General features: G+C 33.5%; 3 protein-coding genes, 2 long non-coding RNA genes and 1 pseudogene across 7 annotated transcripts; 5 read left to right on the top strand and 1 right to left on the bottom strand.

Annotated features, from left to right (window-relative positions):
• The first annotated feature begins 35,687 nt into the window (after positions 1 to 35,687).
• LOC118204317 (choline-phosphate cytidylyltransferase B-like) lies at positions 35,688 to 143,564 on the top strand. Of its 3 annotated transcripts, none has more exons than XM_085818962.1 (10): positions 35,688 to 36,034; positions 36,190 to 36,336; positions 60,555 to 60,627; positions 72,863 to 72,992; positions 73,072 to 73,180; positions 79,594 to 79,710; positions 86,567 to 86,718; positions 102,256 to 102,477; positions 118,068 to 118,214; positions 136,098 to 143,564. In XM_085818962.1, exons 3-10 carry the CDS (start codon positions 60,590 to 60,592, stop codon positions 136,293 to 136,295), a joined length of 1,113 nt encoding a protein of 370 aa, XP_085675088.1. In that variant the 5' UTR covers positions 35,688 to 36,034; positions 36,190 to 36,336; positions 60,555 to 60,589; the 3' UTR covers positions 136,296 to 143,564. The 3 variants fall into 3 exon arrangements, with proteins under 3 accessions (XP_085675088.1, XP_085675089.1, XP_085675090.1); XM_085818963.1 differs by having other exon boundaries at positions 35,688 to 35,951; XM_085818964.1 differs by lacking the exons at positions 35,688 to 36,034; positions 36,190 to 36,336 and adding an exon at positions 36,338 to 36,437.
• On the top strand, positions 46,328 to 47,329 carry LOC146996858 (SCAN domain-containing protein 3-like; annotated as a pseudogene).
• A 4,825-nt stretch (positions 143,565 to 148,389) lies between the features above and the next one.
• LOC118204318 (cyclin-dependent kinase 2-interacting protein-like) lies at positions 148,390 to 176,125 on the bottom strand. The gene is made up of 4 exons (XM_085818965.1): positions 175,808 to 176,125; positions 163,292 to 163,403; positions 148,998 to 149,130; positions 148,390 to 148,675 (listed from the first exon to the last, which is right to left on the bottom strand). Exons 1-4 carry the CDS (start codon positions 175,951 to 175,953, stop codon positions 148,473 to 148,475), a joined length of 594 nt encoding a protein of 197 aa, XP_085675091.1. The 5' UTR covers positions 175,954 to 176,125; the 3' UTR covers positions 148,390 to 148,472.
• On the top strand, positions 170,382 to 179,790 carry LOC118191331 (uncharacterized). The gene is made up of 8 exons (XR_015041723.1): positions 170,382 to 171,399; positions 171,522 to 171,579; positions 171,728 to 171,806; positions 171,907 to 171,943; positions 172,107 to 172,173; positions 172,258 to 172,326; positions 172,933 to 173,472; positions 179,339 to 179,790. It is a non-coding gene; the product is annotated as an uncharacterized LOC118191331 (long non-coding RNA).
• A 47,474-nt stretch (positions 179,791 to 227,264) lies between these two features.
• LOC118183875 (52 kDa repressor of the inhibitor of the protein kinase-like) lies at positions 227,265 to 230,530 on the top strand. The gene is made up of 3 exons (XM_085818966.1): positions 227,265 to 227,712; positions 229,894 to 230,052; positions 230,183 to 230,530. Exons 1-3 carry the CDS (start codon positions 227,560 to 227,562, stop codon positions 230,528 to 230,530), a joined length of 660 nt encoding a protein of 219 aa, XP_085675092.1. The 5' UTR covers positions 227,265 to 227,559.
• A 21,459-nt stretch (positions 230,531 to 251,989) lies between these two features.
• On the top strand, positions 251,990 to 259,883 carry LOC146996859 (uncharacterized). Its single transcript, XR_015041490.1, has 3 exons — positions 251,990 to 252,093; positions 254,415 to 254,614; positions 259,691 to 259,883. It is a non-coding gene; the product is annotated as an uncharacterized LOC146996859 (long non-coding RNA).
• The last annotated feature ends 28,475 nt before the right edge of the window (positions 259,884 to 288,358 follow it).

Below are 288,358 nucleotides of genomic sequence, written 5' to 3' on the forward strand. Positions count from 1 at the left end.
GGGATCCATATTTCGGGAAACGTGGATCACCTCATGCTGGAAAACTGAAGTGAACCACCAAGATTGGACTCTATATAATATTTTTTTTTAAACTGACATCATGACCCTCCTCCCATTTGTTATTAAAAAATTGTTTTTTTTTTGTTTTGGTTTTTATCCCATTTCCGATGTGATTTCAGAAATGCAATTCCATAACAGTTCAATTTCATTCGAGGTTAAATGATCTAAACAGTCTTTGACCCACCCATCCGTATGATTATTTTCTTCTCCTTCCTGTTGCACCAAATTTTGTATGTCCATATAATCATTCCATACGGGAAGGGCTGGATCCTCACAAGGCTGTCTTGAAACACTTGGAGTCTCTTTGGGATGAGTGGAGGGATCTAGGATGTCTGGACCCGGCTGCGATTCTACCTCCATGATTTCTGGACCTGTTGGAACTTGTTTACCCGGCTGAAATTCTACCTCTACGATTTCTGGACCCGTTGGAACTTGTGAACCCGGCTGTGATTCTACCTCCATGATTTCTGGACCTGTTGGAACTTGTTTACCCGTCTGACATTCTACCTCTACGATCTCGGGACAGGTTGGAGGAGAAGAAGAAGAAGAAGAGGATACTGGAAGAGGTTCTGTCTGTGAGGAGTCCAAAAGAGGTTGCCTGTTTGAACAAGTCGGGGAAGAAGAAGAAGAAGAAGAAGCTTCTGGATTCTGAAGCGGATCTTGCACGCCAGGTAGGTTCCGGTAAGTCGACCGTTTTTTAAGAGGTAATTTTTTTTCTTCCTCCTCATCTTCAATTGTGATGACTTCAATTTCATTCCGTTGCCGGGTCGATTTTGTTTCGGGCCATGACGACGGTTTGGTCCAGCTCCTCTTATCATCTAAGGAAGGGATGGGTAAAGGTGGCGGAGTGTTTTCTTCTTCTTTTTCTTGAAACATCATCGGCGATTGGAAAGAAATCTCCTCTTTCAATTGTTTCCAAAGCGAGTACGAGCACCGATCGACGAGAAAGAGACTCTTCTGGGTTGTGACGATGAGATATTGCGTTTTCGGGGGAACAACATAGTTTTGAAAAGGTCTTAGAATATATTTCTTATATTTCATCCTGTCGCTGACTTTAAAACTTCTTTCCTTCAGATTGGGGAACGATGATTCGTAATAGGCGAGAGGAGCGGCTGTGGTTTGAACAATATGAACTTCGTCCTCAGCCGTCGTTCTCACTCCAAACGTAAAATATCATTTCGTGAGAAAAATATTCTTCCACCGAAAACTCGTGCGCGGATCTGTATATCGCCGATCTGTTTGAATGGGCCGTCTTAAAGCTCGATCCATCCGATTCCAAGAGAAGGGAGATTCTTCTTTCGTTTGTTGCGATTCGAATAAATTTCTGTATATATTCTGAACGAGCAGGTTGGAGGATTCGACATCTTGGTTGAAAGAAACGATCGCTTGATGAGGTGGTAAATGCGGAATAAATGTCGCACAATGACACGCCAAAAAAATTTTCAAGTTGGAGATTTGCTTTAGCGTCTTCAAATCCTCCCCGTTCGAAATCCGTTGAGTTGGAAAAACGTCTAATAGCGACATGGCTCCCAATGGAAAAGAAATGATCTCGCCCAGTAATCTCGTCTTTTTATATATCTATATAGACACACACAGACACACATAGAGGCTCTATGACGTCCGTTTTATTTGTTTTTTTTTTGTTTCTCTCTCTCTTCTTTCCAAGAAATCTTATCTCCATGACCTCTTTTTCTTTTCTTAAAAAGATGAATGTGTGTGGGAATGAGGAAGTGAAAGTAATAATTTAATAAACAAAAAATTATCCAACCATGACCTTCTTTTTTTTTCAAAGTCAACCTTTCCAATCCAAGGACGTCCAGAGATAGAGGAAGCAGGGAGAGAGGAGGAGGAGGGAAGGGAAGGTCACACTCTGTTTCTCTCTATAAATAAAAGGGGAGAGCCCCAAAGTCGTATTTTTGTCCAAGTGGATCATGAGGAGGCATCCCCAGCTCACTACGTGTATTCCTTTCAAATATAAATATGTTGATCTTTCCTTTTATATCATCCAAGGAGTCGTTTACCTGAAAGCCTCCGATTTTTCAAAATGTGCGGGTTATTATACCGTGGGGAGTTATCAAAAGATGCGGGACGAATTTTTGTCCGACGAAAACGTGTTGATGGCTCGTGACATTCCACCTTTGGATGCACAAATTTTGTTAATGAAACGAGCCAAATATTTTTACACGTCCCACTTTCTAACCGTCTTGCAAATGAATAGGATTATGGATCGTCTTGAGAAGACAAAAGGGATTCTCGTTCATTTTAGTGAATGGTTGCACAAATGTTTGCACGAACCTCTCTCGATCGAGAAGACTGGGAAGAATACCTATTATATACTTCTCGAGGACTCTCCTCGTTCGTCTCATCTTAGAGAGGCTACGACTTTTGAAAAAATCCTCGAGCAAGAAAAAATAGAATGGTGGAACAACTACCCCATCCCTCTCCCCGAGCATCAAGAGGAGCCTGTTCAGAAGAAAAAGAAAAAACCTTTCCAAAAGCCTATCCTCATCCTCCTCGATAATGATGGGGATGAGGAGAAGCCTGTTCAGATTCCTCTCCGTTTGTCAAAACCCGTCGAGGATGAAAAACCTCTCCCTTCCTCAAAACCCCTTGAGGAAGAGAGACCCCTCGAGAAGGAGAAATCTCTCCCATTGTCAAACCTCCTCGAAGATGAAAAACCTCTCCATTTATCAAGACCCCTCGAGAAGGAGGGACCTCTTCCTTTATCAAACCCCCTCGAAGATGAAAAACCTCTCCATTTATTAAGACCCCTCGAAAATGAGGGACCTCTCGATTTGTCAAAACCCCTCGAGGATAAGGGAACCAAAACTTCTCTCTCTTTCGAAAATGAGGGACCTCTCGATTTGTCAAAAGCCCTCGAGAATAAGGGAACCAAAACTTCTCTCTCTTTCGAAGAGGAGGGACCTCTCAATTTGTCAAGACCCCTCAAGAATAAGGGAACCGAAAATCCTCTCTCTTTCTCAAGACTTCTCGAGCAGGAGGAGGAGAGACCGCTCCATGTCTCAAGACAGGACCCCCCTCTATCTCTTGAGGATCCGAGAGAAACGATTCCTATTGAAAAACCATCTATCGACGATCCCCAGAAAAGGTCTTCGGAAGAGATTAGACTTCCATGTAGAAAACGAATCTGCCACAATCATCATCATCATCATCATAATAATAATAATAATAATATACCCCCTTCTCAACAACAGAATCCTACAACATTTGCAGATAAATGCATTCAAACCAATCCCTTTATAGTAACCCTTTTGATTGGAGAACCCGTGCATTAGCCTCGAAAAATAAAATGAGATTATAGACTGTTCCTATGACCAGAATGTTAAGCCAATAGATAGGTCTAGCTCAGAATTTTTCTTTTTAAAAGAAAATAAATAAATAAATAATCCAAAGACTATTCGTAAATATAAATGGTGAAGTCTCGAGTCGGCTGGAAAAAAATTTTCAGAGCTGAGAAAAATTCTCCAACTCAAAAAAAAAAAAAAAAAAAAATCTTTTTGTTAATTTTTATCATGTCTTAGACATGATAAAAATTAACGACCCTCTTCCCTTTTCGTCTGGGAATGTTGTCTCACTCTTTTGAAAAACAAATCGTGATTCATTCATGGAATGATTGCCATTAGAGAAAGGATGAGTCATGGTCTATTTTTAGAAAGGGTGAGACATCCTTCCCAGACAAAAAGGGAGGGTCATTAATTTTTATCATGTCAAAGACATGATAAAAATTAACCAAAAGTTTTTTTTTTTTTATTAGAGAATTTTTATCTCACCTCTGAGAAATTTTTTTTCTCCCAGCCGATTCGAGACTTTACCATTTGTTTTTAAGAATGATTTCTCCCTGATCTATTATTTCAAAATTCCAAGTTTCGCTTCAGAACCATCTGTGCTGTTGAAGAAGTAACGTGATATATGTATTTTTTTTAATGAGTTCTGTCAAGATTGAATTGTGCAGGATCGACCTTGCGAATTTCTTCTCTGTGTCTTTAAATAATAATGATACCGAACTGCTTTTTGTAGAGCGCAATGGAAAAAACCTTTTGTATGGTTAGGACAATTCATGTGTTCGATCCCATTGTATTTGAGAATCTCTTGCGTCGATCCCGAAATGCAATAAATGGATCTTTGCCACCATTTCTCTAAAAACCGCCGTTTCATTTCTCCTCGCACCCAAATCATGGAAAAAGGTTCCGTCAACATCGTTAACACCCATGGAAAATAACTGTACGGAATTTCTCCTTCGTACCACGACAAGCCGTGATAATAATCACTCGCCCACACAGCGGTTCGTTTTTCTTTCTCGGTGAGCATTTGCCATGGAAACGGGGATTTAAAAACAAATACCCCTCGAGAAGTACCGTCCAATGTGACGTAAGCCAATTCTTTCACAATAAAGGCTCCTTGAGAATCGTAGAAACCTTCAAAGTCGAGCACGAGTTCCATGTTTTTTATTTCTTTTTCTTTCCAAGGTGACCTTTATTATTATTATGATGGATGTGTATTGAGATACGCACGATATTATTCAAAAAACAAATATATATATACGAATGTGACCTTTCCCAGAATGCATACGACCTGTCACGTGCAACCTTCTCTCTCTATATATATAAAAGAGGAGACGGCGAGAGAACGCTATCCATTTTTTCCTTCAGGACACACAGCGAGAGAGAGAGAGAGAATTTTGTTTTCTTTTTTTCCTCAATTGAAGAAGATGGACATTTTGAGTACTAAACCTCTCAAAGATTCCTACATTGTTCTGGACATGGAATACTTTCACTGTTATCATCCAAAGACGGGAGATATATGTTTCATCTTGAAAGAACTGGGCTACATCACTTGCGATTTAACCTTATGCGGATCCATGATTTTTCTCCCTCCTGTCCATTACGATGACTTATAGTCCCGCAATCAAGCTGTGGTCAACCAGACTACAAATAACCGACACGGCCTTCAATGGACCGAGGGTCGTCCTTCCTACGAGCATCTTCCTACGATCCTGAAAATACTGACCGAAAATGTGGAGGTGATCTACGTCAATGGATACGATAAAGCCGAATTTCTCAGCAAGCTCTGCCAGCGATCCGTTTACGAGTTTTACATCCCAGGGAAAACCGAGTGGCGGAACAAGTCGAAATGCACGCGACACCAATATTTCCAAAAGATGATTCATTGTAACGAGAACAAGGTGAGAAATTTTCGATACCATTTGATGGAGGGTAGTTACGTTTTCCGGAAATTACATTGTTACCCCTCCGAAAGCAAAGCTGTCGAAGACGAAGAGGAGGCGGAAGAATCTCCCCAGGAGAACTCGTGCGACGATGAGGAGGAGGAGGAGGAGGATGAACTTTCTAATAATAATAATAATAAATGTCTAAGTTGGGATGCTTTAGAGACCCAAGAATATTGGTCTCAACCCTTATCTCACCTAGACCTGAAAGAGGATTCTCAAGTGTACTCTTTGTGGTCCTCTTCTAAAATTTGGTCTTGGAGAGAACCCTTGAATGTTCATGAATGAAATGGTATGTAAATCCCTAGAGAAAAAAAAATAGAAAAAGAAGTTCCTTTTTTTGTAATATGTTGATTTCTTTCCAATCCCATTTCTTTTCTATAACTCCAGCCCAATCGACGAGAAGAAGACGAATTTTCCAAGTTACACAAGACGAATCTTCCAAGTTACACAAGACGTAGAAAGATTTCACAAGGATTTATAAATCACACGCTCCCACATGATATATGTATAGAGAGAAAACGACCCTCTGTTCTCTAGCCAATACGTCAAGACTTCCCTAAACTAAGAGAGATCATGAGTACCGAGGAAACCTTAGCAGAGCAAGTGGAAAGACTTTCAAAGAGATTAGAAGAGTTAAGACGGGATAGATTTACAGTTCCGCCGACTAAAGAGGAAACTATCATCGATTTCAACAAACCGCTGTACTTTCATCCCCTACCCCAAAGAATGAGACGAGTGGACTCGCCGTTGAACAGTTCCAATGAGAAACAAAATGTCACTTATTTGAATAGTCAATTTCAACGCATGAATATTTCATAAGTATTTTTTTCCCTAAAGCGTAGGGAGATCGGATCAGTAGTTTTTCCCTTTTCATCGTCGAAAAAGATTGGGAGGAAAAATCTTTCTCAGCTCTCTCAGAAAAATTTTTCAGCCTTTTAAAAAAAAAAAAAAAAAAAAAAACTTTCTGTTAATTTTTATCATGTCTTAGACATGATAAAAATTAAATCTACCCCCCTTTTGTCTGGGAATGTTGTCTCACACTTTCTAAAAATAGACCATCACTCCTCCTTTCTTAAAGAATAGAATTCCAAGAATGGGATCTGGTCTATTTTTAGAAACGGTGAGACCCTATTCCCAGACAAAAGGCGGGTAGAGTTAATTTTTATCATGTCTAAAGTTCAGGGTCCATCCATCTTCTTATGTGAAACGGTGACCCTGACAAGATCGAGATAAACAAGTCCTGTGAGTTGTTTTGTAATCTTGACGCGATCCAAGAAAGACTTTTTATTATTTTTTTTTGAAATAGGCGGGGGGTGGGGAGAGAAAATGTTCTCACGACCCTCAGATATCTTTTCATAAATATATTTTTTATCAAAGTGTTTCTTTCATTCCGATCCTTTTAAGAGGTTGGAATGACCCTGACATTTAGATGGGGTCGCGATCCCGACAGATGTCGCGCGAGTATAAATGTGTGTGTCCTCCGCGAGATTTCTTCATAGAACAGAAGAAGACGTGAACTGAGCTGGTAAGTCCCTTTGGTCCTATGAATATGGTTATCTATAAACTCGATTTGATTCTTAGTTTTTTTTAATAATGATAATAATCATAACTTCATTTAAAAAGACCTTTGAAACTTCTTAACCCTTTGAAAAGAAAAATGTCTCTTTCAAGACGACGACTCTAATACGTTTTATTGTTCCCCCCCCCATTCTAGATCTTCCCTGTTATACATATATACCTTTTCGATTCTCTATTTTGCTCCTGTTTGTGGAAGACATCACCGTATTCATCGCCATGGCGTGTTCAGAAAACTTTATCGTGCTCGATCTAGAGGGTTTCCAGTCCTACAACCACAAGAAGGGTGAATTTACCTACGTTTTAAAAGAATTGGGCTATGCGACAAAAGATTTTTTGACCGTGGGATCGTTGACGTTTACTCCTCCTCACCCCTTCCACCAACTGAGTGAAAAAAACCAAAAGACAAATGCCTGGCTGACAAGAAACCGGCACGGACTTCGTTGGAACGAGGGTCATATTCCCTACAACCATTTAGGATGCATTCTCCAATCGCTCACTCACAGCTTCTCCACGATTTATGTGGTGGGATGCCAGAAAGCTAAATTCTTTGCTAAAGCCTTGGATTATCAAAAACCCGTGACGGAAATTTATGTGCCAGATGAAATCATTTGGAAGTATCGAGAAAAATGTGCCCGACATCATCAAAGGATGAAATATTTCCATTGTGCCGAAAACAAAGTGCGCAACTATCGATGGCATATTATTGAAGGAGATTTTCATATCAATCACGTCTATCCAGACGGAACGGAGAAAGAGGAGAGGATTCAGGAGGAAGCAGACAATCCTCTGCAAGCTTTTGATAAGGCCTACGATCAGTTAGAGAAGGATCCGTCCCCAAAAGCGTACGATAACCTCATCCAGAAATGGGATAATCTGTCCTGTTTCCAAGTGATGGAACATCCGGATGAGCATACGCCTTTAAACTTGATGGGCTCTTCTACTTCTTCTTCTTTGTCGTCAACTTCCTCCAATAACTCGACGAAGACGGAGGGTTGGGGAGACATACCTGAAAATATTCCCCATTACGATCCAGCAGCCTGTTGGGACGAACCTTCCAAAGAATCTCATGAGACCCCCAAAATATCTTCAGAGGATCCAAAGACAAAATCCACTGAGTCTTGGGACGATGAACGGACGACTCATGCTCCAAAATCCACTAAGACTATATCCACTGAGTGTTGGGACAATGAACGGACGACCCATGCTCCAAAATCCACTGAGACTATGTCCACTGAGTGTTGGGACGATGAAACCGAAAAGACGACAGAGAATTAGGATGACCGTTCTCAAAAGTATTTGAATTGATATATACATAAACTCAGGAGAAAAAAATAAAGGAAAGATTTTTAGAAATAAGTAGGGAAAGGTTCTCCGCTTTCCCTATATTTATGGAAATGGACTGAGAAGAGAGAGAGAGAGAGACGAATCAGGAGACCAAAAAAATGGGTCTTGGAAGGAATGAGTGCAAATGCATTCGATTCCTTCCAAGACCCATTTTTTTGGGTCCCTCTCTCATCCAATCTTGGAAAAGAACTTTGTCCTATTTTTCTAGGTCCATTCAAAAAGAAATGAATCTATCCATAAATTTTCTTAAAAGAAAAAAAAAAACAAAAAGGTCCTTTACCTCTTGACGGTCCAAAGTCGAGAATCTTGGAAAAAGTTATCCACTCTCTCCATCCAGTCAAGCTTCTCTGTAGAAAATCTAGTAGGTGCATCTGCATTCTTGAACACCCGGCAGTTATTATTGGACGCGAAACGTCGAATGCTGAAATAGTTAACAGTGAGCCCATTCTTAAAGAAACGGGGATGTTTTATTCATCCAGTCGAGTGCGGAAAAATTTCTGAAAGCCGGAGAAAAATTTCTCTGGCTGAAAAAAAAAAAAAAAAAAAAAAAAAAATACCCCCCTTTTAGTCTGAAAATTGATGTCTTCAATTTTTCAAAAATTGAAGACATCAATTTTCAAATTTTCAGAGTAAAAGGGGGGGTATTTTTTTTTTTTTTTTTTTTTTTTTTTTTTAATATCTAACTTTGAACCACAGAAATTTTTTCCGGCTCTCAGAAACTTTTCCCAGCCGACTCGATGTGAATAAAACTTTACTATTTGTTAAGAATGTTATTTAATGGATCGATTTCAACCTATCGAGTTTCGTTTGAGTTCCGGCCGTGCTGTGGGCACACCAGGATACAAGTTTTCCCCTTTTGGAATAGAATTTCCGTCAAGGTAGGCTACTTTTCCTCTTTTTGCATTTTTCATGTCATTTCATTTGTATTACAATATACTGAAAACGGGCGTTCGAACTGATTTCTAGGCTATTTCTATACAAATGGAGCTCGATCCAAGAAAGAAATGATGTCTTTTTTTTATTTTGTGGACTGCCAATTTGTATTGGAATATACTGAAAACGGGTGTTTGAGTCGGTTTTCAGTATATTTCAATAAAAATAGAGCTCGGTCCAAGAAAGAAATGATGTCTTTTTTTTTTATTTTGTGAACTGTCAATTTGTATTGGGATATACTGAAAACGGGTGTTTGAGTCGGTTTTCAGTATATTTCAATACAAATAGAGCTCGATCCAAGAAAAAAATGATGTCTTTTTTATTTTGTGGACAACCAATTTTGTATTGGAATATACTGAAAACGGGCGTTCACGTCGGTTTTCAGTATATTCTGATACAAATGGAGCTCCATCCAAGGAAAAAATGATGTCTCTTTTTTATGTTGTGGACAGCCAATTTTGTATTGGAATATACTGAAAACGGGCGTTCACGTTGGTTTTCAGTATATTACAATACAAATAGAGCTCGATCCAAGAAAAAAATGATGTCTTTTTTTTATGTTGTGGACAGCCAATTTTGTATTGGAATATACTGAAAACGGGCATTCACGTCGGTTTTCAGTATATTTCAATACAAATGGAGCTGGATCCAAGAAAAAAATGATGTCTTTTTTTTTATGTTGTGGACAGCCAATTTTGTATTGGAATATACTGAAAACGGGCGTTCACGTTGGTTTTCAGTATATTACAATACAAGTGGAGCTGGATCCAAGAACAAAATGATGTCTTTTTTTTATGTTGTGGACAGCCAATTTTGTATTGGAATATACTGAAAACGGGCGTTCACGCTGGTTTTCAGTATATTCCAATACAAATGGAGCTGGATCCAAGAAAAAAATGATGTCTTTTTTTTATTTTGCGGACAGCCAATTTTGTATTGGAATATACTGAAAACGGACATTCACGTTGTTTTCCGTATATTTCAATACAAGTGGAGCTCGATCCAAGAAAAAAATGATGTCTTTTTTTTATTTTGTGGACAGCCAATTTTGTATTGGAATATACTGAAAACGGGCGTTCACGTTGGTTTTCAGTATATTTCAATACAAATGGAGCTCCATCCAAGAAAAAAATGATGTCTTTTTTTTTATTTTGTGGACAGCCAATTTTGTATTGGAATATACTGAAAACGGGCGTTCACGTTGGTTTTCAGTATATTCCAATACAAATGGAGCTCCATCCAAGAAAAAAAAATGATGTCTTTTTTTTATGTTGTGGACAGCCAATTTTGTATTGGAATATACTGAAAACGGGCGTTCGAGTCGGTTTTCAGTATATTTTAATACAAATGGAGCTCCATCCAAGAAAAAAAATGATGTCTTTTTTTTATGTTGTGGACAGCCAATTTTGTATTGGAATATACTGAAAACGGGCGTTCACGTTGGTTTTCAGTATATTTCAATACAAATGGAGCTCCATCCAAGAAAAAAATGATGTCTTTTTTTTTATTTTGTGGACAGCCAATTTTGTATTGGAATATACTGAAAACGGGCGTTCACGTTGGTTTTCAGTATATTCCAATACAAATGGAGCTCCATCCAAGAAAAAAAAATGATGTCTTTTTTTTATGTTGTGGACAGCCAATTTTGTATTGGAATATACTGAAAACGGGCGTTCGAGTCGGTTTTCAGTATATTTCAATACAAATGGAGCTCCATCCAAGAAAAAAAATGATGTCTTTTTTTTATGTTGTGGACAGCCAATTTTGTATTGGAATATACTGAAAACGGGCGTTCGAGTCCTTTTTCCGACTATTTCTATACACATTCCACTATATTAAAATGACGTCATGGTTGAGTCCAAACAGAGTCGCCCCGGATAGATTCGTCTCCGGACAAAGTCGTCCCCGGACAATTTTATACCGAATTTGTATAGAAATATACTTAAAATGGGCTTGGAGGGGGGGCGGAGTCCAAACAAAGTCGTCCCCGGACCATCTTGATGACCAGACATATTGCCTTTTCAACAGCCCGTATTATTCTGAACAAAAACGTGGAATACTTTTATAGAAAAGAGAAGAATTGAAAGTGAAAGTCAAAAAGCAAAATGGGATCGGCTGGGAAAAATTTCTGAGAGCCGAGAAAAAATTCTGAGTCAGAAAAAAAAAAGAAAGAATATATAATATATATTATAAATACTTTTTGTTAATTTTTATCATGTCTTCTAGACATGATAAAAATTAACTCATCCCCCTTTTGTCTGGGTATGTTGTCTCACCGTTTCTAAAAATAGACCAGAACCCAGTCTTTTCTTGGAATTTAAAAGGATGAGTCATGGTCTATTTTTAGAAAGTGGGAGACAACATTCCCAGACAAAAGGGGGGTGAGTTAATTTTTATCATGTCTAGAAGACATGATAAAAATTAACAAAAAGTGTTTTTTTTTTTTTTTTTTTTTTTTTTACATCTCAGAATTTTTTTCTGAGCTCTGAGAAATTTTTCCTAGCCGATCCCATTTCGTTTTTCGACTTTCACTTTCAACTCTTCACTTTTCCTATCCACTGTCGTTGGAATTGTGTTCACTGGAGGCTATTTCTTTTTTTGCAATCTCGCTTTTAGTTTTCTCTGAGATTCTTTAGAAATGGCTATACAAATTTCACCATCTATATAGAGATGATGTCCAAACAAAGTCGTCCCCGGACCATCTTGATGACCGAATATGCATAGAAATAGTCTGAAAATGGGCTTGAGGGCCGGTTTCTGGACGATTCCTCTACAAATTCGGCAGCATCCAGAAAAACAAAAATACATAGTTTCTTTTTGGGTGGACAGGAGATGATAAATTTCTTTTCTCTCTCTCTCTCTCTCCCAATATTGGAGGAGAGAGTGGCCCCAAAAAATGGGTCTCGGAAGGAATCGAATGCATTTTGAAATGCACTCATTCCTTCCAAGACCCATTTTTTTGGTCTCCTGATTCAACTCTCCAGTCTATGGAATAGGGAAAGCGGAGAACGTTTCCCCTTCTTTAAGCGACTGGAGACCATATCGCATCATCATCATCATCATCACCATCGTCCTCTTTCTGATACTTTTCAACGAAGGCTTGATGTCTCTGGATGATTTTGGGGAGATGATGGATCCCGAATTGAGTGATGAAAAAGAGAGGACTCTTTTTCCTTTCTTGTTCGTCTTGCACAGTCTCTCGGAGGGTGATATACGTTTCCCCGTCCTCCTCAATTTTCGTCAGAGGTCTCATGAATATTTTACACATCCAACGGAAGAGCGACTTGTTATGCAGGGATTTCGAAGCGACGAAGGCCGCTTCATTCGAAGTGAGGACAATCTGGTTCGGTTGACCCCATTCTTTGGAGTAGTTGTCCAAATCGCCTAGTCGAAGAAAATGGTGTCGATTAGGAAAAAAGACTTGGAGAGCACTCGTCGTATGCGAGACGTTCGTAGGCAAGAGAGTCAAGATATCTTTGGCATTCCAGTACAGGAATCCTAGATCCACATACGCGTGCACGTAATAGTCATCGTTATATTCCAGTTTGAGCAGCATGGCTTTTGTATTTTTTTTTCCGTTCTCAAGGCGAAACACTCGTCTGATATGAACAAGAGCTCGCTGGCGATCCGTTTATATAGACTCCTCAGAGAGAGAGAGAGAGGGAGAGGGGAGGAGGAGGAACAAGGTTGATGAATTCTAAAATAAAAAAATGATAAACATGAGTGTTTGTGAAGGTCATAGAGAGATGATTATAGAGTTGTTTTATTTTTTATTTTCTCAAAAGAAAAAACAAAAAGGGTCCCATTCCATACGACATGGCCTTTGAGAAGGTGACGGGGTCATGTGTCTACAAAGTTGATAAACTTTAGAATAAAAAAAAAGCTTTCATCACGTAGCTCTCGAGAAGAAAATGACAGGGGTCTCTAGGAGAAGGTCATAGGTAGTATACAAAGGATGGTTGTTTTTTTTTCTTTCGTTCCTCTCAATCCCATGACCTTTGAAAAGGTGACGGGGTGTTCTTTAGGAAAAAAAATAGAAGGTTATAGAGAGAGAGAGAGGTAGACAAAGTTGATTTTTTTTTCTAGAAGTCAACCGTCACGTCGCCCATCACGTGGTCTTCTCGTATATATAGAGAGGCCAGTGGAAGACAGACTCTATTTCCCAGAGAGAGAGACTGCTGTGCGTATCCATATTTCTACTCAAGATGATGATCCGCGTCTTATATAATGAGTTTGTGAGCATTCGCTGTTATGTGGATGACGGAAGATTGTTTTGAACGCTACGGACATTTTGCCTCTGATTCATACTTCCAGTAAAAGAACCTGGGACATTCTCTCCGTGTTTTTCGACGAACACCACGTCTTCAGGAAAATAAAAGATCTTGAGAGTCTCGGCAGTTCTCAAGAGGGATATGTCCTCTCCAGCGAAGAAATGTTACATCTGGCCGAAAATAATCCTAAAAATAATCAGCTTCTGGCCTGGGTGTATAGCATTTTAACTCAGCCGCTGGTTCGAGTTGTACCCAATCAACCCGTTTACCGACTGCTCTATCCGGGGGAGAAATTTCCCTTCATCACCCTCTTTAATCTGGGAGTGCGCTACATACCGCCTCATCCAGGCATGACGGATTCTTCTACTTACCCTAAACAATATGCCAGCGCTTATTGCCAGACAGACCCCCGTCAAGAAAAGGTCGTCGAGACTCAAACGGATCCTCTGGTGGTCTCTTTAAATGTCACTAAAGTTATCACCTTCTAAAAAAAACAACCACCACCACCCAAAAAAAATTTGCTCCTCCTCCAAATTTTTTTTTATCTTCTCGAAAGAAAAAAAAAGAAACTTTTCCATCTAGCCTCTTTCTTTCAATCCCTCTTAAGAGAGAGAGGGAGGAGAAAAGAAAGAGAGTTCTGAGGAGGCAAAAGAAATGGGTCTGGAAGGAAACGGGTGCATTGCGAGAAAAAGAGGGTCCTCTTTTCTTTTCTCGAAATGCACCCTTTTCCTTCCAGACCCATTTTTTTTTATCACTTCTTCAAACCAATCTTGGAAAGGTGGGGATACAATAAATTGTGCGTAAAGTCCATTTCGATCAAGGCTGGATTTTTTTTTGAAAAGAAAACATAATGTTATATATAGATAGCTAAATCTTTATCATGATATTCTTTAAGAATTTCTTAGCCATTTGTCAAAGAAGGGGACTATAATTGAAGAATTTATGAATTTGGGAACATGTCACCCATGACAAATCTAAAATCTTGGAAGTGGATACTGGAAAGCCCCGCTCTGATTATAATTCTGAGTTCTAGCATGGGACATTTTTTAGATCAATAAGCTAAACTATTTTTCTAGTCTCATATTCTCTCGTGACTAGGGTTTCAGATTTGGGTAGAGAGAGACACTGTTCTGAACAGAAACGTGGAATGCTTTTATAGAAAAGTGAAGAGTTGAAAGTGAAAGTCGAAAAACGAAATGAGATCGGCTAGGAAAAATTTCTCAGAGCTCAGAAAAAAATTCTGAAATGTAAAAAAAAAAAAAAAAAAAAAAAAAAAAAAACCACCTTTTTGTTAATTTTTATCATGTCTTCTAGACATGATAAAAATTAACTCACCCTCCCTTTTTCTCTGGGAATGTTGTCTCCCACTTTCTAAAAATAGACCATGACTCATCCTTTTAAACAATAGAATCCAAGAAAAGACTTACATCTCAGAATTTTTTTCTCAGCTCTGAAAATATTTTGCCAGCCAATCTCATTTCGTTATCATTTTTTTTTATTTTAGAATTCATCAACCTTGTTCCTCCTCCTCCCCTCTCCCACTCTCTCTCTCTCTCTCTGAGGAGTCTATATAAACGGATCGCCAGCGAGCTCTTGTTCATATCAGACGAGTGTTTCGCCTTGAGAACGGAAAAAAAAATACAAAAGCCATGCTGCTCAAACTGGAATATAACGATGACTATTACGTGCACGCGTATGTGGATCTAGGATTCCTGTACTGGAATGCCAAAGATATCTTGACTTTCTTGCCTACGAACGTCTCGCATACGACGAGTGCTCTCCAAGTCTTTTTTCCTAATCGACACCATTTTCTTCGACTAGGCGATTTGGACAACTACTCCAAAGAATGGGGTCAACCGAACCAGATTGTCCTCACTTCGAATGAAGCGGCCTTCGTCGCTTCGAAATCCCTGCATAACAAGTCGCTCTTCCCTTGGATGTGTAAAATATTCATGAGACCTCTGACGAAAATTGAGGAGGACGGGGAAACGTATATCACCCTCCGAGAGACTGTGCAAGACGAACAAGAAAGGAAAAAGAGTCCTCTCTTTTTCATCACTCAATTCGGGATCCATCATCTCCCCAAAATCATCCAGAGACATCAAGCCTTCGTTGAAAAGTATCAGAAAGAGGACGATGGTGATGGTGATGATGATGATGCGATATGGTCTCCAGTCGCTTAAAGAAGGGGAAACGTTCTCCGCTTTCCCTATTCCATAGACTGGAGAGTTGAATCAGGAGACCAAAAAAATGGGTCTTGGAAGGAATGAGTGCATTTCAAAATGCATTCGATTCCTTCCGAGACCCATTTTTTGGGGCCACTCTCTCCTCCAATATTGGGAGAGAGAGACAGAGAGAAAAGAAATTTATCATCTCCTGTCCACCCAAAAAGAAAATATGTATTTTTGTTTTTCTGGATGCGGCCGAATTTGTAGAGGAATCGTCCAGAAACCGGCCCTCAAGCCCATTTTCAGACTATTTCTATACATATTCGGTCATCAAGATGGTCCGGGGACGACTTTGTTTGGACATCATCTCTATATAGATGGTGAAATTTGTATAGCCATTTCTAAAGAATCTCATAGAAAACTAAAAGCGAGATTGCAAAAAAAGAAATAGCCTCCAGTTAACACAATTCCAACGACAGTGGATAGGAAAAGTGAAGAGTTGAAAGTGAAAGTCGAAAAACGAAATGGGACCCCCCTCCAAGCCCATTTTAAGTATATTTCTATACAAATTCGGTATAAAATTGTACGGGGACGACTTTGTCCGGAGACGACTCTATCCGGGGACGACTCTGTTTGGACTCAACCATGACGTCATTTTAATATAGTAGAATGTGTATAGAAATAGTCGGAAAAAGGAATCGAACGCCCGTTTTCAGTATATTCCAATACAAAATTGGCTGTCCACAACATAAAAAAAAGACATCATTTTTTTTCTTGGATGGAGCTCCATTTGTATTAGAATATACTGAAAACCGACTCGAACGCCCGTTTTCAGTATATTCCAATACAAAATTGGCTGTCCACAACATAAAAAAAAGACATCATTTTTTTTTCTTGGATGGAGCTCCATTTGTATTGGAATATACTGAAAACCAACGTGAACGCCCGTTTTCAGTATATTCCAATACAAAATTTGCTGTCCACAAAATAAAAAAAAAGACATCATTTTTTTCTTGGATCGAGCTCCACTTGTATTGAAATATACTGAAAACAACGTGAATGCCCGTTTTCAGTATATTCCAATACAAAATTGGCTGTCCACAACATAAAAAAAAGACATCATTTTTTTCTTGGATCCAGCTCCATTTGTATTGAAATATACTGAAAACCGACGTGAATGCACGTTTTCAATATATTCCAATACAAAATTGGCTGTCCACAACATAAAAAAAAGACATCATTTTTTCTTGGATCCAGCTCCATTTGTATTGAAATATACTGAAAACCGACGTGAATGCCCGTTTTCAGTATATTCCAATACAAAATTGGCAGTCCACAAAATAAAAAAAAAGACATCATTTTTTTCTTGGATCGAGCTCTATTTGTATTGAAATATACTGAAAACCGACTCAAACACCCGTTTTCTGTATATTCCAATACAAATTGGCAGTCCACAAAATAAAAAAAAAGACATCATTTCTTTCTTGGATCGAGCTCTATTTGTATTGAAATATACTGAAAACCGACTCAAACACCCGTTTTCAGTATATTCCAATACAAATTGACAGTTCACAAAATAAAAAAAAAAGACATCATTTCTTTCTTGGACCGAGCTCTATTTGTATTGAAATATACTGAAAACCGACTCAAACACCCGTTTTCAGTATATTCCAATACAAATTGGCAGTCCACAAAATAAAAAAAAGACATCATTTCTTTCTTGGATCGAGCTCCATTTGTATAGAAATAGCCTAGAAATCAGTTCGAACGCCCGTTTTCAGTATATTGTAATACAAATGAAATGACATGAAAAATGCAAAAAGAGGAAAAGGAGCCTACCTTGACGGAAATTCTATTCCAAAAGGGGAAAACTTGTATTCAGGTTTGCCCACAGCACGGCCGGAACTCAAGCGAAACTCGATAGGTTGAAATCGATCCATTAAATAACATTCTTAAAAAACAGTAAAGTTTTATTCTATTCCAAAAGGGCAAAACTTGTATCCAGGTGGGCCCACAGCACGGCCGGAACTCAAGCGAAACTCGATAGGTTGAAATCGATCCATTAAATAACATTCTTAACAAACAGTAAAGTTTTATTCACATCGAGTCGGCTGGGAAAAGTTTCTGAGAGCCGGAAAAAATTTCTGTGGTTCAAAAATAGATATTAAAAAAAAAAAAAAATACCCCCCCTTTTACTCTGAAAATTTGAAAATTGATGTCTTCAATTTTTGAAAAATTGAAGACATCAATTTTCAGACTAAAAGGGGGGTATTTTTTTTTTCAGCCAGAGAAATTTTTCTCCGGCTCTCAGAAATTTTTCCGCACTGGACTGGATGAATAAAACATCCCCGTTTCTTTAAGAATGGGCTCACTGTTAACTATTTCAGCATTCGACGTTTCGCGTCCAATAATAACTGCCGGGTGTTCAAGAATGCAGATGCACCTACTAGATTTTCTACAGAGAAGCTTGACTGGATGGAGAGAGTGGATAACTTTTTCCAAGATTCTCGACTTTGGACCGTCAAGAGGTAAAGGATCTTTTTGTTTTTTTTTCTTTTAAGAAAATTTATGGATAGATTCATTTCTTTTTGAATGGACCTAGAAAAATAGGACAAAGTTCTTTTCCAAGATTGGATGAGAGAGGGACCCAAAAAAATGGGTCTTGGAAGGAATGAGTGCAAATGCATTCGATTCCTTCCAAGACCCATTTTTTTTGGTCTCCTGATTCGTCTCTCTCTCTCTCTTCTCAGTCCATTTCCATAAATTTAGGGAAAGCGGAGAACCTTTCCCTACTTATTTCTAAAAATCTTTTCTTTATTTTTTTCTCCTGAGTTTATGTATATATCAATTCAAATACTTTTGAGAACGGTCATCCCAATTCTCTGTCGTCTTTTCGGTTTCATCGTCCCAACACTCAGTGGACATAGTCTCAGTGGATTTTGGAGCATGGGTCGTCCGTTCATTGTCCCAACACTCAGTGGATATAGTCTTAGTGGATTTTGGAGCATGAGTCGTCCGTTCATCGTCCCAAGACTCAGTGGATTTTGTCTTTGGATCCTCTGAAGATATTTTGGGGGTCTCATGAGATTCTTTGGAAGGTTCGTCCCAACAGGCTGCTGGATCGTAATGGGGAATATTTTCAGGTATGTCTCCCCAACCCTCCGTCTTCGTCGAGTTATTGGAGGAAGTTGACGACAAAGAAGAAGAAGTAGAAGAGCCCATCAAGTTTAAAGGCGTATGCTCATCCGGATGTTCCATCACTTGGAAACAGGACAGATTATCCCATTTCTGGATGAGGTTATCGTACGCTTTTGGGGACGGATCCTTCTCTAACTGATCGTAGGCCTTATCAAAAGCTTGCAGAGGATTGTCTGCTTCCTCCTGAATCCTCTCCTCTTTCTCCGTTCCGTCTGGATAGACGTGATTGATATGAAAATCTCCTTCCATAATATGCCATCGATAGTTGCGCACTTTGTTTTCGGCACAATGGAAATATTTCATCCTTTGATGATGTCGGGCACATTTTTCCCGATACTTCCAAATGATTCCACCTGGCACATAAATTTCCGTCACGGGTTTTGATAATCCAAGGCTTTAGCAAAGAATTTAGCTTTCTGGCATCCCACCACATAAATCGTGGAGAAGCTGTGAGTGAGCGATTGGAGAATGCATCCTAAATGGTTGTAGGGAATATGACCCTCGTTCCAACGAAGTCCGTGCCGGTTTCTTGTCAGCCAGGCATTTGTCTTTTGGTTTTATTCACTCAGTTGGTGGAAGGGATGAGGAGGAGTAAGCGTCAACGATCCCACGGTCAAAAAATCTTTTGTCGCATAGCCCAATTCTTTTAAAACGTAGGTAAATTCACCCTTCTTGTGGTTGTAGGACTGGAAACCCTCTAGATCGAGCACGATAAAGTTTTCTGAACACGCCATGGCGATGAATACGGTGATGTCTTCCACAAACAGGAGCAAAAAAGAGAATCGAAAAGGTATATATGTATAACAGGGAAGATCTAGAATGGGGGGGGAAACAATAAAACGTTTTAGAGTCGTCGTCTTGAAAGAGACATTTTTCTTTTCAAAGGGTTAAGAAGTTTCAAAGGTCTTTTTAAATGAAGTTATGATTATTATCATTATTAAAAAAAACTAAGAATCAAATCGAGTTTATAGATAACCATATTCATAGGACCAAAGGGACTTACCAGCTCAGTTCACGTCTTCTTCTATTCTATGAAGAAATCTCGCGGAGGACACACACTTTTATACTCGCGCGACCCCATCTAAATGTCAGGGTCATTCCAACCTCTTAAAAGGATCGGAATGAAAGAAACACTTTGATAAAAAATATATTTATGAAAAGATATCTGAGGGTCGTGAGAACATTTTCTCTCCCCACCCCCCGCCTATTTCAAAAAAAAAATAATAAAAAGTCTTTCTTGGATCGCGTCAAGATCACAAAACAACTCACAGGACTTGTTTATCTCGATCTTGTCAGGGTCACCGTTTCACATAAGAAGATGGATGGACCCTGAACTTTAGACATGATAAAAATTAACTCTACCCGCCTTTTGTCTGGGAATAGGGTCTCACCGTTTCTAAAAATAGACCAGATCCCATTCTTGGAATTCTATTCTTTAAGAAAGGAGGAGTGATGGTCTATTTTTAGAAAGTGTGAGACAACATTCCCAGACAAAAGGGGGGTAGATTTAATTTTTATCATGTCTAAGACATGATAAAAATTAACAGAAAGTTTTTTTTTTTTTTTTTTTTTTAAAGGCTGAAAAATTTTTCTGAGAGAGCTGAGAAAGATTTTTCCTCCCAATCTTTTTCGACGATGAAAAGGGAAAAACTACTGATCCGATCTCCCTACGCTTTAGGGAAAAAAATACTTATGAAATATTCATGCGTTGAAATTGACTATTCAAATAAGTGACATTTTGTTTCTCATTGGAACTGTTCAACGGCGAGTCCACTCGTCTCATTCTTTGGGGTAGGGGATGAAAGTACAGCGGTTTGTTGAAATCGATGATAGTTTCCTCTTTAGTCGGCGGAACTGTAAATCTATCCCGTCTTAACTCTTCTAATCTCTTTGAAAGTCTTTCCACTTGCTCTGCTAAGGTTTCCTCGGTACTCATGATCTCTCTTAGTTTAGGGAAGTCTTGACGTATTGGCTACAGAACAGAGGGTCTTTTTCTCTCTATACATATATCATGTGGGAGCGTGTGATTTATAAATCCTTCTGAAATCTTTCTACGTCTTGTGTAACTTGGAAGATTCGTCTTGTGTAACTTGGAAAATTCGTCTTCTTCTCGTCGATTGGGCTGGAGTTATAGAAAAGAAATGGGATTGGAAAGAAATCAACATATTACAAAAAAAAGGAACTTTTTTTTTCTATTTTTTTTTTCTGTAGGGATTTACATACCATTTCATTCATGAACATTCAAGGGTTCTCTCCAAGACCAAATTTTAGAAGAGGACCACAAAGAGTACACTTGAGGATCCTCTTTCAGGTCTAGGTGAGATAAGGGTTGAGACCAATATTCTTGGGTCTCTAAAGCATCCCAACTTAGACATTTATTATTATTATTATTAGAAAGTTCATCCTCCTCCTCATCGTCGCACGAGTTCTCCTGGGGAGATTCTTCCGCCTCCTCTTCGTCTTCGACAGCTTTGCTTTCGGAGGGGTAACAATGTAATTTCCGGAAAACGTAACTACCCTCCATCAAATGGTATCAAAAATTTCTCACCTTGTTCTCGGCACAATGAATCATCTTTTGGAAATATTGGTGTCGCGTGCATTTCGACTTGTTCCGCCACTCGGTTTTCCCTGGGATGTAAAACTCGTAAACGGATCGCTGGCAGAGCTTGCTGAAAAATTCGGCTTTATCGTATCCATTGACGTAGATCACCTCCACATTTTCGGTCAGTATTTTCAGGATCGTAGGAAGATGCTCGTAGGAAAGACGACCCTCGGTCCATGGAAGGCCGTGTCGGTTATTTGTAGTCTGGTTGACCACAGCTTGATTGCGGGACGATAAGTCATCGTAATGGACAGGAGGGAGAAAAATCATGGATCCGCATAAGGTTAAATCGCAAGTGATGTAGCCCAGTTCTTTCAAGATGAAACATATATCTCCCGTCTTTGGATGATAACAGTGAAAGTATTCCATGTCCAGAACAATGTAGGAATCTTTGAGAGGTTTAGTACTCAAAATGTCCATCTTCTTCAATTGAGGAAAAAAAGAAAAAAAAATTCTCTCTCTCTCGCTGTGTGTCCTGAAGGAAAAAATGGATAGCGTTCTCTCGCCGCCTCCTCTTTTATATATATAGAGAGAGAAGGTTGCACGTGACAGGTCGTATGAATTCTGGGAAAGGTCACATTCGTATATATATATTTGTTTTTTGAATAATATCGTGCGTATCTCAATACACATCCATCATAATAATAATAAAGGTCACCTTGGAAAGAAAAAGAAATAAAAAACATGGAACTCGTGCTCGACTTTGAAGGTTTCTACGATACTCAAGGAGCCTTTATTGTGAAAGAATTGGCTTACGTCACATTGGACGGTACTTCTCGAGGGGTATTTGTTTTTAAACCCCCGTTTCCATGGCAAATGCTCACCGAGAAAGAAAAACGAACCGCTGTGTGGGCGAGTGATTATTATCACGGCTTGTCGTGGTACGAAGGAGAAATTCCGTACAGTTATTTTCCATGGGTGTTAACGACGTTGACGGAACCTTTTTCCATGATTTGGGTGCGAGGAGAAATGAAACGGCGGTTTTTAGAGAAATGGTTGCAAAGATCCATTTATTGCATTTCGGGATCGACGCAAGAGATTCTCAAATACAATGGGATCGAACACATGAATTGTCCTAACCATACAAAAGGTTTTTTCCATTGCGCTGTACAAAAAGCAGTTCGGTATCATTATTATTTAAAGACACAGAGAAGAAATTCGCAAGGTCGATCCTGCACAATTCAATCTTGACAGAACTCATTAAAAAAATACATATATCACGTTACTTCTTCAACAGCATAGATGGTTCTGAAGCGAAACTTGGAATTTTGAAATAATAGATCAGGGAGAAATCATTCTTAAAAACAAATGGTAAAGTCTCGAATCGGCTGGGAGAAAAAAATTTCTCAGAGGTGAGATAAAAATTGTCTAATAAAAAAAAAAAAACTTTTGGTTAATTTTTATCATGTCTTAGACATGATAAAAATTAATGACCCTCCCTTTTTGTCTGGGAAGGATGTCTCACCCTTTCTAAAAATAGACCATGACTCATCCTTTCTCTAATGGCAATCATTCCATGAATGAATCACGATTTGTTTTTCAAAAGAGTGAGAACACATTCCCAGACGAAAAGGGAAGAGGGTCGTTAATTTTTATCATGTCTAAGACATGATAAAAATTAACAAAAAGATTTTTTTTTTGAGTTGGAGAATTTTTCTCAGCTCTGAAAATTTTTTTCCAGCCGACTCGAGACTTTACCATTTATATTTACGAATAGTCTTTGGATTATTTATTTATTTATTTTCTTTTAAAAAGAAAAATTCTGAGCTAGACCTATCTATTGGCTTAACATTCTGGTCATAGAAACAGTCTATAATCTCATTTTATTTTTCGAGGCTAATGCACGGGTTCTCCAATCAAAAGGGTTACTATAAAGGGATTGGTTTGAATGCATTTATCTGCAAATGTTGTAGGATTCTGTTGTTGAGAAGGGGGTATATTATTATTATGATGATGATGATGATGATGATTGTGGCAGATTCGTTTTCTACATGGAAGTCTAATCTCCTCCGAAGACCTTTTCTGGGGATCGTCGATAGATGGTTTTTCAATAGGAATCGTTTCTCTCGGATCCTCAAGAGATAGAGGGGGGTCCTGTCTTGAGACATGGAGCGGTCTCTCCTCCTCCTCCTCCTCGAGAAGTCTTGAGAAAGGGAGAGGATTTTCGGTTCCCTTATTCTTGAGGGGTCTTGACAAATTGAGAGGTCCCTCCTTTTCGAAAGAGAGAGAAGTTTTGGTTCCCTTATCCTCGAGGGGTTTTGACTAATCGAGATGTCCCTCATTTTCGAGGGGTCTTGATAAATGGAGAGGTTTTTCATCTTCGAGGGGGTTTGATAAAGGAAGAGGTCCCTCCTTCTCGAGGGGTCTTGATAAATGGAGAGGTTTTTCATCTTCGAGGAGGTTTGACAATGGGAGAGATTTCTCCTTCTCGAGGGGTCTCTCTTCCTCAAGGGGTTTTGAGGAAGGGAGAGGTTTTTCATCCTCGACGGGTTTTGACAAACGGAGAGGAATCTGAACAGGCTTCTCCTCATCCCCATCATTATCGAGGAGGATGAGTATAGGCTTTTGGAAAGGTTTTTTCTTTTTCTTCTGAACAGGCTCCTCTTGATGCTCGGGGAGAGGGATGGGGTAGTTGTTCCACCATTCTATTTTTTCTTGCTCGAGGATTTTTTCAAAAGTCGTAGCCTCTCTAAGATGAGACGAACGAGGAGAGTCCTCGAGAAGTATATAATAGGTATTCTTCCCAGTCTTCTCGATCGAGAGAGGTTCGTGCAAACATTTGTGCAACCATTCACTAAAATGAACGAGAATCCCTTTTGTCTTCTCAAGACGATCCATAATCCTATTCATTTGCGAGACGGTTAGAAAGTGGGACGTGTAAAAATATTTGGCTCGATTCATTAACAAAATTTGTGCATCCAAAGGTGGAATGTCACGAGCCATCAACACGTTTTCGTCGGACAAAAATTCGTCCCGCATCTTTTGATAACTCCCCACGGTATAATAACCCGCACATTTTGAAAAATCGGAGGCTTTCAGGTAAACGACTCCTTGGATGATATAAAAGGAAAGATCAACATATTTATATTTGAAAGGAATACACGTAGTGAGCTGGGGATGCCTCCTCATGATCCACTTGGACAAAAATACGACTTTGGGGCTCTCCCCTTTTATTTATAGAGAGAAACAGAGTGTGACCTTCCCTTCCCTCCTCCTCCTCTCTCCCTGCTTCCTCTATCTTTGGACGTCCTTGGATTGGAAAGGTTGACTTTGAAAAAAAAAGAAGGTCATGGTTGGATAATTTTTTGTTTATTAAATTATTACTTTCACTTCCTCATTCCCACACACATTCATCTTTTTAAGAAAAGAAAAAGAGGTCATGGAGATAAGATTTCTTGGAAAGAAGAGAGAGAGAAACAAAAAAAAAACAAATAAAACGGACGTCATAGAGCCTCTATGTGTGTCTGTGTGTGTCTATATAGATATATAAAAAGACGAGAGTACTGGGCGAGATCATTTCTTTTCCATTGGGAGCCATGTCGCTATTAGACGTTTTTCCAACTCAACGGATTTCGAACGGGGAGGATTTGAAGACGCTAAAGCAAATCTCCAACTTGAAAATTTTTTTGGCGTGTCATTGTGCGACATTTATTCCGCATTTACCACCTCATCAAGCGATCGTTTCTTTCAACCAAGATGTCGAATCCTCCAACCTGCTCGTTCAGAATATATACAGAAATTTATTCGAATCGCAACAAACGAAAGAGGAATCTCCCTTCTCTTGGAATCGGATGGATCGAGCTTTAAGACGGCCCATTCAAACAGATCGGCGATATACAGATCCGCGCACGAGTTTTCGGTGGAAGAATATTTTTCTCACGAAACGATATTTTACGTTTGGAGTGAGAACGACGGCTGAGGACGAAGTTCATATTGTTCAAACCACAGCCGCTCCTCTCGCCTATTACGAATCATCGTCCCCCAATCTGAAGGAAAGAAGTTTTAAAGTCACCGACAGGATGAAATATAAGAAATATATTCTAAGACCTTTTCAAAACTATGTTGTTCCCCCGAAAACGCAATATCTCATCGTCACAACCCAGAAGAGTCTCTTTCTCGTCGATCGGTGCTCGTACTCGCTTTGGAAACAATTGAAAGAGGAGATTTCTTTCCAATCGCCGATGATGTTTCAAGAAAAAGAAGAAGAAAACCCTCCGCCACCTTTACCCATCCCTTCCTTAGATGATAAGAGGAGCTGGACCAAACCGTCGTCATGGCCCGAAACAAAATCGACCCGGCAACGAAATGAAATTGAAGTCATCACAATTGAAGATGAGGAGGAAGAAAAAAATTACCTCTTAAAAAACGGTCGACTTACCGGAACCTACCTGGCGTGCAAGATCCGCTTCAGAATCCAGAAGCTTCTTCTTCTTCTTCTTCTTCCCCGACTTGTTCAAACAGGCAACCTCTTTTGGACTCCTCACAGACAGAACCTCTTCCAGTATCCTCTTCTTCTTCTTCTTCTCCTCCAACCTGTCCCGACATCGTAGAGGTAGAATGTCAGACGGGTAAACAAGTTCCAACAGGTCCAGAAATCATGGAGGTAGAATCACAGCCGGGTTCACAAGTTCCAACGGGTCCAGAAATCGTAGAGGTAGAATTTCAGCCGGGTAAACAAGTTCCAACAGGTCCAGAAATCATGGAGGTAGAATCGCAGCCGGGTCCAGACATCCTAGATCCCTCCACTCATCCCAAAGAGACTCCAAGTGTTTCAAGACAGCCTTGTGAGGATCCAGCCCTTCCCGTATGGAATGATTATATGGACATACAAAATTTGGTGCAACAGGAAGGAGAAGAAAATAATCATACGGATGGGTGGGTCAAAGACTGTTTAGATCATTTAACCTCGAATGAAATTGAACTGTTATGGAATTGCATTTCTGAAATCACATCGGAAATGGGATAAAAACCAAAACAAAAAAAAACAATTTTTTAATAACAAATGGGAGGAGGGTCATGATGTCAATTTTAAAAAAAATATTATATAGAGTCCAATCTTGGTGGTTCACTTCAGTTTTCCAGCATGAGGTGATCCACGTTTCCCGAAATATGGATCCCATTCCAAGAGAGATTGTGTAGAGCCTTCACTTCAGTTCTTTTTTTATATATATATATATACCAAGAGGAGAGGGTCCCCAAAGGGCTACCCATGTCCAAAGAGAGGAAGTGTAGAGCATTCATTTCAGTTTTTTTTTCAAGTTTAGGGGAGGGAGGTCTCAAAATGACACCTTCCCATTTTCAAAGAGAGATGGTGTAGAGCGCTCATTTCTGTTTTTTTCCAAAGTTAGGGAGTTTTCAAATGACTACCCATTTCAGAGAAAGAGAGAGAGAGAAGGTGTAGAGCGTTCATTTCAGTTTTCCAACATTAGAAGGTCCCAAAATACCTTCTGAATTCAAAGAGAGATCGTGTAGAGCGTTCATTTCCAGTTCTCCAAGATCAGAAGAAGAGGGTCCGCTTTTCCCAAAATGGCTTTCCGCATTCAGAGACAGCGAAATACAGACTTCAGTTTTCTCCCTCCCCAAGAATAGAGGGTCCCAAAATGGCTTCCCATTTCAAAGAGAGAGGGAGAGGCGTTCATTTCCATTCTCCAAGATAGGGTCGTCTGCTTTTTCCCAAAATGGCTTCCCAATTAAAAAAAAAGAGAGAGAGAGAGAGAGAGAGAGTAAAAGGGTGTGTAGAGCGGTCATGTTCATTCTCCAAGATAGGGTCGTCAGCTTTTTCTCAAAATGGCATCTCCCCATTCAAAAAGAGATCGTAACCAATTTTTTCCAGTTTTTTCCAAGATGGGGGGGGGAGAAGAAAACCTAGGATGGAATAACACGACACACAGAGAGAAAGAGAAAAAAAAACGCCATCTTGTCATTTTCTGATAGGGTACCGGTGTTCGAATACTTTTGTGACCGACTGTACATTCATCCATTTCAAAGTTTTTTAAAATTTTAGTTATATAGTTTCCTTGACTGAGTATAAGTTTTCCAGATTCTTGCCGGATGTCTATTCCTAAACATTTTTGTGTTTGAGTGACTTCTCGTAATGTGAACGATTTAGATAGTTGAGAGATGATGTCATTTATCTCAGAATTTGAATTTCCAATTACCATTAAGTCATCCACATATACTGCTATGATAAAATATTTGATCTTATCTTTATAAATATAAACACACGGATCTGACTTTAGTCTAGTTAAATTCTTTTCTTTAAGAACGTTACATAATTCATCATACCAGCATTTTCCTGATTGTGGTAATCCATATATACTTTTGTTTACAAGATATACTTTGTTCGGATCTGATATAAAGCCAGGTGGTTGTTCCACGTAAATTGGTTTATCCAAGTATCCATTTAAATATGCAGATTTTACATCGAAAAATCTTATTTTGTAGTTTTTGTAAACTGCAATCGATAGTAATGTTCTAAAAGTTGCAAGTCTCATTACTGGGCTAAATCCATCTTCATAATCAATTCCTTTTCTTTGATTAAATCCGGCTGCTACTAGTCTTGTTTTGTAAATTGTTTCTAAATTACCCTTTTCGAGAATATCCAGCGGCTTTTAATAACTTTCTTATCGATGGGTCTTTCAACTAATTCCCAGACTTCATTAGCCTCCATTGAACTCAATTCTTCTGTCATTGCTTGTAGCCAGAATTCACTTTCAGCAGATTCTATAGCTTCATCATACGTCTTAGGTAATCCTTCATTTGTATTGTATACTACATAATCTTTTAATTTTTCTGGGGGCTTCGTAATTCGCGCTGGTCTTTTCTGTACAGGATTTCCATGATTATCATTTCCAGGTTCTTCATTTATTTGCGGATACTCGGTTGGCTTTTCCAATGAATTGTTATCATCGTGTTCATCATCACTATTGGATGGCAAAATTTTCTCAGCTTCTTCATCTGTTGTATTATCTTCTCTATAGTATCTGTTAGTTATTTCTGAATTATTTACATTTCCATTAGTTTGTTCTTTATAAAAAATAATAAGTTCTTCTAATATTTGATTTTTATCGAAATTTAAATAATTTTCTTTTAGTAAAGGTGATCCAAGTTTCTGTTCATCAAATTTTACATCTTTTACTTCTTGAATTTTATTTAGTTCAGGGATATAAATTTGTATGCTTTTCTCTTCATGCTATAGCCTATGATAATTCCTTTTTTAGCTTTTAGATCCATCTTTCTACGTTTTTCTCGTCTTATATGAACATATGCTTCACATCCAAATCTTTTAAGATAAGTAATGTTAGGCTTGCGTCCTTTATATAGTTCATATGGTGTAAACCTTTTATCATTTTTGTGACTCCTGTTATTCACATGTACAGCTACTTTAACGCTTTCAGACCAAAATTTTATCGGTAATTCTGCATCAATTAACATAGTTCTAGCAGATTCAATTATAGTGCGATTAAAACGTTCAGCTTTCCCATTACTTTCCGGAGTATAAGGGGATGTAAGTTCATGTTTAATTCACATTTTTTCAAAAAATTCTTTTATATTTTTAGCTAAAAACTCACTACCATTATCACTACGAATTCTTTTTAGTTTCTTTCCTGTTTGTCTTTCTCCTTGAATTATAAGTTTGATTATAGCTTCTGAAGTTTCACTCTTCTTCTCAATTGTTATCACAAATATGAAATTACTGTAATCATCTACCACTGTTAAAAAATAACAACTTCCATCTATTGATTTCTCAATTGGTCCAACTAAATCTATGTGCCATAATTCTAAAATATCTTCAGATTGCTTAAATTTCACACTTTTATAAGATGTTTGTGTTATTTTACCTAATGTACAAGGTTCACAATTGTTTTCAGAAATTTTTACATTTTCTAATCCAATGACCGATGAGTGTTTTTTTCCTTTCTATGAGCCTTTGATAATTTATATGACCTAGTCTCTGATGCCATAGTACATCATTAACATAACTAATTTTAGCTTCTTCAACAATATTTCCTTCAACTTCAAATTTATTTCCATTTCTGTTAGCTATATATAGAATGTTTCCCTGTTTATTGATCACTTCTGCTTTATTTTTGGTAAAAATTACTTTTAAATCATGATCTACAATTTTTGATACTGACAGAAGAGTTTCACTTAAATTCGGTACTTGCAGAACATTTTCTACTCTCAAGATGTTCTTATTTCTATCAGTTTGCATTTTAATGTTACCAATACCAAACCAACAAATCAAATCAGTTACCAACTGATTTGATCATGGCCCCTTTTTCAGCCGTCATTATTTGTCGTTCTTCATCTTTAAAATTAGTAAATATTTCTTTATTAGTTGCCATGTGAGATGTGGCTCCTGAATCAATAATCCATTTAATTTTTCTATTTTCTTGTTTATTTATTTCTTTCCATCATTTCTATCTTGATTAAGATATGAGCTTTCTATTTTCTTAGATACTTCAAATAAGCGTGTAGCTGATTCATATTCTCTTTCCTTGCTTGACATTCTATAAGTTTTATTTGTTACATGTTGTTGTCTCTGCTGTCGGTGTTCTTGTTTAGTTTTCATTTTACATTCAGTTGATTTGTGGCCGAATTTTCCACAGCAACAGCACTTTATACTATCAGGTTCTGTGTTCCTCCTTACTTGCTTAGGGAACATTAACTGTCCTGACTCGAAACAGGGAGCTTACTAAAGCTATGTTCAATAAATTTGGGAAGTAGACAATACACACAGGAAGGGTATACGAAACCCTTTATTTTTCTCTCTTTACAATGATTTCCGGACTTCGGAATACAAAGACCAACCACTTGTGGTCTGAACGTAAGAATATAAAAATATTAACTAAACTCTAACTAAACTAACTTTGGATTAATCAAACAAGTGCCTAACTCCAAGATTGGCCGTAAATTAATAAGAAGCCTTATGTAGTACAGAGAACTGTTAACACTACGATACGTTTAAAATTATCAAGAGGATTAAACCTCTGGCCTTGAAGGCAACCAGCAACCGAGTAAAACTACTATGGAAAGCGGCCTGCTTCTAGTAACTCCTTCCTCTCTCTTGCTTGGCAAAAAGCCACAACTTAAGTACTTGGCGTTCGCAAGACAAATTTGCATAAATAAGTTAAAGCTTTTAATTCTGGCCGGAAGTAGAAAATAAGAAGTGATAGTAAAGATTTAAAATAAAATAAACATTAGTAAAACTTAGGGATCCTTACAATACTATTATTATTATTTCGACATTATTTTATTAAATGTCCTAATTTTCCACAATTAAAGCATCTTCTTTCATATTTCGATTTTATCCAGTTTTCTTTTGCCTTAGAACTTACTTCTATTTCTTTTGCTCTTTGTTTCTCTTTGTTTCCTCTTTGTTTATTGAGCTAATTCTATTCCGCATTTGATTTGAATATCTTCTGTTCTTGCCGCCATTTCATTTTTGATTTTCTCCCATAACTTCTTTGCGTTCTTTTCATTCGCATATTTTAACGCTTGTGGCGCTGTCATAGTTTGATTCATTATATTTCTTGCTATCGCGTTATTATCATCCCATATTTCCCAAGTTTTTATTTCATTTTCGAAATTAACATCATCCTTTTTATATGGTTTTGGTGGTTCATCAGCTTCTATCACACTTCTCCATACCTTCTTAATTCATTTTCAACTCTGTTGGCCCAAATAAGATAATTATCGTCACTTAATTTTTCTATATGACTCAAATTTATCATATTATATGCCATATTTTCTAATTTATATTCACTAATCATAATACAAGTCTAATTTATCTCTTAGAGAAATTGGCTATTTTGTTAAGCCTAAACAACATCAATGTTCTATCTGAAAGTTTATTAACAGAGGGGGCAACCACGCTCTGCTAACAAATGTTGGTTTTTTAAGATTGGCATATATATAACATTCTCAAAAGAATCATCCACTTCTAACAAAAATATATTATGGCAATATTCAAAAAGAAAACTTTATTAAAGAAAATCAGACATAAGAAATCTTACCACATTCTGCCAAACCATCATAAATGAAAAAAACTCTCTCTTCCAGATATATTTTAACTCATTCTTTTTACAATTTAATATCAATGTTGCCAAAATATTAAAACTTAAAATTATGCTTTATAAACAAATACTATCAAGAACTGGCATAATTACACTGAACAGTCCAAAATAAATGGTCGTGTCTCGCTAAATATAGTGCGGGCTATTAAAACTCTTAAAAAGCACGCATATCTTTAAAAAAAAGTACAGAAGAGACTTGGGGGGGGAACCATAAAAATTAATAAATCTAGCTTTAAAATCAAAAATGCGTGTCACCGTTTCGAGTCAAACCAAAGGTGAGCTTAAGTTGCCGACTAGCTGCATAAAAATCTAAATGCCTAGCTTCAGCTTGAAGACCTTACGACTGTATCTTGTATATACTCGATGAATAGTAATTTGAATTATTTCATTTGTCCAGGATGGCCCAAGGTTAATTTTTTGGGTTAGCCAGGGGCATAGCTAGAGGGGGCAAGGGAGCATGTGTCCCCGGACGCAGAATCCAAGGGGCGCCAAAGTGATGTTACGACATTTTAGAATTAAATGTTTTCCATCCTTGGCAAGCAGTAGGGGGCACGAAATCTTCAGTTGTCCCTGGGCGCTGAAAACCCTAGCTATGACTCTGCGGTTAGCTCTTTAAAAATAGTTACAATGCTTCTCTATTTTCCAGCAGACGTTGCTATGGGAACCAGGTGAATTCTTCAACAATCTATCGTTCTATTTCTTATTTAAATACGCCCGGCCCAAACAGCAAATGATACAGGGACTCCAGATCTTACTGACAGGGTCAGTCTCAGTGGCGTACATAAGGGTATGCAAAGAATGCCGTTGCATAAGGGCCCGAAGGCTTAGCGGGGGCCCTTGAATGTCCTGCTGAACTACATTATATGTTTAAACTTAAAAGACAATGGACTCTTTTATAAATACTATATATATATATATATGATAGAATCCATCTTCTTTTAAATTTTCAGGGGCCCTCTGCGTCATAATACACAGTAAGGGGGCTCTTGGAAGCAGACAAAAAAAAAAGCTGAATTCAGTGTTATATACACCAAAATTTCAACTGAATACAAAGCAGAAAAGCTATATGCTTTTATTTTGATTGCCTTCTAGAGGAGAGCTTTCGCTGCCCAACCAGTATCTTGGTTAGCGTCGCTGGCTGCCGTGCCGAAAGGCCCGGTTTCGAATCCCGGTGATGTAGTGTCGGTACGGCAAGCCGGCACTCTAAATATGCGGCGAGCCGAAAGTCCTCTTGTGTGTTTTGGTAGAAGGAAATACCTTCGGAACATAAGAATTAAAAATATACCAAAAACTATTTCGACATGAAATCACTGAAGAAAGTGAACTTTCAGAAAATATTTCAGCTACAGTCATTAACAGTGATGAAAGGTCAGACAATATTCCATCCGCTCTTAGAGGTGTAAACAATGAAAGATATTCATCCGATTTTTGGTCATTATCCAGAAAATCTTACAACGGATTTATTTTAAATTTTGGCCTTTGTAGACCAAGAGATACCGATTTTCCCCAAAATAAAGACAGCAGATCATTTTCTTCTGTTCATTATTACAATGATTAATAACTCCGTCTTAGAGACAGATTTTGCTTTGTTATTCACTTGAACTTAACAAAGACTATTGCGAACCATGTTGGTTAATTTCAAACAAGGACAGATGTGGTCAACAGGAATACAGCACTGGCAAACGTTACCCATAAGGAAAAAAAAGCGCGAAGGAAGTTCTCATCATATCGCAAGCTGTATTGAACAGAAAAATTGGGAAGCAAATGACTGTATTGATCAAATATGGGAAAAATCTGTGAAAGATGAAATCCATTTCAGTTAGTTTTAGGGAGATTAAATCCGGATAACTTTAGTAAAAAGTAACAATGGTTGCATACATAGCTAATTTTTTACCTGATGTCAAATATTTGGAAGAATATGACGTTGTAGAGACATTAGGAATTTTTTGAAAGCAGGAGAGGCAAAATGAGACAAATGAGAAATGCAATTGCCGGGACTCGAAGCACGGATCTCTCGAATACGTGCCAAGCGTTCTGACCACTATACCACGTAGGCATGCCAAGAAGGCGAGAGAAATACCTTCATACTCCTCCTTTTAAAGGGCAATTGTAGATTAGGGAACCCACTCGCCAAATCCTGGTGGTGGAGAATCATCATCCACCCTCATTTTAGTTCGGACGCCACTGTAGAGACATTAGGTTTTTATTTGAAAGCAGGAGGGATGAAAAATGAGCAATGCCCTGGCCGCGACTCGAAACACGAAGCTCTCGATACGCGCTGAATATGCTGACCACTACATCAGTGCTCCGCAACCTTTTCTCACCTGCGACGCACAAAAAATCTTTCTGGAATTTCGTGGCACACCAAAGAGTTCCGAGTTATCAAGGAAGTGCCGAAAAAATTCAAATGCTGACACACTTACAATCACACACACAACCACACAACAGTGAAATATATAAAAACATTTAAAATAGACATTATTAAGGAAAAAAAATGTCATTGTGTATTAAATACATGATAAAAAATTGCAAAATGTCAAATACATGTATTTGATTGCGGCACACCTATATCCTACTCATGGCACACCAGTGTGCCGCGGCACACCGGTTGCGAAGCACTGCACTACATCACGACCACAGTCATTGGTTGTAGTCATATCTTCACATTACAGAAGTGTTTTAAATGACGAAAAATGTTTTGGCTATGTCAAATTTAAAAAAAATCGCAAATAACGAAATTTAACTTTTCATTTGGTCTCGAGGTTCCTATACTTATACTTGGGAACGTTTTGTACTCGTTATGAAAAAATAAATTAGAAGAAGTTTGATTCCCGTACGACAAAAACTGATTGGGATATTTAATTCAAAATTTGCAATTTTTTATGTCATTTTCAACTTGCCTTGAGGAATCGGGTACCTAATCCTATAAAAATCATTGTCAAAATGTTGGCTCCTGGAAACCTCGATTTTTGGAGGGCAACGGGCTTAGTACTGCAAATTTATTAGGGGGGGGGCAAGAATTGTTTTTGCATAGGGGCCCAGAGGCCTAGTTACGCCACTGGTCAGTCTGATTCTATCAGGGACGCCTGGAGTCCCTCTATTGGCCCCTTTCTGATCTTGTATTTATAGTTGTAATCGGCTGTACTTAACTTTATTTTAACTCATGTTCCTTTAAAGGGGTTCTTAGTATTTAATTACAAATCTTCTTAAAAGAGGTTTTTAAACTTGGCCTTAAAAACTATTAACATTGTACTAAAATTAGAGAGCTGTTTTAGCGAACAACACACCAAAACGATCCAGCGTTATTCTGACATACTGTAGTAATTTGCCCCCCTCAAAAGTTGCCGCCCGGGACAAGAATCTCGGTTTGCCCCCTCCCGCTAGATCCGGGAATGCTTACATCTTTTTTTTTTATTGGTGTGCTGCAAAAGAGAATAGTTTTTGTATCAATCATCCTTTGAAATAGCACATTATGCTTATAACCAGGGCTTAAATTGAGACGGAGATGGGCTAAACTACTTCTTAGTTTCTGAGAGGAATTGTAGTTCCAGCTGGAGCCCTAAATAAGATGAGGTCCGATAATTTATTTTTTATTTAACTATTTGTAATTAATTTAATAATTTATTAAATTTATATTTATCTCTTTACATTTCTTTTAACTTTGGTTTAATCATTTAATTATTTTAATTTATTATTTTTTCTTCCTTCCTGACAGGTTTCGATAGGGCTCCGGCATTTCAAATTTTAGAAATTAAGCTCTGCTCGTCGTATAGTTATATGAGTTTATAATTCAGTAAAACGTTGTTTAACTATCATATACGATAGAAATAATTTTAATTATAGAGTAAAACAGAGAAAAGTATCGTAATGTATAGCATTTTAAATGGTTATCAACAACGCATGTAAATGCCGTAAATCTGGAGGAAGAAATTTTTCCCATTGAATGAACAGTAACCTCCATTGAATGAACAATGAAAGTTGGCGCTAAGCGAAAGAACTGCTAAGACATGCGAGCTTATTTACGCTACTTAAAAGAAACTAACTCCCCAAACATTAATTTCTTAATTAGAAATTATGCTTGTAAAGAGCCTTAGGCTGAATTGTTTGTAACCCGAGACTTCTAGTGAATTGTTGTTAACTGACGTTGTTTATGTTATTTGCTGTGAGCATGGATGTGGCGGCGCTGGCTTTCTTGGTTCATTTGATTAATTTTATATTATTAATTATTCGAGTTATGTGAAATGAAAATTGTAGTGGTATATACAATGATTACATTTGGATATATTCTAAGGAAGATATAAAATTAACATCTTATTAGATACAATACTGTAGTAATATTCTAAACATTTGCTGACATTTTCCTCAATATTTCTTTTTCCCCTGTGCAACACGTGACAACCTGACGACGCAAATGTTTTTCGTTTCGCATTTGTGTGTAACGTGAATGATGCATTAGTGCGAAGTTCGAAGGTGAGAATCCGATAAATGATTATAGAATCGGGTTATAGATTTATGCTGTATTCATTTTCGTGCCGAAATTTATTATAAAACGGGTAGGGAAATTCGCTTTAATAGAATTACTTTGGTTAGTTTACCAAAAAAAAAAAAAAAAAAAAAAAAGATAGTGACACGTTACCTTAAACTAGTAATTTAAAAGGTTTTACACTTCATGTTTTCAAGCGTTCTTAGTTTACTTCCTGTTTTCCAGATCTATGACCTGTGGGACAACTGATTCACTTTTATACTGCTAGATAAGATTTTAAGAGATACTTTGTTGACGTCTTGAGTATTTCATCACTTTGATAATTCGGGGAGTTATTTAAGCTATGAAACTTCTGCGAAGATTCTTTGATTGGTACGTATTCTTAAATATTAATCAGCAGTTTTTTCTTTTCTTTATCTGGTATTCTTATGAAAATTTTAAAACTTTCTATACTCAGTCGCAATAAGCCAATGGTATTATTTTATTTTTCAAATTAATATACTTTGGTATTTTGTAAATATTTCATAAGTGTTAATTTTGGAAGTAATATCTGTTTATGCTCTAATCTCTTTAAAATCACTTTTCCAAAAATATTTGAGTGTATTTGTATGTTTAACATAAAAGAGAATCAAGTAGACAGACAATATTCAGCTTATTTAAAATATGTAATGTTGAGTGTTATAATACTAGATACCTTTTAACTGTCATTTATATTTCTTAGTTGCAACAGCACTGTCCTTTTTTATAAATAAACAAAAAATTAAAACAGTGTTTTTATTTATTTTGCTAATCTGTGCATTTCAGAAGTACTTTTGGCTACTTTTTCTGTCATCTATTTGATTTATAGGAAACTATAAGTAAAACGTTATCAGTATTTATATTAAAATTTATAATATAGGAGAATTTTCTTTAGTAATAATGTAAGAACAGAAAATTGTTATTGAAGAATTCTTATGTCTCATGTAAATGTGGAAAGTAAACCAAAAATATGTTTAATATGTGTTTTTCATCAAGTTCTCACCTTGATAATTGCAGCATACAAGTTTTGAATTTATTTTGTAAGGTTAAAAATTATGCTTAAGAGGTCTTAAAATTAGGGATAACATTTTTTGCTTAAAATTGCAAATTGGTAACTAAAATTAAAAAAACACTAGCTTCATTAACATTATAGTATATATTATAGCTTTATAAAGGAAAAGAAGGAAATATAGCAGTGAAGGCTATTAGTAACTCACACAATAAACAAGGGATCATAAATAGGCTAAGAATTTTATTATAACATAATTTAATAATAACTTTAGGAGATTTTAAAGGTATCTTGAATATTAAATAAAGTTATGAATTTGGGATTTTCTTTTTTCTAATTTTCATTATAATGCTGCATTGCTTTCGTGTTCAAATAATTTGATAATTTTCTGAGAAGCTTTTAAAATCCTTTTGCAGGGAAATAGACAGCACACTGAAACAAAGAATAAAGGCATTTACAAGCAATAATAAAATTTGTGAAAATACAGTATTAAATAAAAAAAGTAGAAATGTTGATCTTGTTCATTGTTATGATTCATTGGCAGAATTTGTATGGTTTATAAATATAAATAAACATATAATGCTACTTATTTAGTTACATATATTCATATTATTGCTTTATTTTGTGCACTTTCTTTGAGAATTATTAATGCAAATGCTTGCATATGAAGTTTGTATAGAAATGTTTGTAATCCTAGGCTGTAAATTTTTAAGTTCCTCAAAATTATTGATGCAAGTCACAGGTATTGAATTTTTTTACAAAATTTTGTGATTGATCCCATGATTTTCCCCATAAATTAATTCACATTTATTCTCTTGTGATAAATTTACTATCTTAATTGTTGCATATTTGTTTTCTGTTAAACTAATGGTTGATCTTTGGATTATGGTAACTTGGTGAATTTTTGGCGACCAACTCTGCTACAGCAACCCTCTATTTTTTATTTTTTTTCGCAGCCATTTTGTCTTCACGAAGTAAAGACATGTTTCTTTTCTTTTTATTTACTGAACACTTTTTCCAACAATCTACTAGCCGAATTACACTTATGCTAGAAATTTTATGTAACAAAACTGCTTAATCATGACAAATATTAACTGCAAAATTGGGAAAAAGTGCACAATCGCAAACTCCTTGTGAGTTTTTTAGAATAGCACATACACATAAACCATTTACACGTCGACTTATTTTTACTTGAAAAAACATCCCAGAATTGCACAAAATTGCATTGTACACACTCTTAACTTTATCCATCTACACTGCTATTTTCTCATAAATTACAAAAATTTGTACGAAAATGCAAAAAAATTCTGTGAATCTTTAAACTCTGTAAAAAGCACATATATGAAATTACCTGATCGCGAAATAGTATATACCCTTTCCAAGTATGAACATTTCGACGTATAAAATAAATAAAATAGCCAAAAACTTTTACCTCTAAATTATCTATTATATTATAAACGTCACCAACGAATTCATACCCCAAACATTACAAATGTTACAAATACTTAGTGTCAAATATTTAAATTATTTCCATACACGTTTACTTCAACTGAAACTTATACCAAATTCCTACAAACATAAAATTCACAAAATAACTATCATTTAATTAGAATATCACTAAACCATATACACGTCGACTTATTTTTACTTAAAAAAAAATCCCAGAATTGCACAAAAATGGCATTGCGCACACTCTTCGCTATATCCATGTACACTGCTTTTTTCTCATAAATTAGAAAAATTTCACGAAAATGCATGAAAATACTCAACGTATTCCAAAATACTACAAACATATAACTCACAAAATCACGATCATTAAATTAAAATATAATTAAATTAAAAACCACTACTTAAAATATAAATAAGCACATACATTAACTTAATTAGATTACAATCCTAATTACTTTAAACTAAATCATTGCTAATAACAATTTTCCAATAATACCATATTAACTTATTTACTCCTTACATTTAGAACAATGCATAAAAATAATATCCTCAAATGATTAAAAATTCTAACTTACCTAATCTTCATTACGTGGCACGCACACTTCCACTATTTCACACAACACACAATGAAGCTTAATACAAAATAATATAGTACTACAGTTTTCCAAATCCCCCCCTTTTCCGATTAAAGAACTGTAATTCGTCCATTAATGTCACATGACATATCTCATGATCTCTCATTTCCCTCACGCAAAATAATGCATAATCGGAACTGAGGACTTCTCACATTATTACCAAAGTCCTAGGTAGTAACCTTTATCGCCTCCAAAATGTCGCCAAATTACCAGTTACGATATTTCAAAGATCAGCCAAACTGGTTTATGTAATCATTACCATCATACAGTCTTGTACTAATTTGATATAAAAGCAGATTCTGGGAATTTATCATATAAGTGAACAAAATGTGTACATTATGCCGGTGATTATAATACATTTGCCAAACTGTTTAATGTAAACTGAAGACTGGTATCAAATTTAATCAAATGAAAGAGACATAGTTTTAATTATTGTTTTAAATTACAGCATATTTTTCATTTTTATTCGCAGTTTAATTAAGGTTAAGCCATTACAGGAAACTTTGTTGTAGGGATAATTCACAGATTCATTTTCATTAAAGACAATATTGATTTTGGTATTTTAGGATTAAAGTGGCCGCCTCAGTCAATTGCCAAATTTGGAGGATTAGTTGGCATTCTTAGTAAATATAATCCCCAGACTTACAATCTCCAGTCAATTTGATTTTCAGACTGTTTTAATTGCAATATTGTCCATGTGATATAATCGATTCAGTAATTCTTTTTTCATCTGATATGTTTAGCATTTTAACTTGTAATCACTTCAACAAAAAGGGGGGGGGATTTTTTGGCGATATTTATAATGTGCCACATTTTATATTTTCGCATTCACTTTTGACCATGCAATATTGTTCTGTCATCATCATTATTATTATTATTTAATATTGGCTACTTTTAACTTCCTGTAAATCTGAAAATAAGAATTGGTGTCTTTGTGCTATTTTTAATTCTTTTGTATTCATTATTAATTTTTCTTTTAAATGTTGACCATATTTAAACTATCAGCTGAAAAAGAGACAGTGGTTTTCTCATAAGAGCATGGAATTTTGTTTACAGATTTTAAAAGTGGCCACTATGTGAAATTATTTGTGAGAGAGCCATCACGAAATTGTGAAACAAAAGATAGAGGTTTAGAAGTCAAAGAACAAAAATCAGCGTTATATTTTCAAATTTTCACAGGACTACTTTCGATGGTTTTACCAAACCATCATCCTCAGCTCCAAAAGCACAAATGAACAAGATAAGATGTAATGATTAGATAAGATAAGAAAGCTTGGACAGGAGATCAGCTTCTGACACCATCTGTTGATGAAATCAGAACCAAAACATAGTTTCTTTAAAGGCTGAAGGCAAAGATGGATTAGAATTGGGGTCGTTAACTAGAACAGAAAGATTTTTTTGAATGTGAAATGCCTCTAGGAAATCCAGTTCACCAATGAAAGATGTTTTTTGAATAATTTTGGCAGCAGAAAAATTGAAAGTGTGATTTTCAGACCAACAGTGTTGGGCAACAGAAGACTTCTGTGGTTCCTTTTTTCTAACATATGCCTCATATTCCTTAATGTGAAATTTTAAGGCTCTCTTAGTTAGGCCAATGTAAATTAAACCACACTGACAAGGAATCCTGTAAATACCCCAGGAATTCATATCCGGAATGGGGTCATTGAGTATAGAACTCGGAATTCTATTAAAGGGAGAACTTTCGATGCTAGAGAAATGAAATTCGCAAAGTCTGGTTTCTAGACATCTTAATGCATCCTCTACTGGAACATTGGTAAATAATGATTTTACATCAAAAGAAACCATGAGTAAATTTCTATGAGAAATGTTTTTAACCTTTTTTATAAACTCTATCGAATTTTTTTTTCTATTTAATTTTATTGAATTAAATAGGGAAAAAAAATTCAAAATGAATTTTATTTAGTTCAATAGAATTGAAAACTCTATTGAATTGGTGTAAATGTTATTGTCTAATAGAGTTGAAAATCTAGAAACTAAATATTTAGCTAATGGATACGAGGCAGTACCTAAATCTGATGCAATAGAGCGGAAAGGAATAACACTTTTATGAATTTTGGGAAGAGCATATAATCTCGCACAGTTCGCAACAAGATGGGATAAGCGAATGTTTTAAGTTGCTTGAAAGGATTTGTGAAGATTTGATCGCGGTTTTTATTTTTGACAGGTCCGAAGGTGAAGGATCTTTAGGGATCGGATTATATGGTCCTTTGTTTAAGAGTTTAGTGACACCATCGATGTAAGTGTTCTTAACCATTACAACTATATGGCCAACTTTGTCGGCCTTTAAAATGATAATATCCGGGTCAGAATGAATTTCGCGCATTGTAGCTCTCTCTCACGGTTTCAAAGGTTTATTCCGAATTCCAAGTTTTATACTCAAGGACCCCATTCCGGATATGAATTCCTGGGGTATTTACAGGATTCCTTGCCAGTGTGGTTTAATTTACATTAGTCAAACTAAGAGAGCCTTAAAATTTCACTTTAAGGAACATGAGGCATATGTTAGAAAAAAGGAAACACAGAAGTCTTCTGTTGTCCCACATTGTTGGTCCGAAAATCACACTTTCAATTTTTCTGCTGCTAAAATTATTCAAAAAACATCTTCCATTGGTGGATTTTCTAGAGGTATTTCACATTCAAAAAAAATCTTTCTGTTCTAGTTAACGACCCTGATTCCAATCCATATTTGCCTTCAGCCTTTAAAGAAATTTTGTTCTAGTTCTGGTTTCATCAACAGATGGCGCCAGTAGCCTATCTCTTGTCTAGGCTTTCTTATCTTATCTAATCATTACTTCTTATCTCGTTCATTTGCGCTTTTGCAGCTGATAATGATGGTTCGGTAAAACCATTGGAACTAGTCCTGTGAAAATTTGAAAAATATAATGCTGATTTTTGTTGTTTGACTTCTAAATTAATATTTGTTCAGCGTGTTATTGTATCTTAATTAAAAGATAGAGGCTTGCCAACACTTATGATTCATATTTAGGAGAACTTATGTGATGGAAGCATGTAAGATGAGACAAAATACAGTCAAAAGTCTTTAATCCAGACTCGTAGGGACTTCGGTAATTCCGGATTATCGATTTTTCCGGATTATAGATCATCATTTTAAATCTGGTAAGATGGCATGCAGAAATTATAAAATTAAAAATATGAAACCGTAATTTATGAAATAAAGAGCAATTGTGATCTAAAGGGTATCAAAATTTACAAAAAAAAAAAAAGCTTAATATTTATTTGTTTACTTTATTAAACATTTCTTTCAACCCGTGCATGCGTAAAGCATACATTATACATAGCCGAAATTAGAAAATTGCAACCAGAAAACTATTTGATTTGTATTCGTGATATTTATAATGACGAGGAATTTGATTTAAATCATATCAAAGACGGAGTACATCGCGATGAAATACTACATTTAAATAGGAATTATAAGCCTAATACAATAAAAACATCTGCCCTGAAGATAACGATAGTGCTGACAGATCAACTTCCAGTTCATTGCATGCCGCGAGGTCCCGCCGCCCAGATCAGCGTGAAATTGATAAACAGATTTCGGAATGGTTAGACAAACAAAGGATATGCCTTTATCCATTTTTTGGAGCAATTCCACTTTTTGTTTGATGGACATCGAAACATACTTTCGTTTTGTAGATCCTTTGGGAGCTCCAGCATCGGAAATTCTATTTGACATAATCGAAAGTTCAAGCTTACTTTTATAAAATTGCTCTTACAGTCTGCAAAAAATAATAAGCCAGATCCAATTCGAAGAATAAGGAACAACGCAATCATTAACATTAACTGAAATAGGTAATTAGATAATTTTAGCTTATACCATCCGTAATACATTAAATGCACACGCGAAAACTTATTCTGCGCTTGTGCACACGCATATGCGCAGTCGTAAAGGTCTTACGCGCACGCGTAAACGCCTATGCGCATGCGTCAACACGGCGCATGTGCAGAAAGTTTTTAGCTTTGAGGTGCGGATTATGGGTGTCCGAATTAACGACTTTTGACTGTATTTGATTTTTTTTATACAGCAATTGCCCAAAATAGGATCTCCACAATTGCAAATAAATGGTTACTCTTCAGTTATCAGGATTGGATTCAGTAACGTATGTATGCCTGCATGTGTGTATTCATGTATGTATGTACTTATGCATGTGTGTGTATACACACAAATGTACCTACATATATACACATGTGCATACACACATACATTTTTTATTTTGATGTCTTGCAGAGAAAATTTTAGTTTTATTTTTGTACAAACATCTGTTTATATATTCGGATGAGTAAGAATTGAAATGCCGTCGAGTAGTGCCTCGATGGCATTTATTACTCCATTTAGCACTGCCCCACAGCTGCTGTGTTGTTTGTGTATGACACCCAATTTGTGGTCCACAAAATTGTAGTTGTGGTTGACAGCAAAATTTTCAAAGCCTGCATCTCGCAGTTCTTCTGACTTTCATAACTTCCAGTAGTTAGTATAAATAACACTTCCTTCTGTGATTCTTCTTCTTATTATTATTATTAGGCGGTAAGATATCTAGCGCCGGCCCTCAATGAAGCTTAAATATATGTGGGAATTTATTTATTCAGAACTCTGATAAGTAATAAGCATGTGCAAGAAATGGACATAAGTATAATAAATAACTAAACAAATGCAATTCAGATTTAATTGTCTTCAGGGTGTAATAGAAGCAAGATAAAATTTAACGGGACAACTTGTTGTTAGTTGCCAAGCTCACGATGCATAGCCAAATATGTATAGTGAAGGATAGCTAAATTTGATGATGATAGCTGCTAATTTTAAAGGTTTTCGGATATTGCAAAACAACAGTGAAATTTTCCAATTAACAGATTTTCAAAAGAAACATGGAGAAGCGGTAATAAATGAAGATGATATAAAGAAAGTTTTTCATTGTGATGACAATGCTTCTCAATCATCAATCAATTAATGAATGGCGAAATCTGTAGTATGGTTTAGGTTCGGAAAATACCGCTACCGATAGTGAAGAAAGTGACAGAAAAGTTACTGAAAACAAGAAAATATCGATTGACAAGTTAGTCAGAATTCTCGAAACAGCTGTTACAGGATTTCAAGATTATGTCTGTCTACAGAATTAAAGAGAAAGTATTAGCACAAAAAAACAAAGCAAGCAATCTCAACAACTTACATTAAAAAAATGTTTAATAAGGTAAACAAATAAATATTAAGCTTTTTTTGTTGTAAAATTTGATACCCTTTAGATCATAAATACTTCATTTTTTCATAAATCACGGTTTTGTATTTATAATTTCTATATGCCATCTTACTAGATTTAAACTGATGATCTAATATTCGGAATCGCCGAAGTCCCGACGTGTCCGGATTTCGGACTTTGTACTGTATATCAATGTGTAAATGAAGAAAGTCAATGGAGTGCACTATGCCAAGTTTGTGCAATTCTCTGATGTTTTTTGAAGTGAAAATAGGTCGATGTGTACATGGATAAAGTCAAGGGAGTGCGCAATGCCTAGTTTGTGCAATTCTGTGATTTTTTTTAAGTGAAAATACTAGGTCAATGTGTACATGGATACCGAGTTTGTGCAATTCTTTGACTTGTTATTTTGCCTTTGTGTAGTGGCGATTTTAGTGATTGCTGCTACACGAAGCCAAAATAAGGAGTCAAAGAATTTCACAAACTCTGTATTCATGTACTGCCAAAAATCACCGATTTTCACCAAGTGTTTTTTTTTTTTTTACCTGTACATATACTTTTACCTACACTCCCTTTCACGGAACTGCACCTCTTTATTTTTATACATAATTTTCAATATAGTAGTTTGCTTAAAAAAGATTTCAAAATTTCTTTTTTAAATTTTATGACTTTTGCGCTAATACAGTACAACATTTGAGTTCCGGACTCATCGAGACCATGACGATTTCAGATTTGGGGGTTTTTCTGGATATTAGATCATCAGTTTAAAACTAGTAAGATGTTTTGTAGAATTATAAAATTAAAAATATGAAATTGTGAATTATGAAATAATGAAACATTTATGATATAAAGGGTAACAAACTTTACAAAAAAAGCTTAATACTTTTTTGTTTACTTTATTAAACATTTCTTTCAATGTAGGTTGTTTAAGTGGTTTTTTTTTTTTTTTTTTTTTTGTGCTAATACAGTCAAAAGTCGTTAATCCGGACTCGTCGGAACTTCGGCGATTCCGGATTATCGATTTTTCCGGATTATAGATCTATAGATCTATATATCATCAATTTAAATCTGGTAAGATGGCATGCAGAAATTATAAAATTAAAAATATGAAACCGAAATTTATGAAATAAAGAACAATTATGATCTAAAGCAGTCTTTCCCAAAGTGGGCGATAATGCCCCCTTGTGGGCGTTTGAGACATAGAGGGGGGCATTAAGGGGCCCAGAAAAAAATGGGGGGCATTGACGTGGGTTAGGGGGCGATGGTAGATTTGTAATTTGATATACTTTATATTTTAAATTTCACTAGAATTAAAACCTACCTACTACACAATAACGAATACTTAGTTTATATGTCTACCCTGTATGACGATATAAAAACTTAAAATACTTAACATAGATTTCATAGGATAGCCCACACGCCGTATGCGCGTACGTTGTAAAATGGACGAAAAACATACAGCTGTGTAAATGCATGAATGGCCAAATGTGGCAAACATTCCGGGGGAAAAGACTAACTGCGGGAGCCGGTGCACTTATGATGTTGTGCTCCGTAGACGTACTGTCCGTTTTCGTTTGGAGAAACCTTCAGCGCTTTTACGCATGTGTCAGGTCTGCTTCGAGTTCATCAAAATAGGGTTGAGACAAAAGAGAAATGTTTACTTAACATGCATGCTTCCGTGCTTCTGAAAAACTGGTTTGAGGAAAAAGTCCATCTCAGCGTATCGCCCCTTTTCAGAATAGAATCATCAAGAGGTGGCGGTTTTGCAGTACGAAAACGGACTGTACATGGTAGCAATCGGCTGGTTCATCGATACTTGTCCTAACTTGCTCAGTACGATTGAGCGTCGAAAGAGATAAACGAGTTTGTGCGTGTTTGTCTTATTCCTGTCGGTGCTTGCTGTATTTAAATCCTATATAAAAGCTCGTAATTTTTCTTATATTTTCATTAGTGGTTTCGAGCGCTATCTTTAACCGAGTATTTAAGTTCAACACTTTATTTACATATTTTTGAAAAAAAAAGCCATGTCGCAAGCAAAAAAGAAGAAACGGCAATACAGTGTAGAATATATTAAATATGGATTCATAGAAAATTTGACAAACACATCTCTGCCTTTGTGCCTTCTTTGTTCAAAAACATTTTCAAATGAAGCGATGAAGCCTTCAAGACTTCAAGATCATTTAAATAAAATGCATCCAGATAAGAATGACAAAAATGTAGCCTATTTTCAAGATCTGGAAAAGAAGCATAGTGCTCAGCCAAGTGTATCGAAACTTTTTTCGATGGCTGCTAAACAAGTCAATGACGGACTTCGAGCTTCATACAATATCTCTCTGTTAATTGCTTAAACAGGTAAACCACACACCATCGGAGAAGCGTTAATTTTGCCGGCGATAAAAGAAGTTATAACTACTGTGCTCCATAAACCGGCGGCAGATATAATTCGAAAAATTCCTTTGAGCAATAATTTTGTGCAAAGATGAATTGATGAAATGGCTGAAAACATTGAAGAGTCATTGTGCAATCATCTGAAGACTAGTCAATTTTCAATTCAGTTGGATGAGTCCACTTTACCAACTAATGAAGCATTGTTGTTGTCTTACGTGAGGTTCATTAAAGATGAAAAAATATGTCAAGAACTTTTATTTGCTAGAAATTTAGAGACAGACACAAAAGAAGAAACCATATTTAAAACACTGAAAAAGTTTTGTGATGAAAAAGGAATTACCTTGAAGAATATTATATCAGCTATGACAGGGTCTCAAAAAGGCTTCATGTCGTACTTAAAAAACAAAATTCCTGATGTGATTGCTGTACCTTGCATTATACATCAACAGCATTTAGTTGCTAGAAATTTAAGTGAACGACTGTTTCAATCATTGCAACATGTCATCAGAGCAGTCAATAAAATCCGAAACAACTCTTTAAATGACAGATTATTTAATCAGCTTTGTGTTGCTAATGATGAAGATTTCAACAGATTGATCTTTCACACAGAAGTGCGTTGGCTATCAAAAGGAAATTGACTTGTTTTTACGATCTGTTTGACTCTGTCATAGAGTTCTTGGAAAACAAAGACACAGCCTTGCGCAAAACCCTCATCACATCAAAGAATGATATTGCATACCTGACAGACCTTTATACATTGTTTAATTATATGAATCTCCAACTTCAAGGCGATGACTTGAATTTAATAAAAACAAAAAATATCATCGCTGCTTTCGTAGCCAAGCTGTTCTTACACAAGAAGAATATCTGCAGACGTGAGTTCCATAATTTTCCCAATTTATCAGTATCCTGCAACAACAACGACTTGCTCGTCTACTGCCAACATTTGGAAAATCTTCACATTGATTTCATTGAAAGATTCCAGGACATTTTGAAATTGGAAATACCAGACTAGGTGTTAGATCCTTTTTCAAAAGTCAACATAGCAATATCACCTCAGCTGGAAGAAGAACTTATAGAACTGACAACGAACGAGGAAATAAAAAGCAAATATAAAAATGGCTACCAACAATTTTGGCTACAAAGGTCAATTCCGCAGTTGTACCCTGGATTGTGATCGATCTTTCAACAATTTTTGATATCATTCCCATTGTCATATTTGTCTAAATGTGGATTTAGCACTGTGACATCGCTGCTTACTAAAAATTATTTGCAAGTTACCAAACGCGGCGACTTACGACTGTTTTTGAGTAAAATCGAACCTGATATCAACAAACTTGTTAAAAATCATCAAATTCATCCATCCTATTAGATTAGTTTAAAAACTAAAATTGATTACCTATCTATATTGTTTCTTTTAATTTGATTAAAATATATTATTAATATTATAAAGTTGCGTTTTAATTGCTCTCCCTGGTAAAAATTTCTAGTTTAGAATGTAAGTTTAAACACCAGAACCGACTAATATAGCACACTATAACTAAATGAATTAAAGTAATGAAATTGTGGTTTTTAAGTTTTAGGAGTGTATAAAAAATGGGGGGGGCGATGAAAAATAATTGATTTTCAAAGGGGGCGGTAGAAGAAAAAAGTTTGAGAAACACTGATCTAAAGGGTATCAAAATTTACAAAAAACAGAGCTTAATATTTATTTGTTTACTTTATTAAACATTTCTTTCAATGTAAGTTGTTTAAGTTGCTTCGTTTTATGTGATAATACTTTCTCTTTAATTCTATAAACAGACATAATTTCTTCTTCAGTTACAAAGTTCCACTGTTCAAGTCCTATAATAGCTGTGTCGAGAATACCGACTAATTTGTCAATCGAAATTTTTTCGTTTTCAATAACCTCTGTGTCACTTTCTTCACTATCGGAAGCGAATTAAATGATGAGGAATTTGATTTAAATCATATAAAAGACGGAGTACATCGAGATGAAATACTACATTTAGTAAGGAATTAGCCAAATAAAATAAAAACATCTGCCCTGAAGATAAGGATAGTGCTGACAGATCAACTTCCAATTCATTGCACACCGCAGGGTCCGCCCCCTTCCCTGCCGCAGAGCAGCGTGAAATTGATAAACTGATTTCGGATTGGTTAGAGAAACAAAGGATATGCCTTTATCCATTTTTTGCAGCAATTAACACTTTTTGTTTGATGGACATCGAAACATACTTTCGCTTTGTAGATCCTTTGGGAGCTCCAGCATCGGAAATTCTATTTGACATAATCGAAAGTTCAAGCTTACTTTTATAAAATTGCTCTAACAGTCTGCAAAAATTAATAAGCCGGATCCAATCCGAAGATTAAGGAACAATGCAATCTGCAACATTAACTGAAATACATAATTAGATAATTTTAGGTTATACCATCCGTTATACATTAAACACACATACGTAAACATATTATGCGCATGCGCACATGCATATGCACAGCCGTAAAGGTCTTACGCGCATGCGCCAACGCGATGCATGCGCAGAAAGTTTGTAGCTTTGAGGTCCGGTTTATAGATCATTTCGGATTATGGGTGTCCGAATTAACGACTTTTGACTGTATTTTCTCTTTTATTCTGTAGACAGACATAATCTCTTGTTTAGTTACAGTGTTGAAGTCCTGTAACTTCTGGTTGTGTTGAAGTCCTGTAACTTGTCAATCAAAATTTTCTCCTTTTCAGTAACTTCTGTGTCACATTCTCCACTATCGGTAGCGGTTTTTCTGTGGATTTAGAACCATACTACAGATTTCGCCATTCATAATATAAAAACTTCTTTTGCATCATCTTCATTTATTACTGCTTCTCCACATTTCTTTACAAAATCCATTAATCGGAAAATTTCATTTTTGGTTTGCGATATCCAAAAACCTTCACATTTGCGGCTATCATATTCAGCATTCTCACCATGAAATATAGTAGCTGGTTATAAATTATGCCAAACGTTTTTTTTTAAGTATCTGCTGACATATCCTTCTATGATCTTATGATGCTCCGCACAGCAGATTTTATGCAAAAATATTTCAAAAATTCTTCAATAGTCTTGTCTGATATTATTCAAGAAATTTAACATGGCTTTTAAAAATTCTACTTTATATTTACATTTCAGCGTGTGTACTATTCCGATAGCCATAGGCTGAATAATGGGCATACAGTTTGGAGGAAAGAATACTACAGACACATTATCTTTCACTAAAACTTTAACTGAATTTTGAGCCGAACAGTTGTCTACAATCAGGACAATTTTTCTGTCATCTGCTGAGCCTCGGGTATGAAATGATTTTCAAACCAATCATTCTATAATCTTCCAGCATGTGTGCTTGGCAATTTTACATGAGTATGCGTGCATCATGTTTTTTACAACATTTATTATTTTACTGTTTTGGGCATGAAAAACGACAGAAATGGGTGAATATTGATTATAAATTTGTTAAGAAATGAAATATTAACCTTATTGTTGCAAAATACAAATTATGCCACCTTCAAATGAAGGTAAATTATTTTTAAATACTTACGTTAGCCAGGTGGAAAGACAATGATGTATTTCATTATAAAAAATTAAAATTTATTCCTTAATAACTATATTTTAAAATCTAAGCTAGTTTTAATATTCATCTGTCCTGTATTGTTGATTTATCATCAAATGGAAGACAACTTGTCAGAAATAAAAATCTCTTATAGCCAACTCATCACAGCTCTTGTTATTTCAGTTCCAGTGCCATTGAGGACATTTGAGGACAGTTCTTTTACTTTTACTTGCTGTCTTTTTTTTTTTATTTTTATTCCGATCATATATAACAATCAAAAGTATGCCATCATTTTCACTCTTGAGGTAGCAATTCAGTTGCTGTCTCTTCAGTATATGCCTTTTAGCAAACTTATATATTTATTTGTACATTCCAAAATTTCATCTAGCATATTTATAGCAATTATTTTCAAAAATGATTCTATTTCATTCTCTGTATCCTTGGAATGCTGTTTTAGGCCAGGTAACAAAATCACAATATTCATGTTATTTGACTTTATTTTGAATTTATTCACCTTATACGAGCAGTTTGCATACTTCTGTTTTCGTCGCTTAGAAGATTTATTCTAACATAGAATAACATATCATCATCATTCCTTTTTTCTATATCATTACTATCATCACCATCTGAAATTTATTGTTCAGATTCACTGCTGATATTATTTATCTCTATATTTTCCTCACTCAAATAGTTATTGTTCTCACATCCAAAGGTTTTCTTGTCTTCTTTTTCTTCATCAGATCATTCTTGAAGAATGCGAGCAAAATCAGCTGGTTGCACATATATGTATTTTTTTGGGGGGGGGGCCTTGAAAACTGATATAAAAAATTGAGTCGAATTTATACAAATTAAAATAATGCACGTCAATTAATAACACAAAATATTTGAGAAAAAATATTTTTCGAATTTTCACCCACGACCATGCATATGTCTTAACTTTTACGAAGAAGCTGCCACATAACACAAAAGCCCAGTTAAAAAAAAAAAAAAAAAGGCACATATGTGCTAACATTCCTGTTAGCACATTCTATGATGTGGGAAAGGGTTGAAAGGAGTAATAGAAATGACTTTCAGGCGTCTCAGTTGTAATATATGAAAAATGTGCATTAAAAATGGAATTTGTCATAAACTTCGTTCATGATTCATGTGCTGGAAGGTTTAACACTTGTGTCATCCGTGCTTTTTTATTCGCACAATATATAATGGGGAAAATCTTTACTTCTGTAAATGCTTGAGGTTGTGTATATTTCTGATTACGAAAGTTTACACTTGTGCGTTCCTACAGCATTTGCACATGCTAAAATTGTTAGTCTTGCTTTTGAATCTGACACCAGTTGGAGCCTTTTTTGTAAAGGCTGCCAAGGTATTTTGTGGCACATATTGCCAGAAAAGACCAGTTTCATCAGTGTTGTAAATTTGTTCTGGAGCTAACTTTTCACTATTAATGAGTTCAATGAATTCATTTGCAAGTAGTTCAGCAGCTTCAGCATCGGGTGAAGCTTCTTCGCCTAAAATTCTTAATTGCCGTATACCATGGCAATTTTTTACTTTGGTTAACTAAGCTGTCGAATATGTGCACTCAGTTTTTAAGTCATTTCGTACTGAAATATGTTAGCTTGAGCCATTAGCACAGAACCCTTCAGTGGCACGTCCTCGCTTGTGGCACTGTCTGATCTGTTCGGTCATCACTTTGTCATGATCGTCACTTTTAGCATAACGAATAATTTTCCTGTTATTCATTGCAAATGGGGTGTGGAATCCACAAAAAATTCGGAACGTTCCTTTTTCTGTTTTCTTATGTCATATACAGTTGATTTTTCAATGCCATGCTCCTCGCATAATTTTGGGATGAATATGCCTTTATCCACTTTTTGTTTAATGGACATCGAAACATGCTTTTAGAAACTCTTTTCAACATAATCGAAAGTTCAAACTTTAATTTTCATAAAATGTCTCTAATGAAAACAGCCTGAAAAAATAATTAAGCTGGGTCAAATCAAAGAGTTAAGGAACAGTGCAATCTGCTATATACCTTAATTCTTTGGAATGAATAAAGAATAATTTTAGCCTAGCTTAATAATGTCCGCTATACATTATTGGCTATGTTCCATTAGATTTGGCTTTGAAAGACAAGTTGTTCCTCCGAATTTTGTCTTGCTTCTATCGTGCACTGAGACAATTAAGCCTGAATTGTATTAGTTTAGTTATTTACTATACTTACGTCTATTTCTTGAACGTGGTTAAGTCTTATCGGATTCCTGATTAAATAAATTCCACATACACTTAAGGGCCAGTGCTAGATATCTTACAGCCTGATGCAGTCTCTGTGGGTCCTAAATTCTGCTACCAAGCACCTCCTTAAGTTCTAAAGTTTTGCCACCCCTAAATTTTGAATTCCATTGCTTTTCCTAAATTCTAAAAATTTCTTCATACCTTAATTTTGTTGTTCGTTTCTCTTAATTCCAAAAATTTTGTCTTCCGTAAATTCTTCCGCCTTGTGCGGCCATACGAGTTCTGGCATCAGTTCTGGGTTTACGTGAAAAACAAATCAGTTATTCTTAATTCAAATAGCACTAAATGTAAATCAGTTATTCTTAATTTAAATAGCTCTAAATGTAATCTTTTGACTTATGAGTATCATTAACAAAATCTAATTTTAGTATATGGAAAGAGATTTTTGTTAAATTTTTCTTTGTCAACATTTGTTAGTGCTTTTAATCATTGCCAAGCATAATGTCAACATAAAAGGTTACTATATTCTTTGTTATTAAATTACTAATATAAAAAAATCATTTGGTCTTCACTGCATGAATCGTTACTCAAGTTGTCATGTGTTGATAAACATGCTGTGATGAAAGCGAAATATAATAAACAATGATTTACAAGGTTGACATCAGGGATATACAGTGCTCGACATTGAAAAGCAACACCAAGAAGGAGTGGTCAGAAATTTATGCAAATTTTAGAGTAGACGCACATCACTGAGTTATACGAATAATGTGAAATGCGCAGCTCTCTGACGCACAATGTAAGATCAATATTCATGTCGTTATTTCTGCCAGACGAATTATCGAAGAAAGTTGGTTTTTGTCTCGGAAACGTGTAATAGGAGAGAATGCCAGGCCGCCGTCAATGAAGGCACTTCCAGCAGCTAGGCAATTTTATGAGGGGTATGGTGATCGAACTGAGAAGGGCGGGTTGGTCCTTACTTCAAATCGCAGCTGATACCCTCATGGATGCGAGCATGGTGCATCAGCTGTGGCGAACATGTTTGGAACAAGGAAATGTAGGAAGAAAGAGGGGGCAGTGCAGCCAGAGTGACATCAGCATGCGTGGATCGATGCATCCGCGGACAAGCTGTGGCGGTCCCTCAAATCACTTGTACCGCTATTCTGCAGCATGTGCAAGATACCCTGGATGTTCCTGTGTCGACCAGAACCATTTCCCATCGATTGGTTTAATGTGGCCTGTACTCAGTGCGTCCGTTAAGAAGACTGCCATTGACCCCCACAGCATAGACGCCAATGTTCAGAATGGTACCGGACTGGAGCGATGTGGATGACAGAATAGCAAAACGTCGTGTTCTCAGATGAGTCACGCTTCTGTTTACCCAGTGACAGTTGCCGCATACGTGTGTGGCGTCGACGTGGAAACAGATCTAATCCGGCAGTAACTATGGATTGCCCCACCGCACTACAATGTGGCATAATGGTTTGGGGCGCTGTTGCCAACGATTCCAGGTCATCTCTAGTTCATATTCAAGGCACTATGACGGCTCAATGATACTTGGATAATGTACTGTAGCCGGTGGGAGTTCCCTACCTTCAGGGACTGCTTAATGCAATTTTTCAGCAGGGTAACGCCCGACCACACAGTGCTCGCACTCTCATACTCTGCAAGGTGTACTCTGTGTCATACTCTCATACTCTGTGTCAACATACTCTGCAAGGTATACAGATGCTTCCCTGGCCACTGTACTCTCCTGACCTGTCACCAATCGAACATGTGTGGGATGTAACTGGATGGCGTTTGCAGATTCTGCCCCTGCCTCGTTCAGAAGACGAACTGTGGAAAATAGTTGAAAGGGAATGGAGAGCCATCCCTCAGGACACCATCTGCACTCTTAGTGACTCTATGCCTTGACGTGTTTCTTCGTGCATCATTGTCAGTGGTGGTCCTACATCGTACTGAGCCGACGCCGCTCTTGCTCTGTATCCTATCCTTTTGTAATAAAGACCACTTATTGCTGCTTACTGTCTCTTTTTTCCAAATTTCATCACTTTCTGACCACTCCTTCTTGGTGTTGCATTTTCAATGTTGAGCAGTGTAAAATCTATGATGTTTGTATGTAGAGTGTTTCGGTTTGTGATGTATGCCAAGCTGATGTGGAACTATTAATCACACAAATTTGTGCTAAATTATTGTTTCTTCAATAACGAGGTATTTATTTAGTGCCGAAGTGAAATTACGAATCAAATTGGGACTTCTATTTGTTTTATTATTGGAAGAGATCAAAGTGTAAAGCATTAAAAAAAGTGGTTTTGAAGTCCGGATATTGGACTTTCAGATCTCGGACTTTGTACTGTATCATGTAGAAGAAAGAACATTTTACTTTTATTATAGAGTGCAAAAAAAATTAATTTTTAGTGTTATCACTTCTAAATTATCGATATCTTTCATTTGGTTGCCCAAGGAGGCAACCATAACTGTTATAAAGCTATATGTGATAAATGCCAATAGTTCTCATTCCTTTTATTTTCTCCCAGAACAGTCAGTCTTATGTTCGCATAAAATATTATGTTGCCCAGAATTTATTTCAAATGTTCCATTTTAAATAAGGGAATATAGATGAGTTAGTAGAAGTTTTATGTTTTTCTCTGTTTTTGATGAATATTGATAGAAGTAGTTTAAATTCAACTTCTGTATTTTGTCCCAGTTGTTTGTGCCTTCTTAATCATTGTGCATCATTATAATTTTATGATTTACTTTTGATTACTTTTGTTTATGTTAGTATTTTATTCTGTTTGTATCGGTTTATAGAGACCATAAATTGATGACTGTCTTTATAATTCTTGGGGAATTTATGGCGCGTATCTCGTCAGTATGATTTGAGATATGTTGGCCAAACTAAAAGAGCTTTGATGTTTCGTGCAGCATGAATCTTATGCCCAAAAAGGTGAAATTAGCAAGTCTTCAATAACTCATTGGGAATTTAATCATAATTTTCATTTTGGGTGTACAAAAATTATTGTATAAGCTTCTGTCATTCGTAAATTGAAAAATTTTGGGGAATTTATGGCGTATCTTGTCATTATGATTTGAGATATGTTGGCCAAACTAAAAGAGCTTTGATGTTTCGTGCAGCATGAGTCTTATGCCCAAAAAGGTGAAATTAACTAGTCTTCAATAATTCATTGGGAATTTAATCATAATTTTCATTTTGGGTGTGCAAAAATTATCGAATAAGCTTCTATCATTTGTAAATTAGATTTTTTTAAAGCTTTTCACATTCACAAAGATTATCCTGTTTAGTTAATGATTGTAATTCCAATCTAATCTTTCTTAATGCTTTTAAAATTCTATTAACTTGATTTTTCAGTTTTCATTACTATTTCTGCTGACAGATGGGGCTGCCTTCTTGTTCACTTTACTTCTTTTTGGGTATAAATACAACTATAGCTTTCCCTTTGTTCCAGATTTCTTTCTTCCTGATGAAGAGAGATTTGTAAGAGTAGCCAGAAAGCCTCTTTTTCAATTTTCATTACTATTTCTGCCGACAGATGGTGCTATCTTCTTGTTCACTTTATTCCTTTTCAGTATAAATACAACCGTAGCTTTCCTTTCATTGCAGATTTCTTTCTGCTGATGAAAAGGGATTTGTACAGAGTAGCTCTTTACACATGCAATTATTTCATTGTAACTTTAATAACACATACAGTTATTTGTCCAAAATGTCTATGTGCACCACCATTATCCCTGCACAGCTTGATATGCCTGAATATTCTTCTACTCATCTGCTTCAGCAGCTGCAGTGTCACTTGCTGAAAGGCTTCAAGCATACTTCCCTGCAGAGCATCATTGCTTCTTCCTGACATATCATTTGGTGATCCTCCACAGGGCATTATCGGGTGTTGTAAGGTCCAGACTATGTCTGATAAATTTGGGAAACCACGTCCTATCCAATGGCCAGGGAACAGTTCATTCAGGCATTCGCAAACAGCAAGTGCAAAGTGGGCGAGAGCTGCAGAATTTTGGCATCTTTATTGTCATCCCTGTCAGTTATGTGGCATTTATATTGAAATTCAGGTGAAGAGCATTGTTGCCATGACTAATATGGAAAATTCAAATCTTAAATATCTTAACATCTTACACTGTCGCACGCATTTAGTTCAGGTGTAAAGAAACTTTCTGGCTACACTGGACCTATTTGTTCTTTGAAATTGATACATTCTTTGACTAAAATCTGTGCCGAATACAAAGTCGTTGCTTTGCTAGTCTTTTTGAATTAAATTCTTATAATTGCCCTATTCCTTAAAAAAAAAAAAAAAAAAAAAAAAAATGTGTTGGTGCTTTAAAGCAAAAATTTAGAAATGTCTAATCTTTTTTAGATAATATTATGGGAACCATAGTGTCTGTATAATGTAATATACATTACAAGACAAACTTGAAATGGTGGTGGTAATACTTTAAAATTTTAAAACAAGTATTCATAGTTGTGCCCTTTAATTTTCATGTACCTGTCACTTCTTTGTACATGCTAGTACACTTTGTTCATTTTGTTACTCAGTTCAGAAGAAATGTTTAGATTAAAAAGTATTTAAATTCTGAACTTGTTTGAGACTGGATTGAGTGGACTGTGTATTTCAAGTTAAAAAGCATTTATTATAATCTCTGTATAATGCTATAGTTTTTGCAAAAAGTGAGATGTCTAACTAATAACCTGTGTTCACCTATGTAACTAGTCAATAATGTAGTTCTGTAAGCAAAATAAATATACATTTTATCTGTAACCTGTTACATTACTTTGAGCCCAGATGTGCCTCAAGCTGGAAAATTCTTTCGCAAAATTTAATAGTATTGTAATTAAAATGCATCAGTATTTAAAACAAAATGTAACTTAAATATGATCTTGAAGAAAAACTTACAATACTCTACTAAAAACCCTTAAATTTTCACTTAGAAATCACTATCTGTATTATCAACATCATCGATAATCCTTTAATAGATAGATTTCTTCATAGACTGGTAAAATTTATTTTTGGACGAATTGCAGATTGTTTATTATATATCAGTTTTTGGAATTTTTTGTGTTTCCAATTTCATGATTGATAAAATAATGTTTCGGAATTGCACTGAAGTGGGCGGCTTCACAAATAGGATGCTTTATTTCCTGCACTCATCCAAATGAATGACTTTTGCATATTCAACTTCCTTTTAAGGTCATTGGTCATTTATTTGGTTTCTGGTTTATGAACTTTATCCTTAAAAGCTTCCACTTCAGTGCAGTTTAGCGTGTGTAAATAATATTTTATTTTATTATTTTAACCGCTTCCCTTACAAATTTTTTTGAAAAAAAGTGCAAAAAATCATCACATTTTTTTATTTTATTATTAAATACAACAAAACGAAACAAATTAAAATATGTAGGTTTTAAATTGAATTTTTAATTTTTTGAAGGTTTAAAAGCATTTATTTTTAATATTAGTTTACTATCCTGAGTTATCTCAGGCAAACAAAAAAAAGTTAAATATTAATCTTTGAATGATAGTTTTTGAAACAAGGGACAACACAGAGTGATACCTGACGTTCTACACTGGTATCTGGTCTCTTTTCTTACTGGCTTACCGCTGGAATCTCTTTCACGGGAGCACAGAATACACTGTCTCGTTGGATTTTATTTATTTATTTATTATTATTTTTTTTTTAAATTTTTTTCCCCACCTCTTCATAATCACTATATGAAAAATCATCACTTTCGCTATCTTGCATCATTGCCATTATTTTATTTTTTTCCAATGCATGCATCCTTCTTTATGCATTATTAATCCACAAGCTAATGTATACTATACAATAGGGAAACACGCGACCAGTCCCTCCAAAAGAACCGTGCAACCAACAAAATTTGGCAAACTGCCAATCAAAGCTGAATATTTCCTTTGATTTCTTCCCGACCGAGTAAAACTGTGATAAAAGAAATCGTACTAACAAATTCTGCTTCGCCCGAGTTTTCTTGGGATAATAATTAACTGCAATATATATGAACTCGAGATAACTCGGGATAATCAGGCAAGCGGTTAACACACTATGTGACAGTTATCTCTAAGCTTTAAATTTTTTTTTAGGAGGGGATATTTTTTTTTTAATAAATAAGTAGTGTTTTTTTTTTTTTTTTTTTTTTTTTTTAAGGAGCAGATTTTAACTGCTTTTAATTTTTTCCCCCCTTGCAGTATAAAACTGTCACTGGACAGGAAGAGGAAAATTATATTCTTTTGTTTAATGCATTTAATATATTATCTGAATCTGTTTAACTTTCTGTTTATTGAACTATTTCTTACCAAGATGTGTGTGGGATGTGTTGCAGATTTGATTGCTTCCCCCCTTTTTTTGTTGATGAATTCATCCTAATAAAATGTATGCAAGTTTTAACAGATAATTGTTGCAGCAGTGCATTCTGCAGCTGAAAAGCTAGCTAAAGTATATTTGGTAGGTGACAATTGCATTGGTGCATGGTGAGTAATGAAAAATGCGCACATATATATATATATAAATTCAAAATAAAGCAATTGAACTTGTATTCCTTGGAGATGGTATATCGAAAGTTTTCTTACTATGAATTATTATATAATATATATATATATGCTTGATTTAGCAAATTTTGGTAGTTTATCTGTTTACTTTTAAATGATGCATTCTTGCATTGTGTTAAAATAAAGTTTGAAAAGAATTAAAATCAACTGCTGCATTTTGAAATGCCTTTTAGCAAATTTTAATTGACATAATTAATGAGTACGGGTGCTTGAAAATAATCTCGTGGGTAGAGCTTCCATCATCTGTTGTTTTTGTTTGCGGTAACATTTGCATGATAAAATCTGCATTATTTTTCTAATGATGAAATAATAAAGTTGATTTAAAGAATGCAGAATGCTTTTTTCCAAAATCATTGATTGTTTTATCACTGTTTTAAGTATCATTGAAGTATAGTTTTACTGTAATATTTAATGGATAATAATTTATCTTCAGTTTCTTCTATACTTAAGGTACAGCAGGTTCATGTGATTATAATTGTCCACAGCTATATTAATAACATTAAATGACTACAAAAAATTTTCTTCAAAATAACAATGGATTTTAACTAATTTAATAATAATTAATAAAGCTAATAACTATAAACATATAGATAAGCATTTTCATGGTATTTTAGTTAGGAAGGCAATTACAAAAGTTTGTTCATGAACTATTCATTATGTCTAATGTAAAAGTTCATAACATTTATGAAATTTCTTTGACCAATGCTGTACCCCTATCTTAATACTCGGCATTCTGTATCAGAAGAGAACTTACCAACGTAAAATTTTAAATTAGCAAAAAGGGCAACATAAGTTTAACTTGGGTGTTTTCGGGAAATTCAGCAGACTTTTTTTTTTTTTTTTTTTTTTTGCTTCTATAGAAAAGGTACCTATGTTTGATTTTCTTAAAATTAATATAGTTATTGAAAATCTGTGTCAAAATAAGGTTGCTTTTTTGCTTAATTTTAAATGTTTGGCGACTTAATTCCTTGCTTGGCGACATTTCTCTGCAACTTGGCATATTTTAGAACGCATTTTATGTGGCAACTTTCTCAATACTTACATGGCTACTTTATCTCTTATTTGGTGACTGTACTTTAGTTAAAAAAGTTTCTGTATTTGAAAATATGTATTGAAGACTCGTTTTAAAACAAGTGTGGAATAAAATCATTATGGGACTCTTCTATTTCTGTTATTTGACTTTATTTTTCAGTTCTGTCTTATGTTCTAGTTATTTTAGGGAAGGAGTAAAGAATAGAGAGTAGGAGAATATTTAAAACAGCTGTGCCAATAGAAAGAATTGATCAATAAAGTCAAACATTAGAAATACAAGACATAAATTCTGATTTTGTTTCCCACCTATTTTCTGATGAATGCTTTCTATTTAATTATAATTTTAATGTTTCTCTATATATTTTAAATATTGGTAAATGCTTATTTTTCATTACATCATAAAATGTATATAAATAAATTTTTATTTCATTTAATTTTTCAGATATTTTTGTACAAATAATTTTCTACTGCAAAAACATGGAAGAAGAAGCACAGGAATGTTTTTCTGAATCTCTGTAAGTATAATATGTAGGTTTTATAATAATTTTAAATCAGTCTTTTCTGAAGCAGTAATCACTAAAGCGACATTCTGAAATATTTGTATTCTGAAACATTTGTAATTTTCATTTTATTTTATAAAATATTTTAATTTCCTCATATTGATGTATGTTATTTTACAACAGTTTAAAATTTATAAAATTCTTATTTCTTGTTATTAAGAAATTTATTTTAATTTAGCATTTAAAAAGTGTGTGTCTCTAGAATTTAGACTTTAACCTAATATAGTTATTTTATATATATATTTTGTGAAAAATAAAATGTGTAGAGAATTTGAGATTATATTTCATATAGTTGCATCTGTCATGTAATGTTTGTAAATTATTTTGTTACATGTGTAATAATTTTAAATGAAAAATTTAGGTTTATTTTACTAGCCACCTAAAAAGAAATAAATAATGATTTTAACAAGTACAGCTAGTGTAATTTTGCAAGTCCAGTTAGTAATTAATAACAACAAAAATGAAAAAGTGTATTAATTGCTTTTAAATCACTTAGCTTGTTAATCGGTAATAGAATGATTAAAATTTAAAAGAGAAAAAATAAATAATTTACACTTAACCTAATGGCAGTGCCTGGCATGTGGAAGATAAAAGTATTTTGCTGTGGGCTGTGACAATGTATTTCTTTTAAATTGCTGAGTTTTTTAATTAGATTTGAAATAAAAGTATTTTATATTTTGTTGAGTGACAACACTATGCTTTTAAATTGCACAGTTTTTTCATCAAAATTTCATGAAGTTTGCATAAAATATAAAATAAGCAAAAAGTAAAGTCAAAATTCGGATTTCAACGTGCCCATGTTTGGGCGGAAGACTGTGTGTTCAAAATGTGGTGGCTGTAGGTACCGCAGATTTTCCACAATGTCAGGAACATGCATGCATATATGCAGATTCTTCTTTATTTAATGACAGGAATTAGCACATTTAAACTGTTGATATTAAATTTGTTACATGCATGTGGAAAGAATTTCTAATTGGAATAACCTATAAAAATAATGTTTTAAAAGAATTAAAACTTGTAATTAGAAGAAATTCTATATTTGCAGTTTTTGAAATTAAAAGGAATCACTTTTATTAAGACTATTAAATAAATTCATATATTGTCTTGACGTGGTGAGAAGTTATTTTTAACTAGTTTGCGTTTATGACATATAGATTTTGCAACTGCAGTAATATGAGTAAAAAAAATGAATGAATGGATCTTGTGCTGCTCATAACCAACGGAGGAAAATCTTTCATAGTGTCCCTTGGCTAAAATTGATGATTTTTGGCGATTGCCAGCAAGGCACAATTTCAAGATGGCTGCTACACAAAACCAAAATAACAAGTCAAAGAATTGCACAAACTCGGTGTCCATGTACACACCAATCTATTTTCTCTTAAAAAAATGTTTGAGAATTGCACAAACTCTGCATTTCGCACTCCCTTGACTTTTTCCATGCATACATCGATCTATTTTCACTTTAAAAAAAATTCAGGAGAATGATGACGTCGTATAATGTTAAAACAAAGTTACTCATCACCAGAACTGAACAAAATTTTTAGTCAATTGAAGCTTAATAAACTGCATTTTAAATCACACAATGAAAACACATAAAAAAGGAAATGTATGTTATCGCATATACACACTGCAAAAAGAAATATTGACTTACCATATTTAGAAATTTCTGTGTCTTCAGTCTGTGGCACACAAAATTCCTTAACTCTGCTTTCTGGATCCTTAAATGTCACTGCATGATTTACTGAGAAGTGAACGAAGCCATTATCAAAAAGACGAATCGTACGACTTCCAGCAGTTGGATAAGATTGTTGTTCCAGATAAAACATTCTGTTGAATTACATTCAGCAAAGTTTCTTTTTTTCTGTCCTCAACCACTTCAGGGGGAGGGGGGAAAAAACCTGCTCTCTCATTCTATACCACCAACACCCAATTTACCACCGGCAGCCATTTTATGATGCAAAGCACAAAATATGTAACATACTTCCTAACTGACATCCAATGCAGAAATAAGTGCTTATAGATATTTTCCCATCATACAGGTTCACTGCAATCACACAACCAATAGCGTCATAATGGAGTTTCCATAACATTCAACTACTCAGGTTACCATAAATGAAAAAAATTTGGTGATAAATGAAACAACAACTTGGCGATAATCCAAGGGGCACCTTAAAATATACACTAACCTCTTCAGTCCGCTTATTTAGACACTCACTTATACTGAACAAGAATTTAAGGAATTTTCTTTTTAGAAATGTATTTTAAAATTATTGTTCTTATTTTGCTTTTTAATTCTTTATCTTTTATTTAAATTTAATAGTACTGTACTTTATTTGTTATCTATAAGAAAACAAAATTTGTTAAAAAAAAAAAGGTAGGGGAGGGGGGAGAAAAGGAAAGAAGAAAGCTTCTTTAAGATTGGTTTGTAACTGACATAATTCTTGTATGTGCATTAGATAAAAAATTATGAAGTACAAATTAAGGAAGCCTTATCATAATATTTAGAAATTGTATTAATGAAGCTAATAAGGAAGTAGCATAAAAGAACTTTCGAACAAATATACAGTTGGATGAAAGGGAAATCATAATAGTTAAGGAAACTTATAATGTTTACAAAATTAAAAGTTAGCATTATGCAAGTTATTTTTGGAACAACAAAAAATTTTAAGATACGAATAAAATCTCTTGTTGCGTTAGTGATGGTTGCTATAGCATTTTTCTTTAACACCCGTAACTGCACCATTGATACCTGAAATGGAAGCGTTTACTTTTCTAAACACATTGCAAAAATCATGTGAAAGTTTTAATTAAAGTATTATATATTTTGTGTACTGAAAAGGTAAATAAGTAATTACTATCTTAGAAAATGTGGGATACAGTAAAGCCAATGACTGCTAATGATTACAGATGATTTAGGTCTTCTTTTGGGGAAGGGGAATAGCTGCTTTAAAAGAACATGACAGTTGGTGATGTTCATTGCTTTTATTTAATTGTCTGATTACTTTCAAAGGTAGTCACCCAAAACAAGTTTCATTGTGCTAATTATCCAATTTTACGGACTACAGTTGCCATGAAAATTATGCTTGCATTTTATTAACATTAAAGATTACAGTGGGTGCTACTTAATGTGACCATGTTAGCCCATGACTGTTTTGATAACTTTAAATGAGGAGAACTATAGTTTTGAAAATATCAGTGTAAATTAATAATGGGTATTACAGTCAAAAGTCGTTAATCCGGACTCGTCGGGACTTCGACAATTCCGGATTATAAATCATCAGTTTAAATCTCGTAAGATGGCATGCAGAAATTCTAAAATTAAAAATATGAAACCGTAATTTATGAAATAAAGAACAATTATGATCTAAAGGGTATCAAAATTTACAAAAAAAAGCTTTATATTTATTTGTTTATTTTATTAAACATTTCTTTCAATGTAAGTTGTTTAAGTTGCTTCGTTTTATGTGATAATACTTTCTATTTAATTCTATAAACAGACATAATTTCTTGTTCAGTTACAAAGTTCCACTGTTCAAGTCCCGTAATTGCTGTGCCGAGAATACCGACTAACTTGTCAATCGAAATTTTTTCGTTTTCACTAACCTCTCTGTCACCTTCTTCATGTCTTTATCCATTTTTTGCAGCAATTCCACTTTTTGTTTGATGGACATTGAAACATACTTTCGTTTTGTAGATCCTTTGGGAGCTCCAGCATCGGAAATTCTATTTGACATAATCGAAAGTTCAAGTTTACTTTTATAAAATTGCTCTTACAGTCTGCAAAAAATAATAACCCGGATCCAACTCGAAGATTAAGGTACAATGCAATCATCAACATTAACTGAAATAGATAATTAGATAATTTTAGCTTATACTGTCTGTTATACGTAAAATGCCCACGCGAAAACGTATTCTGCGCAGTCGTAAAGGTCTTACGCGCCTACGTAAACACCTGTGTATGCGCATGTGTCAACGCGGCGCATGCGCAGAAAGTTTAGCTTTGAGGTCCGGATTATAGATCATTCCGGATTATGGGTGTCCGAATTAATGACTTTTGACTTCATTCGGTTTCGAGGGCCGTAAAAAAATTTCAGCGAAAATGTACGCACAAAAGCGCCAAATCTAGCAAACGCGCCCATTTAACAGTGCGCTAAATCTAGCGTATGCGCCGATTTCAGATTGCGTAAGTTTATATAGTTCTATATTTCTTAAGACGCCATTGAAATACTAGTTTAATTTTTAAATCCTTTTTTGATATCCTATGGATTTAACAATTTTGGAATTGCCCATGACGAAAACTCGGCAATAGAATTTTGGGTAAAGTGCAGGATCACCCACTGCTTGACGCGTTTTTAAGAATTGCATATACTCGGTATCCATGTGCACATCAACCTATTTTCACTTTAAAAAAATCCTAGAATTGCACAAATGGCACTGTGCACACCCTTGACTTTATCTATGTACACATCGACCTATTTTCACTTGATAAGTAAAAGAAAATTGACAAAAATCCAATTGTTTTTACTCTTATAAAAAGCGGCAAACAAATAACTGAGCGATTCTGCACTTTACCGAGAATATTTTCAAAGAAAAGGCATCATTCATTATAGAAAATTATGTTTGAACAACCAACGAGATGAAATTATGCTTTAGCGATAAGTCGGTAGCGAAATAGCGATGCAGGCATCCATTCAGTTATGTTTAGCAATTTTTATATAAATTATAATAATGATCTGAAATAGTTATTTACTCTTATGCTTTCATTCAGTCATGTTTAGCCTTTTTCATATAAATTATAATAATAAAAAAGTATTATATGAAATTAACCTTTCATATAATTAAGGCATCTAATTTAATATAAAATAATAAATAAATATATTAAGGCATCTAAATTAAAACATCAATCTTAAATAGTTATTGACTATTATACTTCCTTTCTTGCTGCAATTATTAGGGTTGTCGAAATTATTTTTGGCAGCATTGGCAACAACAATAGTTTGGCGATTTTTTACGGCCCTTGAAACCGAATAGTACCTAATAATGTAACTAGAAACATATAAATGCTATTTTTTTTGCAATATTTTAATGAGGGAAAATGTCATTAATAGTTAATCATGTGTAATTGTTATGTAAAAGTTAACTTATGAACTGTTGATATTCATTATGATATTGGAAATTATTTGATTGATAGTGTACTCCTGATGTCTTAATACTCAAAGGGTATCCCTCATTTCCTCATTTGTAAGAAGTTCAATTTCGTCATCATCTTTTTTCTTCGGAAAGTTTATCACATGATGTGCTTGGATTTATTTCAGAAAGCAACTGGCAGATATGTCAGCAATGTTGGAAGTTAAGTTTTTTTCAATATCCATCCAACAGTTAAAATATATTTGTTGGAGAATTTGTTTTTAGTTCAGTCCCCCCACCCACGTCATCATTTATTGGAAAACTAATATGCTGAAAATGGTTCTTTATTGTCTTTTCTCAGATTATGGTGCAAGACATGTTCGTCAGATATAGAGCATCCAATTCATTGCATTTATATCCCTATGTTTTAAGTTTAAATACCTCTTAACAGTCATTTCAAGGCAATAATGTTCTTTCATCACTGTAAATCCCAACTCTTGGTACTTTACATAGTGACATATCTGTGAGATTTCCCAATTTCTGTACTCTATTTTGACCTTATTTGTTAATTTTGTCTTTTATTTGGCTACTTAAATATTAAGGGAAAAAAAATATATTCTGTAACATTTTGATAACGGTAAACTGATTCTTTGATCACAATAAGTATTTCCACTGTATTTCTCACGATTTGATGAGCAAATGGGTGGGTTCTTTGGCAATTTGATATCAATATCACAATGATAACAGTAACTGTGATCACATTAAGCGGCATGTACTATATTAATAATTTTTTTTTTCAAAGTATAGAAAAGTCTAGTGGATATAGATTAGTTGTGGAGTGATGCTTGTAGTTGAAAACATGTTTCTTTTGCAGTGTTAGATTGTCAAGTAGAAGAAACCGCTTGAAAATTAAATGAACTTTGTTATATACGAGATAAGTTAAAATGAATGCTAGTATTTCAAAGCTTTACAATGCAAAATGTAATTAATGTATATATTCACAAGATTAGATGAACGTAGCATTCAAAATATTAGATGGCATTGCTTGGATGCATGTAGAGGTGTTATAATCACATTTTGAATGTAGTCCTCAAAAATATTCAATATACGCTCCTGTTCACTTCCACGCCTGTCGAATTAATTTCTACCTTTTCATTGCCCTGCGTTGGCAACATGCTTTTGAGATTTGTCGTTCGTAGGATTCGGTCGCTAAAAGCGTAGCTGGCCTGTAACAGTTATAGTTATTATTTTATGCTTATCTGTACTCCTGAATTATTACTAAATGTTTACTTGTGAATGTTATATCATTAAATGTCTTCAGTTTGATTTAAATACACCAAGAGTCGACTGAATTTATTAAGTATGTTTAAAGTCGAAACTGCGTCATCCATGTCGGCGCCATTCTAATACGAGGTACGTAAACATCATTTTGGAGGCACACCGACGAGATCAGATCAAGAATTCGTCTGCAGTTCAAGTACAGATAAGTGATTTTTTAGTTCGATTTACATCTAAATTTGATTCTTGAGGTTTTATATCTATTTTGTATTGATTTTGATTTTGAACTTGAATACTTCGATTACTTATTATGGATCAAGCTACTGTCATTAGATTGCGTGGTAGGGCAAAAGCGGCCTTCACAAGGCTTCAGAATACTATTTCTTCCGATTTATCTAAAAATGAAGTAATTTTGCATCTGGAGCGCTTAGAAAGGATTTATTCAGATTTTGATAAATTTGATGCCCAATTACCAGAAGAACAGTCAGAAATTGAAGATTTTGAATCGAGGTATTTTGGTTTGAAACTTCAGTATCAAAATTTATTAGATGTATTAAATGTGGCTAATGTGCCAAATGTTACAGGAAATTCTAATATTAGTAACTTCAAGTTACCTAAGTTAAATATTCCTATTTTTTCGGGTAACTTTAATGACTGGATGAATTTTAAAGATTTGTTTGTTGCAACAGTGCATAATACTTCTTTATCAAATATACAGAAATTTCAGTATTTAATCGGATCTCTTGCTGATGAACCAGCTTCTATAATTAAACATATTCCGTTATCAAATAATTCTTATGAAGAAGCATGGGCAAAATTGCTCGCTAGGTACGATAAAAAGAAACAAATCGTACAATCGTTAATTAAAACATTAATGGATCAAAAATGTATTTCACAGGTTGATAATGTTAATTTACGGCAATTAGCTGATACTTCCAATGAAGTTATCAGAGGTTTAAAAGCTCTTGGTGATGAAGCAACTTCTAGGGATCCATGGTTAATATTTATGTTGCTTCAAAAGGTAGATTCAGAAACTCGAAAGTTACGGGCACAGAAAACAGCGGAAGATGATTTTCCTGCATTGGAATCATTTTTTGAATTTTCAAATTTAAGGTGTTCTTCTCTCGAAATTATCATAAATAAAGAAGCGGAAGCTAAAGTTGTTGATAAAAGTAGCAATGTTAGTTCTAAAACATTACAGAATTCTAAATTTAGTAATACTAAATGTTCGAAATGTAACAAACTTCATGCGTTATATAAATGCGTTAAATTTAAGAATTTGGATGTTACTGCTAGAAAGAACTTTGCGAAAAAACGAGGATTGTGTTTTTTATGTTTAAATTCACATCTAATCAAAAACTGTAATTCACAGTTAAAGTGTAATTTGTGTAATTCAAAAACGCATAATAGTTTGTTGCATGAAGATATTAAAGCTAACAACGTACAGCTTTTAAAAGCGTCAAATGAAAATGAAAGCACTCCAGAGAGAATTTCGAATGAATCATGCGAGGGTCAAGGTCAGGTAGTTGTCAGTAATACGATTCAAAATTGCAACTCGGTGATTTTGCCTACAGTTCTCACACTCGCATTTTCATCCAGTGGCGAAACTATCAAAATTAAATTATTATTGGATTCCGGAAGTGAAAGTTCGTTTATTTCTGAACGAGCTGTTCGAAGATTAGGATTAAAAAGAACAAATCAAAGGTTACTTTTGCGTGGAATTGGCGGAGTGCCAGCTTCCAAAACTCATGGTTCTGTTGATTTTAAAGTTCAGCCAAAGTTAAATAATCAAGTAATTGATGTTAACGCATACATTTTGGACAGGTTAACTTTGCCATTGCCGGAACAAGTGATTAATGTCGGAACAAGTGAACAAGTAAATTCCGTTAGCGGATCCGAATTTTGCTCAACCCAAAGAAATTGATTTGATTTTAGGAGCTGATTATTTTTCTCCGTTTTAAGATGTGGCCAAATATATGGTTCGAAAAATGAGCCTGTAGCTCAAAATACAATTTTCGGTTGGGTGATTGCTGGGAAGGTCGGAAATAATATGGAAGGCCCAAAAACAGCAAATGCACACTTCATAAAGTTAGAAGATAATATAAATATTGATTACGAAGTTAAACGTTTCTGGGAAATGGAGGATATCGTCGATGTTGGGAAAAAGGAATTTCTGACACCTGAGGAACAATTTTGTGAATCACATTTTCAAAACACTCATGCTATTAATTCAGATGGGCGATTTGTTGTAAAACTTCCATTTTATAAATCACATTTGAAGTTGGGTGATTCAAAACTGGCAGCAATTTCTAGGTTGCGTTCCATGGAACGAAATTTCAAAGATAATCCAAAATTTGGAAAACAGTATAAAGATTTCATACGTGAATATGAACAGTTAGGACATATGACTGTGATTAATGATGATTTATCTAACAGATCAGATATAGAAAAGTTTTATCTTCGTCATTATGCGGTAATTAAACCTTCTAGCACAACAACAAAATTAAGAGTAGTTTTTGATGCATCCTGCAAATCTGAAAATGGTATATCATTGAATTCTCTTTTAGGGGTAGGTCCGAAATTACAAAAAGATATTTTTGAGATTTTGATTAATTTTCGATGAAATTACCATGATTACCATGAAATTTAATAAGGGTCGTGGCTCTAAAACAACGAAAGGCTATATAGCTCTGTTTGTTTGCTTGTCGACTAAAGCTGTGCATATAGAAGCAATCAGTGACCTGACGGCAGACTCGTTTATCGCTCCACTTAGACATTTCATTTCACGTCGCGGTGCACCACGGCACATTTACAGTGACAACGGTACCAATTTTGTGGGAGCATGCCGAAAACTACAAGAGCTAAATCAGATTTGGTCTTCCTTGTATGCAACGGAATCGGTTTCCCGAGAACTAACTAAGTCATCTATTGAATGTCATTTTATACCGCCTGCTTTGTCCCACTTCGGAGGAATATGGGAAGCCGGCATTCGCTCAGTGAAATTTCATCTGAGAAGAGTATTGAAAGAGACTCTTTTAACCTACGAAGAGTTGTCAACACTAATTACCCAGATCGAGGCTATTTTGAATTCACGTCCACTTACTTACATGAACGATACTGATATTGACTGTATTAATGTTTTAACCCCTTCTCATTTCATTACAGGTGATACTTTAACTTCCTTTCCAGATACCCATCAGACTTTACGCACAAGGAGTTCTAGGTGGGAACTTGTACAGAATCTACGTCTGGGATTCTGGAAGCGATGGAAAAAGGAATACTTGACTTCGCTTCAGCAGAGATCCAAGTGGCAGTACAACAGACCCAATCTAAAAATCGACACGGTGGTTCTTACCATCGAAGATGGATCTCCACCGCTAGCTTGGCCTATAGGACGGATCATCGATGTCCATCCGGGCAAGGATGACTTAGCTCGCATAGCCACTGTCAAAACTAAAACTGGTGTTTTCAAAAGAGGAATTAATAAACTTTCACCGTTGCCTGTGTATCAGGACTAAACCTGATAGGGTGAGAGTATGTTCACTTCCACGCCTGTCGAATTAATTTCTACCTTTTCGTTGCCCTGCGTTGACAACACGCTTTTGAGATTTGTCGTTCGTAGGATTCGGTCACTAAAAGCGTAGCTGGCCTGTAACAGTTATAATTATTATTTTATGCTTATCTGTACTCCTGAATTATTACTAAATGTTTACGTGTGAATATTATATCATTAAATGTCTTCAGTTTGATTTAAATACACCAAAAGTCGACTGAATTTACTAAGTATGTTTAAAGTTGAAACTGCGTCATCCATGTCGGCGCCGTTCTAATACGAGGTACGTAAACAGCTCCTTTATTACATGGCACACATTAAGTCTATGATGCAAGTCTTGTCAAATGTTGTGTAGCATGTCACTGCTGGTAATAACAGCTGTGATGCAAGCTTTCAAAGCAGTCATGATCATTAGACCTGGAAGCACAAACATAATCCTTTACAAACTCCCACAACACAAATCACATAGGGGGAGATCCAGGGATCATGGTGGCTAAAGTAACAATGCTTTGTCTAGGGCAAATGCTCATATGGTCTTCACTTAATGTCAGAAAATTTGATGGTGCTCCAACCTGTTGCAGAATAAAGCTAGGCAGGTCAATCTTGTATCTGCAACAGATGTCATAATTGGAGCATATTAAGATACACAATTCCTTTCACAGTGTTTTCAGCAAAAGGAAAAAAGTATCTATAGATCTTCTTATAGGATACTGTGTGAAACAACCTTCAAGAAATCGTGTTCATATTGCACTGTTGTGTGTGGATGCTCAATATCCTAAATTCTTATATTGTTCATGTTCACTAGTCAGGAAATGTAAAATGCTAATTTTATTTATCACTGAGCACTAAACAAATTTATCATCTTCCATTGATGTTAGAAGTGTATCATCAAAAAATAATCGTGCCAAGTCTTCTCATTTTAGTTGTTGCACGAACTGCAAATGATGTGTTTTCATCTGCAAACATTTCCCAAGAATCTCCATGCAGTTTTCTGAGGTACACCCAATTGTCATCCAGCTCAGTATATATTTTGACGACTTCTCACATAGCTGTCTTGAATGCGCTGAAATACGTAATTTCTCACTGATGGATGACCTGTTGCTTTTCCTTTGCATAATCCAGCCTCTCTCTTGTGTTGAATAGCAGCAATAAAGTATTTATCACCCTCTTCCTATTTGTCCATATTTTCTTCAGAAATGACACTGGACAGTGATAATGGAATTGCTTGCATGATACTCAACCATAAAAAACACTTCCGTATGTTACATTTTACAGTTCTTTTGAATAAATACCTTAATTACATTTTGAATAGTAAAGCTGTGAAATCCTGGCCCTTTTTTTTATTTTGATTTACCCTGTATTTTACTAAAATGTAGGTAATTCTTTGTTAAAGCGGCCTATAAGCTTGAATCACTAATCAACCCAGGTATCTTGTCGAAATCTGGGTGCATGTTCCCCATGTAATTGGATATCAGAACCATATTGCATTTTTGCTCTTTCTGCATATTCTTACATTATCTATTTTTGATGAGGTTTTCAAATTTGTGTTTTTGTTAAAAATATATTCTTTTTTTTTGGGGGGGGTATATGAAGTTAACTATCATTAATTTACCAAGTAATAAGGCGAAGCCATATCATTTTTTCAAGAAAGAGGTCTTTTATCTGACATACAAGTACACGAAAGTGGCCACTAAATGGAGCTTTATGTTAACAATAAAACTATTTGGAAGGGCAATGTAATAAACTGCAAAAATAAGAAGGGCCTCCTTGAATATCATTTATCATTGCTATTTACATGTTCTTGGGCAGAGAAGAGTTGATGTCCATGAAATGCTGTAAGAAACAGCTGAATATATATGAAATTGCTGCAGTTGATTGGAACGATTACATATGTTAAAATAATAAAGATGAGGATTCTTAAAATTATTCGTAAGAAATTATATGTGAGTACTATTATTATTATTATTATTATATATTGTGTTGTTTAATTTTACATTTGCGTTTCACGAGCTTGGCAAAATTATAGCCGACATCTTGCCACAAATCTAAAATCCCCAAATACGTTTGGGGGCCGCTATAACAAAGAAGTACTGAAATATGTTATGTTTCTGAAATAGGGTTTTAATAATAAAATGTTATGTATAATTCATAAATTTCAGAAACTGTTCAAAGTTTTCAATGTACTTTGATCTTGCCACTTAATGTTTCTGTTGAATTGTCTTTATCTTGTAGATCAAATGGTATGGAAAAGCACTGTAGAACTCGAAAGAGAACACGAGCTGAAGCATGTTTAGGAAATAGTTCTAAAAGTAATTGCACAAATGGACAAAGAACATTATATCCAAATAGACCAGTCAGCTCTGTAAGCTATTTTGTATTATTTTAGATTTTTTATTGTGTATTTTATATTGCTGTGTAATAATCTGCAGTTGCTGTTATAGGCTTTGTATCGCCCTGCTCCTTTCAACGATGAACCAGAAGCAATGGCAGAAAGAGATCGTTGTGATTATTCAATAAAAATTACCAAGGAAATGGCTGAAAGTGGCACAGGTAAATTGTTCAAAGCTTGTATTTGTCATCTACTAGCACTTATGAAGTTTATTACCAAAACTTATGAAGCATGTACTTACTGTCAGTGTTTTCTATCGCTACAACAATACTATAGTAACTAAGATACAATAACATTCTGAACAAATATTAACTTTAAAGCCAAACAACAAAAATCAGCGTTATATTTTCAAATTTTTCACAGGACTAGTTTCGACGATTTTACCGAATCATCATCCTCAGCTGCAGTCCTGTGAAAAATTTGAAAATATAACGCTGATTTTTGTTGTTTGGCTTCTAAGTTAGTACTATGTACTTGGGTATTAATGTAACCACCATAGTAGAAGTCGCCAAATTTTCAGATTGTGTCAGACTCTGGCAACCATGCGTGCGTAACCATTCTTCTGGAAACATTGCTCTTAACAGTCAGTGAAACAACACCACCATTTTCATATGTTTTTTTTTTTTTTTGGTTGGATTTTGAGTTTCAAAGGCTTTTAAAAACAAATCGTGATATTTCTTGTCTAAAGCTTAGTTTCAAAATACAAGTTTGTATAATTTGCCAGCAATAGAACAAACTGCGATAAAATTTCTGCAATAATACAGAATTTTGGTGAAAATTTAGTAAAGAGAACAACGGCGAAATGCATTTTTTTTTTTAAAGCCGCTATTGCCGAGGTTTGCATGAAAGCAAGTCTCAGCAAATCTGTAATTTTTTTTAAAGCAAAAAAACAGATCACTGTGTACTTCGGGAGAAAAATAACACAAGTACAGAAAGATTTGAAGAATGTAAGTGCTTTATTTTTTAATTTATTACGTAATTTTTATTTAATAGTTAATTTTTTTTAAATTGCTAAAATATGTTTTCTTTTCATTTGTTGATAATGTTTACCAGTTTACAATAAATATTGATAGTTTAGGAAGTTTTCTTTAAAAAAAAGAAAAAGATGCAGACACTACCAACTTGTACCTGACAAGTAACTTTTACCTTTTTATCTGTACAAAATTGCCAAATTATGCCAAAGTGTCTTCATTAATACGTAAGCACGCAGTACTATTAATAGCAGGATGGTTCTCCTTTTGCTGTTATGGCTATCAGCCTTAATTTGTGGGAATTCTGTCACTTAGCATGGCAAACAGGTGACAAGTGTTATTTGTTTATATCAGTGGTTTCAAACTGGCGTCCTGTTGGCTGCATGTGGCCCTCAAAGCAATTTTATGTAGCCTGTGAAGATATTTCATGTATGAATTTGTAGCAAATATGTCACAAAGATTTCAAGATTTTAATTTTTTTAAGTTTACATTATTTCTATTACCATTAAAAAATACCGTGAATAATATATTAAAAAATTTATAAATGGAGCTAACTAATTTGCAGTGCAATATAAATCTTATTCAGATTCAGGGATACAGATTTTATTAACATGTATTTGTATTTATTTAAAATAATCTCTTTCTTCTGGAATACATTCATATGTGATCAGCTTTTTTCACTGTTGAAAATTAATAAGAAAAAAAACCGATTGAATGATGAGTAGCTATAATCTGTGAAGAAGATAATTTCTAATCTCCTAGGTACAAGCTTTATCAAAATTAAAACGCCGTCATGTGTCAAGCTGTAATAAGAAATAAAAGAAGTTTATAGTTATTTCATTCAAACATATGTATTTTTATTTAAGCATTAAAGAAAATTTTAATAAATTTTAAAGAGAAAAAAGATAAAGAGACTAAAGTGTTGTTATTTATTCTAGGTTTGTCTGACTTAAAATATTTTGTCTGAAAAGTTAAGAAAGTATTCATAATTTTTTTTCAATTTAATTAAATTATTTTATGATTGATTAAACATATTAGAACTATTTTAGTTAAATGCCAGTGGGAAAACTTAATGTTTAACTGACAGTATATTTGAGTTACAAAGTATAACTAATAGAAATTTCTTGCTGGTACCAAATTTAGACTTCCAAAAAATTAATATAGCACAAAGTGTGAAATCCGGACGTCCATTATCCAGAATGATCTAAATTCCGGACTTCAAAGCCACAAACCTTTTTTTTTGTATGCGTTACGCATGCGTGGTGTCAAAGATTCCAAAGTGAGACTAACAATTTTGACATGTGCAAATGCTGCAGAAACGCACAAGTGCAAACTTTTTGTAATCGGAAAACATGCATGATCTCGAGCATCTAAAGGAGTAGTGATTTTCCCCGTTATATATTGCACAGATAAAAGAGCATGAATGACACAAGCGTTGATGAATGATTGGTTAGAAAATCATTTTATACCCGAGGCTCAGCAACATTTGAATTCAGTTGGTTTACCTGATGACTCAAAAATAGTTCCGATTCAACTTAAAGTTTTAGTGAAAGATAATGTATCTGTATTATTCTTCCCTTCAAATTGTATGTCTATCATTCAGCCTATGGATATGGGAATAGTGTATGCGCTGAAATGCAAATGTCAAGTAGCATTTTAAAAATCTATGTTAAATTTCTTTAACAATGGCAAGAATATTCACGACTTTTTGAAATTTTTTAGCATAAAATCTGCTGTGTGGAGCATCGCAAGATCATAGGAGGATGTGTCTCCAGATACGTTAAAAAATGCTTTGCATAATTTATTTACGTAAAAAATGCTTTGCATAATTTTATTTAATAATTATTTTATAATGGCCAGCTACCATATTTCATGGTGAGGACGATGAAGATGATGGCCGTGAATTTAAAGTTTTTCGGATATCGCAGACTAAAGGTGAAATTTTCCAGTTATTGGATTTTGTAAAGAAATGTGGAGAAGTGGTAATAAATGAAGTTGATATAACAGAAGTTTTCATTGTGAAAACAATGCCCCAGTCATCAGTCAATTAACGGACGGCAAAATCTGTAGTATGGTTCTAGATCCAGAAAATACTGCTACCGATAGTGAAGAAAGCAACAGAGAGGTTATTGAAAATGAAAAAATTTTGATTAACAAGTTAGTCAGCATTCTCGACACAGCAATTACAGGACTTGAACAGTGGAATTTTGTAACTGTGAACAAGAAATTATGTCTGTTTATAGAATTAAAGAGAAAGTATTAGCACAAAAACGAAGCAACTTAAACAACTTACATTGAAGGAAATGTTTAATAAAGTAAATAAATAAATATTAAGCTTGTTTTTTTTTATAAAATTTGATACCCTTTAGATCATAAATGCTCTTTATTTCATAGTTTTAATTGTATAATTTCTGCATGCCATCTTACCAGATTTAAATTGTTGATCTATAATCCGGAAAAATCCCTAATCCGGAATCGCCCGATGAGTCCGGATAAGTCCCGATGAGTCCGGATTTCGGACTTTGTACTGTACAAGTTTGAATTTTTTCCTTTTGCGATATTATTATTACCGGTTATGTATGTTTTGAAAAATACTTTTCAATAAGTTAAAAATTAAGTTTTTTTTTTTTTTTTTTAATTTTGTTAATAAAATATTTTTGATTTTGTTAGAAAAAAAGCCAGCTGTTTTCAGATCATGCATGCAGCCTGTGGTCAATTTTGAGTTTGAGACCACTGATTTATATAATTTTGGCTTTGCAGTCGTACCTTTTAGGCCTTTCAGAGGAGCTGTATTATCTTGTTTGTTTTCAGATACTAGAATAGGTTTTTTAGTATTAGAATATTTCTATTGATGTGTTAAAAAAGGTTTCTATTTTGAATTGTAACTACAATGTAGAGAAAAAGTTGCCCAAAATTTCTTGCAAGAGTTAAGCTTCAAGTACTAAGCAGTAGAATTAAAATTCACTGTTTTGATTATAAAAGATACAATGCACATGTTATAAATCTGAACAAAATTATAATGTTTTACAATTGATGATATAATTATTATGTTTATTCAAGAAAGTTTTTAAAATTTAAGTGAATTATTATATTGCATTTGAATTTTTTTATGAATTTTACTGAAAAGAAAGTTAGAAAATAGTTGCTTTGTTTTAAATATTTGTCTTCTGGCCTTCAAACTAATGAAGGAAGCACAAGTATTAATTAAGAAGTATGCTGTTTATGATCTTTATAATGAACTGCTAACATATATAAGAGACTGTCGAATGAAAATGAGACAGACTATATAAGCATGGCGCAGAATTTGGTAACACAGGTAGGTTTGTGTATAGAAGCACTGTGCTATTAGGAATCGGGAAGGAACAGCTCACCATTGTGTCATTTGTCTGTTAACTCCTTAGCTGCTGCAGGAAACATACAAGAGTCACTCCCCAGTGCTACTGTTGTTTTACACATATGCGCATAGTTATGAGATGTATTAGGGGGAAAATAAGCAAAAGTTTTCCTGTCTAAAAACTGTATACTTTCACAAAATAAAGAATAAAAGAAAAAATCAAAATGCAAGATTTGATGTCTAGAGTAAAAGTATAATAAAAAACATCACAAAAAATGAAGTTCAGATCAATTTATTTTTAGGCCATTAAAGTGTAATGTCAGGTTTCGGTGTTATACCGTGTAAAACCAGTATACCTAAAAAACCATGTATTTTTTCTGAATTGGTTGGATGCCATGATTTTATTCTCGATTTTTCTTTTGCAGGATGTTGGTACATATATTAGTCTGCAAAATGGTTACTTTCAGAAATAATATGAAGCACGAGCAGTTCATCAAAAAATAATTCAAAAAAGAAAAATGGGTTTGAAAAACCCGTTATATCTTTCTTTATTGCTGGCTGTCCCGAAAATAGAAAGCATGGAGGCAGCGTAGATACAGAATAAAACAAAAATATGATTTACTCAAACAGAAACAGAGCAATAACCATTCAGTCATTAATCATCACTGTCGGACATATTAGTAAGCACCTACTACAAACAGTAAACGAAAACGTAAGACACAAAATAAAAAAATATGTTTTGCTCAAACAGAAACACAACACGATCAATAATCGTGCAGTCTTTACTTTCACCGTTTCAGAAACATCCCCCTCTCAATTCCTCCTGTCCTCTTTTCTGAAATATTCTCCTTCGCATAAACTGTCAAGGCCATTGTGGTATTGCATTCCAAAGCTTTGCAAATAAATTTACTGGTAGCTACGCAAAGCAAGTGATAGTATTCCAGGGCAGTTAATGCATTCGCTGAGCAAGGTGTATATATACGCCCACAGCAGTTAAGGGGTTAAGACAGGCTTGAAATTAGATCAGTGAGTTGTGTGTACTATCACTAAAGAGGCCAGGAAAGAGGAACTGCTTGCTATAGTGCATTTTTTTATTGCAGAAGGAGTGTCGGGAAGAGAAATTCATGCCCGAATGTCTGCTGTGTGAGGTGAATATAGTATGTCACGTGTGAATTTTATTGGAATAAATGATAACGAGAAGTTCAGGTATCACTGAAAGACAGCAGTCTGCTAGGATGTGATCATCGTGTCATTATCCCTTCTGTCATTGCTGCAGTGAATGCTGCTGTCAAAGAATGTCTTCCACTGATGGCAGACAGTTGAAGACATTCGGCTCATGTTGGGCATTAGTCACACTATCACTCATGCCATCTTGACAGAGCATCATAAGTTCCATGAAATCTGTGCAGTGAGTTCTCTACAATCTGACAGTAGCTTAAGTTGAATAGAATGTAAATATCACTGCAGCACCTGGAATGGTATCATGATGAAGAATATTGTGTCCTGTCCCATATTGTTGGGCATTAAACATGAAATGGTAATGGAGTTGATGAAATTTTGTGCCATCATTTTAAGGCAGGGAGCAAGTGTTAGAGAAAGTGAATGGCTTCAACCCCAACAGAAAAAAACCAAAGCCGTGCAAAGCCAGCTGTGGGAAGTCATGTTAACTTTTTTCTTTAAGGGCAATCAAATACAGATCCCTGACAGTCTAAATCTCTCTCCTTGCAATTTCCATATTTTTGGAGCCCTGAAGAAAGGCCTTAGTGCCCATCAATGTGCTTCAGACGAAGAGGTTCCGTGGGCAACCAAAAACACTTTTCCATGATGACATTTACCATCTTGTCTCATAGTAGGATAAATGTGTATTAAGAATTATGGTGTTACTTTTGAAATAATAATTAGGTTGCTTACTTTTGTTCCCATCTGTGTCGTTTTCATGTGACCCTTATGGAATTTCATTGCCAGTTAAAAATTTGCGGGAGAAACATTTTTAGCAGGAGAGGTAACTCATCATTTTTTAAACTGCTAGTTGCTTTGGTAATATTTCTGACATTGTCAGTTAGTATTACATTAGTTGATATTTTCTTACAATTGAAAAAAGTTGGTGGCAAAAGTATATTTCTCACTGGAAGTATTTAGTTAGCATATGTAACTGAAAGAGGAAATTGTTTGTGTATGTTGACTTGACATAGAAATTTAAAAAAAAAAAAAAAAAAGCTTATCCTGAAATTTATTAACTAACAATTATTTTTATAATTTTTAATTTTAGCTCCTCGACCAGTCCGAGTGTATGCTGATGGAATTTATGATTTATTTCATCAAGGACATGCTAGGCAACTTATGCAAGCAAAAAATGCATTTCCTGTTGTATATCTTATTGTTGGAGGTAATGTTTTTTTCACCATATTAATTATGTTAATTGTTGTTAAGTGTAAGTAATAATAACCTTTTGGTACTTTCTGGTTTTTGCATCCCCGACTTCAACATTCAGGAGAACTGCCGCATCGGCACATTTTTTAGTATACATGTAACATTAGCCAACTCTCATATGCAAACTGTGCATGGGTAATTTACAAACCTTATATTTTAATGTGCTTTCACTGATCAGAATTTTCCATCATATAGTGATAATGGCTATTTTTTTCCCCACCATAAAAGTTTTATATCTTATAAAATGCTATCATTTGCAATCATTGTCATCATAAATTTGTAAGCATTTATGAATAAATTAGTAACCAACATGTTGTGGGAACATCCAAACAAACAATTTTCGCCAATTCACAAAGTCATCAACTTTGGCGAGTTTCATAGAGGGGAATATTAAAAAAATAGGTATTTTTAATGTGATGAGTACAAAAAATGTTTTGTATGAATTAAAAGAATAAAATCATTCTAAATACAAGGGCCTTATTATCTAGTGTATAGAACCATTGAGCATTAATTTTCCCAAGTTATTCGTGAAGGTAACATAGAGAATAATACGATTATGTGTGGACAATGTTAACTCGATTGGCTACCAGTATTTGCCATAAATTTTTTGTCTGCTCATCTTGATTCTGTACATTTCAGTAAGTTTGTATTTAAATAAACAAACTTTTGTTGTGGCCCAAGGAATTATATTATATACTTGCATCTCCACCTCACCAAAAAATTAAAATTTAGTATTAAAAATAGAGAGTTTAACATAATGAATCCCCCTTTTACTTCCGTATGAAGTAAAGGAAGTATTGTAATAGCGAAAAATTTTGGGTATCGTATATCAACGAAAATATCCGTTTTGATGGCTATCAAATACAATTTAATGATGTTTTTGTGTGACATATGAATGTAAGGACAGAATAAAGGACTCTTTTTTGCAAAACGAATTGTAAAATTCGTATTGGATTCGAAGATAATTTTTTCGCGACGTCTGTATGTACATATATATGTGTCTTGCATAACTCAAAAATGACTAGCTTTAGCCTCAGAATATTGAAATTTTGTATGTGGAACTACTATAACATATAGTTGTGTGCTTCCCTTTTCAGTTGCAATCAGCTACACCAAAAGTATATAAATATATATACCCATTCTGTTACTCGATGCAGTGAGCTTAGTTTTTTTTATTCTTAGATAAAATGTTGGTAAACTGTCCATTTTTAGATTTGTAAGTGATTCAATTATATTGTTCTTATGTTCCAGTTAAGGTTTTTATGCCTTTAGTTAATCTGCATGTAGTAGTTATAGAATTATGAAAATGTAAAAATTTTTTTAAGTGGGACTTAGCCTAACAGAGCAGCCATTTGTTTACATTTGAAATTTAGCAGAATAGTAAATTCAGTGAGTTTCTGCAGCTTCAGCATCTTTTTGCCAAGTGGGACCAAAAGAAAACTTCCAGTTTTGTGCACTGAAAAATCTGCCTTTTTGCCCACTGGCCAAATTGTTTGTTTTTTCATCGAAACTACAATTTTAATTGTAATTTTTTAATTGTTTTTAACTGTATTTGGTGCTTTATATTTAATTTTTAATGAAGATGTTTTGAGTTTTTATGTATTTTTGCCTTACTGCGAAGTGAGAACTGAATTAATTGAGTGAGAAATATATTTGTAATGAAATAACTTCAGCAAAAAATTTGTATAATTTAATGGGCTGTCAAGGTAGTGATGTGGTGTCCACATCAGATTCTTGTACAAGGAAGTAATCACAAAAATTTGTGGGTGTCGTATTTCAACGAAAATATCCATTTTGACCACTTTCAAATGCAGTTTAGTGATGTTTTTGCACGACATCTGTACAGAAAGAAGGACAAAGTAAAGGACTCTTTTTTCCAAAATCTGTTGCAAAAAGCATTTAAAAGGTATACAGAAGGATTTTTTTTTCATGACGTCTGTATGTATGTTTTTATGTATCTCGCATAACTCACAAGCAAGTAGCCTGAGAACATAGAAATTTTCTATACAGGACTTCTATAGTGTTTAGTTTTGCAGCTCCCTTAAGTGGCTAAGCCTAATTTTTTTACCATAGGAGCTATATTTGAAACTTAGCAGAATAGTGAATTAAGTCAGTCCTGCACCTTCAGTGTTTTTTTGCCATGTGGGACCAAAAGGAATCTCTTAGTTTTGTGCACTGAAAAATCTGTCTTCTTGCCCACTGGCCGAATTGTTTGTTCTTTCGTCGAAACTCCAATTTTAATTGTAATTTTTTAATTTTTTTAACTGTATTTGGTGTTTTATATTTTTCAATTTTTAACAAAGATGTTTTGAGTTTTTATGTATTTTTTTTTTTTTTTTTTTTTTTTTTTTTTGCCTTACTGTGAAGTGAGAACTGAATTAATTGAATGAGAAATGTATCTGTAATGAAATTCACGGAAATAACTTGAGCAAAAAAATTTGTATAATTTAGTGGGCTCTTCAAGGAAGTCGTGGTGTCCACATCAGAAGGAAGTAATCACAAAAATTTTTGGGTGTCGTATTTTTGACCACTATCGAATGCATTTTAGCAATGTTTTTGCATGACATCTATACGAAAGGACAAAGTAAAGGACTCTTTTCCCCCAAACGGGTTGCAAAAAGCTTTTTAAAGGGATACAGAAGAAATTCTTTTCATGATATCTGTATGTGTGTATGTATCTCGCGTAACTCAAAGCAAGTAGCCTGAGAGCATAGAAATTTTGTATATAGGACTTCTATAGCGTTTAGTTTTGCACCTTCCTTAAGTGGCTATATTTTAAAGTTAGCAGAATAGTGAATTAAGTCAGTTTCTGCACCTTCAGTATTTTTGCCGTGTGGGACCAAAAGGAAACTTTCAGTTTTGTGCACTGAAAAATCTGTCTTCTTGCCCACTGGCTGAATTGCTTGTTTTTGTTTAGAAACTCTAATTTTATGTGTAAAAATTGTTTTTAACAATATTTTGTTTATATTTTTCTATATTTTACAATGTTTAATAAGGATATTTTGAGGTTTTATGTATTTTTGCCATATTCTGAAGTGAGAACTGAATTAATTGAATGAGAAATATATCTCTAATCAAATTTGAGGAAATAAGCTTAAATGAAATGCAGAACAAATGCATAAATTTAATATTCCATACAAGAAAGTCATGTGGTGGTTAAGTAGTTATCTTAAAAATAATCAGTTCTTTTTTCTAGTATTTTTATGAAACAAGTATTTATGTGTATTAATTTAAAAAAATTAAAAATATATTCAATTATCAACCTTTTGTCTTTCACAGGGTTACATAGATGAGTCAAAACTGGTCAGTAATTTTAATTAAGTTCTAAAATGAACTTTTATTAAAATTGTAATTTTCAGCATTTGTTCCTTGATAGGAATAGTTATATGTTATGCTGTCTGAAGCTATTAAGAAAATTTGATTCATACCTACATCAGCTCAGCATTGAAATGGGATGATGTTTTATATTTTTTATGCGCAGTTTGTACAAAATTTGAATTCTGCATCTGTCGTGTATTATAATTTTGAGGTAAATGCTATAAAATGCCCGCACACTCGGGTAGGCCAAATGAAGCAGTCACTCTGGAAAATGTGAAACAGGTGTTGAAAATCGTGATGAATGACTACAAAGTGAAAGTTCGTGAGATTGCTGAGATGGTAAACTTATCAACTGGAAGTGCATGTACGATTTTGCATAAAAAGTTGGGCATGAAAAAGTCTTTTCCAAATGGGTGCTGCATGTTCTCACAATGGAAGAAAACCAACTACAAGTAGACAATTCAAAGAGCTGTTTGTCACTGTTTACTTGAAATAAACAGGATTTCTTGCCTCGGTATGTAACAATGGGCGAAACATGGATCCATTATTTCACATCCATTATTTAAATAATGGAGTTGAAGTGGCAGTCGGCTGAGTGGTGTGCAGCCAGTGAAAGCCATCCGAAGCATCCAAAAATGCAGCAGTCAGCTGGCAAAATCATAGCATCAGTGTTTTGGGATGCACGAGGTATAATTTAATTGACTACTTTGAAAAGGGAAAATCTATCAATAGCACCTATTACAGTGATTTATTGGTGCGTCTGAAGGATGAAATCGCAAAAAAAGACCGCACATGAAAAAAAAATCATCTTCCATCAAGACAATGCCCTGTGCCACAAGTCAATGCAAACGCTGGTTAGTTAAACAAGTTGGGCTTCATTCTGCTTCCCCACCCACCATACTCCCCAGATCTAGCCCCCAACAACTCCTGGCTGTTTGATATCAAAAAGGTTATTTTGTGGACAAGGACAAATCATTTTACAAGCATGGTATTGAAAAGTTAGAAAAGCATTGGAATGATTGCATAGCTCTTGATGGTGATTATGTTGATGAATAAATGTTAATTTTGTGAAATGGGTGTTGTTTTCTTAGTTAGTTCCGGGATTTATTGAATGATGTGTTAAATGATAAGGTTAATCATAATAGTTATATTTAACTTTTATCATAAGTTTCATGAAAATAAGTATTATTACAAGAAATAAATTATTGTGATAAAAAATTAATATGTTTTCGTTATTTATAAAAATTGTCATACATAAAAAATCAAGGACAAATAATTATAATTGATTAAAATATTTGATAACAATGATAATAACATTTATTTTCATGAAACTTATGTTAACAGTTAAATATATATAAACCTTAATTTTATGTTCGCAATTTTTCGTGATGTAGGCCTACTGGGGATCCTGGCATGTTAAATAATGGGGACACATCCCAATATGCAGTACCTCATGGGTGATGGGGAAATCCGTGTATGACAGATTCACTGACTGGCACTATATTTCCCAACTTTAAATTTAAAAAAAATATATTAATTTTCGATTCAAAATTAGACATTTCATCCATATAAGAAGTCTAGGTTCACATTTAAACAGATAGTGTGCCCAGCAAAGGGGCCGGGTATCAGCTAGTTTTATTTATATTTTACTATGAAGTTTACATAGTCTTCATTAAACTTTACTCTTTTAATACAGTACAAAGTCCGTAATCTGGACGTCCATTATCCGGATTTATCTATAATCCGGACCCCAAGGCCACAAACCTTAAGCTTTATGCATGTGCGTAAAGAGCACGCAATCACGAATACACAGCAAATAGTTTTCTGGTTGCAGTTTTCTAATTTCGGCTATGCGTAATGTATGCTTTACGCATGCACGCATTGAAAGAAATGTTTAACCCTTTGACACGCGCGATATTATTTTTATAATTTTTTTTAACTAAAAACTAGAAATTGAATATTATGATCCTAGAGACAAATAATATATGAATTTAAAAAAATCTACTCTTGCCCGTTGTTCTGTGGGTGGTGGGTCGCACTGTGAAAACACCGCGCGTTTAGGACTTTGAAACTTACTGATTTAGTAGGGGAACAAACTTACCATTTTCCGCAGGCGTTTCCAATAAATGACAAAATTTATGGATTTAAAAAAAAAATGTATGTAAGAATTGCATTATGTATAATTTTTTTTACATTATTTTACAAAGTAAATCGTCAGAAAAAATTAAAAAATAAACATTTATGTAATTTTTCTATAGCAGTGAAAATATAAGTACCTACATAATAAGGACATTTTGGTAAATGGATTAAAAAACTCAATAAAATAAGGATAAAAAAGATCTCAGTGCTTTTTTTTTTTAATTTCAAAGAACAAATTTTTTTGTGACACTGTTCAAAGCATGTTTTGTCTTTTTGGCACATGCTGACCCACACTGCACGTTTCGCACATACATCTTGTTGTGCTACAAAATGTACACTGCCTGGATTTAAATTTCACTGGTATATGTCCAGCGTTATTTAGTTTCTTTTCATCTGGCACATGAAATTTGTGGTTTTTTATGTTATGGGGGGGGGCTTGGTCTTTTTGGCTTTGTACGAATCGTTCGTTTCTCATTCATACTTATTTTATTCGTATTTCATCCCAAAATATTCAGAAAATATTTTAAATTTAAATAAAACTTTTACACAATTTCTATTTTTAATTATAGCAAAGTATATTTACATTAAATTTAAACCACAGGAAATAATTTATAAAATCGCAATACTAGCTTGGGGAGCAAATGTGTTGATGTCAGAGAAAGGTATTTGGAAAAGAAAGACCTTTTTACTGGGCAGGTGCATGTATTGTTTAGTAATAAAATAACTCTGTGGTTTCAAAGCCCTTTATCTATATCCGGGTAAAAATAAACATTCCTATTTGAAAAGCAAGCGAACGCCATTGAGAAGCAAACACCAGTAGTTTCAAGGCGCGACCACCGAGCCTCTAGAGGATTGTAAGCATTGTAATTATATTGTATAAATAATGAAGTATAAATAATGAAGAATCTGCATGAATGTATGTTTGTTTCTTGAATTGTGATAAAGTAACGGTACCTAGAGCCATCAAATTTTGAATAGCATATGTCTCCACCTGAATATGGGCATCTGAAGGTACCAATCTGGAATTTGTTTTATTATCTATTTCATATTTTGTAAAGCATTTATGAGTTTAGTTAAGAATCTCAATGATTTCAAAGCGAGCAATGGCAACACTGTATGGGGGGGGGGAACTTATTTATCTCTAGTGTGCAAGACTGTGTATCAGAAATTCTAAAGATATGCTGTTTTAAATATTTTGTGATATTGCTGTTGAATTGAATTTTATGGTTTAAGTGTGAAGAACATGATATTTGATAAATAAAGATAATACACAAAACATTAAAAAAAGCCCCTTTGGACGTAATATAAAATCTGAAAGCCTTCAGATTTTTTCCCTTCTTTTTTTTTTAATATAGTGAATAGTGATTTTCTCACTCATCAAAATAAGGGAAAGACAGTTATGACAGATGAAGAGCGATATGAAGGCATTCGGCATTGTCGATATGTTGATGAAGTTGTAAGAGATGCCCCATGGATAATAGATGACAAATTCTTGGAAGAAAATAAGGTATGTTATATTTAAACTTAGTTTCAAATTAAATAATATTATATTTCATCCCAAATAGCACACATATTTAGAGCATAGAATAAAATTTCTTTAACCCTTTCTGGCATGCTACCTTTTAAAGTAGGATTTTCAACTCCCCCAAAAGGTAGGCAGTCTAATCAGGCCTAGAGGAGTACACAGGTAAAATTTTGTGCGGATAGCACTTATCGTTGTAATTTTGTGGGTGTACCTAAAACAGGCACACTGAATGAATAGGGCTTTGAAAAGAGTGCTGAAACAAGCATTGCTGGGAGAAACATAAAAAGAGTAAGAGATTTTGCCTATGATTAAAAAACGCTAGGTTTTGAATACCGTAGCAGATTTAGCATTACCCAGGGTGTGCCACGGGGAGGCCTGCTACTCTACACCCACACTAAAAAAGCTCTTCTTGGTTATATGATGATTACATGCATATAAATGGAAAAAATGTAACTTGGGTATATGATATTTACATTATTTGCATTTCATATTTATGCTTTCGTCTTATTTTTTTCATGGTGGTGCTTTTCGAAGAAAGTGACACCACTTTGGAAAAAACACAACTCAATATTGCATGTTTTGCACATGTACTGGGATCTGTATCAGATTCACTATCTGAAAGCAATTCATGTAGCACTTTAATGCTTCAGAAAATGATCACATGTCTCCGATCCATTTGGAAAATAATTAAAAATCAGAAAAAAATAAACTAATATTATATCTACAATTTGAAATTATAAAATAAAATTAGATAAACATCTACAGTTCAAACCTATTAAACATAGCACTAACAAAACTTATTTGAACAAAAGCAAAAGAGAAAAAAGAGAACTGCTCTAGTGAAAAACCAAACTGCTAATAAAATTACCCCCCCTCCCCAACCTTCAGAAAATCACCTCAACAATTTCTTAGTTGATAACAAAACCTCCCCTCCCCCCCCAAAAAAAAAAAGAAAAACAGGAAATGAAACACAGATGTGGATCCACCTTTCTATTGTGAATGAGCTGTAGAGAAACAAAAATAGTTATTGTTCTAGTCTGTCAGTGAGCCCACACCGCTGGGCACACCTGATGTTCGCTGTTCGACCTTAGGCAAGATTTCAAGGTAAAAATTTAAAACTATTATAGAATAAGGAGATAAACATACGGTCCCCCCCCCCGCAAAAAAAAGCGTAGAAATTAATTTTCAAACAATTCCTTTTATATCCTAAACAAAACCTAAAAGATTTCATTGAAAAATGAAGGTCTTTAAAAATTAAACATGGCTAAAATATATGGACTAGTTTGTGTTGGGCTGCCGTCTACTATAAATAAAGAAGTTTCAGAGTAACCTATAGTAACCTATAAATAATTTTTCATTCAATTTTTAGGTATGCCCGTAGCAGGCATACCGTGCCACAAAGGGTTAAAGTTAGGTTTCCAATTCTACTTGTCAGTAACAAGGCAACTGTTAATAAGGAAAAGCAGTATGTGTATGCCTTTAATTTTGTTGAAAAGGTTGTATTCACAACAGTATCTGTCACTACCTTAGAGATTCTATGTGTATAGATGTTATGCAGTCACTGTAGTAGAAAATAATGGAGAAATCTGTAGCTGCGAGCTGTTTTAGTTTTACTGTTTTTCGTTACTATATAATCAAATCTGATTTTTAATTTTTAGCCTCTATTGAGGAAAATATTTCCCAGCAGTAAATAAAATTTCTTGAATTAATGAAACTTAAATTGTATACTGCACACAAAAAAAGAGGGACAGTTCTATATCTCCCATTCTACTGGGCCAATAGACGAAATTCAAACTGCATTTTTCATCCCTCGAAAGCGCGACTTAAAATATATATTAGATTTATATATAGCACTATTCTAACATAGGTATTTTGACGTAAATTCGGACTTTTTCTGAAATAATACACCAATTTTTTTACATATTTCAGTTCTACGACTCAATATTAATATTAAATTTTGTAAAATGTGGTGCGAAATTTACAGAGAAATTCAAAAATTTATCTTGCTTCTTTTTTTTTCAGTTTGCGCGAAGAATAGTTCACTTAAAGAATTTCTTAATATATAGCAACCTATTTTCCTTTTCCTTTTTCATTGTGCATGAGAAGGAAAAAACTCACATTGTTCTTTGTTTCAGATAATGTCCTTTATGTTATATTTTTAATTATAATTGTTATTATTTTAAATAATTTTTTCTTTTTCAAATTTCATTTTATTGTCTACGTTGCATGGTTTCTTTCATATAACGGTTTTAAAAATTCCTATTTATACATTCGAACTGCATAGTTTAAATAAAAGATGCATCGTTTATTTTTTTTCAAATAGTTTTCTTTACTATATTATTTTTAGTTATTATTTTAGGTAATTTTTAAATTTTTAGACTTTTATTTTAATTGTTTGTGTTGCATTGTCTCTTCAGGTAATTGTTTTAAAATTATCTATTAATTCATTCAAACTGTGCATTTTAAATATATTTAATAATATGAATTTTCCAGAATTTGATTTTATTTATTTGAATTGCGCTTCTCTCAAAAGAATACTTTGTGACCCTGACTACGATGCATTTGAAAACTGCATATATTTTAAAAAAAATACAATAAAGTACAGTTTTTACACGCCTTTCAATGTTCAATTCAGAAAAGATATATATATGAGAGAGATGTATATCTGACATTTTAATTTATGATGACTTGCATACATTGCTTTAAACAGTTTTATCATTGTGCCCATTTCTTTACATAATTTTATCATCCTACATTTAATTTCTTTAAGTGTTATTAAAATTTTAGTCAAATATTTTGGCAATCGCAAGAATCAAATATCATAAAATTAAAACATTTAAAATTTTAAAAAATACTAAATTTTATGCAATTTTTTTTTCTTTTTAATGGCTTGCTCTTTTTCTTCAGGCATTTGGCAGGTATATAAAAAAGCATCTAACTTTTCTAAACATCATGGTATTTCTGACATTAATTTTAAATAAAGTTATCGCCTTCCATTTCAAAAGGGCCCACAAATGGCTGAGCTGTAAAGTCGCTGAACACTGGTAGTTCGATCTGGGGCTCGAATCCTGGTGAACAGGCTTGTTGCAGGGCATTTTTGTGGTTTTTCTCATGTGTAACGTGTATAAAAGCTGCTTTCCTTTAGAAAGTTCTTCACAAAGGATTATTTCCTTTTAGGCAGATAGCTCTGCTTTGCCGTAACTTAGCAATCTAGTTCAATCCATTTCATCAGTCTTCAGAGACTAGGCATTTTGAAGACATGAGATGAAAGGAAAGGCTTTGTTCAATCTGCGATATCGTTTATGTCTTTTCTGTTATCAAAAACTCAGTTATTGCTATTTGCTGGTGTACACGTCCAAGTGTTTTCTCTTTGAACACAAAACTTCCTTGAAGTAGATTCCCCTTTAAATTTTTGCTTCCCTCCAATTTCCGTCTATATTTGTTTTCAGTGTTGACATGAAAAAAATGAAGATTTTTCGATTGTTACACTTCAATAAATTTTGCATTCTTTGTCAAATTTTTTAAAATATCAGTTGCATCAAATGCGTTTCAGCTGAAGACAGCCTTTCATTTTCTAGACATTTTAACTATAGATAAAGTTTAAAGCAAAGTGCAAAGGATAAATATTTGAATTAAAAGATTTTTGTTAAATGAGAAAGAAATAAAGCACTCCAGCAGCACTTATCCTGTACCACAGAGTGAGCCGATTTTTATATCAGGCACAAACAATCTAAATCATATAGATTTTTTAATTTCTATATTAAGGAACATGTTTTTATATAATCTACAGCACGAGAGGAAATTACTACTTAAAACATTCTTTTTAAGAGAATTAATATAAAAATTTATATTTATATATATCTTTTTACAACTGAGACATGACTCCAATTTCAATGTCCTATTTGCTTAAAAACATTGTGAAAAATAAACATCAAACAAACATTCTCAGTATAAAACAATTAAATTTAAATGAAGTTAATGTAAAGTAGCAGACAATACAGTGATATTTATTACGCATGATTGAGGGGGGAAATTTCATATAATTAATTCTCCCTAAAAAGTTATTTGAAATTTAAGGCAAAAAATAGCTGTAGCAATTCACTGTAACAAAATCTAAAAACGACATTTGGTGTTATTATCGCTCAAAAAAGATGCCAAATTTCAAAACACGAAATTATCTAAATTTATGTGTATCTTAGAAAATTTTGAATAAAAAAACTAATTTTTTTGCAGGTATGCCTAGAAATATACCTTTAAAATGATGGTAAAAATTTTATAGGTTATAATTCAAAATTTTTTTCGAAAAATTTTTAATATAAATCGTAAAAAATAGGTGAATTTTATTTGGAATGAGCCTAAATATTGAAATGTGAAAGGAAGAAAAAAATTGTTAAAAATACAGATATTATAATAAATATATACATTGAGGAGATAAAAGTTTGAAAGCTAATATTTTAAAAATTACTCGTGCTATTTTTACAAAACTTGGCATTCTGGCATAATTTAAGTCGTAGAATCAAAGTATGGAAAGAAATTGGTATGTTATTTCAAAAACGTCCTATTTTGTGTCAGAATACCTACGCTAAAATAATGCTGTATATATATATCCTAAATTGCGCTTTCAAGACATGAAAAACACAATTTGAATTTCGTCAATCGACCCAGTAAAACAGGAGATATAGAACAGTCCCCCCCTTTTTTTTGTGCAGGGTACAAATTTCATTCTCCCACCCATGTTTTTCATTGTAATTTTTTTGCATTAAATTTTCATTGACCTGAATTCTTTTAATACACTAAACATTTGTAGAAATTTTTAGGAAGATTTAATCAAAATTGAAAACTAATTCAGAAGTCAAACAGCAAAAATCAGCGTTATATTTTCAAAATTTTCACAGGACGAGTTTCGATGGTTTTACTGACCACCATCCTCAGCTGCAAAACCGCAAATGAACAAGATAGGAAATAATAAGATAAGAAAGCCTGGACAAGAATAAGCAAGTGGCGCCATCTGTTGATGAAACCAGAACTAAAACATAATTTCTTTAAAGGCCGAAGGCAAAGATGGATTGGAATTAGGATCGTTAACTAGAAGAGAAAGATTTTTATGAATATGAAATGCCTCTAGAAAATCCAGTTCTCCAATGGAAGATGTTTTTTGAATAATTTTGGCAGCAGAAAAATTGAAAGTGTGATTTTGGACCAACAATCTTGAGCAACAGAAGACTTCTGTGTTTCCTTTTTTCTAACATATGCCTCATGTTCCTTGACGCGAAATTTTAAGGCTCTCTTAGTTTGGCCAATGCAAATTAAACCACACTGGCAAGGAATCCTATAAATACCCCAGGAATTCATATCCAGAATGGGGTCCTTGAGTACTGAACTTGGAATTTTATTGATGGGCGAATAAGCAACCCGAAAGTTAAATTTCTGCAAAATATGTGCAACTTTATAGCTAATTGATGGAAAGAAGGGACTGACAACAAAATTTTTATTATCTCCTAAAACAAGAGTGTGCTTTGTAGTGTGTTGACATGAGAATTTTTTAACTGCTTGATTAATTATGTTGGGTGAAAAGCCCCTGTCAATAGCTATTGCCTTTAAATAATTTAGTTCTTCATCAAGAGATAGTTTGGAGGAGCAAACTTGAAGAGCATGGAAAACATAGGAATAAAATGAAGCTAACTTTTGTTTAGTCGGATGGCATGATTCAAAGTGTGGTGGAAGGCAAACCGATGAAGGTTTACGGTAAACTGTAGTACTGAAGTTGGATGTGTTACATGTGACCAGAATGTCGAGAAATGGAAGAGAATTGCTAGTCTCAAGTTCAAAAGTGAACTGAATAGCAGGATCAATAGAATTCATTGTTGAAAGAACTTTATTTTAATCATCTTTATTACCTTCAAACAGGATAAAAGTATCGTCTACATAGCAGAACCTTGCCGGGAAGTTTAAAATTTCAAACAATTTTGATTCATAATAATGCATGTAGATATCAGCCAGATAGTCGTCATGGATAGGTGGCCAGATAGTCATAATGGATAAGAACACTTACATCAATGGTGTCACTAAACTCTTAAATAAAGGACCATATAATCCGATCCCTAAAGATCCTTCACCTTTGGACTTGTCAAAAATAAAATCTGTGATCAAATCTTCACAAATCATTTCAAGCAACTTAAAACATTTGCTTATCCCATCTGTTGCGAATTGTGCCAGATTATATGCTCTTCCCAAAATTCATAAAAGTAGTATTCCTTTCCGCCCTATTGTATCAAATTTAGGTACTGCCTCGTATCCATTAGCTAAATATTTAGTTTCTAGATTTTCAACTCTATTAGTCAATAACATTTACACCATAAAAAATTCAATAGAGTTTGTAAAAAAGGTTAAAAACATTTCTCCTAGAAATTTACTCATGGTTTCTTTTGATGTAAAATCCTTATTCACCAATGTTCCAGTGGAGGGTGCATTAAGATGTCTAGAAACCAGACTTTGCGAATTTCATTTCTCTAGCATCGAAAGTTCTCCCTTTAATAAAATTCCGAGTTCTATACTCAATGACCCCATTCCGGATATGAATTCCTGGGGTATTTACAGGATTCCTTGTAAATACCCCATTTCTCTTGCATCGAAATTGATGAGCTAATTTCTCTCACTCAACTCTGTTTGAAACAAGCACATTTTGTTTTCCAAAATAAATATTACAAGCAAACTGAGGGATTAGCCATGGGAAGCACCCTCAGTCCCATCCTGGCTGATATCTACATGCATTATTATGAATAAAAATTGTTTGAAACTTTAAATTTCTCGGTATGGTTCCGCTACGTAGACGATACTTTTACCCTGTTTGAAGGTAATAAAGATGATTTAAATAAAGTTCTTTCAACAATGAATTCCATTGATCCTGCTATTCAGTTCACTTTCGAGCTTGAGACTTGCAATTCTCTTCCATTTCTCGACATTCTGGCCACATGTAACACATCCAACTTCAGTACTACAGTTTACCGTAAGCCTTCATCAGTTTGCGTTCCACCACACTTTAAATCATGCCATCCGACTAAACAAAAGTTAGCTACGTTTTATTCCTATGTTTTCCGTGCTCTTCAAGTTTGCTCCTCCAAACTAGCCCTTGATGAAGAACTAAATTATTTAAAAGCAATAGCTATTGACAGGGGCTTTTCACCCAACATTATTAATCAAGCAGTTAAAAAAGTCTCATCACAATACACTAAAATGCACACTCTTGTTTTAGGAGATTAAAAAAATTATGTCGTCAGTCCCTTCTTTCCATCAATTAGCTATAAAGTTGCACATATTTTGCAGAAATTTAACTTTCGGGTTGTTTATTCTCCCATCAATAAAATTCAGAGTTCCATACTCGAGGACCCCATTCCGGATATGAATTCCTGGGGTATTTATAGGATTCCTTGCCAGTGTGGTTTAATTTACATTGGCCAAACTAAGAGAGCCTTAATATTTCGCATCAAGGAACATGAGGCATATGTTAGAAAAAAGGAAACACAGAAGTCTTCTGTTGCTCAACATTGTTGGTCCGAAAATCACACTTTCAATTTTTCTGCTGCCAAAATTATTCAAAAAGCATCTTCCATTGGAGAACTGGATTTTCTAGAGGCATTTCACTTTAAAAAAAATCTTTCTCTTCTAGTTAACGATCCTAATTCCAATCCATCTTTGCCTTCGGCCTTTAAAGAAATTATGTTTTAGTTCTGGTTTCATCAACAAATGGCGCCACTTGCTTATTCTTGTCCAAGCTTTCTTACCTTATCTAATCATTATTTCCTATCTTGTTCATTTGCGGATTTGCAGCTGAGGATGGTGTTTCAGTAAAACCACCGAAACTAGTCCTGTGAAAATTTTAAAAATATAATGCTGATTTTTGTTGTTTGACTTCTGAATTAGTATTTGTTCAGCATGTTATTGTGCCTTAATTACAATATTTAATAGTTAATATTCGTATTTAATTTTACTTTGCATCAATAAATGATACATTAGTAAATTTATTCACATAATTAATTGTATGTATTCTTATTTTCTTACTTTCTTCCCTGCTTGAGATTTCTTCACTATAGAAGTAAAAAAATTAAAAAATCACATTCACTGACTTCAATCATGTACAGGGTGTCCGTGAATGTCCGAGTTTCAAATTGTAATAGTATCAGCTGTAATTGTTCGACAGTTGGGGTTGAAGGTGAGGAATAAAGAATAACTCCAACAGTTTCAGATAAGCGCATGCACATGTACCGCTACATCGTTTTCACAGTTGCAGCGTCATCTATTCAAAATGGCGATTTCTGAGCATAAAGCGTTTTGTGTTCTACAATTTGCTAAGAGTGATTCGGTAATTGCCGTTCAACGTGCGTTCCGATTAAAGTTTAATGTGATCCCCCATGTGACAGAAATATCCGCCGATGGTATCGACAATTCGAAACGACCGGATGTCTTTGTAAAGGTAAAAACCCGGGAAGACCCAAAGTTTCTGTAGAGAATGTGGAACGTGTTGAAGAATCTTTCCATCGTAGTCCGCAGAAATCTGTTCAGAAAGCAAGTCATGAAATACAGTTGCAAAAGACGACAGTCTGGACGATTTAAAAAAAAAAAAAAATTACACTTGAGTCCATACCGATTACAGTTGGTGCAGCAATTAAAGCCAAATGAATGTGCAGAAAGTGAACCTGCAAACTTTATTTGGCAACAAGATGGAGCCCCTCCTCATTGGAGTCTCTTTGTGTGAGATTAAACGTTGAAGTTTAACACATTGAGCACTTGTAGGAAAAACTAGGTTAGTTTTCCTTCAATTTCATGTATGATTTGTTATATTTAGTATAAAATAAACTCCTGTAATATACCATTAAAACTCGGACATTCTTTTACAGACACCCTGTATTATAAAATGACTTAAAAATCATCTGAAGTTCTTTTGAAACGACACAGTGCGAAAAATCTCTCCATTTTTCATATTTTAAGATAGGCACTGTGATGTATTCAAAGTTAAGAGTATCATTCCTGGTTTAAAGTTGAACCTGCAAAGAGCTGTATTGTAAAGAAATGCTGCTGTGCATTTGTGGAGCTGATATATTACTACAGTACAAAGTCCGAGATCCGGACTCGTTGCGACTTTGGTGATTCCAGATTTGGGATTTTTCTGGGTATTAGATAATCAGTTTAAATCTAGTATGTGATGGCATTTAAAAATTATAAAATTAAAAATATGAAATCACAATTTATAAAATAATAAAGTATTTATGATGTCAAGGGTATCAAATTTTACAAAAAAAGCTTAATATTTTTTGTTTACTTTATCAAACATTTTTTTTTAATGTAAATTGTTTAACTTGCTTTATTTTTTGTGCTAATGCTTTCTCTTTAATTATTTAGACAGACATAATTTCTTGCTCTTTTACAAAGTTCCAAGTCCTGTAGTTGCTGTGTCGAGAATACCGACAACTTGTCAATCAAAATTTTTTCATTTTCAGTAACCTCTCTCTTTCTGAACTATCTGTAGCAGTATTTACTGGATCTAGAGCCGTACTACAGATTTCACCGTCCGTTAATTGATTGATGATTGGAGCATTGTCAATGCAATGAAAAACTTCTATTATATCATCTTCATTTATGACCACTTCTCCATATTTCTTTACAAAATCCATGAATTAGAAAATTTCAAATTAGTTTGCGATATCCGAAAAGCATAAGCAAGCTGGCCATAAATTATGCAAGCATTTTTTTTAAGTATCTGGAGGCACATCCTCCCACGATCTTGTGATGCTATAATATTTCAAAAATTCTTGAATAATCTTGCCATTATTTAAGAAATTTAACATGGATTTTAAAAATGCTACTTTATGTTTGTATTTAACGCACACATTATTCCGATATCCATAGCAGAGTTGCCAACTCTCCCGATTTAGGCGGGAGACTCCCAATTTTCAACCGATCTCCCGCCAACCTGATTTACAATATATTTCTCCCAACTTTTTCTTAAAATTTCTCACGATTTTTATGGAACTTGGCTTAATACTTCGTTATATGAACAAAAAAACAAAAGTCATTTTGGACGTCTGAAAGCAATTGAATTTTCTCTAGGTTACATCTAAAAAAAGGAATATTTTGTGAAGATCGAATATTTATGTTTTTTGCTTCAGACCTTAACAAAGCTTTTTTCTTTTTTTCTCAATTCATTTTGCCATCATTCGATGTTCCATAAATTCATGTTTTGAAATCAATGATTTATGATCTGTTTAAAGACATTTTATCAAACTTTTTAAAACCTCTCTGTGTTTTGTCTTGTAATTCTATATACGATGTGCTTTATGGTGAAATAGATAATCAGAAGAAAGATGAAGATTTGGTATTAGGAGCTGCAACTACAAAAGTAGTGGAAGAACTTTCAGAAGACAAAAATTAGTTTTATCTTCATGTTAGAAGTTACTTCTGTCGAGTATGCGATTACATACTACATAAATTTCCAGTCAATGATGAAGTGATTTTGCATGCTAAAGTTGTTGATGTTTCTGCTCTAGCAAATGCATCTTTTTCTAATATAAGGTACTTTTTGAACAGATTTCCTGTGTTACTTCGTTTAGTCATGAAAGATGATGATATTGATGTTGCCACTGATATTATTGCAATCGTAATTTTGCAGTTTACAATTAGAAAACTTGGATGTAGTTATAAAGATCAGCTAGGATTGACACCCAGTGGAGTTTAATTGGAAAACTGAAAGGTGCTGATGGAATTTTAAAATAACTGTCTAGATGTTGGCCATCTTGACAGTTCCCCATAGTAATGCAGAGTGTGAGAGGATTTTCAGTGTTGTTGCGAAAACGAGGACTAAATTTAGATCTAATATTAGTGATGACACATTAGGAAAACTTTTATTAGCGAAAGCAGGCCTACATGGCAATTGCTATGAACCAAATTATGAAGTTTCTTTCTTAACAAAAGCAAAATCTGCCACTTCATAACATTTGTACGAAAACTGATTTAAGTGTTTTTTTTTTTTTTTTTTTTTTCTTATACGATGCAAGTAATAAAACTGTTTTTTTATCTGTAAGGTATTTTTGTGTTGCTTCATTTAAGAATTAGTAACTATTTAAAGTTAATTCATTATTAAAAACTATATTTTTATTATTTAAAGTCTTTTTAACATGGTGAAAAATCTCCTGATTTCTTAAAAAAATCTCCTGATTCTTTAGTGCAGCAGGTTGGCAAGTATGCCATAGGCTGAATTATGAATGTACGGCTTGGAGGAAAGAATAACATGGATACATTATCTTTCACTATAATGATGAACCGAACAGTTATCTACAATCAGGACAATTTTTGAGCCATCAAGCAAACCCAACCAAATTAAAATTTTGCCGAGCATCGGGTATGAATTGATTTTCAAACCAATCATACATTAACACTTGTGTCATCCATGCTCTCTTATTTTCATGTTATATTACAGTGAAAATCTTTACTCCTTTAAATACTTAAGGTCATGTATTTTTCCCGATTACGAAAAGTGTATATTTGTGTGTTCCTGCAGCATTTGCACATGCTAAAATTGTTAGTCTAGCTTTGGAATCTTTGACACCAGTTGGAGATTTTTCTGTAGAGATTGTCAAGGTATTTTGCACTACATATTGCCAGAAAAGGCCAGTTTCATCAGCATTGTAAATTTGTCCTGGAGATAACGTTTCACTATTAATTAGTTCAATGAATTCATCTGCAAATAGTTCAGCAGCTTCAATATCAGCTGAGGCTTCTTCACTTGAAATTTTTAATTTCATTATACCGGGTGATTTTAAAATTTGCTTGACCAGTGTGTCGAATGTGTGCACTCAGTTTTTAAATTTATTTCTTCATGAAATGTTTTGTCTTGAGCCATTAACATTTGACTCATGAATGGCACGCCCCCCGCTGTGATGCTTTGGGACCCATTCAATCATCATTTTAAGCATAACAAGTAATTTTAATCATACCTTAATTTTGTTACTCGGTGCTTCTCTAAATTCCGAAAATTTTTTCTTCCCTAAATTCTGCCGTTGATATTCATTTACCATTATAAAAAATTGTTTAGCCATCACTGGATTACTCAAGTTGTCATGCATTGATAAATATGCGGTGATGAAAGCAAAATATAATAAATAATGATTCGCTAGGTTGGTGTCAACGATATAAAATACCAGTAGTCATAAAATCAGTACTTTTATGTAGAATGTTTCAGTTTGAGATGTATGCTAAGCAGATACGCAGTTACGGAGCCAAACTATTCATCACACGAATTTATGCTAAAATGGTTGTTTCTTCAATAATAAAGTATTATATTTAGTGCCAAAGTGAAATTAAAAATGGGGATTCTCCACATATGTTATTATGGGGGAAAAATCAAATGTGCATGCATAAAGCATGAAAAATATTTTGTTGGTGGCTTTAAGGTCCTGTATTGGACGTCTGGATCTCGGACTTTGTACTGTATATAATAAAAAGGTAAATGAATGCATTCAAGCAGAGATGAGAATATTGTAGCTGTCAACTCTCCCAGTTTTTCATCATATTGTGGTGTAGTGGTTGAAACTGTTACATAAACCTTGGGTTGTGATACAGGGTTGAAATGAACTTCAAATTCAAGTTCTAACAATAGCATAAATTTTAATAAGGTAAAAATATTAATAGTTGTGATTCTTGACAGTATGGAACTTGGATATATTTAGTCCCATAATTTCAGAATTTTGTTAACAGGAAAAATGCTTCATCGCATTATACACAAAGAATGAAAGTTCTAGTGGGCCAACATGCCCATAGCTCTAGCAGGCAAGAAGTCCCATCTCTTCTCAGGAAACCACTTTTTATATCTCACTGAGAGGGGGGAAATTCCTTCACTCGTACAACAAAGGATTCATCTCCTGACCCTGATGAAAAGACTTTCTTTAATGCTTTGTCTATTGAAGTGACCTTCGAGGCTGCAACCCGAATCATTATCAAAGGCACCTCGTTGCACAGGATTTCAGTTTCAACGGATGTTTTCGCTGGAGCGCTGACGATGTGTTCAGTAAAGTGAATCGATTCTGGAGTGGATCATCCATCTCTATTCCTTATATGTTGATGGAAACGGAAATTTAATACTATTATGAGGCCTCTAAGCTCCACTTCTAACAGCAAGATTGTGAAGTATGTAAATTATTATGAAAAATTATTAACTTAAATAAAAGATGGGCATGTTTACCTAATCCAGGAAGGGGTGTCATTGCAGCTTTCTGTCTGAATAAGGCATGTACGAATTCCGGTTAAAATCATGTTTATTGTTTCCTGTTATGACTCATGCTAATGCCCATTGTTATATGGTTGATGTTTACTATGTTTACTTAATGAGGTTAGAAAGTACTGTGCTGTCCTTAATACTTTCCAGATTAATCCTTAAATTCAGAGAAATTCCTTAAATTCAGATAATTCCTTAAATTCAGAGAAATCCAAGCTATAGCAGTTGTTCCCATGTAGTTTCTGAGTTCATGCATAATTATTTATCTCATTATGAAGGTATAACACCAGCAACAACAAACCAAAAAAAGGTCGTGCTCAATTACTGCAGATAGTATTTAGTTTCTATAAAAGTGAATCTGTATTAATCCTTCACTGTACAATTGTGAATACCATGAAATATCCAGGTCTCGTATATGGAACACACGCTACTTATAATTTATTATCATGCAGTGTCTAGCATTTAACTAAGAAACCTCATTCAGATTTATAGATATTTATGTAAAATAGCCACTTGTGTGGTCAGCTGTCTAAAATAGTTGTTATAAAAAAGGGGAAAATATATTATCTTAACCCTCTGAGCGTTCCAGGATTTTGGATCCGTCATGAAGACCGGTATTTAAACAGCATTTATTGAGTTTGCATAATTACTTATTTTAGTCTGTATTTTCACAAACTTACATTCATTAAGATGATATTTGCATTATTAAAGAAAGTAAGAAAGCGAAATATCTTAAATTATAAGCTAATATATACCAAGTAGCAAAACTTCTGATGACCGGATAAAGCTGGTCATAACGCTCAGAGGGTTAATTAATCTAGCTAATGTAATATTTCATGGGTATACCTACTAATTAATAATAATTGAAATAAATCTGTATCTGTTGCTTTTAAATTGCTTAGTTTAGTTAGAAACAGAACAAACTTGAGAAAAATTAAACTTATGCTTTGTTGAATGACAATAAATGTGGAAGATAAAAATATTTTAATACAGACAGGACAACATATTTCTTTTAAATTGCTGAATTTGTTGATTAAATTTGAGAAACAAATATATTATGTTCTGTCATGTGGCAAAACACTTATTTTAATGAATCATTAAATTATTATCTAACAATTTTAATCAGTATTGCTGAGGTTTCTAATTAAAGAAACATATCTCATCTTTTACCAAGTAGCAGCATAAAGCTTATATAGTTGAGTTTTAATCAAAAGTTCATTAAATTTGCATAAAATATAAATAAAAAACAAATTTGAAATTCAGGTTTTGAGGTGGATACAAGTTGAAGATTGTGTTTTCAAAATTTGGTGGCTCTAGATGCTGTTGTTTTTCCACAGTGCGATTAAATTCAAAAACAAATGTACTGCATTGAATGCTATGCACTTCTTTTGTTGCTGAGTTTTTTTAGTTAAATCTGAAGCATCTTATGCTTTGCAGAGTGGCAACATGCAGCTTTTAAATCACTGCATTTTTAATCAAAAGCTTGTTAAATATCCACATAATACGAAATAAATAAAAAATTCAAATTTCAGGCTTTGAGGTGCACATGATCAGGTGGAAAACTATTTGTGTTGTAAGTCTGATGACTTTACATGCCACTATTTTTTGGTAATGCGAGGATCAAACATGCATATGGATGAACACATATATATTCTTCATATAATGTAAAAAATAAGAGTTGTATCCATCCAAATTCTAATTTAATGCCAGTTTTTCCATCACAGAAATTAGTAAACCTGAAATGAATGCTAGTTCTTTGTTGGGCTTAGCTTTTTTAGGCCCATATCACACGATGTTTGTGTTTCACTCGAACAACTGTTTCAGACAATTTTTTTCACTAGTTTACTATTGAAAGAAAGGCGTGCGACTTCTTCCTTCCTTTCCAAAAAAATTGCAAGCTGTTCATTTTCAACCAATCAGCTATCAGCTTTGAATACTATCAGCTTGTATGTAATGGGTAACCAGTTTTCCCTATGTTAACCCCAAAGGGATCTATGGTGATTGGCTGTTCTGACAAAGCAGAAAAATTGTTCCAAACAGTTGTTCTTCTGAAACAAACCGTCGTGTGATAGCAGCCTTAGACTAATTAGTGTACTGATTTTGCAAGTAACATTTATCAGCACTTCAAATGTTTTGTGGTATGACATATATTTTAAAAATCAATAGCTTCTATAATGAATTTATGCATGCATCTGTGTTCATAAATATACTTATTTTCTCTATGTAATTGTTTGAAATTTACATTTTTCGTCCAGATAGATTTTGTTGCTCATGATGATCTTCCATATGCTATGGGATCTGAAGATGATGTGTACAAAGGTATTAAAGAAAGAGGGATGTTTGTTGCAACAGAGCGGACAGAAGGAGTTTCAACATCAGATTTAGTGGCTCGAATTGTTCGAGATTATGATATGTATGTCCGCCGAAATTTAGATCGAGGGTACAGTGCAAAAGAAATGAATGTTTCATTTCTTAATGTGAGTAAAGTTTATTCTTAATGTTAAATATCTATTCAGATTTAAAATGTTTCTCAAATTCATACTTCTTAAATTTAGTTACAAGGAAGATGTTTAAAATTTAGTTTTAGAAAGGTGTTGGAAATTCAGGTGATTTAATGTGAATTGATGCTGATCTAGAGGAAGTGAAACTTAATTTTTGCATAAAATTGCACAAGTAATCATAACCATAACCATCAGTTACTTTCAACAATAGTTAATAGTTTTGAAATTGCAGACATTTTAAATGGAGTATGTTTCAGACGCATTTAAATGAGAACGCACTAAATTTATCTAGTTGGGGGAGAGAACTTGTTGAAATTCTGAAACATTTATTAAGAGGAATGAATGTTTTCATATTGAATAATCTGGTCATGTTATGTCAGATCCATGTTGCCATTTAATTGTAAAGAAATAAATTAAAGCATTGCAATTCTCTGCCCCCCATAAAAAACCCCTTCAAAATATGTTTATAGTCACTGTTGTCCCAAATAAATATGGGAATATATTTATGGGAGAAATTAGAATGCAGTTAGAATTAATAAATTTTATTTCATATACTTCAGAAGAAAGAATTTTAATACACTAATACTGTAAATTTTACATTCTGTTTTATGTTACATTATATCGTTTGAAGATTATTTTGTATGAATTGGATTGATGTCGTGCAGTTTTTAATTTGTTGTAGTTGTTTAATTTTGTTAAATGCATTTCAGTTTGCTACCATAGTGTTATAATGATGTACTGAAAATATTTTGGAATTAAATGGCATGCACATTTTTAAAATGAGAAATGAAATAAATTAAGAATATTATACATGTTTAATTACATACATTGGCAGTAGCAACTTTTGCAGATAGCGCATCTACTTCTTTAACAGAAATACAAATTCAAAATATGGTTGAAAAAAGGCCATGTGCAAATGCTTCCACTGCCAGTGCGTTTTCCATAGTTAAGCATGCTGAAATATGTTTGGAAATTAGCTGTCATAAATGCATTTGTATATAGGATGTTTTTAATTATACTTTTTCATGAAATCAACATTTTTATGAGTTGCTGTAGTATCAAAATCTCAACTTGTATACATGTCTAAATACATGCTGTATTACGGCAAAACTGCAAATGATTCATTAAATCAGTTATGGTTCCTTGGATTGTATTTTACTACTTAGATAACTGTGGCAATTCTAGATCTAATATATGCAACAGTGCTCCGACCCTCTGGAGACTAGCATTTTTATTGAACCAAAACCAATCGGACCTCGTGTCCGTATTATGTGATGACTCTGTATAACTTTGGGCTGATCGCATAGGTTTGTCCCAGCAACATATCTTTCAAGTGCTTTATCAGCTGTTGATGGTAGGTTACACACCTACCATGGTTGTAATGAGTGACGGGGAATCAGGGTTCGATTCCGGAGAGAGAACCTGAGGAATGGTTACTACATCCAAAGTGCGAAAATTACTTACTATAGGGAGATAGTGATGAAAAATACTTATATGAGACTCTTTGGAGAGAGTAGGGTATATTAAAGTTGTTGCAGTTGAACAGCCCACTGGTTTCTTTTGATGGTCTTCACCTGTTGTCTTGGGTGACCATCGAGTTTACTTTGAAAAAATTGTTCTTCAAAGCAGGTGTGATGCCTGAATAATGGTGCTTGGAATAATGTAAGAGGAACTCGTTTCTATTTTGTTGGTTTTCGGAATATGATGTAATGATTAAAAGGAACAGATGGGGGCATTTGTATTGCAATGCTACAGGTGAAATTCTTGGACTGTGGCAAGACAAACTACTGTGAAAGCATTTTTCAAGAATGTTTTCATTAATCAGAACGAAAGTTAAGAGGTTCAAAGGCGAAGTCCTTTCTGGCTGCCTTCATTTGTGGTGAGATGGGTTCATTTTTTTTTACCATAGGACCACTTTGTGATGAGGAGAGTCGGAGTGTTCCCCCTAAATCTACCAGCCTACTCCTGGGGTTATGCTCATGTCAGCATCCATCTTGCATGATGTATTGTGCTCTCATGAATATTAGTGTACTTAAGTAGTTTTTAAGCCATGCTTTTATATTTTTTTGTGCTTAATGAATATGTTTCAAGCTCTGGTGTCAATATATTTGATTACTTTTTATTTTCATGGCCCGTTTTATTGAATTTTGAACTTTGTTAATTTCGATACCATAGTTAAATGCAATGGATGCTATTTGTTTATGTTTGAATGTGTAATTCATTGAATTAATTCATTGGTGCACAACTAATTCTGGTGCACTAAATTTGCTTTCTGCCCATTGGGCAAATTGATGAATTTTCACCTGAGAACTCTGGTTTTAATTTAAAAAAATATTTTAATTTATTTTAAATACGATTTTATCATCCCATATTTTGAGTATTTTAATTATGTAAGTTCTGCATTCAGATTGTTTTAAGGGAACTATTATATTAATTTTTGCATAATTATCTGCCACGTCGCTGTGTCTTCTAAGCATATGTGATATTGATATAATGAGTTCCTCAGGAAACAATGATAGAATTTTTTAGGAGGATATGAATTCTGTTGAAGAGAGCCAATATAATATCGAAAATTACTGTTAAACAAGATACTTTCAGGGAGAACTGAGAGTAATAGAAAGTTCAACTATTGAAAAGTTCTAAAAGATTATCAAAAGAATAGAAATAAGTTCCTAACAGATGAAGATACTGGAGATTTAAACAAGAGTGTTTTGGACAGGACACTGGGATCTTCTGATGGTATTTTGTGTGGTGCGAAAACTTTATGGATTTGTTACTGTCTAGTTAGAAAAAGGGTGTGCCAAAACCCACAATTGGCAGAATGGTGGTGCTGCCTAGATAAAATTACTGATCAGTTATTATTCCCATAATCTTAACTTGTTATTCAAACAAAATATTATCACATATGTGAAATTAAAAGAGATAAAGGGTTTACTTAACTAAGGAAAGAAAAGTAGAGAAATTTGTAGATGAAAGTGAAACGAAATCTCTCAGAATAGTATTTCAAAGAATAAATGGAAAAAAAAAAAGTATTAAGTGAAGTCGTAATTAAACCTCTGCCTCCCGATGCCGATGTTTATGATGAGTTGGCCTCTGCTGTTAGACCTGAGGAGGCTGATATTAAATTAATCCATTCTTATCTTAAAAGAAATGGGGTTTTTTTAATTATAGTTTCTGATCGTAGTGAAGAGTTTAAGTTGGCAAAGCACATCAATGAAAATGAAAGGCTGAGAAATTGTGTACAGGCAAGAAGCAAAAGATTTATTGCACAAAAATTATCATTTATAATGTATTGGAGTTTGTTCATATTGAAGATTTAATTGAAAATTTAAAAGCCAACTGTGTATGTTCAGGTGTACATTTTCTTTTTTCAAATAATAGAGATGGGCAGAATGGAACAATTAACAAAATATTCAGAGTTAATTCTGTTTGTCAAGCCAAGATATTGAACTCAGAGCGACCTTTGTGTTGGCTGGAAGTTATATCCGCTATGATTCCTTGTACAACCAAAACACTGCATGAAGTGTTTGGCTTATGGCCAGTGTAGGAATAATTTCTCAAGCATAGTATGCGCTCTTTTTCATGAATGTGGAAAATGTACTGTGAAAATATCATGCTGCCCAAATCAATGCATGCCATGCATGTAGTATATCAAATAAAAAGTTTGCTACAAAATATGACAACACACGTGAGGCATTTTCAAGAGAATGTTTGTATATAAGAATGAAATAATGTGTATTATTGACCATTTAGATATTTTAGTTTTGGTTGTGGTAAGGAGATTTCACGGCAGCTAGGCCTTTTAATTGTTTTTAAATTTCATAGTTTTATCTTCTGGAATTTTATTTATGACTATTTTATTGAAGATTTTATCTAGAATTTTATCAAGTTTTATCTACTCAGTGCTTTTGGTTTTTATTGATTACACCATTAGTCTCTGTGAAATAATGATCTTTCTTAATATAAATCTCAATCATTGTTCAGCAGCAGCATGCCAGCTCTCTGGTATAAAAAGGGTTATAGGTTTGACCTCTGACGTTATATTTATTCAAGAGCCATATTATGCTAGTGGTAAATTGGCTTGGGTCTCTACAAAATGGAGAATGGTACACACAGAAGAAGTTAGAGCAGCAATCGCAGTCATAATAAAAAAAAAAAAATATTGATTTCACAGTAGACTGTAAATTAAATGTCATGGTGGCGATAACTAGAGAAACATGGCCACGATTATTATGGTATAATTTCTGTATATTTCTCTCTTGTTTTATCCAAGGATTTTATATTATCAAATGCTATGATTTTATTCAATACTTTAATCTCACTGCTAACATTTTTATCATTAGTGAGGGTTTTACTGATTTAATAATTGGATCTCCAGATGTGAATGTTGAAGATCTTAGAACCTTAAGATCCTTAACCTTAGAAGTTGAAAGCCTAAGTGATCATAGATATTTGTTATTGGCGAACAAGAAGATGAATGGTAATGAGGGAGTCAGAATAAGGTTTTCCTTCAATGTTAGAAGATTGAAGATATTTTGTCTAGAAACAAATATGAGTCTGGTTGATAATGAGGATGGATTAAATAAAATTGTCGATGATTTGGAGGATACGATTATTAGAGAAGCAAATGGATGCCTTTAATAAAGGGTGATAAAAATAAATCGATTGTTTGGTGGAGCGAGGACCTAGAGAGAGCTAAGAGAAGAATTAGAGCACTTAGATTTTTGAAGTGGCAATTTTATGAGACAATGTTAAATTGATTAGAAGAATAGCCTATAAAAGAGAATTAGCCAAATATAAAAAGCTTATTCAGCAAACCAGAAGAGAAATTAAAGTGAAATTTTTCCCAAATACTGCCAAGTACTATGATAGATTTTTTAAGATTGCTACACAGAAATTGAAAACCAAGTCTCAAAGAGAGAATAGTGATAATCAAGACAATTTTGAAGAAATTTCGACAAAAATAATTATGGACATATTGAATTTGGAAAAAATTGGTGATCATGAGGAGATTGTGTCAGATTTTGATAAAGCAGAATATTTAAAACAATGTAGTGAAGCTGATGGAGATTTTTCTTGGGGTGAAATTAAAATTGCCATGAATAGACTCAGAAATAGGAGTACACCTGATCTGGATAATGTTAACTGCTCCCATGCTTAGAAACCTGTTATGTTTTCTGGAGTTCTATACATTATTGGATAATAAATGTTTGCTTTTACACGCGTTTCCTCGGGCTTGGAAGATAGGCAAACTTATTCATATACCTAAAGAAAAAAATAAATATCTCCCAATCTGTTTGTTAAAAACACATGCTAATATATTAGATATTTTAATTTCCAATATATTTAATCATTTTATAGTAAAAGGAAATTTGATCTCCGAAAACCAATTTGGTTTTAAATCAGGTTGTTCCATGCCCTTTATGAATTCACTTACTTTATTAAAGGAAAAGAATAGAGAAACATGTTGCATTTGACATCAACAAAGCATTTGATTCAGTAGATTGGCCCTCCCTTTTGCGTGTCTTACTACAGATTAAAATTCCAAGACATAGTTTTTGATTATTGATCAGTTATTTTCAAGAACAGAAAAATGTATTCTCCATAGAAGTGGTTGCAAACACATATGTTTATTATAGAACTAGAAAAGGATGTCCACAGGAGTCAAATAGCGCTCCACTCCTCTAGAACTTAGTTATTAACAGATTAGTGCAAGCATGGCTCCCTTTCTATGCAAAAATGATTTGCTGTGAGGCTAACTGAATGGTTTTAATTGCCAAAATTTCATTAGAAAAGATCAAAAACTCTTCATGGAAATATCTAGCATTATGGAAGACTGGTATAGCGAAAGGAAATTAGACTTTAATTTTTCGAAAACTAAGAAGTTGTTTTTTCCACAGGGTGGAAAAGTCATTAGGAGCCCCAAACTGAGATACAAAGAAAAAATAATTAAGATTGAAAAATGCCGCGGCACGCAATGAATTGGAAGTTGATCTGTCAGCACTATCCTTATCTTCAGGGCAGAAGTTTTTATTTTATTTGGCTTATAATTCCTTACTAAATGTAGTATTTCATCTTGATGTACTCCGTCATTGATATGATTTAAATCAAATTCCTCGTCATTATAATTCACTTCCGATAGTGAAGAAAGTGACACAGAGGTTATTGAAAACGAAAAAATTTCGATTGACAAATTAGTCGGTATTCTCGACACAGCAATTATAGGACTTGAACAGCGGAACTTTATAACTGAAGAAGAAATTATGTCTGTTTATAGAATTAAAGAGAAAGTATTATCACATAAAATGAAGCAACTTAAACAACTTACATTGAAAGAAATGTTTAATAAAGTAAACAAATAAATATTAAGCTTTCGTTTTGTAAATTTTGATACCCTTTAGATCATAATTGCTCTTTATTTCATAAATTACGATTTCATATTTTTAATTTTATAATTTCTGCATGCCATCTTACCAGATTTAAACTGATGACCTATAATCCGCAAAAATCGATAATCTGGAATCGCCGAAGTCCCGACGAGTCCGGATTAACTACTTTTGACTGCATTATAAAAAGCAACATTTATGACAAATGGAAGATGTAATGTGGAATCTTTCCAAAAGAAGTGCTGCATTTTAAAATTAAATCAAAAAATGAAAATTATCAGCAACATAGATTTAAATCAATTGATTTCAGAACATGAGAGATATCCCTTTTATATTAACACTTTATTTTGCTTAGTTTTGGTTTTTATGTTTTTCTTGCTATCTTATCTGTGTATAATTCCAGCAGCTGTATATTGGAAATGCTTGCTGGTTGTATTATTTTAGTTCCTTTAGTTTGTTTGTACTAACTTTTTTGTTACTTAGATTTTGGGGCCTGGTTTTCCTGCACTTATATTATATTTTAATTTTGCTTTATTATTTAACTGTATTAAAAACATTTTTATGGAAGTACGGCTTGGCCGCTGGATATTCTCATTTGTTGTCTGAGCTGGTGCAGCTCATGTACAGTCATAGGGCAAATTTATTTTGCAAAGAAAGCTGGGTTGCACCATATTGGACCGCCCTAGTCCTGTTTCATTAACTGTATTATATTAGTGAAAATATTGCATAGCTCAAGAGTGGGTGGAGAGCTACGTTTGCGAAAGCGGGAAGGGCAGCTACTGTTGTTATAAACTCAGAAATTGAATTTCGTGGAGACTTGGTAACAGATACCCTAGTGGCAATTACTGTGTTTGAAGAAAATAGTTATCTTGGAATGTTTTAATTTACTTCTCTATAATGGAGGACTTTGCATTTTTTACAATTAGAAGATGTCTTATACAAAAATGATTTTATAACTGTTGGGGATTTTAACTGCGAGAATTTTATATGGGAGCTTAATCCTTAGAGAATTTTGACAAATGATTTTATTTAATAGTAGGAATTATGAATGTACTTTTTCTTCACTTGTTGCAGAACAGGGTTTGTAGCGGTCCTTATAAGTGCTTATAAGTCCATATATTTAAAAATAAAATATAAAGGCCCTTATAGGTGCTTACTTTTTCTTTAAAGTCCTTATTTTTTTGCTTTTAGTGCCCCCCCTTCTTTTTTTTTTTTTTTAATGAACGCACTATTTTCCCCCCGTACTAAAGCTGAAACTAAATAAACATTTTTTCTTCCTAATATGGAATGTCAGATGGTGAGTCATACTCCCGGAAATAGCTTTTCCCCCTTTCTCTGCGTTAACATAACCTTTGGTGTGCACAAAGAGTACAGACAGGTGCCCGTCGTTCTATTGGTCAAAGAATTGCGAAAGCAGTAGAAAATTCCACTACATTCGGCATTCTTTTCCTCCCGCCCAAATACTACACACGTTTGAATTTCTATCAATTTATAAAATAAATCAAAAATTTGCATTCCCGTTCTGCTTGGTCAGTTCATATTCGTGTTTATTATGGTCGTTATGCTTATATTATGAGCATATGTATGAATGTTTATAATAACATAGTTGCAGTAATTGCTGAAGTATAGTAAACTTCCAAAAATGGTTGTGTTTTAACACAGATTAGCTTTCTAAGGAATAATATTCGGAATGGCTTAAATAAAGGGAAAGTAATCGAATAGTCAAAATAATTTCATTTTAATATATTATACAGTACGAAGGTTGGGAGGTCTCCCCTTTCGCCGCAAAATCTTGAATATTGAAACTGTTACAGTTCACTGCAAAACAAGCAATGGACTTTTTTTTTTTTGGTTACTTTCCAATCTGGATTGAATAGGACTAAAAGTTCTGCAGTCTACCAACCCAAGTGAAGAATGATTCTATTCCGGAAATTTAGCGCCGTCTGTTGAAAATTAGAATGAAAAACACCCAAGTTATTTAGTTCTTTATTCTCCCAATACCGGCAGCTGTTGATTCCGATTGCGTAATATCACGTAGGGAAAAATTACAGCGCACGTATTGCGCAATAACGTTTGCGATATTTTGCAGAGATAATGAATTTTGATGTTCAGTCCGAGATTTGTTTATGAACACTTACTTACTAACTGAAAGCGTTTTACTGTGCTTGCTAAGCAGAATATTTTTTAGTTCCGTTGGTTTATTTTTATATGATGCACATATTGAAATGTCAAAAGCATTTATTAACGGAAAAATCTAAAGAGCGGCTACAGTCTACCCCCCCTCCTCTCCTTCAAGTTACGCTCGACTGTCAGAATATTCACCAATTCCAAGTATGCGTGTTAGTTAAGCTTTTACTGTTAAAGATGGCTGCATGAAGCAAATTTCTGTCTTCTGATTTCAGAAATGTTCCTCTTTTTTACTTAAATTACTTTGCTTGCAATTTCTGCTAAGAGAAAACTGATATACAATGAAAATTTAGAAAATGTTCAGAATTTAGATTTAAATTATTTAAATATCAATATGAGTGGAAAAATAAATTGTATTTATTATTAGGTTCCAAACGAATACTATAAATATGCCTTATTATTATTTATTTTCTCTATTTTGAACTGAAATTTCATCATTAAATCCTGTAATATAGTTTAGTTCTTCATAGTTTTTTTTTTTCCTGTCATTGTAAACTAGTTCTGTAAATTGAACTATTATTTAAAATAAAAAAAAAGTAATTATTTTCCATGGTTGAGGTAATGCTTATTCTCTCTTAATAAGTACTTCATTTCTGATATTTTAAATTACAATTCTAATTTTTAAGGTTATGCAGTTGTGTATGATGTAATTAGACAGGTGCTTATTTTTTTTCTTAAAATGTGCTTGAAAAGTGCTTATAGGTGCTTATTTTTTTAACTAAAATGTGGCTATGAACCCTGGAGAAGGCTGAACAGAGCTTGTTTTGTACTGTTCTTGTATAGATGTTACCAAAGTTAAAATGGACATTTTAGAGGAGATTACATTAAGTGATCATAAATATATTACCACAGATGTAAGACAAATAGGTGAGATTGATAATAAAAAAGTGATATTTTCTAAAAATGTGGGAAGAGTTGATAAGATTTTGTAAAAATATAAAGAAAATCTTATTGTTATGGAAGATTATATGATAAATGCTTGAACAATGGAAGAATTAAATAATGTGATTTCACAGGTTGAAAAACAATATAATGAAACAAATGTTGATTGATTTCAGATGTAGAATTAAAGAAAAAGGTGTAATTCCTTGGTGGAATACTGAATTAGATCAATTTAGACTTAGGTAAGAGTCCTGAGGAAAAGTTTACAAGTTAAATAGACTTGATCATCAGGTTAGAATTATGAGGAAGATTGAATATAAAAAAAGTTTGGCCATGTATAAGAAGATGATTAAACAGGTAAAGAAGAGATGTAAGAATAATGATTATTATGGTGGATTTTTCAAGGTAGCCGATCATAAAGTTTAAAAAGGCATTATTATTATTAAAGGTAATAAAGATGGGATGGCCACGTCTATTAAAGAAATATTTAAGAATATGATAAGAGATTTTAGATTTAAATGAGATAGAACAGGATAGATGTTTAGAAGATGTTGACTTTGAAGAAGATAGAGAAAAGATGGGTTTTATTAATGAGGAAGCTTGTTAAAAAAGTCTGAGATAAATCTGCACCTGGGGTTAGACAGGATTAGGGCTTTATAATTAAAAGACTTTTTGTGTAATACCTTTCTTTCTTCTTGATTATGTATAATAGATGTTTGTGATTATGTACTTTTCCAAATGCATGGAAAATTGGAAAACTTATTTTTTTGCTGAAAGATTCTTCTGATCTGTCTTTTGAAGTTTTTTCCAAAATTTATGACAAACTCATTGTAAACAGGTTTTAATATCATATAAATTATTTGAATAGTTTTTCAGATTGCCAGTTTGGCTTTCAAAAGGGCAGATCCACATAAATGGCATTTCATCATGTTATTACAAGTATTAGAGAAAAGAGGAAGGTTAATCATGTGGCTCTGGTCTCATTTGAGGTTAAGAGAGCATTTGACTTAGTGAAGTGATCCTCCCTGCTAGGTCATATTAAAAATGCTGATATTACAAGAAATATGTTTCAAGTTTTACAAGACTATTTTATTAATAGGAAAATTGTTTTTAAGTGAAGCTCAGATAAGATGAATATTGAATTTAATGTATTTAGAAGTTGCCCACAAGGTTCCTATAGTGCTCACCTGTTCTGGGGCCTTGTTGTTAATGGCTTATTGAAAGACTGCACAATACCAAATGTACAGATTGTCTATTATTCTGATGACATCTTGGTAATTATTGAGTCTTTGGAAAAGGTGGAAAATACTTTTAAACAAGTTGAAATTAAGTTTAAACATTGGAGCCGGATTAAAGCAATTGAATTTAATATATAAAAAAATTATGGACTTCCCCCTTGTAGTAGCAGGAAAACAAGACCACCAAAATTTTAATTTGCTGGAAAGGCATATTAAGTTTGATTCAAGTATTAAGTATCTAGGTGTGATTATTGACTAGAAGTTGAATTTTGTAGAACATTTTAAAAATATGCATAGATAATGCTGACAAAGTTTTAAAGTTTCATAAATATAATGAAACATTAAATATGAAGAGTGCTACCCTGCGAGAAATTTATAAATGTGTTATTCTTCCTAAGATCTGCTATAGTATTAGTTCATGGGAATGCAGAGCAGGGGAGATGATTAGATTACGATCTAAACTTGATATGTTGCAGAGGAGCTGGCTGCTAGCCATTAGAGCATTTAGGACCATTTCAACAGAGGTGGCTTGCATCCTGACTGGCATCCCACTACTTTCGATTTCCTATGATTATCTTTATGGAAAATTCCCAATTTCAGATCAATATGTTGAAGATATTCAGGTGTGGGGGGGGGAGATCTTATAAGCAGTAAAGCTTTCCTGTAACAAAATGAAGATTCTACACATTTGCTAAAAGATTTGAAATTCTATATGACTGCCTGAAGTTTTCTCCAGGTGAATTGGACATTTATACCGAAGGTTCCAGGTTTGAGGGGGATATTGGTAGTGTTTTGGTTATTTATTTCCACAGAATTGAAATTGAACATATTAAAATCAAACTTTAAAAAAAAATGATGAATTCAGTCTATGAAGAGGGGTTCTGTGGAATAAGACAAGTATTGTATTGGATAGAAAACAATTTGTCTGTTAAGTATGGAATTATATATATATGGATGCTGCAAGCTCTTTCTGGTCTGGAACATAAAAACAAATTCCGAAATGAAATTAAAGATATGTATTTTAAAATCAGAAATAAACATAATATTAGATTAGGCTGGATCAAGGCACATGCAGGAAAAATGGGAAACGAGGGCAGACACCTTTGCGAAATTGACTGCATTGAGTGACGGAATGGAAGTCCAGAATATACAAGATTCATGTAAAAAGATTATTACTGTTACACAAAATGATCTCATAAATAAATGGAAAGCTGGAGATCGTCCGTAGAGACGTTGACTTGCTAAAAAATATAAAAGTCAGCAAGAAAATGAAATTTCTTGATGATAGATTTAAATCAAATATTATCTGGACATGGATGATTCCCGGCTTATTTAAAAAAAGTTGGTCTCTAGGATAACAATCAGTATTTGAATTGTAATAAATTTGGGGATCTCAAGCACTTTTTGGAGGAATGTGTATTAACTGGTAGTGCAAGGTGGGGGAATATAGAAAATATTGTAACAAGGACTTTGATAAGAACTATAAAAATCTGTTGTATTACACAAGGAGGATAGTAAACATAATAAACTGTAATAGACAAGCTATAGGTGTATTATTATGATTTTCACTGTATGATTAAGTTTGTGTGTGTTTTGTTCATTTTTTATTATTATTTTCTTTAGTTGTTATGTGTCTGTTTGTTATGATAGGTGAATTAATTGAAATTCATTAATAATATATATTATTTTGTTTCATTGTTTCTTACTAACTATTTTGTTACTCTGTCCTGGGTCCTGGCTTTTTCAGAGGTATTTTTCAATTAGCTATTAATTTATTCTATTAAAATTTTTGCTTTGAGCGTGGCCAGGTCGCTGGATGCCATTGTTTGTTGTTGGATGGGTTTGTCCCTATTAACCATATAGCTGGATAAATCCAGCTGTGGGGGGCTTCACCTCATTAAATAGCCACCCTACTTCTAATCATAAATAATTCCAGCCAGCGATCCGGCTGTGTTCCTCAAATGAAATGAAAGAAAGCTTCCGGAAAACCAAAGTTGCAACTAAGTGAAAATTTGCATTTTGTTATTCATGTTATAGAGGTAATCGCTGGTCAAAATTTTAATTTGTAGTATATACATATAATTACAATAGTTGTGAAGAAATGTCAAATATAAGAAACTGGTTTTATAAATATTCAAGATGTGTATACAATCAAAAGTCTTTAATACGAACCTCAAAGTTACAAACTTTCTGTGCATGCGTAAACGCATTATGCATTTACGCATAAGCGTTTAATATATAACGGATGGTATAAGCTAGGCTAAAATGATCTAATTATCTATTTCAGTTAATGTTGCAGATTGCGTTGTTCCTTAATCTTCTAATTGGATCCGGCTTATTATTTTTTGCAGACTCTTAGAACAATTTTATAAAAAGTAAGCTTGAACTTTCGATTATGTCAAAAAGAGTTTCCGATTCTGGAGCTGCCAAAGGATCTACAAAGCGAAAGCATGTGTCGATGTCCATCAAGCAAAAAGTGGAATTGCTGCAAAAAATGGATAAAGGCATATCCTTTGTTTCTCTAACCATTTTGAAATGTGTTTATCAATTTCACGCTGCTCTGCGGGAGGGGGGGGGACGTCGCGGCACGCAATGAACTGGAAGTTGATCTGTCAGCACTATCCTTATCTTTAGGGCAGATGTTTTTATTTTATTTGGCTTAAAATTCCTTACTAAATGTAGTATTTCATCTCGATGGACTCCGTCTTTGATATGATTTAAATCAAATTTCTTGTCATTATAAATATCACGAATACTTATCAAATAGTTTGCTGGTTGCAATTTTCTAATTTTGACTATTCGTAATGTATGCTTTATGCATGCGCGCGCTGAAAGAAATGTTTAATAAAGTAAACAAATAAATATTAAGCTTTTGTTTTGTAAATTTTGATACTCTTTAGATCATAATTGCTCTTTATTTCATAAATTATGGTTTCATATTTTTAATTTTATAATTTCTGCATGCCATCTTACCAGATTTAAATTGATGACCTATAATCCGGAAAAAACCCTAATCCAAAATCGCCGAAGTCCCGATGAGTCCGGATTAAAGACTTTGTACTGTATTAGTAGAAATGATTAATTTTATGAAATTAACTTCATGTATTATAAAAATCATATAAAAACTATCCATTTCATTTAATTCATTAATAATAATGAAAAAAATTATATATTTAAGCTATAGAACTTTATACGCATCGATTGTTTTATCAGTACCATTTGTGGAATTCCATATTGTCTTTATTAAGCATAAATTTCTTTTTACTTATGGAGAAAAACATTTTATTATAATTAACTGAATTTCAGATGTTTCTGTTTTCCCACCTAAGTTTTAAATGAACAGTATTGTTCACATATATAGCCCTTAGCACATTGTTCACTTTGCTTATTACAAATCCTTCACTGAAGTTCTTCAGTTGATATTACTTCAACAACTTCTCTAGCAGTTTCAAGGCATGAAGCTTGCTTGTGACTTTGCTGCTTGCTCATGTCACTTTTTGTTAGCACTGATGAAAAGTATGGCATAAAAGTTCTGTCAGTGGTAATAACATTAGGATTCAATCATTTATTTAGTATGTGGCAGTTAAATGTCATTCCACCATTGCAAAAAAGCTCCTGTGCAGCAGTTTGATATTTGAACTACTCTGTATTGTGAGCATTTGACTGATCCACTCACTATACACTCCCTCTTAAGCATAGTGTAATATGTGGGAAGGCAACTTGTTGTTGCAATTAAGCCCGTACTGTGTGCATGTTTATGAGCCCTTTGTGTTAATGTGATTGATCATTGCATTGATGGATTGTGACTACAGTGCATGGGTGTGCCCATTATTTCACTGTGAAGAATGGCATGTGTGATGTAGTTCATCATTTGTCTTTCTGTCATTTGGTGGGCAGAGGTGGGTATTCCTGTTACTTTTGAAATCTTCTACTGTGGCAGTCCCAAGGTGTTAGGTTTGCTTGTGTGACTTTCAGTCTTTGGTCATATCACCATCTGTTAGCTCTGATGGGAAGTGCAGTGTATGAGTTTTCGTTGCCCTTGCTGATGGTAGACAACCTTGAGATTCGATCATGGATCTATTACATGGCAGTCACCACTACGCGAAAGAACTCCCATGTGGTAGTTTCTGATATTTGAACTGCTTCATGTTACAAGCATTTAATTTATCCTTGCGATGATGAGACTTCTTATAAGAATATTATTTTAATTCCAATTCTGAATTTATGAATTTAAATCTGTAAGTGACAGCTATGCTCAATTTCCAGTTTTGAAAGATTAAATGTTTTCAGCATTACCAATCTTATAGGTGCATTTTATTTATTTATTTATTTATTTATTTTTTATTTTTTTAAGGGAACTTGTTTTCCACATAACAGTTTTATTGTTCTTTATTAAATATTTTAGATATTAGAAGTCTTAATACATTTTCTTGCAACTTGCTTTCTGGCAGTTCAAGAATATTGTATCTTTTTCTATCATAGTTGGAAAAGAATGATTATCTTTACTTTTAAGCAGTTTTTTTTTTTCTGTGACACTAGAACTTTTAATAATGCGTGTTTCTCTTCCTAATATTGAATCGTCATTTTGGGATTTTTTAATGAATTAGTTTTATTTTTAAAAAATTTCTAGTTTCTATTAGTGCTCCTCAAACAGAGCATCTCTTGTTTAGAATTTAATGTACAAAGGAACTAAGAAATTTGTTCCATATTTTGTGTCATTTATAGAAGGTACCACTTTATCTGTAGAAGAAGAACCTTTCATATTATTTATGGTGTTCAGTTGTAGTTTGTTTTTATTCCTTACAACTAAAGTTAAATCATGCTATATATCTTTAAGATTTGAAATTTTTGACTGAAACCTTTTCTTTTGTAGGAAAAAAAGTTTTTGCTACAGAATAAAATGGACAAAATAAAAGGGAAATTGGAAGGTAAAAGGCATGAAATCATTCACAAATGGGAAGAAAAGTCTAGAGAATTCATAAATAATTTTTTAGATTTATTTGGTAAAGATGGCAGACTGGTGAGTAATCCTTTTGCAATTATTTTCAAAATTTTATGTTTAAAATAGGGTACCATTAGTTAAGTAGATAAGGAATATATTAATAATTCATGTTGACGTTGATTCTTGTAGCATCTATCTGCATATGTTTTCATTGCTTTTTCTTAAACCATTCAAACATGTGCTACATCTAACAAAAAAAATTGCAAGTTTTTCTTAGAGAATTTTCTGTAAAGGAACCTTTCATAAGGCAGATGACTTCCTTTGTTGAAATGAATAAATTAATGCCTGAACTAGATGTTTGAAAAACATATTTCATATAACTAAGACACTGGGCAAATGATTATCTTACATGAATATTTAATTTAAAAATTGTATAGGCTGTGTTTTTATATTTAACAACTTTCCAAGTTCAGTTTTGCTGTTAAAAATTTAAGGTATTCATTATCAGTATGGCTAATGTTTTAAATAGTTTTGAGAGATCTGAGTTTTTTAGATATTTAAAAAATATAAACCCCAGAGAAGACGACACATTGTGACTGGTATCCTTTAAGACTTCCGTTTCAATCCCCTTAAAAAATATAAACCTCACAGAAGATAACACATTGTGACGGATATGCTTTAAATCTTGGCTAATGTTTTAAATAGTTTAGAGAGGTCTGAATTTTTTAGATATTTAAAAAATATAAACCCCAGAAAAGACGACACATTGTGATTGGTATCCTTAAGACTTTCGTTTCAATCCCCTTAAAAATATATAAACCTCACAGAAGATAACACATTGTGATGGATATCCTTTAAGTCTTTTGTTTCAGTCCTCCCTTCTGATATGCTATATTAATAACTTGTATTTATTGATAATCTAATTAGATAAAGAGGGATCTATTCCTTCAGACATTTGCCAGAATGGTTGGCACTGGTTTGGTAGGATCTCTGCCAACTTTCAGGATTGATTTTTTTTTTTTTTCCTTCCTCATAAGTTTCTTGGTCACTTAAGTCAGTTATCCTGGCTCATATTTTGTTAGCAGTATTTTTTTTCCCCAACAGAATATATAAAGTGACATTTTGGTAACATTCATCTGATTCTTATCTCTAGTCGCTTAATAATGAACTGCAGCATGTATATTTCCTCCCTTGGGAGGGAGGCTGATTCTAGAGGAATAGAATATTTGTGAAAAACAGCATAGTTGCATATATTTTTAGAATTTTATGAAGGAAAGGAAAATTGTTAAAAATATTTTATTCCTTAATGCATTCAAATCTGCAATTTTAAATTTCTGTCAAGTTAATTGTTGTACATGCTAAACTTATTTTAAATTTGAATACTATTTTAAATAGTCATTTCAAGAATTGAATACAAGTTCAATTGAAATTCAGTTTACATAGCAAATTGAGCTTTTCTGTAACTGATTTAATCTAGCATATTATTTTGGGCAGGCTATTATCAAAATTAAAGTATGAATGTTTGAGTATGTAGAAAAGACTTTCTACAGGGTTTGTACAGTCCTTAGGTTTTTTTGAAATCGATTTTTGTTCCTTAAATGTCCTTAATTTAATTACCAAAATGAGTAGAAGGTCCTTAGTTTTAATCATCAGAAATTTGTCTCTTTTTACGACTAGTGTGAATTATTATTTTGGAGGAATAGTTTTGGTGATCACTGACAAATATGGTTATCTTTTGAATGGGTTCGTGGATTGTAATTTGTTCCTATTTCCAATATAAATGGTGAGATACTTGAGTTTCTGAGCAAGAAATGAAACATAAGTATTTCAAAATTATTTCTCTTTTTTCTAATTAAGAACTCTTAAACAACTTTTAGCTTTTAGGGATGTGAATTCTTTTATTAAATGGTTCTAAATTTAGCGACTTATCAACATTTTGGCAATTTTGAGATCAGTTTCTAAGGAAATTTTAAATTCTGAGATCTGGAAATTTTTCGATAACTTTTTTTTAAAACATTGTAACATCAGTGTTTTAAAATATGTAAAACATTAATAAAAATAAATTTCATTAAAATAATGGTCATACTTGTATATTAAAATTAGTTATTAAAAAAATAACATTAAAATAAAACATTTTTATTTTTTGCTGTCATATAGTTCTATTTTGGCCACCTATTATACAGTATTTTGAATCTGAAAAATAAACAAGGTATAATGCTATAAAGCACAATTTATGAAATAATTCCTAGCAAAAGCAAAATGGCTGTTTGAATAATTAGAAATATCTTCTTTTTAATTTTTTTATGGTAAACGTTTTCCCCATGTTATTGTCTCAGAATATGCATCAGTTTTCTCTATAAAATTAATTTTATACTTTTCCCCTCTTATTTTTTTCCCAAAATATTTCTGTCGTTTTCTGTTATAGAATTCGTAGGTGTAATTTGTCTTTAGAATTTTAGACATTGCAGCTCGGAAAGTTTAGAATGATTTGAAGGCAAGATTTATAGACCCACGATTCTAGAAGATTCCAGAAAAATGTGATAAAATGAAAAATGCCTCCATGGTACTAATATATAATGGATGTATTTTGCAGAAAGTTTGCGATGAATTTCTTACTTTTTGGAGAACGTCTAGAACAACAATGAAAACATAATATTTGAATGTTTTACTTCTAATATCTTAACATGTTTATCTTCTCTTTATTTTCTTTACTTTTTACTAGACATAAGCATGGAAAATATCAAAAATGCTTCTAATCTTATCACATGGACAGGCACTATAGAAAGGAATTTTTTCATTAATAAAGAAGTTGAAAACTGACAATTTAAAAGATTCATCTAATATGCCACACACAGGGCTGGGGCTAGGCATTTTCCCGCCTGATGCAATCTCTGTGGATCCTAAATTCTGAATTCTGCTGTCTGCTCTAAATTCTAAAAGTTTTGTCATTTCTAGACTTTGTTGCTTGCTGTGTCACTAAACTTTAAAATTCTGCCACATCAGCTCTGTAACCAGCCCTTACCATATACAGTACAAAGTCCGAAATCTGGACTCGTCGGGACTTCAGCGATTCCAGATTTGGGATTTTTCCGGATAATAGATCATCACTTTAAATCTAGTAAGATGGCATGTAGAAATTATAAAATTAAAAGGATGAAATCATGATTTATGAAATAACAAAGTATTTATGATCTAAAAGATATCAAAATTTACAATAAAAGAAGCTTAACATTTATTTGTTTGCCTACCTTATTAAACATTTCTTTCAATGTAAGTTTTTTTAAGTTGCTTCGTTTTTTGTGCTAATACTTTCTCTTTAATTCTGTAGGCAGACATAATCTCTTATTTAGTTACATAGTTGATGTCCTGTAACTGCTGTTTCAAGAATTCCGACTGACTTGTCAATCGAAATTTTCTGGTTTTCAGTAACTTCTCTGTCACTTTCTTCAGTATTATCTGGATTTAGAACCATACTACAGATTTTTCCATTCATGATATAAAACCTTTTCTACATCATCTTCATTTATTACCACTTCTCCAAATTTCTTTACAAAATCCGTTAATTGGAAAATTTCACCGTTGTTTTGCAATATCCGAAAACCTTTCAAATTAGCGGTTATCATCATCAAATTTAGCTCTTCTTTACTATTCATATTTGGCTCTGCATCATGAGCGTGGCGACTAACGATAAGTTGTTCCATTAAATTTTATCTTGCTTCTATTGCGCACTAAGACAATTAAGCCTGAATTGTATTAGGTTAGTTATTTATTATATTTATGTCTATTTCTTGCACATGCGTAAGGCTTATCAGAGTTCTGAATAAATAAATTCCCACCATATATTTTAGCCTTAGGGCTGGCACTAGGTATCTTATCACCTGACTGCAGTCTCTGTGGGTCCTAAATTCTGTGATTCGATGCGGCGATATGAGCCTTGGCGCTGGTTTTGGGTTTATGTAAATAACAAATCGGGTATTCTTAATTCAAATAGCCCTAAATCTAATCTTTGGGTCTATGAGTATCATCAAAAAATCTATTTTTAGCATATGGGAAAGAAATTTTTGTTAAATTTTTCCTCGTCAACATTTTTTAGCACATTTAACTTAAATCTGTAATCATCGCCAATCGTAATGTCAACATAAAAGGTTACCACACTCATTTATTATTCAATTACTAGCATAAAAAATTGTGTAGGCATTACTACATGAGTCATTACTCAATTTGTCATGTTTTGATAAACATGCGGTGCTGAAAGGAAAGTATAGTAAATAATGATTCACCACGTTGATGTCGCATCAACAATGTATCTATGTGGAATATTTTAGTTTGAGATGTATGCCAAGCAGATACGGAGCAACGGAGCCAAATTAGTGATCATACAAATTTATGCTAAAATGATTGTTTCTTCAATAACAAGGTATTTTATTTTGTGTCGGAGTAAAATTAAGAATCGAAACTCTCCAGATGCTTATTATACGTGGAGAGGGGAATCAAATGCGCATGCGTAAAGTCAACGAGAAAACTTTGTAGGTATTTTTGATGTTTGGATTTTAGATCATTCAGGATAATGGACATCCGAATTTCGACTTTGTACTGTATATTTCATATTTCTTCTGAATGTTCATATGACTAAAACAAAATTAGCAGCTTTTTCTATACAGTCTAAATGCATTTAGATTTTTAAATAATAGAAATCTTTAAATCCAGAAATTCTAAAATGAAAAGGAAGTGCATTGAAGAAAAAAACTGAGTACGTAAAGAGAAAGAAAATTATTCTTCGAAGATGTGTACAGTTATTATTATGTAAATTACCCAGTTGTTTATAATTTCAGCCTTTGCTATAATTTCTCATTTTGATTTCCTCACCAGAATGCAAATCACTTGGGCAGTTTTTAAATTGAGGTTTTTGGAGAGTGTAAGACAGAGTGTGTTTCTGACCTCCGCTTAGTTCCTGCCAGCTCTGATCATTTGTAATTATTCATCTTTGAATTATTACTGCTGACATTTGAATTTGTTATGATGATAGAGTTACTGAGCCAGCATAATATAAAATTATTGTATAGTCTTTGAGTCCACATATTTAGTTTGAATTTGACTCTTGTTTAAATCACATCACCATGAGCTGTAATTGATTTTGTTAGCATAAGAACATGCGTTTATGTTCTATGTTCTTTTTAAATAAGAGCCTTACTTAAACTGTTGTGTGACTTTCAGACATAGCAATAATTTGCTTAATGTCTGTGTGCAGATTTTGGACTATTTAACTTTTATCAGATCAAATAAACCCTCATAGGTACATTGTGGAGAGGTTGACAGTTTAGGAGATAAAGCACTCAGAAACTAGTGAGAACACTGGTTTGGGTATTGAGACAAATTTCTAATTGTTAGAAAAGATGCTTAAAAAGAAGGAAATTGATATAAATTAGACAACATATCTGGAAAGGCTTCAAATTAAAAGGGCAAATAAATATTTTGTTGAGTGTTGTTGCTACAAAACTTAAAGGTTTTGATGTGTAATTATCCTAATATTGTTTAAGAATCAATGTCATAAATCACATATATTTTAAACTAAAATTTTATTAGATTGCGATTTTAATAGGACTTTTAAAAAGATATTGTTAAAAAATAAATCAAATTTAATAGTGGCCATGTAAATCCATAATGACCAAGGTTATTTCCTAGCTAATTTAATTAAATTATTTATAACTAATTTCTTACCTTTAAAAATTATCTCTGCATATTAAAGGGAGTTATTATCTTTCATTTATCCTTACCGTAGTCACAAGATAAAACTGGAAAATATAAAATTAATGTAAAACTTATTTATTGCATTTAGTGAGACTTGAAATAATACAAAACAACTTGTCATTCTGGTGCTTTGGCTTATTGGAACATTAAAGTATATTAACTGGGTTACAACTCCTGGAATTCTACACAAAGCTACAACACTAACTGCATCAGACAGAGCCCAACTAACTTTCAAAACTTGCTAACCGTGCTTAGATCAGGTCTTTCAGGTTTGTTCTGATCAGCAGGTTTGTCATGAATCATGTTGATTATGATTTTACTTCTCATTTTAACCTATGCTGCTTAACATAAAATGTACTTGCTATTTAAATCTCTAGACTGAGCAAGTATGTGACAAAATGAGACATAAAAAAAAAAGCTCAACATAAAGCTGTTAGTAAAATGTAAATAAAATGTCGCTTATCTTCTTTCAAATATGTCCGACTGTTATAAGTGTAAAATATTTAACACTGTTTGATAAATTTCATAAAGTTTATTTATTCTCAAACTTATTAATAATTATGTTAATTACGTTTAATAATAATGCATCCTACTTACTGATCTATTTTTTTTTTAGGATGGTATTATAGAAGTAAAGTTCAGGCATAGACAATATTCTTATTTTAATTTATTCAGTTCCCATTTGCTTAAAGGTGCTTAAAAATACTTAATTTCCGTATGGAGAAATGTGCATGAACCCTCTTTCTAGTTCTGGGGCTGTAGCAGGATTTGTAAAGTAAATGCATATATGGTATTTGCTTTTTTATAGTGGCCTTCATGCATGCAAGAACACAGCGCTGGTGCAATTCAGGCGTAAGCAATTTCAAAATTAGGCTAAACAGAAACCTAATTTTGGCATAGGTTTATTTTCCACTTAATGGAATTTGTGAAAAAAAGTGATAATAAATGAAAATGATATAATAGAAGTTATCCATTGCAGTGACAATGCCCCAATCAGCAAATCAGCTGGCAGAAGGCGAAATCTGTAGTATGGTTTTAAATCCAGAAAGCATCGTGAATGATAATGACAAAAGTAACAAAGAGATATAATGAAAATATTTTCATTGACAAATTAGTGTTTTAATAGTGACAATTTTGGTTATGCGGCATGCTCTCGTGAAGGGGTTAAAGTAAAAATTTACTCGTATGTTAGAATAAGTATTCCTAAGCACCTCTTTAAATGACATTTCATAGATTTAATCCCTAATTTTCGAATTCCTCCAAAATGAGGTGCAGAGGGTAGATTAAATAACTACTTAATATTCTCTGAAGAAATATACCCAGGTTCATCAGGTTGAACAGTAGGTAAAGCTTTTTTTAGCTCTTTATTAGCTCCTATAAAGTTCATAGCACAATTATAAGTAAATCTCACATGGCTTGCCTCTACGAGCCATAAACCTCTTAACACTTGCAAAAAAGATTTTAACTCCCCAAGCAGTATGATATTTGACTTTAAATGGCAAAATCAACTCCTTTATGAGAAAAAGCCCTATTTTGCACAATTCTTGAAGCAGGTAAATTTGCCATCAGCAGAGTTGTATTTTATGCTCAAAATCTACAGCAAATAACACACTGGTTAAAACACTGGTCATATGACAGAATAATTCTTCTGAAAATACAGGTCTTTTTATCATCCCGACAATCATAAAAACAACTGTGGGAAGTTCTTCAATAGATAAACTCTGCAAGTAATTTGCTACAATTATTCTTAAATCTTACATGTCATATGTGAATCTTGTATGCCTAACATTTTACATAGCTTTAACCATTATGAAAACTTAGAAAATACACTACTACAGTACAAAGTCCGTAATTCGGACTCATCGGGACTTCGGCAATTCTGGACTAGGGGCTTTTCCGGATTATAAATCATTAATTTAAATCTAGTAAGATGGCATGCAGAAATTAGACAATTAAAAATATGAAACCATAATTTATGAAATAAAGAGTGATTATGATCTAAAAGGTATCAAAATTTACAAAAAAAGAAGCATAACATTTATTTGTTTACCTTATTAAACATTTCTTTCAATGTAAGTTGTTTTAAGTTGCTTCGTTTTTTGTTCTAATACATTCTCTTTAATTCTATAAACAGACATAATTTTTTGTTCATTTACAAAGTTCCACTGTTCAAGTCCTATAATTGCTGTGTCGAGAATACCGACTAACTTGTCAATCGAAATTTTTTCGTTTTCAATAATCTCTCTGTGACTTTTTTCACTATCAGAAGCGTTATTTTCTGGATCTAGAACCATGCAACAGATTTCGCTGTCTATTAATTGATTGATGATTTAGGCATTGTCATTGCAATGAAAAACTTCTCTTATATCATCTTCATTTATTACCGCTTCTAATAATAATAAGCCGAATCCAATTAGAAGATTAAGGAACAGCACAATTTGCAACATTAACTGAAATGCCTTAGTAAAAATAATTTTATTCTAGCTTATACTATACGTTATACGTTAGACGCGCATGCATAAAGCATACAAAAAAAAATGTTTGTGGCTCTGAGGTCCAGATTATAGATCATTCCGGATAATGGACCTCCGGATTACGGACTTTGTACTGTACTTCGAAATTAGAAACATTTGAAATAACTCTTTTTCATTTCTCTGAACATAACTTCATTCTCTAACTCTGCACTTAAATTTTGCTGTACATGAATTATTGATTGGTTTAACCATTGCAGTCTCTTCATCCATAACTTGCATCGTAAAAATTCTGGTCCCACAGACTGATGGATTTTCTGTTCCAGCAGCATAATTCTGTGGATAAGATGTGGATCTGAACTGTTCAAAATCCACTTCCTTAAGCACAATCCACCTTTAATTCACTTCCTTTAATTACAAGACTTCAAGTTGTTGCCATCAAAATAAATTTAAGGACCCTGGTTTCAGTTTGTTCTGTTTATTTGCCTCAAATGTCCACATTGATCAAAGGGATTTGAATAGTCTAATAGAGCAACTGCCTGAACCTTTTGTCATAATAGGCGACTTTAACGGCCATAGTTTGCTTTGGGAGAACAAGGATACTAATCCTCGAGGTAGACAAATAGAGATAATGATTGAAGATGATTCTCTTTGTCTCCTAAACAATGGAAAAGTTACCTACTTCCATGAGCCTACAAAGACTTTTCACGTTCTTTACCTTGCCATCTGTTCACCATCTCTTTTCCACTTTTGATGTTGGGGATGATCTCCATAATAGTGATCATTTTCCTCTTTTAGTTTCTATCGCACGAGAATGTGCAAATCCCATGTCAAGATCTCCTCGATTTATACTTGAGAAGGCAGACTGCCAGCTCTTCTCATCTCTTGCAGAGCTCACAGAAGAGATGGTGGAAGGTGTGGAAATTGATGATGCAGTGAAAGCCGTAACTGATAAAATAATGCAGGCAGCCAAAACCTCTATACCAATGACATCAGGAATGATACGAAAATATTGAAAGCCATGGTGGAATCGGGAGTGTCAAGACACCCTTAGAGAACAGAGAAAAGCCTGGGGAATTTTTCGTAGGTACCCCACTTTGTCAAATCTCCTATCCTTCAAAAAAGCAAATGCAAGAAAAGTACGACGAAAGAGCCAGAGGGATTTGTGGATACACTACGTGTCATCAATAACATCCTCTACTCCGAGTAAAAAGGTATGGGAAAGAGTTAGGAAAGGATGCGGTATGTATAATGATCACGCACTTTCCATCTTGGAAAAAGATGGCCGGGTAATTAGCACTACAGAAGAAATGCAAATATTATTGGTGAGACCTTTGCGGCTGTTTCTAGCGGCAGCAACTATCCACCAGTATTTCTTCAGCTTTCAGAACTTCTTCGCCAGCTTTCAGAACATCTCCGGTTCAAAGCCTTTATGTTGACTGTTATCAGGGTTGCCACGCTACCTGGAAAACCGGGAGAACCAGGAAAAGTCAGGGAATTCGAAAATTGACCAAAAATTTCAGGGAATTTAAGTATTTTTGTCAAAATCTGGAAAAGTCAGGGAAGTTCATACAATGATCCCGCCAAAAAAAGCGATTTTTGCGCCGACGGCGGAAGAGATAACTTTTTTGGCGAATTGTCTATCACGTGAGTGTCTGCTGGCATAGAGCCAATTTTCGCAGCTCCAATTTGATTGCCTTTTAGTTTCCCGCAACTTTTGGTTTCCAGTATTCTCGAGAATTGCATGTGCAGTGCATGAACTAAAGAAAGTACCTGTTCTCGTATAAAACAAAATGGGTTTAATCATAGTATACGGTACCATGGAGGTTAGAATCAAAGAATATGTATTGTAAAGAAGGAAAACCTCTCTGCAACAGACGTGGCTCCGTTCCATCATAGAGGGAAACAGCTGTGCATGCGTGATATATCTGCTGCCAAAGCTGGAAACCGGTGTCGAAGTTCGAAGGTCATGTTATCAAGAGTTCATTAAATGAATATCCTTTAAAATTTCTTTAACCACTTGCGCTAAAAAGACTTGCGCACGTCGAGATGCTTTTGTCTCAAACCGTGAGCGACGTGAACACCACGTCGATAAGCATTTATCGCAAAAATGAAAATAACATGGTGCACACGTCGCCTAACAACGAGATTGTTTATTTCTCGAGTTACAGCTCTGAATTGCACTCGCAGATGCGGAGCGGCGTAAATGAGACACTTTACCACTTGCTATATTGTAGCGCACTGCACCGCCACCGTGAAGTTTAGTCTTAGCACAAGTAGTTAAACTCTAAATTAAAAGAAAATATTTTTTGGCGCAAGTAAATTAATTCATAGGTTAGTAATTTTCAGGGAAGGGAAACTACGAAAATCCGTTTTTAAAATTATTGCGAAAAATCCAAGAAGAAACGTCCTTTGATAAAACGTTTCTTCTTGGATTTTTCGCAATAATTTAAAAACGAATTTTCGTAGCTTTCTTTTTGTCAAAGAACGTTTCTTCTTAACACGTTTCTCAATTTCCGGTACACATCGCGGAGAGGGAAATTCTGGCCGCCAGGTTCCGTCGCCAAATCCCTTGGCAAATTTTCCCTCCGCATTCTAGTGTCATAATAGCATTTTACTTGTATGGAAAATTTTCTTCTTTACATAGACCAAAGAATTAGAGATTCTTTGCATAGACGTTTTTTGGTTAAAATAGTCTCCGTGTATGGATTTGGCGACATGATGATGCGCAGTAAACGGGTCATTTTGGTCTTGGCGACAATTTTCAAAATCGTGCCAAAGCCTTACCATATACTAGAATTTTGCCGCAAAATCTTTTTAAACTTTTCTTTTTAATAAATACCTTGCCATTTTGCAGTAAAATAAAAAATAGTAATCTGTCATCTATCTAGGCTAACCATGTAATATAACTATATTCGCTAAAATATCGTTGATTATTCTAATTCAATTTTTAAGTAATTATCTTTATTTTTATGTTATTCGTATAATTTAATGATGCTTCTTCCCTCTAAATTTATTAATTATTAGTAAATAATATTTCTAAATTTCAGGAAATTTTCTCTGGCATAATCTTCAAATTAATTCTAGCAGTATGATGACATACCATCAAGAAATTTAATGCACATATTTTTTTCTTATGTATGCTGCGAACTAAATATAAAATACCTCAATTTATTAAAATAGATTTCTTTGTTTCGTTTAGCTGCAGAATGTCTGCAAAAAAAGCCTTATTTTATTCCAGATTGGGAAGATTCTAATCTCAATCTTCAATGGAGAAAACAAGAACTATTATAATTTGTGTTTTCAGGTGTTAAGGTGCTTTTTAAGAACATACCTCACACAAATTAAATTTACCTAAAATCTAACCTAACTACGTATTTAGCATTGCGTTGTGATTTATAAGGACCGGATTAGCCTCGTGTTGAACTGGTGATGATCATGAGTAATAATTAAATAAAACATACATTTGTTATCCAATGTATATATCTTAAATTTTATTAAGTTTCTTAAGTGGAAAAGTAAACAAAATTATCAAAGTATACCAAGAATAATTAAGAATAAATGTCCTCTGGGATTTATTGAATAATTAAGTGAATTTGCTACACAATACAAGTAATACCATAATTTACCTCTTAGCGTAGCCAACGTACATTACGCGGATAGACTGGAATTTTCTTGAAACGCACCTGGAAAACCTGGAAAAGTCAGGGAATTTCATTCTCCTGTTTGAGTGGCAACCCTGTGTTATGAACCACCACTCCAGCTAAGATGCGAGCAATTGTCCCTTCATTATTATTTCACTATCTTATCACAACTAAACCATCCTTGTAAAATTCTGATTGATGACAGTGACCTCTTATTTGAAGCACGACCCTCCTGTATTTCTACCTTTTCTTTACGAGTTCGTTCATTAATTGAGAAATATTGCATGTCCGACTTAAACATTCAACCAGTGAAGCATTTTGAAATACCACCTTGGGAAAATGCACAAATTTGCTTTCTTGATATTTTCGTCCATCTGGTTAAAAAAAGTACTAATGAGATCATATATCAACAATTTTTTTCAGAACATAGACAAATTTACATTAATTATATTCCTGTATATACAGATGGGTCGAAAGCAATCGGTCATGTTGAAATGTCATTTGTAATTGAAAATCATATGGTGGGAAAATGACTTAATCTTAATTGCTCAGTCATAACATCTGAACTGACTGCAGTTTATCATGCCCTTTTATCTATATCTAGACGTTACCGGAGAATGTTTATTATCTACTCTGACTCATTCAGTGCTCTGAAGGCTTTAGAAACATTCTGACACACAGAATCCGCATATAGTTGAAATTTTAAAGTTAAACAAAATCCTAAGTAATCGTAGATTCGAAATTTTTTTACTGCTGCATTCCTGGACATGTAGGAATAAAAGGTAATGAGTTGGCAGATATCACAGCCAAAGCTGCTGTCGAGGAATCTAGTCAACTCATTCCTCTCAGAGATATCAGCCAAACCATCAAGCAGAAAATTTTGGATAAATGGCAAGAAATTTGGGATGTACAATTAAATAATAAGCTAAGAAGTGTAAAGCGTAGAGTGCAACTTTGGGAAAGTACTTGAAACCGAAGGGAAGTACTCTTGACTTGTATTCGAATAGGCCACTCCAGAATCACGTACAGTTATCTTCTCAAAGCAGAGAGTGAGCCAATTTGTTCCTACTGTGATAGCATTTTATCTGTTCGTCATTTTTTAATAGAGTGTCCGAATTTTAATAGACTAATAAAGCATTTTAACGAGTGTGACTTGCCTCTTGACCGTTTAATCGGGAAAAAGGCCAATAATAATTTATTTCTATACCTGAAAGAAACAGGTTTCTATTATTTAATTTAATTTAGCTTTTATTATAGTGTAATTTTAATGTGTTTCATCGCTTGTTACATATCATTTGCTGAGTTTTAATACCTACTCCTTTTAATGTTCACCATTTTATTATTTCATGTAGATTTTATGACTTAGCTAATTATTGTTTTACAAAGGTTATCAATCTTTTTATAAACTACCATGTGTTTGGCGCATATAACTTTCTGGTTATGCGCCATTAACTCAACTACCAGCACCACCACCGCGTCTCGAATTTCAACTTGGCGCTGTTCCGTAGATATTCGAGAAAAAAGAATTTGGCATGTAGCCAAATCCCTGTAATAGGGAAAACCCAAGAAAGAAAGTGGAAAATGTAGGCAAAACGTAGAGGAAATTCAGTTTTTAATTAATATCTCGGCTAATTAAAGTCCCAAGAAGATGTGAATGATCAAAATGGCGTGCCACGGACCTGCGGAATCCAACCGTGTGCTTCGCTAAGCCTGAGAGCCAGCCGTTTCAGAAAAGGTGATGTTACTTCACCCCATATATATATGCGGCTTAAGTGTTTGTTTGTCGGCGATAGTTTATTACTTGCTTGCATAACTGTAGTAGCTAATGGGCTGAAGTTGCCACGGCACAGGGTTGCCGTTTCAATTGAGACGTAGACAACTTCCTGTAAAACTTGCCTTTGCTATGACCATCCATAAGTCTCAGGGCCAAATGCTTAAGCGTGTTGGCATTTTTTTACCTGAGCCTGCATTTGGACATGACCAACTTTATTTGCCTGTTCAAAAGTTCGTGAAAGAACGGACGTAAAATAAAAAATAATGGATGGTCCTGTGCAAAGCGAGCTTAAAAATGATGAAAAGATCTACACAAGAAATGTTATGTACAAAGAGATCTTTGACATGTGATATAACATTTCATTATTTAAATCACCTTTATTGATTGAGCTAGCGGTGGGCTCTTAAGAAATGTATCGCCCGTGGTTTCCTTCACTGCACTCTACTTTAAACAATTAAGCAAATAGAAGGGGGAACCCTGTGGGCAGTAAGCAAAGGAGCATCCTCGCCGCCTGCCCTGGGTAATTCAGTTTAAATTAGCAGACACCTTTGCACAAATCATTTTAATTACAATTTATAATATCTAGAACAGCGGTCATTTCGTATGACTGCCAGGCTTTCTAATAATATCCATAATAAGTCACAAAGAGCAGCTTTTTGATGCCAAAGTGAATTTGGCTTGTTTTATCTAATGCAAGTTATTTCATTACTCTAGTAGGCAAATATGGTGCACAGACATATGTAATTCCATATGTAGATGTAACTTTCTACAGACAGACAGTTCCATATGTAATTGTAACTTTCAGAGGCTCACTAGGACTATAGTTCCATACTATCTATTCATTAACAATTCGTATCTTCTGGGTGAACTTGAATTTGTCTGAACATCTCCACATAGGCACATACCACGACTTTGCAAGTTCTGAACTGTAGAAGAACTGGAAACATGAATTCTAGGCCCAATCATCAAAAGGTTATTTAATGAAAGTCCTGTCGTTGTTCAAGTTGAAGCATCAAAAATGATTCTCAACTTAGTGGTAGAACTTGATTCTTTCAACATGTAACGGTAGCACGCTGGGCCGGTATTCCAGAGGTCCGTGGTTCGATTCCCGCCGTAGGCGGTTGCATACTTTTCATTTTTTCTGCTTCCAGTTAACCTAATGACTCTACAACCTATGGCTTGGAAGACTTTCCAAGTGGGCGAAATGAAACATTTGTTGATTCTGAACTTTTCAGCTACACTGGTCACACTGCGCCCTTCCTCCAGCTTTCCGATCATTCTTCCACGTCTCAAGTCATCCAGGTGATTTCTTCTAATCGTATTTCCCGAAAGAACTCGCTTACACTGCAATGAATGTCTTTAATTGCATCTCCATCCTTCCTTTTATTGTAGTCTTGAGCTGAACGTGCTGACCGCACATGTTTTGCGTACACTCACGTTGCCTGTAACGTTTTGTTCCTGACATCTGCATAAGCATGATCTTTCTACTGAATTGCGTGTTCATTGTACTGATAACAAGAGAACCCATTTTCTGCAATTTCATGGCTATCTAATTAAAATTTACATTGTTGCTTAAGTTTTGCACATCAGTGTATTACATTTCAATATTAAATGACTTTCTTTATGATGCATGCATTGAGCATGAGTCTCTAAAGCCAATGAGATAAATTTATCTGTCATATTTTGTTTCTTGACATTTTGTGGTTTTATCTGCTTGCAGAATTCTAGCATGAGATTTTAAGAATTACAGCAGGTCACTATTTCTTCTCACTTTAAAGTTCTTTCCCACCATCCTGTCATAGAAGAATCTAGTTTAAATTGTACTGTTAACATCAAAATAGTATCGGCAAATTATTCTTTGAAACCCAGTGTCTCAAAAGAACAACAGCTGACTGGGATTTTCAGGTTGTAAATTTGATTAATATAAAATTTTCATATACAATGATGAAAGTAATTCTATTGTGTGAAAATCTTTGATACGTAAATTCATTTAATTTCAAAATTCCTATAATATATGGTGAATTAACAATTCTTAGTGCATCTCACTTCAAAGAACATTTCCAAATATTGCGACTTTTATACAGCCATTAATTTGTCATTATGCACTATTGCTGATTTTAAGTATATCACTGAATGATAACCATTCTTCTGTACTACCAATAAATATAGGAAGAGTTGTCTTAGGTAAGTGAATGCTTGATATCTCGGATTTAGCCTGCTCCCTGACATCTTTAACATTTAGCATTAATGTTAAAAATGTTAAAGCATTAAAAATAACTCATCAGCAGTATCTTTCTCAAACAAAAATGTTACAAACTACAAAAATTTTTGACAAACTACAAAAATGTTATTAAAAATATCCGGAATTTCAGTCATTAAATTGCTTAATATAGATTTTAAATGTTTTAACTGAGCATAATCAGCATAGTCGTAACTCACGGTAACTTTCTCTTTTAGTCGTTAGCTTAGTCTTAGCTACAAGTTTTTTCATCTTAAGCATTGTGAATTCCGTTATATAATTGCAAAAAGTATAGTAACTCACCAATTGCACTACACCTCTGTACTCAAAGGACCACAAACCTGTATGTTCTGTCATTGGTATTCTGTAGACTTGCTGTAATACACCAGAAATCTCAAACCATTTATCTCAACTGAAATTCATTTATTTTTCTTGTTACAGACATCATATAGGAAGGGAACTTGCCAAACAAGGCAAAAAAAAATCGAATTCCACCTTACTTCACCTCAAAAGAACATCTACACTGTTGGAACTTCAGTAACTCCTAACTGAAGCTCCAAGTTTTGTATGTCTAAAAATCTAACTAATTTGCATTTGTGCCACTCCTCAGCTCAGTGACTAAAAATGCAATTTGCGTAACATCAAACATTAAGATTTTTTGGTAAATTTTGATTCCGATAAAGTCATAAATGGTTCATTATTCAACAGTTTTATAGTTTTAATTTCAGGATTTCTGCATGTGATCTTACTAGATTTAAACTTAGAATCTACAATCTGGAATTTCTGAAGTTCCAATGATTCCAGATCATGGATTTTGCTCAATAATTATTTGTTTGATATATACATGTGCTAATACCATATTTACTCAAATACAGTCAAAAGTCTTTAATCCAGACCTCAAAGCTACAAACTTTCTGCGCAATGCGTTTACGCATGCACGTTTAATGTTTAACGGACGGTATAAGCTAAGCTAAAATTATCTATTTCAGTTAATGTTGCAGATTACGTTGTTTCTTAATCTTCAAATTGGATCCGGCTTATTATTTTTTGCAGACTGTTAGAGCAATTTTATAAAAGTAAGCTTGAACTTTCAATTATGTCAAAAAGAATTTCTGATTCTGAGCAGCTAAAGGATCTACAAAGCAAAAGCAAGTTTCGATGTCCATCAAACAAAAAGTGGAATTACTGCAAAAAAATGGATAAAGGCATATCCTTTGTTTTTCTAACCATTCCGAATTTCTGTTTATCAATTTCACGCTGCTCTGCGGGGGAGGGGGGGAGACGTTGCGGCGCGCAATGAACTGGAAGTTGATCTGTCAGCACTATCGTTATCTTCAGGGCAGATGTTTTTATTTTATTCGGCTTATAATTCCTTATTAAATGTAGTATTTCATCTCGATGTACTCCGTCTTTGATATGATTTAAATCAAATTCCTCGTCATTATAAATATCACGAAAATACATCAAATAGTTTTCTAGTTGCAATTTTCTAATTTCGATTATGCGTAATGTATGCTTTACGCATGTGCGCGTTGAAAGAAATGTTTAATAAAGTAAACAAATATATATTAAGCTTCTTTCTGTAAATGTTGATACCCTTTAGATCATAATTGCTCTTTATTTCATAAATTATGGTTTCATATTTTTAATTTTGTAATTTCTGCATGGCATCTTACCAGATTTAAATTGATGATCTACAATCCGGAATCGCGGAAGTCCCGACGAGTCCAGATTAAAGACTTTTGACTGTATACGATTTTCCTTACATTCTAGACTAAATTTTAAGAAAAAAAATACAAATAAATATTCGAATTGATGTGACATATATTTGAGAAAGAGAATCTTAGTTTTTTGTTTAGTATTTAAAAGAATGTCATTTTTCTATGTATATGATAACTGAAGTCCTTCACTGCATTCTGCAATTTCATTTAGCAGAATACTTTATTAAAAGACTATAACAGATTTTAGAGCAAAAATCTATCAAAAAAGGATCTTTGAGTAAACATAGTCATATATTAATTGGGGGGGATGTCAAATTTTACTTATTATCTTAATTTTTTACTTCTATGATTGGAACAATTTCAGAATACCTTTTGGAAAGAGAGTAAAGGAAGATTAAGGCAAGCACTCTCTCCAGCTAGCACACCTCCTGGAAGTCCATTGCGAAGACGAGCTCGTTCAGCATCTCCTCCTGCAAAATCACGTCGAATAGAGACCATGTCAAATCGAGGCACTTCTTCTGAAGAATCTTCTGATGAAGAATACGAGTGGCTTAGGGCTTAAATTACAAAATAAAATTTCTGCCATTCCACTGCAGAAATCAATTTTTAGTCAACCTGTGTTCATTTTTCATCTATTTGAATGATAATCTTGGTGAAATATATTTGGTCTTCACTTAATTTTTTGGAGTGTCCCGAAAAGATTAACATTACAGTGCTCAAAATAAATGATTTAGAGTAATAAGTTGTAAGAATTTGTTTTATGCAATTTCTCATTATTATATTTATAAAAGCATTTATTGTACTTACACGAGAAAGGAACTATGTGGTGATTTTTTTTCTGTTGATAATAACAAGAATTTGGATTTTAAAATGCATAGTGTATGATAAGAAAAAAGAGAGAGAGAGAGAGATGGAAAATGCTGAGGATGGTTTTTTAACTTTTTTTTTTAAAGAATCATCTTTTGAAGTAAAATTATTTTATGTGAACAGAATTTTTTAATGTGTTGGGGTGTTTTGTTTTGTCATTATTGGATATGAATTTACTTACTTCTTTTGATAACTTTAAAAAAAAAAAAGCCATTTATGAATGAACAAGAATATATTTTAACTTCTAGATGTTGACTTTTCTTATATGTTATGACTGTATTAGTGCATTACTGATTAAGAAGTGCACGTGAAATTCTATTCTGTAACCAAATTGTATATAGGTGTAAAATAGTTTTATAGTATTTATTTGTTGCAGTTTCTAAATCATCTTTAAAACAGTTACTAATGTAGTAAGAGAAATGCAACAGGAATTTTCACACTGTTTAGTTTGAATATGTGTTTGAAATCTAAATATATAATTTCTTACATAAAAGCACTAGCAATTAACAGTATGAAAAATGTAACTTATTAATTAATAATTACTTTTCTTTTTACAATGGTAAACAAATCCAGAAACATTATTATTATTCTGTACTGAAACAGAATTTTATGTAAAGCTTTAAAAATAGTTTTGAGTCTACTTTTTACACTGTGTTTTTATTCTGGCTTATATCATATGTTCATGGGTACAGTTAAAATTGTTGGTTACACATACAATTTAAATTATCTCTCTTAATCAACAATTTGACTGTACATAGTTAATGCAAATTATGATTTTATTTGAAATTTTTTCCCAAAAATGAAAAAGAAAATAGTCGAAAAAATATTCTTATGAGAAAAACATTGATTATATAGAAAAGCTAGCATACTTTAGCAGTATATTATCCTATATTCTTGCATTTAAAATTAGTTTTCAGCTTAAGAGTACAAGAATTATATCTTCCATTCAAAAATACAGATACTTATGATATAATTCTAGTCTTATATAGATTTATCAGTATGGAAAAGAATACTGTATATGTTGCTTTCAAAAGTCTATAATCTGAAAATGTACCATTAAATGGTAATTTAGTCATACCTAAGCTAAAATAGTGACTAAATTACCATTTGGTCATTACTTTAGGAAATATTGCATTTGTCAGTTAATAGTTTCAGCATATTTTTTTCTTTATTTTGAGTATACAAGATTAAAAGGAAAAATAGGGGGAAGAGACTTTTCAAATGTAGTAAGATTTAATGTGTCAGATAATTTTAAAAATTTGAGAATATTAAAATTTTTTGGTACTCAAGTATTTTTGCAACCACCTTAAAAGAAACTGCCAAATTTACAGAAATCTGTAAACTCTGGCAACCACATGCATATCATTTCTTTAGGCCAATATATCCATTGTAAATTGCAATCCAAAAATTCACTGAATCACCTTTTTCTTCTATAAAAAACCGCCAAAGTGTGCCAAGGTGGTTGTGCTAATACCCATTTTTCTCCTGTTACATTTTTCATTAATTCATCATTCTCTTTATTAAATATCATAATATCTGAGTGTTTTTTAACTCCAAAGTATGAGCAGCATCTTTATAATTATTGAAAAGTGAAAGTGGCCATGAACAATATTTTATATAAACAGAGAATTCTTAAGAATACCTTAAAATAAATAAAACATTAAATGTAATAAATGAAAATAAAACTATCTTAAACAGAAATGTAAAATGTTGACTAAATTATTATGAACCCATTGTAATAAGTAGAAATATTTTCATTTATTGGAGTTTCTGAAGCTAGTAAAAATAAACTAAAAATATTGTACTACATCTATATTTTATAGTTAGTTTTTTTCTGACTTGCCCCTTCCCAAATTTTTCAGTATGTTTGGAGAAGGGACAAAATTAAAAAATTCGAATTTTTAAACTTAGTTGATTAACTAGCATGACGATAAATAACTAAAAAATGTCTGTTAATTTTATAGATTTTATCAATATTTTAAAAACTGTCGCATCTGTTACTCATCTTACAGAAAATGCTTGTTACAGAGCATATATCATTAAGAATATATATAAAATTATTCAGAGGAAAAACCGTACTAGTCATTAATTTTTTTTTTTACTTTTATTTAATAGCTATGTGATATATTTATAAGAAATTAATAAAATCTAGAGTATTTCACACTATATTATCTCGTATTATTTTGCTTGATAATTAATATAATATGTAAAATAACTGTTTGTTATTTTGTTTGATGGAAAAGGGGTGACATTATTTGATTGAAAACTTCTTTTATTTCTATAGTATTTAGATAATAATAAAAATATAGTATAATAAATATTTCTTTTTATATTCCATCCATTTGATATAATAAAACAGTGTACATTTCACTCTATATTATGTTATAATGTAGTGATTTGTATATGCAAAGAATACACAAATTATTTTTGCAAATAAATTAAAAAAATCTTTTGGGAATGTTTTGTAAGCTTTCAGCAATTTAAACAGATATATGAATTGATTGTAATAGTGATTCTATAATTCTTCCTTCTAGTTTAATTCATTTTTTAAATTGATAAAAGTATTTTATATGTAAACATCACTAGTCAGGTGTTGTAACTAGTCATAAAACTGATGTGCAATTTTCTCACTATTCAAAATAGGATCTTAGTTTTGTAAGATAAACAATTAGTGCCAGACTTTTCGTTTAAAAGCAATGTATAGTTTAAAGTTTACAGAGGTTTTTTTTTAATCTCTAAATTATTTATCAATTGGAAAGACAATTATTTATCTATTTATTTGCTGAATCATCATAGTATTAATTTATTAATCTGCCTATGAAGAAATAACTACATTTGCAATTCAAAAAGCAATAAATAAATACAGTACAAAGTCCAAGATCCGGACTCGTCGGAACATCGGCGATTATGGATTTTTCCGGATATTAGATCATCAGTTTAAAGCCTGTAAGATGGCATGCAGAAATTATAAAATTAAAAGTATGAAATTGTGATTTATGAAATAATGAAGAATTTATGATCTAAAAGTTAACAAAATTTACCCCCCCCCTCCAAAAAAAAAAGGCTTAATATTTATTTGTTTACTTTATTAAACATTTCTTTCAATGTAATTTTTTTTTTTTTTTTTTTTTTTTTTTTTGTGTGTGTGTGTGTACACTAATATTTTCTATTTAATTCTGTAGACGGACATAATTTCTTATTCAGTTACAAAGTTCCATTGTTTACGTCCTGCAATTGCTGTGTCAAGAATTTCCACTAATTTGAAAATTGAAATTTTTTCATTTTCAATAACCTCTTTGTCACTTTCTTCACTATTGGTAGCGGTATTTTCTCGATCTAAAACCATACTACAAATTTCGACGTCCGTCAATTGATAATTGGGACGTTATTATCGCAGTGAAAAAGTTCTGTTATATCATCTTCATTTATTACCGCTTCTCCACATTTCTTTAAAAAATCCATCAATTGGAAAATTTAACCTTTGGTTTGTGGTATCTGAAAATTTTCACATTTGCAGCTATCATATTCATCAACTTCATCATGAAATATGCTAGCTGACCATAAATTATGCCCAGCATTTTTTAAAGTATCTGGAGACAATCCTCCCACGATCTTGTGATGCTCCACAAAGCAAATTTTATAAAATATTAAAAAATGTTTGAATAGTCTGGCCATTGTTCTAAATTTAACATAGGTTTTAAAAATTCTACTTTATATTTGCATATTCCAATATCCTTAGGCTGATGATTGATGTACAATTTGGAGGAAAGAATAATATGGATACACTATCTTTCACTAAAATTTTAGCTGAAGTATGAGCCAAACATTTGCATACAATCAGGACAATTTTTGTGTTATCAGGTAAACCAACTGAATTTTGCCAAAAACCAGTTATTCATTAACATTATAGAAGTCATCCATTATAGAGGTTGCCAAGTTTGTGGTACATATTGCCAGAAAAGACCAGTTTCATCAGCGTAGTAAATTTGTTCTAGAGATTAACTTTTAACTACTAATGAGTTCAATGAATTCATCTGTAAACAGTTCAGCAGCTTCAGTATCAGCTGGCACATATTTCCCTAACTTTTTAATTTCTTTATACCACGGCAATTTTTAAACTTTGTTAACCAATGTGCACTCAGTTTTTAGGTTAATTTTTTTAGTGAAATATTTTAGCTTGCGCCATTAGCATGTGACCCGTCATGATCTTCACTTTTAACATGATGAATAATTTTTCTGTTATTCGTTGCAAGACGAATCAGAAACGGTATCAGAAAAAAATTCAAAAAGTTCCTTTTTCTGTTTTTTTATGTCATTTTCAGTTGACTCTCCAATGACATACTTCTCGCATAATTTTGAGACAAATATACCTTTATCAATTTTTTGCAGCAATGCTACTTCAAAATACTATCAATTTTTTGCAGCAAACGAACATCAAAACATGATTTCGCTTTGTAGATCCTGCTGCAGCCCCAGAATTAGAAACTCTTTTCGACATGATCGAAAGTTGAAATTTTAATTTCATCAAACTACTGTAATAAAAACAGCCTGTAAAAAATAATTAAGCTGGGTAGAGAGTTAAGGAACAGTGCAATCTGCTATATTAGCTGAAATTCTATGGAATAAGTAAAGTATAATTTTAGGCTAGCTTAATGGCGTCTGCTATACATTATTAGCTATGTATCATGCGATAGGCGACAGAAGACAAGTTGTTTTACTAAATTTTGTCTTCCTTCTATCGCACACAATTAAGCCTGGTTGTATTAGTTTAGTTATTTATTATACTTACGTCTATTTCTTGCACGTGCTTAAGTCTTATCCAATTCCTGATTAAATAAATTCCACTTGCTTAAAGCATTTAAAAAAAAAAAAAGTTGCTGGCGGTTTTGAGGTTAGATCATTCTGGATATTGGACATCCAGATCTCGGACGTTGTACTGTATATCCAAATAAGGCACGAAACATTTACAAATGAATAAGACACTTTCATTTAAATTAATGTAAAAGAAATAAAATACTGAAAATCCAGGTTAAAATAAAACACTGAATTAGTACTCTTTACTCAATCCCAAAATATGATGGTAGCAACTTATGATTTCATTTCAATATACATATATATAATGACTTGTTTTTTTATAAAAATGTATCTTTTCAAAATGTCTGCTTTTAAATTGTAGAATTCAGTTTTAAACATTTTAATGAAAATCTCATAAAGGAAATAAAATGCATCTTTAGTTTAATTTTTTTAAATGTTTATTGTAAAATATTCATGTTGTAATATTTTCAACATAAAATATATATTTATTTGTGAAGAATAAAATAGAGGGGGATGAAGATATTGGTTTTGGGACTTGTCAACTGAAATAAAGTACCCTCTGAATAATTTGACGCTAAGTAATAATGTGTTTTGCATTAGTTTCCATAGATATATATATTACCAGAGAAATATCTCTTTACTATATAGTTTAGCATAACCACTGAGATTTATTTTGTGTAAAAAAATAAATATCCATAGTTAAATTCATTAAAATTTACCTTTAGTCATATTTACGTTTTTTATTTTTATGCTGCTAATTCAGTTACTTGTATTTAACATAAGTTCCTATGCATTTGCAAACAACATAGCACATATTGTCATACTTTTGAAATTTTTAGAATTTATTTAAAAAAGTTTTAGAGAAAATACAATAATAAATTTTTTTTAGTATTTGCACTACACTTATTTGTAGTGCTATTAATACAGTTGTGACATTTTTGTAAAATTGTTGGATTAATCCTAAATTTAAGATATTTTCATGAAGAATATTGTAATAAACTTTAAAATTTTTTCCCCAAATGTATTTAGATTTTTAATTTTGTATTGATATTTATTAACACTGCACTAGTCAAAACCTGATATAACTTTTTTGTACTCTTTATCATGTTTCAAACTAAATGCAGTGTTCAACTTTCTCTGGGTTTATATCAGCCTTATTTTTTTGCAAATGAATAAAATAGGGTGGATTTTGAGTTGACATTACTACCATTTTAATTCAGTACTTGCATTCACTTACTTTTCTAAAATAAGCTTTTAGAAATGTTTTTAAAGCAAACTGTATTGAAACTCAGCTCTTTTCATTCAGATGTCTGAGAAGAATTTTAATATTATATCAAATAAGTACTTGCTCAAATTATGATACATTGCTTAATGTTGAAGAATAAAATTCATTAAAGTGTAAACACTTTTTTTTTTAATTTCAAAAGTTATTTAAATAAGTTAAATGATTAAATTTTGTTATAGCTGAAATTTATTGTATTTATTTGAGATTACATTTTATGATTTGTCCTAATTTATTAATTTAAACAGAGTTTCCAAGCTGTTTGAATTATTTTTTAATTGAAATTGTCCTTTTTTTTGCCATCAATATATTTCTGATGTAAATATATTTTTCCATAATGCTTCTTCTTCTGAAGTAATGCTTCTGAATCTGACATGGAATTATTATTCTATTAGATTATAAATGAGTTTAGAGTTTAGTTTTGCATTTTCTTGAAAGCATATGTGAAATCTATGTCTTATCTCAATTATTGCCTGAGAATTAGTATTCTCAAGTATATTTGGCTAAATGTTTGGAAACAGAGACTACTATTTTTAACACAATAAATAAATCCAAACTGTTAAGTATATTACATAAAAAATTACTTAAAAGTACGCAGTATACATCAAAATTTTATGCAGTATGCGTTTGCCAAAAAAAAAAAAAAAAATAGTAGTAATAGGGTTATTTTTTAGAGAATTTCTGTGTTATTGAACAATAACCTTTTGTGGCAGTTATATCTGTATTATTTAGAATTGTTTCACATGTGAGGCTATTTATTTCAGTCATGCATTTATACTATTCAAATATTTTGAAAATAAAAGGCAGCTGATTTATCTCAGCACTTGAGAATATTTAGTTGTATGATAAAATAAAATTTTCAAGATATGCTGTTATTTTTCTTTGCAGTTGTAGCACTGATTTGATTTTAACATTGAGCTTTTCTCACAACTATAAGTCCACATCCACAAGATATAAAAAAAAAAGGAGGATAAAAATGCATCATAATAATTATGGCAAGTGTTTTTGGTTGCTTTCGGGCATAATTTTAATTATATTTCTATGGCCATATATTCTATACCTGACACAGAAATAGTTTAAATCCTTCAGACTCTGACTATCGGTTTCATTTATTTTAGTCATTCCTGAGGCTTTATATTCATTATTTGAGATTTAAAGTTGGATTATTGCTTAGTGTGTTTTATTGTCTGTCAGATTGGCTGTAGTGGGTTATATCAATCTATAATCAGGCTTCAGTTGAATTTGAAAATAAGAACATCACTAATTGTAAAAAAAAGCACTTTAAAATATATTTCTATAGTGGTGTGTGACTTGCATTTAAAATGTTTGTTTATATTAATTATAAATAGGTAGTTTTAATACAGGGAGGGATCTTACATGCATTGATATATATGCTTTAAAGATTTTAGCCATGCTTGGAACTAATTTAAGTAAATAAAGATTCAATACAAGAAAAATGAAATATGTTTTAAACAGAAAATATTAATGTAACATTATTGAACCAGGTATAGAATATATTTTATGATGCAGGTTTGATACATTAATTTTATCATGATTACTAAGAAGTAATTATTGGCCATATAATAAGTATGTGTGATTGCATAATAAGATCAGATGAAGTACCTTTTGCATGCAACATTGTTTGCTTTGATATACAGTACAATGTCCGTAATCGGAACTTCGGCGATTCCAGATTATAGATCATCAATTTAAATCTGGTAAGATGGCATGCAGAAATTATACAATTAAAAATATGAAACTGTAATTTATGAAAAAAAGAGCAATTATGATCTAATGGGTATCAAAATTTACCAAAAAAAAGCTTAATATTTATTTATTTACTTTATTAAACATTTCTTTCAATGTACGTTGTTTAAATTGCTTCGTTTTTTGTGCTAAACACGCATGCGTAAACATTAAAATGTGCATGCATAAAGCATACAAAAAAAAGTGTTTGGCTTTGAGGTCCAGATTATAGATCATTCTGCATAATGGATGTCTGGATTACAGACTTTGTACTGTATCTATCTATATCATTAAATAATGAAGAATCTGTATGCTTCTTGCATTGTGGGAAAACAGTGGCACCTAGAGATAGCAAATTTTGAACACTACCTCGATAATAACATGTATACCTCAAAGACCAAATTTCACTATTTATTTTACATTTTGTATGAAATTAATACAGTTTTAATTTACAAATTCTGTGATTTAAATATAACCTGTTGGCCCTTGGCTAAGCATAAGTTTTTTCAAATGTAATCAGAAGCTTCAGTGTTTTAAAAGAAATGTGTTACTATTATATATTTGTCTTTCAAATTCATTGAACAATCTCAGTGATTTGAAAGAAATATGTGTGGTCACTCCTAAAAGTAAAAAAAAAAAAGTTTTATCTTCGGCATGCCAGTGTGTTGCCATTTGGCAAAGAGTTTAATTTTCTTTAAAATTTAATATGCTTATTATTGATAAACAAACTAAGCAATAATTGCAGTTATTCATCTATTAATTACTAGCTGGAACCATAAAATTTAATGGGACTCATTAAAATATATTTTTCTTTTTTATAATAACTATTTTAGGCAGGTAGCTGTATAAGCAACTGTTATTTGCTATACTAAACATGATTAAATGAAATCTGTTTGTTGATTAACTGCAGTATGCATGATGAAAGGAATATAGTGATATAGCATAGCATATGCCTATCTATATACAGTAAATATCATGTGGCAACAATTTTTGTCTTTACCAAAATAAACATTGAAAGATGGGATTCCACATGCATAACCCATCACATCACATAAAGCAGCATGCTGTCATTCAGCTCTTTGTGCTGAAAGATGTCAATTAGCTTAAGTGTTTCATTGGATAAAGGAAGTATAAGATAGCGGATGTCTCAGTGAGAAACGATCCACTGCTTGAAAAGAAAGCGGCAGATTGGGCAAGGATTTTTAAGAAATTATGTTGTAGGGCAGGGCTGTCCAACTGGCGGCCCGCGAGTACATTTTACTATGAATAAATTTAAATCTAATTTGAATTTAAAGTAGGTACTATTTAGTTTGTGTAACTTCACTTAACCTGGCTGAATACAGCAGCAATCCGTTTAATGTCTGATGATGGTTGGCTCAACATTGGCGCCACATATTATATTTGTGGTTGGTTGTTGTTTACCTATGGTTGGCGCACGTGATGCGCACACTACCCTGCACTATTTGGTTGATTCATGCAATTGTGCAAGTGCAGTCTCGTCTAGAATTTGTTGAGGGGTGACTGTATTATAATATTATTAGCTAAATTTCATATTTAGTTATTAAAATAATTATTGAATATGGGTGCTACTAATAAAAGAAAAATAGACCTCGAAAATCGAGAATTTCAAGATCGCTAGGAGATAGATTATTTATTTATTCTAAACCAGAATTGTAAACCACAGTGTTTGGAATGTTTACAAATCATAGCTGTATGTAAAGAATATAACGTGAAGCACCATTATCTTTCCATGCATTAAAAGAAGTACCATTCGTACATGCGAGACATGAAAATACCACTAGTGAGAAAAATGAAAAGGCAGCTGGATCATCAAATGATTTATTTTAATCAAGAACCAAAATTTCAAGAAGCATCTGTAGTTGCATCATTTGAAGTTTGTTTAGAAATAGTAAAGGCAAAGAAGCCATTTTTGGATGGAGAATTCATTAAAAAATGTAACCTGGAATAGAAATATTCAAATTTTTAAATAGAGAGAAATATTCAAAATTGAGAGATTTTGGACTTCAAATTGCATCAATGTTCGGAAGTACATATCTGCAAGCGTGCATACTCCGATATGAAATATATAAAGTCAAAATATAGAAACAGTTTGAAAGATTCAACTCTTGAAGATATAATTAGACCTGCCACAACAAATATTGATGTGGACATAAAAAGTTATTGTTGCTAAATAATTACGACCACAGTGTTCTCATTAATATATTATATTACGAATATTTTAAAGTTTTCTTTTTAGTATAAATAATTTTTTTTAATTAACATAAATTGACTTTTCTTTTATCAACCTTCTTGACCCCCGAAATGTTTGGTAAAGAAAATATGGCCGTGGGCTATGATAAGTTGGACAGTGCTGTTGTAGGGTTTCCCTTATTTTGCATAAAAAATTTATTTTAAGTTTGATACCTTTTCTGAATTTCTCAACTTCCCCTCACATTTTTCTTGCCAGGATGTAAAGTTAAATGAATATTTAAACGGGTGAATCTAAGTTTATTCAGAGCGAGTTTTCGCTAACCAGCACACGTTTCGCTGTTACGCTAGTGAGCCTCCTGGCCATTCCGGATTATCATCACACCTGTTAGGTTTTGTGAGTCAAACTGTTAGGCGTAAGGTAATGTGCTAATCCAGCACTTTTATTTTAGATTTTGACTTGAATTGTACTACATTTCAGTTTCACCCCAAGTTGACAGTGCCATTGTATAACACAAAGATTGTGCCTTGCTGTTAATTATTTGAATTAAATAAAGGGTTACTATTCAGCCTTCTTTTGTACTGGTAGCTTAGTCACGCCTGCACGAGAATTCACCAGGTTCATTGTAGGATCTATTTTAGTTTATGTAGACTAATAGACAGATCTTACAATGTGACCATACAAATGATTATTCTTGGTGTGATCATGCCCATGCTGCTATCACAGAGGATAACTGCACAAGGATGGATGTAGCTGTTTGTGCAAATAGACAGAGCATTTAATCCACAGTGGATCAACTCAACATCAGTTACAGGACTGCAAAGATTGAGAAAGATTCAGAGTATCACTGTTCTGATGATGTTGATGGAAGAACAAAAGAAAGGTTTCGTTTAGTGTTTCAGATGAACGCTTCTGTTGGTTAATAGTTCCAAAGCCATTCCGAGATTGGTCACTTCGAACAAATATCTGAATTCCAATGATGACTTCTGAGAACAAATGTTTTGGCATACTTATCATTAATGCCTAACAGTGTATAAAATATAGTCAAATATAGTTATTGCTTTCACATATATTATCTGCAAACATTTGATCAATTCAGATTTGTATTAAAAGTCTCAATGCATATTGAAAGAAGGTAAGACTCTAGTAAAAATAAATTGAGTAAAATCTTTAGATGCAATGCAAAGTACTTCCGGAATGCAAAGATACATCCGGAATGGATGTTAGATGCAGGCTGTGAATGATCAATAAATAGTTGCTCTATTAAACTAACTTTCAAATTTTGATCCTAAATTTAAAAACCACGAAATGTATTGATAAATATGCTTTATTACAGTGGTTCCCAACCCTATACCTGTAGGCACCATGGCACCCACTGATCGTTTGTGTGCCCGCTGCTGTGCGATCACAATAAAAATGTTGCACTTTTCAATAAAATTCTATGTGAAAGTTTTCTCATTTTTAATGAAATAAAAATTTTGTCTAACATAAATATCAGCACAAAGCGAAATGCGACCAATCTCTTTTTTTATGTGCGTGTATTTATTAACTTTATCCAACTATAAATTCACCTTGAAAAAGTAAATGGTGCCCATCGCCCAATAGATATTCTAGAATGCGCTTTTAGGAACATAAAGGTTGGAAACCCCTGCTTTATTACATTATTCTGATTTACTTAAAAATTTTAGATTTAGTGTCCTTTACAAATGTTTGAAGATAAATTTAATAAAAACAACCCTTAATTCAGTGTATTTATTAAATACGTAACATCTTATTTATTGAATTCTTTACAGAGTTTTTGATCAGAATTTCATTTACAGCTATAGCTGTAAGTCTAACTGATAACACATGTTAAATAATAAAAAGTTCACCCTATGTCTGTCTATCTCTGTTTCATATTTCCAGGAGCTTTCCAGAAACAGTGCATGAGATTTGTCACTTAATATGGGGAGTTCTTCAGAAATGCTGAGTTTAGTTTTCAACTCTTGTGCATGCATAGCACTAACTTCTTCAGTAGCCTCAACTGAAAGAAATACAATATTATTTATTGAAGAATTAAGTCTAAGAATAAAGTGAACCCTTCCTAAGATGATCACTCACAGTTTCAGCCAGTTTTAGTCTTTTCCAAAGGCTGCCATTTTTAATAAATAGAAATGTTTGTTCATATTCTAAAAAATACTAAACACTATTAGTGATAATTCACTATAATTATTTTAGAAATATTTATTTATATACAATTATTCACATTAAAAATCTGTAGATATAGCTATTTCTTAAAAAAATTCTATGAATAGGGAAAGGTTTTTAAGTTTAAAAACAAAAAATATTATTAATAAGTAACTTACAGAATCCCGAGACTGACCAATTTTTAAATGGATTTAGATCCACATACGTTCCATTAGAATGTTGCATTTCAGAGAGCTCAAGGATAGCTTTCAGCTTGTTTCTAATTTTTAACATTTTCTCACATAATACCATCTAGAATACAACACACAATAAAATAAGCTCCATCTGCATAAAATGTTACTCTATTTGAAACATTTCATATAAATGATATGTAAATTTTAATATCAATAAAATTTTATACATCATTAATATGTATAGAGAAATTTTCTCCTCTGCAAAGTTTTAATTAGAATCTGATTTTTTGAAAGTATATTAACAATTTTGCACATTTTATTTACTTATGTCATAAAACTTTCAAGAACAAAAGGATTAAATATATATCAATATATAAAAATAAAATACCAATTGTGTAAACAAACAATGCATAGTAAAATTTATCTTTAAAGAAAACATTTACAAAATCGTAAATAAAAAATCCGATGTGTACACCACAAGACTTCCCTGTACGGAATATTAAATTATATGCATTTTTTCTTGCATTTAATTTAAACTTATTGGATTTAACCTGCTTCGTCAATAGTGCATAAACCACAATAGAATAAATACTCTCTTTAAAATTCACTATATTTGTTTACCATAAGGACACTGATGCTAGGTTCACCTAACAGCGTTACATTTCTCACATTATAACTCAGAATGCACAAAATAATTTACATCATTTGAAGAATTATCCAATCGTTGCCACGTGTTCCATTCAAATACTATAATAAATCTGAAATGATGTATAAAAGAAATTAAGCAAACAAAAAAGAAACAGTTTTTCACAGGCGATTCAGTATTTCTCATTCAATTAAATTCAGTTCTCACTTACTGACAAGGCAAAAATACATAAAAAAAAACTCAAAGTGTCTATATTAAAAATTACGAAGTAAATCTTAAAGACTTATTTCCTCGAATAAATTCCAGAATGGATTAAGCATGATTTAATTCACAATAATAAAAAAAGACGTTATCTTTGTTGTTGTGAAGCTTAGTTTCTCTAGATTCGCAACAAATCCGCTATTTTGCCAAATTTCAAATGTAAACAAACATGGCCGCCATCACAAAAATAATTAGGCTTAACCACACTTGAACAACTTTTAAATTGTTGATAACTCTAAAACTATTGCATGTAGATATACTAAAGGCATCAAAACCTTGACCAGAAAATAAGAACAACATAATTCAGTCATTTTCAAAACAAAAAAATGCACAATTTACAAACATATAAAAGTAAAGAAACTGATATCACTGAGCAGGGTAACAGAGTGGATAAATAGTCAAAAGTCGTTAATCCGGACTCGTCGGGACTTCAGCGATTCCGGATTATCGATTTTTCCGGATTAAAGATCATCAGTTTAAATCTGATAAGATGTCATGCAGAAATTATAAAATTAAAAATATGAAACCATAATTTATGAAATAAAGAACAATTATGATCTGAAGGGTTTCAAAATTTACAAAAAAAAAAAAAAAAAAAAGCTTACTATTTATTTGTTTACTTTATTAAACATTTCTTTCAATGTAAGTTGTTTAAGTTGCTTCGTTTTATGTGATAATACTTTCTCTTTAATTCTATAAACAGACATAATTTCTTCTTCAGTTACAAAGTTCCGCTGTTCAAGTCCTAAAATTGCTGTGTCGAGAATACCGACTAATTTGTCAATCGAAATTTTTTCGTTTTCAATAGCCTCTGTGTCACTTTCTTCACTATCGAAAGCTATTTATAATGACAAGGAATTTGATTTAAATCATATCAAAGATGGAGTACATCGAGATAAAATACTACATTTAGTAAGGAATTATAAGCCAAATAAAATAAAAACATCTGCCCTGAAGATAAGGAAAGTGCTGACAGATCAACTTCCAATTCATTGCGCACCGCAGCGCGCAATGAATTAAATTACATTTATTTAAATCAATCAAATTTACATTTATAATTTGAGCTAAATGAAGTGAAATATATGGGACATATATTTTCTAAAGATGGTTTAAAACCAGATGAAGACAAAATTAAGGCTATTCTAGATATAAAACCACTAAAAAATATCAAAGAATTAGAAACTTTCCTAGGAATGATTACATATGTTTCTAGATTTATACCTAATGTATCAGAATTGATATCATGTTTAAGAGATTTGTTGAAAAAACAAGTTACTGGAACTGGAATGCAACACACGAAAAGCGTTTAGAAGATGTCTTAGTAAATAAGCCAGTTTTACAGTATTATGATATAAACATGCCAGTAGTTTTATCTGCAGATGTATTTCAAGATGGACTAAAAGCAGTCTTACTGCAGAATAATTTACCAGTAGCATTATGCATCCAAGGCATTAACAGATACACAGAAGAAATTGAAAAGGAAGCTCAAATTGAAAAGGAAACTTTAGCTATTGTATTTGCATGTGAGAAATTTCACCAGTATATATTTGGAAAATATATTACAGTGAAAAGTGACCATAAACCACTGGAATCAATTTTCAAAAAGGCCATTAAGTAAACACTTTGTAAAATTACAAAGAATGTGTATAAGATTACAGCCATATCAATTTGAGATAAAATATAAACATGGAAAAGAACTTTTTATAGCAGATGCATTATCAAGATCATTCACTGATAAAGAATCTGATTTCTTTGAAGGAGACATAGAAGCTCATGTTGGATTTGTTATAGAATGTGTACCAATGTCTAAAGGTAAAATGGAAGTTTTTCAACTGGAACCAGAAAAAGATGAAGAACTACAAATTTTAAGAAAATTAATTAAAACTGGATGGCCAGATGAAAAATGTACGACTTCAGAACTGACAAAACCATATTTTAATTTCAGAGAACTACTATCAGAAGCAAATGAATTAATATTTAAAAATTCCTATGTTGTTGTACTAAGAAGTTTACGAAAAGATATGTTAAGCAAAATTCATTATGGTCATTTAGGAGTAGTAAAATGCAAGATCAAAGCAAGAGAAATACTATATTGACCAGGAATGTCGAAAGAAATTGAAGATTTGGTACTGAAGTTGTTTAAGTTTACAAAAAGCTAATATTAAAGGACCAATGATATCTAAAGAAATACCTAATGGTCCATGGGAAGTATTGGGAACAGATCTTTTACTTTCAAGGAAAGGATTAGCTAATAATACAGTAAAGTCTTAACCTGGACTTGTCGGGATTCCGGATTACGGGTTTTTCCAGATTATAGATCATCAATTTAAATCTAGTAAGATGGCATGCAGAAATTATAAAATTAAAAATATGAAACCATAATTTATGAAATAAAGAGAATTATGATCTAAAGGGCATCAAAACTTACAAAAAAAAAAAAAAAGCTTAATATTTATTTGTTTGCTTTATTAAACATTTCTTTCAATGTAAGTTGTTTAAGTTGCTTCATTTTTTTTTTTGTGCTAATACTACTTTCTCTTTAATTCTATAAACAGACATAATTTCTTATTCAGTTCCACTGTTCAAGTCCTGTAATTGCTGTGTCCATAATACCCACTAACTTGTCAATAGAAATTTTTTCGTTTTCAATAACCTCTCTGTCACTTTCTTCACTATCGGAAGCGGTACATCGAAACATGCTTTCGCTTTGTGGATCCTTTGGCAACTCCAGAATCGGAAACTCTTTTTGACATAATCGAAAGTTTAAGCTTACTTTTTATAAAATTGCTCTAACAATCTGCAAAAAATAATAATCTGAATCCAATTAGAAGATTAAGGACAATGCAATCTGCAACTGGATCCGGCTTATTATTTTTTGCAGACTGTAAGAGCAATACTATGTAAACTTGAACTTTCGATTATGTCAAATAGAATTTCTGAATCTGGAGCTCCCAAAGGATCGTACAAAACGAAAGTATGTTTCGATGTCCATCAAACAAAAAGTGGAATTGCTGCAAAAAATGGATAAAGAAATGAAGAATGTGACAGAGAGGTTAGTGAAAACGAAAAAATTTCGATTGACAAGTTAGTCGGTATTCTCGGCACAGCAATTAACGGGACTTGAACAGCGGAACTTTGTAACTGAACAAAAAATTATGTCTGTTTATAGAATTAAAGAGAAAGTATTATCACATAAAACGAAGCAACTTAAACAACTTATATTGAAAGAAATGTTTAATAAAGTAAACAAATAAATATTAAGCTTTTTTTTTTTTTTTTTTTTTTTGTAAATTTTGATACCCTTTAGATCATAATTGTTCTTTATTTCATAAATTACGGTTTCATATTTTTAATTTTAGAATTTCCGCATGCCATCTTACGCGATTTAAACTGATGATCTATAATCCGGAAAAATCGATAATCTGGAATCGCCGAAGTCCCAACGAGTCCGGATTAACGACTTTTGACTGTATTATGCGCATGCGTAAATGCATTACGCGTTTACACATGCGCAGAAAGTTTGCAGCTTTGTGGTCTGGATTACAGATCATTCCGGATTACGGACATCTGTATTAAAGACTTTGTACTGTAATAGATTATTTTAGTAAATAAGTTGAAATTGGACATTTTTAAGATTTGTCAAGTGTAGCAGTGATAAAGCAATTGAAATCAACTTTTGCAAGGCATGATATTCCGAAAATAGTATATTCAAATAATGGTTCAAAATATAGTTGCAGGAAATTTGAAGACTTTACTAGAAGATGGAATTTTGAAACCAGAACTTCAAGTCCAAATTACCCACAATCTAATGGAATGGTTGAAAGACATATTCAAACTGTCAAGCGAATGTTAGAAAAAGCTGTAGTTGACAACTAGGATCTATATTTAGTATTACTGGAATATCGTAACTCTCCTATTTCAGATGAAATTAAGTCACCTTCAGAATTGATCTTTGGAAGAAAAGTAAATGGATTGATGTCTATTAAAGAAAATTTCGTCCAAGCTAAACAATATGAAGACCATAAACAACATTTACTGAAGAGACAAACCTTACAAAAAAGTTATTATAGTAGGAATGCAAGACTGTTAAAACCACTGAAGGTAGGAGATCATGCGTACATAAAAGAAAAAGGGAAAAAACTTGTACGTATCCAAATGATCAGAAGGTTGTTGATGCTTGTTCCTTGATCTATTGCACCAAGATATTTTACTGTACATTTATTTACAATTTATTTACAAGTCGTATGCCACCTGGCATGTTTACAAGCGTTATGCCTCCTGGCATGTACATGATAGACATATTCTGCCACCTGGCATGTGAATTGATACATCATATTCGTTTTCTGCCACCTGACAGATACGATGCAATTACCTCAATTAGCGGTAATACGCCCGACATTTTGGCGTGTCCGCTTCCCTTACGTTCTGTAACGCAACTAACTTTTTGTGCGGTGCGCCCTCTGGGCACAAATCACCGCAATCACCGAGGAGGCCAAAACATCCTCCCCCCCCCCCCCGATGAATTACATTCATCTTAATACAATCTTCAATATATGCAAACAAGTAAATGAAAAATATAGAAACTGAAAACATACAAGAACCTTCAAAAAGTATAAAATTACATATTACACTTACGAATCTTCTAGCAAAACATCTTATATCTTAATATATTGAAACGTTAACTATGAGGGTTAAACTAGAACAAACAAATAAAATTATTAGTACAATAAGAAATGAAAATAATAATAAAACATATTCAATATAAACCAAACACTTAAGTCAACTGGTAAAAGACACAGTTTGGTAATAGGACGTTTAATGTCCCCGTGCACAGTTTTTAGTCTAACCACTTGGACATTATTGTCTCTTCCAGGAAACACTTCTATTACTCGCCCGAGTTTCCAACGTAATGAAGGCATATTATCTTCTTTAATGAGAACCAAGTCATTTAGACGAATATTTCTGCTAGGCTGTCTCCATTTGCTACGCTGCTGTAGTTGGCACAGGTACTCTTTAGACCACCGTTTCCAAAACCCTTGGAACATCTGCTGTGTTAGTTGCCACCTTTGCAATGGAGACACTCGTACTTCGGTTAAATCTTGTTCCGGAACAGCTGTTAAAGAAGTCCCTATAATAAAGTGTCCAGGAGTCAAAGCTGTCAAATCATTGGGATCACTGGAGACCGGTGTTATTGGCCTCGAATTTAAGCATGCTTCAATTTGTGCAATTAGAGTTAGAAACTCTTCATAAGTCAAAATTTGAGTTCCAACACATTTCTTTAGATGCAGCTTCATAGATCTAACAGCTGCCTCCCATATACCGCCATGATGTGGAGCAGCTGGCGGGTTGAATATCCACCTTATGTTTTCATTTGCTAACCACCTTTGAAATTCTGAAGCCTTCCGTAACTCATAGGCGGTAAGCATACCAGATTGCTTTTCACGAGCGGATTTACATTTGTTCACCGAGCGCAGAACATAAGCCCTTATTCTCAGTACTTTGGTTAAATTTCCGTACAGTTCAAGATTTAGTAACGGTTCTGTAGATTCCACAAGTGTTTTCAAAGTAACACATTTTTGTTCTTCACTAACATTTTGCAAGTCAGTTTCGGTATTCATTTCGTTTATGTGATGTCGAATATCTACTTCTGAAAGGCAGGGTAGCCCAGAAAACCAATCACTATCATTAATTATAGCTTCAGCATCCATGCCCCTCGTAAGTTTATCAGCAGGGTTTGTCTTCCCACTGCAAAAGTACCAGTTGTTTAAAATTGTTTTCTCCTTGATTTCTACCACACGATTTCTAACAAATTGTTTCCACTCGTTGGCAGATCCCTTGATCCAGTGAATGCAAATTTGGGAATCAGTTCAGTAAAATATATTTCCCTTATCCAACTGCGGAAATATCGATTGCAAATACGAACCTAATCTTGCAGAAATTAATGTTCCCAAAAGTTCAAGCCTAGGGAGTGTCACCTTTTTTAATGGAGCCAAACGGGATTTCGACACTATGAAACTCGTTTTACATTTATTTTTCTTCTTAAATCTAAAATATGCTACGGCACCATAACACTTGGGACTGGCATCAGAAAATATGTGAACTTCTATTAACTTCCAACACATATCACTGAAGTACTGTCTGGGAATTTCGAAAAACTTTATTTTTTCAACTTCTTTTAACCATTCCTGAAATATGAATTCTGTATCAAGGGGAACACTTTCGTCCCATTGAATACCCTTTTCCCACATAGTTTGCATTAAGAGTTTAATTCGAACAGTAAATGGATTCATAATTCCTAAGGGATCAAAGAGCATACCACATGCTGCTAAAATGATGCGTTTAGTTACTTTGAGATTTTGTAACTTCTCAAACTGAGATACATCTATTTTCAAATTATCATTGACATTGTCCCAGATAAGACCTAAAACTTTCAACGGTACCAAAGAGTCTTCAGATGTTTCACGAGAGTCAATTCCATTAAGTTTCCATAGTTCATTCAGCTCAGGTGAGTTTGAAACCCATCTACGTAAATTCATACTGGCCTCGCTAAGAAGGAAAATCATGTCCTTGCTTAAATGTAAGGCCTTTGCTACATTAACTGTCCCAGAAATTAAATCATATACGTACAGCTCTTTTAACATACTGCATGCCTCTTCGTAGGCATCTTCATACTTTTTTAAATGCAGTCTTATTGTAGCTGTTAATAAATAAGGTGAGCACTTGACCCCGAAAGGAACTCGATTGTGCTGGAGAACTTGTAAATTGGGATTACTGTGATCGAGATTTGACCCTTCTTCATTTATCCACAAAAACTTTAAAAAATCCCTATCTTCTTTAGCTAAGCCTACCTCTAAAAATGCACGCTGAATGTCGGCACAAAACGCAATTGAATGTACCCTGAGTTTAATGATAATCTTTAGCAAATCAGGATTTAAATTAGGTCCGCTTTCCAAACAATCATTAAGTGATAAATTTCCCTTACTTTTAGAAGAAGCGTCAAAAACTATTAGAACCTTTGTAGAATCCTTCTCCTCGCGCACTACCGCGTGATGAGGCATGTAATACCCCGTTTTCAAACTACTATTTAAATACGTATCTACCCGTTCCACTATACCATCTCTCAAGTGTTCATTAATTATCTCATTATATTTTAAATATAGCTCGCTATTTTTCTGAAACTTATTATTTAAAAATTGTAAACGCTGTTTCACGATTTCATAATTGTTATTTAAACCTTCAACACCCTCTTTCCACAATAATCGAGTTTCATACCTTTTATTCTTGTAAGTTGTATTTCGTTCAAATGACTCTAAAATTTCTTTATCTGATAGAGATATTTCTTTATCTGAACTTCTCCCAATTGCTTCTAATTCCCATAATTTTTTAACTCTTTCATAATCTAAGTCCTCATTTACAACGGTTATATGATTAACTCTTGCGTCCTTACACTTTGATCCTTCGTCCTTGCCTTGAATCACAAAACCGAAAGTGCTTTCTGTTGCGACTAATTTTTTACAAATCTTCACGTTTCGTTCTCCTAAAATTTCCCAAATATAATCCGAACCTCTTAATACTTGAATTTCGTCACTCGTACCAGCATCTGCTAATTCTATTCCCTTCTCAAACGCCATCTTTCGTATCCACCGAGAAGGAACTTTTACTTGCCCTAGTGTTATAGAATCAATGACTATTGAGTTAATTTTTATCTTTTTACTGGGATGGCTTACATTTTGCAATACGATTTCTACGATATCATACAAGCGCTCTTTTGCATCTTTGCATCCAAATGTGAAAATAATAAGCGCTTCTTTATTAATAATTTTCAACCCCAGTGAATCAACCACTTCTCATAAGATGAATGACTTTGTTGACCCTGAATCTAGCATACAACGTAATACCTTTTCGTTCCCCCCTTTACACCTAACTGCTGCCGAAAACGTCTGTAAAAGAACGGAAATCGGTGGTTTAATTTTGTTATTATTTTCATTACATAAGAGCCAAAGAGAAGCTTCAGGGATTGGCGTTTGTTTTGTCTGATTGGAAGTATCCGTCTCTAAACCTTTCATTGCGGCGTCACATATTAACGAATTATGTAAACCTTGGACATTGCACAGTCTGCATTTTTCATCTTTATGAGCACAGAAACGCCTTGGATGCCCTTTCGAAAAGCAAATAAAACATAAACCTCGAACCATTAATGCCTTTCGGCGAGCCTTTAAATCAAGTGCGCAATCATGATTCATATGACAAGCAGATAAACAAAATATGCAGACATTTTGATTCTCTTTCTTAGGTGGGGTAGAGAACTTTCGATTTGGATTAAAATGTGATTTTTGAAAGTATTTAGAGGGAGTTTCGCTTTGACTAGTTAATACTGAAGCACCTTGCTTATTCCTACTGTAAATATTTCTTTTAGAATGCATGTAAGATTTATTTTGATAACCTTGATGGGAACTTTTGTTTCGTATTGATGTTTCATTTACATCAAAATTCTTAGAACGCGCTAACATCATTGATGTTTCCCTACATTCCACTTCAGTTTTCAAGAACGTTAGTAGTTCATTAACATCGAAATTTTGTTTATCACTTCTTTTCCTAGTGAATTCTAGAGTTAAATTCTCAGGTATTAACTTTAACAAAATAGGGGATAATAAATGTCCATAAGAACCACTAGTAACATTTAAAGAATTTTAATTCCTTATTTGTATTTCTATATCGTCATAAAGCTTCCTCAAAGAAGCCGTATTTCCGGAATATTTTACAGGTTCTAAACTCAACAATTTATTCATATGCGCATTAATTAGCAGGTCATCTCTGCCGAAACGGTTTTTTAGTATATCAACAGCCACCGTATAGTTTTCACTAGTAAATGTTAATCCACTAATAGCATTTAAAGCTAAACCTCCCAAAAGCGATTTTAAATAACAAAACTTGTCAACCGAACTGAGACTTTCGTTTTGGTGAATGGAATTACTAAACTGATTCCAGAATTCAAGCCAAGAACAAGGATCACCGTAATATTTTGTAATCGTTAATTTTGGCAATTTTAAAGTATTAACTTCACAAGTTTTCAACTTCGTAAATATAGTTTCCTCACTAGAATTTCTAGATTCAACTTTACACGCGTTTTTTCTTAATTTTTCCTGAATTTTACATTTAAAACTTATAATTCTTTCCTGATATTCCTGCGCGGAAATTACTTCTGTTTCCAACTCCTGTTCCGTAATTATAAGTTTTTCAATCTCAGAATCGTATTGTTTCAACAACTGCGATTTTTCAAGTAACATTTCGAGTAATTCTTTTAATTTCTCATCCGCGGTTTCACCCTCTTCTAACAATGCAGAATCTATTTTACTCATCAACTTAGTAGTTAAGCTACGCGTCACCGTACGCAACTTCTTTGCCTTATTCATAGCCTCCATTTTACCATTAGATTCTATCAACTATAATAATCACCAAGATTTTTATTTAACAATTCTATTCAAAACTGGAAAAATGAAAAAGGGCCTACCTCGAATTTCTTCGCGTTAAATCCTGGCTTTTCAGTCATGAACTCACTCATTTTCTTCGTCCATTCTTCATCTCCACAAATCACGTCCGGTGTCACCAGAAAAAATGTACGTATCCAAATGATCAGAAGGTTGTTGATGCTTGTTCCTTGATCTATTGCACCAAGATATTTTACTGTACATTTATTTACAATTTATTTACAAGTCGTATGCCACCTGGCATGTTTATAAGCGTTATGCCTCCTGGCATGTACATGATAGACATATTCTGCCACCTGGCATGTGAATTGATACATCATATTAGTTTTCTGCCACCTGACAGATATGATGCAATTACCTCAATTAGCGGTACTACGCCCGACATTTTGGCGTGTCCGCTTCCCTTACGTTCTGCAACGCAACTAACCTTTTGTGCGGTGCGCCCTCTGGGCACAAATCACCGCAATCACCGAGGAGGCCAAAACAAAACTAAATGAAAGAGGGAAAATTATAGAAGCAGAGACCACATTCATACAGGATTATAAGACGGGAGAATTGTAGAAAGGAACAGAAGAGACCTTCTTAAAGGAATTAATCAGAAAGAGTTTGCGATACAAAACAACTATGAGAATGATGTTATAGATGAACCCAAAATACCTGAGAATAGCAGGAGCACTTTAAATTTAGATGTGCCTTCAAAACCTAACAGAAGTGTTGTGTCACCAAACAGTGAAAGAGGTATAGTACCATCAAATTTTTCAAATGGACATAACTACGTTTCTCGATCTGGTAGGACAGTTAAGAAACCTTATTATTTAAAATATTTTTAATTTTACTATTATTATTATTATTGATAAGAAAGAGAGATGTTATATATGTAAGTGTAACTGTATCTATTATTATCATTGATCATAACTGTAATATAAAATAGTAGATAAACAATGTAGAATAAACGATGTTTGTGTTTATCTTGTAATCATCACTGAGCACATATCAAACATATAAAAACAACACAGGAGTCTTCCTGTGAATCTTCATCAACCATCAACACAGGAGTCAACTCTAAATTCTCATCATAATAATTATTTTTCTCCATGTTGCTAACCATAAAAAGGTCAAAAATGGTTTAAGTGTAACATTTCAGAGACTGAGCACATTTTAACTACAGATAACAGTTGCCAACACCAACAATACCGCAGCATCTTAAGCGTAATCGTGCTAAAAACATTTGGCTCCGCAGTGGACCCTACGGAGCTGTGGAATAAATGCCAGATGACCCCATAGTATAGCCAACAGAGCTAAAAACATTTGGCTCTGCTGTGGAACAAATGCCGGATGGCCTGTAGAGCCAACAGAGCGCGTTGACTGAAATTCATTTTCATTCAAATAAGACTCTATCCATTAATTAAAAGTAAACTTTCTGAATGAGATTTTAATAATAAGATCTATAATCTATTCATAGCAAAATTACATGAAATATTTTTTAAATATAGCAAAACTTTATTTTATTTTTAAGAAATTAATCATCAAGAAATGACAAACATTTTATCTCACAAAAGTCTTTGTACACTGAAATATTTTTGGATAAAATCAAAATTAGAATTATCGTTTGTCGCTTTTTTTAATTTTTGCATTGTGTGGCATTTAAAAATTGTTTGCTTTAATTATTTTATTGTTTACTTCATAATATTCTATTTATTATTGAAAAATGGGTCGCAGTTGTAAAGAAATTACAAACAGCATTCGAAAATTGATAATTTTTCACCACAGTAATGTTAAATCAATTTGAAATATCGCTAAATTAGTTAATTTATCCCATTCTACAGTGCAGTATGTGATAAAACGCTTTAAAGAAGAAAATCGGATTGAAAACAAGGTAAGAAAAGGTCAACCGAGAAAGTTAACTAAATGTGATGAGAGATTTATTATTAGAAAATTTGTGAAAAACCCACATTTGAGTGCTGTAAAAGTTTCTGCAGAATTTAATGCAAAGTTTTCTACTTCAATTTCGCCTTACACTGTTCGACGAGTTCTCAGATAAGCTGGATTACATGGGCATTCTGCCCGTAAAAAAAAAAATTTGTTAGTGTGAAAAACAGAAAGTGGTTAATCTTTGGATTACGGTAACTTGGAGATTTTTTGGCGACCAACCCTGCTACAGCAACCTGCTAGTTTTTGTTTGGACGCCATTTTGTTTTCACAAAGTAAAAACATTTTTTTTTTTTTTTTCCTCAACATTTCCAACATTTTTTCTCCAACAATCTGCTAGCCGAATTACGCGTATGCTAGAACTTTTATGGAACAAAAGTGCTTAATCATGACGAAGATTAGGTGCGAAATTGGGACAAAGTGCAGAATTGCCCACTGCTTGCTGCATTTTTACGTATTGTACATACACGGTATCATCCATGTACACGTCAACCTATTTTCACTTAAAAAAAATCCCAGAATTGCACAAAAATGGCATTGTGCACACTCTTGACTATATCCATGTACACTGCTAAAGTCCTAGCTAATAACCTTTATCGCCTTACCAAAATGTCGCCAAACTACCTGTTACCATATTCCAAAGATTAGCCCAGAAAGCTTAGGCTTTCATTCGCAAAATCAATGATAAATACACCCGAAACGTACTGGAATAATGCCCTATTTGCTGACAAAAGAAAATTTAACATTTTTGGTTCCGATGGTCGAATAATTGTATGGAGAAGAAAAAATGAGGAACTTCATTCTAAGAACTTAGTTGGAACAGTTGGATAACGGTGGAGGTGTTCTTGTGTGGAAGTGCATGGCAGCATCAGGACTAGGTAATTTGGTATTTATTGATGGCATTCTCTTTATTTAAATATTTTTAGAGACAATTTAAAATTATCAGCCCAAAATTTGGGTATTAGAAACAACTTTATTTTTAATCATGATAACGATTCTAAGTTCTCTCAACGTTCGCCTGTGGTGTCTCTATAATTGTCCACAGGTTTTGAAAACACCACCTCAGTTGCCAGATTTAAACCCCATAGAACACATTTGGGAAGAGCTGGAGGTTAGTGTACGAAAACACGACATCAAAACGAAAAGCGAACTCAAAACAGCCATGATGGAAGAATGGATGAACACCGATACAGAAATTACAAAAAAACTTATAAAATCTATTCCCAGACGTTTAAAGGCTGTTGTGGATGTTAAAGGGTATCCTACTAATATTAATTTAACGAAAAATGAAAATATTTACTAATATGTCAAGATTTTTTTGAAGTGTACGAAGACTTTTGCGAGATAAAACGTTTGTCATTTTTTGATTATTAATTTCTTAAAAATAAAGTTTCGCTTATTTTAAAAATATTTCATGTAATTTTGTTACGAACAGATTATAGATTCTTATTATTAAAATCTCATTCAGAAAAGTTTACTTTTAATTAATGGATAGACAGCCCTATTTCAATGAAAATCATTAAGTGTACGAACATGTTTGGGAGCCATTGTATATTTTTAGCCTGCAATTTTATTTATGAAATTTTACGAAAGTATTTCAGCGTATGATCATTTCTCTGGCGTGTTGTACAGATTAGTTTTAGAAAAAGAAAATAGGTCAATATTAATCAAAGAAAAACATGGTTTTATTCATAATCACATGGAGATGATATGAAAAAATATTGGGCTTTATATTAAAATTTAATTCCGCGCTACATTGCTTTTTCTACAAATTCTTATCCAAACACTTTTGGCAGTCACTGTATATACACAATAAAAAGCATTCATCAAAATTAAAATTAAAATTATTGTTATGATGAAATCCACATTATTTTCATTCAATAAATTCATACTTTGTAAATAAAGGTTAAGAAATATTCTACACAAAGAGTATAATAAGTACTGTAGATTCTTACCATTTCACTTAATTCAGTATTAAGCTTTGAGCTTAAAATTTGAATTTCACACATTATTACATCAATAATAGAATCTGATGCTTCTTCCTCTGTTTCACCATCACGCTTTTCACTGAAAAGATATTTATTGTTTTAAAAAATGGAAAATACAGCATGAATTACTGATAATCCGTAACTAGTTACCTTGCAAATGCATACAATCTTAGTTCAATTTTGAATGTAAGCAAACAAAATTTCCATTCTCTGAAATTCAACATGGCAAATTTTTCAGTACTTTCTGATTATCTGCTGTATCAAAGAGGCACAAAATCATTCTTGGCTTAGGACAGCATTCGCAAACTCACTACCACACAACTTAACTCTGGCTATTGTAATGAGCGAGAACGCATATGCTAGGCTGCCACATAAATGCATTTTTGTGACATTATGGATTATCTACTTTGGCAACATAATGATGACTGTTTTCAGGATTGGGTGAGTAACCACTAAGTACCAGAAATCCCAATAGATGTCATAAACCTGATTACCATAAATAAATAAACTGTGCGTTAGTAATAAAAGGTACATGGGATCTTTATTGTTTGATTCAAATGTCTTTCTATTCCGAGCACAAGTGAAGAGTGCACAATCGTTTCATTTTCAAGTCATATATAATCTCATGAACTGGTTGTTAAAATGCAATTTTCTTCATGAAGAACATCTCTTTTTGGAAGAAATAGTTAAGCTATTTCACCTCTTGGCAGTTCCATGTTATAGAATTTTAGAAAATTACTGGTTGCAATAATTATTGTCAAGTTACCATAAACTGAAGATCGACTGAAGTTAAATTTATATGTAAATTTCCTCTAGAAAACTAATTTTAATAATGAAGAACAAACAAGTATTCATACGCCACAAAAATTCCTTAAAAAAAGGGGCGGAATTCATGAAATAAGTGGATTTTATTTTAAAAGACTAAAAGAAAAAAATAACTGGAAATACTGATGACTTTAAAGGAAATGGAAGCACTAAGGAAATAATAACTGTGAATAAATTTATTTAATAATAAATTACATTCATATCATTCAATAACACGAAAAAAAATGGTGGCAGTTTTCGGATAATCGGCTCTTGGCGACCTCGCTACGGCGGCCGGTGGTGGCGATTTCCGCCAAACCCGGCTACCGACCCCGACAACTTTCTGCTGACGTTTAGGTTACTGTAGAATCCGGAGTATCGGAAGGGATTTAGGGAAAACTTCTGTGTGCTCATATTGAAGGTCACGTGACCACTTTTCTTCGCTTCTGCTGCGTGGTTAGAAGTTGAAAAGTTTGTCTCCTACTTGATCGGAGCGTAGGTAAGTAAATAATAGTGTTAAATGCGAATTAAAACCGATAATTATAAATAAATAATAATGTTAAATGCGAATTAAAACCAATAATTATAAATAAATAATAATGTTAAATGCGAATTAAAACCGATAATTATAAATAAATAATAATGTTAAATGCGAATTAAAACCGATAATTATAAATAAATAATAATGTTAAATGCGAATTAAAACCGATAATTATAAATAAATAATAATGTTTTCCCTTTTGCTTTTCATTTCTTACATATATACGGATAATTAAATATAATAAGAAGATTAATTATTATTTTTGTTTTTCCCTTTTGCTTTTCATTTTTTACATATATTGGTCGTAATTGGAGTTTCAATAAAAAAAATTTAAATTCCCTTTTGCTTTTCATTTTTATTTTTAGAATTAAAACGGATAATTAAATAAATGATAAATTATTAATGTAAATAATAAATTAATGTATGTAAATTCGGTGTCTCCTACTTGATCGGAGCGTAAGCAAAAAAAAAGGCGACCCACCCTTTAAGGAAATGTTCCTCTTTTTGCAATCACAACTCGAAAATGATAAATCAGAGAAGTAACTAAACAGGATTCTGATACTTAATTTGGAATGAACTTTGCAAGTCATTCCGAAGCGTTTAATTTTTTTCATATCTTGAATCTCTTACTATCATTAAATAAGGAAGAAATTGCAGGTTTAAATGTATAGTTCTCGCAATGTAATAAACGACAGTACTTGCAACCTGTGCAGTCGCACGAAAAGGCATGGTTAGGGACAGAAAAAGTTTGGATTTAGAAGTACGATTGACATTACAAAATGGCAAAGTTAAAGGCAGATATATTTTTTCTCTGTTATTTACACTAATAAGCTGGAGGGCAAGAACGCCTTTCTAATTGTTATTTGAAATTAAATTTTACAATTTACTTTACTTTTGCTTTTAATTTACTTTCTACAGCATTCAGTACGTGAAACCGTCAATAATAATATAATAATGATAATAAAAATGGTATCACACAACTAAAAGTATATACTACTTCGTAAATTTCGATAAATTAATTACTGAAAATATTAAGCATATCAATGGCAGCGTTGGACCTAATAGTTTTAAGTTGCATTTCAACATTTGAAAGAACGCGAATTACATTGCTATTTTCATCACACAAACGAATGGAATATTTCAGAAAAGAATTCTCCCCCGTTATTGCAATATTTCAATAATTTTTGCAAATTAAAAAATTTATTTAATACGTTTTAATAATAAATGAAGCGATTTTCACTCATATAATCCCTTTGTACATTACTATCTTTCATTTCAGAACCACTGCATAACTTTTCTAAGACATAAATAGCTTCTGTTAATATATGTTCCCATACATTATATTTATTTGTTTATATTTTTGTCTTTAATAAATTAATGATAGATAGATAAAAAAAATTGATACTGCTTAATTTATAAGCAGCGTAAAAACTGGAAATCTGAGGTCATTAATTTCCGAGACATTAATAGTTTTTCAAGATGCAAATAAAGCAGATAACAATAATCATAAATATTAATGCTCCTAAAATATATCCGCATTTCCTAACTGATTTTTGCTTTTTGATCCACCACAAACCTATTTTCATTAAATGAAGTTTTGCGCATTTCTCTGCAAAGTACGCAAAACTTGTTTCATACAACTTTATTTTAACTAATTATGAAAAAACGTTATACTTGTTTAGGAAAGTATAAAACAAGTATTTATGTGTACTACTTTTAAAATCCATGTGACAGAGTGTGAGTTCTCATCTTGAAATATACGTTGTGTCGATGAGTTTAACTACAAATTATTAAACATTTCTGGCAAAATGCCAAAAATTAAAAACAAAATTTTTTAAACACGTCCTGCGCTGTATCTGCAGGATCTATCAATCAATCAATCGACTCGACAATCGAAAATCAATCGACTTGAATGGAGCTCACCAACATGTAAAAAGCGTTTCTATTAATATGCAAGATGTGAGAAAGAAGTTTGAAGACATTATGAAAGAAGCAGAGTTTTGAATATACAATTTTTGTATATTCACAAAAATACAAATACATTTATATACAAATTTTTGTATATAAAATAAATGGGACATAGCAACTAAATTTGAAAAATAGAAGAAAATAAAGACAAGAAAATATTGATGAGTTATTTGAGGATAACAGGCTTGAAAATTCCGAAATGTCTTTTAAAGTAACAGTTTTTTATGCTGCTCTCGACATTTTAAATACTCAGTTAAAATACAGAATGATTGGAATAACAAAAATCGCAATGATGTTTTCATTTTAGGAACTTAAATTTCCGTATTTGTCATTGTTAACAAATACGGAAATTATTAATAATGTTTCAAAAATACAGAAAAAATATAAAGAAGACTTTGCTAATGTACTGGAAGTACAACTTTTATTATTTATAAATACTTTCAGAACAGATATCCAAAATTTGAAATCTGTTAAGGATTTAGCTAAATTAGCAATGGTAAAATACTATGACATGACAAGCAGTTAATCGGGAGTGCAATTAACTTATATTGTATTTATCATTCATTATCTGTAACCAAAGCCACGAGCGAGAGGTCATTTTCAATAATAAAAACATATTTAAGAAACACTATGATACAAGATCGGTTGTTAAACCTATCACTATTGAGCGTTGAAGTTGACATGGCTGTGAAAATGGATGTCCAGGTATTGATAAATAATTTTGCGGAAATGAAGGTTAGGAGACGCAAATTTTAATAAAAAAGATTTTTGTCTTTATGATGAATTTCGGTCACCAGTGTTATAATTACACTTATTGAGGGGGGCGGGAATTAGAGAAGAACAGCAGTACGGGCTGAGGGAAAATTAAAAAGAAACAGGAAAAATCTTTAGCATTCATGTTTTTTTATAAAAATGATGTATTCAAGTAGTTTAGTGTACCAAAAGGATTTTTAAAAGGACAGCAAAAATATTACATATTTTCTACTAAAATTGTATATTCAAATAGTTTTCTTTATGAAGTTTATGATAAATATGTTTTATATTTAACAAATGTATCATTTACATCATAAAAGTTCTTATTTATTACTTGTATATTATTGCATAAATTATGTTCGTAAGTTGAGTAAATCACAGAGTACTATCTATTGATGTAATATTTTTTCTGTACGTTTATCAATTATCTTGTCTGTCAATATCAATTATCTATCACTCACACGCACGCACACAAAAAGTCTTAAATTACAGAATTAAAATCATCTGACGTCAAATACCCAGACTAAAGCAAATTTGCATTTCACCAGTTAGCAAAGGGGAAATATTTTCCTTTTTATTCTTTCTTCATATTACATAACTTTCAAATGGTTCCCTTAGAACGTGTTTTATTTTTTAACAATTAATCCAGATGTGATAAAAATCACGAAAACATTGGCTCCAGGAATCCTTGATTTTTTTTTTTTTTTTTTTACTTTTACTTTTTACGTTTTTTTCTTTAGTTTAATTTTTATTTTTAAGCACATTAAATTTATTGGTTTAGGGACCCAGGAAATTATTTTGCATACGGAACCAAGAATTCTAGTTACACCACTGTCTATAATGTATATATGCGTAGCTAGTATATGTGTAATGAGATGAACTACCAGTGCTCACACACTTTACCGCCAGGCCGCTGTTGAAACCTTCATTAATTAATGACATAATCACACAAAGCCACGCATTTACACACAACTCGTGAACATAACAAGCAACCGGCGCATTAGCGGGATTCGAACTTCGGACAGAACTACCAGTGCTCACACACTTTACCGCCAGGCCGCTGCTGAAATCTTCATTAATTAATTACATAATCACACAAAGCCACGCATTTACACACAACTCGTGAATATAACAAGCAACCGGCGCATTAGCGGGATTCGAACTTCGGACAGAACTACCAGTGCTCACACACTTTACCGCCAGGCCGCTGCTGAAATCTTTCTTAATTAATTACATAATCACACAAAGCCACGCATTTACACACAACTCGTGAACATAACAACCAACCCAATTATTCTACACTTATATAATAATTCTATAATTATTCACATTATTTAAGTGATATGATTCATTAGTGTAATTGTACTGGCTCGTATACACACGAGGAAAACCACGAAATTTCCAATGCAGCCAGGGCAATATGAAAGACAAAAAAAAATGTAACAAATAACCAACAATTAAAGGTAACCAATAATAGTGTACAACAGAGATGTATACCTCTCGCCAACTGAAAACAATTTGTTAAATTCATTGGAAATGAATTTTCAAAATCAACAGACATGCGGTCTTTAAATTTTGTACATCCGAACTGTCTTTTCTCTTAAGCAGCAATATGACAAAACATTTAAAAGAAGAGCATATCTTTAGAATTTTCGATAGACAGTCTTGCGCCGAACAGTGTTGCCATTGCTCGCTTAGAAATCGTCGAGTTTCTTAATCAAAAACACATAAATGCTTTACAAAATGTTAAATAGTTAATAAAACAAATTACAAATTTGAGCTTTCAGATGCCCATATTCGGGTGGTGACGTACATATTCAAAATTTCATAGCTGTAGGTACCGTTGTTTTATCACAGTACCTGCATAAATGTTATGTACGTTAAACATACGTATATATATGCTGATTCTTTATTATTAAATATCTTTAAATATAACACACAGCGATAATATTCAGTAGAAACAGTTCAACGCAAAATGCGAAAACGAAATTATGGGCTAACGCGCTTTGGGATAAAAACACAAAAATAGAACATAACAGCTTTCATTGTCAGTGCTTAAAAAAAAAAAAAAAAAAAAAAATCGATAGGCCTTATTTAATTTAATAAAATCGAAAAGTTGAGCAAGTTGCATATTTTTGAGAGGATAAATATGCCACGAAACCTTCAAAATCATTTTTTAGTTCATCACGCACGCATATCTGCACACAAAAATAACAATACCTATTATTCTTCTGCATCTCTGTTTAAAAATGTTTTAAAAAAAAACATATGTACCGACAAACATTTATTTGTAAAGTAAAATATTTTTTTTCGAAAATATTTTAAATAAATTTAAAAAAGAAGATTTTTCGCGATCATATTTTGCCGCGGTTAAGCCCGTGCAGCCGTCTGTCTGTCTGTCACGTACTGAAAAAAATCAGTACCTCGGTACTTACGTGAAAACGTAGTTTGGACTTTGCCAAAGCTAAGTTTACTTTTAATCTATTTTCATCCATTACATTTTTTAATATTATTATTCACTTGAAATTTGTTTTAATACTTTGTTTTCATAGATACATATCATTACTATTATTTGTATTTTCCTTTTTTTTTTTTTTTGTAACAGTACTTTCTAGTTTGAACTTTTCACTTCTCTATCTTCCTATAATGAACTAATATTGTTTAATTAAACTTATAATTACTTTTCATCTTTATTAAACTTTTTTATTTCTGATAGTTTTGACTTTTGCATAATTGCCAAGTTTCTGAAATTTCTAACAATAAATTTCATTAAACTATTTCTGTCACTGTACTGACTTTTTTGAATATGGCTTCTTTGCATGAAAAACTGAAATATTTCTGTTTAATTACTGACATGCATTTAAGTAATACAGAGGCAGCTGCACTCGAGTTTGCCACCGATGCTGGACTTCTTCCCAGAGAGGATGAGGCACCACCTTGCCCCGAGTGCCAGGCACCGATGAGAAGCAACAAGAAAAAGGAATCAAAGCGGGGATGGGTTGGGTCTGCAGCCTGAGAAATCGCAACAACTGCTCTGGCATGATTAACCCCATTGAAAACACATTTTTCGAAGGTACAAAAATCCCAATAAGGGAAGCTTTAGTCATAACTGTGTACTTTGTTCTAGATCACAGTTTCAGCTACATAAATCAGCAGCTAAAGCTATGGAGGGAAAAGCAAAAATTACCAGTAATTGCAAATGAGACTATTGTTGACTTTTTATCATATTGTCGTGAGGTATGCGAAATTTTTGCCTCTCATCATAGCAGAATGTTAGGTGGTAAAGGAAAATCTATATTAATTGATGAAACATTTTTGACCCGCCGCAAGTACAACAGCGGCAGGGTAACCAAAAATATGACCATCGTAGTTTTAGGCATCTACTGTCGAGAAGACAAAGAAGGATTATTTTTCAAGGTTAAAGGAAAAAGCAAAAGACATTTGTGGGCTTACATTAAACGTCATGTTCACCCAGAAACCACCTTCATATACACTGACTCTGCTCCACAATATAAAAGGATAGAAAATTTATTTCCGGCAGCAACACATAAAACTACCAATCACAAGAAAGGTAAATATGTCTTTTTTTTTAATGAGTGACATTTTTTTTTTCATCCTTAACATTCATTAATCCTTTATTTACAGGCGTATTCGTAGATCCTGATGATAAACAGAACACTATAAATGATCTTGAGGGTGAAAACAAACTTTTTAAGAGGTCTATAAAGAGCAAGAGAACAGATGATATTTGCACGCAGTACATGGCTGTACATTATTACAGGCGGTTCCGCTTGAAGCCCTTTACTTATGATGGAGAAAGACTTGCTCAGTTTCTACAGGACATTAAAGCTGTGTATCCAGGCCATGGAAAAGTCGGCCTTGAACTTAAAATGTTGGGCGAACCAACATCAGAAAGCGAAGGAATTGAGGACCTGATGCCTCCAAAGAAATCTGCCCGACAAGATGATGGATGATATACCATTCATTCAGGAAGATGATGATAAATGGGGTAAAACCAACAAATATAACTTTATTTTTGACATAATTTATTTATTTACATATATATACACACAAAAATTGCATTTAAATATTAAATTACATACCATTATAATCTATGTGCTTATTTTTCAGAGTAAGGGAACACAGACCAAGTTTTAAAACTGGAATAAATGATAAGAAAAGCATACAAGTAAATTGTTTACTATAATTTGTGTAAATGTTCAGATGGTCAAATTCTATAATTTGTGTAAATGTTCAGATGTGTAAATGTTCAAATTTTGATTTAATACCTTTTTGTTTTTCACTACATGAAATTGTTATTTTTTATTTCCTTTTAGAATTCAACCAAAAAACAGAGCCCAGAAAACAAAAGGATGGAAATGTTGCGAAAATGTTGCATATCTTTTACATAAAGAGGTAAATGTGTATTTCAGTTATTCTCAACTTTTATTTTGACGTGAGAGCTATTCTTTATATATTTTGTTATTCCTTCATTAAAATAAACTTTCTTTCACAGCTGCAGATCCAAAATGTCATGAAATACTATGACAGAGGTAAGACAAAATTTTAACCATTCACAGCTTATGTTTCAAATTAGTGCTTCACTTTATTTTAATACTACTCCTTCAGTAAAAGCAACTGTAAAATTTATTTAGTTATTATTAGTATAAGTTTACCTACTTATTTTTCAGTAAAAAAAACTTTATTGCAAATTAGGTAATCCAAAAAAATAATAAAAGAAAGAAGAAAACTAATTTTGACAGATAAATTGACAAACATAGAGGTGAGTTGATTAATTTAAAGGTTTCCAGCCTACTTCTTACCAGAAAACATTTTATTGTTAAGGATAATTTATCACCCCTTTCAGGTAAAGAATATTGCAGAAATGAGAAATGAATCATGGAAAGAAATGAATCTTCAGTCAGAAAATATACAGGTGAATTCATTACTTTTAATGTTTCCAGCCTGTTTATTTTAATTATGTATTTTCATTCTACGTTTATTATTTTAATTTTACCGTTTATTTATTATTTTAAATATAAGGATTCAATCTTACATTATTAACTTCTTAAACTTGGCAAGTAAGAAATGTGATTAATGATATTAGTGAAACAAAATACTTACAAATAATCCCAATTTTTAAGCTAGTACGTGTAAGACTAGGAGGTAGGAATCCTGATGCGTTTTTTTTTTTTACGAGGTTTCGCCAGGAGCCATAATCCTCTAATTTTAATGTGTACACATATATTTTACCTTTAACCTGCATGTAACGTCAAGTAATGTGAAAATAGATAGTGCCTATTTTTTAAACGAAATTATATGATAATACCCGCATAAATATTTTTTATAAATAATTGATTTAAATATAATTATAAAAACTCTAATTTACAAAATTTGGTAATGCTTCAATTAAAATGAATAGTCAAAAAGCAGAAGAAAAGATTTTTCTTTTTTTAAGTACGTGTAGTCTTAAGGTGATGTGGAAATGGAATCATTTCTAATTTCAAAATGCAAAATGCTTGTAAAAATTGTTCTTTTTCAGATCTGATGAACAGGCCGAGATCTATAAGAGTGGAGTTCAGTGAAACGAAGTATTGGATTTTAACAAGGAATGAATATATAACAGTTTTTCTTGTGAAAAAATGAAATTTTATAAGTTATCGGCGGAATCATAGTTACTGTTTTCAGCGCCCAGGGACAACTGAAGATTTTGTGCCCCTCCCGACTACTGGCCAAAAATGGAAAACATTCAACTCTAAAAATTCGTAACATCATTTTGGCTTTCCTTGGATGATGTGCCCACGGACATATGCCCCCTTTCTAGCCCTGGTTATCATATACACAGTTTCTTGTTGACTGTGAGAACCTGGATACATATTTTCTTGCAAAACTGTGAGAAACTAGATAAAAATTTTCTTGTGAAAAGATGAAACAGTGAGAACCTGGATAAAAATATTCTTGTGAAAAGGTGAAACTGTGAGAACCTGGATAAAAATTTTCTTGTGAAAAAGTGAAATTTTTATATAAATATAAATAACATAATTTAAGAAGACAAAGATTGTACAAGCAATGTCATCTAGGGGTAAGTACCTTCATTTTGCAATATATGTTTACATTGATAAATTAAAAAATATGAAATTCTAGCATATTGAAACATAATTTAAGAAATATTTGTTTAAATTTTTTAATTAAAAAAGGTGAAATTCTTACATATTGAAACAAAAGTTAAGAAATATATGTTTAAATTGATTAATTAAAAGAGTTGAAATTCTTGCATATTGAAAAATAAGTTAAGAAATGTATGTTTAAATTGATTAATTAAAAAAAAGTTGAAATTCTAACACAGGGAAAAATAGAAAATATATGTTCAAATTGATTAATTAATAAAAAAAAATGAGTGCTATATACTGAAAAATTAGTTTCTTAAAAAGAACTTAGCATATATTACAAATAGCTTAATAAATGTTCTAATTTTTCATTTCTCATCCATATATATCATGTTTAACTATCATACACTTACCTGCATAACATAATTAATTTAAATATAAATTCATTATTAATTTAAATGCCAAATAATATAATGCCGAAATTACATGCAAGTCAAATTTTTAGGTTGGAAGCATTCTTTTAAATCGATTGTTTACAGTTTGAGCATAAGTACTTCTTCGCCCTATAGCGTTTCATGCAAAACATTTCACTCGTTAAAGTACACGTTAATTAAAATTTCTTGTTTTATTACTTTAGACTGAGGCTTAATCCTAGTATACGGTGCACATGAGAGTTGGCGAAATTTGGGTTTAAGAGACTAATAAGCGCGCCAATTGTGGTAACCAAGCCGATTTTGAATGCTCTGGATGAGAGTGCATTTGGGAACATTTTCGCGCATGCTCATTAAATATATTAAATTGAGAAGTTTTGATTGGTGCAGTTGGAAGAGAAGAATTACTTCAAACCATTGTTTGAAGTTCCATTAATCTTCTGTCTTCGGCTGAATTGAATGAGAAAGGATAACGTATGTTCAGGTAAAATTTATTTATCTTTTATTTTTTGTATTTTTTAAAATAACAGTAGTGGTTCCGCCGAGTTTCTGATTGGTTAATATTTTTTAATTAATCGATTTTTGGTCAGATACTGAATATGATTTTAGTTTGATATCGTCTTTTATTCTACAGTTCGAGTTGCTAACGTATTTTTTTCTACAGTTTTCTTTGCTAACGTATTTTGTTCTGCAGTTGGATAACGTTACTTTTCGATTATGATGTGCAATGCTATGAATTGCGAATATTTAAACACGAAATTTTTTTGGAAGTTAGAATTGGAAGGAAAGCTTGCTGTAATTCAATGGGCAGTAGATGCCGGATTTTAAAAATCGCGCCATGGCCGCACCGTATACTAGGATTTGGAAGGAACGTGGAGTGCTATTAAGCGTGGGATGAAGGGGACGAAAAAGGTAAGCGAAGAGTTTGACTTTTATTTAATGGAATATATGTGGCGGCGCCTCAAAAATAATAAATCGTCATCCAAAAAAATTAAAGACTTTATATTTGCAATAAAAGCAATATATCCGCCACTCGAGTTTGAGGGCCATGGCATTTGAGTTATGATATAGACCCTAAAACATATGAGACACTGAGCCATGGTATTTAATTTATTATATTTGATATGTGAATGTTTTTTATTTGTTGCGAAGCATGTTAAAAATTATATTTTTATTTGTTATAAAGGTCTGTTAAAAATTATTTTCAATTTCTAAATGCTTGATTTTTTTCTTGTGTCTCACCGTATGCTTAGGATTTATTATCTTATGATTATCATTTTGTTTACTTTTTTGCCAACTCAAACTTGTGGTGACGCTTTACTTTGAGGTTGCCAAAAATTTGGCGACAAACGTAAACGCATCATTTTGGTGTTGGCGACAATTTTAAAAATCGCGCCAAGGCCGCACCGTATACTAGGATTTTACCTAGACTGAATTACAATTAGTAAGTTATCATATCATGCTTAGTAATATAACATTAACTATGTTGTACAACATTGAAGAAATAGGTAATGTCAGGCGTCATCATGTCAACATGAACAAGGGTAAGTTCAATTTTTCCTTTTGGCAGTTCAGAAGGCGCATTTCTGAAATCCAAGATGGCGGCCAAAAACTCGCCAAATTCAGCCAAGAGCCGGGTATCCGAAATGAGCCAAAATAGTTTTGCACCATTTCACAATTTTAATCTCATAATTTAGCATCTCTTAAAAGTACTGACCAAGGCAGATTATCAATTATTTGCTGAAAAAAGAATGAATACGAAAATGGGTAAACTGATGTTATAAAACGGGAAACACATTTTTTACATTAGTGAAATATTAATTAATATATAAATTCGCAAGAAATTATAATAGTTTAAAATCGTATTTGTATTACTCACAGTTCTTTATGTTTCAACTCACAAAACCGACTAAATATGAAGCCCGCCTCTGAAGAATTACGTCTCCATTTCTGCACCTTATTATACAAATCAATACAACAATCTTGAACAATGCGCGCATTTCCTGTCAGTCTCGAAGATGACATACTACTTGAAAATTTTAACAATAAAACGATACTCGTCGAAAAAAAATTTTAACGCCAGTACATTGTCAACATACAAACACAACCTGGTCACCATTCACTTACTATACGAAAATCTTAAGGCTCCTCTAAACCAGGCTGAATCACCAACTTTTCTCTCTTGGCGAGGGAGGGAACGCGCTACCAATTTTGGCGCGTTTATCGCACACGCTGGCTGAATGTCTGCTGTTTTTTTAAAGATTTATTTTATAGACGCGCGGCATTCAGCGCACATAAACTTTTCGGATAATTTATTAATTCTCGAATAGTATATAGACGTTTTCACTTAAATAAAAATTTCGCGTATATTTTGTAAACATAGTCAAAATAACTTATTCTTTAGATGTTTCAGTTTTGTTAGCAGACTAAAATAAATAAGATATGAATAAAAACTTTCAATAGTGTCAAATGGGGAAATAGTTAAAGCGTAGAGTGTGCAAATAAATTTATCTTAATGACATTTTAACAAAAATTTCCATAAAAACACTAAATTCATACTAAAAAAATAACTTAAGAATATGTTTTCATTTTAGTCTGAGGTATATGGAAATAATTGTGCAAGACTCTGAAGAAACACTTTCTTTTAAATGTGTGAAATATTTCATAACATATATGGAAGAAGAATTCTGTGTTTTGGATGATTTTCACCAAATGTAATATAAATACGAACTAGAAACCGAAATAAAAAGTCCTTCCTCTCCAATCAGATCACCTTTGTGTTGCATTGTATTTGTAATACTTCTAAAAATCCAATTTTTACCTAAATTAAAAAACAGTTATTCCATAAAAGATAATAAATTTGAACGTATATAGAATGAATTTTGTAATTTGAGTTATGTTACAAAATAATTCATAGTTTATATATTTTATACTAATAATTTAGATAAAACCTGTCCAATTTAAGAATGTGTGTTAACCACATTCTTAAATTGTAAAAGGACGACTTAACCCCACGTAATTCATTTCAAAGCATAAAAGAAAGCTTATTTTCTATTTTACACAGCAACAGCATTTTCATGCAGTCAAGGTTTTTTAATTGCTAGTTATTATACATAATACTTAATTTTTAACACATTCTTATTAGAAAGCATAACTAAGAAACTTCTTTTTAAAGCACCACAGTGATTGCAAAGAATGTCGTTAAATTTACAAAAGTATTGAAGATATATTGAACAGCATTATAACAAGAAACTACTGTACAAAATATGTAAATTTAGCATAATTTCTTTTTTAGTATTTGCATAGTTTCCTCCAAATGAACCTCAATGGGAAGTTATCTTGCGAAAATTTAAAAGTATTAAAATGGCCTCTATTTAAGATGTAACTGCATTTATAATTATTTTGTAATTGTGAATAGATTATATTATTGCAATTAGATTATGCACTTACAACATAATTGCATAAAGTAATGAAATTAAGAGTTCACAGATACAATGTAATATAATTACAATGGAATTATCTAAATTGTAATTATAATCACTTATTTAATACCACAATATTATTACAATCACAATGTAATTTAAATTGGGTACTATATTTGTATACCCTCCACTCAAAAGGAGGTACTGATAAGCCTGGAAGTTATTATCAACAAAAAGCCTGTTCAGGACAGTTTGATGACAATTTCCACCGGGCGAAAAGTACATTCTTAAGCCCAGGCAAATCATGACAATAAAAATCATTTAGTCTCATGATTCACTATATTTCAAACCCTAAATTTGAATTCTGCACCAAATTATTTACCTATATTTTAACATACTTTATGAATTATTAGAAGCGATATGGCAAATATCTTCTAAAAATAACTGTAAAATATTTGTATCCATTAATTGATTCAGATACACACTTTTATTATTTAAGTATATCAAAATAACAGTTTCATGTTCCTGAAATACAAAAATTATGAAAAAAGTTAAAAGTAATATTCTTAGAAGCATATGATATTAGTCACCAGCTGCAAAATAGTTAATTTTTTGCTCTAAATACAAGTTTATTACACAGTAGTCAAACGTGTAACTTAATAACATGTTATATAAAAAATTAATGATAATAAGTTTATCAGAAATGAATGAATTCTGCAAATAAACTTTCTGCATTTGAAAATTTTCTACACCTGAGGGAAGAAAGAGATCTAGTAAAATTAGATTTATTATAACTTCAGTTGGACCAAATACCTTCTCTCTCTATATATGCATCACTAAAGAAATAAATAAAATTATCATGCTTAAAAAACAGATGTACCATACCAGTTTTTTTCCCCTTGTTACCCTTTACATTGAGAAATAACAAACAGTACAACGCTGAAAAATACTATCCTTGAAATTTTGTTTAAATGAAGAAACACACACCATCTTTTTATTTAAGCATTACACTTCAAAAACAGATACACATACCAATTTATTTTCACTAGCCTTTATACTGATAACATGCCATATAAAAATGAAAAGAATTATCCTTGAAATTTAGATAAAATGAAGTAACACAATGGGAAAATTTATGCACACGGACATCTTTTCTCTATTGCATGTTGTCTGACATGATCCACAAGTGCCTAAAAATGTATCCAAAGAAACACATTTCAATATTAACAAAAAAATGTTTACAGATTAAAATTCATTTATTTCATACCAGTATTATAAAGATCATGCATGAAACAAATCTGCTTTCCCATACTTTTAAGTAAAACTTAACTGAAATTTTATACTGGAAAATATGCTATATTTCTATATATTAGAAACAAGAAAATAATACCATAATAATATACTCATAGCCTGGCAGAAAGTAACATATATAACATCAAACACAGAAATTTATATACTCGTAGCCTAGGAAAAAGTAATAAACACATAAATTATTTAATATAAAACCTACATACCTTCTAAAATTATTTTACTTTTTGTTTCTTACCGATGCTGATGAATATGAAACGTTATGGGCTATTTTGTTGACAAGATGCTGTGTAAGGCCTTTGCATCTAGTAATAAAAAAATTATCAATAATTACTTTCTTAAGATTACAGCATTCTGGCATGGCCACATGCGTACATTTATCAATTATTCTTTCAACTAATTCTTTTGTGATGGCTGATTGTAAACGAAGGAGTACATCTTTACATTTTTGAAATTCTCGTTCAGCTTCCCTACATATTCGATACATTCCTGAAGAGATGACCTTCAGTCCACCTTTATTGCTATGTTTGTAAGAATTGTGCGATGCTCGGGTATGTCAGGTTCCAGCATGTCCTCTGAAATGGTCATAGCTGTTTTACAATTTTCATATATGCTTTTTTTTTTCAACAACTTATTATATATGGCTCCTGCGATGTAATGTATATCATTTTCTTCCACAGCTGGGGGCAAGCGACGTTTCACTGCCACTGCAGAAGAGGTAGATGGCACTACAGAATTGGAGATAGGATGCAAGACCTCCTTTCTGATAGCAACCTCTAATTCAGAAGCATCAAAGAGGCTGTGGTCACTTTCAGAACAATAATTTGGATTATTGATATCTGAAATGAACTGTGATAGGCACACTAATTTCAGTGCTCTCTTGGCTTGCAAAGCAGTAGGCTTTGCACCCGACTTTCGTCTAATCTGTGAAAAGGCATTTTCCAGCGCATCTTGTGTCAACCTGCCTGGTAAGAAAAATGTAAACCCCTCGGAAAATAATTCTTTTGAGAGTTTCACAACACTCAATGTGCTCATAATAATGCCAGTTTGAAATGGCTTCCATGCTTTCCCAAACTGAACAGTTTCAGTCACATGAATGAATTTCAATAAAATATTAAATTTCTCATCTTGATTTTTGATAGTGATGCCTTTTTTTGGATGCCTTGCAGTCATAATTGTAAACCATTCTGCTACAAGTCTCAGCCACCATGCAGAAGTTAATGCTTCTTTTGCAACTTGGTGTAAAATAACTGCTTTTTCAATAGCAGCAGCTGTTTTTACAGAAAACAATTGCACAGCAGATGCCACATTCATCGAGGAAAAGTGTGTTGGGAAGAGATGAACTCTGTTCAAGTGATGTAGAGATCTCAGGGCAGCATCTGATTCTATCTCACTTGACCAGAGTCGTTTCACATACACTGAAGATACTATCCTCGATGGCAAGGCATGCTGCTGGCAAAATTCCTCTGGTAATATCATAATACTTGAAAGAAATGCATTTCTCATGTTTTTAATGAGATGTGGTACATCTGCAATACTGTGAATGAAAACATCAGGTCCTCCAATATTGTAATTTGTCTTCCTATCTGTCCTAGAGACAGATACATCCAATGACGACCACATTGCTCTGTTATTGCTTCCCATATCTGAAACAGAGGCTCTTACAGTTAAACCTATTTCTGTAGCTGCTACTACAGTTCTATGAATTAGATCTTTCATGTCAGAACCTGATGTTGAAGGCCCTGTTAATTCATTGGCAACAATCTGTTTCCATGATGTTTTAAGGCCTCTAAGCATTACAATATTGTAATGCTTAGCAACTGCAGGTTTTCCTAACATAACATTTCCAATGAATGACTTAGACGATGTATCAAAATCTTGATATGAAGCTATTTCCATTTCGTCAACTAAAAGGCAGCAGTTCCTATCAAGAGCATCCAATGAATGGACTTTTGTCTTGAGGGAAAAAAAACAAATTTTCTAAAATGCCGAAATTTATTTTTATTTCCCTAATCCTCCTGTTCAAGGTACTGTACGATGGTGCTGGATATCCAGTACTTCTGAGGTAATTATATCTATGTTTGCCCAAAGCAAATCGCATCTTCAGTCCTTTTATAATGGACTTTTCTGACCAGTTCCTTTTTGACTGCACAGCAAGGGCTCCTACTTGCTCATCGGACAAAAATGATGTCAATTTTGCATCTTTTTCTTGAAGCTGTTGCTCAAGGAATTCTATTTTTTTTAACAACTCTTCATTTGAAGCAGGTAGAGTTTCCTAAATTCAAAAAGAAATAGTAAACATGTTATGCTGTGATTATTTTTTTAAACAATGGTTGGATGAATTATATATTTGTAATAACAATGATTTTTTCAACAATTTTTTTGGAGAATATTAAATAATTTACCACTTCAGTATTTGGCTTAGGACATCTTACTTCTCTTATCCTCTTGTCAGTTACAGATGGTGGTGGATTTGGAATGCTAAAGAGTGTTGGTACTGCAGTTTTTCTTAGTTTTTTTCTATTTTTGCATAGTGACTCAAATTGAGATTCCTCAAAATGATCCTGTAAATACATAAAGTAATAAAAAAAAAGTATACAAAATAAATAAAAGTACAAAAAACAAACCACACAGTGAGGTTGTGCCAAAGGCAGCAAGCATGAACTGTAAGTAAGTATAGGCAATAAATAAATATGCAGGTAATTAAATTAGGCCAAGTATTATAAAAAACTGAAACAATAAACAAACCATGTCTAACATATCAGCAGCAGCATCTTGTAAGCTTGGGCAGAATTTAATTATCCAATATTTATTTTTTGCCTATAATTTAAAGTGTTCTTTAGAACATTATCCAAAAATTAAATGAAGTAGTGTTTTGCTATAACATTAAAAACAACTAAAATAAAACTTTATTATTTCTTGCTATAGTGTTCTTACAATAGATAAGAAAATAAGAGTTACAGATGGTGGTGGATTTGGAATGCTAAAGAGTGTTGGTACTGCAGTTTTTCTTAGTTTTTTTCTATCTTTGCATAGTGACTCAAATTGAGATTCCTCAAAATGATCCTGTAAATACATAAAGTAATAAAAAAAAAGTATACAAAATAAATAAAAGTACAAAAAACAAACCACACAGTGAGGTTGTGCCAAAGGCAGCAAGCATGAACTGTAAGTAAGTATAGGCAATAAATAAATATGCAGGTAATTAAATTAGGCCAAGTATTATAAAAAACTGAAACAATAAACAAACCATGTCTAACATATCAGCAGCAGCATCTTGTAAGCTTGGGCAGAATTTAATTATCCAATATTTATTTTTTGCCTATAATTTAAAGTGTTCTTTAGAACATTATCCAAAAATTAAATGAAGTAGTGTTTTGCTATAACATTAAAAACAACTAAAATAAAACTTTATTATTTCTTGCTATAGTGCTCTTACAATAGATAAGAAAATAAGAGTTCACTTCACCCAACTTTTAAGATACTAGGCCGATAAATACATTTATAATTAGAGCAGACTATGGTTCTTGTTATAATTGTAGTAATGTTTATTGCTCTAATTGAAATATTTAATTTTTAATTCTCTAATCATTCAAAACATAGCCCTAATTTTGGAGCACAGTGCCAACGTGCATTTTAAAAAGCATCAAGGCCAGTTTAAACGACAATTTTTTAAATTACATCGGCACAGACATATCCAATTAAAGTTATTAAAAACTCTAGAACGTAGTTCAGTAGCTTTCTGAATTTGTAGGCAATTTTTTATTTAGAGATGACAACACAAAATAACGCTTCAGAAAATATTATTTATCATGTATAAAAATCTGTTTTGTAACACAGATCAGTAATAACTGTTTATCAATGTCATGAGGATTTAATTTGACGAGATCACATTCTTTAGAAGTATCAAATTCATGAAAGGATTTTGGCTTGGCCTTTGAAATTCATCATTACAGGCAGATTTATTTGATTGTTATGCATGCATTAAACACTACACATACATTAAAAACACTACAATTATTTTTGAAAAATACACATGCAGTTTCACAAGTTTTCTGTGCTTATTTGAATGTTCTGCATTCATTTCTAAATCTTTACTCTTATTATCTTTTTAAAATTGCCAAATTGTATAATACTGTGATTATAAATATATGGTACTCGCAATTATTGAAGTCAGATTATATATATTTTGTCTCATACTATTCAATTTATTCTATTGACTTCAGATGTCAATGTCAAAATTCTGGAAGTTATTTTAACCAAGAAACAGTAGTGGGCACCGTGCATAAACAACTCATCTAACTTTTTAACAACAGTGATTATAAAATAAAGAAAAAAATTATATATCATTCCAACGATATTGCAACTATAGTATAATGTTACATATATCTTTAGCAAACATTCAGATTTTATCTTGACTTTCCAAATTATTATTTATTTTTTAATAAATTTCAATATGCTAATGATTTTCATGTTACATTAGTATTAAATTCCACAATTAGCACAGGAAAACAAAATCTGCGCTTTATATTAGAAGAGAAATTTCTTTTCCACATTCAAAACATCCACATTGGCGATGTTTGGCGACCGGTACATTAACCCTAGACTAATTTAATTATAGCTATTATTACAGAAATTAGCAGATACTCAGGTTATCGTACACAAGAATTTCACTTTACTTGCACATTATAAACATCAGAGAAGATATAAACTCTAAATGAAGGCGTAATTAACATTATACTTACTAAGCAAAGTTCAGCGCCTGGACCAGGTTTCCAATTGTCTCTTCGGCAATTATTTACCCATATTTTTCTTCTTTCTTCATTTTTAGGAAATTTTACCAATGTATGACCTTTCCGTGAATGATTTGAACAATTAATAGCTGCACATCCGCCCATTTTACACAAGAAAACACAAAAAATTGTTGCACCGTAACTACACAGCCGCCATTAAATCTCCCACTTGGGATCGCGAATGCCTGATGATTCAGCCTGGTATATAGGAGCCTTACCTGAGCCTGGAGCAATGTAGAGATGAGATAGACTGGTTGCTATGCAATAAACGTCACTTCCGCACGGAATTTCCACTTCACTTTCCGCCGACGGAATTTGAAGGGGCCAGACTCGCTCTACCTTCTGCTGTCGACTGGAAAGAGAATTCCGACTGGTTTTCCGATATCGATCTCGACCGGTGTCCAGACTAGACCCCTTGGAGAACACTCGTCGTATGCTCGCCGTTCGTAGGCGAGAGAGTCAAAATATCTTTGGCACTCCAGTACAGGAATCCCAGATCCACATACACATGCAGGTAATAGTCATCGCTATATTCCAGTTTGATCAGCATGGCCTTTTCTTTTCATCGTTCTCAAGACGAAAAAACAAAACTCGTCTGATATGAACAAGAGCTCGCTCGCGATTCGTTTATATAGACTCCTCAGAGAGAGTGGGCGGAGCGTAGAACAGGAGGAAGGACAAGGTTGATGAATCCTAAAATAGAAATGTGTATAAAAAACATGAGTATTTGTGAAGGTCATAGGAAGGTGAATATATTTTTTTTCCTAAAAAGAAAATCAAAAGTGTCACATCCCATACGACATGGCCTCTGAGAAGGTGACAGAGGGGTCAAGTGTCTACAAAGTTTATAAACTCTAGAACTATAACAACAACAAAAATGTTATCACGTAGCTTTTGAGTAGATGACAGGGGTTCCTAGGAGAAAGTCATATGTATACAAAGGATGTTTGTTTTTTTCGTTCCTCTCAATCCTTATCTCATTACCTTTGAAAAGGGAGTCATTTAGAGAAAACAAAAATTAGAAGGTCATAGAAAGAGGTTGACAAAGTTGATAAAATTTTTTCTAGAAGTCAACAGTCACGTTCCACATCACGTGGTCTTTTCGTATATATACAGGCGAGTGCAAGACAGCGCTTCATACTCTATTTTTCCAGAGAGAGGGAGACTACTGTGCGTAGCTATTTTTCGTATTTCTCTATTCAAAATGATGATTCGTGTCTTATATAATGAATTTGTGTGTGTTCGCTGTTATGTGGATGATGGAAGATTGTTTTGGAACGCGACGGATATTTTGCCGCTCATTCATACTTCTAGCAAAAGAACCTGGGACATTCTCTCCGTGTTCTTTGATGAGCACCACGTCTTCCGAAAAATCAAAGATCTCGAAAGTCTTGGCACTTCTCAAGAAGGATATGTCCTCTCCAGCGAAAAGATGCTTTACCTGGCCGAAAAGAATCCTAAGAACAATCAGCTTCTGTTCTGGGTGTACAGTGTGTTGACTCAGCCGCTGATTCGAGTCGTTCCGAATATGCCCGTCTACCGATTGCTCTATCCCGGGGAGAATTTTCCCTACATCACGCTCTTGAACCTATAAGTTCGCTATATACCACCGCATCCAGTTATGACAGAACCTTCTGCTTATCCGAAACAATATGCAACGGCTCAATCGCGAACTGACCCTCGTGAAGAGAAGGTCGCCGAGACACAAACGGATCCATTGGTGGTGTCATTGAATATCTCGAAAGTTATCACCTTCTAAAGTATCCACAACAACAACAAAAAAAAATGTGTTCCTCCTCCAAATTTATTTCCCAGGAAAAAAAAAGAACTTTTTAACATCTAGCCTCTTTCCTAATCCCTCTCAAGAGAGAGAGGAGGAAAGAAAGAGTGCTTTGAGGAAGCAAAAAAAAAAAAAAAAAAATGGGTCTGGAAGGAAACGGGTGCATTGAGAAAAAAAAAGATGGTCTTTTTTCCCAATGCAATGTTTTCTTTTCAGACCCTTTTTTTTTTTTGGATCACTTCTTTAAGCCAATTTTGGAAGGTGAAAAGAATATATTTTGCGTAAAGTCCATTTCTCTCAAGATAGGATTTTTTATAAAAACAATCATGTTTTCTAGCCGAATTTTAAAGCGATAACATTTCCTACACAGAATTCTTTAGATAAACCCCCCATGAAGAGTGAAAGAGGGAGGGGAAAAATGACTTGAGAAGTGGATAACTTACCAACTGTTTCCACAACATAGAATGATTTGAAGCGAAACTTAAATGGTTTAAATAGGTAAATGAGAAGTAATTCTAGAAAGAGTTGAATCATGTCGCGTCTGTTAAATCCGAGTCGGCTGGGAAAATTTCTGAGAGCCGGAAAAGAAAAAAAAAATTTTTCTTAATTTTTATGATGTCTTTGGACATCATAAAAATTAACTTTATATACCCTATCTTGGTTCGAATCAGGTCTCAACATGTTTCAATATGCTTCTAAAGCAGATTTCCAAGAAAGAAATGACTCATTCTTTTCAGAAATCTATTTTTAGAAGGGATGAGGCATGATTCCCCGAGAAAGGGGGAAGGAAGATTTTTTTCTCGGCTGTCAGAAATGTTTCCCAGCCGACTCAATTTTCGATTGGCAAGACAGCACCATTTTGTTTTAAGAATGGACTCTCCGTTATCTTTTATAACATTCCCAGTTTGGCATCAGATGACTGCGAGCTGTTCAAGAATGCAGATCCGCATACAAGATTTTCTGGAGAGCGACTTGAATTTGTTTAAAGTGGAGGACATTTTCAAGATTTCCTTCTAATTTTGGACTCATCAAGAGGTGAAAAAAAAATATGACAAAGTTCTTTTCCAAGATTGGATGAGAGAGTGACCCAAAAAAAATGGGTCTCGCAAGGAATAGAATACATTGGCACTCATTCCTTCCAGGACCCATTTTTTTGGTCTCATGATTGGGCTCATTCCATAAAATAGGGAAAGCGGAGAACCTTCCCCTACTTGTTTTTTTCCCTGAGTTTACGAATTCAAATATTTTTGAGAACGTTCATCCCAATTCTCTGTCGTCTCTTCTATTTCATCATCCCAACATTAGAGTCTTAGTGAATATCGGGCCATTGGGTTGGAACCTCTCTTCTATTTCGTCATCCCAGCACTCTGACAGAGTCGCAGTGGATGTCGAAGCATTTGTCGTTCGTTCGTCCTCTCAACACTCTGACAAAGTCTCAGTGGCCTTGGCTTGCGTAGCTTTTGGATCCTCTAAAGATAATTTTAAAGTCTCAGGAGATCCTTTGGGAGGTTCGTCGTCCCAACAGGCTGCTGGATCGTACTGAGGAATATTTCCAGGTAGGTTTCAACAACCCCCGTCTCGGTAGAGATAGGCGGAGAAGAAGAGGAAGAAGAACACGAAGGAGCGTTCATCTCCGGAGGCTCATGGGAACCTGTCAGATTTTCCCATTTCTGGAGGAGGTTGTTGTACGTTTCCGGAGACGGATTCTTCTCCAACTCATTGTAGGCCTTGTCAAAAGCTTGCAGAGGATCTTCCTCCTCTTCGGGCTTCTTCTTTTCTTCTTCCTCCTCGTCTGTTCCGTCTGGATAGATGTGATTGATATAGAAATACCCTTCTATAATGTGCCACCGATAATTGCGCACTTTGTTTTCGGCGCAATGCCACGATCTCCGCATTAGATGATGTCGGGCACATTTTTCTCGGTACCTCCAAATGATTCCATCTGGCACATAAATTTCCGTCACGAGTTTCTGATAGTCCAAAACTTTAGCAAAAAATTTGGCTTTCTGACATCATGGGAAGTCAATGGATACATATCTTTCGTGAAGAGCAATAGAGAGAAATGGGTTCTACAGCGAAAAATGCGTTAACAGAACAGAAAATCCACTCTTCACAAAATGGGGATCGATGGATAGAATCTGTTTCCATACACAATATAGTAGTTTGTATTTAGCACAGACTGAACTGAAGCGAAACTTTGAATACTGAAAGAAATCAGGGAGAGCTCATTTCTTAAAAAAATGGTGACGTCTTGTCGATCGAGTCAGCTGGGAAAAATTTCTGAGAGCCGAGAAAAACAATTTCTCTGGCTCAGATTTAAAAAAAAAAGAAACTTTTTGTTAATTTTTATAATGTCTTCAAACATTATAAAAATTAACTCTACCTTCTCCTATTTGTATCAAATCAGATCTCAACATGTTTCTAAAACAGATTTCCATTCATTTCCGACGATGGAAAGGGAAAAAATACTGATATGACCCATTCTTGGAATCATTTCAATTTCTAAGAATAGAATCCCAAGAACTTAATTAACTCTGTTCCCCTATTTTCTCTGGGAAAGAAGTCTCCCTCTTTCTAAAAATAGACTATGATCCATTCTTGGAATCATTCCATGACCCATTTGAATTATTCCAATTTCTAAGAATATAATTCCAAGAACTTAATGAACTATCTTTCTCCTTTTTTTCTGGGAATAAAGTTTCCCTCTTTCTAAAACTAGATTTTGACCGCATTTTTTGGAATTCTATTCTTAGAAAGAATGATTCATGGTCTATTTTTAGAAACGGGGAGACATCATTCCTAGACAAAAAGGATATGTAGTTAATTTTATGCTGTCTAAAGACAGCATAAAATTAAATTTTTTTTTTTACATCTAAGCTAGAGAAATTTTTTTTTAGCTCTGAGAAATTTTTTCCCAGCCGACTCAATTTTCGATTGGCAAGACGGCGCCATTTTTTTTTCAAAAATATCTTTTCCCTTATCTATTTAAACATTGCCAGTTTGGTTGTAGCTGAGTATACGCCGTTGTAGAAGAAGCATCCTGTCACTTGGGATAGAAATGTTTTTTAGGAGTCTACATATTTTGTTGTCGAGCGTTTTATTAATAGATTAGAGAATTTTTTTTCTGAAAGAGATTAGAGAGATTGCTTTCCATTCTTCTCCGACGATGGAAAGGGAGAAAACAAAAGACTGATCCAATTTCCCTACACTTTAGGGAAAAAATATACTTATGAAATATTCATGTGTTGAAATGAACTACTCAGATGAGTTGCATTCTGTTTTTCATTGGAACTCTTCCATGGCGAGTGCACTTGTCTCGTTCTTAGGGTAGAAGTGAAAGAACAGTGGTTTGTTGAAATCGATGACAGTTTCCTCTTTAGCCGGCGGAATTGTCAACCAGTCCTGTCTTAATTCCTCTAATCTCTCTGAAAGCCTTTCCACTTGTTCTGCTAAGGTTTCCTCGGTACTCATTGTCTCTCTTAGTTTAGGGAAAAGGGATTAGCTAGAGAACAATGTGTGTGAGAGATTGGGATTCATGAATTGTTGTGAGATCTTTTCTCTCTATATATATATGTTTTGTGTAACTTGGAAGATTTTTTCTTCTTCTTCTTCTTCTTATAGACTTTGGTGGAGTTATTGAAAAAAGAAACCAACACATCATGAAAAAGGAACACTTTTTTTATTATTTTTTCTAAAGATTTACACACATATATATATATATGTAAGATAACAATGTATGAATCAGAATTATAATATAACTATAAACATTAATTCTTCCTCTCTATTCTAAAATCGTAATAACTTATCTGCATTGCGTCATTTCTAGATCACTCTATGATCGGCGCAGCTCTGATGTCGTAATCATTGGGAACTGAAACTGTCCTTGTAAACCAAAACTTTTCTCTTCGCGTGCCTCCATCTTGCATAACTACGCACTTCAGCTTTTGCCCTCTACTCTGCTAAGATGTAATTTCGCTGGCTTGCTTTCTATCCCAACAATATAAAAAATGTAAATCTTCTGTGGAAAGGTACGACTAGAGTGCCAAGTGATTGTGGCCACAAATATCAGCTGGAAATAAAAATGGAATTAAAACTGCCTCGACTGCCAAGTTCTTTAAATAAGACGCAATCAAAATTCTTCTTCAATATGGGTCTAATCACGCATCTACACTGCTCCGTTATTTCCTTTGCTTTTATTATGACATATATATAAAATAAAAAATGCCCCTACTCTTCCATTAATGAATATTCAGGGGATCTCTCCAAGACCAAATTTTAGAAGACCACAAAGAGTAATCTTGAGGATTCTCTTTCACACCTAAGTGGGATAGAGGTTGAGACCAATATTCTTGGGTTTCTAAAGCGTCCCAATTTAAACGTTTCGTAGAAAGTTCATCCTGCTCCTGCTCCTCCTCCTCCTTGTCATCATCACAGAGATTCTCCTGGGGAGCCTCGACCTCGTACACTTCTTCTTCCTCCAGCGCCGGCTCCTCTTTTTCTTCTTCTTCCTTTTCGACGGTTTTGCTCTCTGGGGGGTAAGAGTGTAGTTTCCGGAGAACGTAACTGCCCTCCTTCAAATGATTCGAAAATTCTTTACCTTGTTCTCGGCACAATGAATCAACTGCTGCTTGGGGAAAAAGTGGTGTCGCGTGCATTTCGTCTTGTATCGCCACTCGGTTTTCTCCCGGACGTAAAACTCGTAACGGGCCGCTGGCACAGATTGCTGAAGAATTCTGCTTTATCGTATCCATTGACATAGATCGCCTTCACATTTTCGGTCAGCATTTTCAGGATCGTAGGAAGATGCTCGTAGGAAAGACGACCCTCGTTCCATTCCAGGCCGTGTCGGTTCCTCTTGGTCTGGTTGACGACAGCTCGATTGCGGTACGATAAGTCATCGTGATGGACAGGAGGGAGGAAAATCATAGATCCGCATAAAGTTAAATTATAGGTGATGTATCCCAGCTCTTTCAAGATGAAACATATATCTGCAGTCTTTTGATCATGGCAGAGAAAAGACTCCATATCCAAAACAATGTAGGAACCTTTGAGTGGTTTGGAACTCAGGTTTTCCATATTCAATGGAACAAAAGAAAATTTTCTCTCTCTCTGTGTGTGTGTCCTGAAGGAAAAAAAGGATAGCGCTCTCTCTGCGATCTCCTCTTTTATAGAGAGAGATAGGCAAGGGAGCACGTGACAGGTCATATGAATTCTGGGAAAAGGTCACATTTTTTTCCAATATATTATCGTGCGCATCTTAAAAAAATATAAATAAATAATAAATGTTACCTTGGAAAGAAAAAAAGACTACATGCAACTCGTGCTCAACTTTAAAGGTTTCTACGATTCTCAAGGATCCTTTATTGTGTAAGAATTGGCTTACGTCACGTTGAACGGCACTTCTCGAGGGGTATTTGTTTTTAAACCCCGTTTCCATGGAAAATGCTCACTAAAAAAGAAAAACGAACCGCTGTGTGGGCGAGTGATTATTATCACGGCTTGTCGTGGTACGAAGGAGAAATTCCGTACAGTTATTTTCCATGGGTGTTAACGATGTTGACGGAACCCTTTTCCGTGATTTGGGTGCGAGGAGAAACGAAACGGCGGTTTTTAGAGAAATGGTTGCAAAGATCCATGAGTCGCATTTCGGGATCGACGCAAGAGATTCTCAAATACAATGGATAGAACGCATGAATTGTCCTAACCATACAAAAGGTTTTTTCCATTGCGCTCTACAAAAAGCGGTTCGATATCATTATTACTTAAAAAAACAGAGAATAAATTCGCAAGATGGATCCGACACAATTCAATTTTGACAGAACTCCTAAACAAATATATAACATGACCTCTTCAACAGCATGGATGGTTTGGAAGCGAACTTTGGAATTTTTAAATAGATCAGGAAGAGCTCATTCTTAAAAAAAATGGCGCTATCTTGTCAATCGAAAATCGATTCGGCTGGGAAATATTCCCGAGAGCTGGAAAAAAATTTGTCTAGCTCAGATGAAAAAAAAAACTTTTTGTTAATTTTTTATAATATCTTTAGACATTATAAAAATTAACGACCACCCCACCTTTTTTCTGGGAATCCTGCCTCATCCTTTCTAAAAAATGGATTTCTAAGAAAAGAATAAGTCATCTCATTCTTGGAAATCTGCTTTAGAAGCATGTTGAAACATGTTGAGACCTGATTCGAACCAAAATAGTGGATTTAAAGTTAATTTTTATGATGTCTAAGTACATCATAAAAATTAACAAATTTTTTTTTAATCTGAGCCAGAGAAAAATTTTTTCCAGCTCCCAGAAATTTTTTTCCAGCCGACTCGATTTCCGATTGACAAGACAGCGCCATTTTTTTTAAGTGTAAGCTCTTCCTGATCTATTTATTTTTTTTCATTCTGAGCCAGACATACACATTGATTTTCACAAGTTTTTTTACTTCCCATCTCCTCCCTTTTTCCAAAACTGTCATAGAAACATTGTGGAATCATTTTTTTCCCAAAAGCTAATGCAGAGGTTCTCCAATCAAAAGGGTTACTATAAAAGGATTGGTTTGAATGCATTTATCTGCAAATTCTCTAGGATCCAGTTGAGGAGGAGAGGATGTCATATTATTGCAGAGTCTTTTTTGGAAGAGAAGCCTAGTCTCATCAGAGGGTCTTTTCTGAGGATCGTCCCTACATTGTTTTTCAGTAGGAATGGTTTCTCTCGGATCCTCAAGAGATATAGGAGAATCCTGTTTTGAGATAGTGAGCGGTCCCTTCTCCTCGAGGGGTCTTGACAAAGGGAGAAAAGTTTCGGTTCCCTTATCCTCGGAGAGTCTTGACAAATCGAGAGGTTCTTCCTCTTCGAGAGATCTTGACAAAGGGAGGACAGGTCCTTCCTCATTCTCGAGGGGTCTTGACAAAGGGATTGATTTTTCGTTCTCGAGGGGGTTTGACAGAGGGAGGAGATGAATCCGAAGAGACTCCTTCGTGTCCTCGTCCTCATGGATGAGGATAGACGATTTCTTCTTCTGAACAGGCTCCTCTTCATCCTCATCATCGGTGAGAGAGGCGGGGTAACTTTTCAACCATTCTATCTTTTCTTGCTCGATAATTTTTTGAAAAGTCGTGATCTCGTTCAAATGATTGTCCTCGAGAATATAATATGGATTCTTCCCAGTCATGACGATCGAGAGAGTTTCGTGCAGAAATTTGTGCAACCAATCGCTAAAATGAACGAGAATCCCCTTTTTCTTATCAAGACGATTCATGATATTATTCATTTGCGGGAGGGTTAGAAAGGTAGAAGAGTAATGATATTTAGCTCCTTTCATCGACAAAATTTGTGAATCCAAAGTTGAAATTTCACGAGCCGTGCACACTTTTTCGTCGGCCAGAAAGTGGTCCCGCATCTTGTAGTAACTGCCCACGATATGGTGCCCGCACATTTTGAAAAATCGGACGCTTTCAAGTAAATGACTCCTTGGATGATATAAAAGGAAAGTTCAAAATTTTTATATTTGAAAGGGATATATGTGGTGAGCTGGGGATTTTTCATGATGATCGACTTTTCCCTTAAAAAACATACAACTGTTTGGCTCTCCTTTTTTCTATTATATATATATATATAGAGAGAGAGAGAGAGAGAGATCCCTTTCCTCTCTCTATATCTCTGGACGTCCTTGGGATAGAAAGGGTAACTGAAAAAAATTGGAAGTTCAGGGTTGGTTCATGGTGACTTTCACTTCCGCATTCCAACCTACTCAAACAAAAAATAGGTCAGGGAGATAAGATTTTCTTGGAAAAGATAGATATGTATAAACAAAAAAATGAATGAAACTATGACGTCATAGAGATTCTGCTTGTATATATAAAAAGGCGAGAGCACTGAGCGAGATGATTTCCATTAGAAGCCATGTCGCTGTTCGATGTTTTTCCGACTCAACCGATTTCGGGTGTAGAGGATTTGAAGTCGCTCAAACAAATCACAAACCTGAAAATCTTCTGGCATGTCATTGTGCGAAATTTATTCCACATTTACCTACTTATCGAGCCATCGTCTCTTTCAAGCAGGATGTCGGATCCTCCGACCTGCTCGTTCAAAACCTGTATAGGAATTTATTCGAATCTCAACAAACGTAAGAGGAATCTCCCATCTCTTGGAACCGGGTGAATCGAGCTTTGAGACGGCCTATTTAAACAGATCGGAGGTATATGGATCCGCGCATGAGTTTTCGATGGAGGAGTATTTTTCTCACGAAAAGATACTTTACGTTTGGAGTCAGAACGACGGTCGAGGAGCGTATTTCCAAACCCTACCCCACTTTTCGAATTTTTGACGTCATGGACAAATCGACTAGTTTCGCCTGGATGGTAATTCTTGAGCATGCGCTGAAGGGCGAGAAGTAACATAAACAGAACTTTGGCTTGCACTTGTAAACAGTATTATGTGTGTGTGTGTATTTAATTATGGCAAAGCACACTAGGGCTATCTGCCTATGAGGAGGGATGCCTTTCGTGGAGGACTTTCTAAAGGAAACTGGCTCGTATACACGTTACACATGGGGAAAACCACGAAAACACCCATGCAGCCAGCCCGTTCGCGGGATTCGAACCTCGGACCGAACTACCAGTGTTCAGCGACTTTACCGCTCGGCCGCTGGTGGGCCTGTGTAAACAGTATTAAGTATATTGTCTGAAAGAGCATTCGTTTATGTAATTGCATAATTTTACTGTTTCTGTAATAAGAAAACTTCATTCAGATAAAATTTATTTTAATATTATTATTATCTGGTTATAGGATTATACGAAATGCTGAATACTCTAGGTACTATCATAATCTTCGCATAACCTTTCACATTGTATTTTGCGTTATCTTTGTAAATATATTGTATTATAAAGATTAAATTACTTTGTTAGAAATGTGAATGTTCTAATTTAATTTTCTTTTTATCACGTATTATTTATTTCCGCTTTGAAAACACGTTCATATTTGACAAATAATTATCTCCGCTGAAAATTTTTGATTGTTTAAAAACTATATTTGTCAATAATGTAATAAAAACTCACTAATCTAGTGCTTCATAGATCAATATGATAACGAATTCGAAATGTTTTAAAAAGAGTTCTTTAATCTTTAGTTTGTAGTAGGTGCAACTAATGTCACAGAGAAAAAATATTTCAATAAAAAAGTTCCTCATGTTAATTCAATAGCAAAATTATTTCTATTTCAATGAGAAATCCACTTTCAATGCTTATATAACAGGAAAATGTAACATAAGCATTTTAGAATTTTTAAATATAAGCTAAAGGTTTGTTGTACAATTTTATATAAGAAACATAATAATTTACTTTCATTCCTTTTAAATCGGCATATTCGTTTCCAATAGATAACTAAAATTTTTGGCAAGTTACAGACTTAACTTGAACACACAGTATTCCATCACTTAAAATATCAATTAATTGTTCTTTTTCATTTAGAGATACATTGGAATTGAAAATACCAAAGGCAAAATGGGTCACAGATCCAACCTAATTTCTTATTTGGAAATTTTTCAAAAAATTTTCTGTGAGTTTTATCATATGTTGTTTTAAACAAGAAATCTGTATTATTTTCTTTAATAAATTCTGAAAACCATGTTTCTGTTGTTTTTGTTCAATGCTCCTTACCAAAGTATTAGCTTAGTTTTAAAAGCTTCAATATTGGTGCTCAGTATTAAAAAGCTTAGGTTTTTAGAAAATGTATACTATGTAACTGAGTTTGCCTAATTAATCATTATTAATGAATGAACTTGCTGATGTATGTTTCTTTTCTTCCGAAAATATGTAAACTGTATTTCTCAAATCGAAAATATGTCTCACTATTTTTCTGTGTGAAAGCCAACTGACTTTGGTAATTATGTCCCATATACAGTACTTATCTAATTACATTGTATTAAAAAGAGACAGCTGTTTAGAATCTTGCCTTTTAATGTAATTAATTGGAGTAATAACCCTGCAATATCTTGTGCAATTCTTCATCAATTTGCAACAAGAGCTTTTCTATGTGTCATACAGTGGTGGAATATTATATGGGAAGCAATTTTCATTATTAACCCTCTTAGTCCTTTATAATTTACCTGTTAATGCTGCAACATCATTAGTACAAACTGCGACACAGTGTGTCTAGGTAAGATTATTCGTTTCAAAATGTCTGTTAATAATTTCAAATATTTTCTATCCAGTTGCATTTCCTTTCCAAATATTACAACATAAAAAATATTCTACTGCGTCGTCTTCAAAAACGTATCTCAGATAAACGATGAATTGAGACATTTTTATAATGTCGGTAGTTTCATCAAGTTTTATAGTACAGACTGGAATTTGTATTCTATAGTGTCTGATATTACAGAAATTTGGGGAGAAACGGTATCTTTTTTTAATGCTATTGTTTTTAAATCAGTAGTATATTTTTCTGCATGCATAAATGATGTCATTTTAATTACTGAAAGAAGAATGAGCGATTTTCCAATTGTATGAGGTTTTAAATTTTTTGAAATTAAATATGAAACCTTTAAGACGCCTGTAAATCCTTCTCAGGAACTGTTGTATATTTTTTCAAAAATACATTTTAAATTTTTCATGCTCTTAGCTCATTCCTTAAAAAAATTCTTCAGATTTATTTACTTAATCTTTATGTTTAGTTTCTGAGGTACTTTCCATTTCACTGGCGCAAATCTCGCCAAGCAGACTTTGTTGTCGACAACATACAATATACACATAAAAAATTTTAACAAACGTTAGTTCTAAGAATTTTTTATTTTGAAGGCATAAATATTTTAATACCTTTTAAAATTTTGTAAAAAAGTCAATAAATAAAGACAATAAATTTGTAAAAAGACATTAAGAACTTACTATGTTTTCATGTTTCAACATCCTGATTTGTCGATTCCGAGTATGGACGCGGACGAGGACGGTCGCTCGCTTTGCGAGCTCCCGCCGACACAGCCTTCAACTGTGGAATTTTGTGATTCTTCACAGCAAAATGTGCAAAATACCAAATTGGGTACTTCGCCTGTGCAATTGTGTACTACAGTGTGCAATTCGCAACCAGAGCAAATCACCCCTGCACCGGATGATGAACGGGGAAGACTTGTCAGTCAGTTTTACGAACTCAAACATCAGTTCGAATCAATTCAGAAGCAGAAAAACTTCATGAGACGAACACCGACTCCTGTGGATACTGCCAGCTACAATCAGCTTGACAATGCTGGTAAAGTACTTTTTCATAAGATCAACGAGATAGCGAACGTGTTAGAAGTTCCTATCTTTCACTTGCCTCCGACCAGAGATGAATTTCTAAAAATCATCGAGACTGAGCGGTTAGCCAAAATGGCCGCTACAGCCGTTGAAAATCCTCTCCAAACGGAGGCGAAAACGACCCACGAGATCCGAGGAAAACCTGTTTCTGCCCGTAAGCGCAAGACGCAAACAGTGGACTCTGAGGGGTTTATTACTCCCGCCACCAGAAAAATGGGAAAACCTCCCATAATTGATTTAACTGTGGATAGTAACAGTAACCAAACTACTATTCAAAATTCAAATACTTCTATTTCAAATTCTTATTTAGCTAGTACTAATATTGCTAGAAAAAACAGTAAAAACAAGTATGAAGCTATTAAAGAATGGCTCATCAACGGCGGTGACCCCGTCAAGGAGCAAACCCCCGAGGGAGAAACCAGTTCCGAGCAGGCACGGAGCGTTCCCCCCCTCCACCACAGCCTCAAAATCAAATCCCGGCTATTCATATGAGGAGTAGCAAGAACTGGAAGACCCAGGTGTCTTTCTTAAGAGAAATTGCCCCAAACCTTAAGAGTACTCTCACTGGACGATATTTAAAAATTTTTGTACAGACTGAACTGGAGTTCAGGGAGGTCACACGTTGGATGAAGCAAGCCGGCATCCAATTCAAAACTTTTGATCTTAAACAGGACCGGCCAGTCAAAATTGTAGTCAGAGGCCTCCTTGTGGAAACTGATGTCGAGGACGTCAAAGAGGAAATCGAGTCACTGGGATTTAAAGTGCATCGCTGCGTTCTGCTTTACCAGCCAGGCTCCAGACATCCTATGCCACTTGTTTATGTACAAGTCATCCCACATCCTTTCCTCGACCAACTGTTTGCCGTCACTGACATGTGGGGCACAGAGGTCAGCACTGAGCGTTATCGCGGCCGAAAAGGCCCTACTCAATGCTTTAGGTGCCAGGGATTTTTCCATTCTTCGGAACTCTGCACTTTGCCAATCCGTTGTGTGAGATGCTCTGGACCCCACTGGGCACGTGAGTGCACCAAGGAGCTTGATGTACCTGCAACTTGCTGCAACTGTGGTGGAAGTCATCCAGCCTCATATAAATCTTGTCCTCGACACCCAGCTAATAAGCGGTCTCGTGGAAAGAAAACCACGCTTAAAAATAGGGCAGCTGCTCAGACAGCCCCCCCTCAAGGTTCTTCTAATCCCCAAGCACAAGCTACTAAAGCACGTCCCATGCCTGCTCCCCCTAACGACGTCAACTCACCGTCGTATGCAACGGCGGTGAAGAACGCCACCAGGCACGGATTCAGAGCTCAAAATCCAAGACTGCCAGCCGCAGAAAAACCTGTAGCCCCAGCAGTATTAACCTCAGCAGAGTGTGCAAATGATTCCGAAGATGTCTTCGCATCCACACTAAAATGCTTGATTGAAATCTCCCGTGACCCTACGGTAGACAAGCATATTCTGCTCCAAGCCTTCAAAAGAGCTATGCCAAAGCTTAGGCAGGCAGACGCTCTGATGAGGGCCTTTTACTTATATGAAAGCTATATCGAGCTTTCAAATTAATTTCGACCTTCATTAGACCCATGTCTTCTGTTTTTCAGCCAGGAATCTTTTTAAACGGCCTAATATTCAATTGTGTCAGAAAAAGTTCATTTACCAACTCTGAACTAACCATTGGCTCCTGGAATGCCAATGGACTTCAAAACAAGATCCATGAAGTAAGAGACTTTGTGGTAGAACACGATCTTGACGTGTTTTTAGTCCAGGAGACTCATCTAAACTCAGGGAATACTCCCAAAATTGGGAATTATGACATTTACTCGACGGACAGGGTGTCACAAGGCAGAAATCCGAGTGGTGGCACTTGTATTTATGTGAAACATTCGATCAAACATCACATAATACCGTCCCCTGATTTAAATATTTTGGAAGCGACTATTATCCAAATTTTCCTTCAAAATTCTCCCCCACTCACAATTGTTTCAGCTTATTTACCTCCACAATCAACTGCACGTGGAAGGCCTTCTTTCCCTGTCAGTGATTTTGACAAACTTTTGAATATTTCAAATCACCTGATCATTGCTGGCGATCTAAATTCACGTCATACCGCATGGTTTTGTCCTAACAGGAACAGGTATGGCATTAGTCTAAATTCATGGTGCCAGAGTAACCATGTACAGATCATAGCTCCTACCCTCCCGACTTACTACCCTGTAAGAGGGTCCCCTGCAGTACTCGATCTGGCTGCTTTCTATAATATTTTCTTTAGGCATGAAATTGAAGTGATACAAGACTTAGACTCTGATCACTATCCTATTTTGATAACCTTAGATGTTCAAAATCGTTACTCAAAATTACAGGAGCGAGTCTCAACAAATTGGGACGATTTTCGATTTATTTTGGAAAACACAGCACTCCCTCCCATACAAATTTCCAGCAATGCGGACTTTGACAGGCAGATTAAAAATCTGGAGTCTACTTAAAGAAGCGAGAACTGCGTCTTCAAAACCTATTCATCACCCTGGTGCTAGATTCCCACCTGAGACTAAATTCAAAATTAAGCAGCGGAACTACTTGCGAAGAATCTGGCAAAGGTCGCGCGATCCCAGTATCCGCGTCCAATTTCGCAAGATACAAAACTAGATAAGGACTGAAACCCGCTTATTAAAACAAGCGGAGTGGAAAAATTATATTGAGTCCCTAACGACTGAAAACAAATCGATTTGGCGTGCAGCCGCCCGATTACGCAAACATTACAAGCTCATTCCGCCCCTTGAAACGGCCGATGGCGCACAGATGGCCTACACAGACTCAGAAAAGGCCGAAGCTATTGCTGACAGCCTTGCTACTCAATTCACACCAAACAACGACTCCTACTGTAACCGCCCGGTTACACAGGGGCGCATCCATTCACGGGTTGAAGACTTTCTATCACAACGTTTCACGCCTGACCTCAGGCCAACTGATCCAACTGAAGTCATGGTTTACATTGATAAAATTAAACCTGACAAGGCCCTTCGCATAGATTCAATTTCGAATCGCATGATCAAAAACTTCTCCGTAATGTTTATTGTCTGGATTACGGTCCTTATTAATTTAATGCTCAGGAGAAGCTATTTTCCAGACTGTTGGAAAACTGCAGCTGTCGTGCCCATTCCAAAACCGGGACAAAATTTAAACTTACCCGTCAATTACAGACCAATTAGTCTGCTCTCGTCTCTCTCAAAAATCTACGAGTATGTCTTGCTTAATTGCCTGAATGAATTCTGTCGAGATCAAAATTTGATCATCCCGGAACAATTCGGCTTCCGACCTAAACACTCCACTGTACACCAGTTATTACGTGTAGTGGAATTCATTCATGAAGGCTTTCGCAAGCGAGAGAAAACTGGTATCGTCTATCTTGACGTAGCCAAAGCCTTTGATAGGGTTTGGCATGACGGACTTATCTACAAGCTCATGCGGCTTGGTTTCTCGGCTCATTTCATTAAAATTATTAACTCGTACTTGACCGGACGAAGTTTCCGTGTGCGAGTTAACCCCGAATTCTCCACTCCCCGCCCAATCTATGCCGGCTGTCCACAGGGCAGTCTCGTCGGGCCTTCAGTTTTCAACCTCTACGTAAATGACATTCCTAAGGCCCCTAGTATCGATCTTGCTTTATATGCGAACGATACAGCCATCATCGCACAACATTCCAACACCTTCACGGTAATCTCTACACTACAGAGTTACCTTTCAGCCTTAGAACTCTGGCTCGGTTTGTATAAAATCAAAATCAATGTCGCAAAATGTGCTGCTACTCTGTTCATCCGAAGAAATATCCCCCGTTTAGATAACTTAATTCTCTTCGGTGAACCTATTCCCTGGGTTTCTTCATATAAATATCTTGGTGTATTACTTGATTCAAAATTAACTTGGCAACCTCACATTCAAAAAATCATTGCGAATGCTACGGCTGTCAAATCCAATCTGCGCCCCTTCTTCGCTTTAAATAGCGACCTGTCAATTGACAACAAGATTTTGCTCTACAAGTCTATCATAAGGCCTGTTCTGACTTATGCATGCCCCATTTGGGGCCCATCAGCACTGACTAACAGAAAACATGTCCAAACTTTTCAATCTAAATTGCTTCGGCAAATACTCAAAGCTCCGTGGTATATAAGGAACGAAGAGATTCATAATGATCTCAAAATTATGCCCATTAATCGCTTTATACAGCGACTTTCGGAAAACTTTTTCAAAAATATTCAACATGTTGCAAATCCTGTGCTGCATATGCTACCTGTATATGATCCTGCAATCGCCTCATCTTGGAAGAGACCGAGATCGGTTCTCAACCCGAATTATACTGCAAACCCATTTAAACGGGCAAGGTATGCTCACACTGACATGCATGTGAATAATTACTTCTCGTTCCTTCCCCTTCCCGCCTCTCGAGTCTTGAATGCTTAAGTCATTGACTGGAGGAACCCCTCCTGCTTCTTTAAGAAGAAGCTTTACAGTCGCAGGCGACTGAACCTAATTTTTAAATCTAAAGTCAATTGACTATTTCTCTACTTCAAAATAGCTCTTTCAGCCCTTCTAAAAGGGCTTTTACTTGCTTTTAGCACCCCCTTAAGAGGCGTTAATCATTTGGCCTTAAAGACCGCACTGAATAGCGGGCGGAAACGAAACTGCTCCCTCCGTCAGCTGACCAACTGACACAGCAACTTTTTCGACGCGTAAGAGCGTCCCTCCCCCGTCCTTTCCCCCCCCTCCGCGAAGTTGACGTTCGCAAAGAAAGATCAAGTATCAAGGAAACACCTGCTTTTATTTTCTAGTCTTTAGCAAAAATTTTGTTTAAGATGACTGCCCCTATCTAATTTATTCTGGCTCTTATTTTGGGGCAAAATTAGACCTTCTGAGTTTTATATTTGTTTTCAGTGTGAAGGCACTTATTCTTAAAAGCTTTTTTCGGCTTAACAAAATTTTTACCTTATTAGAAAATTCCCTCTTTTGATGATGACATTTTATTCTTCAGATGATGTGGAGGTAAAGGCGTTTATGCCTAAGAACTCCGTAACACGAACTTCCTTGATCCTTGATCCTTGATCCATCCTGATTTGTCGGTTCGTATCACGTGATCTCATCTCACGTAAACTACTCTACAAAAATCTAATTCTCTCAGTAATTATCTACATTAATGACAAGTTAAATCTTAATTTGGAATACAAGTTTAAATGCAAGAATTATTTTAATTCGTACGAATAGTTTATTCAGAAATTAAGTAAAACCACAGTGCTTTACTTCGCTAGTCCATTCTCATTAGAATTGATGAATTTGACCTGTGATTTTGCCTTTTCTATATTTTCGCCTTCAGATGAGCGGTGTGATTGCATTCTAATTGACTTAATTACCGCGAATGGTCTTAGAGCATAAAATTTAACTATCTTGTATAAATTCTATGTAATTGTATGCAAGTACAGTCAATCCGATAAGAAATGGCTGCGACTTGTTTGAAAATGAGGCGTAAAAGGTTGCCAGCAAAGGTATTCTGTTTGGCATCAGTTGTACCATTGTTAGCAACTTTAGTGTTTGCACCGGCAAAACGGAAAAGTACCGTTTCTAAATGTGTTTTTAATTTCGCAGGTTTCATACTTTCCATGTGCCAAGTTTTCACTGCATTTAACACACAATGGATATTCATTTTCCATTAATAATGCAACATGTAAAACAATATAAAATAAACTCTTCTTGATATTTACTCAATTTTTTTAGAAGTAGAAAGAGAGCCAGTGGATTCATTATTATTTGCATTTTCATTAATAGTTTTTCTCTAAGTTTATTTGATGTTGGTCCATCCATCCCGTTTCTCTTGTGAACATTGGGTATCTATTTTGGGCAATTTAACCATCACAAGAAAAACCAAAAAGTAATATAAAAGAACAAGAAAGGTTAGGAATCCAACCAACTTCAACACAATATCATCAAGACAAGGTATGTCAAATTTAATTACATTTCCCCTTCTAAAACAAAATCCTTGCTTTTCTGTATCCAGAATCAGTTGACGAACCATTTCAATATATTTTTTATCTTAATAGTTCACTCGAAAATTCTAGTCCTCCTCTTCAAAGCAAAGGAAAATCATTAAAAATATCTTCCAATTTAAAAATATTTTTCTAATCTAAAAAATTCTTTAAAAAAAATGGTAACATGCCCTTAAAAATGTAGAAAAAATTAAAATCCTGCAGTGGAAAATCTTTGAAAGTTCAAAATAATCTTAACACAAAACTTTACTAGAACCTCTTATCAAACAGCAGTAGCAAAAGAAAATAAGGGGGGGACAGGGCCGGATTAAGGGTGTCGTAGGCCCTAGGCACTCCAGCAGCGTAGGCCCCGAAATAATAAACATTTTTTAACTGAAATTGACCGCTAATATTAAGTAATAATTTTGTTGTAGATATAAATCCGAAAATGTGATGATGCGGTAAAATAACATTATTTTATTTTGGGATTTTAATGTTTTTATTTTTCATAGAGCCATTTTCAATAGCCATAATTCCAGAATTGAGTTTATCTGCAACAATGCAACTTTTATATCTACCAAATTCCATGCAGAATTCCAGGGTTTTAGTACATGAACATGACAAGACATTAGCCGCCGGGAAAACCTCTCGGACGGGCACATGCGTTTGACACAGTTGGCCACGTTTCCATGCCCACTACCAAACGCTTGCGCGCGATCGAGAGGTTTTCCCTGCTGCTAAGGTCTTTTGTTTTAGTAGCTCAGTTGTGTAATAAGTTAATATGTAAACACTACGATAGAGCGTGTATGCCTGTGCTTATATTTAATCACGCTCAACCCCAAGTCAATCTTTAGTTTAAAAACTGGAAGTTAAATTTATTATAAGTAAGGTAAGTAAAGGAAAGTTGTTTTTATACTCTACTTATTTCAACCTTTTTGATTCTGGAATATTGCTTCATTCCATTATAAATAATAGAATTTTCATTTTATCACTTCTTATTAGTATAATAGTCCGCCGTAGAATGCAGCACAATGCAAGGAACTTTGAGTAGGCCTACTATGGGGTGGTTTGGCCATACTATTGTAAAAAATCTCCAGTAGTAGTCGTAGAAATAGTACAGTCCAAATCACCTTTGGAATAGCTTAATTTTAATCCATACTCGTAAATCCGGGTTTCGTTTTTACAAGTTTAAAATGCATTACTTAACAAATTTAAAATAACTTTTTAGCTTTCTGATAGCATAATAAAAGCGACGGGCGCAAACTAAAATGTATATTTAAAGGTGACGAGAAGGAGAAAACAAGTTTAAATTTTAGTTTGTGCGTGCCCATCGCTTTTATTATGGTATATCAGAAAGTTAAAAAATTATTTTAAACTTTTAAGCGCAATTTATAAAAGCAATTTATAAATTATTATATTTTTTTTTTTAGCGAAAAATGTCTGATGGATATAAAAGAAAACACCAAAGTGGACATGAAAAACGCAAAAAGAAAGAGAAAGTGAGTGAGTCGCTTAGTAAAATTAAAGGTTCTTTATTGAAATATGTTAACATTTCTAAGGAGACAGAAGATAATGCAGATGCGGTAGATATTTCCTCGATCAAGGTTAGACCTAAAGAAGCTGAGGCTTGTTGGGACTCGCAAGAATGTTCAATCAATAAAACTGAGAATGTCACAGAAGACGAGGCTGACGGGGGTTTACGAAATTTTAACGACGCTTCCAAGCAGGTGGTGCCTGAATCACTACCAACAACATCAGCCTCAAGTATTTTCAGTTCTGATCCAGCACGGTGGACAACCATAAGCGCATATCTTATCGATTACTTCTCTCGTAATCACCCTGTGCAGAAATTGGATATAAATTTTAAGTTATACGCCACTAAATTTGGCGAAATAATGAGATGTCCATCACAAGATTATTTTTTCAGAAAACTGAACAACAATGATATTATAAAAAGGGACTGGTTGATATTTTCCGAATCTACTGGCAAGTTTTTTTGTTATAAATGTATTTTGTTCAAATCGGACCTACCTGGAAATCCAAACCTGTGTAACCAATTCCTTACAGGCTTTAATGACTGGAAAAACGCACATTCGAGAATTTCAAGTCATGAAGTGTCAAAAGAACATTTTGCATCTATTTCTGCTTTAGTGAACTACCAACAAACTAGAAAAATTGATGAGACGTTTGATATTGTCAAGGAAAAAGAAAGCACATATTGGACAACGGTTTTAAGAAGAGTAGTGGAAGTAATTAAGTTTTTGGCCGAAAGGGGACTAGCGTTTAGAGGCGATAATGAAATACATGGTGATCCTAGTAATGGCAATTTTCTTGGGTGTATCGATCTCTTAGCCAAATTTGATCCGTTTCTAGAAGAACATGTAAGAAGATACGATAATCCAGGCCGCGGAAAAGTATCATATTTATCCTCCACAACGTATGAAGAACTAATAATTTTACTGGGGTCAAAAGTATTGGAAAAAATAGTTACAGAAATCAAAGAAGCCAAGTATTATGGAATCACTGTGGATTCTACACCTGACGTTAGCCATACGGATCAACTCTCCATAGTTATTAGATATGTCTCAAAAACTGGAGATATATATGAAAGATTTTTGATGTTTGTTAAAATAGAAAAACATGATGCCAAGTATCTTTTTGACACTCTAATTTCAGTTTTAGAAAATCAGGGAATAGACCCAAAATTTTGCAGATGTCAGTCTTATGACAATGCGGCTAATATGAGCCGAGTGTATTCGGGAGTACAAACTAGATTTAGGGAAATCAACAGCGCAGCCACTTGGGTACCATGTGGAGCTCATAGTCTTAATCTAGTTTGCACAGCGGCGGCAGAAAGCTGCTTAGAAGCTGTAAAATTTTTTGAAATTTTGCAATCGCTCTACAATTTCTTTGCAGCGTCCCCTCAAAGATGGTCTAAACTAAGGTCTTTGGGAAGTAAAATTTCTGTAAAAAGACTTTCAGAGACCAGATGGTCAGCACGTTATGAGGCTGTAAAAACATTATGTGCCCATTATGATGATATACGTGGTATTCTTACAAATATTTCAACTAGTGAAGGTATGAAACCTACAACAGTGATTGAGGCACAAACCTTAATCCATCAAATGAATACTTTGGAGATGGTATTACACACAGTTATTTGGGAAGATCTACTAAAACACGTCGATATTGTAAATAAATCTCTTCAAGAACCTGGCATCGAGTTTAACACGATGGTGCGACTTTACGACAGTTTAATTCAATATTTATCTCACTGCAGAACTGAGGACATGTATAATAGCTATTATCTTAAGGCACAAGCCCTTGCACCAGATTCAGAATTTAAAGAATCCGAAACTAGAGTTCGTAAGAGAAAACGACAGTTCGATGAAGGGCCAGATGAGACTCCCTCTCGCAGTGCCAAAGATTCCTTTAAGATTAATGTTTTTTTTTTATTGTTCTGGATGTGCTTTGCGCTGAAATGACAAAGAGACGCACTGCGTATACCAGCCTTTATGACACATTTAGTTTTCTTACGGATAATACACTGACCGAGGACATTATCAAGGTTAAGGCTCAAGCTCTGGTAAAAATGTATCCGTCTGACTTAGAAGAAAACTTTGTTGATGAGTATTTGATTTTTTCAAATTTGTACCCCAAAACCACCTCTATAACGGATCTCATCAAATTACAAATAAAGGATAAACTTGTGTCAAGTTTCCCAAATGTTAATATTGCATTGCGCATATACCTTTCGATATTGGGTTCGAATGCAGAAGGAGAAAGATCATTCTCCAAGTTGAAGCTTATAAAAAATTTTATGCGTTCAACTATGGGTCAAGAGAGAACTTCGTCACTGGGCCTTCTGTGTATTGAAAGTGATGTCGCTCGCGGCATTAATTTTGAAGATATAATACACGAATTCACTGTGTCAAAATCCCGAAAAAAGGAGTTATTTTAGGATATACTTAGTAAACCAAACGTTTTGTATTCGTATTTTTTGTGTATTTGTATTTACATATATTATTTTGACCTTCACTATATAATAATATAAAAATGTTTATAAGTTTTTGGGGTATTTTTATTTCAATATATTTTTTTTCAAAGCCCTAAGACCTTTGGCCTTCGTAGGCCCTAGGCACGTGCCTACTGTGCCTAATTGGTAATCTGGCCCTGGGGGGGGAGAAAGTAAAACCATTAAAATAACTTTTAAAAAGATTTTACTAGTCTAAAAAGAATATTTGATATTCAACATTTACAGGATTTTATCAAGTTAATTTGAAATTCAATTTTTATTCTTTCTGAAAAATTGGTTCTAAATTTCTTTCTTTATATATTTACTGATCAATTTTTAACAGCATAATGCATGAAAATTTTTGGAAGAATTATAAATTTTTCTTTTAAAAAATTATTTGTATATACATAGTCCAAACGCATCTGTATACTGAGGAATACGTTTAACGCGAAATTTCGGTTAAAACGAAATAATGCAACGGTCCCGACAAACTACTATGTATTTTCATGCATTTTGTTTCTCATAACATGAAAAGACATCCTTTCTGGAAATGAACACTGGCATCGCAGGCGAGATTTAAGCGGGATGTAAAATAAAAGGGAGGTGGTTTCACATATTTCATAGAAAAGAGGCTAATTTGGCTTTGAAATACCCTTGGAATAGCCTGCGACACGAGTCAGTTTTGTTTATCTACGCTACTTTCGCCTTCCACCTCTACAAACGCCACACAAACATCTCATCTCTCATCAGTCAGCTTTGGAATTCGGTGACGAGTACATGGCAGTGCGAGTAAAAATTAGTGAGTTTGGCTCATATGTTGCACTGCATGGAATTCAGCAACTCCAAGGATGAATGAAAATTATTTTCATTACACATAATTTTCAAAAGTATCAGATTCTTTGGCACCAAAAGAAATAGAGAAGTAGGATAGTGAAACTGAACTGACACTTAATAAAATGTTTGAGAAAGTTTCTGTATTAATGAACTGTCGTACTGTACTATCGGAAGAATTTGTTGCAGTAATTTATGATAATGTATGTACAGCCCCAATTATGGCGGACAGAGTTATTTTGGAGTTTGTTCAAAACTAAAAAAATATCATTGCTGCAGATTCTGGTGACGAAAATAAAATTAATAATGCAATTCCTGTTCCCACCTCATCCGAAATGAGGAACATCATAAAAGGTATGGACAGTTACTCAGACGCACATTCCAATGGTGAAATGAATAACAAAATGTTTGACATTGAACAATTTGATGCTAAAAAAAGGACAATGCAAAGAAAAATATCAGATTATTTTCCCAAAACTCAATAAATATTTTGTTTTTCAAAAAACTTGAAAATTTTGTATTAAATTCTATTAAGTTCTTGTTTCATTGACTTTTATTAAATACATACATATACACATATCTATGTAAATAAAATGTACTCTAATAAGCTTAATTTTGTTGAATATATATATATTAATATTCTTTAACACGAAAAAAATATTTCAGTCCCCTCAGTTTTGTGTTAAATGATTTTCACTGTATATCTATTGCACATAAATCCCTTTCTTGCATAAATAATAAATGTATGTATAAAATAACTAAATAAATTTTAAAGGAAGTTTAATTAGCAACTATGAAATCTTAAAAAAGTAGTATAAAATTTATAATGGCAAACATTATAATAGAAAGTAAATAAAATTTAAATTATAGAATGTACTTCATAAAATTAATAACAAGCGGTTAAAAATATATATTTTAATTGCTTAAAATATGGAAGTTATTTGGCAGAGATTGTTGGATATAAAGTTACTACTTCAAATTTTCAGATTACTATTGTTCATATTTAAAGTCTCAACTTGCAGTCTTAATCCACATAACAACCATTGTACAAATCACTCGTTATCATATTCCAAAGATCAGCAGCATACATTTTTTTCAAAATCGTGCATAATATTAAATAGTCAAGTTGATACAAATAAGATGAACTGTTTTTATGAGTTTAGACTAGTAGTTTAAAATGAAAAAGTACTTATTCGGAGATTGTATTTCTTTTTCGATCATGAAAATCAACATGCAATCACATTGCACAAGCATATATGGAAATTCTTAACACATTTAGTAAATAAATCAGAAAATATTTTAATGGATAACAAATGAATAAAGTATTTAAGCTTTTTTAAAGCATAGCATAATACTACAGTTATGAACAAATTTAATGTTATAAAAGTTAGTTAATTTAGTAAATGTCAGTTTTTCACCAAAGCAATGAAATATTTTGATAATTATAAAGTTCCTTGTATATCTTTATAAATGAACTTTATTGTTGTTTTAAACCATTAAACAACTGCCCATGTTATTTTAATACTTTTGAAATATATACACTAAAAGAAACATTAAAATTTATTAATATATTTGTCAGCCTTGATTTTGGCATAAAAGTCTGCAGAATGCTTCCTAGTTTTTAAGCACACAGAGGCACTGCAATTCTTTCTTATTCCTTGATTTGAAGTTTTCTGCAAGTTTTATTTATTTATTTATTTATTTTTTAATTAAAATATCTGTATTGGCACACATACAATGTTTGTATAGTGACTACAGATGTGGATAAGATTTTCGAGCACTCTCGTTTGTTTTACTGGCGTCGATGAATGTTGCGATGAATGCATCACATTTATTGCCGAGTATCACCTTCCAGATTTTTCATACTGTTAATGTATACATTAGCAGTTAATTATTCTCCTCTTTCCTCAGATATACTACGGCGATAAACAATAACCATTCACTAAAGATTTTGCGTAAATTTCCACTCATAATAATTTAAATTGCGAAAATCTCACAATTACCATCTAAACACACTAGTTGACACCACAATTTTTTCGAAAGCGCGCCGTAGTAGTCAAAAGTGGGGTACGCCGTCTTGCCAGGTGAAACTAGTCGATATTTCCGTGACGTCAAAAATTCGAAAAGTGGGGTAGGGTTTGGAAATACGCGGCCGAGGACGAAGTGCATATTGTTCAGACCACACTTCCCCCTCGTCTATTACGAATCCTCGTCGCCCCATCTCCAGAAAAGAAGTTTTAACATCGCCGAAGGACGAAATTTAAGAAAGATGTTCTAAGACCTTTCCAAAACTATGTCATTCCTCCGAAAACGTGCTGCCTCATCCTCATGATCCAGAAGAGCCTCTTTCTCGTGGATCGATGCCCTGGGACGCTTTGGAAACAAATAGAAAAGGAGATTTCTTTTCAAACGCCGATGATGTTTCAAAAGGACCCACGGCCACTTTCTCCCATCCCTCCTTTAGATGATAAGGAGATGGATCAAACCGTCCTGGCACGAAACGAGTCAACGGAATGAAATCGAAATCATCACCATTTAAGATGAGGAGAAGCAGGAAGAGGAGGAGGAAGAAGAAGAGAAAAAATTACCGATTAAAAAACGGTCGACTTATCGTAACATGCCTGGCGGGGAAGATTCAGTCAAGAACCTGGAATCCTCTTCCTCTTCTTCGCAGACTTCTGCCTTAAATAAATACAATGTGCCTCATTGTGTTATACTAGCATTAATTAACTAGTAATAAATTATTATAGTAAAATAATTAATCTTGTAATAAATTATGGTAGTTAAATTAATAAATACTATGTTTAATTTGTGTTTTATAACACATATACTCTGTAATTTACACATACACACACACACACACACTCATATATATATATATATTATTATTTGTTTTTGTGTGTGTGTGTGTGTACGGTTGTGGTCTTGTATTGTATTGCTGTTTTTTGAAAAATGTATGAAAATGTTGGGAACGAAAATAGCATAAGTTACTTTAGTTAAATTAATATAGACTTTTGTTGATATTTCAAAATGCAAGCATACATTACTACTTTATATTCCATGCTAAATACCTTGATACGAAGCATTTTAACACCGTCAATATTTTTTTTTCCCAGTAACACATCTATTCACCATTACCAAACACACTCACTACACACACACACCTGTGAGACACTATTTATTGTAAATGAAGACAGATTCTTCTCCCTTTAACTACACTCATGGACACAATCGTATTTTAGGATATTTTCTACTTCTTTTCCTTTTCTTTCTATAGGCCCTTTTCCCCCCCTCTCTATAATTTTTGGGCCATTTATTTTAAATTTTATTTTGTCCCATCTTTTCTTCCTGGCCTTTTGAACTCATACAAAATGTACGAAGTTCCTTGGGTGATCTTTACATTATGGTAACTTGGCGATTTTTTGGCGACCAACTCTCCTACAGCAACCCTCTATTTTTTTTCCCGCCGCCATTTTGTCTTCACGAAGTAAAGACATGTTTCTTTTCTTTTTATCTACTGAACACTTCTTCCAACAATCTACTAGCCGAATTACACTTATGCTAGAAATTTTATCTAACAAAACTGCTTAATCATGACAAATATTCACTGCAAAATTGGGAAAAAGTGCATAATACCATACTCCTTACGCGTTTTTCAAAATAACACATACACATAAACCATCTACACGTCGACTTATTTTTACTTAAAAAAACATCCCAGAATTACACAAAAATGGCATTGCGCACACTCTTCACTATATCCATGTACACTGCTTTTTTCTCAAAAATTAGAAAAATTTCACGAAAATACATGACAATTTTCTGAATCTTTAAACCCGGTAAAAAGAACATATATGAAATTACCTGATCGCGAACAAGTATATACCCTTTCCAAATATGAACATTTCCACATATATAATAAATAAAATATCCAAAAACTTTTACCTCTAAATCATCTATTATATTATAAACGTCACCAACGGATTCATACCGCAAGCATTACAAATACTTAGTGTCAAATATTTAAATTATTTCCATGCACGTTTACTTCAACTAAAACGTATACCAAATTCCTACAAACATAAAATTCACAAAATAACTATCATTTAATTAAAATATAATTAAATTCAAAAACACTACTTAAAATATAAATAAGCACATACATTAAATTAATAAAAATTAGCTTACAATCCTAATTACTTTAAACTAAATCATTGCTAATAACAATTTTCCCAATAATACCGAATTACTTTACTTCCACCTTACATTTAGAACAATGCATAAAAATAATATCCTCAAATAATGGAAAATACTAACTTACCTAATCTTCTTCAGAATCTTGATTACGTGTCCGATAAACTTTTCTTATTTCTGTTTCAGGATCTTTAAAATCATACTTATAGTTCACAGCAAGGTACCAGGTAAAATAAATAACTTAATAAAACATCTTTACTTCTATCTCGCACAACCTTAAAGAAACACTTATTACTACCCCTTTCAATCCCACTAAATACCCATTTCGAATTCACTTTAGTTAGGGCCATGGGATCCAAAAATTAACGAACACTGTTTCACACAACACAGAATAAAGCCAAATACAAAATTTCCAGATTTTTTCCCGATTTCCCCCCTTTTCCGATTCAGGGGGGGGCCAAGAGCGATGTGCAGTGCAGGGAGAAAGTTATGCCACATACGCATGACATCATGTGGGTGACAGTGTTAGTTCTTGGCGTTTGTTTACTTTCGTTGCATCAACAGTTTGATTTGATTTGTGTTGTTAATTTGCTATTATACCTAGGCGGAAGTGGCAAATTGTGCTATAGCGTTGTGTCAGAATTATACACGTTAATACGTTTTTTGGTGGAAAACACTCTTTACAACCAGATAAAATAACTATTTTTTTTAATGAATTTATGTAATTTTCATACATAAATGTGATGTAATTTTACATTTATTTTTCATTTTACTGCTATTTTACATTTAAATTGAAAAATTTCTCATTTTAAATCATTTTTTATCATAATCTTCATTTTGTGTATGAGACTTACATCGTAGTGAGATATTTAAACTCAGTGTCATGTTTACCAATACTGAGTACCTGAATGATTAGTTAATAAATTCGCGTATCCAACTTCATTCACATGTTTTGGTTACTTTCTTTACATCCCAAACGTAATTCTATGTATTGAAGCAGCGTCTGGGTTAAGCTTTGCGAACTAAGTAAACTGATACATGCCTCACCGTGAGGAAAGAACAATTTCTCGACCACACTATGATGCAAACATCGAATGAGTGAGTGACATATTTCCTTCAGTGTTATTTAACTGATGCATTACAGGTATGTGTGATGTAATTTAATTGGTATAACTTACACATGCTTGAACCTGAAGGAAAACAAATCTGTGTATAATGCTAGAATACAAATAGCGAAAGAGTAAGTAAGATATTCTGTTCAGTGTTATTTAACTGCTGCATATGTTTTAATTTTGATTCCATATAACTTGTTTTTAATTATAAGAGAAAGAAAAATAATTCAATATTGAACACATATTTCGAGTATAACAAAAATATTTTAAGAAACAACCTGATAAAAAATACAGTACATTAGTAATTAAAAATATTTAATTTATGTACAGGCTGAATTGAAATTAAGATGTGGTGGTGTGTTTAATTGTGGCAAAGCACATTAGGGCTATCTGCGTAATAGGTGTGATGCCTTCGTGGAGGACTTTCTCAGGAAAACTGGCTCGTATACACGTTACACATGAGGAAAACCACGAAAACGCCCATGCAGCCAGAGCGTTCGCGGGATTCGGACTGAACTACCAGTGTTCAGCGACTTTACCGCTCGGCCGCTGGTGGGCCCATCGTGGAATGAAAATCAAACCATTAGATAGCGAGATCTTAATTGCCTCACATAATTTCTACACCAAATGTGATAATCACGAAAATGAAGCTGTACGTAGCATAGGAGATTAGACTATACAGTACGTAGCATAGGAGATTATGACTATACAGTATAAAGTATAATGACGGATATTAAGAAATTTGTAGAATTTTATGGTATTTAAATATGAATTTGTTAAGTCAAATCTTTTTATATACATTTTTGCTTGAGATATGTAATTTAAACTGAAAATCACGATCATATACTTCTCATGGAATGTCAAAGTTCATTTGTATTAAAAAAAGTGCATGAGCAATGAAAATAAATAGAATAATACTTTTTGATTATGTTTTTATCATGGTCTTAGCAGTTATGCCATAATGTGTTCTGTTCAACAAGATTTATTTAGTGCAAACAATACTACGAAAAAATATTGAAAAATACCTTGTTTTACAATATTTATTTCCCTTAATTAACTTAAATATCGTTTTTCATTTTCTAATGATTTCCTTTACGAAAAGAATTTAATGTTTACAATTATTTTCAGCATTCGTACGAATTCTGTGCATAAAATAAACATTTTCTTTAACAAAATACTTAATCGGAAAGTATATACCCGGTATTTCCCGTGTATCTACCACATATAAAATGATCATTTTGCTTTAGTTTACATTTTTTCCATTACCAAAATCATGTAGCAGACGCGTCGGCCGAAGCGTCTTGTCTCCCAGGTGACGTCACTACCAGCAACCAATGGCACGCTTTTTCCGTTCCTGGCCTAACCTAGAGCTACTAGAGATACAGGCTGACTCGTCAGCCATTTTGAATCCAAGCTTTAGGGTTGCAATTTAGGTGTGGAGCGGCAACTTTGGCTCTTTAGCGCTGTCCGCTAAAATTTAACATTCTAGAGATGGTGTGGTGTTTGGTGTATTTAATTATGGCAAAGCACACTAGGGCTATCTGCCTAAGAGGAGGGATGCCTTTCGTGGAGGACTTTCTAAGGGAAACTGGCTCGTATACACGTTACACATGGGGAAAACCACGAAAACACCCATGCAGCCAGCCCGTTCGCGGGATTCGAACCTCGGACCGAACTACCAGTGTTCAGCGACTTTACCGCTCGGCCGCTGGTGGGCTAACATTCTAGAGAATCCGAATTTCAGCTTTTTTCTGCATCCATATAAAAATGTGTGGCTTTTTCCCCTTCTTTTGTCTGCAGTTCAGATTCTTTCTCGTATTTTTTTTTTTTTTTTTTAATTGCCAAATTTCTCGTATGATTCAAGTTATTTTAAAAGTTTCTAAAACATTTTCACATATCATATTTCAAATTTGTATTTTTAGTTAAAAATACTTTCTTTTTGAATTCCTTTATTGAATTTTCAATTTTTTCTTTTAAATACACGCATAATGTTATTCATCTCAAAATGTATTTTTTGACAAGAGCTTTCCCTCAACCTCCATTAATTTAGGATAAGGTTTAATCTTTAATTCTTGTTTTTTATTTTTAATATGTTATTTGAATTTTGCTCACATGGAATCAAACATCTATTACTGTAGCAAATCTGTTAAAAATGTTATTTTGCGTGTGTTTCCAGAAAAAGCTGCTAAACACTTTATGATTTTAAATACTGATTCAGGATATACACCTTTAAATTATAATGCTCTTAGAATGAAGTGCAGAATGCTATAAAAATTACTTCAATGCTCAGATGACTGTGGGATTCATAGATTTAATAGAGTAAAAAATTCCATTAAATATTTTTTTTTTGTTCTTTATTTAGCTAAAAACAATATTAAAATAATACACACACAAATAAATAAAAATAAAAATAATACCTTTACATACAGAATTTACAGATACTATTTACTTATAAGTTTATTTGTTGTTGATGGTTACTTTTTATTATACTTGGAAAAATTATACTTACATACATATGCTCTTAATATTACACGTATCTGAATATTTAAATGATAATTCCATAACATAATAAGATTCAATCTATATCACAGCAAAGACAATACTTAAATCACAGTTCTTTTTATTAATTAATTTGCATAAGTAAAAACATAAAAATATTATTTAGCTTCAAATCTATAAAATAAGTCCTCTAGTAACAAACATATGACAAACACATATAGTGAAAATAAAGATAAATAAATAAAAATGTTTTGCTTTTTTGTCTAATGTAGTGCAATTCAGTCTATTATATTCAAATTTTATTAAAACATACTGCAGTAATTGAATTTTTTCCATTATACATCAAACTGCTTTATATAGAATGATATTATATTAGTTTTACTTTTAAAACTAATATAATATAATTAATTCTCATTTATATGCGAAGATGTTTGAATAAATGCAAAAAACCATCTGAATAAATCTTAGCCAACACTATTCAGATAGTATTCTTGTTTTCAAGGTATATCATTTTTATTTTGTTCTTTTTCCATTAAAGGAGCTAACCTAAGAGACTTATTTTATTTACATATATCTCATTGATATTATAAATATAGCTTAAACATGTTTTATGTTCATACTCAAATGGGGGTGGGAAGTAAGCCTTGATTCAAAATCTGTTTTAAAGCAATAAGTAAATAAATAAAATACACTGGTTCTATTAGAATGTCAAAAAATACTGTTATGTATTCTATAAACAAATACAAATTATCACATCATACTACATAACCCTGGTACAAAAGAAGAAATGTCTGATTAGGAACATACTCTATTTATTTGGTAAAAAAGAAGAGTAAAACATATGCAACATCTCATTATGAAAAATCCTGCAAGCCATTACAATACTATAAGACATTGATTAGTAAGGTAAACATCAGTTGATCATTCTTACACAACAGCAATAAATGTTTCATTCAAAATTCCTAATAACATGCCAAAACAGATTCACAATTTATGCCTCATTTAAGGTCACACAAAAGTAAATCCGATTTAGCTGACTATGAGATCTTCTATTGTAGAGGACTTTCTAAGGAGAACTGGCTTGTATTCACATTACACAAGGGGAAAAACCACAAAAAAACCAACCATGCAGCCAGCCTGTTCGGAAATAGAACAGAAGATGGAACTCCCAGCATTCAGTAACTTTAACCATTCAGCTGTTGGTGGGCCTAATTATTATTCGAAGAGACAAGCAGCAATTTTTCGGTGACAACTACTCTACTTTTTTACAGACAGAACTGAACAGCAAAAACTTCTTAAACTCTTGATTAGATTCTAGTTTACTTTCTTCCTTTTAAAAGCAGGAGATGCAAAACTTTGCCACTGCTGCCTTTTATTTTGAAGAAGCTTCTTGAGACCAATTCCACGGGCAGTCAAATAATATTTTATTATCTTTGTTTTGATATTGCAACAGGAGGGAATATTTACCTTGCCTGCTTTCTTACAAATCATATTAACAAATTCCACATCCATAGTTACATTTCCATGTATTATTTCGTCTCGAAAATTTTGAATTATTTTTTCACACAGAAGGCACAATTTAAAAAATTTCTGGAGGACATTAAATGGGCTTAAAGCCCACCTAAATTTGCAAAATTAATTATGTACTGCTTATTTTCATCAATGGAAGGAGTATTTTGCTCACAAACTAAGAGAAACTGTGAGCATGAATTACAAGCATTTTTCAAAACAGAATTTATTGCAGCTCCTGCAATATAATAAACGTTATTTTCCTCACTAAGGGTGAGATTTTGTAGAGATACATCAGAAACTTCTGGTATGGTAACAGGCTCTAAAGCTTTTTTCTCCTTCAGAAATTCAAATTCATCTTTTGCATATTCATCTTTTGCCTGAATCAGTAGCATAACTGGAGTTCTTAATGTCAGATATAAACTGAGATAAACAGATAATCTTTAATGCTTTCACAGCTTGCAAAGCACTTGGCCTCAAACCAGCTTTTCTGCGTATCTGAGAAAATACATTTTCTAGAGCATCTTGTGTCAATCTGCTCGTCAAAATAAACTGAAAATCATTCAGAAAACATGCCTCTGCTAACTGTATGGCTGATAAAGTAGAAAGAATCAAACCAGTATGTAATGGTTTCCACCCTTTACCAATTTCTATAAGCTGTATAACATTAATAAATTCAAAAAGTAACTCATTTTTTTTTGCTTTTATTTGTCACAGAAATTGAGTTCTTTCTACATCTAGAGGATAGCATTTGAAACCACTGACATATAAATCTTATCCACCATGCTGTTGTAAGAGCATTAGGGCTTCTCTCTTTTAAAGCTACTGCCTTCTTCAATCCCACAGCTGTTTTAATTGAAAAAAACCTCACAGCAGAAGCAACATTCATTTTATCAAAATGTGAGGGGAAGAGGTCTTCTTTGTTGAGATCAGGGTTGCCACTCAAAGAGGAGAATGAAATTCCCTGACTTTTCCAGGTTTTCCAGGTATGTTTCGAGAAAATTCCAGTCTATCCGCGTAATGTACGTTGGCTGTGCTAAGAGGTAAATTAATTATGGTATTACTTGTACTGTGTAGCAAATTCCCTTAATTATTCAATAAATCCCAGAGGACATTTATTCTTAATTATTCTTGGTACACTTTGTTTGATAATTTTGTTTACTTTTCCGCTTAAAAAACTTAATAAAATTTAAGATACATACATTGGATAACCAACTGTAAGTTTTATTTAATTATTACTCATGATCATCCCCAGTTCAAAACGAGGTTAATCCGATTCTTATAAATCACAACGCAATGCTAAAAGTTAGGTTAGATTTTAGGTAAATTTAATTTGTGTGAGGTGTATTCTTAAAAGGCACCTTAACACTTGAAAACACAAATATAATTATAATAGGAGTTGTTTTCTCCAATGAAGATTGAAATTTGAATCTGCCCAATCTGGAATAAAATAAGGCTTTTTTTGCAGACATTCTGCAGCTAAACGAAAGAAAGAAATCTATTTAATGATATTTCTTTACTAAATTGAGGTATTTTATATTTATTTCGCAGCATACATAAGGAAAAAATACGTGCATTAAATTTCGTGATGTCATCATACTGTCAGAATTAATTTCAGGATTATGCCAGAGAAAATTTCCTGAAATTTGGAAATATTATTTACTAATGATAAATAAATTTAGAGGGAAGAAGCAACATTAAATGATATGAATAACATAAAAATAAAGATATATACTTAAAAATTTAATTAGAATAATCAACGATATTTTAGCGAATATAGTTACATATGGTTATCCTAGATGATTGATTACTATTTTTTTATTTTACTGCAAAATGACAAGGTATTTATTAAAAAGAAAAGAAAAGGAAAAAAAAAAAAGATTTTGCGGTAAAATCCTAGTATACGATACGGCCTTCGCATGATTTTGAAAATTGTCGCCAAGAACAAAATGACCCGTTTACTGCTCATCATCATGTCGCCAAATCCCGCTGTACCATACATGGAGATTATTCTGACCAAAGAACGTCTATGTAAAAAGCGGAGGGAAAATTTGCCAAGGGATTTGACGACGGAACGGCCAGAATTTCCCTTTCCGCGATGTGTACAGGAAATTGAGAAACACGTGTTAAGAAGAAACGTTCTTTGACAAAAAAGAAAACTACAAAAATCCGTTTTTAAATTATTGCGAAAAATCCAAGAAGAAACGTTTTATCAAAGAACGTTTTTTCTTGGATTTTTCGCAATAATTTTAAAAACGGATTTTCGTAGATTTTTCCCCCCGTCAAAATAACTAATTCACGAATTAATTTACTTGCGCGAAAAAATATTTTCTTTTCCTTTAGAGTTTAAAGACATTTTAAGCGATATTCATTTTATGAACTCTTGATAACGTGACCTTCGAACTTCGACACCGGTTTCGAGCTTTGGCGACAGATACTATATCGCGCATGCACAGCTGTTTCCCGCTATGATGGAACCGAGCCACGTCTGTTGCAGAGAGGTTTTCCTTCTTTACAATACATATTTTTTTAATTCTAACCTTCATGGTACCGTATACTAGGATTAAACCCATTTTGTTTTATACGAGAACAGGTACTTTCTTTAGTTCATGCACTGCACATGCGATTCTCGAGGTTACTGGAAACCAAAAGTTGTGGGAAACTTGCTTGCCTTTCTAAAAAGACAATCAAATTGGAACTGCGAAAATTGGCTCTATGCCAGCAGCCCGAATGACACTCACGTGATACACAATTCGCCAAAAAAGTTATCTCTTTCGACGTCGGCGCAAAACTCGCCTTTTTTGGCGGGATCGTTGTATGAAATTCCCTGACTTTTCCAGATTTTTGACTAAAACACTTAAATTCCCTGACTTTTCCCTGAATTTTTTGGTCAATTTCCGAATTCCCTGACTATTTCCGGTTTTCCAGGTAGCGTGGCAACCCTGTGAGATGATGCATAGTTCTCAAACCACAATTTTGGTTTGTTTCAGTAATCCAGATATCTTTTATAAATCCTGCAGATACATGCAAAGTAACCAAATTTTCTTTATTGCAAACATAACTGGGCAGTTTTATACTATGATTAAGAGTTGCAGACCAGAGATTTTTTAAAAGATGTGGCACATCTGCAAATACATAAATAATTTTGCCCTTAATTTCAGTAGTGAAATTATTTCTTTGGTTTCGAGAAACAGATATTCCCAAAGAATTCCACGGACTTCTATTTACTGCTGCCATATCGCTAACAATACCAACAACATTAAATCCAACAGAATTGACAGCTTCGATAACATTGACAACAAGTTGTTTGAGCTGGCATCCTGTTACCTGTCCAGTTATCTCATGGGCAACCACTTGCTTTCATTTCAGCTTCAGACCTCTTAGTAAAATAACTAAATAGTGATTTCCTGCACCCTTTTGATTTCCTAATGTACATTTACCAATAAATTTACGTTTTGAAATATCAAAATCAGGATTGCCAGAAATCGCCATTTCATCCAATGATAAAATACAGTCTTTATCACTAGCATTCATTTTTTCTCCTTTAATTTTCAAAAGTTCAATCATGTCACTGATGACTCCAAAATTAATTTCAAGACCTTGAAGTCTTTTATTTAAAGTGCTGTATGAAGGCACAGGAAAACCTATTCTGTGCAAGTAATTATAACCGTGCTTGCCCAAGGCAAATCTAACTTTGAGGCCTTTTATTATTCCCCCGATAGACCATTTTGCAATGCTTCTACGAGAAATTTTCAACATTGCTATTTGTTCATCTGAAAGAAATGTTTTCACTCCTTTCAGCAATTCCTCATGCTGTACTTGAAGGTCATGAAGTTGAATTTCAGTGCTATGCCATTTTTTTAAAACATTAATTTCATTCTTTTTGGTTGCTCTAAGTTCTTTCAGTAATATTTTGTTCTGGCATTGCAGAAGCGAGATCAATTCAGTCTGATGTTTTATAAAATTCTGTAAAAGAACATCCTGGAATAAAGAAAAAATCTATATGAATAATCATCAAAGAAGGGGGGGGGGAACACAACAAACAAACAAAAAAGATCTGAAAGGTTTCAGATTTTAAATTACACCCAAAGGGGCTTTTTTTGACATTTTGTGTTTTACCTTTATTTATTAAATATCAAGTTTTTCACACTTAAACTATAAAATTCAGTTCAACAGCAATATTGCAAGATAATTTTAAAATGAGCATGTCTTCAGAATTCCCGATTCATTGTCTCACACGCCGGAGATAAAAGTGTCTTTTCTGTACAACATTGCCATTGCTCGCTTTGAAATCCTCAAGTTTGTTAATCAAAAATTCGTTAAAGTTTTACAACATATAAAATCTATATTAAAACAAATTCCGAATTTCAAATTCGGGCTTCCAGATGTCCATATTCACAGTAGAATTAAGTCATTCAAAATTTGATGGCTCTAGGTACCGTTGTTTTATCAGAATGCGAAAAACATACATGCATTTATGCAGATTCTTCACTATATAATAGGGTGATAATACTTGGTGGCAACAATTTGAAAAGTGATGCAGCCGTTTATAGTGTTTCAATACAAAACGAAAACAATAGTCCTTCAGGGACAAAGCCCCTTTGGATTAAATGCCAAACTTAAACAGATAATAAATCCACAAAATAAAAATGCAACTTCCAGGTCTCTTTTCCTACACTGTGGTGGGTTTTTAAATTTGACTCTATTGTTTTCAGCATTTTCTAGATTATTTTTGTTTTATTTTCTAATATTTAAAATTTATTTCACTTAAAAATAGATTTTTAAAATTTATTTTCAGCTTTTCAAGGGATCGATTATCTCCATAATCATGAGCAATTTAATAACACAAATTATCAACTTATATCACAGCCTTCACAAATGCTGATGAAATTAATTAAAATTAATTACAATTTGGTTGCAAGATGAGTCTAAAGGTTGTTTTTGCAAACAAAACTGAAATTTACATAGAGAATTTGCAACTATTGATGAAATTAATTACATTCCTTTTACCAAAAAATTACTTTATAGAACATTTTAAATGTATATAAGGAAGCAATTTCATTATACATTAGTTATCAACTTACATCAGAGCCTTCACAAATAGATGGTATTTCATTGCAAAATGAGGCTAAAGGCTGTTCTTGCAAACAAACCTGAAATGTACACAAAGAATTTGTAAATGCTGATGAAATTAATTACATTCCTTTTACCCCCCTCAAAAAAAAGTTAATAGAAACGTTTTGTATAAGCAAGCAATTCAATAATACACTAATTATCTACTTGCATGAGATCCTTCACAAATTAGATGGCATTTTATCACAAGATGAAGTTGAAGCTTGTTCTTGCAAACAAACCTGAAATATATATATAAGAAATTTAGAAATACAGATAATATAAACTACATTCATTTTAAGAAATAATTATTTTACATAACATTTTATAATTCATAAATAGATAATAAATTGTTAACACTCAAAATTCAAAAATAATTCCATAGCACAACAGCCAGGTATAGTACAGCTGTTTAGCAACCATAAGACAAACAATTTCATATTTCAGAAAATGTATAAAAATTCATTAATATATGTAAAACATATGACATTTAATAGCTGCTCAAATGAAAACATAGCATAGATTCTTTACTAGCAGCTGTTATTTAATCAGAAGGTAATGCTAAATGTTGTTGCAAACACACCTGAGATGTACTGTAATGTACACATTTGCAACCACTGGTGAAATGAAATAAAGTGCATGATTATGAAGATGGAAACATTTAAAAAAAACATAGTACAGTTTACGAATAGATGTTAAAAAACTATTAACATTTTTTAGAAGTGCAATATGGCAATTTACATCAGATACTTCGGCAGCAAAATTTATTTCTCCAAAATATGAAGCTGAAGGTTGTGGCAAATGAACCTAAAAGAAATTATAATATATGAAATATGTGGAAGTGAAAGAAATTATAAACTCTGATCGGATAAAAATAAATACAAATAATCATTACCATTTTAAAAGTAACTTTCAACTTATAAAAAAGCATAAATAGATTGGACTGTTCATAGCATTCATACTTCTTAAACATAAGTAAATATTACGTTAATATATTTTTAAATTTTAGAAACAGTGTTAATACTTTTTAGAAAAAGTTTATAATACTAAATATTTAATAACTGTTCAAATGAAGACTTGCAACAGATGGTTCAGCAACAGAAATCGCTTCAGTTGATAAAGGTAAACTGTGCATCAAGCCATCCTGAAGATGCAAAAATTATGAAACACATATAAGTAAGGGTATCTGAAAATGCTGATAAATAAAATATACTTAATGTAATTTTAATAATAAATAATATAAATAATCCTAATATGTTTTGTAAATCTTTAAACAAAAAATAACAACATTCAGACAAGACATATAAGACATTAAAATATACATTTAAATCAATGTATTATAACTATATTATTGTATTACTCAAGATTAAAGTTATTAATTTCAATATTATTTCTTTTACTTACTCCATACATATTTCTCTCTATTTATCTGGAATTTAAAATTAAGCAAAAAAGCAACTTTAGTTTAATACAAATTTTGATTTAAACTCCTTTGAGGCTTAATCCTAGTATACGGTGCACATGAGAGTTGGCGAAATTCGGGTTTAAGAGACTAATAAGCGCGCCAATTGTGGTAACCACGCCGATTTTGTACGCTCTGGAGGAGAGTGCATTTGGGAGCATTTTCGCGCATGCTCAATATATATTTTAAAGTGAGAAGTTTTGATTGGTGCAGATGGAAGAGAAGAATTATTTCAAACCATCGTTTGAAGTTCTGTTAATCTTCGATCTTCGGCTGAACTGAATGAGAAAGGATAACGTATGTTCAGGTAAAATTTACTTATCTTTTATTTTTTGTATTTTTTAAAATAACAGTAGTGGTTCCGCCGAGTTTCTGATTGGTTAATATTTTTTAATTAATCGGTTATTGGTTTTTGGTCAGATACTGAATATGATTTGAGTTTGATAACGTCTTTTATTCTACAGTTCCGAGTTGCTAACGTATTTTGTTCTAGAGTTCTGTTTATTAACGTATTTTATTCTACAGTTGGATAACTTTACTTTTCGATTTTGATGTGGAGTGCTATGAATAGCGAATATTTAAACACGAAATTTTTTTGGAAGTTAGAACTGGAAGAAAAGCTTGCTGTAATTCAATGGGCAGTAGATGCCGGATTGCTGCCGAAGGCTTTCCGTTGTCCCAAATGTGGGAATGAAATGCAACTTGCCCCACGTTCGGATGTATCTGATGGGTTTAACTGGATTTGTCGGAAAACAGGAGAAGGTTCGCATCACATTAAGCGATCTCTGCGAAAAGGCACTTGGTTCGACGGATCAAATTTAGAAATTTCAACTATTATGCAGTTGACCGTGCAGTGGGTATATGGAGCTACCCACTCCTATATAAAAAGGTAAGCGAAGAGTTTGACTCTTATTTGGCGGAATATATGTGGCGGCGCCTGAACAATAATAAATCGTCATCCGAGAAAATGAAAGACTTTATATCTGCAATAAGAGCAACATATCCGCCACCCGAGTTTGAGAGCCATGGCATTTGAGTTATGATATATACCCTAAAACATATGTGACACTGAGCCATGGTATTTAATTTATTATATTTGATATGTGAATGTTTTGTATTTGTTGCGATGCAAGTTGAAAATTATATTATTATTTGTTAAAAATTATTTAATTTATTATATTTGATATGTGAATGTTTTGTATTTGTTGCTATGCATGTTGAAAATTATATTTTTATTTGTTATAAAGTCTGTTAAAAATTATTTTCAATTTCTAAATGCTTGCTTTTTTTCTTGTGTCTCACCGTATGCTTAGGATTTATTAACTTATGATTATTATTTTGTTTATTTTTTTTGTTTACTCAAACTTGTGGCGACGCTTTACTTTGAGGTTGCCAAAGATTTGGCGACAAACGTAAACGCGTCATTTTGGTATTGGCGACAATTTTAAAAATCGCGCCAAGGCCGCACCGTATACTAGGATTTTACCCTCTTTTGACTTTGAAGGCAATCAGATACAGGTTTCTTTCTTTTAGGAGCAAATTTGAAGAAACCAGACCCATGTATGACTGTCCTCGAAAAACTACAAAAACTTTATCCAAAAACTACATCAAATTGAGGTTTATGAAAAACCATAAAAATAAAAAACACATACATTACAAAAATTGGATGTAACTGAACGGTGCTTTGGTAAACCAATGCCTTTTAGACGCTGTGGGGTCAACAGTTGTGGGGAATTAGGCACATTGAAAAGAGTTGGCACAGCATTGGGCTTCAGTTTTTTACGCCCATCTTGCCTAGAGCATTCAAATTGATTTTCTTCAAAATGTACCTGCATATTTAACAAAAGCATGTATGAAATTTAACATTAAAATCAAAAGCACTAGTATTTAATTACAGTTACATATATTATATTAATTTAAGAATGTAATTTTCTGATAAATTAAAATTTTTTTTATGAAAATAGAACAAAATTTTTAAAAAGTAATCATGTTTGTAAAACTACTTAAAACATATTTCCTGCTCACACACTAAAAATAAATTTAAAGTACCTATAGTTAAAAATATAACATTAAGATTTACTACTACAATAAAGGATAATAATGGGATCAAAACGATTCATCGAATATTTAAATTAATATTTAACTTCTTAAAAATGTCTAAAAATACAGAATATATTTATCTTACTATAAAAAAAAACAAAATAATTTATTATTTGGATCATACCATCCAGTTTTTAACATTGGCGCCAACTATCCGATTTGGCGACAATACATCAGAATCAAAACATAGAATGCTACTTTAAATCACCAATCGTACAGTAAAATTAAAGAAAAAGGCACATCACATTTCTAACTGAGCACAAAGTTTACATGAAATGTATGATACAAATTTTACAAACGGTATAAACTTTTCACGATAACAAAAGAAACAACATGAAACAACGATATTTTACTGCACACATACACATTCCACAGTTGATTTTGTACTTATAAAATCAGTTGATCGTCAATAAGTGACAGTTAAATGAAAATAAATAAAGTACCAAGAAGAGTAATTTTTCTAACATTCTATGGAAAAATACGAAGCTGAACTTACCTCACAAAGATACGCTCCTGGGCCCGGGATCCATTGATCTCGACGAGAATCAACTATCCATTTTCTTCGTCTTTCTTCATTTCTAGCGAAACGAAACATCCTAAAGTTATTTTTAGACTGATTCGAACAATTTGGTGCAGCACAACCACCCATATTTCTGAAAATTAGGTCGGAATCGATCCACAAATATGTCAAGAAATCAGTGCTAATCCAATAGCGAATACCAACAAGTTAGCTTCAAAATGGATGATGATTTAGCTCCCCTTTATAGAAGCCTTAGCCTAACCTTAGTATATTAAAGAACCTTGTTTCCGATTAAAGAACCGTAATTCGTCCATTAATATCACATGACATATCCCATGATCTCTCATTTCCCTCACACAAAATAATGCGTAATCGGAACTGAGTACTGCTCACATTATTACCAAAGTCTTATGTAGTAACCTTTATCGCCTCCAAAATGTCGCGAAACTACCAGTTAACATATTCTAAAGATCAGCCGTTCCTTTTCACTCTCCTCAAATACGAAATTGCCCCTCTTTCCTTCGCACCTATGCTTGATTTTTCGCCCATCGGTGCAGAAAGACTTAGCGGGTGCAAAACAAGACATTTGGGTACTTTTCCGTTTCGCCGGCGCAAATCTCGCCAAGCAACTTTATTGGCGACAACATACAGTATACACATAAAAAATGTTAGTTCTAAGAATTCTTTTAAAAAAAGAAGGCATAAACATTTTAATATCGCTTAATTTTATAAAAAGCCGATAAATAAAGACAATAAATTTGTAAAAAGACATTAATCTAAGAATTTACTATGCTTTCATGGTTTAACATCCTGATTCGCCGGTTCATATCACGTGACCCCAAGCGATCTCATCTCACGTAAATTACTCTACAAAAATCTAATGCTCTCAATAATTATCTACATTAATTTCAAGTTAAATCTTAATTTGGAACACAAGTTTAAATGCAAGAAATATTTCAATTCGTACGAATAGCTTACTCAGAAATTATGTAAAACTGTAGTGCTTTACTTCGCTAATGCATTCTCATTAGAATGGATGAATTTAACACTTGATTTTACCTTTTCTATATTTTCGGCTTCAGGTAAGCGCTGTGATTGCATTCTAATTGACTTAATTACCGAAAATGGCCTTAGACATAAAACTGAACTATCTGATAAAAATTCTATGTAATTATATGCCAGTATTGAAAGAAACAATCAATCTGATAAGAAAAAGCTGCGACTTGTTTTGAAAATGAGGCGTAAAAGGTTATGAGCGAGAATATTCCGTTTGGCATCGGTTGTACCATTATTGGCGACTTTATCGCTTGCGCCGGCAAAACCGAAAAGTACCCTGTGCAGAAAGACTTAGCGGGTGCAAAACAAGACATTTGTCTACTTTGTCTATCTTAAACACATGTTTCCAGAAATTATAAATGACTACCGATTGTAACACGGCAAAATATTATTTTAATTTCTATAGCGATGTATTCTGGATAGCAAGGTCTCTGTTTGCAGCGAAAATAAATTAAAATGCTTTTTTCTGAAAATTTGGAACAAAAAATTTTGCAATAACGTGAAACAATTCAACCAGATTTTCTAAGGCTCCTATATACCAGGCTGAATCATCAGGCATTCGCGATCCCAAGTGGGAGATTTAATGGCGGCTGTGTAGTTACGGTGCAACAATTTTTTGTGTTTTCTTGTGTAAAATGGGCGGATGTGCAGCTACTAATTGTTCAAATCATTCACCGAAAGGTCATACATTGGTAAAATTTCCTAAAAATGAAGAAAGAAGAAAAATATGGGTAAATAATTGCCGAAGAGACAATTGGAAACCTGGTCCAGGCGCTGAACTTTGCTTAGTAAGTATAATGTTAATTACGCCTTCATTTAGAGTTTATATCTTCTCTGATGTTTATAATGTGCAAGTAAAGTGAAATTCTTGTGTACGATAACCTGAGTATCTGCTAATTTCTGTAATAATAGCTATAATTAAATTAGTCTAGGGTTAATGTACCCGTCGCCAAACATCGCCAATGTGGATGTTTTGAATGTGGAAAAGAAATTTCTCTTCTAATATAAAGCGCAGATTTTGTTTTCCTGTGCTAATTGTGGAATTTAATACTAATGTAACATGAAAATCATTAGCATATTGAAATTTATTAAAAAATAAATAATAATTTGGAAAGTCAAGATAAAATCTGAATGTTTGCTAAAGATATATGTAACATTATACTATAGTTGCAATATCGTTGGAATGATATATAATTTTTTTCTTTATTTTATAATCACTGTTGTTAAAAAGTTAGATGAGTTGTTTATGCACGGTGCCCACTACTGTTTCTTGGTTAAAATAACTTCCAGAATTTTGACATTGACATCTGAAGTCAATAGAATAAATTGAATAGTATGAGACAAAATATATATAATCTGACTTCAATAATTGCGAGTACCATATATTTATAATCACAGTATTATACAATTTGGCAATTTTAAAAAGATAATAAGAGTAAAGATTTAGAAATGAATGCAGAACATTCAAATAAGCACAGAAAACTTGTGAAACTGCATGTGTATTTTTCAAAAATAATTGTAGTGTTTTTAATGTATGTGTAGTGTTTAATGCATGCATAACAATCAAATAAATCTGCCTGTAATGATGAATTTCAAAGGCCAAGCCAAAATCCTTTCATGAATTTGATACTTCTAAAGAATGTGATCTTGTCAAATTAAATCCTCATGACATTGATAAACAGTTATTACTGATCTGTGTTACAAAACAGATTTTTATACATGATAAATAATATTTTCTGAAGCGTTATTTTGTGTTGTCATCTCTAAATAAAAAATTGCCTACAAATTCAGAAAGCTACTGAACTACGTTCTAGAGTTTTTAATAACTTTAATTGGATATGTCTGTGCCGATGTAATTTAAAAAATTGTCGTTTAAACTGGCCTTGATGCTTTTTAAAATGCACGTTGGCACTGTGCTCCAAAATTAGGGCTATGTTTTGAATGATTAGAGAATTAAAAATTAAATATTTCAATTAGAGCAATAAACATTACTACAATTATAACAAGAACCATAGTCTGCTCTAATTATAAATGTATTTATCGGCCTAGTATCTTAAAAGTTGGGTGAAGTGAACTCTTATTTTCTTATCTATTGTAAGAGCACTATAGCAAGAAATAATAAAGTTTTATTTTAGTTGTTTTTAATGTTATAGCAAAACACTACTTCATTTAATTTTTGGATAATGTTCTAAAGAACACTTTAAATTATAGGCAAAAAATAAATATTGGATAATTAAATTCTGCCCAAGCTTACAAGATGCTGCTGCTGATATGTTAGACATGGTTTGTTTATTGTTTCAGTTTTTTATAATACTTGGCCTAATTTAATTACCTGCATATTTATTTATTGCCTATACTTACTTACAGTTCATGCTTGCTGCCTTTGGCACAACCTCACTGTGTGGTTTGTTTTTTGTACTTTTATTTATTTTGTATACTTTTTTTTTATTACTTTATGTATTTACAGGATCATTTTGAGGAATCTCAATTTGAGTCACTATGCAAAGATAGAAAAAAACTAAGAAAAACTGCAGTACCAACACTCTTTAGCATTCCAAATCCACCACCATCTGTAACTCTTATTTTCTTATCTATTGTAAGAACACTATAGCAAGAAATAATAAAGTTTTATTTTAGTTGTTTTTAATGTTATAGCAAAACACTACTTCATTTAATTTTTGGATAATGTTCTAAAGAACACTTTAAATTATAGGCAAAAAATAAATATTGGATAATTAAATTCTGCCCAAGCTTACAAGATGCTGCTGCTGATATGTTAGACATGGTTTGTTTATTGTTTCAGTTTTTTATAATACTTGGCCTAATTTAATTACCTGCATATTTATTTATTGCCTATACTTACTTACAGTTCATGCTTGCTGCCTTTGGCACAACCTCACTGTGTGGTTTGTTTTTTGTACTTTTATTTATTTTGTATACTTTTTTTTTATTACTTTATGTATTTACAGGATCATTTTGAGGAATCTCAATTTGAGTCACTATGCAAAAATAGAAAAAAACTAAGAAAAACTGCAGTACCAACACTCTTTAGCATTCCAAATCCACCACCATCTGTAACTGACAAGAGGATAAGAGAAGTAAGATGTCCTAAGCCAAATACTGAAGTGGTAAATTATTTAATATTCTCCAAAAAAATTGTTGAAAAAATCATTGTTATTACAAATATATAATTCATCCAACCATTGTTTAAAAAAATAATCACAGCATAACATGTTTACTATTTCTTTTTGAATTTAGGAAACTCTACCTGCTTCAAATGAAGAGTTGTTAAAAAAAATAGAATTCCTTGAGCAACAGCTTCAAGAAAAAGATGCAAAATTGACATCATTTTTGTCCGATGAGCAAGTAGGAGCCCTTGCTGTGCAGTCAAAAAGGAACTGGTCAGAAAAGTCCATTATAAAAGGACTGAAGATGCGATTTGCTTTGGGCAAACATAGATATAATTACCTCAGAAGTACTGGATATCCAGCACCATCGTACAGTACCTTGAACAGGAGGATTAGGGAAATAAAAATAAATTTCGGCATTTTAGAAAATTTGTTTTTTTTCCCTCAAGACAAAAGTCCATTCATTGGATGCTCTTGATAGGAACTGCTGCCTTTTAGTTGACGAAATGGAAATAGCTTCATATCAAGATTTTGATACATCGTCTAAGTCATTCATTGGAAATGTTATGTTAGGAAAACCTGCAGTTGCTAAGCATTACAATATTGTAATGCTTAGAGGCCTTAAAACATCATGGAAACAGATTGTTGCCAATGAATTAACAGGGCCTTCAACATCAGGTTCTGACATGAAAGATCTAATTCATAGAACTGTAGTAGCAGCTACAGAAATAGGTTTAACTGTAAGAGCCTCTGTTTCAGATATGGGAAGCAATAACAGAGCAATGTGGTCGTCATTGGATGTATCTGTCTCTAGGACAGATAGGAAGACAAATTACAATATTGGAGGACCTGATGTTTTCATTCACAGTATTGCAGATGTACCACATCTCATTAAAAACATGAGAAATGCATTTCTTTCAAGTATTATGATATTACCAGAGGAATTTTGCCAGCAGCATGCCTTGCCATCGAGGATAGTATCTTCAGTGTATGTGAAACGACTCTGGTCAAGTGAGATAGAATCAGATGCTGCCCTGAGATCTCTACATCACTTGAACAGAGTTCATCTCTTCCCAACACACTTTTCCTCGATGAATGTGGCATCTGCTGTGCAATTGTTTTCTGTAAAAACAGCTGCTGCTATTGAAAAAGCAGTTATTTTACACCAAGTTGCAAAAGAAGCATTAACTTCTGCATGGTGGCTGAGACTTGTAGCAGAATGGTTTACAATTATGACTGCAAGGCATCCAAAAAAAGGCATCACTATCAAAAATCAAGATGAGAAATTTAATATTTTATTGAAATTCATTCATGTGACTGAAACTGTTCAGTTTGGGAAAGCATGGAAGCCATTTCAAACTGGCATTATTATGAGCACATTGAGTGTTGTGAAACTCTCAAAAGAATTATTTTCCGAGGGGTTTACATTTTTCTTACCAGGCAGGTTGACACAAGATGCGCTGGAAAATGCCTTTTCACAGATTAGACGAAAGTCGGGTGCAAAGCCTACTGCTTTGCAAGCCAAGAGAGCACTGAAATTAGTGTGCCTATCACAGTTCATTTCAGATATCAATAATCCAAATTATTGTTCTGAAAGTGACCACAGCCTCTTTGATGCTTCTGAATTAGAGGTTGCTATCAGAAAGGAGGTCTTGCATCCTATCTCCAATTCTGTAGTGCCATCTACCTCTTCTGCAGTGGCAGTGAAACGTCGCTTGCCCCCAGCTGTGGAAGAAAATGATATACATTACATCGCAGGAGCCATATATAATAAGTTGTTGAAAAAAAAAAGCATATATGAAAATTGTAAAACAGCTATGACCATTTCAGAGGACATGCTGGAACCTGACATACCCGAGCATCGCACAATTCTTACAAACATAGCAATAAAGGTGGACTGAAGGTCATCTCTTCAGGAATGTATCGAATATGTAGGGAAGCTGAACGAGAATTTCAAAAATGTAAAGATGTATTCCTTCGTTTACAATCAGCCATCACAAAAGAATTAGTTGAAAGAATAATTGATAAATGTACGCATGTGGCCATGCCAGAATGCTGTAATCTTAAGAAAGTAATTATTGATAATTTTTTTATTACTAGATGCAAAGGCCTTACACAGCATCTTGTCAACAAAATAGCCCATAACGTTTCATATTCATCAGCATCGGTAAGAAACAAAAAGTAAAATAATTTTAGAAGGTATGTAGGTTTTATATTAAATAATTTATGTGTTTATTACTTTTTCCTAGGCTACGAGTATATAAATTTCTGTGTTTGATGTTATATATGTTACTTTCTGCCAGGCTATGAGTATATTATTATGGTATTATTTTCTTGTTTCTAATATATAGAAATATAGCATATTTTCCAGTATAAAATTTCAGTTAAGTTTTACTTAAAAGTATGGGAAAGCAGATTTGTTTCATGCATGATCTTTATAATACTGGTATGAAATAAATGAATTTTAATCTGTAAACATTTTTTTGTTAATATTGAAATGTGTTTCTTTGGATACATTTTTAGGCACTTGTGGATCATGTCAGACAACATGCAATAGAGAAAAGATGTCCGTGTGCATAAATTTTCCCATTGTGTTACTTCATTTTATCTAAATTTCAAGGATAATTCTTTTCATTTTTATATGGCATGTTATCAGTATAAAGGCTAGTGAAAATAAATTGGTATGTGTATCTGTTTTTGAAGTGTAATGCTTAAATAAAAAGATGGTGTGTGTTTCTTCATTTAAACAAAATTTCAAGGATAGTATTTTTCAGCGTTGTACTGTTTGTTATTTCTCAATGTAAAGGGTAACAAGGGGAAAAAAACTGGTATGGTACATCTGTTTTTTAAGCATGATAATTTTATTTATTTCTTTAGTGATGCATATATAGAGAGAGAAGGTATTTGGTCCAACTGAAGTTATAATAAATCTAATTTTACTAGATCTCTTTCTTCCCTCAGGTGTAGAAAATTTTCAAATGCAGAAAGTTTATTTGCAGAATTCATTCATTTCTGATAAACTTATTATCATTAATTTTTTATATAACATGTTATTAAGTTACACGTTTGACTACTGTGTAATAAACTTGTATTTAGGGCAAAAAATTAACTATTTTGCAGCTGGTGACTAATATCATATGCTTCTAAGAATATTACTTTTAACTTTTTTCATAATTTTTGTATTTCAGGAACATGAAACTGTTATTTTGATATACTTAAATAATAAAAGTGTGTATCTGAATCAATTAATGGATACAAATATTTTACAGTTATTTTTAGAAGATATTTGCCATATCGCTTCTAATAATTCATAAAGTATGTTAAAATATAGGTAAATAATTTGGTGCAGAATTCAAATTTAGGGTTTGAAATATAGTGAATCATGAGACTAAATGATTTTTATTGTCATGATTTGCCTGGGCTTAAGAATGTACTTTTCGCCCGGTGGAAATTGTCATCAAACTGTCCTGAACAGGCTTTTTGTTGATAATAACTTCCAGGCTTATCAGTACCTCCTTTTGAGTGGAGGGTATACAAATATAGTACCCAATTTAAATTACATTGTGATTGTAATAATATTGTGGTATTAAATAAGTGATTATAATTACAATTTAGATAATTCCATTGTAATTATATTACATTGTATCTGTGAACTCTTAATTTCATTACTTTATGCAATTATGTTGTAAGTGCATAATCTAATTGCAATAATATAATCTATTCACAATTACAAAATAATTATAAATGCAGTTACATCTTAAATAGAGGCCATTTTAATACTTTTAAATTTTCGCAAGATAACTTCCCATTGAGGTTCATTTGGAGGAAACTATGCAAATACTAAAAAAGAAATTATGCTAAATTTACATATTTTGTACAGTAGTTTCTTGTTATAATGCTGTTCAATATATCTTCAATACTTTTGTAAATTTAACGACATTCTTTGCAATCACTGTGGTGCTTTAAAAAGAAGTTTCTTAGTTATGCTTTCTAATAAGAATGTGTTAAAAATTAAGTATTATGTATAATAACTAGCAATTAAAAAACCTTGACTGCATGAAAATGCTGTTGCTGTGTAAAATAGAAAATAAGCTTTCTTTTATGCTTTGAAATGAATTACGTGGGGTTAAGTCGTCCTTTTACAATTTAAGAATGTGGTTAACACACATTCTTAAATTGGACAGGTTTTATCTAAATTATTAGTATAAAATATATAAACTATGAATTATTTTGTAACATAACTCAAATTACAAAATTCATTCTATATACGTTCAAATTTATTATCTTTTATGGAATAACTGTTTTTTAATTTAGGTAAAAATTGGATTTTTAGAAGTATTACAAATACAATGCAACACAAAGGTGATCTGATTGGAGAGGAAGGACTTTTTATTTCGGTTTCTAGTTCGTATTTATATTACATTTGGTGAAAATCATCCAAAACACAGAATTCTTCTTCCATATATGTTATGAAATATTTCACACATTTAAAAGAAAGTGTTTCTTCAGAGTCTTGCACAATTATTTCCATATACCTCAGACTAAAATGAAAACATATTCTTAAGTTATTTTTTTAGTATGAATTTAGTGTTTTTATGGAAATTTTTGTTAAAATGTCATTAAGATAAATTTATTTGCACACTCTACGCTTTAACTATTTCCCCATTTGACACTATTGAAAGTTTTTATTCATATCTTATTTATTTTAGTCTGCTAACAAAACTGAAACATCTAAAGAATAAGTTATTTTGACTATGTTTACAAAATATACGCGAAATTTTTATTTAAGTGAAAACGTCTATATACTATTCGAGAATTAATAAATTATCCGAAAAGTTTATGTGCGCTGAATGCCGCGCGTCTATAAAATAAATCTTTAAAAAAACAGCAGACATTCAGCCAGCGTGTGCGATAAACGCGCCAAAATTGGTAGCGCGTTCCCTCCCTCGCCAAGAGAGAAAAGTTGGTGATTCAGCCTGGTTTAGAGGAGCCTTAGGCTCAGGGGAAGAGGCTAGTTTGTTGTCAAAGGGGCTGTTTCGCACGTGCTTATTACTGAGGATGGCGATAGAAAAAAATTCGAGTTCGAGTAAATGGTGAAATTTTTCGAAAAAATACGCTGCTTGATTTAGTAAGGAGTATGGAAAAAACAAATGGGGAACGTTAATGGATATTTTAAACGCAGAAAGAAATGGCCTCTTCAAAACTTCAGGTATGTGAAGAAATGTAAACATAATTTTACGTATGATCTTTTGCAAAATGGAAATTTTCTAAAAGGTTACATGTTTGTAAACTATTTGTTAAAAGGAATTTTATGATTAAAATACATTATTTTGTCTGAAAAGGTTATGCAACAACGTCATAAGTCAAATCATTGAAATATAGCACCGCGTACGCGTGTTTAATATTCCTAATGAATTTGAATCAAAAAAATTTTAATTTTTAGCAACCCATGATTATATCAATAATTTTATTTATTCAGGAATTATACCTAACACGTAGCTACAAATATACTATGTATCGTAGATACCAATAAGCAGTGAGTAAAAATATAACAAACTTTCAACAAAAGTAATAGGAAGAAAAATATAAAAAATTAAATAACTATAGGTTAATCATAAAACATATTATCTTGCACACACACACACATACACACATCTATATATTTTAACATATGCAGTGGAAGGAAATTGCAATACATATTCCTATTTATATCCTTTTCAAATCGATCCCACCAGTGACCGTGTGGTAAAATGGCTGAACACTGGTAGTTCGGTCCAAGGTCCAAATACTGCGAACGGGTTTGTTGCATTACCAACATATCTCTGATAACCAATATATCTGTCATTACTAACATATTTCTCGTAATTTCCAAAAGCATAAAAAATTAACACATACAAAACCTGTCTTAAATAAATAACTATATACCCTTTTAAATAAATAACTATATACCCTTTTAAATAAATAACTATATACCCTTTTAAATAAATAACTATATACCCATATATAAATGTATTATTCATATATGCAGTGAAAGGAAATTGCAGTACATATTCCTATTTATGCCCTTTCTAAGACGATCCCACTAATGGCCGAGCGGTAAAATCTCCGAACACTGGTAGTGTGGTCCGAGGTTCGAATCCCGCGAACGGGCTGGACGCATGGGCGTCATTACCAATGTATCTGTCAAGATATATCATTGGTAACTTCCAGAAGCATAGAAGTTTAAGGCACAGAAAATATGTTTTAAATATATATAAAACTGTATAAATATATTAACAGATGCAGTGAAAGAAATTACAGTACATATATATTTATGCCGTTTTTAAATCGATCCCACCAGCGGCCGGTAAAATCGCTGAACACTAGAAGTTCGGTCCAAGATTGGAATCCCGCGAACGAGCTGGTTGCATGGTCGTTTTCGTGGCTTTTTTCATGTGTTACGTGTATACGAGCTAGTTTTCCTTAGAATGTCCTCCACGAAGGCAACCCTCACTTTAGGCAGATAGCCCTCGAGGCTTTGCTGTAATGACATAAACTAAGCACTTTTTAAATCTGAATAAATATACACAAAACTGATGTAATATCTAAAAGAAGACCACATTAAAAAATCTGATATCTAATTATAAATCTTGCATTATAATATTGACAAGAATTTAACCGAAAATTATACAGAAATTTAACTTGTTTTATACAGGAGATTCTAGAAACTATTGGAAATTGACAATGATATCGGTACAGTTAAAACTACTTAAATAAATTTTTTAACTCAAAAGCAATTTAATGTAAATGTTGAATTTAGGATGTGCATAGTTTGAATTATATACTGCATATTCTTTAATGCATGTCTAATGCATTACATTTTTATACACTACAAATTCAAATAAAAGTAGAGGGAAATACATTATAATTTAAAACATAAAATTTCAAAATTTATAAATTACTCATCAAAATATGAAATTAAGTACATTGATATATACCTTAGTTTAAAAATTACAATTTTAAATTAAAAGTATGCACCCCTTCTTTATATGTGAAATAGAAAAACACCAAATATATTATTTTCACTAAAATTTAATTAAGGCATTGGTAATGTAGAATAAATAAATAATGTAGAATCGTCAGCATCAAATGCGTTATTTCTATAGCGAAATACTCGAGTTTTTCACAAATCTTAAGAAATTAAGATATCTATTACGTACACTTTCAAAAACAATCCGTGACCTCCGCCGTCCTCAGTTTAGCTCTAAAACGACAGTCAGAAACTTAAACGGCAGGTGTCCAGGTGACGGAAAAATTTCCGACGCGTCGATCTCTGTAATGATTGAGACGATGACACCAGACTCGCTCTCTGTCGAGTAGATGGCAAAAAGCGACCCGTTCTTCTATCTCGACGGTGTCCAGACTAGGGCCCCAAGTCTTTTTCCACTATCGAGACCATTTTCTTCGACTAGGCGAATTGGACAATTACTCCAAAGAATGGGGTCATCCGAACCAGATAGTCCTGACTTCGGATGAAGCGGCCTACGTCGCCTCTAGATCCCTGCATAACATGTTTCTCTTCCCTTGGATGTGTAAGATTTTCATGAGACCTCTGACGAAAATCGCGGAGGACGGGGAAACTTACATAACTCTCCGAGACACGGTGCAAGATGAAGAAGAAAGAAAAAAGTGCCCTCTCTTCTTCCTCGCTGAATTCGGGGTCCATCACCTCCCCAAAATCATCCAGAGGCAACAAGCCTTAGTGGAAAAGTATGATGATGATGATGATGATGCGCTCTAGTCTCCAGAGTTTGGGTGAAAGGGAAAGGTTCTCCGCTTTCCCAATTGAATAGGCCAGAGAGTTGAATCGGGAGACCATAAAAATGGGTCTTGAAAGGAATGAGTGCATGTCAAGATGCATTCGAATCCTTCCAAGACCCATTTTTTTTGGGCCCCTCTCTCATCCAATCTTGGGTGAGAGAGAGACAGAGAGAGAACTTTATCCTAAATTTGTTCCATCCAAAAAAAGACATTATATATATATATATATATATATATATACTTTTTTTTTGTTTCTAGATGCGACGGAATTTGTATAGAAATATTCTAGAAATCAACCCTCAAGATCATTTTCAGTTTATTTTCTATATATACAAATTCGATTGTCAGGATTGTCCGGGGACGACTCTGTCTGGGATCGACTCTGTTTGGACTCAAAGATGACGTCATTTTATACGGCGGAATTTGTGTAGAAGTAGTCTAGAAACTGACTCAAACGCCCGTTTTCAGTATATTCCAATACCCATTGGCTGTCCAGAAAATAAAAAAAGACATCCTTTTTCTTGGATCGAGCTCCATTTGTAGAGAAATAGTCGAGAAACCGACCCGAACGCCCGTTTTCAGTGGGTTCACAGCATAGATTCAATGGAAATAAAACTCGAGATGCGAGGAAATAAAACTCTCCGGGGTCGACTCTGTTTGGACTCAACGATGACGTCATTTTATACGGTGGAATTTCTATAGTAATAGTCTAGAAACTGACTCAAACGCCTGTTTTTTCAGTATATTTCAATACCAATGCATTCTATTCCTTCAGAGACCCACTTTTTGGGTCACTCTCTCATCCAATCTTGGAAATCTAAACTCACCTCTTGATGAGTCCAAAGTTGGGGGGAAATCTTGAAAATGTCCTCCACTTTAAACAAATTCAAGTCACACTCCAGAAAATCTTGTTTGTGGATCTGTATTCTTGAACAGCTCGCAGTCATCTGATGCGAAACTGGGAATGTTGAAAAAATGATAGAGTCCATTCTTAAAACAAAATGATGCTGTTTTGCCAATAGAAAATCGAGTCGTCTGGGAAATATTTCTGACAGCCGGGAAAAAAATTTCCCTGGCTCAGATTAAAAAAAAAAAAAAAAAAAAAAAAAAAAACTTTTGGTTAATTTTTATGATGTGTTTAGACATAAAAATTAACTTTACCTCCCCTTTTTTGGTTCGAATCAGGTCTCAACATGTTTCGACATTCTTCTAAAGCAGTTTTCCAAGAAAGATATGACTCATTCTTTTCTTAGAAATCTATTTTTAGAAAGGATGAGGCATGATTCCCAGAGAAAAGGGGGGGTTGTCGTTAATTTTTATAATGTCTAAAAACATTATAAAAATTAACAAAATTTTTTTTTTTTTTTTTTTTTTTTTTTTTTTTTAAATTCTGAGCTAGAAAAATTTTTTCCAAGCTCTGAGAATTTCTCCCAGCTCACTCGATTTCCAAGCCAAGACATTTCAAATTCTTTCTAGAAGAGACGATCTTCAGTTTCTCTATGCTATTCCTACGGGCGAACAACGGGTTTTCATTCTGTGTTCGCGACCCGTTGTTTACCCATAGACTTAACATGGGAAGCGATCTTCCTTTTCTCTCACCTTTTTCCTAGGGTAGAACAACGGGTTTTCATTCTGTTTTCTTTCGCGACCCGTTGTTCGCCCATAGACTTAACACGGGGGAGTGATTTTCGTTCTCTCAATGTTATTCCTAAGAGCGGACAACGGGTTGTCATGTTGTTCTGTTCACGACCCGTTGTTCGCCCATAGGAAAAGCATGGGGAAGTGATTTTCATTCCCTTTACGCATAGAAAGGTAGAACACCGGGTCGTCCCATTTGATCTAGAGATTTCACCGTCTACCCGTAGGCTGTTCAAGAACAGGGGTGTTGCGGACCCTCCCCCGTTCCCCTCCAAATGTTCTTTCGGAAAAGGGAAAGATTTCTTTTCCAGCCTTCGAGATCCCTTTTCCGACTCGAGACCCAAACCCATCGGGAAGAAATATAAATTTTTTTAAGAACTTACCATTTCCAAATAGATTACAAACATACGTATTAATTCTGATATTTTTATCTTCATCGGACAAACTGATCTAAAAAACTCTAAATTTCTTAAACGATTAAGGGTCGAAGTAGCATGACAAGAAGGAAACACATTTTAACAAATATTTATGTGATATGAATATTATCTAATTATTTTCATGGATTTAGCTAACTTACACTAGCTATACACTCTTTTGGTGAATTAAGTTCATATTATCTTATTATAGGCTTTAGCTAAGTTGTGTACACAATGTATTAGAAAGGCAATATAGTTGTAAGAGGTTAGAAGAAACAAATAATAATACAATTCCTTCATGTTACTTTGATTCACAAAACATTGTAGAAAATAATAGATCAGCTCGTAAAATACATGGGGATTTATATACGTCTCACACAATTCATTAAAAATATTAGAATTAATACGTATCTTATATTAGTTTTTATGAGCAGAAAGTTCTTAAAAAAATTTATATTTCTTTCCGATGGGTTTGGGTCTCGAGTCGGAAAAGGGATCTCGAAGGCTGGAAAAAAAATCTTTCCCTTTTCCGAAAGAACATTTGGAGGGGAACGGGGGGAGGGTCCGCAACAACCCTGTTCTTGAACATCCTACGGATAGACGGTGAAATCTCTGGATCGAGTGGGACGACCCGTTGTTCTACCTTTCTATGCCTAAAGGGAATGAAAATCACTTCCCCATGCTTTTCCTATGGGCGAACAACGGGTCGTAAACAGAACAACATGACAACCCGTTGTTCGCTCTTAGGAATAACATAGAGAGAACGAAAATCACTCCTCCATGTTAAGTCTATGGGCGAACAACGGGTCGCGAAAGAAAACAGAATGAAAATCCGTTGTGCTACCCTAGGAAAAAGGTGAGAGAAAAGGAAGATCGCTTCCCATGTTAAGTCTATGGGCAAACAACGAGTCGCGAACACAACAGAATGAAAACCCGTTGCTCGCTCGTAGAAATAGCATAGAGAAACTGAAGATCGTCTCTTCTAGAAAGAATTTGAAATGTCGTGGCTTGGAAATCGAGTGGGCTGGGAGAAATTCTCAGAGCTTGTAAAAAATTTTTTCTGGCTCAGAGTTAAAAAAAAAAAAAAAAAAAAACCACCTTTTTTTTTTTGTTAATTTTTATACCCAAGCAGCACCGGAACGTTCCGAAAACGTTCAGAGTCCGTGTCATACCGTTCTATAACGGTGTTAGGTGTATTTAGAACGTTCTACATAACGTGCTAAAGTGGTGCGTGTAACAACCGTGTATTTAATACGTACATTTCGACGTACAACAATCGTGTTTTTTGAAACGTTTCCAGATTGAGTTATAAAATACGTTCGACATAACGTGCTAAAGTTGTTTATGTTAGAACCGTATTCTTAGGACGTACATTTCAACGTAAAATACTGGTACTTTTCAAAATGTTCTCAACATGTGCTGGAAAATACGTTCTAAACGACGTGCTAAAGCGGTGCGTATTATAACCGTGTTCTTAAAACGCACATTTCAACGTACAATCCTGGTACATTTCGAAACGTTCTCAACATGTACTAGGAAAAACGTTCTAAATTACGTGCTAAAACGGTGCGTATTATAACCGTGTTCTTAGGACGTATATTTCAATGTACAACACTGGTACTTTTCGAAACGTTCTAAACATGTGCTAGAAAATACGTTCTAAACGACGTGCTAAAGCGGAGCATATTATAACCGTGTTCTTAAAACGCACATTTCAACGTATAATCCTGGTACATTTCGAAACGTTCTCAACATGTACTGGGAAAAACGTTCTAAATTACGCGCTAAAACGGTGTGTATTATAACCGTGTTCTTAGGACGTATATTTCAACGTACAACACTGGTACTTTTCGAAATGTTCTCAACATGTGCTAGAAAATACGTTCTAAACGACGTGCTAAAGCGGTGAGTATTATAACCGTGTTCTTAAAACGTACATTTCAACGTACAATCCTGGTACATTTCGAAACGTTCTCAACATGTACTGGGAAAAACGTTCTAAATTACGTGCTAAAACGGTGCGTATTATCACCGTGTTTTTAGGACGTATATTTCAACGTACATTCTGGTACTTTTCGAAACGTTCTCAACATGTGCTATGAAAAACTTTCTAAACGACGTGCTAAAGAGGTGCGCATTATAACAGTGTTCTCAGAACACATATTTCAACGTAAAACACTTATACTTTTTGGAACGTTCTGATCATGTGCTGAAGTACGTTCTACAGGACGTGGTAAAGCTGTGCGTATTATAACCGTGTTCTTCGGACATGCATTTTAAAGTACAATACTGGTTTTTTCGAAACGTTCCCAGACATACTATAAAGTACGTTCTGCATGATGTGCTGAAGAAGTGTGTGTTACAATTATATTCTTATAACGTACATTTAGAAATACAATACTGGTATTTTTCAAAACGTTCTCAGCATGTGCTATAGGCCCCCAGCGGCCGAGCGGTAAACTCGCTGGATACTGTTAGTTCTGTCCAAGGTTCGATTCCCGCGAACGGGCTGACTGCATGGCGCTTTCGTGGTTTTCCCATGTGTAACGTGTATACGAGCCAATTTCCCTTAGGAAGCCCTCCAGGAAGGCATCTCCCTTCCGTGTAGTGCCTAAGAGCGAAGCACGTTAATAAAAAAAAAAATGTGGTATAAATTACTTTATACATGACACGCTAAAGCTAATTACACTGTGTTTCTTAGGATGTTCTTTTCAGAGCATCCATTGGTAATTTTCGGATGGCTCACTGCATGCTATCAAGCGCATTCTACATGACGTGCTTGTTACACCTGTATTTTTCTGTACATTTTAATATATAAAACTGCCGTGTCGTACCATGTTTCTTCGTTAAAACATTTGGAGCGTGTGCTATAAAGTACATGCTACTCACATTACAATTATACTAATTACCTAGGTTTCAGGCAACCGTCAAATTATTCATTTTTCATAAATACTTCAATATCTTTTATTTTGCCGCAGTATTAGTTATAGAAAACAATTTCATTATATATGTATTGTAAAGACAGTTCGTAAGGCTTGTATTTCAAAAATAGATAAAATAATGTTTCTTAAAAACTGTATTCTGCTTATTAAATGTAAGTTATTTAGAATTTCAAAAAAATAAATAAATAAAAGTTCCTGCATATTTTTTCAGATGAAAATATTTCGATTTTTTTTTTTTTTTTTTTTTTTTCATTTCGCATTAATCTTTTGTGTTTGCAGTACATTCATGAAACGTGTCATGAACTTTCTACTAGAACAACCATGTGAATATTATGTAGCTTTCTATGTGCAATATTGGTATCTTCCATAACATTTGGACATGGGGTAAAAAAACTACATGTTATTCGCGTTACAAATGCGATTGTACATATTTAGAATAGCAACAGAATTATGATGATGTTAGGACACGTTTGCGAGCGTGCTAATTTTTTTCCCTAAAATGCACGAATTATTCGTATTGTAGGTGTTAAATGTCGTTGGTGATGAACTGTTTCTTTCAAGTGAAAGAAGAGAAAAGTCACTTAATGATTTTTATTTAAGAAAATTGTTTTATAAATTTTATTAATTTTACAAACATGTAAACACGTATACAATAATAATAATAATAATACACACGTATACAATAATTTTAATAATAATAATAAGGATACAAATTTGGGGCGACAAAATCCGCTTTTTTGCTTGAACATTTTCCATGTTTCTCACCGCCTAAAACAGGCGTCATAAAGAGATATTTGTCAGGCACACAGACCAAAATCTCTCGCGAACCCCCACCTTCACATATTGCAACAATCTATGATATTGTACAAGATTTACAATAAAGCAGAGTGATACTATAGAAAATTTAGGATAAAAATGAGTCAATGGAAAATCAAACTTATTTTCGAGCGCATGTAAAATAATTAACAACACATGGACCCGAACTCTTTAATTAATTACTTAAGGGACCTCGAGGGCCCTAAGTAATTGATATGCGCGTTACCGAATATCAGTTATAGTGAGAACTGAAAAGTGCATGACATCAGTAGAAAACCACTAGATAACAAGCATTAGTAAATGCCAATAATCTTATCTAGTAATACGTTAATGCTTAATTGCTTTTCTTTGAAAAAAATGAAAAGGCCTTGGGATTATTGCAAGATTTGGATACCTAAATACGCCACAAATGGAATCCCTTCTGAGTGATCACCAAATGAGTCATTTGTCCACTATTACGTTTTTACAGAAAAATAAAAAATTGAAAATTAGGCAGCATAAGAAATTTATGAATTCAAAATATCTTGATATTTTACACTTGTTATCCATTTTCATAGACATGAAAAAAGAAGAGTATGAAAAAAAATAGTTTTTTCAACAGCATTTTAATTTCATACTCTATATATTTGTTGCTTTAATTTTTTCCCTGTTTAAAAACTCTGCGAATTGGGAAAATTTAATCCTGTTATTTTTCGCAAATTTAAATAATTTAATCATTATTCGGAAGATCACATATATGAAGCTGAAATTTATCAATGATTTTTAATCACATGCGAGAAATTTATGTATATCTGCATCGAAACTGTTACGAATATTATTAAGCTGTAGATTTTCAAATGAATTTATATAGTTCCTTTTATATAAATTTGTCCTTTATTCATATCAACTTTTAACTCAGAATTTGATTTCCTGTATGAAAATCATGTCGTCCAATTAACTAGAAGCTATTTACATATTATTTCTGATATTTAGCAAAATATTCGTTGTTTTAATGAAAAGCAAATTTTATTTGCATTGCTCATCTATTGACAATAACATGTAAACAAAGTATTCTTGAAAACGCTTAACTTTTTGAACAATCGTGCGTGCAAAGCTTATGCACATTCGGTAAACATGGAAAATAATATTTTACTTTACTTCCAAAAGTTTTTTCGCAGAAGTCTATGAGCAAATGTTTTTGATTTCCTTAAAATTTTTACCCTGTGACTATGACTCATTCTCGAGGATTCAAAGTTTTACACCGAACTTGGCTGAAAGGCCTCAGGTTCCCGCTGCTTTTGACCATTCTCAAACTAGCTTTCAAGACATCGTGGGACGCCAAGTGCCACGCCTGTGGCCACGTCTGTTAACAATAAAACTGATCTTTCTGGTTACCGACCGCATTATTTCCTTTTCACGGAATACAATAATGTTTACGTCCATTCCCAAAATGTCAATATAAATCAGCAATTGGATCGTTTCAAGATATTCGATGATTAAGAACTTTAGGTTTTCTTTATAACACTGTGAAGTTCATCAATTCCAGATTTCTACAACTTTTCAATTAAATCTAAAAGTGCATTTTATTTCCCTTTATAACTATATCCTTTCAGTATTTACTCTTATTATTATTATCATCATCAAAGAACCGTTTTTTGTATACTGTTTATAAGGAACAGAAAATGTTTTACTTTTCACTTAGCACTGTTATCTCTGATGAAACAAAACTTGGTATGTACAAAATTTATTCACTTGTAGAGCAATAATCACATTTAGCCTACAAATAAAAGATTTAAAGAACTACCCAGATTTTTCAATTCAGAATTTAATATCTAGTATTAAGTACTTTAGAACTTTGAATATTTGGAGTTATAAAATACTTGTTTCGTATCCGTAATTAGTTCAACAAAGTAAATAAATATTTTCTACATGCGCTAATCCAAACTTTAATTATGAAACAGAATATGCTCTTATTCAAGAATAATTTTATTTTAAATATGTGCATACTGCTCTACTTAGAAAAAAAAAATGAATGAAAATTTCAAATGAAGTGAGTTTCAAATGAAGCAACACAAAGCGAGTTATGTGTTTCTTCAACAAAAGAAAAATAGCTTTCTAGCAACATGGTGGTTAAAAAGAAGATTTTTCTCTAATAAACTGGCTAAAATAACGCTGATTATTGTTTAGAAACCAAACCTATATGTTTCAAATATTTGATTACTATTATATAAATGTTCACATAGAATTAATTAAAATTTACCATAAAATATTTTAAGAATATTTATTGTTAAAATATCCACATAAAATTATCGCTCCCCCCCCCCCAAAAAAAAAAAGAAAGAAAGAAAAGAGAAAAAAAACTTAACTTAAATGGTGCAGTGTAATAAAATCTATAAAGACTTTATATTTTTAATAAACGTGCAACATATAAAATTTCAAATACACTCAAAAAATCCTTTTGCGACTACAGTATTTTAAATTGCTGCATACAATACGTCTGCATGCATATAACAGCATTCGAAACCTGTTAAACATTTGTATATCTTCTTTTGTAATAAAAAATTATGAGATTTTCATAAAAATTGCAATCGGATCCTGCAATATCCAACTTAATAGCTAATATGAGTTTAAACTGAAGGCATTCTGTACCATTTAAATTATACATGGCCATAAAAATTTTAACTTAAATGACATACGGTGCATTTAAATGATGTGTATAAGCATAAAAACTTTTTATTAACAGGGAAATTTATTATTTTCATAGTTATATGAATCTAATGATCGTTATAACGTCATTTCGCATCCTTAGAAAATGTCTTTGAGTATCAACGGTATATGAAAAGTAAACCAAATAATTCAATTGAAAATAAAATTCAAAGTAAAAATTGCACAATTTTATGGAAATAATGTTTAAAAAATATTATTCGTTTGTTCTATATTGCACGCTAGACGTAATTAACGTCAAAAAAAGTTGAATGTGATTTTAAGAGTGATGATGGGCGTTCTACTTTTGTTAGCATTATTTCGATATTTTGAAACTGTAACGTATCATGGAAAAAATGTTCGCTGAATTACAATTTTATTTATTACCTGATCTTTGGATACCTTGCAGATTGCCGTGTAGAGTCATATATGATGATGGAAAACATGGAAGGTAAAACATAGTCGGACACATGCATGAATTTTTCAGGAAAACACAGAAACTCGTTATATCTTGTTATGCTCATAGCAGGAATGAATTGCATTTTTTATTTATTCGTAAAAGGCAGGGATTTTTAATTTTATTTTCTGCATCTATGTAGCGCGAAAAATTCTGATAGTCATGTACAATTCACGCTGAAAACAATCTGCGAAACTAGTTGAGAAATGAGAACTGAAAGCTGTAGTCTCAAATTCCGGGCATTCATAACTTAATACATTCTTAGGAATGGCCAGTCTTCATCAGTTATTTAGCCATTCCATCACCGAGAACTTTGCTGTGAGTGCGACCGATCTTCTGCCGTGAGAAAGGGAAAAGTTTCGTCGCAGTTTTGATGGAGAACACTCCGAGGGACTCTCACTTCTCTTTCCTAGCCAGCAAAACACTCGAGAAAACTTCCGTCTTATAAATGCTTCTTTAGAACTGGTAAGAACTTAAAAATATAATATATGTTTTAAAATATTTTAAGGAAAATTTTAAAAGAAATTCCATATGTTTCTGTGAGACATCTAGTTAAATAAATTGCAGTGTTTAGATTTTATTTATCTCTTACGATCTGGTCTAATACTTATTTTCATTGCAATAAAGTTAATAAAATAATTCAGCAGAAAGATTTGCAATTAGAAATCGCAATTTGCAGGAAGAAAGTGCCGAATTTGAAGAGTTCTTTTACTATGCTTCTATTCTATTTGGCTATGGAAAACAACGTAATTTTGAAAATTGTTGATGCACAAAATATATTTCATAAGTAACTTCAATTTTTAATTTCAGAATAATAGGGTGAAGGATAATAAATTAGGTGATAATCTAAACATACTATAGAAATTGCAATTTAAAAGAGAAACCCCGTTAAGGGGCCCTATGATCCAGCTTGCGAAGACTACCAAAATTACTTAAACCGACCCTAACGATACGATATGTTTTACCTAATTGTGGAGAACAGTTTTTCCTGCTATTCTGTTTACATTATAAGATTTTTTCACCCTTCTTTCCGCATACCATCGTAGTGTAACTGCAAGCACGCTAATACGTATTCGGAGGATTCGGAATTCGAATCCTGGTGAGAGTAATGCGGATTTCTTGTTTCGTGAGTTCTAAAAAGCTTTACAAGGGGCGCCCGAAATAAAAGATGGTAGACAACAATTCGTCACTACCAGGATTTTTCGACTGAGCCACCTCATACCTAGTCACCCTTAAAAGAGAAAGTATATAAGACTTCTTTTCCTCACGTGTTTCATGTTTCCTGGATCGATTTAACCTAATGATGCTACGATACCGTAACTGATCCTGCTATTCTGTTACTTATATAATCGACTCAAAAATAGTAACCAATGACACAGATAACAGGATCATGTTCCGAAAATGTAAAGCAGGCGTTATTCATGGTGGTGTCAGTAACGTTTTACAAGAACGTTCTGAATTATGCCTATCTGTTACACCTTTTATCCGTATAATCGCATTTCAATTACCGGTATTAACAGTTTCCATTACATGTAAAGACAGTATAAAAGTGTCTCATAGACGGTATAGTGGTTAGGGAAGCCTACTACCACACTGAAGGTCCCGGGTTCGAATCTCGGAGAAGACATGAACGTTTGTAAATGTATAGTGTCAGTGCGGCATGGCGGCACTCTAAATATGCGGCGACCCGAAAGTCATTTCGTGGGGATTGGTGGAAGGGGAGAGGAGTGGGATATCCCCGGGATGCTCTCTCTCAAAATTTGGGGTGGAAAATAGAAGTCCAACCTCTCTTCGGAATAAGCTCTGGCAACCATTGTTCCATGTAATATGGACACGACAACAACAACAAAGTATAAAAGTTTACGTAGTAGAGCACATTAAAACGTGTCACATGGACAATGTATGTTCATGAAGGGTATCTTTTTTTATATGTTTAAGTATGATATTCATAAATGTCTCTTAAGAATAGTTTAATATATATAAATCAAATACGTATGTGCATTTATGGATTCTTTGAAATACTAATGTTTCTTTAAATATCATTATGATGTAATAAATAAAGATGTATGCTTTTTAATATTTCACAATGCATTTAAAAAGAAAGCTAAGAAAAAGGATGCTTTCTCGCGAAGCATTCAGATGCAGAATTCAAAAACACACACGAACATGCCCAATAAATAAATAAATTAAATTAAACTCGGAAAAGGACACTCTAATACTTCTGTGTTAATAGATTTAAATTTCCTACTACCTTCCAATCATGAAGATCAGCTTAATTTCCAGATATATTGGACAAATTTCAAAATATTCGAATATACTTTTTAACCAACTTTTGTTTACTATCAGATATAAAATATTTCATCATAGTCGTGCCATGGTACGTTGATTTTTCTATGATAATTTTTCTAAAATTATAAAAACATTTGTTGATGTCGACGAGAATACGAAAATATGTTGGTTTTCTGCCATAATTATCTGATTAAATTTTGAAATTAAAGTAACTTTTGCAATGTGTGGAACTTACATCACTTGCAAGGAAAGCTGCTAGTTAAATTCTCGACTTAATGAAAAATTTTAAAATTAACACCTCTGTTTTTGATTAACTATTAAACTATTACCGTATAAAAACACTATAAAAGCCAAAACGTCTCTGCAGTGAATGTGTTGTAAATTGTAAAGTGCCTAGTAAAACATTTTTAATTTTTGGTCGATGGATTAATCAAAACAAAATGTTTTTTGTACGTTTACTTTTTTATCATCTCACTTGACTTATGGATCTGCACACAGTAGACTTTAGGCTGGAGCTCTTTCCGCTTCTCCATATGTTGTCCCACAGCACTATTTCTCTCAAGGACGAAATCACTTTTTTTCTCTCAAAGTACTCTCCCTCAAAGTATGTCCTGCGGTCCAAAAAACGTATGTAACCAATCAAATCCTGAAATTACTGACGTCCGGCTGACTCTGACCTCAGTCATTCTTAAAGAAGAACGATTCGAAAGACCGGGGTTTGAGGCAAGGTTCTTTAATATACTAAGGTTAGGCCAGGAACGGAAAAAGCGTGCCATTGGTTGCTGGTAGTGACGTCACCCGGGAGACAAGACGCATCGGCCGACGCGTCTGCTACATGATTTTGGTAATGGAAAAAATGTAAACTAAAGCAAAATGATCATTTTATATGTGGTAGATACACCGGAAATACCGGGTATATACTTTCCGATTAAGTATTTTGTTAAAGAAAATGTTTATTTTATGCACAGTATTCGTACGAATGCTGAAAATAATTGTAAACATTAAATTCTTTTCGTAAAGGAAAGCATTAGAAAATGAAAAACGATATTTAAGTTAATTAAGGGAAATAAATATTGTAAAACAAGGTATTTTTCAATATTTTTTCGTAGTATTGTTTGCACTAAATAAATCTTGTTGAACAGAACACATGATGGCATAACTGCTAAGACCATGGTAAAAACATAATCAAAAAGTATTATTCTATTTATTTTCATTGCTCATGCACTTTTTTTAATACAAATGAACTTTGACATTCCATGAGAAATATATGATCGTGATTTCAGTTTAAATTACATATCTCAAGCAAAAATATATATAAAAAGATTTGACTTAACAAATTCATATTTAAATACTATAAAATTCTACAAATTTCTTAATATCCGTCATTATACTTTTAAATAGTATACTTATCTCATTCTTTTTAAAGTGAAAAGTCACTTCATACTGATTCACTTCAGATTTTAGCAGAAGTGCGTATATTTTCAATATAATCTGAAAGTACTCTTATAATCCCTTACACTCAACAAGATTTCTATATAACATTTATCCTGACGTGATTATTTGATATAGTAAATAATCTTCGATATTGGCATCCTATTCTTCCTTCCATACATTAAAAATGGAACAATTAAAATACATTTTCTTACACATATACGCACAATTATAATAATAATAAACTTGCCCTACATCTTAGTTTCGGCCCACCAGCGGCCGAGCGGTAAAGTCGCTGAACATTGGTAGTTCGGTCCGAATCCCGCGAACGGGCTGGCTGCATGGGTGTTTTCGTGGTTTTCCTCATGCGTAACGTGTATACGAGCCAGTTTCCCTGAGAAAGTCCTCCACGAAGGCATCACACCTATTATGCAGATAGCCCTAGTGTGCTTTGCCATAATTAAATACACCACCACATCTTAATTTCAATTCAGCCTGTACACAAATTAAATATTTTTAATTACTAATGTATTTTCATCAGGTTATTTCTTAAAATACTTTTGTTATACTCGAAATATGTGTTCAATATTGAATTATTTTTCTTTCTCTTATAATTAAAAACAAGTTATATGGAATCAAAATTAAAACATATGCAGCAGTTAAATAACACTGAACCGATATCTTACTTACTCTTTCGCTATTTGTATTCTGGCATTATACACAGATTTGTTTTCCTTCAGGTTCAAGTATGTGTAAGTTATATCAATTAAATTACATCACACATACCTGTATGCATCAGTTAAATAACACTGAAGGAAATATGTCACTCACACATTCGATGTTTGCATCATAGTGTGGTCGAGAAATTGTTCTTTCCTCACGGTGAGGCATGTATCAGTTTACTTAGTTCGCAAAGCTTAACCCAGACGCTGCTTCAATACATAGAATTACGTTTGGGATGTAAAGAAAGTAACCAAAACATGTGAATGAAGTTGGATACGCGAATTTATTAACTAATCATTCAGGTACTCAGTATTGGTAAACATGACACTGAGTTTAAATATCTCACTACGATGTAAGTCTCATACACAAAATGAAGATTATGATAAAAAATGATTTAAAATGAGAAATTTTTCAATTTAAATGTAAAATAGCAGTAAAATGAAAAATAAATGTAAAATTACATCACATTTATGTATGAAAATTACATAAATTCATTAAAAAAAAATAGTTATTTAATCTGGTTGTAAAGAGTGTTTTCCACCAAAAAACGTATTAACGTGTATAATTCTGACACAACGCTATAGCACAATTTGCCACTTCCGCCTAGGTATAATAGCAAATTAACAACACAAATCAAATCAAACTGTTGATGCAACGAAAGTAAACAAACGCCAAGAACTAATGCTGTCACCCACATGACGTCATGCGCATGTGGCATAACTTTCTCCCTGCACTGCGCATCGCTCTTGGGCCCCCCCTGGGTTTGAGGTCATCAAGAACACCCCTAAAATTATTCCAGATCGAAGGGAAGTATTGATGTCTCTGTTTTATCCGCTCTACTAAAAGTGTAAGTATGCATATTTTCACATTTTTAATCGTATTTTTAATAATGAAAGTTTGCTAAAATTGTTTTGTATGTGTCTAAAATCTTCCAAATGCTATAATCATATTGATCTCAAACTTATCATAGCTGCCAACTCAAGTTTTCAACTCAGTCCCAGTTTTTCATCACATCTCAAGGTAAATTACCAAATCTCGAGATTTTAAAGTCTCGAAATTTAAATCTTTACTAGAGAAAATTTTTCCCAGCAAAAAAACGAAATTTATCAAAATAATGAAATTTTTAATTAGGCGAATTGTATTCGTCCACCTGTAATGATTTTCATAATAATTTTTCTTGTTAAACTTTATTTCACAGAACTGTATTTTTTTATTAATTTTATTGACCTTAATAAATTTTTCTTATCGGATTTCGTTTAATCTGAGTTGTTTTAATCTGCTGTAGACATCAGTAGATTTTTATGTGAAGATTTAGGCAATGTTTAATTAGTTAATTTTCGTGTTTAATTTTGTTTACTTTAGTACCTGGCATATTACTAATTTTATCTAGTGTTGTTATGTATGTTAATTATTAATTTCACATGCATCGTATATTTAAAAATACTTTGATAAATAAAAGCTTTGCTTCACTACTGAAGATTTCCTCAGCATAAAAAAGCGAGGAAATAAAAAAATTAAATTAGTAAAGAGCATAAATTTTAGACTATCTAATAAAATGCTAATGCATCTTACATCAAAATTGAATTACAAGTACTATAGTAACCTGAACCATCATGCATCATAAACTGAATCAAAGCGAGTTTGGAATTTCTTTGAAATGGTATAACCTCGCAGAGTGAAAAACCTTTCATTTTTCTAGAGCAAACCCGTCTTTAAAGGAAATCTCGTCTTTTAAGATTTTCCAAGGCTGGAAACTATGATCTGCATGCATATACGATTGTGTTTATGGCTTTAGAAATACAATTTTATACTATTCAAATGTAGTACTGGTATTTTATGCACGTACTGTTTTCATTAAATTGTAAAGAAAAATTAAAACACTAAGAGAATTAGATATCTTATATTTACACAAGCAATGAAATAGACATTTTTTATTATTTAGAGTTGAAAACTGAAATTTTGGCTAGTTTTTTTAACTTTTTGATAACTATTTTAGAGCAGTTTAAGTTCTCCAGCTAAAGCGGCAATAAATAAATAAACAAATAAATAAGTAAAAATTTTAACTTTCAATAAATCACTGGAACTGCACTGGAGCGATGTAAATGAAATATCTTCATCTCACATTGGTCTAAGACATTACGTACCAAGCGAATTTAGTCGTAAACCTAGAATACTTTAAGAAATACAGAGTTGGAAGGCAACAAAGTTTCTTTATTTCTTTTATACACTAGGCCTGTTGTTATGAATTCAATTTTACCATCTGCTATGTACAACAACTTTCTTTTACTACATGTGGAAATTTTTATTTTAATAAAGCCTTCAGATATTCCTTTCTCTAATGATGCATTTGCAGAAAATGATTTTAGAGCTTTTAAACACAGTATTCGATTACATGGGAAAATATTTATTTAATAATTTATTTAATAATGTATAATGTTCTATCTTTGATTCATTTAATAAATGATGTTCAAGTATTTGGGCCTCTTGACACTTTTTGTTGAAAACATTTGAACTTTTTGGGGGAACTGAAAAATATGCTTTGTGTTCTTTCAAAACCTTTGCAGCAGCTTGCACGCAGATATGCTTAACAAACACGTTTTGACGAAGAAAAGGAATCAATAAGTGAAATTAGCAAAATATATCGTTTCAACTCTCAGAATTTAAGATATCTGCTGACACTGGTGATAATTGTTGTTTATTTATAGACAAATCAGTTCTAATAATCAAATATCTGTTAGAAAATTCATCGGAAAAAGAAATTGTTTTTTTACAGATTTAATAAACAAAAAGAATTTTAGTCATCCTTTCAGTTCTCTAAATTTAGGTGTCATTATAGTTTCAGAACTATCAATAAATTTAGAATCTACATCAGTGGAATCTGTTAACTGCATATATATATGCTAGTGGCATATAGGGATTATTATGTTTGTTATCCATTATGTTTTTAATAAGGTGTACTAACAGAGTTTCCCTCACCTAGAAAATTTTAAACTGCCATGGAAAATACAAAATATATTCAGAAAGTCAGGGAGGAATTTTCCCAGAATGTCAGGAAGTTTGAGTTCGTATAAGACAAGCTTTTTAATATTGATAATTAACTACATATAAAGTAAGATTGCTTCCATTCAGTCTCAGAACATTTACGGATTTATTTCATTACATTCACAGAAAATGGCATTTAGCGTTGTACATTTGCTAATGACCGATGAAGTGGCTGTCGTCCAAGCAAATGAGTGTCAGATGATAAAAAGGGACATGTAACTGGCCTTCGTATAAAGAAAGAAGTCACACGGAAAGAGCAATTCTGGAACACAGAGAACCAGATACATACTGAGAGAATTTTTATATTGTTATCCTGGGAGAATATTGTAAGTATTCTACAAATGATTTTTACGTCTGTTTTCCCATATTAATTTAATTGGTAGGAAGTTTTTCGAGAGCATAAAATTGAAATAATATGTTTTCTGAATTGAAACACTGAAATTTTAAAAAAATGTTTTGATGCGTAGGAAAATGTATTAAGCATACTTTAATTTTTCTGAACAAATATTATTTATCCTTATTCTCTCTAATTAATTGTGCTCATATTATATCAGCTTATGTTTTAATATTTTCGCTCCGAAATAAATCATATCTACATTCTTAATTACGGTTCATAGTAAGACTCTAATATTCAATATACTTTGCTAGTTTGTGAATTTTAATACAACCTCTTTAAAAACTTACCCATATATAAAATAATGGATGCTCAAAGGAAGACTGAAGGAGAGATTTTAGCCTGCGGATCCATATAAATGTCAAATTCAATTCCATTGAGTGAAGTCATGAATCAGGCTCCAGAATGTTAATACTGTGTTTAAATTTAATTAAAAAACGCCTATCTATATATTTTATTTACAAATCTGAATAAAAATATAATTTTCAATAATAAAATTTGAGTTTTCTATAAGAATTTTTTTAAATTGATTAACGATTCTAAACAATAAATATGCTGTTGAGTTGAAAGATGAGACTGTATCTAATGAAAAATGTATGCATTTTTGTAGCTAATTATGCTACAGTTGAATTTAAGTCCAAAAACGGCTTTAAAGACATTGAATTTTAGATTCAGGTTCAGACTTTGAAACACCAAAACAGAAGCGAAAGAGGCCATTAACATTCTGATACATGTATATGTATCAGAATACTAATTCTTCGGATGATAAATTAAATACAAAAAGAAACAAAACAGAATTACCTTCTACTAAATTAAATTATAGCTAAATAAAAAGAAATTCCTTTTAATTTTTCCTCATGCGGTAGTAAATTAAATTTTACTACACTTTCTTAAGCTTCTTTACTTAGTTATATTAATTACAGTAGTAGAAGATGTTTTTAATCATTTATTTCAGTTTTTATTTTTTTTTATAATTAAATCGAAATTATATGTTTAATTCCATTATAATAATTTTGTTTGCTGATTATTTTTTCCTTTATCAAAGTTAAATTTTATTTTGAAATTTTTCATTTTAACAATTTCACATTATGAATGTTTTTCTATTATAAGATTTTTGAATTCTACGGTTTTCTTTTTCTTGGTGGCTTGTGCTTTATGTCACTGTACTTTTTCAAGTTCTTTTTATAAAAAGTTTGTACTTTAGTAGTACTTTTATAGTACATTTTATATAAAAAGTTTCTAACTTTCAAATTAACAAAATTTGCTCTTTTCAAAAAAGTGTTGACTTTTTCATATTTTTATATATTGGGTAACTAATTTTGAATCACGTCAAAAATTAACTAGCTATTTAGTCATTTACTTTTATTTTTTAAGAATGTTCATTTCAGAGACACTTAGCGCTATGTTTAATTCCTCAGCATTAACTTTGCTTATTAGCTATTTTTTCACGATCTAAATTCATTAATCTTTTTTTTTAATTTCATAAGTTTACTAAGTCCATATTTTCAAAATTTGGCCATCTTTGCCTTCTCTGTGGTTTTGAATTCCGCATGTGTCTTTTTTTTTTTTTTCATGTATATTATGTCATTCCTATTTTCCAAGTTATTAATTTTTAAAAACTAAAAGGTAAGTGATATCGTGATAAATACTGATTTCAGATACTTGCAGTTTTTATCATTATTTTAATTTGCCTCATCGGTTGCTAAATGTATAACACTAGCGAAGACTGGGAGTTCGTCTTGGCTTCTATTCCAGACGAACGGTTTTGTTGCGTAGTTGGTTTTCGTGGTTTTTCCATGAGTAGCATGAATACGAGCCAGTTTTCCTTTGAAATTCCTCCACGAATTCATTCCTTCCCTTAGGCAGATATCATTTGTACACTTCGTTATATTCGAGTATCCTTAAATAATCATTAAATAATTTTTAAACAGTTTTAAATTTTTTGAAAATTTTTAATTTTGAATTAAGGTTTTGGTCTTTTAATTCAAAGGACTCTTTGATTACTTGTACAATTCATCCAGATATAATTTGATTTCTCTGTTTATAATTCCATTTTCTTTCGGCTGCTCTTTGACAAAGACCGAAGATATTTTTTAATTCTTTAAATTTCATGCGAACTTTGTTTTATTTATGTATTGATTTCATTTTGCTCCAATTTTGTTTTCCATGTTTTTGATTCATTCTTTTGATTTGTGACTTATTGTTACAGAGTTCATCATTTTAGGTTTATATTAACTCCATTTGTTTGAATTCACATGTCTCTCTGTATGTATATATATATGCAAGGAAGAGGAAAGTTCAAAAGCGATTGCTTAAAAGTACATTTGGAAATTAAAATTTTAAAATCAAAAAATACCCTCACTTCCAATATTTCACTTAACATGATCTTTGAGACTAAATCGCGATTTCAAAATACATAAAAATCATATTCTAACCATATTCTAATCATATTCAAAAAAATTTCAATGATTTTTTTCAAGGATTGTATATTTTTCTTCAAGTGAATTTAACTAAATTCAAATAGTGACATTACAGAACGTGTTAATTTTGTATTTCAATCTCGAAAATGATTGCTTTAAACGGCGACCATTTCGAGAGCATTTTGACATAACGGACGATATATGAAATTGAAGCGCAATTTGTTGGCGACGTTTGGTGCTAAAAACAATTCTTGACCAATAATCTTCTTACAAAATTAATTTTAGTAAGTGTTATAATTTGTTTGTCATTTCTAGGATAACCCATATTGATTTTTTACTTTATATTTATTAATTATATACATATGTATAGATTTATATATATCCGTCGATCTGTTTTTTTATATGTGTTAACTTTTCACGTATCACATCGATAAGATTAGTTTTTAGTGCATTCACATGTTTTCCAACATTGATTCTAACAGTTTTATTTCGAGTGTAGGCTGTTTTTTTACCTTTCCATGTTAATATTTTTTTAAAAATTACTTCCATGTTAATATTTTAAAAAATACTGCGTTGAACTATTTTATAGAGCCACAGCTCCTGGTAACTTTTTAGCGAGCTCACTAGAATATTTCTTCCTATTATTTCATATTTTTGCAGCATTTTGCGCAAAAAAATTTTTAAGACCAAATAGGTCTTACGTCAAATTACTTGTTAGCTTTTCAATTTCTATTTCAATTTATATATATATATATATATATATATATATATATATATTAATATATATGGCATTGCTTATTAAAAGTTTTTTGTGGTTAAAACTGATCAGATCTATTTTAGTAGAATCTAATGAGTAAGTATTATGTTGCGCTTCTTGTAGTTGTTCTCCATCACAGGTTTAAAATCATAAGCACTCATTAAATGAATCATGAAATAGCTTTAGCACTACTGTTATATTAATAGATGTAATTGTTGCCCCAAAATTTGGCTACTCGGCTTTCCTGAAGTCTATTGCTCTAAAAAAAGAAAAGTCTATAGTAAAATGCTTTATTCAATTTAAAACAAGGGTGCCAAAATTCCTAAATACATATTTGTAGGAATGAATAGAATTACATATTAAACGTTTTTCTCACTTACACATTTCTCCATTTACGTTGACAAATTTTCATGACTAAATACTACTTCACTTTTTGTTAAGATTATTTCACGTTTAATTAGATACCTGCGCAAATTTAATGCAAATAAAGCACATTTAACAACATATAATGACACAATTCTAACTAATCAATGCTCTAATCTCTAATATTAAATTGAATTTACATTGTAATTTGATTTTAAATTAATTGTAAATCTCTCATATTAAATTAAATTTTAATTTGAATGAAACACTAGGATAAAAAATTATTCTGATTACTGAAATGTATTCATATATGCAAAATGTAAATAGCAAATAATGTTTCAAATCAAATTTCTCAATTTTATATTTATACTTATTATATGTATAATAAATTTTAAAATATTTAGGGAGTCATTGTAAGATATTTTTGCTTGTGAGTCAAAGTTCTATTTAATTTCCTTAACATTCGTATTAAAATACATATATAGTGTGTATATACATACACACACATATATATATAAATTTATTTCCTAAACAATATTGATTAATTGATTATATTATCTCCTAAGTTTAATTAAAGTAAAATTATTTTAAAAGAGTATATATATATATATATATATGTAAAACGTTTATCTTTACATGCATATGCACATGTACTTAAATTTTTATCATAGTTGCACTGTATTCTCTTATTTTAATATAAGCATTTCAAGGTGACAGTATCCATGCTCCTTATTTTCGTTCGTAACATATATGTTGCCATCTCTTCAATGAAATAATTTTTTCTACTCCATGACTGTAACTCATATGAACCTTTAAGTGCGGTGCCGAAATAAAAGGAAAATAGGAAAAACGAATCTCCAGAATCGAAAATCTTTTGCAGCACATGTTACCCTTGTTCACTAGAGAAACTAAATGGGGAAATAGCTACTTGAAAGAAACACAATTCGACATTTTTTGTTTGTAATACTTCATAATTTTATGACCATTTCATTCTTTTCAAATATTTTAACTAGACCAGCATTTCATGATTTAAATAACCATTTTCGTTTCTTTTCTGGCAAGGAAACAAATTTCATTTTTTTATTGTTGATAATGCTATCTGAGAATGCAAAAAAATGAGGTATTTGTATTGCAAACTTCAAAATCTTTAACCAAAAATTATCTGTTAAAAAATCCTTTTTCTTAATTCCATTATATTTTTAGTTCCCGTTTTCTAAATAACAGTTCAATTTGCACTTATCTAATTTTTGAAAAATTGAAATTTATCTAAAATTTTGATTTTTTTAAAATCAACTCTAACGGCGAAATCTCAAATTGAAGCATTATTCAATAGTACTATTTCAAGATAACATAATTTTACATTAAACCGACCACATAGGATGAAACAGCATCGCTTTTATTAAAGTTTGAGAAAATTTATTATTTCTTGATTATTTAGTTTAAAAAATATTTTTTTTTATTCTTTTAGGTGCTTTCAAAGAAAATCGGGCCACCAGAGAGGTACCTTGCAATATTATTGAACATATTATAAAAGACTGGTTGAAAAGTGTTTCATTTAGAGAAAAGTATCATAAACAAAAAGGAAACAGAAGGAAGTTTGTAAACAATGGAATAAAAAATTTGTGTATTAGCTTGTACGAAAATACTGTAATTAAAGTTATTAATTGTTCAGTTTGTTTTCTAACTTTCATGAAGACTTGGATTGGTAGAGGATACTTAGCTTAAGCAAATATTATATCTCATACATTGTATTACTGAATATGAAAATAATTAGTTCATTGAATTTGAATGTTTGATTCTAGAAGAGAAATTTATTACATGAATATGCAATATGGAAATTAATTTCATTACATTTCCTTTAATGCTTTTAATTTTGCTTTAAAATTTTATGAAATAATATAAAACTATCAGTTTATAGATTTTGGGAATTTAATGCATTCCTAGTAGCTGAATTAAATTAAAACCTTTTGCAATAAATGCTTCAAATTTTAAATTATGACAATAATTATATTTTAACTGAAAATTGCTTGTTAAGAACCTTATCCATTGACTGGACCATCCACTGAACTAATTTTATAAATCAAATTTATGGCAAAATAATGAATTTGTGAAAGATATATGTCATTTTATTTGTTTATTAACTTTCAAAATACGCCTTCTAACTTTATAAAAAAATTACATGGGCAGAAGTAATTTTAACAGAGAACTGTTTAGTACAGTTAAATTGCTTGTAAACAGAACACAAGAAAAAATATTTATTTTTAAAATTTGCATACATTTAAATGCAAACTTTTAAATTTATTTTAATGACAAGAAATATCCAAGCATTCACTTTAAATTCCCATCATCCTGATGCTTTCAGTCTACTGCAATGACAAAAACTCTAGACAGCAGTAGTCTCATATAAAGTTTAAGTACAGTTATTAAACTGGCATATCAGAGCTTATTAGTGTTGAAAGAAAACAATTTGTTTTTAATTTACTGCAAAAAAAGTACCGAGGATTATATTTAATAAGAAATAATTATTTCGTCCAGAATATAATACAGTCTCCCATTAAAATAGTTTGGTGTATATGATCACATGAATAAGGTTTCAGAATTTTGAAAATTGCAATGATTCTGGCCATATATTAAAAATTGTGATTTGCAGTCTGATTCCTTTTCCTTCCAGTAAGAACAATAACTTAATTTGTTGGTTAATTTATTAAAATTAAAATACATTTCTATCATTAGAACTGTAACAAATCTTGTTTTTATATGTAGTTAATAAGAATGGTGTGTAAAACTTCTATGGGAATATAAGGTCTAGATAATACTGCATTGGAGGAATTGCATGTAAATGTAGAGAAAAAGTGTAAAGTTTCATTAATAAATGGCATGTATGTAATGAACTAAGAGAATAGAAATAAATAATAGAATTTGAATTTTGATGCACATATAAAGCATAACATATATTTGTAAATGTAACATTTTAGGCTCAACTCTTCAAACAGATAATGTCTTTTCCAGAAAATTGCAGTGTTCTCTTCCGTTAAAGAAATGTAAATTATCGTATGAATTCACTATTTGGAAACTAAGTTTCGCATTAGACGCAAGTATTACAAACACAAATATTTCATGTACTGTTGTCCTTCAGAGTCTGTACATATAGACCGGATTCAGAACGTTCTAGTTAGACGTAACTCAAAACGTTCTAGTTAAACGTGATTCGGAACGTTCTTTGCATGTTATACAGAAGTGTTAACAGTACAAGTATTTGACGTGGTATTGCTCGTCATAAACCTTTAATCTATAGACGACAGTCAGAACGTCTGTCCAAACGTTAAGAGAATGTTCTGCTAGCACGTTATAGAAACTTTCAAAGAACGTTCTAGGAACGTTATATAAAATTATTACTAGTACCTCATTTTGACGTTCTATTGTCCATTAATGAACTACATCTTACAGACGTAATTCAGAACGTTTTGCCTGAACGTTAAAGAAACGTTCTGCTAGAACGTTAAAGAAACGTTCTGCTAGAACGTTGAAGGAACGTTCTGTTAAAAGGTAACGGAGCTTCCGTATAACGTTCAAGGGACGTTTTATAAAATTGTTAGTAACACCATTTTTTGACGTTCTACTACCCGTTATTGAACTGTAGCATACTGACGTGATTCACCACGTTCTGCCTGAACGTTAAAGGAACGTTCTGTTAGAACGTTAGAAGAACATTAATAGAACGTTATAAAAAAGTGATAGTAGTACCAGTTTTGACGTACTACTGTCCGTTATTGAACTTCAATACATAGACGTGGTTCAGAACGTTCAGGTAAAACGTGTCAAAAACGTTGTACTAGAACGTTAATGACACGTTGCATGAAAGTGTTACAAACACAAGTATTTGACGTGTTATTGCCCGTCTTAGAACTGTAACATGTAGACGGCATTTTGAACGTTCTGCTTGAACGTTCCCGACACGTTTGTGAAGCACTTGCTCTGAACGTTCTCTGAACGTTCTTGTGCTAGTTGGGTAATGTCTTTAGACATTATAAAAATTAACGACAACCCCCCTTTTCTCTGGGAATCATGCCTCATCCTTTCTAAAAATAGATTTCTAAGAAAAGAATGAATCATCTCTTTCTTGGATATCTGCTTTAGAAGCATGTCGAAACATGTTGAGACCTGATTCGAACCAAAATAGGGGAATTTTAGGGTTAGACCTGATTCGAACCAAAATAGGAATAGGGCTAAATAAAAGTCATCATAAAAATTATCCAAAAGTTTTTTTTTTTTTTTTTTCAATCTAAGCCAGAGAATTTTTTTTCTTCAGAAATATTTCCCAGCCGACTCGATTTTCGATTGGCAAGACAGCATCATTTTGTTTTAAGAATGGACTCTATCTTTTTTTCAACATTCCCAGTTTCGCATCAGATGACTGCGAGCTGTTCAAGAATGCAGATCCACAAACAAGATTTTCTGGAGTGTGACTTGAATTTGTTTAAAGTGGAGGACATTTTCAAGATTTCCCCCCAACTTTGGACTCATCAAGAGGTGAGTTTAGGTTTCCAAGATAGGATGAGAGAGTGACCCAAAAAATGGGTCTCTGAAGGAATAGAATGCATTGGTATTGAAATATACTGAAAAAACGGGCGTTTGAGTCAGTTTGTAGACTATTTCTATACAAATTCCGCCGTATAAAATGACGTCATCGTTGAGTCCAAACAGAGTCGACCCCGGACAGAGTTGTCCCCGGATCGCATCTCGAGTTTTATTTCCATTGAATCTATGCTGTGAACCCATTGAAAACGGGCGTTCGGGTCGGTTTCTAGACTATTTCTATACAAATGGAGCTCGATCCAAGAAAAAGGATGTCTTTTTTTATTTTCTGGACAGCCAATGGGTATTGGAATATACTGAAACGGGCGTTTGAGTCAGTTTCTAGACTACTTCTATACAAATTCCGCCGTATAAAATGACGTCATCTTTGAGTCCAAACAGAGTCGATCCCGGACAGAGTCGATCCCGGACAGAGTCGTCCCCGGACAATCTTGACAATCGAATTTGTATATATAGAAAATAAACTGAAAATGATCTTGAGGGTTGATTTCTAGAATATTTCTATACAAACTCCGTCGCATCTAGAAACAAAAAATAAATAAATAAAATAAAGTGTCTTTTTTGGATGGAACAAATTTAGGATAAAGTTCTCTCTTTCTCTCTCTCTCACCCAAGATTGGATGAGAGAGGGGCCCAAAAAATGGGTCTTGGAAGGATTCGAATGCATCTTGACATGCACTCATTCCTTTCAAGACCCATTTCTTTGGTCTCCCGATTCAACTCTCTGGCCTATTCAATTGGGAAAGCGGAGAACCTTTCTCTTTCACCCAAACACTGGAGACTAGAGCGCATCATCATCATCATCATCATCATCATACTTTTCCATTAAGGCTTGTTGGGTGATTTTGGGGAGATGATGGACCCCGAATTCAGTGAGGAAGAAGAGAGGACACTTTTTTCTTTCTTCTTCATCTTGCACCGTGTCTCGGAAGGTGATGTAAGTTTCCCCGTCCTCCACGATTTTCGTCAGAGGTCTCATGAAAATCTTACACATCCAAGGGAAGAGAAACTTGTTATGCAGGGATCTAGAGGCGACGTAGGCCGCTTCATCCGAAGTCAGGACTATCTGGTTCGGATGACCCCATTCTTTAAAGTAATTGTCCAATTCACCTAGTCGAAGAAAATGGTCTCGATAGGGGAAAAAGACTTGGAGAACACTCGTCGTATGCTCGCCGTTCGTAGGCAAGAGAGTCAAAATATCTTTGGCACTCCAGTACAGGAATCCCAGATCCACATACACTTGCACGTAATAGTCATCGTTATATTCCAGTTTAATCTGCATGGTGTTTTCTTTTTCTCGTTCTCACGACGAAAAAACAAAACTCGTCTGATATGAACAAGAGCTCGCTGGCGATCCGTTTATATGGACTCCTCAGAGAGAGTGGGCGGAGCGTAGAACAGGAGGAAGGACAAGGTTGATGAATCCTAAAATAGAAATGTGTATAAAAAACATGAGTATTTGTGAAGGTCATAGGAAGGTGAATATATTTTTTTTCCTAAAAAGAAAATCAAAAGTGTCACATCCCATACGACATGGCCTCTGAGAAGGTGACAGAGGGGTCAAGTGTCTACAAAGTTTATAAACTCTAGAACTATAACAACAACAAAAATGTTATCACGTAGCTTTTGAGTAGATGACAGGGGTTCCTAGGAGAAAGTCATATGTATACAAAGGATGTTTGTTTTTTTCGTTCCTCTCAATCCTTATCTCATTACCTTTGAAAAGGGAGTCATTTAGAGAAAACAAAAATTAGAAGGTCATAGAAAGAGGTTGACAAAGTTGATAAAATTTTTTCTAGAAGTCAACAGTCACGTTCCACATCACGTGGTCTTTTCGTATATATACAGGCGAGTGCAAGACAGCGCTTCATACTCTATTTTTCCAGAGAGAGGGAGACTACTGTGCGTAGCTATTTTTCGTATTTCTCTATTCAAAATGATGATTCGTGTCTTATATAATGAATTTGTGTGTGTTCGCTGTTATGTGGATGATGGAAGATTGTTTTGGAACGCGACGGATATTTTGCCGCTCATTCATACTTCTAGCAAAAGAACCTGGGACATTCTCTCCGTGTTCTTTGATGAGCACCACGTCTTCCGAAAAATCAAAGATCTCGAAAGTCTTGGCACTTCTCAAGAAGGATATGTCCTCTCCAGCGAAAAGATGCTTTACCTGGCCGAAAAGAATCCTAAGAACAATCAGCTTCTGTTCTGGGTGTACAGTGTGTTGACTCAGCCGCTGATTCGAGTCGTTCCGAATATGCCCGTCTAACGATTGCTCTATCCCGGGGAGAATTTTCCCTACGTCACGCTCTTGTACCTGGGAGTTCGCTATATACCACCGCATCCAGGTATGACGGAACCTTCTGCTTATCCGAAACAATATGTAACGGCTCAATCGCGAACTGACCCTCGTGAAGAAAAGATCGCCGAGACACAAACGGATCCATTGGTGGTGTCGTTGAATATCTCGAAAGTTATCACCTTCTAAAGTATCCACAACAACAACAAAAAAAATGTGTTCCTCCTTCAAATTTTTTTCCCAGAAAAAAAATGAACTTTTTAACATCTAGCCTCTTTCTTCAATCCCTCTCAAGAGAGGGAGGAGAAAAGAAAGAGCGCTTTGAGGAAGCAAAAAAAAAAATGAGTCTGGAAGGAAACGGGTGCATTGAGGAAAAAAAGATGGTCTTTTTTATGGTTTATCACTTCTTTAAGCCAATCTTGGAAGGTGAACAGAATATATTTTGCGTAAAGTCCATTTCTCTGAAGATTGGGTTTTTTAAAAAACAATCATGTTTTCTAGCCGAATTTTAAAGCGATAACATTTCCTATACAGAATTCTTTAGATAAACCCCCCATGAAGAGTGAAAGAGGGAGGGGGGAAAATGACTTGCGAAATGGATAACTTACCAACTGTTTCCACAACATAGAGTGATTTGAAGCGAAACGTGAAAGGCTTAAATAGGTAAATGAGAACTCATTCTAGAAAGAGTTGCATCCTGTCGCGTCTGATAAATCCGAATCGGCTGGGAATATTTCTGAGAGCCGGAAAAAAAAAAAAAAACAAAAAAACCCCCCCCACTTTTTATTAATTTTTATGATGTCATTGGACATCATAAAAATTAACTTTACATAACCTATTTTGGTTCGAATCAGGTCTTAACATGTTTCAACATGCTTCTAAAGCAGATTTCCAAGAAAGAAATGACTCATTCTTCGCTCAGAAATCTATTTTTAGAAGGAATGAGGCATGATTTCCAGAGAAACGGGAAAAGGTAGTTAATTTTTATAATCTTTAAAGACATTAAAAAATTTAATTTTTTTTTTTTTTTTTTTTTTAAAGCCGGAAAATTTTTTTTCTCGGCTATCAGAAATGTTTCCCAGCCGACTCATTTTTCGATTGGCAAGACAGCACCATTTTCTTTTAAGAATGGACTCTTCTTTATCTTTTATAACATTCCCAGTTTCGCATCAGATTACTGCGAGCTGTTCAAAAATGCAGATCCGCATACAAGATTTTCTGGAGAGCGACTTGAATTTGTTTAAAGTGGAGGACATTTTCAAGATTTCCCTCCAATTTTGGACTCATCAAGAGGTGAAAAAAAATATGACAAATTTCTTTTCCAAGATTGGATGAGAGAGTGACCCAAAAAAATGGGTCACGGAAAGAATAGAATGCATTGACACTCATTCCTTCCAAGAGACATTTTTTTGGTCTCCTGATTCGTCTCATTCCATAAAATAGGGAAAGCGGAGAACCTTCCCCTACTTGTTTTTTTCCCTGAGTTTACGAATTCAAATATTTTTGAGAACGCTCATCCCAATTCTCTGTCGTCTCTTCTATTTCATCATCCCAACATTCTGACCGAGTCTCAGTGAATATCTGGCCATTAGGTATGGACGTCTCGTCTATTTCGTCATCCCAGCGCTCTGACAGAGTCGCAGTGGATGTCGGAGCATTTGTCGTTCGTTCGTCTTCCCAACACTCTGACAAAGTCTCAGTGGCCTTGGCTTGCGTAGCTTTTGGATCCTCTAAAGATAATTTTAAAGTCTCAGGAGATCCTTTGGGAGGTTCGTCGTCCCAACAGGCTGCTGGATGGTAATGAGGAATATTTTCAGGTAGGTCTCCCCAACCCCCCGTCTCGGTAGAGATAGGCGGAGAAGAAGAGGAAGAAGAACACGAAGGAGCGTTCATCTCCTGAGGCTCATGGGAACCTGTCAGATTTTCCCATTTCTGGAGGAGGTTGTTGTACGTTTCCGGAGACGGATTCTTCTCCAACTCATTGTAGGCCTTGTCAAAACCTTGCACAGGATCTTCCTCCTCTTCAGGCTTCTTCTCTTCTTCTTCCTCCTCCTCTGTTCCGTCTGGATAGATGTGATTGATATAGAAATCCCCTTCTATAATGTGCCACCGATAATTGCGCACTTTGTTTTCAGCGCAATGAAACGATCTCCGCATTCAATGATGTCGGGCACATTTTTTTCGGTACCTCCAAATGATTCCACCTGGCACATAAATTTCCGTCACGGGCTTCTGATAGTCCAAAACTTTAGCAAAAATTTGGCTTTCTTGCATCCTACCCCCTAAATCGAGGAGAAGGTGTGAGTGAGCGATTGGATAATCGGCGCTAAATGGTTGTAGGGAATATGGCCCTCGTTCCAAATAAAGTCCGTGTCGGTTTCGGGTCAGCCAGTCATTCGTCTTTTGGTTTTTGGGACTCAGTTGGTTGAAGGGTTGAGGAGGTCCGAACGTCAACGATCCCACGGTCAAAAGATCTTTCGTCGCATAACCCAATTCTTTTAAAATGTAGGTATATTTGCCCGTCTAGTGGCTGTAGGACTGGAAACCCTCTAGATCGAGCACGATAAAGTTATTTGGACACTCTATGACGATGAAAAAAAAATGAATACGGTTATTTCTCCCACAAAGAGGTAAAAGAATCTCAAAAAATATAACAGGGAAGATCTAGAAAGAAAAAAAAAACTTTTTTAAAGTCATATCGTTCTTTAAATGAATTTTGATGATCATTTAAAAAGAATAAAATCGATTTTATATATACACATATGCATAGGACAAAATAGACTTACCAGCTCACTTCACGTCTTCTTCTGTTCTGAAGAAATATCGCGGAGGACACACACTTTTATACTCGTGCGACATCTATCGTAATCGCGATCCCATCCAAATGTCAGGGTCATTCCAACCTTTTTCTAAAAAGGATCGTGATGAAAGAAACACTTTGAAATAAAAAATATGTTTATGAAAAATGATATGATATGGAAGGGTCTTGAGAACGTTTTTTGTGTTTTTTTAACTCCCTCATGATCCTCCTCTCTATTCCCAAAAAATATAAAATCTTTCTTGGATCGCGTTAAAGTCACAATACAACGCACAGGACTGGTTTATCTCGATTTCGTCAGGGTCACCGTTTCACATCATATGAACCCCGAAGGGATTGTCCTCTAAAGGTCACTTCGGAGAGGGGGTGAAAAATCCTAATCTGGTTGGACGTTTCGAAAGAAAGAACGGATCGGCTTGGAATATTTCCAAAACGAGAGAAATATTGAAAAGGACTCATTCGTTCCCCCTTTTCCCTTTTTTTATATTCTTATTTGAAATTCTTTGGAGTAAAGATATTTTTATACTCCGAAAAAAAAAAACTTTTTTTAAAAAGCCCATCATGAACTCTCCTCTGTATTGGAGTTTCATCATCGAACTCCTTTCCCTCCACCACCTAAAAAAGAAATCATGATGAAAAGAGGTGGCATCACGCGATCTATATAAAAGGAATGATATTTTTAGATGATATACGTTCTGTTCATTTTTTTCCCGTTCTGTCAGGGAGGAGGCGAAAGAAACGTGTTGATTGAAGGAAATGGTACATTGAAAAAATAAAAAATAATAAGAAATAAAAAAATGGTCTTATCCAATGTACTTTTTCCTTTACTCAACCCAGTTTTTTTCGATAATATCTTGAATTAAATCTTGGCTACGCGAGGAGAATCATGGGAAGTCAATGGATACATATCATTCATGAAGAGCAATAGAGAGAAATGGGTTCTACAGCGAAAAATGCGTTAACAGAACAGAAAATCCACTCTTCACAAAATGGGTCCATTTCCATATCCGGTATTTCCCTTTGTCTAGGCCATTCTTCCTGATTTTTCTTCAGCCAGTCGGGGCCCTCCCACCATCTAACTACTAAAAGTTGTTTGGCGGTGCAACCTCTTGATGGGAGGTCAGCTGGATTTTTTGTTCCAGCAATATGTTTCCACGTTTTTGGATCCGTCAGTTTCCTAATCTCCCTGACTCTGTTTTCCACAAAGACAGCCCAGACAATCTCTTCTCTTCACGTCAAAACTGTTGTAGAATCCGTCCAAAAATGCGTTTCCACATTTTGCCATTGTAAACCATTTAAAACAGAAGAGCATAGTCTGTCACCTATCGTGGCAGCTATCAATTTCAGACGAGGGATCGTAATAGATTTCACGGGAGCTACTCTAGACTTCGATGCCAACAGATAAACTTCAACTCCAGAATTCGTCACAGTTCTCAAGAAAACTGCAGCAGCATACGCATTACTACTGGCATCACAGAATGTGCGAATGCTGCAGAACTTCCTATTGTCCTTGCTGGAATGTATCCAACGTAGGAGGGAGATTTCTTTTAAGAGAAAAAGGCTTTTATACCAATTCACAAAATTTTGTTTTGTACTCTCGTCGACTTCAATATCCCAAGAAATTCCTGTTTTCTATAGGTTCTGCAACAATATTTTAGGATACAAGAGAACAGGACTCACAATTCCCATAGGATCAAATATTTTGTGTGTTACAGCGAGAATTGTTCTCTTCGTTATTATATCCATTTCAAAATCTGCTAGCCAATTCAGATTCAAAGTTAAATTATCTTTCTGGGAGTTCCATAACAGACCCAGTACGGGTGAAATAGTTTCCTGTTTCAAGTTATCTCCGTTACGTAACCAACCTCGAAGATTAAACTTTCCTTCATACATTATTTCTCGAGATTTTTCGATGAACTGGATCATCTCGGATTCTTTGTCAAAACTGGCAACAACGTTATCTACGCAGAAGCTACGCAAGAGTTTAGCTATCATCTCAGTATCATATGAAGAATTTTTCATGTACTTTTGTAGATAGAATTCTATAACAGCTGCCAAAAGGAAAGGACTACTCTTAACCCCCAATACTACTCTAGTATGACGAAATATTTTCGTTTTCTTTTCTTCCACATCATTTCACCAGAAAAACCGAAGCCAGTCTCTATCTTGAGGCTTTACACTGATCTGTAAGAAAGCCTTCTTAATGTCTGCTATAGCAGCAAACTTGCCTTCCCGAAATCTCAACAAAAGAGAGGAATTAGTTCTATCAAATTTGGTCCACACTCCAAACACTGATTTAGAGAAGGAGACGATTGTTTCCTCGCAGACGCATCAAACACCGGTCGAATTGGTGTTGAGCTATTTTCTTTGATCACCGGTCTATGTGGCAAATAATGTCCATAGTCAACCGCTATATTTTCTTTAACTTCTTCGATCACTCCTAAGTTACACCAGTCATTAAAAACTGCATTGTATGAAGAAAATAAATTTTGAGATAAAAGTTTCTGGGTGGTAGATTGTAGACGTTTCAAAGCTAAATCCTTGTGGGTGGAGAGTGGTACATGATTCTCTGCCCACGGAAGTGCGACTTCATAACGCCCCTCTTCGTTTAGAGATACAGAATTTTGGAACTGCAATTTTGCTTGCAAATCCCTTTCCTCTCTAGCCTTTTTTGTAACTGGATCTGTTATTTCGATAACATCAAGCCCCCACAGTTCTGACAGCATGGCATCAGAAATATGTAAAGATAACGAAAGCGTGGAAAAGGAATTTTCTATTTCATAATTGTCAGTGTTCGCTTTGCCCATGACTGTCCACCCAAGTCTTGTACTTACAGCAACTAAGCTTCCCCAAGGAAGAACTTCGATTTTACCTGTAAATAAATTTGCAGCAACATCTGCCCCTAACAACAAATGAATCTCTTGGGGGTTCTCCTGGAATAATCTGCCATTTCCATTTTCAAAACCATCACTGACGTAAATTCCTGTTCTTCTAAGTTCCCTAATCCAGTGTATATTTTTGATTTTAGGGACCGAAGAACATATTTTTCTTTCATCTAATACATTGATTTCGCAATTATACCGTTTATCTACGCTACCCAATTTTATTCTATAACGTTTATGTTTTTCCGAAACTTCTATGCCACCGAAAATAACATGGGTTACACTTTGTTCACCTAAGCTTCTTAATTGTAACTTTTCTGCTGCATACCTGCTTATGTATGAATTTTGACTTCCGGTGTCAATTATCGCTCGAACAAATTGGTTATTCCCTCTTCCATATATGCGAACAACTAAAGTTTGCAAATATACTTCTGAACATCCTGCTTGATTTGAAAGTACTTTTTCTATTTCTTCATCTTTTTTAATTTCCGAAACCTCGACAGAAGGATTTTGTTTATTACACATAATAGTTGCATGTTGTTTTTTACAAATAGAACAAGTTATTTTTGTTCTGCAGTTTCGCGCCAAATGTTGGGGTTTAAGGCATTTATAGCAAGCACATTTCCTTTTTAAAATGTCCCTTCTTTCATGTAATGATAAGCCGGAAACGAAACTGCAGTCATAAATCTTGTGGAATTGATTACAGAAGACGCAGTTCATATTTTCCTCCCTGCATTCGGATTTTGTAAACAAATCTGTAGCGGTCGGAATCTTTGGTTTATTATGTCTATTTGAGAGACCATATGTGCTTTTCGTTGCATGGGGGGAAGAAGACTGTCGCCGATCGGATACTTTTTGCTGTTGCGAAACTGTTGACATTGTGCGTTCGCGGGATGAAAGTTCTGCGTGTAAAAATGACATTAAATCTTTTATGTTACAATCGGTGCCAACATTTTGTGTTCTATGAAATTCAAGCGTTAATTCTGAAGGCAATAACTTCAAAATCATCGGACACAGCAAAGCGCTGTAAGATTCCGATACAACATCTAACGCTTCGAGACATCTAATCTGTGTTTGTACTTTATCATACAAGTTACGAAATATTTTTATGTCATTCGCATTTTTCAATGATTCAACATTCAGCAAATTATTCCTGTGTGCATTAATAAGAATGTCTCTCCTACCAAAACGGTCGTGTAAGATTTGAATTGCTGAATCATAATGTTTTGGCGATAACGGAAGTCCTTGAACGCAACTAGCAGCTGTTCCTCCTAAATATGCTTTCAGGTAATTAAATTAGTCTACTTTGTTCAATGATTCGTTATTATGTATTGAGGACTCAAAACTATTCCAAAAAGTAAGCCATTGACTACTGTTACCATAAAATACGGGAATCGAAAGTTTTGGTAATTTAACATTAGGTGTATCTTTTATATTTTGCTGAGTGTTCGGTACATTTAAGTCATGATTAAGTTCCTTAATCCGTTTCTTAAGCCTGAATTTCCATAAAGTTATCTTCTCGCGATATTGTTCTGTAATTTCGAATTCATTTTCGAATTCATCTACACTCAAAATTGGTTCAACTTCTACATCGGCATTAGATAGTGTTTCGGTTTTAGCATTAAGCTGTTCTAACAATCCTTCGAGCTCATTAATACTATCTTCAGATTTATTTAATTCACTTTCGATTTTCTTAAATAATTTTGTGACGGCAGTTCTTAAGATACTTCTTTTCTTTTTTAATTTATCTACTTCTGCCATTATCTTTCTTAGATTTAAACACTTACACAAAAAATATACATCTTCTCATGAAAAAGAAATATTTAAAAAACCTGGCGTCCCTGTTCGGGGGCCATAAAAATGTTGCATCAGGTTCTTCTATTTACAATAAAATTAATGTAAAATTACTTACCTGCTGCATCTTCAGTGTTCTCGACGCCAAGCTTCTAATAATCACGTTTTCCAGTAAGAGTTTCTATTACAATTAGCAGGCCATCTTGTCTTTTAATTATTTATTCAAAGAAAGCGCTAATATACACTATTTACAAGGTAGGTGATAATTATTTTAAGACAGTAGATTTTTAATTCTGAGTCTTTACGCTCCTCAGAGTGGTTCCAATCTGGACTCGTTCTCAGAACTCAATAACAGAAAGGGTAAAGGAAGAGGTGCCCGCCATCTAATGGCAAGAATGTGACACACCACATGACTTCCTTGTACGGAATATTAAATTATACGCATTTTTTCTTGCATTTCGTTTAAACTTATTGGATTGAATTAAATCTACTTCGCCGACAGCGCATAAACCACAATAGAATAAATGCATTCTTTAAAATTCACTCTATTTGTTTACCATAGCGACACTCTGGCGCTAGGTTCACTTAACAGTATTATATTTCGTTCATATTATAACTCAGAGTGCACAAAATTTATATTAATACAAATTACCAGTCTTTAACGAGCTTTCCGATCTTAGCGCTCAGGGGTCACACATATTTAAAAAATTGCTTATATGTTATAAGAAAAGGGGAACAGAAAAATTTAGAAAAATGTAATAAGAGCACAATAAAAATTTAATTCACTTAAAAGAGCATCTTTTTTGGGGGGGATTTACGGAAGATAGTAACGTGTTTTCAGCTGAGTTCATTCATCAGAGAAAAACTTTGCATATAAAGCTGTTTTTTGAAATGTTTCACTATACAAGTAATACAAAATGAAGCATAGAAATTTTTCTCTCACATGCACCCAAATGCAGGCATTACCCTTTCCTGGATTTGAAGAACTCACAGAGAGAGAGTAGAAATACGGACAACAGATTTTTATTGGTGTCTGACTGATAGCTTTGGAAACAAGTAGTCTTTCAGTCACTCAAGCTCCGACGCATTCAAATGCGAACGGTTCTCAGAAGCTATTCGAACAAACAGGGCCAACGGGTTTAGTTATACTACATTACAAAGAAGATAAAAGTGGCGTCCTCTATGTTAGAGGAAAGGCCTTTTGGTGCTGAAATCTGTCAATGCCTAAATCAAGGGTTGGCCTCTTATCTGTTGATCTATGTCTGTAAAGAACATGTGTTCAAAAAGACCACTTTTATACTTCTAAATACTTTCGGTCTGACAGCAAGACTTTTTAAAAAAATCAAGTTGTTTTCAATATAGAAAAAAAAAAAAAAAAAAGTAATAAGCTAATTCAAATTGTTTTCACAGAATCAAGTAGGAAGATAAAATATTATTATATTTTCTTAGAGATTATTTTGCGAGTAATATTTTTCAAGTTACGAAAATCTCACCTAAGTGCATGTATTTTCAAATCAGATTTATTTAATGCCTAATTTACTAAGTTGCCTTAATTTACTAAACAATCGCACTTTCGAACATATAAAATATACATTAATACATACATAAAAATGAAATAAAATTTGAAAATAATGCAATTTAGGAATTAGTGCATTAAAAATAATAAAAAATTTGTGGTGATATCACTTTTTACGTTATATGCATTTATTTTATTTTTGTAATATGCGTTTAAATTTATTTTATTTAGTATATGCATTTATTAGCCTTTATTGTCAAATTTTGTCCGATTATTTGAATATGGCAAAGCAAACGGGATATGTCTGTCTAAGGATAGACAGGTCGCTGTAGTAGGCTTTCTAAGTAAAACTCACTCATAGCCATGTGAAAAACTATGAAACCCAACAATGGAGCCAATTTGTTCGTTTTGGTTTCATTGCGAGTGGAATTAGTAGTAATCAGCGGTCTTAGCTAGGTGGGCCATTGGTGGGCTCTGATAGAATTTGAAAACCTGATAAATCGTATTTAATAAACATAATATCAGCAAACGAACCAGGCTTATAAAACAAAATAAAATGCTTGTATCGGACATAACTAAATCTCGATATAACACATAATTACACTGATAAAGTGAGGTGTTTTATCACTGAATTCAAATACTAATACATTAATTCTACATATAGAAAATTTTAGCAAATTTCGCGGGGATTGTCTATCGGCAAAATCCTTATTATATACATCGTTATTTTAAATTCATCGCATATCTCGTATTTTTACTCTTACCTCAAAACACATTTAATTTACAAATAACTTTATTTTTTATTTAAAATTAATAACTTTATTTCCCTATAGAAATTTCTCTTGATCTTTTCAGTTACAGGATAACGCGCGCGAAACAATTTTCTCTTTACAAATATATGCGCTAGTAAGAAAATGCACTTCGACAGCAACTCATTTCGATGATGGTAAAATTTTTCTAAGCATAAGAAATTTGTTACTTAAATTCATTTTATCAGTAAACAAAAAACGAAACAGAATGAGACATTATTAAAAATGTTTCATTGACATTTCATATTCTGAAAACAAGAATATTGCTATAAAAGCAAAGAAAAAAAAAAGGAACAGCATATTTCATTTAACGGGGACCAACTTTGACGCATAAAATTTTATATACAAAATATTTTAAGCATGTTATACTGTAATCGTTTGGTTTATTTAATTATGGCAAAGCACTCGAGAGTTATTTACATAAGGGGAAGGATGCCTTCGTGGAGCACTTTCTAAGGGAAGCCGGCTTGTGTACACGTTGCACATGAGAAAGACACGAAAGCATCTATGTAGCTAGCCCTTTCGCCGGGATTCGAACCCCGGATAGAACTACCAGTATTCCATTGTGGGCTAGCTTGGATAACGGAAAAGATCAAAATCTCATAACAAAGGCAAAATGATAGCCTGTATAATACGAAGTTATTGCCATTTCAATAGCATTCGCGATATTGTATTTTATTTTATTTAGCTCATGACAAAATACACGAGGACTATTTGGTAGTTTGACCTGGAATGAAACCCCTGTGAACTGGCTCACCACATCTGCGTTTTCGTGAATTTACCTATATGTAACACCGGTACGAGATAGTTTCCCTTAGAAGGTCTTTCACAAAAGCATACCCTCTTTAAAACAGATCGCCCTTTGCGAGCTTTGTCATTAATCTAACAGTCCAAACGACAAGGAGGAGCGAGGAACGAGGACTCGTAGCCAGAGCACGTCTTCGTGAAGGACTTTTTAAATGAGATTGGCTTATATTCGCGTTAAATATAGGCAGCAAAAATCCACGAAAACTGCCATGTAGCTAGCCCATTCGCCGGGATTTAAACTCGATTCAAACTGCTAGTTTCTACTAGGTCGTTGCGGGCTTTTGTTGTATCTTTACAAAAAATCTTTGCAAAGTAATCGCGAACACATAGTTATTGGCTTTGGTTTTATGTGCTAATTTGGTTTGGTTTTATGTGATTACGGCAAAGCCTCGAGGGCTATCTGCCTTAGAGGAGTGATGCCTTCGTGGAGAACTTTCTAAGAGATACTGGCTCGTATACACATTACACGTGGGGAAAATCACGAAAACGCCCTTGCAGCCAGCCCATTCGCGGATTCGAACCTCAGACCGAATTACCAGTGTTCAGCGACGTTTACTGATCGGCCGCTGGTAGGCCACAATTATTGAGTACCAACAGATTAATTAAGTTAGGAATTTAATAACTTTCATTCGTAGTGCTGCTATCAGCACTGACATTTGGAGAGGTTATTTTCTAACAAAATTCTTTTAATGTAATTAATTTAATTCGTTAGCTATTTGTTCCTCTGACTAATTTTTGTGCGCAGTATATGTAACTCTTCTATACATTAACTGTTTTACTTAACTTACACTCCATTAATTTTAAGCGATTTTATACCGGTAGATTTCTTTCCAAAAAAGTTCCAAGAAATGCATATTTTTCCCTAGATTTTAAAACTAACTTGTATTTCAAATCTTAATAATAAAACTCTTAAAAACAAATATTTCTAGAAATTCTTGTGGCATATGAATTTATTCGATTTAATTGAAGTTTTCGAGTAGAATATCTTCCTTTCGACATGCAAGAAATTTTTATATGTCAGTTCGCGTTTATAAAAAACACACAGCCACATATACGAATACAAAAATCAGGCGTACTGAAAGCACAGTTTTAACATTTCAAAATGTAAAAAGGAAAAATATACCATTAAAAGCACTCACACTTGAAATACGAGAGCAAACAAGATAGGTGTTTGCAACATTTTATATTTTATCCTGTTCTTGAAGAATCAGGAATTGTAGTCAACTTTTAATACATTGTATAATATATGATTTATTAAAAAGTATGTCTTACGTTACAATTGTTATTTTTTTCCTGTTTCTTCTAAATTTCGGTAATCTACTATAACAACGAGCGATTCTGTTTGACTTTCATTTGTATAAATAACCACAAGGCAAGCTGTTGTAAAACGATTTATCTTCATTCACAAGCTTGCAGTCGTTGGAAAGATAATGCACACCTGCTATCTGACAGTGATTCTTTACTCTCAGGACGCTTCCTTAAAGTGTTCTTTTCAAACAGACTTCACACCCTATTAAGACCTTTGTGTCAACTGACAGCCGCCTGCAGAAAGGTAGGGGAAGGAAGACCAGATCGCATCGTCTAAACACGTCTTAAGCAATTTTGCGAAATTTGGGATTCGTGTATACACGTCTTAAGCATTTTTCGTGCGATTTGAAATTCCTGTAAACACGTCTTAAGCATTTTTAAAGGAAACTCCAAAAACGTTTAAACACGTCTTAAGCATTTAAAGGTTTAATGAACATTCAGGGGATCTCTCCAAGACCAAATTTTAGAAGACCACAAAGAGTACTCTTGAGGATTCTCTTTCACATTTAAGTGGGATAGAGGTTGAGACCAATATTCTTGGGTTTCTAAAGCGTCCCAATTTAAACGTTTCGTAGAAAGTTCATCCTGCTCCTGCTCCTCCTCCTCCTCGTCATCATCACAGGGATTCTCCTGGGGAGCCTCGACGTCGTACACATCTTCTTCCTCCACCGCCGGCTCCTCATTTTTTCTTCTTCCTTTTCGACGGTTTTGCTCTCTGGGGGGTAAGAGTGTAGTTTCCGGAGAACGTAACTGCCCTCCTTCAAATGAATTCAAAAATTCTTTCTTTACCTTGTTCTCGGCACAATGAATCAACTGCTGCTTGGGGAAAAATTGGTGTCGCGTGCATTTCGTCTTGTATCGCCACTCGGTTTTCCCCGGGACGTAAAACTCGTAAACGGGCCGCTGGCACAGCTTGCTGAGGAATTCGGCTTTATCGTATCCATTGACATTGATCGCCTTCACATTTTCGGTCAGCACTTTCAGGATCGTAGGAAGATGCTCGTAGGAAAGACGACCCTCGTTCCATTCCAGGCCGTGTCGGTTCCGCTTGGTCTGGTTGACGACAGCTCAATTGCGGTACGATAAGTCATCGTAATGGACAGGAGGGAGGAAAATCATAGATCCGCATAAAGTTAAATTATAGGTGATGTATCCCAGCTCTTTCAAGATGAAACATATATCTGCAGTCTTTTGATCATGGCAGAGAAAAGACTCCATATCCAAAACAATGTAGGAACCTTTGAGTGGTTTGGAACTCAGGTTTTCCATATTCAATGGAACAAAAGAAAATTTTCTCTGTGTGTGTGTGTGTGTCCTGAAGGGAAAAAAGGATAGCGCTCTCTCTGCGATCTCCTCTTTTATAGAGAGAGATAGGCAAGGGAGCACGTGACAGGTCATATGCATTCTGGGAAAAGGTCACATTTTTTTCCAATATATTATCGTGCGCATCTCAATAAAAACATAAATAAATAATAAAGGTCACCTTGGAAAGAAAAAAGACAACATGGAACTCGTGCTCGACTTTAAAGGTTTCTACCATTGTCAAGGATCCTTTATGGTGAAAGAATTGGCTTATGTCACGTTGGACGGCACTTGTCAAGTGGTATTTGTTTTTAAACCCCCGTTTCCATGGAAAATGCTCACTGAAAAAGAAAAGCGAACCGCTGTGTGGGCGAGTGATTAATATCACGACTTGTCGTGGTACGAAGGAGAAATTCCGTACAGTTATTTTCCATGGGTGTTAAAGATGTTGACGGAACCCTTCTCCGTGATTTGGGTGCGAGGAGAAACGAAACGGCGGTTTTTAGAGAAATGGTTGCAAAGATCCATGAGTCGCATTTCGGGATCGACGCAAGAGATTCTCAAATACAATGGATAGAACGCATGAATTGTCCTAACCATACAAAAGGTTTTTGCCATTGCGCTCTACAAAATGCGGTTCGATATCATTATTATTTAAAGACACAGAGAAGAAATTCCCAAGATGGATCCGGCACAGTTCAATTTTGACAGAACTAAAAAAATATATATAACATGACCTCTTCAACAGCATGCATGGTTTGGAAGCGAAATTTGGAATTTTTATTTATTTTTTTATAAAATTTGGAATTGCTTTCTTGGAAATCTGCTTTAGAAGCATGTTGAAACATGTTGAGACCTGATTCGAACCAAAATAGTGGAGGTAAAGTTAATTTTTATGATGTCTAAAAACATCATAAAAATTAACATTTTTTTTTTGATCTGAGCTAGAGAAAAATTTTTTCCAGCTCTCAGAAATTTTTTCCCAGCCGACTCGATTTTTGATTGACAAGGCAGAGCTATTTTTTTTTTAGAATAAGCTCTTCCTAATCTATTTAGTTTTTTTCATTTTGAGCCAGACATACCCATTGATTTTTCACAAGTGTTTTTACTTCCCATCTCCTCCCTTTTTCCTAAACTGTCATTGAAACATTGTGGAATAATTTTTTTTTTCAAAAGCTAATGCAGAGGTTCTCCAATCAAAAGGGTTACTATAAAAGGATTGGTTTGAATGCATTTATCTGCAAATTCTCTAGGATCGAGTTGAGAACGAGAGGATGTCATATTGCAAAGTCGTTTTTGGAAGAGAAGCCTAGTCTCATCAGAGGGTCTTTTCTGAGGATCGCCCCTACATTGTTTTTCAGTAGGAATGGTTTCTCTCGGATCCTCGAGAGATATAGGAGAATCCTGTTTTGAGATAGTGAGCGGTCCCTTCTCCTCGAGGGGTCTTGACAAAGGGAGAAATGTTTCGGTTCCCTTATCCTCGGAGAGTCTTGACAAATCGAGAGGTTCTTCCTCTTCGAGAGATCTTGACAAAGGGAGGACTGGTCCTTCCTCATTCTCGATGGGTCTTGACAAAGGGATTAATTTTTCGTTCTCGAGGGGGTTTGACAAAGGGAGGATATGAATCCGAACAGACTCCTTCGTGTCCTTGTCCTCATGGGCCCTCACTCATCCTAAAGAGACTCCAAGAGTTTCAAGACAATCTGGGGAGGATCCAGCCTTTCCCGTATGGAAAGATTACATGGACTTACAAAGTTGGATGAATCCTGAAGAAGAAGGAAATAATACGGATGGGTGGGTCAAAAATTGTTTAGATCAATTATCCTCGGATGAAATTGAACTTTTATGGGATTGCATTTCTGAAATCACATCGGAAATTCTGTAAAATGTTTTTTTTTGTAACAAATTGTAAGAGGGTCATGATAACAATAAAAAAATATTATATATATACCAATCTTGGTGGCTTCTGAATTCAGAGAGAGAAGATGTAGAGCGTTCATTTCCGTTTTTTTTTCAAGATGGGAGGATCACAAAATGACTACCCAATTCAAAGAGAGAGAGTGTAGAGCGTTCATTTTAAGTTTTCCAAGATTGGAGAATCTCATAATGGCTACTCATTTTAAAGAAAGAGGGTGTAGAGCGTTCATTTCCATTCTCCGAGGTTAGAAGGGGGAAGGTTCCTAAAATGACTTACCCATTTCAAAAGAGAGATTGTGTAGAGCGTTCATTTCAGTTTCCCCTCCCCCAAGTTTGGGGGAGAAGGAGTCGCTAAAGGATGACCCATTTCAAAGACAGGGAGATAGTGTAGAGCGTTCATTTCAATTTTTTCAAAGTTAAGGAGTCTCAAAATGGTGACCCATTTCAAAGAGAGAGAGATTGTGTAGAGCGTTCATTTCAATTTTTTCCAACGTTACTAAGTCTAAAAATGGTGACCCATTTCAATCAGAGAGAGAGAGATCGTGAAGAACGTTCATTTCCAGTTTTCCAAGGTTAGGGAGTCTCAAAAATGGCGACCGAATTCAAAGAGAGAGAGGGTATATAGAGTGTTCATTTCCATTTTCCAAGGTTAGAAGGTCCCGAAATACCTTCTAAATTCAAAGAGAGAGTGAGAGATCGTGTAGAGCGTTTATTTCTCCAATTCTCCAAGATCAGAGGGTCCGTTTTTCCCAAAATGGCTTTCCGAATTCAGAAACAGCGGGGTGCAGACTTCCAATGTCTCCAAAAATGGTTTCCCGTTTCAAACAGAGTGAGAGGCGGGGTAAGCGATCATGTCTCGTTCTTCCAAGATGGGGTCGTGCGCTTTTCACAAAATGGCGTCCCCATTCAAACAGAGTGAGAAGCGGGGTGAGCGGTCATTTCTCGTTCTTCCAAGATGGGGAAAGAAGAAACACCTAGGATGGAATAACACGAAGGAAAGAGAGAAAAAAAAACGCCATCTTGTCATTTTCTGATAGGGTACCGGTGTTCGAATATTTTTGTGACCGACTGTACATGAGTACACAATGAAATTTAGAATTTAGAAGTACATCTGGGAAAACTGTTAGAGTTGGCAACAAAATATGAAAATATATTAAGTTAAGTAGTAAACTAGTGATGAACAATCATAATTAAATCACTAATACTTTGAATTTCATAATTTAAATCAAATGGCATATGCCAGGCTGAATTGCAATGAGTTCTACCCAGTGGGTGTTGCTTGAAACGTCGTAGGTCGGCGGCAATAACGACAGGAGTCACCCTCCCGTAAACTGACCTCGGCCAATGCTTCTTGAAAGTTCACACACCGGTAGAAAAAGAAACAGTATTTGTAGGTAAGCACAGTCAAATAATAAAGTGAAAATGAAGAATTCACACTTGAAGACACACAATACTTGTTAAGCACAGTAAATTAAATATATACACAATGAAACAGCAAGAGAACACTTGATGAACCAACAACACAGTGGTTTTAGTCTTGTATTCTGTAGCTCTTATTCTCAAAACGCGAAGAGGTGAATTTCTCTATATACAAAATATGTACACCAAGGATGTCAAACTCGCGGCCTGCGGGCCGCATGCGGCCCACAACAAATATTTTTGCGGCACGGTCAATATATCGGCAAATAATAATATATAATAATAAAATAACATATCGACGAAGAAAAAAATGAAATGTTTACTGCTAAGTAATTAACGATAATTTATTCAGTGTTGTTAGATTACTCACAGCGAGCTGACACACACACTACTTAAATTACAAATGCGTGTGAGTAGCTTGCGTTCAGCTACCTTCGGCTTTTGGGGGACATGTGCACTCAGAACTTGTACGCATCCCCCGATAGCCGAATGTGGCCGAACTCATGGTGTCAGTTTTCTAATCATAGTTTTGTACGATATATTGGTGCATGCATGTGAATGCACTTTGCTTTATTATTAATTATTACTTAATTCATATTGTTACGGATTTCATAGTTATTTATTTTTTTTAGTTTTTTTTATTTAGAATTGTAATTAGATTTGCTTCATGTTGCCTTAGTAACGCAGACGATTTTTGAAAAGACAGCTGCGTTGGAAAGTTAAAAATAGAACAGCGCGTGCATTTAATACCTAATAAATAAATATCTCGTAATTGGTGTTGCCATCCACAAAAATACAGATATTTATAGATGTTTCCAGTATATTCGAGAAATTAATTATAAAGCTTATAAAAGCCGAGAACAAACAACTCATCTCAGTAGTAGCTGTAGTTCTAGCGAACTGTTTGTTTACTTAATGCTGTGATTGATTTGTAGCGATTTCGCTGTGAGATAGAATTAGTTTCTCTGTTTTGAATTGATTTTTGCTAAACGTTTGACATTTTGTGATATTAGAATATTTTTCAAGAAATATTTCAGCATTTTGATTTATCTCTTGTGGAAAGAATAAATTTTTGTTAATTTTTTAACGTTAACCGTGTTTTTTCCAGCCCTTTGTATTCAGTATGTCTATATCAAAACCAAGTGGTAGTAAAATTCAACGAAAAATCGCTGACGAACATAGAATATTCCAAGTAAAATGGGAATTAGAATATTTTTGCTGTGAAATAAAAGATAAAATAATCTTCCTGATATGTAATAATACTATTAATGTTATATAATATTAAACGTCATTACGAACAACACAAATCGAAATATAACAATTACGAAGGATTAATGAGAGAAGCAAAGTTGAAAGAGCTCGAGTTAGGAGTGAAAAAGCAACAGTCCATGTTTAGTAAAGTATTGCAAGAAAGTGAAGCGGCGGTACATGCAAGCTACGTCTTGTCCGAGTCGATAGCTAAACATTCGAAGCCTTTTAGTGACGGTGATTTCATCAAGGAATGCCTAATGAAAGCTGGAGAAATTGTTTGTCCTGAAAATGTAAAGGCTTTTCAATCAATTTCATTGTTTCGAAATACAGTTGCGGAAAGAGTTACTGATTTAGCCGTGAATTTAAGTGATCAGATCAAAGCAAAATAATCTAGTTTCGAAAGTTTCTCCATTGCCTGTGACGAGAGCACGGACATTAGTGGCAAAGCTCAATTAGCAGTGTTTCTTCGTTCTTGTGACAAGAATTTTAACATTTTTGAGGAATTACTGGAACTAATACCGATGCCTGGTACTACCACAGGAGAAGATATATTTACCTGTGTTTTTGGACTTTTGCAGATATACAATCTACCTTTGGCAAAATTAAATTCTGTAGCTACAGATGGCACTCCATCAATGACCGGGAAAAACAAGGGCTTCGTAGCATTACTAAGAAAAAAAACTTAGTGAAATTCACGGTTCAAACATTCATCATATGCATTGTATTATACATCAAGAAGTTCGATGCACGAAAGTAATAAATATGGAGAATGTTTTGTCATATATAAAAAAAAGTTATAAATTTTATAAGATCTCGAGGTTTAAATCAGTGTCAATTCACTGCTTTCTTAAGTGAGTTAGATAGTGAATATTCGGGTTTATCCTACTATACCGAGGTACGTTGGTTATATTGCTCCAAGATTCTCAAACAATTCTGGGATTTGAAAGAAGAAATATGTCAGTTTTTAAAAACGAAAAATCAAGACGTAAGTTTGTTTTACGATCCAATATGGATACAAGATTTATCTTTCTTGGTTGATATAACCAAACACTTAACCGATTTAAATTTATCGTTACAAGGAAAAGATCATATCATTACGAACATGTTTGACATAATTAAAGCATTCAAATGTCAACTAGTTCTTTGGGAAAAACAAAAATGAAGATTTGACGCACTTCCCGACGTGCAGCATGAATAAATCACGTTTAGATGATACTTGTTCGTATCAAAAATACGCAGAAAAAATTGAAAATTTAACAACTGAATTTGAAACGAGGTTTAATGATTTTAGTTCCCTCGAAGACAATTTTTTTTTTGTTTTCTTCGATTTTTTCAATAAGTATTGACTCAGTACCTAGCCATATGCAAATGGAGGTGATCGAGATTCAATGCAACTCAAATTTGAAAGCAAAATTCATTGAAGTGGGTGTGCCTGAATTTTACAAATATTTACCAGCCAGGTTTGAAAATACTCGAAAATTTGCATATGAAATTATTTCCATGTTTGGTAGCACTTATCGGTGCGAGCAGTTATTTTCAGTCATGAAAGGTAATAAGTCTCCTATTAGAAACCGTATTAATGATGCTCACCTTGGGTCAGCGTTGAAAGTTATCACTGCAAACAAAATTTCTCCCGAAATAGGAAAGATAATAGCAGAGAAGAGATGTCAAGTATTAGGACGTAAACATTAAATTTTTCTTGTTCTCTTCTATATAAATATATATATATGTTTATTATTGTATTATTCGAACTAAATCTACGTTTCTATAAATATTAATTTTTTTTTGCGGCCCAACTAAAGTTAAACCTTGTTTGTTTGGCCCAAGTGTACCTATGAGTTTGACATCCCTGACGTACACAAAAGAAGATACCTATGAGCTAAGCCATTACCCATTTGGGTGTCACAAAGTCAATCATAAGTAGTAGAAAACAAATTGAACATAAAAAATATAAAAAGCTACCAAAGAGCAATGCCATTATCCATTAGGATGTCGCAATGCTCATCTGAGGTAGTTGAAAATACGAAGAATAAGTGAGCTTTAATCCAAAATCCGATGCTGTGGGATATTATACAATCTCATATAATAAAATTTCTTATATACACTATTTACAATTCACCACTTTACATTATGGAAGATGCTTCTGGGCCTTTTTGCAGCACATTCCAGGGTAGGATCATAATTATGATCTTATATGGTAATATTTTGAGTTAGCTATTTTTTGAAAGAAATTGTGGCTTGTAGTGAGTATCTCATCAGGAATGGGCTGGGTCTTCAATTCTGTATGAATCTGTAAGTTTCTGACAAACCACGGCGCATTCATGATATCACGTAGAATTTTATTTTGAAAAATTTGTAGTCTTCTTCTGTAGGTTTTTTAAACGGTGGCCCAAACAGGGATAGCGTACAGAAGTATCGGACAAATAAGTGTAATACATATTTTCTTTTTAATTCTCACATTTAACTTGGATTTTCTGCCAATCAAGGGTTGAAGAGCAATTTTTGCGACAGTCGCTTTTCTGAGTGCATATTCCGAATGTTCTTTAAAAAGCAATTGTGAATCAAAATAGATACCTAAATATTTAGTGCTGTTAACCAGAGGAACTTCTTGATTATTAATTTTAATGTTTGTTCACTTCAACTGGGGTGAATTTTCGATGTCGGCGAAAAAGTAGAATGTTGCTTTTAGAGGGATTAATGCTGAGTCTCCATGATTTAAGGTAATGCACAACGTGATTCACTGCAATTTCAAGCTTATCAACAGCAAGTTGTGGTTTAATTGATCTGGTCAGTATCGCTGTATCATCAGCAAACTTAAATATTTTTGAATTAAGCGGGACGGGCATGTCATTTGTATAAATGCAAAAAAGACTGGGTCCAAGAACACTTCCTTGTGGAATTCCGCTTTTGATATATTTCTTCGTAGAATAAGTGTTGTTAATTTTTACTTGAAAGGTACGGTTTCTCAGATAACTTTTTAGAAGTTTAATGAAGTTAATTGGCAGATGAGCAAGGTGTAGCTTGTAAATTAAACCATCATGCCACACCTTGTCAAATGTTTTTTCTAAATCCAAAAAATAACTTGCAGTTGTATTCTTTTTAACGAATGAATCAGCAATATACTCTGTTACATTAAGCAGTTGCTGAACAGTACTGTGTCCAGTTCTGAAGCCGAATTGTTCACTATTTATGATATTTTTATCTTGAAGGTGCTTCGTAAGTCTTCTGTGTATGACCCTTTCGAAAACTTTGCCCAGCCCAGGAAGCAGACTAAATGGACGATACGAGTTAAGCTCTCTTGGATTTTTCCCCGGTTTAAGGAAAGTAACAATATTTGCATGTTTCCACTGCTGTGGAAAATAGTTTAACCTGAGACACGCATTTATGATATTAGTAGTTAGGACAATGTAGCATTTAGGCAGAATTTTTAGAATTTTATTCGAAATCCCGTCGAAACCCGGGGCTTTTCTGACTTTTAGATTTTTGATGATGTCATAAATTTCATTAGGTGAGGTGGGATTAACCCTTTAACTGCTTAAGACGTGTTTAAACGTTTTTGGAATTCTTTAAAAATGCTTAAGACGTCTTTACACGAAATTCAAATCTCACGAAAAATGCTTAAGACGTGTATACACGAAGCCCGAATTTCCCGAAGATTGCTTAAGACGTGTTTAGACGACGCGATCTGGTCTTCCTTTCCCTACCTTTCTGCAGGCGGCTGTCAGTTGACACAAAGGTCTTAATAGGGTGTGAAGTCTCTTTGAAAAGAGCACTTTAGGAAAAAGTCCTTAGAGTGAAGTATCTTTCTCAGACAGCAGGTATGTATTATCTGTGTGCCGACTAAAAGTTTGCGAAAGAAGATAAATCGTTTTACAACTGTTTGCCTTGTGGTACTTTATACAAACGAAAGTCAAACAGGATCCGACATTGTTATAGTACATTGCCGAATTTTAGTAGAAACAAGAAAAAATAAGAATTGTACGGAGGACGCCTTTATGCCTATATGTTATAGAATCAAATATTTTATTTTTGTATTGAAAAATGATTACAATTTCTGATTCGTCAGGAAAAAATATAAAATGTTGCAACCAGCTTTCTTGTTTGCCTTCGTATTTCAAATGCACGTTATTATAATGGTATATGCTTCTTTTTACATTCTTAAATGTTAATTTAAGAATTGTGCTTTCAGCATGCCTGAGTTTTGTGCTCGTATGTAGTGGCTCTATGCTCCGTAGAAATGGCGAACTGACATATAAAAATTATATGAATGTTGAAAGGAAGATATTCTACTCGAAACTTCAACTAAATGGAATAAATGAATACGCCAAAGGAATTTTTAGAAATATTTGTTTTAAAAATTTTATTATTAAGATTTTAAATCCAAAATGTTTTGAAATCTAAAGAAAAAATATGTAATCCTTGAAACATTTTTGGAAAGAAATCTATCGATATAAAATCTCTTAAAATTAATGGAGTGTAAATTAATTAAAACAGTTAGTGTACGGAAGGGTTAGATATACTCCGCACAAAAAATTACAGTCAGAAGATCAATTATTTAAAGATATAAATTAATTACATTAAAAGAATTTAAAATAAATTAACATCTGTCCAAATGTCAATGCTAACAGCAATATCAGGAATGAAAGTTATTCTTTAAATTCTGAACTTAATTCATCCGTCGGTACGCAATGATTGTGTCTTTGCGATTACTTTTCTTATAGATACTACAAAAGGCCGCCAACGAAGTAGCAGTAAAATCGTTGAATACTAATAGTTTGAAGCGGGTTCAAATCCTGACGAATGGATTGCCTTCATACCAGTTTTAGCGAATTTTTGCTGCCCATGTTTAATGTGAATATGAGCCAATTTTCGTTAGCTTTTCATGATGACGTGCCTTGACTACGAGTCCTCGCTCGGGTTGCGTTTGGTTTGGCTTGTTAGATTATTAAGCACGTGAAGGCGATCTGTCTAAGGGGAGGTATGCTTTCGTGACAGATTTTCTAAGGGAAACAATCTCGCACTACAAAAAATTAAAAAGCATAAAAACGCCCATGCAATCAGCTTGTTCACGGGAGTTTGAATGCAGGTCAAACTACCAGTATGTTAAGAGAAGCGATTTCAAGAATGTTTAATTACTTTATTTAGTTTGTCATAAGCTAAATAAAATAATTAAACATTCTTGAAATCTCTTCACATTACTGAAATGGCAATAACTTCGAATTATACTATGCTACCACTTTTCCTCTAATATGAAATTTTAAACTTTTCCGTTATCGGACAGCCCACCAGCGACTGAGCGGAGTCTAACGGAACAACTCGTGGTTCTGTCCGGGGTTCGAATCCCGGCAAACGGGCTGGCTGCCACGATGATATTCTTAGTTTTCCATATGTATAATATGTATGCAAGCCAATTTC

Source organism: Stegodyphus dumicola, chromosome 6 (assembly GCF_044657685.1).
Source record: "Stegodyphus dumicola isolate Sdum_Otavi_A_Nest chromosome 6, ASM4465768v1".
NCBI classification, from domain to species: domain Eukaryota; kingdom Metazoa; phylum Arthropoda; class Arachnida; order Araneae; family Eresidae; genus Stegodyphus; species Stegodyphus dumicola.

Coding starts and splice junctions, on each gene's coding strand:
- LOC118204318 (XM_085818965.1), bottom strand. CDS start 175,953: ATGTCATCTTCGAGACTGACAGGAAATGCGCGCATTGTTCAAGATTGT. Junction 163,404..175,807: donor GAGTTGAAACATAAAGAACT/GTGAGTAATACA, acceptor ATATCTTTTCAG/TGAAAAGCGTGATGGTGAAA. Junction 149,131..163,291: donor ATACTGAATTAAGTGAAATG/GTAAGAATCTAC, acceptor GTTGTATTCTAG/ATGGTATTATGTGAGAAAAT.
- LOC118183875 (XM_085818966.1), top strand. CDS start 227,560: ATGGGCGGATGTGCAGCTACTAATTGTTCAAATCATTCACCGAAAGGT. Junction 227,713..229,893: donor CAGGCGCTGAACTTTGCTTA/GTAAGTATAATG, acceptor ATGTATTTACAG/GATCATTTTGAGGAATCTCA. Junction 230,053..230,182: donor CTAAGCCAAATACTGAAGTG/GTAAATTATTTA, acceptor TTTTGAATTTAG/GAAACTCTACCTGCTTCAAA.
- LOC118204317 (XM_085818962.1), top strand. CDS start 60,590: ATGGAAGAAGAAGCACAGGAATGTTTTTCTGAATCTCT. Junction 86,719..102,255: donor AATTCTTGGAAGAAAATAAG/GTATGTTATATT, acceptor TTTTTCGTCCAG/ATAGATTTTGTTGCTCATGA. Junction 102,478..118,067: donor TGAATGTTTCATTTCTTAAT/GTGAGTAAAGTT, acceptor TTTCTTTTGTAG/GAAAAAAAGTTTTTGCTACA.